Source organism: Pongo abelii, chromosome 12, assembly GCF_028885655.2.
Source record: "Pongo abelii isolate AG06213 chromosome 12, NHGRI_mPonAbe1-v2.0_pri, whole genome shotgun sequence".
NCBI classification, from domain to species: Eukaryota; Metazoa; Chordata; class Mammalia; order Primates; family Hominidae; genus Pongo; species Pongo abelii.
In genome coordinates, this window is record NC_071997.2 from 94,543,717 (window position 1) to 94,821,347 (window position 277,631).

At 40.7% G+C, this 277,631-nt stretch overlaps 2 protein-coding genes and 2 long non-coding RNA genes across 29 annotated transcripts; 3 read left to right on the forward strand and 1 right to left on the reverse strand.

Annotated features, from left to right (window-relative positions):
* Positions 1–4,344: 4,344 nt before the first annotated feature.
* CYP1B1 (cytochrome P450, family 1, subfamily B, polypeptide 1) lies at positions 4,345–46,124 on the forward strand. 2 transcript variants are annotated; one of them, NM_001131822.1, is given in 2 exon segments: positions 4,345–4,578; positions 42,425–43,669. In NM_001131822.1, a coding segment is annotated over 1 exon segment (519 nt). In that variant the 5' UTR covers positions 4,345–4,578; positions 42,425–42,494; the 3' UTR covers positions 43,014–43,669.
* On the reverse strand, positions 45,021–187,307 carry RMDN2 (regulator of microtubule dynamics 2). Of its 25 annotated transcripts, none has more exons than XR_008522172.2 (14): positions 158,163–158,345; positions 156,565–157,530; positions 135,505–135,679; positions 134,411–134,513; positions 129,894–129,954; positions 121,606–121,681; positions 119,545–119,622; positions 113,356–113,454; positions 106,753–106,806; positions 106,581–106,661; positions 95,329–95,378; positions 94,699–94,810; positions 93,309–93,390; positions 57,775–57,884 (listed from the first exon to the last, which is right to left on the reverse strand). XR_008522172.2 is itself a non-coding variant. In XM_054547662.2 (13 exons), the coding sequence occupies exons 1-12, from the start codon at positions 158,177–158,179 to the stop codon at positions 94,726–94,728; spliced, it is 1,845 nt and encodes a 614-aa protein (XP_054403637.1). In that variant the 5' UTR covers positions 158,180–158,345; the 3' UTR covers positions 57,761–57,884; positions 94,699–94,725. The 25 variants fall into 25 exon arrangements, 21 of the variants coding, with proteins under 21 accessions (XP_063569531.1, XP_063569526.1, XP_063569527.1 ...); XR_008522171.2 differs by lacking the exon at positions 57,775–57,884 and adding an exon at positions 89,967–90,337; XM_054547662.2 differs by lacking the exon at positions 93,309–93,390 and having other exon boundaries at positions 57,761–57,884.
* Positions 187,308–217,472: 30,165 nt separating this feature from the next.
* On the forward strand, positions 217,473–224,171 carry LOC129057556 (uncharacterized). The gene is made up of 3 exons (XR_010136198.1): positions 217,473–217,517; positions 222,511–222,593; positions 224,101–224,171. It is a non-coding gene; the product is annotated as an uncharacterized LOC129057556 (long non-coding RNA).
* Positions 224,172–231,798: 7,627 nt separating this feature from the next.
* On the forward strand, positions 231,799–240,780 carry LOC129057557 (uncharacterized). The gene is made up of 3 exons (XR_008522177.1): positions 231,799–231,940; positions 232,168–232,308; positions 239,691–240,780. It is a non-coding gene; the product is annotated as an uncharacterized LOC129057557 (long non-coding RNA).
* The last annotated feature ends 36,851 nt before the right edge of the window (positions 240,781–277,631 follow it).

The window sequence follows — 277,631 nt, forward strand, 5'->3', positions numbered from 1 at the left end:
CCTTTATCAGGTTGCCATGGGAACAGAGCTAGGAAGTTAGCCAAAAATCAAATGCTCATGCAAAACTGGAAAGGGTTTTCTTAATCCTTTATACACTGCCCTTCACATGGTTAGATTACAAAGTCTGACAAAGCATCTAGTTAAATAGAAAGGAGTCAGAATGACAAACTGATATGAAGAACTAAATTACACAATGGCATTTGTCATCTCTTATTTGTTACAGCTGCTTTGGTATTCAAAATGGATGCGACTTTGCACAATGCCTGGCTACTTCTGGGGAAAAGTTTCCATTTCAAAGCTTCATAAGAGAATAAATTATATTTGGGGGGTGGGTTTAAATACAATTGGAAGAGGGTTTCTCTCTAAAGTAATTTCTATAGAAAATAGTAAACAGAGATTAAGAGAGCAAGGAAAAACAAATCTGGGCTCCAGAAGGAAGCCAGTTAAGAAAGTTGACTACCAGAGGGCTGGTAATTCAAGAACAAGATGAGAGATATGGTTTGGGGGGGCCCCTTTCTTTATCCCTCACCTCTTTGTTTCTCCCTACACCTTCTGCTGAAGTTTGGGATTCTGTAACTAGAGATAAATCTAGAGATAAATCTGTTCATTCCACAATGACATGTAAAACTTAATATACAAATACCTTAAGAGAGAATTATTACAAAGTCTAAGAACGCAGAATCACAAAATGTTTAAGTAGAAAGAAGTCACAGAGCTCACCTAGCAAGCTCTTTATCTTGTAATGAAGAAAATGAGTCTCAAAGAAGGTAAGCAGCATTCCCCAAGTCACACAGACTGGTAGTAATGGAGCTATGGTTAGAACCTCAGATGCCTGACACACAGCTGATCCAATATTATATTTTTTTCCTAAGAGGGGGAAGAGGAAGCATGTGGAAAGGGAAGAGAGGAGTGCTGACTTAGGAAGAAGGCAGCAGGGCAAGAAGGGGGAAGGCACAAAGGCATTTCTTCCTGGCAGTGGCTGCTCCCTTGTTGCAGGTTAGCTGCCCTTTCTGATGCAAGGCGAGGACTCCACATGGGTAGAAAAGGGCATGGGGCCAGTAATTTGTTAACTCTGATCTTGCTAAAAAGGAGTCTCTTTTTAATCTTCAAAAGAGAAAGTAATTTGCTCTTTAATCATTCTTCAGGGGCTTTGGAACTGCACATAGAAAAACTATGACTTCCTCAGGATACAAAATCAATGTGCAAAAATCCCAAGCATTCCTATACACCAACAATAGACAAGCAGAGAGCCAAATCATGAGTGAGTCTCATTCACAATTGCTACAAAGATAATAAAATACCTAGGAATACAACTTACAAGGGATGTGAAGGACCTCTTCAAGGAGAACTACAAACCACTGCTCAAGGGAATGAGAGAGGACACAAACAAATGGAAAAACATTCCATGCTCACGGATAGGAAGAATCAATATCGTGAAAATGGTCAAAGTAATTTATAGATTCAATGCTATTCTCATCAAGCTACCAGTGACTTTCTTCACAGAATTAGAAAAAACTACTTTAAATTTCATATGGAACCAAAAAGGAGCCTGTATAGCCAAGACAATTCTAAGCAAAAAGATTAAAGACGGAGGCATCATGCTACCTGACTTCAAACTATACTACAAGTCTACAGTAACCAAAACAGCATGGTACTGACACCAAAACAGATATATAGACCAATGGAACAGAACAGAGACCTCAGGAATAACACCACACATCTACAGCCATCTGCTATTCAACAAACCTGACAAAAACAAGCAATGGGGAAAGGACTCCCTATTTAATAAATGGTGCTGGGAAAACTGGCTAGCCATATGCAGAAAACAGAAACTGGACCCCCTCCTTATACCTTATACAAAAATTAACTCAAGATGGATTAAAGTCTTAAATGTAAAACCCAAAACCATAAAAGCCCTAGAGGAAAACCAAGGCAATACCACTCAGGACATAGGCATGGGCAAAAACTTCATGACTAAAACACCAAAAGCAATTGCAACAACAGCCAAAATTGACAAATGGGATCTAATCAAACTAAAGAGCTTCTGCACAGCAAAAGAAACTATCATCAGAATGAACAGGCAACCTACAGAATGGGGGAAAATGTTTGCAATCTATCCATCTGACAAAGAACTAATATCCAGAATCTACAAGGAACTTAAACAAATTTACAAGAAAAAAACAACCCCATCAAAAAGTGGGCAAAGGATATGAACAGACACTTCTCAAAAGAAGACATTTATGCAGCCAACAAACATATGAAAAAAGCTCATCATCACTGTTCATTAGAGAAATGCAAATCAAAACCACAATGAGATACCATCTCATGTCAGTTAGAATGGCGATTATTAAAAAGTCAGGAAACAACAGATGCTGGCGAGGCTATGGAGAATAGGAATGCTTTTACACTGTTGGTGGGAGTGTAAATTAGTTCAACCATTGTGGAAGACAGTGTGGCAATTCCTCAAGGATCTAGAACCAGAAATACCATTTGACCCAGCAATCCCATTAATGGGTATATACCCAAAGGATTATAAATCATTCTACTATAATGACACATGGACATGTATGTTTGTTGCAGCACTATTTACAATAGCAAAGACTTGGAACCAACCCAAATGCCCATCAATGATAGACTGCATAAAGAAAATGTGCCACATATACATCATGGAATACTATGCAGCCATAAAAAAGAATGAATTCATATTCTTTGCAGGGACATGGATGAAACTGGAAGCCATCATTCTCAGCAAACTAACACAGGAACAGAAAACCAAACACTTCATGTTCTCACTCATAAGTTGGAGTTGAACAATGAGAACACATGGACACAGGGAGGGGAACATCACACACTGGGGCCAGTCGGGAACTGGGGGCCAAGGGAAGGCAGAGCATTAGGAAAAATACCTAATGCATGCGAGGCTTAAAACCTAGATGACGGGTAGATAGGTGCAGCAAACCACCATGGCACATGTTTACCTATGTGAAAAACCTGCACTTTCTGCACATGTATCCCAGAACTTAAAGAAAAGACAGAAAACAAAAGAAAAACTGTGACTTCCCAGCACAGAGAAGCCCTGGGTTAGGACCTTCACCCACCTGTCCCCACCTACTGGTCTTTTGTAAGGTCAGCATTTGTAGGTGAAATGGCCTGGCTGTATTGTCCTTATACCTCTTTCTCTTTGATTGAAGACAGGAATCACCCTCTACATTATCCATTAAAGATAAATGAAGACATTTCTGGATCTTCATTTAGGATACAGAGACCATGGTGAGGAGAAATGTGAAAGATGTTTGCAAAGCCACTGTAAGACCGGGAGTAATGAAGAGATGAAGAAGAGGGCCGTGAGAAGTAGCCAGTCCTTGAGAGAGGGAACGGCCAATTTGAGAGATGGAAGAGGAAAGTTTGGCCTGGCCCAAAGAAGATCCTATGTGAACAGAGAAGCCAGGTGTCCTGTTGGACTGAGCTCAAGAACAGGATCTGAAGAGGGTCAGTGAAAGGATCTCCATTCTCTAGCTGAAGGAACTGAGAGCAAGAACTGCAATCCCTACTTGAGGAAAGGCTCTGGGAACGAGAAATCAGAGGAGACACACTGTGCCAGGAAGGGCTCAAATAGGGGAAACCATCAGCCCAGCTGAGCACGGCCGACCCTCCACTTGCAACCTACACAAGTCAGAATGGAGTTCCTGCCCAGAAGAGCCTCGCACACCAGTGAAGACCCACTAGACAGGGGGTATTCTTCTTTGTAACCCCACTCTCTGGAGGTACTAAGCATAGAGTAAGTTATTCAATGTGGCTGAACAAATATAGCCTATGCAGAATGCCGCTAATGCCTCAATATTTTCTCCAATTTTTCCAGGGCATTCTTAATTTGGGACTCATGGCCAATCAATGAACCCTGATTTTTGGTTCAGAAAATGTGCTTTCTCTAGACACTTGAAGAGTTGGGGAAAAGTTATAACCATGAGGAGGAAGCATGGGGTCTCTGGAGGTGACAGTCCTCCAGAAAAGGAGTCCTTGAAAAGAACAGGGATCTCTTGCTCTTGTGTGCACACTTGCATCCCCCAGGTCCTCTCTGAGGACCCAGTTAGGTTTTTTTTTTTTTTTTTGGTTGGTGACATCTGGCAGCATTGAGCCTCTCCTCTGAGCTAATGCTCAAAAAAAGCTAATGCTCAAAAAAAGCTGACCCGGTGTCACTAAATTGTCACCAGCTGTGTCTAACTTTAAAAATCTGTGATTAATATGAGAGCTGAATGTTGCTTATTAACCAAACACAGCTTATTAATCATTCACAGGTATGTGGTAATGCTTCCAAAGACATGCCCTGGCAGCTAAGAATGTACGGGCTTTTACAAAGCGATCAACAATAGAACAGGAGAAATTCTACCGGACGGAAAAAGAAAAGGGCAAGGGAGAATATAAACGTTTGCCTAAGTCACTGTTCTGTTTAAACTGCCTTTTAATGCTTAGAAAATAGAAAGGATGGCACGATCCTTTGATGAAAGGAGGCTGTTTATGTCAGAAGAAGTCCAGACCTCTCACAGTGACGAAGGGAGAATAAAAAAGCTGCAACATCAGGTGGGTAGTCCCAGTTTCCTCCCTCAGTTCGGTGCCAACAGCCTAAGGGTGCTCGTCTGGCAGGGTCTGTCTTTTTTCACGTCTTTGGAGCACATCAGTTTTTGGGTTCAGCTCTTTGGAGGTGGTGTCCTCTCTAAAATCTAGAATGTAGGCACCACCTGGGACCCCTTCTGCCAAAGGAGATACAAGCAGAGCTGGAGGTCAACAAACCGTGGTGCTCCCACCCTCTTCAGTCTTACCTCAGGAAGTCACTGTGGAGACCAAAGGCAGGCTCCTTGGTGGCCCTATCCAAGCTGAGCTGGGAGTAAACATCTGCTGGAATCCCTTGGTAGAAGGCTGGGGGTGCTGTACCAAGAGATTGTCTTTCCAGAAATGTGGTGTGCAATTACACAAGATTTGAGAGCTCAGCAGAGGAAAAGAGGCTCCTAGCTGGGAAGGAAGAAATACCCGAGAGCTTTGAAACACACATTTACATGCATAGACACACACACACCCCCATGTATTCATACCGTGTATGAATGTACAGATGATCCCTCACTCACGATTTGACTTAACAATTTCTTGACTTTATGATGGCACAAAGGCAGTATGTATTGTAGAAACCATACTTTAAGGAACAACACAACCATTCGATTTTCACTTTCGGTATGGTAGTCAATAAATTACATGAGATGATTTTGCTCAACTGTAGGCTAATGTAAGTGTTCCGAGCATGTTTAAGGTAGGTGAGGCTAAGCTATGATGTTCAGTAGGTCAGGTGTATGAAGTGCATTTTTGACATACGATATTTTCAACTTATGATGGGCTTATAGGAACAAAATCCCATTATCAGTTGAGGAGCATCTGTTTGTGGAGAAATAATCACAATCCTGGAACAACTCATCTGACCAAATTTTCTCATGTTTTATTTCTCAGATTATAGTAGAAACATGATTATTGTAGAAAAAAAAATCAGGAAATACAGAAAAATATAAAGAAAAAATAATCCCATCACAGAAAGAAACATTTAACATTTTGCATCTGGCACTCTGGTCTTTGAACTTGGCAGATTTAGTGCTCTTTATTTTGTTTTTCAATATTGGAATCACACTCAATATATTGTTTTATTTATGTTGGCAATGCACTGCTAACCTATTTTAAGTTATGAAGATATCGACATTTCCCCACGTTTCCACGATTTTTATTGTTGGTATAATATTCCATGTTAGGATGTTCCCAACCAGACACTTTAACTACAATCAAGATAAACCCATTTACTCAGAATCTTGGCTCACAGCATAAGTAAAAATGACTGGATCTCCAGTTGGGCCCTATAATGCGAAAAGTCTCACCACACCAGGACGGTATTTTACTAAAGAATGGGGCAGGCGCAGAACAGGGCAGCCTGCATCCTGTCTCTCCTGTGTTTCTGGGAAGAGAGGCCATTTTCTCCTCTCCTCCTCTGCTGTGGTTAGATTTGTTTTCTAATCTCTCTCTGTTCATTTGTGGTTTATTGTTTGCCAGAAATCCCCATGTCTGTTGTTTTGTCATTCTGAAGTGGCTTCGTTGTCTGGGGTAAATACCCAGGGTTCATTACCTGGCGCCAAGAAAATTTAGGACAGGGACACAAAGGAGGCGTTTAGGAGCACAGGTTTAATAGGCAGAAGAAAGAGAAAGGAGAACAGCTCTCTCCCTAGCGAGAGAGCGGGGCTTCTGAAAGGGAAAGACTTGCTGGGGCAGAGTTCTCCAAACTTTTACGCAGGTTTGAGGAGGCAGTATCTGATTTACATAGGGCCCACAGATTGGTTCGATCAGGTGTGATGTTTACATAGCAGTAGGAAGGCTGGCTACCTCACCCTCATCTTATTAAGCAAAAGAGCTTTCCACTTGACCAGCGCCATGTTGTCTGTTCCTTGCTGTACACGTGGCTGGCACAGAGAAAGGGAAGATGGGCTGGGCGCGGTGGCTCACGCCTGTAATCTCAGCACTTTGGGAGGCCGAGGCGGGCGGATCACGAGGTCAGGAGTTCGAGACCAGCCTGACCATCATGGTGAAGCCCCGTCTCTACTAAAAATGCAAAATTAACTGGGCATGGTGGTGCATTCCTATAATCCCAGCTACTTAGGAGGCTGAGGCAGGAGAATCACTTGAACCCGGGAGGTGGAGGTTGCAATGAACCTAGATTGCGTCATTGCACTCCAGCCTGGGCAACAGAGCGAGACTCTGTCTCAAACAACAGCTACAACAACAAAAACAAACAAACTAACCAAAAAAAAAAAAAAAAAAAAAGGAAGAGAAGATTGAACCGCCATTTTGAACATGCCTAGTCCCAGGTAGTATTCCTCTGCTGGCATCTATGTCTGTAGCTTGATTTCACAGGCTGCTCTTTGTTAGAAAGGGAAAGTATTGGGGCTGCTTTTCATTAAAAGGAAAACCTTACCAAGGACTTCTGTACCCTCACTATCTGCCTAAGTAATTTATTTTTAACTTATGTATCAATTCCTGAGTGGTTCAGAGAATCTTAATAAAGAGGAGGAGGTAGGGTGACCCTCAGCACTTAGGAAAATACAGACACCTCATTCTGGAGTGCCTGAAGTCAGCCTGCAGGAACTCCCTGTGTCCGAGAGGCAGCCCTCGCTCTTCCTGAGCTAGTGGCAGAGGAAAGCGGCTGGAACAGCAGGGTCCTGTGGTATGGGTGGGAGCTTTAACTCACCCTCCTTCCTATCTGTTCCCACTTAAAACCATCTGGGCTGTGAGGAGGTAATTTTCTAGCCCTTCAACTTGTGTGACCACACACATTCTTTAAAGAGATGTTTACTAGCTTCACAGGATTAAAAACAAATTCTCCTTTAAAAAGTTCAAAAAAAAAAAAAAAAAAACCTCTCAGTTTTCTCTGTGTTCTCTCTTCTGACTCTCCATAAGAAAGGTATTTGGGGCCTCTCCGAACCATGACTCAGATATTCACTTGAGTTTTGACTTTTCTCTTTTCCCTACAATTTCCTGTTGCTGCTGTGAAATGCTGTTGCCTGAGAGGGCTTTTCTTTTTCCCCTGATTTAACTCCAAGGTGATTTATGGGTCCCTGTCTCGATCTATGTCTCAGTAGAGATGGGGGGAAAAAGAGACGGCCAAGACCTTCACGGCCTCCTCATTCTCCTGACCTTAGAGTCCAGCTCACACAGAGGCTGGCTAGGAGTGGAAGTGCCACTTCTCCATGAGGGCGGTCCCCATTCCTGACAGTGCCAACTGAGGATTGTACATATTTTGGGCAGAAAAGCACAGGACCTTTGTTTTTTAGAATTCCACTCTGATTTTTCCTCTTATTTTTTCCCTGTGCTAGTGACCCAGAAATAAAGCTAGGGAAAGAGAAAATGTGATAATTGCGGCCTGGGGAAGGTGAAAGGACAGGATAGCAACAAATAACAGATAATGATGAATAACAACATATTGATAGTCTTTACAGTTTGCAGAACATTTTCATATCCATTATCTCATTAGCTCCTCACAGCCGCCTGCGGGGAAATGCACCACAGGCATTATGCTTATCCTGGTCTGCACACTAGGAGCTGCAGGTCTGCGATGGATGCTGTGAGGTGTCACCCAGACCCCTCGTCAGGGCAGAGAAACTCATTTCCCAGCTGTCCAGTGCCCACTGCAAACAGCCACAATTGAGTCCCTCACTGGGAATTCCCCCCGCTGAAGGAAGCTGCCTTAGCCAAGGTTATCTCCCTCCCTGGGCCCTGCCTTGATTCCAGGCAACTCTGCGGGGCCATCCCAGCTCCAGAACACCCTGTAGGATCAGCTGAGAACCTTGTAGCAGCTGAATCAGAGGTCAGCTTCTCTCTCTGCCCAGTTCTTCTTTCCTCCCTGGCTCCCTCCGGAGGTTGCTCTTGAGAGCTCTCCCTGTTAAACTTTTTGCGTGCAAGTCCCCATGTGAAAGTCTTCCAGGGAACCTCACTGTATTGGCCCGTTCAGGCTGCCATAACAAAGTACAACAGACTGGTGGCTTAAACGATATAAATTCATTTTCTCACAATCCTGGAGGCCAGAAGTCAGAGATCACAATGTCCTTTGGGACTCTCTTCTTGGGTTGCAGATGGCTGTTTTCTTTGTGTGTTCATGTGGTCTTTGCTCTGTGCACATCTGTGTTCTTCAATCTTCTTATAAGGATACCAGTCATATTAGATTAGAGCCCTCTCTAACAACCTCATTTTAACTTAATTACCTCTTTAAAGACTCCATATCCAAATACGATTATGTTCTGAGGTACCCGGGGTTCGATGTATGAGTTTTGGGTGGCCACAATTTAGTCCATAATACCTACCTAACACGATGTTGAAGAGATGAGTGACATGCCCCAAATAAAGCAGTGTCCCCTTATTTAACAACTTATAAAATATCTTACAGCCCTATGGTTCTCCCTGATCTTCTGCCACTTATACTTTATGTAATGGAATGGGCAGGTATCACTGCCGGGAAATCAAGAATTAGGATCCAGAGTTTCTGTGCTCTGTTTGCTACTCCACGTGATCTACCACAATTGGGAACCTAACTCATTCTGTTCTGCTAAATTGTTGCCAGTGCTCACAAACGCACACTGTAGTGGACAGTTTAATAATATTATTGTGAACTGATGTTATTAATGACCACAAAATGATAAAATTAAGGACACACAAAAAAATCACCTGGAGTATACTCTTGGTGAAGCAATAACACAGGGTACAAAAGAATACAGAATACACAGATCTGGGTCTCTGGGATAAAGACTAGATCCTAAAAATTGTAACTGATCAGAAAAATACAGAGCTGTATGGTCCCAAGTAGGAAATATTTCATACAATGGTGATCTGACAAACTTCAAAATTTTTTCATGTGTAATGATGTGATTGTTAAACACTAGATACGCATTGCTGGAAATTTGATTTTCCTTGTCTCCTGACAAATCCACATGGATGAAGAGCTAGCTGGAGGAGAATGGGGAGAGAAAAGAATCTGATTTTAAATCGAAAGTAGTTTTGCCTGGAAAACAGCATGCTGTAAACTTGACTTTAGATTCTCACTCCACTCCTTCCTATATTGTGTGCTATGCAAGTGGCTTTGTTTCATTGTGCCTCATTATTTTCTCAGCTATAAAATGGAGATAACAATTTTTTCGTTGTAGAATTATTGTGAAGATTAAACAGATTTATTTTTTAAATGTAAAGCACCCTGCACAGTGCTGGTGTATAGCAGGAACTCCACAAGTGTTAGTTTCTGGCTAGAGAAAAAACCTCTCCTGCTAACCAATGCATTGCTACCGCTGCCAGCAAAATGGGAGAAAGACCTTCAATGCCACCCCTAAATCTATCCCTTATGCATAAGGGAGGTGGATATTCTCTTTCAACTTCAGGATTGCTGGAGGAGGCCTCTGCATCACTGCACTGAGCCCTGCAATAGTCCTGCTAGCTGATCTTTCAGGGTCCCCAGAACACCGGAAGTTCTAAAGGGTTAATGCATGCAATGGATAAGGAAGAGAATAAACCAAATAAGAGAAAAAGAGAGAGAGCACTACACAGATGGGTCTTTCTTCTTTTTTTTAACTTTTATTTTCAGTTCAGGAGTATATGTGTAAGTTTGTTACATAGGTAAACTTGTGTCATGGGGGTTTGCTGTACAGATTATTTCATCACCCAAGTACTAAGCCTAGTACCCAAAAGTTATTTCTTCTGATCCTCGCCTTCCTGCCACTGTCCACCCTCAAATAGGCCCCAATGTCTGTTGCTCCCCTTTTGTGTCCGTGTGTTCTCATCATTTAGCTCCCACTTACAAGTGACAACATGAGGTATTTGGTTTTCTGTTCCTGCGTGAATTTACTAAGGATAGTGGCCTCCAGCTCCATTCATATTTCTGCAAAGCACATGATCTGTTTTTTTTTTTAAGGCAGCATAGTATTCCATGGTATGTATGTATCACGTTTTCTTTATCTGATCTGCCACTGATGGGCATTTAGGTTGATTCCATGTCTTTGCTATTACGAATAGTGCTGCAATAAACATATGTGTGCATGTGTCTTTATAGTAGAAGAATTTATATTCCTTTGGGTATATACCCAGTAATGAGATTGCTGGGTCGAATGGTAGTTTTGTTTTTAGCTTTTTAAGGAATTGCCATACTGCTTTCCACAATGGTTGAACTAATTTACACTCCCACTAATAGTGTGTAAGTGTTCCCTTTTCGCCACAACCACACCAGCATCTGTTATTTTTTGACTTTTTAATAGTAGCTATTTTGACTGGTGTGAGATAGTATCTCATTGTGGTTTTGATTTTCATTTCTCTAATGATCAGTGATATTGAGCTTTTTTATACACTTGTTGGCCACATGTATGTCTTCTTTTGAGAAGTGTCTGTTCATGTCCTTTGCCCACTTTTTAATGGGGTTGCTTTTTTCTTGTAAATTTAAGTTCCTTATAGATGCTGGATATTAGACCTTTGTCAGATGTATAGTTTGCAAATATTTTCTCCCATTCTGTAGATCATTGTTGTTTACTCTGTTGATAGTTTCTTTTGCTGTGCAGAAGCTCTTAAGTTTCATTAGATCCTGGCTGATAAACAACTTCAGCAAAGTTTCATGATACAAAATCAAGGTATAAAAATCACTGGCATTTCTATACATCAATGACAGCCAAGCTGAGAGCCAAATCAGGAATGCAATTTCATTCACAATTGCCACAAAAGAATAAAACACCTAGGAATACAGCTAAACAGGGAGGTGAAAGATCTCTACAATGAGAATTACAAAACACTGCTCAAAGGAATCAGAGATGACACAAACAAATGGAAAAACATTCCATGCTCATGGATAGGAAGAATCAATATCATTAAAATGGCCATACTGTCCAAAGCAATTTACAGAGTCAGTGCTATTCCTATCAAACTATCAATGATATTCTTCACAGAACTAGAAATAAAGACTATTTAAAAATGTATATGGAATCAAAAAAGAGCCTACATAGCCAAGGCAATTGTATGCAAAAAGAACAAAGCTGGAGGCATCACATCAAACTATACTACAGGGCTACAGTAACCACAACCGCATGGTACTGGTACAAAAAGAGACACATAGAACAATGAAACAGAATAGAGAGTCCAGAAATAAGCCTGCACACCTATAACCATCTGATCTTCGACAAAACTGACAAAAACAAGCAATGGGGAAAGGACTCCTTATTCAATAAATGGTGCTGGGATAACTCGCTAGCCATATGTAGAAGATTGTATATACACCATATACAAAAATCAACTCAAGATGAATTAAAGACTTAAATGTAAAACCCAAAATTATAAAAACCCTGGAAGACAACCTAGGCAATACCATTCTGTACATACGAACTGGCAAAGATTTCATGACAAAGACACCAAAAACAACAATAACAAAAGCAAAAACTGACAAATGGGATCTAATTAAATCTTTTTTTTTCTGTTTATTCTGTTTTCAAATACTCATTATAGAACATTTCACCCAATTCAAAAAGATACATAGAAGAGGGTGAGAAGATTTGACATTTTGGTGAACATCCTTCCATGTCTTTCTTTATGCTAAAATACATGAGTGTAAATGATTTTTAAAAAAGGGTTTTACACTATGTGCTGGTTTAAAAACTGCATTTTTTTTCACTCAATAACTCATCATGCCTATTCATCATATCAATGAATATAGACAGTCTTTAATAGCTGCAAAATATCCCATTGTATGTTTCAGAATTTATCCAATCCCATATTGTTGAATATTTAGGTACTTTCCATTTATTTGTTGTCAATTATAATAAAATATTTTGTTAAATGACTTTGTATATACATTTTCTCAAACTTGTCCAATTGTCTTTAGGATAAATTCCTAGACTAGGATTGCTTGGTCAAAGGACACTGGCTCCATAAAAGTGATTAACAATTTACCTTCCCACCTCAAGTGTTAGGGCAATCCCAAATTCCAGCTGTCTAATTTCAAATTCATGATGAAAAAATGAAACTCAACACTGGAATCCTATTATACATCTCTACATGGTTTGCTTTCCTACTCTTTTAAGATAATTCTAAATCTTTTCATTATGCCTTAACCCTACTGCACCACTTTCCCCTCTTATATGCTCAGTTGATGTCCTGGTTTCATTCTTAAAAAAAAAAAAAAAGGCATGAAGCACACCACCATTTTCTGTACATCCCTAAATCAACACACCCCTCCCACTCCCACCCCCACCTACACACACACTGGAACCCATTTTCTCTACCTTCCTCCTTCACTGTGGCAGAGTCCACATGGCTGGCACTGTTCAGCATCTCACTTGAGCCACATTTACACAACAACTCAAGGACTTCTCTCCTTCTCAGGTACTGACACATAAAATCAATACCAAAATTCAACAAAGATAGACTAAAAAGAAAAAATAGGTACAGATCAATATCATATCACTCATTCATTCTTTCAGTACATATTTATTGAACACCTACTACATACCAGGCACTAAGGGAAGAGAATGGTGAATGAGATAAACTAGATCTCTATCCTGGAAGAATTTATAATCTAGTGGTAGAAACAGATATAAACTCACCAAAAACAAGATAAGCAGATTGCTTGTGATGGATGCCAGCTAGAAAAGAGAGAGTGACTGGATAGACAGCAATGGGATGGATTCAGAGCCCTAGAAAGGAAGGTCAGGGAATGACGCTCCGAGAGGAGATACATGAAGAAGGTAGCCATTTGAAAGTTCTTCAGCGAAGAACTTTCCAGAACTTTCCAGGCCAAAAAAAAAAAAAAAAAAAAAAAAAAGCAAGCCCAGAAATCACTCTGACATTGGAGGCAAAGCCGGGAAGCCAGGGTGGGTGGAGAGCAGTGCATGAAAAAGGCAGGAAGGGTACAACAGTGTGCAATAGGAAGGGGGCTGGACTTTATTGCAAATTAATTGAGAACATGTTAAAGAATATCAAGCAACAGGCTTGAAATTTCATTTTTAAAAGACCTCTTGAGGTAACCTGTGGAAATTGAACTTTATGGAAACCCAAACAACTAGTTGGAGAATAGACTCACTTTTTATACATTAAATCACATAAAACTCCAATAATGCAACGATGGATTAAAAAAAATCCACTTTGTCTCAAAAATAAAAACAAAGAAAACAAAACCACTCCAAAGGTATATGTCATAGAGTGTAAAAATCCCACATTCAAAGCAGAGGTGAATTACTTGTCAGGATCCCTTAGTGCTGAAACTGCATGTGGAGCCTTCTTTCTTTCTTTCTTTCTATTTGGCTTTATTAAAGTTTTTTTTAAGGAAAAGAAAAAACACCAGATTTATGCTTCTGAAAAAAATTTTGGCATAGATTCTAAACAAACACACAAAAGCCATATTCTTTAATCTTCTTAGATTCGTAAATGAGCTATTTCCTTACTTAAGTACAATTAGGAATGGCTTATTTTCTCAATTTTAAGTGAGTTTCTGAAACATATCACATGACACAGAGGATGGGTGGAAATTAGAAACTGTTGCTGCTGTGATAGTTCATGAATCATACCATCTTGCTTTTCCTCCATAATTTGCTAATAGTGTCTGAAATTTAAGACCACCACAAGGAATTAACATATAATTCAATCAGAGTTAGAAGGATATTACCCAAGTTAGCACTGTCCGTTTCCAGCATGCAAATGGTGATAAATTAGGAAATCTTTTGTATATTTAAGATTGTCCTCTCAGAACATTTGGATATCCATGTAACACTGCCTTTAGGATAAAAATAAGATGGGGAGGGGGTCTGGAATTGTTTGCAGATAGTTTAACACACACTTGAAGTAAATATGTGGAAAAATAAATGTTTTTACACATGTATAAATTATTCCACCCCCAGAGAGTCATTGCTCTTAGGTAGCCACAGGAGATGGATCTTTTGCATGTAAACGCAGTTAGTTCCCGTCTATGAAAGGCTCTCTGGCTTTCTCTGTTTCCCCTTCAGACTTTGTGGGGGCCACTGTGTGGACATCTTAAGTCATGCATTTCCTAGGCTAATTATTCCAGCGAACTAAGCCTGCTGGGCATTAAGGCTGTGGTTTGTGCTATTACTACTCTGAGATCAACGTTCTCTCCTATTTCATTATGTTCAAGGTCACTAAGGAAAGATTTTAAACCCAAAGTGGTGCCTCCAGAGCCCTGGGAATTCAGATACGGCATTGCTTCTCCTAGTATCACCTACATCCTAGCAGCCTCTCATTACTGCAAGTTGTTTTGTGGAATTCTGTAAATGAGGCTAATTTCTCACAATGTTAATAAAACAGATATTTACCTAATGACATTTTTAGAGCAGAGGTGAAGGGACACAATCGGTGTAGAAAATGTTGCAGGAGATCATAAGGTCAGACATCATATACCTTCCAGGCATTCCTGGCGCCTTTCCTTCCTCCCCCCGCATAACTCTTCCCAGTACAAAATTTCCCTTTCTTAGATCAGAAAGGAAAAGTACACACCCTCTTCGCTTCCTACCTCCCTTCTGCCTTTTCCCCACAGCTGTTTTTGTTGCATTTTCATTTCTCTGTTCTGGTCCATCGATCCTAAAGGCTTTGGAGTCCTGCCCACCCAAACCGGGTATACTCTCTTCATGGGTTCAGAAGTTCTCTTGCTTCCTCAACTACCAGCTTCAAGCTGTCACTACTTTTCTCACTTTCCTTTTTTGAAAACCAGCTTTACCGTGTTCATGATCATTTCTGAGATGTCTTATTAAAAAAAAAATAGCCCTCCCCAAGCTTCCTTTTTTTTTTAAAGCTTGCATTCCAGCTGGCTAGGAGAAGAAAGGTCCCTGTTGAGCTAGGAGTTGAGGTTTTATTCATTTCCCCTCCATTACAGGAACGCTGCTCCCTCAATCCTCACTGGTAGTAGAAATTCTGCTTAGTTTCTCAATCAAGCCTGTATTTCACTCATCCCAGTCTTCTCTAGCTTCTCTCCCCATTCCCCGAGAATGCTGTGTAAAGTTGTATGTGTCATACTTATCCCAATTATTAAAGAAAAAGGACACGTAACTACCATCAATTGAATTCCCAGTGTAAATGTCCTTTCCCCCCTAAAAGTAACCTCGAATTCTTCTCTTAGGCTGAGTGATCCTGGGAGAAATGAAATATGTAACATTCTTAACTATAGGCAGCTACATGCAAACAACCACACACATTCTTCTTCAAATACTTTGGTGAGACGATTCATATTCTTAAAGGCACTTCCAAGGATACAGTTATTAACATTTTGTCTTTTATGTCTTTCCATAGTTACAACATTTTCACTAAGATAAGCAGTTTTTCAATGAATTTGATCCTTTCCTGAAGTAATTGTTCAAAATGTCTCTAATCACCACCCTAACTAGGTTTCCTTTGGGGACTGGGGCTAGCGCTGCTCATCTCAGATTGTGAACGTCTATCCTAAACCCATGCAGCATTCTTATCCTATTGTTATGAACGCCACAGGGTTCAAAAGTTAATTCTTCCATGAATGTGTCCCAGGTGCTGGGGAAGGCTGGGAAGGAGAGGCTGGGTGGTACAGATGACAGAGTTCCTGAGGGTCTAGTTGAGCAAAGATATATTGAATACAAAACCAAAAATAACAGCATGAAGTCAATGGAATAATAGTGTGAAGTGCTCAAGGGAGCCCAGAAGAGAAAACAGTCCCATAATGGAAAGAGGAGGGTAAAAGGAAGGGAGTTTCACAGCAGACAAGGAGAGAAGGGGCATTTTTGGCTGAAGAAACAGCCTTGAAATGTAGGCTGTACTTAGAGACCATTTAGCAGTCTGGCGTGGCTGGGGGGGGAAATTTGATAATTCCATGGGGAATGAGACAGACACAGAATCTCTACCCCAAATCCTACCATCTGGGGGCCTAGAATCCTTCTTTGTTTCATGTCAGTAAGGCCAAGAAAAGTACTTTTAAAGAAGAATTTTAAAAGATTTGTATGGCTAGTGAAATCTTTGGGATTGTAGGAAGAAATCACAATAATAATTATTATAACTATTATTTTGTCAAACTCCAAGTGATTTAAGACATACATAGTATTTTATAGCTGAAGGAACTTTAAAGACCATTTCATCCAGCCCACTTATTTTACAGATGAAGAAATTGAGGCCCAGAGAAAAGTTCCTTGCTGCAAATCCACTGCTAGTTAGGAACAAAGCTGGGCTGGAGCACAGATCTCTTGCTTCCTAAGCCAGATCACTTGCCACGGAAATATGTCAATCTGTGCACCCCCACCACCGACTTGTCCTGTTTCTCAGAGAAGAAAAAACAATGGTTAGAGTTTAAGAGGTTTCCCTGAAGTCACCCAACTCCTGGTGGCTCAGATGGGACTCAAACCCGGGACGTTGGGGACATGTAGCCAACACTCTCCTGTAAACATTCTTACTAAAACTAAACCCATTCACGAGGGATGAAGCGTGAGACAGAAGAGTGAGTGTGGTGATTAGAGCCCCCCAACCCACGTATCTCCAGTCATGACCTGAGTAAGAAATACAGGGGCTGAAAGGGGTCTGCTTTGCTTCAGCTGCCACCAGCCTAACCACGCACGGCTAAGCCTCAAGGAGTTCTCTTTCTTCACTAAGGGCTTAGCTGCAATGTGGTTTAAATTAGACATTTCTTGCCTGAGTAGAACAAATCACTTAGGTTATATGCTGACAAAAAAGGAACAGTCTGCATGCTTGGAAAGCTTAGGGGGAATTAAATTATGTGCTGTCACTTCAGAGTTGTTCCTCTGTCCTGTACACCACCACTTCTCAATTGCCTGCAGGAGCTGCAGAGCCTTGCGTGCAAGCTGTGCCATAACCCAAGGCTTAACATAAACTTCGGGCTCTCAGGTCATTGGGAAATAACAGGTATATCCGGTTGTACCTTTTGTGCTTGTCTGCACGCAAATTAAAAGCTCGTGCTACGCTGAACTCCTTGGAGCCTCTGGTTACAGAGAAGGGAGGATGCCTTAGAATGGAATTTTCACACAATTGTCCTGTTTGTTTTTCCAGGGAATTGGGTGATAGTGGGTGTTTGTAAGAAGTTCACACCTCTGGGAGGCTGAGCTCAGAAGGGGCGGGATGTGGAGGTGGCCATGTGCCAGGCGATCCTCTAGGGAGCAGGGCTCCAAAGGACCCCACGTCTGAACTTTGAAGGGATGGTAGTGCTTCGGGGGGGGGGGGGGGGCGGCGGGGAGGGGCAGGGTTTGCGCAGATCTCAAACTTCCTGGCTAGTAGCAACAATGCCAAGTGCAGAGCTAGGTGGGGAGGGGTGCAGGAAGGGATCTGAAAGCTTGGGGGCCATGTACTGAGGCTGTCACCTCCCTAAGGGAGGCTCTTCACCTCCCTAAGTTTTGTGATGCCCCCATTACAATTCAGCCCTGAACCCTCCAAATGGCTGATTGGAGTAGGAATGAAGTGTCCACTCCGTCTTCACGTTTCTTCCCATGGGACACAACAGTATTCCCTTCTCTGTGACTACAGCCTCCCCCCAGTTAAGTAGGAGAAATCTATGCCTACTGCACTCCAACTGTGAGATTTCCTCTGGCAGGAGTTTGCCTAGCTGGTGCAGCTGGGAAGCAGCAGAGAGTTTTTGCAGCCCGGCGGAACTGAATTCAAATTTCAGCTCAACCAACATAGTGTGTGTGACCTTGATTGGTAACTCCAACTCTTCCTGCCTTGCTTTATTTGTCTGTAAAAAAGGGATGAGGGTAATGGTTATCTCAAAGGGTTGGCTGTGTGGGATTAATGAAATGATTTCTGTCAAGTGCTTGGCACATTGCCTGGCTCAAAATGCTCCATATATGGCAGCTCTTACAAATATGACAGTACATTATTATTGTTACCATTGGTTTAATTGGCAGAGCTGCCATCCAAAAATTTCAGACTGTGGCTCGATCCTGGGCTTCGATTTCAGGCTGTGGCTCAGAAGCCCTCCTGGCTTCACACCTAAGCAGGATCCACATGCTTCTTCCACTGAGCTGGGCTCTCCCAGCTTCCTGACTCAGGCACCACCTCGTCTCCGGGCCGCAGGGGTTTGGGCATCATTCTGTCTGCCTCTTCTTCCTCCTCCTTCCTGGGGCTAAGGTACATCATCTGGGCAGGTGGCTGTCTTGGGAAGATGACATCTTTCTAGCCAGACACCTGGTGGTGTCAACTCTGCAATAGTTTAGAGGGTTGCAGTGGTGTTTCAATGTGCCCACACTTGTCTCAGGGCTGTTCTCTTAAAATCGGTAACCGGGACATTATCTTTTCTGAAATCCACCGCACCCTCACCTACTTCCTATACCAAGACAAGAGCCCATTTAGATTTTTCTTGGATGAAGAGACATTCACACACACACACACAAAACAAAACACACACTCTTTTTTTTTGTTGTTGTTGTTGAGACGGAGTCTCCCTCTTTTGCCCAGGCCGGACTGCAGTGGCGCTCTCTCGGCTCCCTGCAAGCTCCGCCTCCCGGGTTCACGCCATTCTCCTGCCTCAGCCTCCTGAGTAGCTGGGATTACAGGCGCCCGCCACAACGCCTGGCTAATTTTTTTGTATTTTTTAGTAGAGACGGGGTTTCACAGTGTTAGCCAAGATGGTCTCGATCTCCTGACCTCGTCATCTGCCCGCCTCGGCCTCCCAAAGTGCTGGGATTACAGGCGTGAGCCACCGCGCCCGGCCCAAAAAACACACTCAGGTTTAGACAATGGTTCTCAAAGTGTGGTCCAGGCACCCCGTCGGGATGGCCCCTGAGACCCTTTTCAGGAAACCCACAAGGTTACAGCTGTGGGAATAAAACACTATTTGCATTTCTAACTCTCATTCTCTTACAAATTTACTGGGGGGTCTTTCTGCAGAAACAGATGTGAGTCACCTGCTATCTTCTGTTAAGTCATAAATTAAAGAGATTTGTAACAATATTTTTGAAAATTGCCCACTCTGACTAAATATTTGTGACTTTGGAAACTAGTTATTTTCCATAAAATGTTATTTATGTTAACATGTATTAGGTTTATTATTTTTAATGAACTAACAAATATAAGTTTTTCAGCTTTAATTTCTAGAATTACAAATATTGATAGATACTTAGCTAAACTCTACAATATCTAAGAGTTTGAAGAGGTTCTGAAAACAAAACATGTGAGAAACATTGAGCTAAGATTTTGGCACTGGGGCCTATGAAATCATTGCTTTTGCTCACTTCTAAATAAAACCATCATTTCTGAGGATTGGAATAGTGTGAATTTTATGGTAATTTCAATATAATGGGTTTGAGTGTAGCAGATCTAGTCATGAAGCCCCTGTGGAGGCTGCATGCCAACTGTCTGCATGTTCCAGCCACTGTGTTAAAGGAAGATTTTCTAAGCCATCCCAAGATTTGATTACAAATTGTGGAGATTAAATTGCTGGGCAGATACCAAGGATATTCTGCAGGGGGAGGGGAGGAAGAGGGTGTGAGTTGCATCAGGCTCTGGCAACAAGATGGCTTTGCTTGTTGTGGTCTTGGGATCCTGAAGGGAGTCAGCTCACAGGGCAGGAGAAGGCACTGGGGTGGCCCAGGTCCCTAATAGGCATAACAGTACTAGAGACCTCTACAGTTAGTGTAGTTAGAGGGGCGGGGCTTCTGTAAGACTTAGGATGATACGCAGTAAGTCAACAAATGCATACTGGTGTGGTATAGATGAGCTTTGGTGCCTGCAGACCTGAATTCAAATCCTGACCCCTCTCACTTGCAACCTCTGTGACATTTGGCAAATAGTTTACTGTCTCTGAGCCTTAATCCCTTTATATATAAAGCAGGCTAAATATACCAATATTTTTAGGATGACTGGGAGAAGTAAATGAAACTGTTAATGTAAAGAATAAAAAACAGTGCCTGGCACTTAGGGGGAAATATTAGCTACTTTCTCTGTCTCCAAACTTCTTGTGTGGTTTGGGAGACTCTAAGGGAATGGAGGAGCTTAAGCCATAGGCCCTGGCCTTATGATGATAACATCAGAGAGGAGAATGCTCCTCACATTTAGCAGGGCACAGTGCTCCGACTGTGGTACTCAAAATTGTTGTGGTGTTTATTCCTTGTTGAGTGATATGTGTTACTCAGGAGGCTGAGGCAGGAGGATCCCTTGAACCCAGGAGTTAAAGACCAGTCTGGGCAACATACAGAGACCCTGTCTCAAAAAAAAAAAAAAAAAAAAAAAAGATACCTGTAAGTTGCTCTTCACCTCTCTGATTTGCTGCAGGAAGCCTCAGGTATTACATTCAGAGTCCAGAGTAAATGAGGGCAGAAATGGAGGTTCCCACCAGCCCTGAGTCCCTTCTGTGCCCTTGCTGTGGAAGAGGATTCTATTTTACCCCATAGCTCCAGGGATTCCACTGGGGTGTGGCTGGTAACCTCGGGGCTCAGGGCTCAGTCACATCCTTATTGCACCAGGAAGTCCCTGAAATAGTGTAGGAGAATGAGGTGCCTGGGGGCATGGCTGCTGGTTGGAGACCACAGTGCCACCTTCTCAAGGCTCAGAAACTGGGAAGCTTTCCTTCCTTCTGCATGCAAACCCTTAAAATGCACAACCCACCCGTGGCTGACTCAGCACAATGGGAAAAGGAAAAACAGAGGTTAGTCAGCCCAAGAGTACAGACCATTGAATCTAACTTTCCATTTTGGACTGGAGAGCATTCGAGACAATTTCCTCCCTGGCCTTTAATAAGGGAGAGCTGGGAGTCTCCCGTTCTGCCTTCTGGTACAGGCTCTAGAAGTAGGCTCAGCTTCCCTCAGTGTGGCTGTCAAATGGGCTGTATGCCCCAGGTCTGAGGCCACAGTACACTTTGACTCAGAGCTGTAATGTAAGAAAAAAAGGCGGTGTTTTCTGGGAAGCTGGATAGCATTGCTTCATTTGCACAAATCACCACCGGGAGGTCCCACGACATCACTCCCTTGAGTTTCCTCCCAATTGCACTGCACAGCGTGCAGTTTTCTGAACTCTCCTTGGCAGGGAATTGCATGAGTGTTGTCCTGGAGCCTCATTGCCGCAGGGCTACAAAGCATCCATAAAAGTCACAGAGGGACTGGCTGAAAGCCTGGCTTGGCGGAAGAGGCCTAGCATGGCCTCATCAGGCTCTTTTGGGAACATGGCAACCCCCTGCCTAAAGAACTGTCTCTGCACTACCTAAGGGTCCTGATGTGAAGCGCGTCTGGGTGAGGAGAAATTAGATGAGGAGAAAGTGCTGCAGAGCTGCCATCTGGGAGTTGGAGGGAAACACAAATTGGCTATTGGTGCTGAGCTCTTCTGCCAACAGCAGATGTTTCTGTGAGATCAGCCTGCTTAAGGCAGCAGCAAATGGCCTCCCACAGAATAATGATAACAGCTAATGATGCCTGAGCACCCACCACATGCCAGGCACCCTTCTAAAAGCTTTACATGTATTAGTTCATTCAGTCCTCACCACAACTCTGCATAATCGGTACTGGTATCATCTCCATTTTACATCTCCATTCACTTAAGTGTAAGCTGGACCCAGAGAAGCGATTTCTAGAATGGAAGTCACTCCGGTGTAAGTAGGAGAGCCAGATTCAGATTCAGTCTGGCTCTGGAGTGATGCTAGCAGCCACTCAATGTGCTGCCTGAGAGAGGCAAGGAGGAAGTGACTGGTGCCACCTTGGGCTGTTAGGAATTTGCAGGTGGGTAACGGCATGCCACCCTGGAAGCTGTCACGCTGAACCAAGTGGGCCATGTTTTTATTCCTGCGAGGTTCAAGTCCTTGCCATGTCTTGGATTTTACTGGACAGAAATAAGGACTTAGTAAGTAGTAGTAATGATGATAATGGCTAACTGTTATTGGGCGCTCACTCTGCCATCAACTGCGCTATTTGTTTCCTTACAATCAATATCTCATTTAATCCTCAAAACCACCCTCTGTGGTTGGTATATTACCTGTCTTGTACAAGTGAGGAAAGTCAGGCTCAGAAGGGTTAAATAACATGGCCAAGGTTACAGCTTATAAATAAGAGAGCTGGTGCTCACACCCAAGAGTGCCTGGCCCCAGAAGCCAAACTCCTAATGATTGGGTATGCTGGCCATATTGCCTTTGATCTCCTCTGGAGGATTAGACAAGCCGGGAAAGCATTTGGGCCTGTGCCCAGGGCCTGTAAAGAATTGCCATTCATCTAAGAGGGGATATGGAGGTGTGTGGAGTTGGCTCTCCAATCCTGGCTTCTGTGATGTGTTCCATAGGGATATAGAGATCTGGAATTTCCCCCTTCTAACATTTTACCAGCTTTCATCTGAGGATTTCCCTCATCTGTCAGGAAGAGGAGATAATCTGAACACAGGCATATGTATTCTTTAAGAGAAAAAATAGGTCTGAAAGACAAGTAAAATTTTTGTTTTGTTTGTTATGTTCCATGTTGGCAAAGCTAAGTCAAAGTAACCATCCTTTATAGAAGGAAAAGTATTTAGGTACATTCTACTTGGTACAAAGCCAAGGTTCATAGAGATGGGAATTGGCAAACCTTTTCAGAAGACAGTGAGGATATAGCATATATGCATATATCCCTACGGCTCAAGCATTTCTATTAAGAATCAATACTTGGGGAACATTTGCAAATGGATTCAGAATTGCACAGAAAAGTGAAATCACTGCAGTGGAATCTCTAATAATAGAGTTGAGAACAACACAAATGACCATCTAAGTCGCTGTTGTTGGTTGAATAAATAATGTTGGCCAGGCGCAGTGGCTCACACCTATAATCCCAGCACTTTGGAGGCTGAGGTGGGAAGATGGCTTAAGTCCAGGAGTTCGAGACAAGCCTGGACAACATAGCAAAACCCCATCTCTAAAAAATACTCAAAAATTAGCCAGGCATGCTGCCATGAGCCTGTGGTCCCAGCTACTTGGAAGGCTGAGGCAGGAGGATTGCTTGAGCCTGGGAGGTGGAGGTTGCAGTGAGCCAAGATCACACCATTGCATTCCAGCCTGGGTGACAGAGCAAGACCCTGTCTCAATAATAATAGTAATGATAATAATAATGTCATGGTCATACTATGCAGTAGTTTAAAATCATGAAGTGGATCTATCTATCTCTATGTACAACCGTATGCATGTACATAAAGAGAAGGCACATGGTACCCATGGTTACTCTGGGAAGGGGTGGGAGTGTGAGTTTTCCCATTTTTTTCTCATTTTTCTGCATATTTTTATATACTGATTGACTCTCTTGCAACAAAAATTTATTTATGTTACTATGTGTGTGTGTTTTAAGAATAAATATCTGGCCAAAATAGAAAAATAATTTAATATGCATAATATTCTGGATGTATAATGATGCGACTATATAACATAAACCACAGTCCAAAGATTTTTGCCTAGAAGTAGTCCAGACTGGGCCATGCTTTCCCTGGACAGTCTTCCTGTCCTGTCCTAGTCTGTGCTCCTGGGAGTATCAGCATGGCCTCTGTAGGCCAGAACACCATCCTAAAGCCACAAGATGCATTTAATACAAATAAATGTAAAATCTCACATGTAGTATTTTTTTGAAAAATCAGTAATACAAGTGCAAGTAAAGACTCAGCCAGCTACCAAGTTCTATATTAAAGGATGAAGATTTTTGTTTATCACAATCTTAGTAGAATATAGATGTTTTAACAGTGGGATGCAGATATATTAAAACAGGGCAAAAACTTTGTTTGCATTGAAAGTAACACTATGTCTAATGGGAAGTAACCACACCCCTCTGGGCTAGACAGAATGTCATATTTGGGATACTACGTTCAGTTTCAGGCCCATACTCAGATGGACATACTGAAAAAGTACATTGTCCAGAAGGCAGAGATAAGGAACTGGGGCATTTTTACTTGGTGGAAGGATGGCTCAGAAGCAGCACAATTCCATCTTCAAACATGTGACAGGAAAGGAGAATGAGTCTTGCTTTATGTCACTCCAAAGAATAGCTCTAGATTTACCAGAAGGCAAGAAAGTTCACTCCAGAATTTTTCTTAATATTGGGAAGAACCTCCTAGCATCTAGAGCTTTCTAAACAAAGTAGTCCAACAATAGAACAGACAACAGTTGAGAAATGATCACTTCAATAGAAGGGAAAAATCCTGTTGGGAGTCAATGGTCAAAAAAGCTGACGTATGATTATCCAGCCTTTGTGTTCTCCTTTGGGATCACGCAGGGTAGGACTAACCACTTAAGTTATTTAACTATCAATTATTTTCTCAAACCCTGGATACACCCAGAGTTTTCAACTGGAATTTTGGTCCATTTGTGGAAAGAGAAAAAAACCTGTGAGGGAATGCAGATCTAATGCTAAAAACTAAGAGGTAAATGGAGAGGGAGAGAGAGATAGAGAGAGAGAAAGACTAGAATCTGGATGCTAACCATTCAAAAACCTGGAGGCTGTACCAGTCAACATGTCCATGGCTAGATGTTGTGATCTTAGCTGAGCCCAAATGTACATTCTTTTGGTGGTGGGGTGTTTTACTTGTTGCTTTATGTATTTTCTTGGTAACCTGGTAAATATTTATTTTTAGAAAATGAAAATAAAAAGGAAAACTAGTATCCTTCGTCTGCCTAAAGGTTTTCTATGGTTGGTCAAAGAATTAGGGAAATAAAGTGTTTCCCTATTGACCAAAGTTGTGGACAGTAGGCTCCCTGTTTCACTGTTAGAAAAGCTGATTTCAGGCTGGGCGCGGTGGCTCACGGCTGTAATCCCAGCACTTTGGGAGGCCCGAGGCAGGTGGATCACCTGATGTCAGGAGTTTGAGACCAGCCTGGCCAACATGGTGAAACCCTGTCTTTACTAAAAATACAAAAATTAGCCAGGCATGGTGGTGCACCCCCACAGTCCCAGCTACTCGGGAGGCTGAGGCAGGAGAATCGCTTGAACATGGGAGGTGGAGGCTACAGTGAGTCGAGATGGTGCCACTGCACTCCAGCCTGGGCAACAGAGCAAGACTCTGAAAAAAAAAAAAAAAAAGGAAGAAGCAGGAGGAGAAGGAAAAGGAGGAGAGAAAAGTCTATTTCAGGAACTAGAGTAGGTGGTAGTAGAAGCTCAGAGAACAAATGTGCAAAAGCAACCACAGACCCTGGCATCCCTTCCCTTCGTATGGAATCATCACTGTGCCAAGTTGGTGGGAGCTTCACCCCACAAATATTAAGCAGCAGAGGCACAGGCTCAAACATTGAGCAGGAGAGGTAAGTACACCAGCTGAGAGCCCAGACAAAGCGACTGACCACCCTGACTATCTTTTAGCCCCAGGGCTGTGTATTTTGTTCCTTTTTCTTTTTCTTAGTTGCTGTAGCTCTCTGCTCCCTCTTATTTCCCTCACTCTTTTCCCCTCTGCCATGACTCTTTACTCTTCTGTGTCAGAGAGAATGAAGAGAGGAAGAGAGACAGCAGAACAGAAAAGGGGGCACCTGAGACGAGAGTGGAGGTCTTGCGGGAATGAGGGTGAGGAAGATAGGAGTGGACCCAGAGAAAGGGAAAATGAGAGACAGAATGAGAGAGAAGAAAGAAGGATGAAGCAAGGGGAAGGAAAAGGGCAGAAGGAAGCAAACCAAAGGAAAGAAAGAACTGGGAATGATGCTGGGAAAAACCATTAAAGCACAGCACCATTTGCTGCATTTATGAAGCACATAAAACCCTGAGTAGATTATGCCCCTTAACACAGGGGCACAGTAGAACTAAGGGCATGACACTACCTTATATTTCTTCTGCTTTCAAAAGGAATTGAAGAAAGCCTAAGATAAAAGAGACAAGATACACTCAAATCATTCAAAGAACAAGGACAGCACAGAAAGTACAGGTTATAATCCATAGTGCTGAGGAGAATGACTGCAATTGAGCACAAACTTTTTATTAGTCCTAAACTCCAGGAGTGACTTATCAGATGCAGGACCGTGAACTGCAGACTAATCTCACTTTCTTTCCACTGTCCTTGCTTACAAGAAACCCTCAAGAGAAGCTAAGAAGGCAATGTAAGATCAAAATGTTGGGAAGATCTTTTTTTATGTTCTTATATTTAACTTTTAATTTTGATATAATTACAGAAGAGTATCAAGGAATCACAAAGAACTCCCATTTACCCAGATTCGCCAATTAACATTGACCACATTTACTTTCTCATTCTCCTCTCTGTCCCTCTCCTTCTCCCCCAACCCCTCTATTTTTTCCTTGAGCCATTTGAGGTTAAGTGGCAGACATTACACCCCTTTACCTCTAAATATGCATTTTGGTGAGGAACTAGAATACATGTAGCTTTCGCTACATGTATTTCTGTGGCTTTCACTAATACCAGACAGAGCTCATGGGCAACGAGGTTGGAAGGGGAGCAGGAGTAGGAAACTTGTTTTAAGTTGCATCTACTTAGCAAGTGACTATCTTTTGTTAGATTAATTTACGTCAATAAAAATAGCAGAATCTTCTAAATCACCTTCTCACCAACTTTACATAGGATTGAGAAAACATCAATTGTCTACATTTGTCTACATGAAATAATAGAAATTAGGATTGGTAGCCAATACCCTTGGTGCTAACCACTCCATCCAAGAAACCTAAAAACTGCTTAATACAAAGAAAGAATCCTTGTCAGCCTGTATTGTCAGGCCTCTGAGCCCAAGCTAAGCTATCATATCCCCTGTGACCTGCACGTACACATCCAGATCGCCGGTTCCTGCCTTAACTGATGACATTCCACCACAAAAGAAGTGAAAATGGCCTGTTCCTGCCTTAACTGATGACATTGTCTTGTGAAATTCCTTCTCCTGGCTCATCCTGGCTCAAGAGCTCCCCCACTGAGTATCTTGTGACCCCCCCCACTCCTGCCCACCAGAGAACAATCCCCCTTTTTCCTTTACCTACCCAAATCCTATAAAACAGCCCCACCCCATCTCCCTTGGCTGACTCTTTTAGGACTCAGCTTGCCTGCACCCAGGTGATTAAAAGCTTTATTGCTCACACAAAGCCTATTTGGTGGTCTCTTCACACGGACATGCATGAAATTTGGTGCCGTGACTCGGATCTGGGGACCTCCCTTGGGAGATTAATCCCCTATCCTCCTGTTCTTTGCTCCGTGAGAAAGATCCACCTACGACCTCAGGTCCTCAGACTGACCAGCCCAAGGAACATCTCACCAATTTTAAATCAGTTAAGTGGCCTCTTTTTACTCTCTTCTCCAACCTCTCTCACTGTCCCTCAACCACTTTCTCCTTTCCACTCTTCAATCTCTCCTTTCTCTTAATTTCAATTCCTTTCATTTTCTGGTAGAGACAAAGGAGACATGTTTTATCCGTGGACCCAAAACTCCGGCGCCGGTCACGGACTAGGGAAGGCAGCCTTCCCTTGGTGTTTAATAGTTGCAGGGACACCTCTCTGATTATTCACCCAGGTTTCAGAGGTGTCAGACCACGCAGGGATGCCTGCCTTGGTCCTTCACCCTTAGCGGCAACTCCCGCTTTTCTGGGGAAGGGGCAAGTACCCCAACCCCTTCTCTCCGTGTCTCTACCCCTTCTTTGCCTTTCTGGGGGGCAAGAAATCCCCAACCCCTTCTCCTTCACCCTAAGCGGCAAGTCCCGCTTTTCTAGAGGAGGAGCAAGTACCCCAACCTCTTATCTCTGCGCCCCAATCCCTTATTTCCGTGCCCCGACCTCTTATCTCTGTGCCCAATCCCTTATTTCCGTGCCCCAACCTCTTATATGTCTGTGCCCCAATCCCTTATTTCCGTGCCCCAACCTCTTATCTCTGTACCCCAATCCCTTATTTCCACACCCCGACCTCTTATCTCTGTGCTCCATCCCTTATTTCCACGCCCTGACCTCTCATCTCTGTGCCCCAACCCCTTATTTCCATGCCCCAACCCCTTTCCCGCTTTTCTGGAAGGTAAGAACCCCCGAACCCCTTCCCTCCGTGTCTCTACTCTCTTTTCTCTAGGCTTGCTTCCTTCACTATGGACAACCTTCCATCCTCCATTCCTCCTTCTTCTCCCTTAGCCTATGTCAAGAACTTAAAACCTCTTCAACTCTCACCTGACCTAAAATCTAAGCATCTTATTTTCTTCTGCAATGCCGCTTGACCCCAATACAAACTCGACAGTAGTTCCAAATAGCCAGAAAACGGCACTTTCAATTTTTCCATCCTACAAGATCTAAATAATTCTTGCTGTAAAATGGGCAAATGGTCTGAGGTGCCTGACATCCAGGCATTCTTTTACACATTGGTCCCTCTCTAGTCTCTGTTCCCAATGCAACTCATCCCAAATCTTCCTTCTTTCCCTCCCACCTGTCCCCTCAGTCCCAACCCCAAGCATCACTGAGTCTAATCTTCCTTTTCTACAGACCCATCTGACCTCTCCCCTCCTCCCCAGGCTGCTCCTCGCCAGGCCGAGCTAGGTCCCAATTCTTCCTCAGCCTCCGCTCCTCCATCCTATAATCCTTTTATCACCTCCCCTCCTCACACCTGGTCTGCCTTACAGTTTCGTTCTGTGACTAGCCCTCCCCCACCTGCCCAGCAATTTACTCTTAAAAAGGTGGCTGGAGCTAAAGGCATAGTCAAGGTTAATGCTCTTTTTTCTTTATCACAAATCAGATAGCGTTTAGGCTCTTTCCTATGAAATATAAAAATCCAGCCCAGTTCATGACTCCTTTGACAGCAACCCTGAGACACTTTATAGCCCTAGACCCTAAAAGGTCAAAAGGCCGTCTTATTCTCAAAATACATTTTATTACCCAATCTGCTCCCGACATTAAATAAAACTCCAAAAATTAAATTCCGGCCCTCAAACCCCACAACAGGATTTAATTAACCTCGCCTTCAAGGTGTACAATAATAGAAAAAAGTTGCAATTCCTTGCCTCCACTGTGAGACAAACCCCAGCCACATCTCCAGCACACAAGAACTTCCAAATGCCTGAACCGCAGCGGCCAAGCATTCCTCCAGAACCTCCTTCCCCAGGAGCTTGCTACAAGTGCCAGAAATCTGGCCACCAGGCCAAGGAATGCCCACAGCCTGGGATTCCTCCTAAGCCGCATCCCATCTGTACAGGACCCCACTGGAAATCGGACTGTCCAACTCACCTGGCAGCCACTCCCAGAGCCCCTGGAACTCTGGCCCAAGGCTCTCTGACTGCTTCCCAGATCTTCTTGGCTTAGTGGCTGAAGACTGACGCTGCCCGATCACCTCGGAAGCCCCCTAGACCATCACGGATGCCGAGCTTCACGTAACTCTCACAGTGGAAAGTAATTCCGTCCCCTTCTTAATCAATACGGAGGCTACCCACTCCACATTACCTTATTTTCAAGGGCCTGTTTCCCTTGCCTCCATAACTGTTGTGGGTATTGACAGCTAGGCTTCTGAACCTCTTAAAACTCCCCAACTCTGGTGGCAACTTGGACAATACTCTTTTAAGCACTCCTTTTAGTTATCCCCACCTGCCCAGTTCCCTTATCAGGCCGAGACACTTTAACTTAATTATCTGCTTCCCTGACTATTCCTGGATTACAGCTATATCTCATTGCTGCCCTTCTTCCCAATCCAAAGCCTCCTTTGCGTCCTCCTCTTGTATTCCCCCACCTTAACCCACAAATATAAGATACCTCTATTTCCTCCTTGGTGACCGATCATGCATCCCTTACCATCTCATTAAAACCTAATCACCCTTACCCCGATCAATGCCAATATTGCATCCCACAGCATGCTTTGAAAGGGTTAAAGCCTGTTATCACTCGCCTGCTACAGCATGGCCTCTTAAAGCCTATAAACTCTCCTTACAATTCCCCCATTTCACCTGCCCTAAAACCAGACAAGGCTTACAGGTTAGTTCAGAATCTGCGCCTTATCAACCAAATTGTGTTGCCTATCCACCCCATGGTGCCAAACCCATATACTCTCCTATCCTCAATACCTCCCTCCACAATCCATTATTCTGTTCTAGATCTCAAACATGCTTTCTTTATTATTCCTTTGCACCCGTCATCCCAGCCTCTCTTTGCTTTCACTTGGACTGACCCTGACACCCATCAGGCTCAGCAAATTACCTGGGCTGTACTGCCGCAAGGCTTCACAGACAGCCCCCATTACTTCAGTCAAGCCCAAATTTCATCCTCATCTGTTACCTATCTCAGCATAATTCTCATAAAAACACACGTGCTTTCCCTGCTGATCGTGTCCGATTAATCTCCCAAACCTCAATCCCTTACTAAAGAACAACTCCTTTCCTTCCTAGGCATGGTTAATGCAGTCAGAATTCTTACACAAGAGTCAGGACCACACCCTGTAGCCTTTCTGTGCAAACAACTTGACCTTTCTGTTTTAGCCTAGCCATCATGTCTCCGTGCAGTGGCTGCTGCCGCCCTAATACTTTTAGAGGCCCTCAAAATCACAAACTATGCTCAACTTACTCTCTACATTTCTCATAACTTCCAAAATCTATTTTCTTCCTCATACCTGACGCATATACTTTCTGCTCCCCAGCTCCTTCAGCTGTACTCACTCTTTGAAAAGTCCCACAATTACCATTGTTCCTGGCCCAGACTTCAATCTGGCCTCCCACATTATTCCTGATATCACACCTGACCCCCATGACTGTATCTCTCTGATCCACCTGACATTCACCCCATTTCCCCATATTTCCTTCTTTCCTGTTCCTCACCCTGATCACGCTTGATTTATTGATGGCAGTTCCACCAGGCCTCATCGCCACACACCAGCAAAGGCAGGCTATGCTATAGTACAAGCCACTAGCCGGCCTCTTAGAACCTCTCATTTCCTTTCCATCGTGGAAATCTATCCTCAAGGAAATAACTTCTCAGTGTTCCATCTGCTATTCTACTACTCCTCAAGGATTATTCAGGCCCCCTCCCTTCCCTACACATCAAGCTCGAGGATTTGCCCCCACCCAGGACTGGCAAATTAGCTTTACTCAACGTGCCCCGAGTCAGAAAACTAAAATACCTCTTAGTCTAGGGAGACACTTTCACTGGATAGGTAGAGTCCTTTCCTGCAGGGTCTGAGAAGGCCACCACAGTCATTTCTTCCCTTCTGTCAGACATAATTCCTCAGTTTAGCCTTCCCACCTCTATACAGTCTGATAACAGACCAGCCTTTATTAGTCAAAGCAGCCAAGCAGTTTTTCAGGCTCTTAGTATTCAGTGACACCTTTATATCCCTTACAGTCCTCCGTCTTCAGGAAAAGTAGAACGGACTAAAGGTCTTTTAAAAACACACCTCACCAAGCTCAGCCACCAACTTAAAAAGGACTGGACAATACTTTTACCACCTTCCTTTCTCAGAATTCAGGCCTGTCCTCAGAATGCTAAAAGGTACAGCCGTTTTGATCTCCTGTATAGACGCTCCTTTTTATTAGGCCCCAGTCTTATTCCAGACCCCAGACCAACTTGGACTGTGCCCCAAAAAAACTTGTCATCCCTACTATCTTCTGTCTAGTCATACTATTTACCGTTCTCAACTACTCATACATGCCCTGCTCTTGTTTACACTGCCGGTTTACACTGTTTCTCCAAGCCATCACAGCTGATATCTCCTGGTGCTATCCCCAAACTGCCACTCTTAACTCTTGAAGTAAATAAATAATCTTTGCTGGCAGGACTATGCTGAATCTCCTTAGGCACTCTCTAATCAGATGTCCTGAGTCGTCCCAATTCTTAGACCTTTTATACCTGTTTTTCTCCTCTTATTCCATTTAGTTTTTCAATTCATACAAAACTATACCCAGGCCATCACCAATAATTCTAAATGAAAAATGTTCCTTCTAACAACCCCACAATATCACCCCTTACCACAAAATCTTCCTTCAGCTTAATCTCTCCCACTCTAGGTTCCCACACCGCCCCTAATCCCGCTCGAAGCAGCCCTGAGAAACATCGCCCATTATCTCTCCATACCATCCCCCAAAATTTTTGCTGTCCCAACACTTTACCACTATTTCATTTTATTTTTCTTATTAATATAAGAAGACAGGAATGTCAGGCCTCTGAGCTCAAGCTAAGCTATCACATCCCCTGTGACCTGCACGTACACATCCAGATCACCGGTTCCTGCCTTAACTGATGACATTCCACCACAAAAGAAGTGAAAATGGACTGTTCCTGCCTTAACTGATGACATTGTCTTGTGAAATTCCTTCTCCTGGCTCATCCTGGCTCAAAAGCTCCCCCACTGAGCACCTTGTGACCCCCCACTCCTGCCCACCAGAGAACAACCCCCCTTTTTCCTTTACCTACCCAAATCCTATAAAACAGCCCCACCCCTATCTCCCTTGGCTGACTCTCTTTTCGGACTCAGCCCACCTGCACCCAGGTGATTAAAAACCTTATTGCTCACACAAAGCCTGTTTGGTGGTCTCTTCACACGGACGCGCATGAAATGTGTAATGCTTTGTCAGCTCCAAATCATACCTTCAACTTTCCATTTTACGTCTCCGAAATCTGGATGTATCTTAGAGTCGATGATGCAATTATAATTGGTAGCTTCCTTTATGTTAGTACATAAAAATAAGGGTGCATCCTACAAATGATGGCTTCTGAGATTAGATAAAATACCTTTCTATTAGCTCTGTGGTTCTCTGCCTGTGTATTGCCAGGAGGAAGGAAGTGGAGCGTTTCAGGTGAGGCACAGGGTTTTGGTATCAATTCCTAAGATTCCTTTCATGGTCCAGCACATGATGTGCATTATCCTACAGTTCCTCTATCACACCCTCAGCCACTTGGTGTGTCTCCTTATTTCTGCTCCTCTTGCCTACCAGCATGTGCCTGATTACTGAATCCTGCCCACCCAAATGTCAAGAGCCTACCAGAGATGGCTGTTTCTCCTCCACTCTCCTCAGTGCATGTGAGTATGTGTGTTTGGAGATGACTGGAAAAGCACAGTGGCTACCCATTAAATTGACTCAGGGGTCACACTAGAGAGGAAGACCACGAAGAAAACTGACTTCCAGCCTGACAGCAGAAGGGCAGAGCTTTCTGGGCTACTGGCTCTAAGGACAATGCTTGTATCTGCTGATTTAAAATAATAATAACAATAATGGCTTTGGGTTTCCTTGGGTTATCCTCCAACCCAAAGAAACCAATGGGCAGACATGTATACATGGAGTGGACTGGGTCAGCTCTTTGGCTTCCTAGCATGTTCTGCCATCTCTTTTTTTCTGATGACAGAACAAGCCCTTGGCCACAGGGTAAAACCCTGATGCCAGCCTGGCCCCCTGGAGTCCTTCTAGGACCCTGGAAGAGAGCTGTTCTCTTTCTCTTTGGTTTGTTAATTTTAGGCTGCTTCCTCGCCAAGCAAAGAGAGAAAGCCCAAGTAAAGACCAGCATAGGCAGAGAGCCGGTAGAGCGGCCTGGGCCCTTGCATCCTGTGAAGCATCACAGTTATCCTTCTCTGCACATGGGCCAGTGCATTCCTGTTCTGCTTAAACAAGCTTAAGTTGTTCCTTCAAATCAGTACAATATAAGGTATTTTAAACCTCTCTCTACTTTAAACTATCCCTCTAGCTTAGCTGTTCTTTTTGAAAGTTATTTGCAACAAACAATTCAAGTTTGAGATTTGGGAGGGCAAAATGCCCATATTCTGTGTTGATTGAAAGGAGATTCCTGGGCCTTAGGTCCCTGCTTTGGTTGAGAAGTTGTGATGATAATTAAAGAGCCTGCATAGATTCTCATTAGAGGCAGGGCTCTGCCTTGAGTTGGGTCGGGGTGCCCACAGGCTGCTTTGGATTTATCCAAAGTCCTTATCAGGGTACCGGATGGGCCATTCAATAAAGTTTGCACCATAAAGCCCTAAGAACTCCAGGCTTGAAGATTCTCTGCAGGAAGTGTTACCCTAGCCAGTCATTTTGGTTAGCCATAACTGATAAGGGCTTATCTTTCTGACAGCACTTACCAACCTGGTTCCTCTGATTTTTGAGTCATGTCCTAGAAAAAGAGCTGAGCCCAAGGAACTACAGCTTGGAGGATATATCTGATCTATCTGCGATGGCAGGAAAGCATGCATCTAGTTGATCTAAAAACTAGATGGCATTATTGAGGAGTTGGACAGGAGGTCTTAGGAACAACCTCGTTTTATACTTTTTAACAATAGGAATTTACTTAAAGGCAACTTCCATCTGCTCTCATTCTGGCAGAGGTATTGTGATAAAGGCTTTCAGGACTGTCAACAGCTCAGGATTGGCATTAGCTCATAGATAATTCCCGTCTACTAAATGAAAGTCTATGAGAGATTGATGCAGGCACCAGAGTCTTGAATTATTAGGCAAGGATCTTGCTAAAGCTGGACATGGGAAGGTTGCTATGAAACTCATTTCAAAGGCTATGTAGGCCAACTCACCTCTGGGAAACCAATGCTTATTATTAAACCAGTGCAACTGCTCAAAAACTAAAACTCCATCACTAAGTTCTCCATCATGGTGTGTGAAATCATTTCCAGAAAACTTTTCAAAAGATACCGAATAAAAGGCATCGCAGGCCGGGCACGGTGGCTCATGCCTGTAACCCCAGCACTTTGCGACGCCCAGGCTGGTGGATCACCCGAGGTCAGGAGTTTGAGACCAGCCTGGCCAGCATGGTGAAACCCCGTCTCTACTAGAAAAATACAAAAATTAGCCAGGCGTGGTGGCGCGTGCCTGTAATCCCAGCTACTTGGGAGGCTGAGGCAGGAGAACCTGGCAGAAGGAGGTTGCAGTGAGCCGAGATCACGCCACTGCACTGCAGCCCATGTGACAGAGTGAGACTCCATCTCAAATAAATAAATAAATAAATAAATAAAAATTAAAAAAGCCATCACGAAAAGACATTTCTTTATCAGGTCAGCAAATTGATTGCTGGTTTCAATCTCTCAAGAAGTCAGATTCTCTTCAGACACTCCTTTGTGTTTCTTTACAATGTAATCAGTCATTCCAAGATCAGCTATGAGGCACACTCCCGTGGCCTCCCTCATAAACAATTTAATTGCAAAAGGTTAGCATACTATTTCTTCTCTGCTATTCTCAGAATTCTCAATTATGAAAACAAAAACAATAATTAAAAAGTTCTTCCAGCTGCTTTTTTTTTTTTTTTGAGACAGAGTCTCAAACTCTGCTGCCCAGGCTGTAGTGCAGTGGTGCAATCTCTGCTCACTGCAACCTCTGCCTCCCACGTTCAACCAATTCTGCTGCCTTCCCCCCGATCCCCGAGTAGCTGGGATTACAGGTGTGCACTACCACGTCCGGCTAACTTTTATATTTTTAGTAGAGACGGGGTTTCACCATGTTAGTCAGGCTGGTCTCGAACTCCTGACCTCAAGTGATCCGCCCGCTTGGGCCTCTCAAAGTGCTGGGATTACGGGCGTGAGCCACTGCGCCCAGCCCTACGTGCTTTTTTTTTTTTTTTTTTTTTTTTAAGGGAGGCAGGAAAGAAGGCATTTGGGCCTCTTATCTGCAATTTTCTTCCATGTAAACTTATGTGAAGGATCTGGAGTGGGACTTCGTGGCTTCAAGCCCTGGCTCCACTTCTTGATGGCTGAGCGACCTGGGTTAAGTCACGCAACCTCTCTGAACCCCAGTTTATTCATCTGTAAACAGGTCAATAATAGCACGAGATTCGCAGCGCGGGTGGAGCTCAAAGTGCAGGGTTGTCCCTGGTGAACCCATCACTTTTATATTTATCCTTTGATGAAGCCAGTACAATTCCTACCTGGTTAACTAGATACATCCCACCTCTTCCCTCGAGTTCGCCCTTCCCCCCGCCTCGTGAAGTCCTTGTTCTCTTAGCTGTCTTGAAAATCCTATGCATCAGCAGGTAGGAAAGGGCGCGCCAGCGGGGGGAAGCCACTCCCGCCCGAGCGCCTCCGGGTTCCCTTATAAAGGGAGCACCCCCTTCGCGACCGCAAACGAGCCCAGGAAGATCACAGAGCCGCGGGTGCGCGGCGAGGTGGCGATACGCGCCCGGGCTCGGCCTGCGGGTGGTGGCCCAAGCGTACGCCTCGCTGGCCTGGCAGGCGCGACCGTGCGTGCGCAGCCGAGGGTGGTGGCGGCCGGCACCCCACGCCAAGGGTGGTGGCGGCCGGCACCCCACCCTCGGCCGCCGCCTCCGCGTGTCAGGTGCCGTGAGAAGCGCGGGAGGGGCGGCCGCAGGCAGCGCCCAGGGATATGACTGGAGCCGACTTTCCAGAAGCGGCGCACGCAAAGCCCAGCTCCGCACGCAAGGGGGAGGCGACAGCAGAAACTTTTCAACCCGATAAAGTTCGCCGGAGCGTGGAGATTCGCCTCCTCCCGCCACTCTCCGCCCCGCTCGGGTCCCGCCCCGCTAGCTCCCCCAGGCCCCCCCAGTCGCCCCAGCTTGGCTCCCCGCCCTGCGCCAACGGCTTCCGTCGCAGCCTGGGCGGCCCCGCGCCCTCCAGCGGGCGGCGCCACCTGGAGTGGCCTCTACGCGGGAAATCGCAGGGCCAGCTGCGCCCCAGGAGCCTTTGTGTGCCCAAGCACTGTCGGGGCCCCGGGGCGGGGGGGAGCGGCTACTTTTAGGGATACTTGATCTCGCCGCAAGAACTGGAAAAAATTTAGCACGCCAAAGCGCCTCCACTGAGGTGGCAATTTGTTTGCGAGAACCTAAGGTAAAATTTAAACAACAAACCAGGGGCGCTGTGAGGCAAACCGCTGCCACTACACTGGTTTTCCGGGAAGCAAGCTCAAGTCGCGGAGAGGGAAGGGAGGTCGTGCGCTCGGGGCGGGGCGCGCTCCCAAGTCAAGCGCAGCGGTCGGGGCACGTTGTACCAAGCGCGGTTCTGGGGACACCGTGCGGCCTCGATTGGAGGTGGCTGTGATGAAGAGCGGTTACCGCACAATGGAAACATTGGCACCTCCGCTCCCATGAAAGCCTGCTGGTAGAGCTCCGAGGACAGCCGGTGCGCCCGGACGGGAGTCCGGGTCAAAGCGGCTTGGTGTGCGGCGCGCCCCGCCCTCCGCAGGCCCCGCCCCGCCCCGCCAGGTCGCGCTGCCCTCCTTCTACCCAGTCCTTAAAACCCGGAGGAGCGGGATGGCGCGCTTTGACTCTGGAGTGGGAGTGGGAGCGAGCGCTTCTGCGACGCCTGTTGTGAGAGCCGCAAGGGCATGGGAATTGACGCCACTCACCGATCCCCAGTCTCAATCTCAACGCTGTGAGGAAACCTCGACTTTGCCAGGTCCCCAAGTGCAGCGGGGCTCGGCGAGCGAGGCACCTTTCTCCGTCCCCATCCCAATCCAAGCGCTCCTGGCACTGACGACGCCAAGAGACTCGAGTGGGAGTTAAAGCCTCCAGTGCGGGCAGCAGGTGTCCAGGGCGGGCCTGCGGGTTCCTGTTGACGTCTTGCCCTAGGCAAAGGTCCCAGTTCCCTCTCGGAGCCGGCTTGTCCCGCGCCACTGGAAACCGCACCTCCCCGCAGGTCAGTCTGTCTGCGGAGCCGCTGCCCCGCGACCTCTTCAGATGGATTCTTGCAGATAGGGGGTGGCGTGGTAGGCACTTTAAAGGAAATCAAGCGCCACAGCCTCGATGCCCGCAGCGTTGTCCCCAAATTGCAGGAACCGTTACGCGCCTTGCGGGGAGGGGAAGGGTTTGGCGCTGGGTTACAGCGAGGTGGAAACACGCCCCTTCTCTTCTCCAAGGGAGAGTGGGTTGGGGATGGGAAGGGGCGTCTTCGGCCATTTCTCCAGAGAGTCAGCTCCGACCTCTCCACCCAACGGCACTCAGTCCCCCGAGGCTGGAGTAGGGGCGTGGGGCGCCCGCTTCTGTCTCTGCACCCCTGAGTGTCACGCCTTCTCCTTTCTGTCCCCAGCATGGGCACCAACCTCAGCCCGAACGACCCTTGGCAGCTAAACCCGCTGTCCATCCAGCAGACCACGCTCCTGCTATTCCTGTCGGTGCTGGCCACTGTGCATGTGGGCCAGCGGCTGCTGAGGCAACGGAGGCGGCAGCTCGGGTCCGCGCCCCCGGGCCCGTTTGCGTGGCCACTGATCGGAAACGCGGCGGCGGTGGGCCAGGCAGCTCACCTGTCGTTCGCGCGCCTGGCGCGGCGCTACGGCGACGTCTTCCAGATCCGCCTGGGCAGCTGCCCCATAGTGGTGCTGAATGGCGAGCGCGCCATCCACCAGGCCCTGGTGCAGCAGGGCTCGGCCTTCGCCGACCGGCCGTCCTTCGCCTCCTTCCGTGTGGTGTCCGGCGGCCGCAGCATGGCTTTCGGCCACTACTCGGAGCACTGGAAGGTGCAGCGGCGCGCAGCCCACAGCATGATGCGCAACTTCTCCACGCGCCAGCCGCGCAGCCGCCAAGTCCTCGAGGGCCACGTGCTGAGCGAGGCGCGCGAGCTGGTGGCGCTGCTGGTGCGCGGCAGCGCGGACGGCGCCTTCCTCGACCCGAGGCCGCTGACCGTCGTGGCCGTGGCCAACGTCATGAGTGCCGTGTGTTTCGGCTGCCGCTACAGCCACGACGACCCCGAGTTCCGTGAGCTGCTCAGCCACAACGAGGAGTTCGGGCGCACGGTGGGCGCGGGCAGCCTGGTGGACGTGATGCCCTGGCTGCAGTACTTCCCCAACCCGGTGCGCACCGTTTTCCGCGAATTCGAGCAGCTCAACCGCAACTTCAGCAACTTCGTCCTGGACAAGTTCTTGAGGCACTGCGAAAGCCTTCGGCCCGGGGCCGCCCCCCGCGACATGATGGACGCCTTTATCCTCTCTGCGGAAAAGAAGGCGGCCGGGGACTCGGACGATGGTGGCGCGCGGCTGGATTTGGAGAACGTACCGGCCACTATCACTGACATCTTCGGCGCCAGCCAGGACACCCTGTCCACAGCGCTGCAGTGGCTGCTCCTCCTCTTCACCAGGTAAAGCCTCTGGGAGGCTTGGGCCAGGTCTTTTCTCCTCTGAAAAAGGCGGAGACAGAATATGCTGAGTTTGCAAGCAGCGCCCCGGGTTTGGGGTTTCGCTCCAGGTCCCCACCCCTCAAAACCAAGATCGCGTCGGTAAAGGGACTCACAGTGAGGGCTGAGACACGTGCACGCGCCCCACCCAGCGGTGCCCCGACCCCTCCGCATCTCCTATCCTGTCTCTTTCCTCCCCTCCCCTGCTTGCGAGTGAGAACACATTTGCAAGACCCCTCCACTCCCCGGAAAAACAAGAGTTTTTAAGTGCTTGGAGATGAGCCCTGATCTCTCTCTCCCTGGCGCAGTACAAGCAGAACTGGAATAGTTCCGAAAGAAAAGGTAATGCCATAAATATGTTAAACACAGCAGCCTCTCCTAGGCTAGTCCTCGGCGTGGATCCGAGGCCGCCCAGCCCGGGCGCTAAAAGCGGGCCGCCCGTCAGGGCTTTGTTCCAGGCCAAGGAAGCCCATGGAGGCCGGGCCAGCCGACAGGTAACCCGCACAGAAGCTTTCAGAAGGCGGCCACAACTAGCGGGCAGTGCTAGGTTTATAAAACCTCCGCGCTAGGAGTTTGAGAAATGCCGGGGTAGAAGACAAGAAGCAGCCACTTTTACGAGTGCAGAGTAGCATTCAGAAGGGCAGATGGGATATCCAGGAGGCGCCTGCAGACGTTTCTGGCTCCTGCGCTTGGCTCAGTTAGCGGACCCCCTGATGCCCACGTTGGTCTCTACTAAGCTCCGACACGCACGGATTCAACAGGTCCCTGGTGTCGGGTTGCCAGATTTGGCAAAAGAAAAGTAAGTTTTACACGGGAATACTTAACACTAAAAGATTAGCCCTTGTTGATCTGAAATCCATATTTAACTGGGCGGCCTGTAGTATTTACTCTGGAAACACTACCCCTAGGGGCAAATGTTTCGCAAGGCAAATCTTGATTGCCGAAGAGACCACAAATCCTGGTTGTGTCATTTCTTGGAGCACAAGTGAGCAGTTGGAGATGCTGAATCTGCAGGCGCCACAGTAAGGTGTTTGGAAGGCAGAGAATGACTCTTCTTATTAAAATCCACTGCAATCTATATTTCCTTAGATACTGTACAGCTACCTTCACAAATTAAAAGTTTCTGTATACTTAAAATGGCTTTTTAGTATTAAAATCATAGAAACACCCATGGTGGGTGAGGGAGAGGCAGAAATTGAATAAAGAAAAGTCAACCAGAGATCAGGGAAAAGGAAATCCCGGAATAGGATCCATAGGTTTTTGTGCATCCCCAGATAGGCATTTTAACTTTTGAAACGGCCTTTGTTTTTCATTAGAACCACAATAGTTCTCCGAGTACTCCAATTAGGCGGCAAAAAGAAATAAAACAATTTGGGGGTCACTTTCAATTCAATATGCTGATACTTTTTTTTTTCCTTTTTAGTGAAAAGACAGTATGACAGGGCTTGGCAAATGACACGATCTGTTTTTGTATATACGTTTTATTGACGCAGTCATGCCCATTCATTTATACATTGCCTATGGCTGCGTTCAGTCTACAACACAGGGCAGAGAGGAGTAGTGCAACAAAGAGGGTTTGGTCCACAAAGTCTAAAATAGGTACTATTTGGCTCTCCCCACCATACATGTTTCTATTAAAAAAAGTTGGCAGACTTCTGCAATATAATGTTGAAGAAGCGATTTTAAAAATAACTCATTTCATCACATATGTGTATACATTTTTTTTTCAGAGTTGCAAACAATCAGTTACATGTTTTTTGACTTCTAACAATTTGACTTAAGGTAGTGGACGTTTCTAATCTTTTAATATTTATTTTGGTAATTTTTGATGGCTACATAGTATTTTGCCATGATAATAATGTATAGTTATATATAATCATTTATTGAACTTTAATGTTGGTCATTGGCCTTGATTGCATTTTTAAAATTTTTATTTTAATTTTATGTATTTACTTACCTTAGAGACAGGGTCTCACTACCTTGCCCACGCTGGTCCCAAACTCCTGGGCTCAAGCAGTTCTCCCGCCCCTGTCTGGCAGGTAGCTGGGGCTACAGGCGTGTACCACCATGCCTGGCTAATTTTTAGAATTTTCGGTCCTGTTGTGGTTACATATTTTTGTACCTCTTAAATTATTTTCTGAAAATACATTTCTGGGCATGGATTACTGGGTTTAAAATGAGGCGGGAAGAGGTTACCTTCATGTCTCTTGCCTTGTACTAAGATTTTGTTTTTAAAAAGATTGTATCAGTTTGTATCATCAACAGTGAATAAGTATTACAGTTTGTACCATAATTTTATGAACATTGGGTATTTGCTTTTAAATTTAAAAAATACAGTATGTAGCTAGCTTTATCCATCAGGACACCAATTATCTTTGTATAAAATGAGAACAGCATGTCTGTTGGAATTGTCCAGGGAAATGAGGGAGAAAAAAAATTTGCTTTCACATTGTAACTTTTGTGGGCCCTGGGTGCTTTTGCCTTTGTAGATTCCTTATACTATAAACAAATTAAAAATTAAATTTTATGACTACCCTGATATAAAGATGAACACATTCAAATGATGTATGAAAATATTTTCTTCTACCTAAAAGTGAGTTTTTTTAGGTCTGAAGATTGTAAAAGACATAAAAATGTTTTCATGGGCCCCTAAAAAGTGTTGTGAGCCCTAGGCACTGTCCCTGCAGTACCCAATGGAAAAGTCGGCCTTATCTACTATTGTGCTTTCTGAGCCTGGGAAAACTTAGAGTTTTTTGACTTATAATGGGAAAGAGAGCATTAGTCATGCAAGGCCTATTACAGGAAATATAATTCCTAAAGTCCATCTTGTAATTTAGTGAGACATTAGGAAGCTGTTTTAGATTTTTTTTTCCCAGAAATATTAATTTAGTCACTGAGCTAGATAGCCTATTTAAGGAAAAGTAGAATTAAAATAAATTATAATGTGCTTTCTAGATGAAATAAGAATTTTGTTCACTTGCTTTTCTCTCTCCACATTAAACACCAAACAGGTATCCTGATGTGCAGGCTCGAGTGCAGGCAGAATTGGATCAGGTCGTGGGGAGGGACCGTCTGCCTTGTATGGGTGACCAGCCCAACCTGCCCTATGTCCTGGCCTTCCTTTATGAAGCCATGCGCTTCTCCAGCTTTGTGCCTGTCACTATTCCTCATGCCACCACTGCCAACACCTCTGTCTTGGGCTACCACATTCCCAAGGACACTGTGGTTTTTGTCAACCAGTGGTCTGTGAATCATGACCCAGCGAAGTGGCCTAATCCGGAGAACTTTGATCCAGCTCGATTCTTGGACAAGGACGGCCTCATCAACAAGGACCTGACCAGCAGAGTGATGATTTTTTCAGTGGGCAAAAGGCGGTGCATTGGCGAAGAACTTTCTAAGATGCAGCTTTTTCTCTTCATCTCCATCCTGGCTCACCAGTGCAATTTCAGGGCCAACCCAAATGAGCCTGCGAAAATGAATTTCAGTTATGGTCTGACCATTAAACCCAAGTCATTTAAAGTCAACGTCACTCTCAGAGAGTCCATGGAGCTCCTTGATAGTGCTGTCCAAAAGTTACAAGCCGAGGAAACTTGCCAATAAGAAGCAAGAGGCAAGCTGAAATTTTAGAAATATTCACATCTTCGGAGATGAGGAGTAAAATTCAGTTTTTTTCTAGTTCCTCTTTTGTGCTGCTTCTCAATTAGCCTTTAAGGTGAGCATAAATCAGATGTCCATCAGGTGAGGTGTGCTCCATACCCAGTGGTTCTTCATGAGTAGTGGGCTATGCAGGAGCTTCTGGGAGATTTTTTTGAGTCAAAGACTTAAAGGGCCCAATGAATTATTATATACATACTGCATCTTGGTTATTTCTGAAGGTAGCATTCTTTGGAGTTAAAATGCACATATAGACACATACACACGAACACTTACACAAAACTATTGAATGAAGAAGTATTTTGGTAGCCAGGCCGTTTTTGGTGGGAATCCAAGATTGATCTCTCATATGCAGAAATAGACAAAAAGTATATTAAACAAAGTTTCAGAGTATATTGTTGAAGAGACAGAGACAAGTAATTTCAGTGTAAAGTGTGTGATTGAAGGTGATAAGGGAAAAGATAAAGACCAGAAATTCCCTTGTCACCTTTTCAGGAAAATAACTTAGACTCTAGTATTTATGGGTGGATTTATCCTTTTGCCTCCTGGTATACTTCCTTACTTTTAAGGGTAAATCATAAAGTCAGTTGCTCAAAAAAAAATCAATAGTTGAATTAGTGAGTATACTGGGGTTCCATGATTTATCATGAATTTTAAAGTATGCATTATTAAATTGTAAAACTCCAAGGTGACGTTGTACCTCTTTTGCTTGCCAAAGTACAGAATTTCAATTATCAGCAAAGAAAAAAAAAAGCCAGCCAAGCTTTAAATTATGTGACTGTAATGTACTGATTTCAGTTAAGTCTCATAGGTTAAAAAAAAAAAGTCACCAAATAGTATGCAATATATTACTTAATTGTCCATAAGCAGTATATTAGTATTATCTTGTTCAGGAAGAGGTTGAATAATATATGCCTTGTATAATATTGAAAATTGAAAAGTACAACCAACGCAACCAAGTGTGCTAAAAATGAGCTTGATTAAATCAACCACCTATTTTTGACATGGAAATGAAGCAGGGTTTCTTTTCTTCACTCAAATTTTGGCGAATCTCAAAATTAGATCCTAAGATGTGTTCTTATTTTTATAACGTCTTTATTGAAATTCTATTTATAATACAGAATCTTGTTTTGAAAATAACCTAATTAATATATTAAAATTCCAAATTCATGGCATGCTTAAATTTTAACTACATTTTAAAGCCATTCTGATTATTGAGTTCCAGTTGAAGTTAGTGGAAATCTGAACATTCTGCTGTGGAAAGCAGAGAAATCTAAGCTGTGTCTGCCCAATGAATAATGGAAAATGCCATGAATTACCTCGATGTTCTTTTTACGAGGTGACAAGAGTTGGGGACAGAACTCCCATTACAACTGACCAAGTTTCTCTTCTAGATGATTTTTTGAAAGTTAACATTAATGTCTGCTTTTTGGAAAGTCAGAATCAGAAGATAGTCTTGGAAGCTGTTTGGAAAAGACAGTGGAGATGAAGTCAGTTGTGTTTTTTAAGATGGCAATTACTTCGGTAGCTGGGAAAGCATAAAGCTCAAATGAAATGTATGCATTCACATTTAGAAAAGTGAATTGAAATTTCAAGTTTTAAATTTCATTGCAATTAAACTTCCAAAGGAAGTTCTACAGTGTCCTGAGTGCTAAGTGCTTATTACATTTTATTAAGCTTTTTGGAATCTTTGTACCAAAATTTTAAAAAACGGAGTTTATGATAGTTGTGTGTATGTGTGTGGGGGGTGGGGGGATGGTAAGAGAAAAGAGAGAAAGACTGAAAAGAAGGAAAGATGGTTAAACATTTCCCACTCATCCTGAATTAATTAATTTGGAGCACAAAATTCAAAGCATGGACATTTAGAAGAAAGATGTTTGGCGTAGCAGAGTTAAATCTCAAATAGGCTATTAAAAAAGTCTACAACATAGCAGATCTGTTTTGTGTTTTGGAATATTAAAAAACTTCATGTAATTTTATTTTAAAATTTCATAGCTGTACTTCTTGAATATAAAAAATCATGCCAGTATTTTTAAAGGCATTAAAGTCAACTACAGAAAGCAGGCTTGCCCAATACATTTAAATTTTTTGGCACTTGCCATTCCAAAATATTATGCCCCAGCAAGGCTGAGACAGTGAATTTGGGCTGCTGTAGCCCATTTTTTTAGATTGAGAAATGTGTAGCAGCAAAAATAATCATGAACGAATCTGGATGCCTCATTATGTCAACCAGGTCCAGATGTGCTATAATCTGTTTTTATGTATGTAGGCCCAGTCATCATCAGATGCTTGCGGCAAAAGGAAAGCTGTGTTTATGTAGAAGAAAGTAAGGTGCTTGGAGGTTACCTGGCTTATTTAATATGCTTATAACCTAGTTAAAGAAAGGAAAAGAAAACAAAAAGCGAATAAAAATAACTGAATTTGGAGGCTGGAGTAATCAGATTACTGCTTTAATCAGAAAGCCTCATTGTGTTTCTACCGGAGAGAGAATGTATTTGCTGACAACCATTAAAGTCAGAAGTTTTACTCCAGGTTATTGCAATAAAGTATAATGTTTATTAAATGCTTCATTTGTATGTCAAAGCTTTGACTCTGTAAGAAAATTGCTTTTTTCCAAAACAAAAAGATGTCTCAGGTTTGTTTTGTGAATTCTCTAAAAGCTTTCATGTCCCAGAACTTAGCCTTTACCTGTGAAGTGTTACTACAGCCTTAATATTTTCCTAGTAGATCTATAAGATCAAATAGTTGCATAGCAGTATATGTTAATTTGTGTGTTTTTAGCTGTGACACAACTGTGTGATTAAAAGGTATACTTTAGTAGACATTTATAACTCAAGGATACCTTCTTATTTAATCTTTTCTTATTTTTGTACTTTATCATGAATGCTTTTAGTATGTACGTACTAGCTACAGTGCATAGTTGTAGCCAAAATACATTCTGGGGAAACAACATTTATATGTAGCCTTTACTGTTTGATATACCAAATTAAAAAAAAATTGTATCTCATTACTTATACTGGGACAGCATTACCAAAATAATAAAAATCACTTTCATAATCTTGTTATGAAGTTTTATTTTATGTTGTAGCAAATATAGTCTAATGTATCACTTTATTTCAACTATTACTATGGATTATTCAATTAAAACATTGCACTGTAAACATTTTATTTGTCCATTCTACATTTCAGGCCGAGGCCGCATGCTTTTTTTTCCCGTAGGTTTTCATCAACCAAATTTCTAATCTCTATATTTTTGAATTTCTAAGAACCAACACGGAGGTTACATTTCAATGCAAACAATCAAGCCAAATGAGAATTAATTTGCAATGTTGAAAGATTGAATAGATTGCGACTTTAAGTTGCTGATCGATTTCTGCTTCATCTGAAGAATGCAGTACACATTTTTTCTTCCACAGCTGCATACCAGTCCTTTCTCTGAGTATTTTCTTCTTTCATTTTTTTAAAGGTACATGTGCCTTAATAAGTGCAATTAATGTCCAATAAAATAAGATGGGTACAAGTATTCTGTCATGTACTATGTGGAAATATCTTATTGCCAATCTTTTACTTGGTAAAAAGACTTGACTTCACAGGGCCTAGGACATGACTTTCCAGGCCTTCACTGCGCCACACTCACAGATGACAGGGCTTGCGGTACCAAAGCCTCTTTATCTTCCAGACTACAGCTCCTATTACTGTGAAAACAGGAAAAGACGTAAAAATCGCACAAAATGGCATTGACACTTTGGCGCGGGAACCTCACTTTAGCAGCCAGAAGGTATGGCTATGGAGTGGTTTAAGAGAATACTCACTAGTTTGCCAGATGTATGACAGTAGGATCTTGGAAATGTCAGGACAGTTCAGAATAAGTGAAGGAAATATTTTCATGGGAAAAATATTCCTTTAAATAATTATAATTGGGGCCAGTTTTTGCAAAACTGTCTAGCAGAGTTGGATTCTACCCAATCAATCCAATAGAGTATAAGACCGGAGTACAGGGTGGGAAATGAATGCAGCTTTGGACGTAAGTAAGACAGGCGTGTTGTTAGAAACTCACAGAGATTGTTTCTTCAACCTCAAAGCCAGTCTATTTTTCTGCACCAGTGCAACAGAAGTTCACTGGCTGTTAAGTCTCCCTCTTTTGGTTCAGTGACTCTCACATGCTGTCTGCTCTCCAGTTTCAGTCTATTAGTTATAAATTTCAGAAAGGGAAAAGGAAAGAAGAAAATAATTAAATATATTTAAATACATTCAAAAGCAATTTTTTTAAACTTGGAATTATGGAGGAAAATAATCTAGTTTACATAGGTATGGACACGCTATAGGTAACAGCTCATGCTTGTAGCTCCTCTGCTAAGCGACATACAGGCTTTGAGGACAAATACTGTGCTCTTCATGCACACTTTACAACATGTGTCAGGTATGGAGGGAAGAAATGGAACTAAAATATGTTGAGCACTTACAATTTTTGCATCACTGTGCTAAACTCTAATGCATTATTGCCCAACAGTCTTCAGAGGGATGTGATAAAGTAATGGGCCAAAATTATATATTTAGAAGTATTCTTATCCAGATTTTCCCTGGAGATGAACTAATTCAAAGCCCATTATCTTTGTACCCTAGTTTGTCCCTTCCCAGTGTACCTGTGTTTGGATTTATAGGGTAGTCCGTCTATTTTTTTTAGGCCATAAGATCTTGGGAGTTTCGCAAGCAATTTACTTCCTTTGTCTAAGGCACATTCCACACTACAGTCAGGGAGTAACTGACATTGTGCGGGAATCCTCGCCACACTGCTCTCTTCTGAGAAAAGCCCCTTTAAACTGTTGTTTAGGCAAAACCAAAAGCCAAACAAACAAACAGTCATGCTTTGTCTTATAATCCTAAAACTTCTGTCCTAGAACCTGTCTGGACCAAGGATCCTTGTTGGAGCCAGGGCCGTCCTTAGGCTGGTCCAGTTTCCTGGGACATGGCCTGTCCATCTGATAGCCGTGCATCACCTAGGTGTTGGTGTATGTGGCTCATCAGAACCCTTCCGTCTCTCAGAGCCTGTGAGCACTGGCCAGAGGGAGAGAGAAGAACCAAGGCACGAAACAAGCTTTTTGATGGGAAGCTTGCCTTTGCAAACAGAATGACTGGACCTACCAGAACTAGTTTTTGAATCACTTGAGGCCCCTTTAGGTGAGACAATGTTATACAGCAGAAGCCTAACAGCACTGAGATCCCTTTGGGTCAGAGCTAAGAGTCATTGAGCAAGCCTGAAAAATCAGCCAGCCTCCTTTTTTTTTTTTAAATTTATTCCTATTTCCTTACATTTGTTTCTCTCTCCCTCAATGGATAAGTATTACAATATGCTTAATGTGCACTTTTTGTTTGCGTGTTCCAGCAAAATTTGTATTATTGTTTTGAATATATATGTTTTACTTTATGTAAGTGCTGTACATATCTCATCCTGTTGCTTAATCTTTTCTCAGCTCCATCCCTGTGTAATTCCATAGCTTATAGCTGCTGCCTAGTATTCCATGGTACTTATCTACCACATTGTTTCTATCCACTCTCTTGGGAATAGATACCTGGATAACTTCCAACTTTATGAGCCCCTAAGTGATGCAGCAAGGAACAGCTTGGTATGTGTTTACTTGCCCTCCTATGTAGACTTTGTAATGTATGCCATACGCATGATTAGAAGTGTTGGGTCGGCAAGTGAGTGCGTTATGTAATTTAAATATTGCATGTTCTCCAGAATGCCAAATCTGTCCACACTCCCATCAGCTGTGCATGAGGGGAAGCTGTACCCACTTCCCCACCAACACACGGCATGACCTCTTTATTTTTAAATGAAATATATCCTCTTGGGAGAGAGATGCATTACACATATTTTTTTTTAACGAGGAAAAAGACATCTACACTCATTTTTCAATACTTCCCATAGCCATATTTCTGTTTACATCCTATCTCCGCTATTCGATGGTATATTCATTGAAAAGCAGGGACTAAGTCCCAACAATTTTGTTATGGAATCATATTGTATATACAGAAGCACGGGTGAAAAGAGGGGAGTGAGTTTTGTCGCCCCTGCTTCTCAGCACTGATGATCTCTTCTTCACCTTCTCCATAACTCAGTTTTCAGTTGGTACCCTTGAAGTCTAACCTCTTTCTTCACCTTCTCCATGACTCAGTTTTCAGTTGGTACCCTTGAAGTCTAACCTCTTTCTTTCTTTCTTTCTTTTTGAGATGGAGTCTCGCTCTGTCACCCAGGCTGGAGTGCTGTGGTGCAATTTCAGCTCACTGCAACCTCCGCCTCCCGGGTTCAAGTGATTCTCCTGTCCCAGCCCCCCGAGTAGCTGGGACTACAGGCATACGCCAACATGTCCGGCTAATTTTTGTATTTTTAGTAGAGACAGGGTTTCACCATGTTGGTTAGGCTAGTCTCAAACTCCTGATCTACCCGCCTCGGCCTCCCAAAGTACTGGGATTACAGGCGTGAACCACCACACCCGGCCCCTAATCTCAGTTTCTTCTCTTTGCTTGCAAATTGAGCTTATTCAAGGTTTTTAGGTTTCTGCTTAGTCACTATGAAGAAAGCAGAAATGCCAACTCAATGGCTCCCAATTTTTTAAACCATAACCTCACAGTATGCAATATATTTTTCATGATTTAGTACATATCTCTGCATGTGACTGTGTGTACTTCATAGATACATATGTATTTATGTATGTATATATATACACACACACATACACACAAACAGGATTCACTATTGTTTTCTGTGATGGAATATATTTTTAAATTTTTTTCATAAGAAATGCAGCACAGTGAAATAGCACTACTAACCTATCATAGTGGCTAAATTTTTTAAAAAATGACAAAACTGATAATATATACCGAGTACTGGGGAGGATGTGAAACTACTGGAACTTTCATACATTGCTTGGGGGAGTGCAAAATGCTACGGTATGACCCCACTCCTGGGTATTTATCCTAGAGAAATGAAAACACATTCGCACAAAAGCTATACATGAATGTTTACAGCAGCTGCATTCATCATGACCTCAAACTGAAAACAACCTAAATTTCCTTCAAAGGGCAATTAGTTATACAAAATCTGCTACATCCACCCAATGGAATACTACTCGGTAATAAAAAAGAATGAACCATTGATACACACAACAACTTGAATGAATCTCAAGGGAATTATGTTGAGTAAAATAAGTTAGCTTCAAAAGGTTACACACTGTACAATTCCATTGCTACGACAGCCTCTGAGAGACAAAAGTGTCATGATGAAGAGTAGATCAGTGGTTGTTGAGGGTTAAAGGGGAGGGAGGGTACTACAAAAGGATAGCCTGGTGGAGTTTTGGAAGGTTTTCTGATTGTGAGAGTGGTTACATGTATGTATACATGTGTTAAAATTCACACAACTACACGAAAAAGTGATGAAAAGTGATTGGAAAAAAATGTTAAAGGGGAATTGGTGCAAATGAACTTAAATGAAGCTGAAGTGAAGTTGGCAGGTAGCATGGCAGCTGCTGGCAGACAAGGAAATGAGATGGCATCACTGAACAAAGAAGGTCAGGCCTAGAGGTGTGAACAAGGATCATGGCCTGTGCTGAAGTCCTTGCAGGAGAGGTAAAGTGGTGCCAGATTCTCAGAGAAGAACAGGAGGCAGAACACCAGCCTTTGGGATGAGCAACAGCTGGAACCTCCCAGCAGAGGCAATTTTAATTCAATGTCATAAGTGTTAATTGAGCACCCTACAGCAGACACTGTTTGGGGCACTGATGATATAATAATGAACAAGGCACTCAGGCCCTGACCTCATGGAGCTGATATTCTAGTGGGATAGGTGGCAGGAGAGAAAATAAGATTTCAGTTAATTATAAGTGGTGTGTGTGTGTTTGTGTGTGTACTGTGTGTGAGGGGGCACTGTTTAGAATGAGTAGTCAGGGAAGCCTTCCTGAAGGAGGCAACACCAAGGGGTGGGCATTAAGGACAAGCTTCCTCTTCCATCCTCCCCATGTGAAGGAAATACAGGCACTGAGTTACCAGATAATATAATTACCTTCAAAAAAAAGAGGGTTGCAATTCATTAAATTGATTTTTATGGTCACAAAATCAGGGCAGTCTGAGGTAAAATAATCTCAGCGCACTCCACAGCAGATGACTTTGGCCCATAATCAGCACTGGCTTCTGGCTTGGCCGATGGCATTGGTGGGTCCAGACCATTCTCTGCCATTGACTCTTGAGCTCATTCCCAACCATCTTCCCCTTGGAGCACTGAAGCAAATCTGATAACTCAGTGCCTGCATTTCCTTCACATGGAGAGGATGTAAGAGGACACTTGTCCTTAATGCCCACTCCTTGGTGTTGCCTCCTTCAGGAAGCCTTCCCTGACTATGCATTTGCTCCTAAAGAATAACCAGAGAACAGGCTCTTGGAACTAACATACTTTTCAACAATGCCTTTAAATATAATTTAAAATGGCCTGATGATTCTTTAATTTTATGTGCACCAAAGGACTCCACATTGATTCTTTTAAGCACTTAATGGAACTTCTCTTGGAACATTTTCTACACTATGTCTAGCCTTTGAGTCAAAGTTTTATTATATCTGATTGAAAAAGATTTCCACCCTCATCCCAGTGGGGTTGCTAAGAAAAGCAGGCAGCCTCGTGTTCTGTTTGGGGGATCTCCCATCCCCTGGTGTTGTACTGTGTACCCAGCATGCTTTCCTGGCTGTCTCTAACTTTATTGTTTAACCCCACAGCCCGTAGCTATTATCTAGGCCACTGGACCGCACAAGTCAGGTCAAATCAGCTTTGAGAGCACCACTCAGCTCCCAGACCCACCATACTGAAAGCTGCTGGTGTCCACCGGATCTGGTGGATGTTTGTGAATCCCAGGATGCTCTGCGCTTGTCTTTCCTGCACCTCACCTGTCACTCTCCCTGCTCACATTCGGGAAGGCCAAAGGGCCACCTCTGTTCTCTTACTGCACATCCCAGCAATCAGTATTTAAATTTGAGACTCTGCTTCTGCAATTCCCAGAGCCTGCAAGCAAATCCAGTTGGCATTCTAGAGCTTGGCACTGATATCGAGGAAAAAAGTGGGGAAACACAGGCTGGACAAAGCAGTGGAAGAATAAGGTTAACTTTTCACTGTGTGTTTTCCAATGTGGTTTCCAGGAACGATTGCTGTAAAAACAGAGCAAGCCTGCCTGTTCTCTTATTTTGATTTCTAACTTCAAGCGATAGCTCTGGAAACATCTATCAAGGCTTTGTTAATAAAAAACAAAATGGTCGGGCATGCTGGCTCATGCCTGTAATCCCAGCACTTTGGGAGGCCGAGGCTGGCGGATCACGAGTTCAGGAGATCGAGACCATCCTGTGTAACACAGTGAAACTCTGTCTCTACTAAAAAAAAAAAAAAAAAAAAAAAAAAAAAAAATAGCTGGGCATGGTGGCACGCACCTGTAGTCCCAGCTACTCAGGAAGCTGAGGCAGGAAAATCGCTTCAACCTGAGAGGTGGGGCTTGCAGTGAGCCCAGATCGAGTCACTTCACTCCAGCCTGGGTGACAGAGTGAGACTCTGTCTCAAACACAAACAAACAAACAAACAAACAAACAAAAACCAAAAAAAAACCAATGACAACAAAAAACCACACACACACAAAACCCTGTCCTTCTTCAGTGCCCCGCCAGGGCTTATTTTCTTTGCGACAGAGTGTAGGGGAGTTTAGGTCATCTTACAGACCTGCCCTTGGCTCTGCAGAGGTCAGCACCTTTCTCATTTTCTTTGCCCACGTCCCTACACGTCCCTACATCAGTAGCTTGAGTTCATCTCTCATCTCTTTAATGAAGCCTCCTCTGACCACATTGTTTAATACTTAGCCTGCTCCCACAAGCTCCCTCAACATGCTACCTTGCTCTACTTTTTCTGTTCCCTATGCTCCCAACACATAAAACATTTATTCCCTGTTAATACAACATAAAATAACCTTCACATTTTGATGATGATTTACTGTCTGTCTCCGTCCCCACTCCAGTCCCCAGGATATAAACTCTAAAGGGGTGGACATTTTTATGTTCCTTGGAAAGTGGAATATCCAATCATCTTGCTGGATTTTCTACACAATATCCAACCACTGGTTTGCATTATATTTTAAATTCTGATTGTATGATCACTGCCCAAATAATCTACTCACAAAAAGAAATTAGTTAAGCTAGCTATTTATTGTCCTATTGACCTGTGCTGTACAATGTAGTAGCCACTAGTCACATGTGGCTATTTAAATTTAAATTAATTAAAATAAAAAAAATTAAAAAATCAATTCCTCATTCACATCAGCCTTATTTCAGGTGCTTGGAAGCCACATGGGGATAGTGGCTACTGTTGTGAGAGGCACAGATATAAAATGCTTCCATCAGAGTGGAAAGCGTTCTGTTGGACAGTTCTATTGGACAGTGCTGCTATAATTGAATCCATTTCAATTTATTGGACGTTTTACTTTTATTCAATTGGTAACTATTTATTACTACTTTGGGTAAAACACTATGATAAGAATCATGAGAAATACTCAGGGAGGATTCAGGGGCCCCTCCTCTGAGTATGTGAGTGTGAAGATAAATATAATATAAAGATACATACACAAGAGTTTTCAGGTAGTTTCAGATAATGTGCTTCAAGGAAAGGAGAGATTTGCGTTTTCCAATGACCTGGCCTTTTCCCATAGGCAGAGGAGCCAACATCTCCAGTGGAAAATCAATTCAGGTCACAATAGGAAATAAAAGAAAGCTTCTTAGAGTAGGTAGGTCTGAAACAGAAAACTGCCCATAACCTCAGTTCTGAAGCACAGAAAACTGAACACCTTGATAAAAGTAAGGAAAAGGATCCACATAAGGTTATATTTTGGTGGAAAAGTTAACTCCAAACAAGGAAATTCAAAGCTATGGTTCCTTATGTTCTATGGGTTCTGCTCTTGCTTCTCCTTTACCTTTGCCTTGGGACAAGCAGCCCCCACACCTGTAGACACAAACATTTCTGGTCCTGAAGTCCCCTGGCTGAGGAGAGCTGAGAAAAGCTATTGAGGGCTAACAGAATCTGGAGGGTTGCTTCTCCAAGCCTTCCCTTCCAAGGCTGGGAATTAAAGTTCAAAGAGGGTCTTCCCCTCATGCTGCTTCTTCCTGCAGGGCAAAGCTTGAAGGCTTGACCTAAAAAGCTATGTCAACGGATGATGAGTGATTGAATGTGATTTTTCAGATACCTGAGATTTTCCACCCTGGGCTCCTTCACCCCTTTCCCTAGCCCACAGGGCTGACTCACACTGACCTGCGTTTTTCCCATAGGCAGAGAAGTCAACATCTCCAGTGGAAAATAAACTCAGGTCAAAAGAACAAGGCATGTGAGGAGCACAATTATTTCCAAAGAAAAAAAGTTAAATTTCCAAGAGTTAAGGTGGCTTTCTGATGCTGCTATTATGAGTCGGACATTTTCCTGGGTAGTTACTCTGCTACTGTTCAGATAGCCTCATTGGGCTCTGTATTAGTCCGTTCTCACAGTCCTATGAAGAAATACCTGAGACTGGGTAATTTATAAAGCAAAGAGGTTTAATTGGTTCACGGTTCTGCAGGCTGTACACAAAGTATAGCAGCAGCTTCTGCTTCTGGGGAGGCCTCAGGAAACTGACAATCACGGCAGAAGGCAAAGGGGAAACAGGCACTTCTTACATGGCTGGAGCAGAAGGAAGAGGGAGGGGGAAGGTGCTACCTACTTTTAAACAACCAGATCTCATGAGAACCCACTCACTATACAGTACCAAGGGGGATGGTACTGAACCATTCATGAGAACTCTGCCCATTGATCCAATCATCTCCCACCATGCCCCACCACCAACACTGGGGATTACTATTGAACATGAGATTTGAGTGGGGACATAGATCTAAACCATATCAGATAAAGTGGTTTCTATATCAGGCTCCATTGGCTACCAGCATCTTGGTAAGATGAATCTCCTGTGGTTTACAGCAGAGGTCGGCAAACTATGGCCCATGGTCCAAATCTGGTCCACCACCCATTTTCCATAGTTTGTGAGCTATGCATTATTTTTACACTTTTAAATAGTAGAAAGAAATCGAAAGAGGAAAAGCATTTTATGACACATGAACATTTTATGAAATTCAAATTTCAGTATCCATAAATAAAGTTATTTTGGAGCACAGCCATACTCATTTGACTACTGTAATGCCTATGGCAGCTTTTGTACTACAGCAGCAGAGTTGGGTAGTTGTAACAAAGACCACATGGCACCTGCAAAGCCTGAAATATTTACTACCTGGCTCTTACAGGAAAAGTTTGCCAATCCTGGTCTGCACCATCTATTTCTCACAGCACCAACTAGTAATAGTAACAACCTCTTCATGTTTCTAAAGCACTTTACAGTTGACAAACCACTTCTATGTGCATCATTTCCACCTCTGTTTTGAATGGCCCTGGACTGTGCTAGAGCCCTGGACAGCTGATGCCGCTTCACAGAGAGTCATGAACCCACAAAGCTAAGACCCCAAATAAGGCACTAGGAAGCAGAAACAGGTCAAAGGCATTTTTCACAAAGGCAATATTCCATATTGCAAGTGGAGGCATTTTAGCATAGACTAGAGAACGCAGCAGTTAAATGGAAGGAAAAAATCAGACCCATGCAGTGTAATAACATAACTAAAACAAAATTGAAAAAAGCTTGTAATTTCAGGACTTAAAATCCTTGCTTAATTAAGTTCTTCTTCCTAATTGGGTCTCCATCATTTTATATCATTTAGGGGTATGTCATAATGTCACAATTCTTACACGTAGCCTAAGAATGCAACTAATCAAACAAAATTCATTCTCTTATCTAGTCACATGGGACACCCTGAAATAAGTTTGGGAGAATTATCATATGTTCTTACATACCGAGCACAGTAAATCAAGTATAATATAGTTTTATATACATTCAGATCATCCAGGCCATCTTTTATTCAGCATCCATTATGTCTCTAAGCATTGTTAAGCACTACTAGATACTATTCTAAGATAAAACTGTTATAAAAATAAACACATGCCCTGATTCAGAGGTGTTCATTTCCTGTTTGAGGAGACACACTGGCATGCCCCTAACACGGTGTGATTGATGTTGTAGCAAGTGGTGTATGAAGTGCTTTGGGAACAACGATTAAGAACTACGTAATTCTCCTAGAGATTGTGTGGACATGAGGGTTAGGAAAGGCTCCATAGAGGAGATGCCCTATGAGCTGGGCCTAGATGCTTAGGGGTTGACTAGAGAGACACAACATCGGGAGGGAGGATGAGAGGATCCTGGACAATGCCCTCCGTGATGAAAGGACCTGCTCTCCACTGGATCCCGGGTGCCTGGCACAGTGCTGCCCCATCCTATGTGCTCAGTAATAAAATATCTGTTGAATGAATGAATGTGATGTGCTTGGAGGTGGCAATGAGCCAGGTGAGGTGGGGAGCACACGTATGTGTTTGCATGCAATGTGGGTGTGTACTTGTGTGTGTGTCAGGGTGAGGGAGTGTGGCAGGTACTGTTAGTGTCTACCCAATATCCATCACCCTACTGGTTAACAGAACCTTGATTTTTTTTCCAGTTACCCAGTCTTCAGGGAAGATGACTCTGTCTCAACTCAGAGTAAATCCTGACTAGCCTAAATCAATCATAAAATTCCTATTCCCCTTGCCGTAATTGGCATAGACAGGCGCATGCAATCTATTCCAGCTGATGAGTTGCAAGGGGAAGGTCTATTGAAGGGCTGCTTGAAGGGTTTCTTTGTTCTTTAAAAGACACACACACAAGTAAGAGACAGTGCATCCTCCTCTGTCGAATGCTATTGTGTCTGGATGTGACTCCTGCAGTGATCTTGTAGTCATGAACGGAGCTAACCTGAGGACCAAGCTGATACTTCAAAAATGACTGTATGAAAAGATGCAAAGATCTTGTCCTTGATGGGGTCATCAAGCCATTAAGTTAACCAACTTAGAGCTTCCTACACTTCTGATTTTCCTCCAAAGTGAGACAACTAATTTCCTCCTTTATAGGACACAGTTGAGTAAGGATTTTCTATTTCTGGTTCTAAGAGCCAAAGACATTTTAACAGATGGGTCAGCTGTGTATATAGGGTGAGGGTGAGGTTGGGGAGGTAGGTTGAGGCAGGCTGCAAAGGCTACATGCTGGGTTGAGGAATCTGTTTCTTTTTTTTCCCATAGGATCCTGGGGTGGGTTGCACAGGAGGAATTAAAACAGGCAAGTGCTTTAGAACGGCAACTTTGACTGCAAGATGTGACAATGGCTTAGTGGGAAGAAGGAGTGAAACTAGGCGGATCATCAAGGGGGGATGGCTATGAAATCATCTAGACAAGAGGGAAAGTAGACCTGGTCCTGGCCTCACTGAGGAAATAGAGAAGAAGGAGTGGGATTTGAAAGACATTTCAGAGATATAATAAGCAATGCTTACAATACAAAACTGATAATATACTGTTCTAAAAATATGGTTTATGGTACATAAGACATTTCTGGTAACTTTCTGAACGTGTTTTATTAGTTTTACAAATATAACATGATATCCAAATAATTTCCTGGTTGGACACTTGGAGCCCTTTGTCCCCCCGTCCTTTTGAGAGGAGCAGAGCCCTTACTATGGAGCATGTCCTGTGCTGTATTCCATATTAAGTGTGGGCTTGAAGAGGGATGGTCCAGTAGTGAGGTGTCCAGAGTCGTGCACTGGGTAGTTTGACTGCATGGAGCTGGCTGGCAAATCATGGCAGAAATATTCCTTAAGAAAGATGGTAGAGAAGAGAGAAGATAGTTCATAAGTGGGTAGGTGGCCATGCTGCAAGCCACAGAATGACCCAAAAGAAACAGAGAACTGAACCCTGGAGCAACAAAGCACATGGGAGGGGACAATGAACATGGAAGAAAATGCATTCATTTATTAATCTTGTGATGTAAGACTCTAGTCTTTTCTTTAACCATGCATCTCCATTTTGGAATTTGGGGTATATTTTTTTAAGTGAACTATATCCATAATGCATCACCTATGATGTGTAATTTCTGTGTATTTAAAGTGGAGCAAAAATTTAAAAAATACTTGCAGATCAGTTTGAATCTAGAATTTTTAAGATTGTTGTAATATTTTCTCCAATGTTTTATAGTTGCCTAATCTAACAGTAAAATACTTTTAGCATGTTAACTTTACTGAGTCTTTCCAAAGCATTCATCTTTTTTGTGTTCATCAACACAGCAGCTCTTTATTTTCACAGTATTATTTGACGAGTTTAATAATATTTAATAAATTAAATTATGTAATTTTGGGAATAATACTCATAAAACAAACCCAAATGATTCTAGATAAACAGAATTCAACTTGAGGAAGCAGAAGTGCGCAGGCAAAGTCAAGATTAGCCCACTGGCCATTAGTGTTCAGAGTGCGGGGCATCTACTAGTATAGTTCATAGGAATGAGATGAGTACAGTAATCTGATAAGTGGTCAACTGGAAATTAATCAATAAAACTCCTAGAATATCTGAATAACAAATTCAACCAATGAGTCGTTCTTGGTAGGTTTACTGCCTCTAACTCTCTGTCTATCAAAATAACTATTTAAATGAGAGGTTTTCAGTGCTGGCTGCACATTAGAGTCACCTGGAACTTTGAAAAAAATAACGCTTGTGAGTTTTCTCCCCAGGCAAATTAAATCAGAATCTCTAGGATAGGATCCTGGCATTGGTATTTTTTTTGGAGTGCCCCAGTAAATGCTAATATGCAGCCAGATTTGAGAACCACTGAATAAGATCAAACAGCTCACATAGTGAAAATTAATTCAACTTAGCATAGAAACGTTTATATGAACCATTTGGGATCTACATTTTAAAATGCATTTTATTACAGTTAAATTGAGTTACTATTGGAATTAATAAAATTCATTCAGGTAAAATTTTCCTTAGTAACATGCTCTTTGCAAACCATTTTGTGGACTAGATGAGACTTTTAATTTAATATTTTAAGTGTCTGTGGATAAATAACTGGAATTTCTTGGAGCCCTTGAAAATAGCTTATACACTTTCTTCAGCAGCATTTCTAAAGCTCTCTCCTGCTGTGGCACATATGGTAGATAATGTGTGCGTGTTTGACATTCCCATGAAACCTCAAAAGCTTCTCAGGAAGTTTTAACCAATAATACTGAAAATACCCAACTGCTAATGATACGTCATAATGGTCACTTGTTGAATATTTGGGCTTAGGTAAGCGAGGTTGTGGGTCTTTGGCAATTATATTTAGACAGCACTATGTTTTCCTTCCAAAAAAAAAATCATAATTTGAGTAAGAAAATTATGTTATTTTAGGGATAATCTTTAGTCAACCACCCTCACTCTTACTTATTTTTAATGGGAATTATTTGCACTTGTGGGTACATTTTAAAAAATATTACTTTTAATCTCACAATGAATTAAGATGCAACTGGGATTAAAACCTGCTACCTTGAACTATAACAGAGCCTTGACATTTGGCAGCCTTGACATCTGTAAACTTGGCAGTCACGGAATGAGTGACTGAGGATCCATTCCACACAGTGATTTTTGCTGAGGCATAAATTTGAATCCTATGGACAGCAAGGTTAGTGTATGGGAGTGAATCCATTAGGTAGTGAGTGCAACATTGCCCACCCCATCATGTCAAAGTAGCATTAACATTTTCTACTTGACTTCAGAGTTCCTGTAATCCTTGGGAACAGAGAAAAGTAAGTTTGAGGATAATGGTCCCAGAAAAAAAACACCAATTGCTGGTGATGGCAGTAAAAAGACAAGTTGTCTGAGGATAAGCATCCTTAGCCAGGTTCATACACGACTATACAGAATCATTAAGAATATGAAGGTCCTGGGACTATAAAACTACTTGCTCCAGGACATTGGTGTAGGCAAAGATTTTATGGCTAAGACTCCAAAAGCACCAGCAACACAGCAAAAATGGACAAATGGGACTATATTAAACTAAAAAAGCTTCTGTACAGCAAAGGAAACAATCAACAGAATGAAGAGACAACCTGTGGAATGAGGGAAAAGATATGCAAACTATTCATTCAGCAAGGGACTAATTTCTAGAATATACAAGGAACTCAACAAAACACCAAATAATCCCACTAAAAAGTGGGCAAAGGATCTGAATAGACATTTCTCAAAAGAAGACACACATATGGCCAACAGGTATATGAAAACTTTCTCAACATCACTAATCGTCAGGGAAATGCAAATTATTATGACCACAATGAGATATCATCTTACCACAGTTAGAATGTCTATTATCAAAAAGACCAAAAGTAACAGATGCTGGTGAGGATGTAGAGAGAAAGGAATTCTTATACACTGTTGGTTGGAAGGTAAATTTGTACAGCCATTATGGAAAACAGTATAGAGGTTTCTCAAAAAACTAAAAATGGAACTAGCATACAATCCAGCAATCCCACCACTGGGTATTTATCCAAATGATAGGAACTCAGCATATCAAAGGGATACCTGCACCATGTTTATTGCAGCACTATTCACAATAGCCAAGAGATGAAATCAACCTGCATGTCCATCAACAGATGAATGGATTAAAAAAGTGTGGTATATACCCAGTGGAATGCTTTTCAACTATAAAAAAAATAAAATCGTGTCATTTGCAGTAACATGGATGGAACTGGAGGTCATTATGTTGACTGAAATCAGTCAGGCACAGAAAGACAAATATCTCATGTCTTCATTCATATGTGGGAACTAAAAACTTTAATCTCACAGAGGTAGAGAGAGAGAGTAGAATGAAATTGGGAAAGGTATGTGTAGGGGGAGAGGATGAAGAGAGGTTGGTTAATGGGTACAAACATACAGCTAGATAGAAGAAATAAGTTCTAGTATTTGATAACAGAAGGGTGAGTATAGTTAATAACATATTGTATATTTCGAAATAGCTAGAAGATTTGAAATGTTCCCAACACAAAGAAATGACAAATGTTCAAGGTGATTGGATATCATAAATACCCCAATTTGATCATTACATATTTTATATGTGTCAGAATATCACATGTACCCCATAAATATGTACAAATACTGCGAATAGATAAAAAACTAAAAAACAAAAAGTCACTCGAAATTTTTCCTTCCACCTGATTGCATTGTACAGAGGGAATTTAAAGTTCTATCACCATTCACCAGTGCCTCCAGACACATTCCAGTTGAATATGAGAGATGTACTATCTCTTAAACACTCCTTTTACAATTTTGTTTTTACGGTGAGTTTGCATGACTCTGAAGAAAGGGTTGGCAGACTCAGTCTAATTGCATGAATTCCAGATTAATGAAGCCTGATTTATTGAGGTTTCATGCCCTCAAGTCTAGCTTAATCCTTGTCACTGGTGTTGGTGATGTCTTTCCTAAAGAGGCTCATTCCTCGGGGCACAGCCAGCCCCACTAGGCCATGTTACAGCTTGCTCTTCCTTCTTCACAACTCTGAGATGGGCGGATCACCTGAGGTTGGGAGTTTGAGACCAGCCTGGCCAATATGGTGAAACCTCGTCTCTACTAAAAACACAAAAAATTAGCCAGGCGTAGTAATGCATGGCTGTAATCCCAGCTACCACGTGGGATGCTGAGGTGGGAGAATTGCTTGAACTCCGGAGGCGGAGGCTGCAGTGAGCTGAGATCGTGCCACCGCACTCCAGCCTGTGCGACAGAGCAAGCCTCTGTCTCAGAAACAACAACAACAACAACAAAAAACTAAAACAAACAAACAAAAAACAACAACCGTGTAATGAGATTGTTCTTTGTTCTTACATTAATGTATGTGGAAGTTCATGCAGAATTGTGTTTTCTCTCAACCAACTTTTATTTGCCCTTCCTCATCCTTTTCTGTCTTAGGAGCTCTATTGGAAACTGAACCATGGTAGGATATCTAGGTCAGCTTTTCTGCCCAACTAAAACTATATTGCATCCCAGTCTGGCAGCAAGCACATAGTCCCTATGGGCTTTTTAAGGCTATGCAAAAATGTCTGGGACTGGAAAAAATATGATGGGCTAGTGACATTGTTTGCTTTTTCAGGAACACAAAAGGAGAATCGGAGACATTGGGGCTGTATGTGGGGATATATGGTCAGGGGAGGTTTTTTTTTTTGTTTCTTGTTTTTTAATAGGGGATACTTAGGCATGTGTGTACACTGGTGAGATTGGTGCAGCAGGGAGACAGAAAAGGATGAGGCAGGGCAAATAAAAGTTGGTTGTAGGAGTAAAGTCCCTGAGGAGGCATGAGAGGAGGGGAGGCACATCATGTGGGGCCATGGTGCAAGGTCTCACAGAGTTCATTTAATGTAGGCTTAAAACTTTTCTTTAAATCTTGGGTTCAAATCCTCTCTGCCAGTTTGTAGAAAGGTGGGAGTTTGTGCAAGTGAACCTCTTCAAGTGGCTGTTTCCTCATGTGTAAAATGGAGATAAATAAGGTCCCAAATTCATTGATTGTTGCAAATATTCAAGTTAATAACACATGCTATTAGCTTAAGCACAGTACTTACAATAAAGTAAGCATGCAGCAATGATTAGCTGTAACAATAATAATTATTGATAGTATTAGGCACAGGGCTGGGGAAGCAAGATGATAAAAAGATGTATAAACCATCAATAATCTTGTAATCACCTGTAATCCTAGCATTTTGGGAGGCTGATGTGGGAGGATCACTTAAGACCAGGAGTTCAAGACCAGTCTGGCAACATAGCAAGACCCCATCTCTACAAAATTAAAAATTAGCTGGGCATGGTGGCATGTGCCTATAGTCCTAGCTACTTGAGAAGCTGAAACAGGAGGATTGCTTGAGTCCATGGGTTTGAGGCTGCAGTAAGCTATGATTATGCCACTGCACTCCAGGCTGGATGACAGAGTGAGACCTTGGCTCTAAAATGAAATAAAAAATTTCAAAATGATGTATAAACCATGGAACCATGATCTGTGACTGAGGATATGAAAATCCAGTGTTTGAGAGAAACGTGTAAAAAATGGTAATAAAACACAGAATTAAATCATCACTTCCACAGCCTTCACATTCCACTCTTAGCAGGGATTTGAAGGTCTGGGAGAAGCCTGGGGTGCCATCTCCGAGGACACAGGACAGGGCCTCTAGATGTCCATTCGACCTGGGATGGTCCAGTCCACTGTGAGAGCTTTGCTGATCATGCTGCTTCTCTGACTGATGGTCCTAACTTTCCCTCCCAACTTCCCTTCCTTCTTTCTACTCCCTTTTCTTTCTCCCCCATGGAGGAGGAAGGCTCCTAATGAGGTAGACTTTCCAGGTCTGACTTGCTCCATCCTAGGCGACCATGTAATAAGAAACAATCCCTCAAACTATGAGGGAGCTAGACTCATTTGATAACCAGCTTCCTGGGAAACAAATGGGATTATATTTTCCATATTCTACAGACTAGAAAATAAACAGAATGATTTAACATGTCAGCAAGCAGGCTCCTAAACAGCACTGGCTAAGTTTAATTTATCTTATATCCCTATCACCAAATACTATGTCTAACAGTAAGCAGGTACTCAATACCTGTTTGTGGAATGATCATAATGAGTTAGTCAATCAATTAAAGCCATATTTAAAATCTTTTGTGCAACTGCACATGGAACTCAGGTTTGCCAACTCATAGATCTGTAGTTCTCCCTGCCTCTAAGTTGCAACAGTGCTAATAATCTCCACCCCTTCTGTATCGTCCATGTGGGATGGTGCAGTCCAGATGTTTCCATGACTTGCTTCTTCTGCAGATCAGTCCCAAATGTAGCAGATTTCACTGGGAAGGACCCCTGACTACCTGGTGGTTCTGTCGTTTGTCGGAGGTCATTTTCCAGATGTGTTGACTCCAACTCTGAGTCTTCAGGTTTCTGTTTACAGAGGTAGTCTAGATCCACAGTTTCACAGATCAGCTCTCGGCCTGCTGTACAGGAGAAGGGCAGGGCCAGCTCACATGCCAGGTAATTTCTAGGACACAATGGCTCTCCTGTGCCCCTCTCTGGAGCATGAAGCCACAGGCAATCCTGAAAGCTTCCTAAAGTCCCTGGAGGCTGTTTTCCTTTCTCCGGAGGAGTCAGGAAATGGGGACAAGGATAAATTTGTAAAGTCCTGCCCAAGAAATAGCCACTTCAGTAAAGGCCGGTGTTCTTATGGGGCCCATATCCCAGGCCTGTTATTGATTTATGTTTTAGCACATGCTGTATACACTCAAATGGAAATGGACCCAATCATTTCACTCTACCTTTAGGAAGAAGGAGTGTAAGAAAATGTAGCACATACAGAAGTCCCAGACAGGGAGGACTGTAGCAAAGCCAATTTTACTGCCTCCTATATATCTCAGCAACTGATTTCACACAAACATACTTGCCAAAGAAGGAGAAATGAAGTTTAGAATGATAGATCTGAAACTTTGATCTCAGCGAAAGGAAGTTGTGTTACATCTCAGGTAATCAGCACATTTGGCTAACCTCAATCCTTCATTTCAGTGAATTTTCTGATTAAAGTGAGAGTGATCAGAGTGTTTTAGGTAAGAAATAGCAGACAAAATTTTTGTCTCCCACAAGTGCAGTGAACAATATAAGGAAGGAGTGGAGTGAAGACATAGAAGGAAATAGAAGAAATGAATGAGATTGGGATGATAAAAGAGAAAGAAGAGCCACACATATCTGCTATAAAGACTTCGCTTCAGGAACTCAAGTATTTGCCATGAGATGCCAACAGTTAACCGTCATGGGAGAGGTTTTTTTAATTTTAAAGTTTAAAATATAGAAAGTCAAACTTTTTTTCCATTTACATAGAAAAGAATGCAATATTTAGGAATACATTTAACAAAATAAGTGCAAACTTATACTCTGGAAACCACAAAAAAAAAATTGTTTAAAGAAATCACAGAAGGCCTAAGTGGTAAGAAAGACATCTCATGTTCATAAATCAAAAAACTCATATAATATGTGTTTTTTTTTTGTTTTGCATCCAGCTTCTTTCACTTAGCATAATGTTAGGAAGAGTCATCTACTTTGTAGCATGTATCAGTAGTACATTTTTTTTGTTGTTGAATGATATTCCATTATATGGATGTACTACATTTTTTAATGTCACTAATTGATAGACATTTGTATTATTTCTACTGTTCGGTCATTATAGATATTGCTGCTTTGAATATTCACATACATATCTTTATGCGAACATATTTATAGAGCATTATTTTTACTTACGTATTTACCTTTTCAAGTATTCTTTATTTCTTCATGTGTATTTAAGGTACCATATGATGTCATTTCCTTTTAGTCTAAAAACATAGGATTTCTTCTGAGGAAACTCAGCTAGCAATTAATTCTCTCTGTCTTTGTTTATCTGAAAATGTCTTTTATTTTGTCTTCATTTTTGAAGGACAGCTTTGTTGGATATAGAATTCTCAAATGACAGTTGTTTCCTTTCATAATATTGAATATTTCTTCCCATTTTCTTCTGGTCTTCTGGGCTCTTTTTTGTTTTTTTCAAGACAGAATCTCACTCTGCCACCCAGGCTGGAGTGCAGTGGCGCAATCTCGGCTCACTGCAACCTCTGCCTCCTGGGTTCAAGCGATTCTTCTGCCTCTGCCTCCCGAGCAGCCGAGACTACAGGCACCCACCACTACGCCTGGCTAATTTTTGTATTTTTAGTAGAGATGGGGTTTCACCATATTGGCCAGGCTGGTCTCTATCTCCTGACCTTGTGATCCACCCAGCTCGGCCTCACAAAGTGTTGGGATTATAGGCGTGAGCCACCTCCCAGGCCTGGACTCTTATTTTTTTAATGAGAAGTTAGCTATTAATTATTGTTCTTCTGAATACAAGAAGTCTTTTTTTCTCTTGTTGCTTTTAAGATTTTTTCCTTTGTTGTCAGTTTTTAATAATTTGGCTATGATGTGCTTAGCATGTGGGTCTCTTAGATGTGGATTTCTTTGTGTTTATCTTTTTTTAAATTCTTTGAGCCTCATAGATATCTAATGTTTTTCATCAAATTTTGGACATTTCTGGTCATTATTTCATCAGATATTTTTCTGCTTTTTTTCTCTGCTGCTGCTATCTCCACTCAGTTTTTAAAAATATTATTATTATTGTTCTTATTTTAAAGCATGGTTTCTTTGGAGTTTCCCTGGAACAGCATAGTTTAGCAGTCAGCTGATGATGGGTTAGAGATTGTGCTCAAATACTTGCAGGCAGTAAGGCTTTTATCCTTTGCTAATGAATCTTTGAGTGGGTTGGGATATGTACTCAAAGGTCAGACAGTTTACAAGTCTGCCCTAGACTTTTACTGTCTTGAAAGTTCTTATGTGTCTTCTCTGTGCATGTGGAAAACTTCATATTCAGTCAGGGATATGTGAATAGCTAGGGCCATCTCTGGTCTCTTCTGAGTGGATGTGTAGCCTTGGGTATATGTGCAGTTTTCTAGAGTACCAGGAATATATGAGAACCTACAATGGCGACCTCATTCCCTGAGTCATCCTGATAAATTTCTGGGTAGTCTGTCTTTCTGTTGCTTGCCTGAACCAGGATCACAACCTCGGGCTAGTTGCAATGTTGGCCTTCATGTTTGTTTTCCACCAAGGTCACAGTTTACGGCAAAACTTGTTTGCCATAAACATGCTTTGCCAAGCTTTGTTCCAAATCAAGTCTGCAGCATCAACTGTGAAGCTACTAGCTTTTATTGCTTGCCCCACCCTGGTAGAACTCTCATACCAACGAAGCTGGGGGAGAAGGCCAGGGAGAGCTGGGAGCAGCTCCAGGCAAAAATGCTTCAGATGCTCATTGTTCTTAGCTAAGCTTTAGTGATTTTACTCTAACTAATGCTTCTTAATTTTTTTCAAATGTATTTGATCAATTTCCTTGATCATTTTATTCTGAAATGGCTTTTTTACAATTTTATCTAGCTTTATCATTATTTTGGTGGAGGGTGGTTGGGAAGAGGATTTCTAAAGCTCCTTGTTCCACCATTCTAAAAGGTGAAGAAGTTGCCTGCTCCTTTTTAAAGATTAGGTGAGATGAGATGCAAACATCAAGATTAAAAACATATGTATAGAATTTGTAAATCTAATATGTGTAACAGGAACCTATATTTATGCAGCACTTTCTTTTGTTAAGCCTGTGCTAAGAGTATAAGAGTGTTACAGACATTGTCTCCTCTAATAGTCATAGAAATGCAAAACTGGTTCGACTGTTGAAAAGCCCTTACTAATTTTCTTCTATAGGGAAATAAACAAAAAGAAAAGCATATACAGAGAAGAAAATCAGAACTTTTCATCAGGAGCCTGCATTCTAAAGCCAAAATACTATTTAAATTATGTATTTTTTATTGCACTTTCAAGTGAAATTTAGATATACATTGGGATATTTCTCTTTTAATAAATTAACATACAGAGTTATATAAGCCTACCCTTGACAAAAAGGACAAAAATAATCATGTTATTACTATTTGATACAATAAAACAGAAAAAAAATATCTAGAATAAGAGCTTGAATGCATGGGGCTATATTACACCACAGCTCTTACTACACAAATTTGGATGTGTCACTTGCCAAATCAAGTAATCAAACCTATTATACTAGGACTACGATTTTACTTGGGCATTACTCCTACGTTATACTAGCATTACCAACGAATTTCATAATATTTATATAAAGCACTTTATACGGAAAAAGTAGACAACATGCAAGAGTAGATGGGTAATATAATCAGAGAGCTGGAAACTCTAAAAAGAATCAAAAGGAAGTGCCAGAAATCAAAAGCGCTGTAACAAAAATATTAGAATTCTTTGATAGTTCATCAGCAGAGTGAACACAACCAAGTAAAGAATCACTGACCTTGAAGACATGTCAATAGAAACTTCACCAAATTGAAATGCAAAGAGAAAAAAGAATGGAAAAAAAAAGAAAACCCAAACAAAACATAAGAACTGTGAGGCAATTATAGAAGGTGTAACATATGTGTAATGGGAAATGGGAATAACAAAAGGAAAAGAAACAAAAGGGCAGAAGATATATTTGAAGTAATAATGACTGAACTGTTTTCAAAATAATGACAGACACTGAATCACAGATCTAGGAAGCCCAGAGAAAACCAGGAGGGATAAATACCAAAAACAAAATCTGCATATCATATTCAAACTGCAGAAAACCAAAGACAAACAGAAAACTTTGAAAGAAGTCAGAGGAACTAAATACTTTACCTGTAGAGAGACAACAATAAGAATTACATCAGATTTCTTATCAAGGAAGAAGAGCATAGAGTAAAATATTTAAAGTGTTGAAAGAAAAAAATAAAACTACCAATTTAGAATTCTGTATCCAGTGAAATTATCCCTCAAAAGGAAGGAAAAAATAAGACTTTCTTAAACAAACAAAAACTGGGATAATTTTCTTGCAAGGCAGGTCAGTAAAATATTTTAACATTTATTGCAAGGTCAGTAGACCTCCTTTGCAAGAAATATTAAAAGAAATTTCTAAAAGAGAAGGAAAACGATATAGATCAGATACTTGAATAAAGAAAGGAGAACATCAGATAAGGAATAAATGAAGGTAAAATAAGGTATTTTATTCTTCTTATTCTTAATTATCTAATAGATAACTATTCAAAGTAATAATAGCATCAATGTATTGGGTGATTATGGCATATGGATAAGGAAAATGAATGACAGCAGTGTTATAAGGGATAAGAAGGAGGAATCTGGAATATATTACTAAAAGATGTCTGTGCTACCCATGAAATGATACAGTGTTACTTGAAAGTTAACTTAGACTACTTGCAAATGTATTTTGCAAACCATAGGACAACCAAAAAAATGTTTCTTAAAAGAATTATAATATAGTAAAGGAGGAGAGAAAATGGAATCTTATAAAATACTCAAAGCCAGAGAAGGCAGAAGAAGAGGGGAAGATGAAAAAAGGAAACAAAGAACAAGTGCAATGAATATATAAGTTACAAACAAGGTGGATATTTATCCAACAATATCAACAATCACTTTAAATGTGAATGACGTAGACACACCAATTAAAAAACAGAGACTGTCAGAGTGGATTGGACCTGACTATATGTGGTCTATAAGAAACCTACACTAAATATAAAGACACAGATTAAAAGTAAAGGGATGGAGAAAGATGTATCATGCTAACACTAATTTAAAAAAAGCTGGAGTAGCTATGTTAATTTCAGACAAAGCAGATTTGAGACTAAGAAAAATTGTCAGAGATACAGAGATGGTCACTACATAATTTTAAAGGGGTCAGTTCTCCAAGAAGACGTAACAATCCTCAATGTGTACACACATAACAACAGACTGTCAAAATATGTGAGGCAAAAACAGTTAAGATTGCAGGGAGAAATAGACATATCCACTCTTATAGTTGGATAGTTCAACATCTTTTCAACAGCAGACAGATAAAACAATCAGAAAATCAGTGAGGATATAGCTGACTTTAAACAGCACTGGCAATCATCTTGATATAAATGATATAGAATTCTCCATCCAATAGAGCAGAATATACATTATTCTCTAGGTCACATGGAACATTCGATGAGAGAGACCACACTCTAGGCCATAAAATATACCTTGACAAATAAAGAAATTATAAATCATACAAACATATTCACAGACCATAATGGAATAAAGCTAAAAATGAATAACAGAAAGATAACTGGAAAATCCCAAATATTTAGGAATAAATTAAAAATGTATAAATAACAAAGTAATTGAAAAAGACATCTCAAGAGAAATTTTAAAATATTTTGGACTAAATGAAAATGAAAAGAAAACTAATCAAAACTTGTGGGATGCAGTGAAAGCTGTGCATAGAGGGAAATTTATAGTACTGAATGCATATATTACAAAAGAATAAAGATCTAAAATCAGCAATCTAAGCTTCCACCTTATGACACTAGAGAAAGAAAAGCAATACAAGCTGGAAGAAAGCAGAAAAAAAAATCAGAGTAGAAACCAAAACTGCTGTTAGAAAAATAGAGAAAATGAATGAAATCAAAATCTGGTGTGTGTGTGTGTGTGTGTGTAGTGTGTGTGGCGGGGGGAGGTGAGGTTTTGGAAAAGATCAGTAAGATTGATAAATCTCTGGCCAGGTTCACCAAGAGAAAAAACAGAGAAGATACAAATGACTAATATCAGAGATTGGGAAGGGTTTATCAGTACTGATCACAAGGCATTTAAAGGACAATAAAGAAAGAGTATAAATAGCTTTCTGCCTACACATTTGATAACTTAGATGAACTGGACTAATTCTTTGAAAAACACAAACTATCAAAACACACACAAAGAGAAATAAAGAATTTAAGTAGGCCTACATTTACTAGAGAAATGCAATAAATAATAAATAACCTTCCAAAGCAGATAGCAGTAGACTCAGACGGTTTCTCTGGTTATTGTACCAAACAGTCAAAGAAAATATTATACCAATTTTCTGCAATCTCTTGTAGAATACAGAAGAAACACTTCCTAACTCATTCTACGAGGCCAGCATTTTCAAGTACCAAAATCAGACAAAGAGAGCACAAGAAAGAAAAACAACAAACCAATATCTTTTATGAAAATGATAAAATAATCTTAAGAAGATATAAGCAAATTGAATCTAACACTGTATAAAAACAACTACAACCATACTCTGTGACCAAGTGGGGTTTATTCAAGGTTTGCGAGGCTTAATCTACATTTGAAAATTAATTAATATGATCTATCACATTAATACACTAAAAAGGAAAATTCATATAATCATATCAATCAATGCAGAAAAACCATCTGACAAAACCCAACATCCATTCACGATAAAAACTCTCAGCAAAAACTCTCAGTAAAAACGAGGAATTTTGTCGTCTTGATAAAGAAGATCTACAAAAGGCCTACAGTTAACATCATAGTTAATGGCAAGAAACTGGGTACTTTCTCCTCAAGATTGGGAACAAAGCATATATGTCTCCTCTCACCAGTCTTATTCAATATCATATTGGAAGTCCTACTTAGTACAATATGTCCAACAAAAAAAACCAATAAAAAAACACAAATGAGGAAAGAAGAAATAAAACTGTCTTTGTAGATGACATGTCTGACTCAAATGCATCATGGATATAAATATAAAATTTGAAACTATAAAGCTTCTAAAAGAAAACAGGAAAAAATCAAGGAGGAACAGATGCTAAGAAGTAGTAGGAGAGGAGGGCAGGTAGTAGATACAGTGTGCATTTGTCAGACACTGTGCTGGGTGCCTTAGTGTTTATTGTCTCATTTAATTCTTATAGCAAGGCCTGATCCTTGACATCCTGGGTCAGATGGTGAAACTGGAGAAGTTAGTCTATGTAGAAAACCCCCCAAAATGAACTCAAACCTCCTTCAACTAATAAACAATTGTAGCAGGATACAAGGTTAATATACAAAAGTCAATTGCTTTCCTATATACTTGTAATAAACAATTGGAATTTGAAATTAAAAACACAATAGCATTTCCAATAGCACAAAAATGAAATACCTAGGTAAAAATCTAACAAAATACGTACACAATCTATATGTGCAAAAGTACAAAACTCTGATGAAAGAAATAAAAAATCTAAATAAATGAAGAGATATCCCATGTTCATGGATTAAAAGACTCAATAGTGTCTAAGATGTTAATTTTTCCTAACTTGATCTGTAGATTTAATAAAATTCCACTCCAAATCTAGGTAAACTATTTTTAGATAATGCCACTCTGATTCTAAAGTTTATATGGAAAGGCAAAATACCCAGAATAGCCAATACAATACTGAAGAATGATGTTAAGAACTAAAATTACCTGACTTCAGGCAGGACTGTCTTAGTATGTTTGGCTATTACAACAAAATACCTTAGACTAGTAATTTATAAACAACATAAACTTATGTTTACAGTTCTGGAGGCTGGGAAGTCCAAGATCAATGTACCAGCAGATTTGGTGTCTGGTGAGGACTTGCTCTGCTTCATAGATGGCACCTTCTTGCTGTGTCCTTACATGATGGAAGGGACAAGGGAGGTTGCTTTTATAAGGGCACTAATCCTATTCATGAGAGTAGAACCCTCATGACTTAATCACTCTCCAAAGGCCCCACTTCTTAATACCATCATATCGGGTATTAAGTTCCAGCATGTGAATTTTAGGTGGATGCCAACATGCAGACCATAGCAAAAACTAACTATACAGCTATAAAGTTATAAAGACAGCATGGTACTGATAAAAGAATAGACACAGAAATCAATGGAAGAGGCAAGAAAGTTTAGAAATAGACACACAAATATAGTCAACTGATCTTTGACAAATAGTAAAAGGCAATTCAATAAAGACTAGTCTTTTAACAAGTAGTACTGGAAAAATTGGATGTCCATATGCAAAATAGTAATAATAATAATAATAATAATAATGAATCTAGACACAGGCCTTATACCATTGAAAAACATTGACTCAAAATGCATCATGGACATAAATGTAAAATTCAAAACTATACAACTTCTGGAAGAAAACAGGAGAAAACCAAAGAGGAGGAGATGCTAAAAAGTAGTAGGAAGGGGCAGGTAGGGAACACAGTGTGCATTTGTCAGACACAGTCCTGGGTACCTTTGTGCTTATTGTTTTATTTAATCCTTATGGCATGATCCGATTCTTGACATCCTGGGTCAGATGGCAACACTGGAAAAGTTAGGTTCATGGGAGGGCAGGGCCAGCCTGGCACCCTTCCCAGCTGTCCCTTCTGATCCCATGTGCACCTTCACTCCCTTCAGGGAACCCATTCTGCAGCCTCAGACACTGGGTGATTTTCTGGCGAGGGAGTGAGAGAGATCTTCCTTCTTCTGTTCTCAAACCTAATTTATCTCCAGGTGGAGTTAGGGCTTTCTACTTTATGATAGGAGTGAAAAGGCAGAAAAATAACAAAATCAGGGCGAGGGTGCATGTTCCCATCAAAGCAGAAATGATATATCAGAACCTTTTGTATTTTCCCAGAGAAGTGGGGGCTGTAGATAGGAGCGACTGTGCTCCTTAGATAAAAGAAGGGTCAGCGACTTCCGAGAAATGGGAAAATGGAGTGCCTGGGGGTGTCCAGGAAAAACTGAAAAGACTGTATGTTGGCTTCCATCCGAGGCTGATCTATGGGCTTTGGGACCAGCCAAGTGTGAGTTAGAACCCCATTTCTGTGACTCACCGGTTGAGTGAAATTAGGCAAGTTCCTTATCCTCTCTGAGCCATAGTTTTCTCATTTGTAAAATAAGGACAATCCCAAGTGACTAAATTATTTTACCATAATCATATGGATTAAAACTAATCCATATGAATATAGTTAAAATTATATGAATATATAATCTTAATCCATGAACATTTTATCTCTCTCTCTCTCTCTCTCTCTCTCTCTGTGTGTGTGTGTGTGTGTGTGTGTATAGCATCTGGCTTTTAAACTGTTGCTCAAAAATATTATTTTCATTGTCACTTGCAAAGCTCAAATCAAAACTGAGCAGAAGGGAACTCCCTTCCCTGTTTGGCTGCCAGGCGGTACACCTCTATGGGAACCACCAGCCTGGCCCTCCGAGTGCTGAAAGGGGCGAAACCTATCAGGGCAGGGATGGGATGGGAGATGCTAAGAAATGACCCGGTGATCCTCCCCAGGATCAGGTCTGGCCAGCCCAAAGTGTCTCTGCCCTTACTAATGCCGGAATACTTGTCAGTCCCAACCCTGTGGGCTGTGAGAAGCACCCAGTGTAATCAACCCACCTTCCATTCCGATTCCAGAAGGCTTTTACTGGGTGCCTGCCATGTGGCAGGTTTTATTCTAGATGCTGTGAATAGAGGTTGATGATGAGTGGTTGGTTTGGCGCTAGCGTAGCTCAGCAACTATAAAAGAGCGCAAACCATGCCTTCAAAAGCTGAGGCTTTAGCTCCAGGCGCAGCTGGCTCCGCGGCGGGGGTTGCAGGCAGCGGTAACCGGGCCTGAACCGTGCAGGAGACAGTTGGAGTTTCCCAGAAAACAGCTTGCTCAATACGGGGTATCAGTTTTCCTCCTAGCACTTTCCGCCTTGTACTGAGATAACTGAATCAGTAACGCAGAACTCAGCTCATTCTATTGTTGGGGAATCCCAAAAACACCCCAAGGGAGAGAAAGACAAAGTGCTGCACAAAGAGACTCGCAGTCGGCGTCCGCCCTCGCTTGACCGCGTCCCCCTTGAGCCCGGGGGACGCTGCGCTCCCTCCAGGAGAGGACGCTGCGTCTAAGTCTAAGAGCCTCCAGTGGAAAGTCCCGGAAGCCCTCCCCTGGGCTCGAGACTTTTGCTGGCTGAAATGGAGCCTGGAAGTGCTTTTCTGTGGTTTAGATGGGGAAGGAATGGGCGAAAGAAACGGTTCGGAAAAGAGGAGAATGGAGGTGAGAAGAGGGAAGGAAGGTGGCAGGAGCCCCGGAGGTCGGGCTTGCAAGCAAAGTAAGCAAATACCAGGCTCCAGAGGCTTTTGCAGGCTACAGAACACCGAGTTTCGAGGGAATCACATGTTTATCTTCTCTTAAAATTCTCATACTGAACGATCTGGATGTGACTCAGCTCACGCAGTCGCTAGCTGTGGCACCGTGTGAGCTACTTAACCTCAGGAAGCGTTTCATCATCTGTAAAATGGGCATCATGGCCTTGTGGAGTGGATTAAAAGAGCCAAAGTGCATAAAGCTCACGCGGTATCTTTTATAAGCAGTTTGTGGGTTTCCTTCCTTGAATTTCTTTCAAGCTCCCAATAGCCAACCGGAAGCTGAACACACTTTCACACTAAAAATGGGAATTCAGGGAAGTAACATCAGGTTCTGAACTATGTTTTAAGACTCAAGTCTAAAACCAAAACTGAGTCACCACCTAATGTGTGTGCAGCACGTGTTAGGGACAGTTTACTATGGGATGACTTGAATGACAGCTTCTCTCTCCTGGGACTTTCATAAAATTCCTTTGGTGTTGCCACACACTTCTGGGATTCTCCGCAATGAGCCCATTGCTGAGCCTGTTTCTGCAGATGTTTATCAAACAAGCAGAATCTAGGGGAATAGTCAGCAAGTCTTCACCAAGTTCTTTTATGTGGGCAGCTTTTGTGGTGTGGCCAGGGTATGAGGATAAAGAGCAACTTGGAAAAGTCTGGGGATAATTTAAGTAGCCAGAAGAGTCTCTGTCCCTCAGGGAGGAAAACTGAGAAATCGTTTCCATATTTATGTGTCAATTGCTTTATGTCCATTTATTTGATCTTCCTTACAAAATCTTGCATAGAAAATTTTATCCTCATTTTACAGACGAGGAAACTGAAGCTTAGAGAGCTTAGGTCACTTACCCAAGTTCATCCAGGTAGCAAAGTGTCAGGTCTGGATTTAAATCAGGTTAAGAGTCCAGTACCTTTTTTTTTTTAATATCATGCTGCCTTTCCCTAGAAGCCAAAATTTGTAGGAAATAAATGAACTGTGGTGACAAAGCAGCACATTTTCCCATGTTCTTTGCTCTTGATCCCTACTTACTCTTTTCCCGGAAATAGACAATAAAGCCACCAGGATACCTGAGACAGCCTTGGTCATCTTTGTACCGTAGCTAGCACAGTGCGTTTTTGCCTAGTTACTTTCCCATCAGATTTTAACAGAAAGAACACTGTATTTGCCAGCTCAGTACAGCATATTTCTGGCTCTGTTTTCTCCCCAGCAGGAACCCGAGGGACTGTCTCTGTCTCTTTATGTGTTATCATCAGACTGGTAAAGAGTTACATGTGTCAGCACAGAAGAAAAGCGCTTTGATGTGAGTTCAGCATGTAAGAAAGTCTTCACTGCTGTCATACTCTGGCTTGAGCTCTGTCTCTCATCAGCTTCCCCACGACCCACCACTGCCTGCCAAGATGAATGTAAATGAAGCAGAAGTCTCACAGGGTAAATTCAGCTTCCCACGACCTGCAGTTGGACAGGGTGGCAAGGAGATGATGATAATCCCATGGCTCCCAGCTTAATTTCTCTTGGGGAGGGGTATGTGGACTCTTGCCAGATCTACATAGTCCATATCATGCAGGACTCCTGAACATAAAAGGCAACAACAGTGAAGTGAGTGCATGTTCCAAACAAGGCTCAACTCAAAGCTAACAATTCTTCTTTATTAGGATACCACTGATCAGAGCTGCAAAGTGTACTCACATCTGTCATTTCATGTCATTCTTATGTAAATCCTGTAGCTGGGCACAGCAGGAAGAAGCATTCTCATCATGGGCACTTAGCTTGCTTGAGATTACACAGAACCATGCCTCTGGTTTCCTGGTACAGTGCTCCTGTAGGTGACGGATGCTCCCGGGTGACATATCATGAATCTCTCTGAGATGAGATCTTCATGATTCTATATCATAGGCATCTCTTTATCTTCAAGTTGGGCAACATCAGCAAGGTTCCCATGAGTATGTGCCCAGCGAGGCTATTCTGTTCCTCTCATCTTTTTTTTTCTACTTGTCCTCGTTTTTCCTGAGATTTTATTTCCTTCCTAGCTGGCATACATTTCCCTGCTGTGGTATTCAGACCTAAATAGTGTGTGCACCTATTACCTCTGCAGAGTAATTACTATTTGGTACCATGGTAGAGTTTCTGTGTCCAGATACAGTTGTGAATGCCTGGAATATAACATTGGGAAAGACAGAATTATTGCTTCTAAGTGGATCTGTGGACAACATGGTGCTATGAGAAAACTGAGTTGAAGGTGCTCCTGCATCTTGCTGGTTAAAGTAGATATAAACCAGTTGCTTAATAATTCATAGCCTAGTCCATCTGTTTCCCACCCTCCTTATCTTCCGGGGACTCATTTATTGAATAACTCATTTTACATGCCCCTTTTATCATACACATTTTTATGTGTATTAGGATGTATTTATGGACTTTATATTCTATTTCACCGATTTGTCTATTCATTCATGATATTTCTTTGAGTATGATAGCTTTATGTATTTTTTCTTATCTGGTAGGTATTGTTGCCCCTCATTGCTTGACTTTTTCAGTATTTTCACAACTACTCTTACTTCTTTGATTTTCCATTTGAACCTTAGAACATAAAAAGAATCTTGTTGGTATTTGTATTGGAATTATATCAAATTTGTAGATTAATTGAAGGATATTGGATAATTTTAGGATGCTGTCTTCCTAATCAAAATATAGTGTGTCTTTTTATTTGTTCAAACCTTTGGGGTTCCTTCAATTTCTGCTTGCCTATCAGACATGATTCTTATATTTATTCCTAGATATTTGATCTTGTTTTACTGTTAGGGTAAATGAGGCATTACCTTCCAGTACACCTTCTAACTGGCTGTCATCTGTATTTGTCATGGCTATTGATTTCTATATATTTATTCTTTTATTGTTGAAGAATGTTTTGTAGTTAGTTCTTTCAGGTTTTTCACACATGTGAGTTTATTTGCCAACATAAATGATACTTACCATACTCTGTTAATGTATTACTTTCAAATATTCTAATTTGTCTTTTCTAATTAGAGGTAGTATCTCTAGAACAATATTCAATAATAGTAGTGACAGTGTCATTTTTCCCGTCCTTACTTCAGCATAAATGCTTCTAAATACTTTGTTAATAGGCATGATGAGCTCAGATAAAAAGCTTTTTTTAAAATAATGACACAGTATTCCTTTATTTCTACTTTAGGAAATTTTAAAATCAAGAAAACATCCTTGCTCTTTAAAATATTTTATATTTGTATATGTTTTATCATGAACATTTTAGTAGGGTATTAATATGTATAACTTATAAATACATAAATACAAATATATTAGGGGATGCCAATTTTTAAAACTGATTCAAGCATAAAATAAGAAAGTTTGGAGAGCATGGGTTTAGAGGATTATAATAAATTTTTTAAAATTAAAATATCATTGTTTACCACATATGATTTAATCCTTTTTGATAATGCTGAAGATACTTCAGGATCTCGAATGCTTTAGGATCAGCATTAGGGATACTGTTTATCTTATCAGTTGGTTGAAGGTTGGTTAACTAAGAATAAGTCACTGGAAGTTCACCTGTTTGCCTCTGAAAAAGTCTGATCTTTATAGCCCTCTGAATGTCTTCCTCTATGCCAGACAGTTCCAATAAAGCAACTATAACTAGGCTGCCCTAGCCCTCCTGATCTCCCCATCATGGAGGAACCTAATATGTCCAAGATAGTGGTAGAGGGTGAGCCTATGTGGCCTGGGCCCAGCCTCTCTGGATCACCCTCACACAAGTTTAGTGTCATGGCTGAAGGATGCTCCTCTCAGCAGAAGTGGGGTAAGAGCTGACACATCTACAGGCAGAGCAGTCACAGGGTGGGAAGAAACCTGACCTCCTAAAGACCCACTGCCTTGCCTCAGCACAGTGGTGACTTCCTGTCGAGGACACTGCTAGAAGTCTTTCTGAGTAGATGATTCTGAAAAGTAAAGAAACACTAATATTCTTTGTAGTTACAAAATAGGAAAAGCTAGCTGGGGGGATAAACATCAACAGATTCTTTTGATGGGATGTCTGGCTTTCTGCAAATTTTTAGTGAACCAAGACGTGTTCTTGGTTGATTAATACATGCAGTGCAAAAACTCAAAACAATATGCTGATATATTCCGTAAAGATAATTCCCAGGCTAACTGTGGTTTGTTTTACATTGTCAACAAGAGCAGGAGGTTGGGGGAGGAATCTCATGAATTCCTGGACAGGGAAAGTTTGGATTCCCATGAAATGACTGATCTGAAATCTAGAGTAAATTTGATCTCAAATTTTCTCTCTCTTAATTATATAGTGAATATTGCAAATTCAATTCAACATTAAAAGATTTATTGAGCCCTATGAAAACACAGAAGCAAGATCAGATGTAGTCTTTTAATCTATGCAGAGAATGAATATGTGCCCATATGGAGTAGATAACAATTCAAAAAATATAGAATTGGATAACAATGTAAGAAACATAGATGGTGTTGTGAAAGGTCAGAGAACTCATGACTGATTGCTAGGATTGTATCACTAGGAGTTTCTTTAAGTATAGCAGAGCAAGAGAGGAAGAAGGACACATGACTTTCATCCCCCTTCCACCAACAATGTTCTGAGACCACATGCTCAATCTAGTCAAGTCTGCTTGACTTTCTATAGAGGGGGTTTCTGAAGGTCTGTTTTGATGATCTCACCGTGGGATGGGAAGGAAAGGAGAGCTACTTTTCACTAGTTTATGTACTGCCAGTGTTAAGGCAAGAAAGAGAAAGTAAAAATCTACTAGTAACTAACAAGGGTGCTTTTGGCTGTAGAATTATCAAATTTGGTGTCACTGAAGCCAAATGAGCACATGAAAGGATGCTTGACATCACTGGTCAGGGAAGTATGAATAAACCACAGTGAGATACTACTGCATGTCTGTTAGAATGGCTAAAATTAAAGACTAAGACTGACCATAGCAAGTGTTGACGAGAACATGGAGCAACTGAAACTCTCATATATTTTCAATGGGAATGTAAAATGGTACAGCAGTTTGGCAGTTTATTATAAAGCTAATGTATACTTACCGTGTGACACAACAATGCCACTTTGGGGTTTTTATGTCTCCCCTCCCCCGCCCCCGACCCAAAATAAAAACATGTCTGCTGAAAGAATTATATGTGATTTTTAAAAAAAAATTTTTTGAGATGGAGTCTCGCTCTTTTGCACAGGCTGGAATGCAGTGGTGCGATCTTGGCTCACTGCAACCTCCACCTCCTGGGTTCAAGCAATTCTCCCGCCTCAGCCTCCTGAGTAGCTGGGATTACAGGAACCCACCATCATGCCCAGCTAATTTTTATATTTTTGTAGAAACGGGGTTTCACCATGTTGGCCAGGCTGGTCTTGAACTCCTGATGTCAGGTGATCTGCCTGCCTCGGCCTCCCAAAGTGCTGGGATTACAGGCACGAGCCACTGTGCCCAGCCTGTATGTGAATGTTTATTTCAGCTTTATTCATAATAATGTCAAACTGTAAACAACCCCAAACAGGTGAATTTATAATCAAATTATGGCATATTCAAGCTATGCAATTCTACCGAGCAACAAAATGGAATGAACTATTGATATATACAATATCATAGATGAATCTCAAAAATGTTCAGCAAATGAAGACGGACTTAAAACAGTGCACATTCTATGATTCCATTAATATGGTATTGTAAAAAAATTAATCTATAGTGACAGAAAGCAGATGTGTGGTTGCCTGAGGCTGGGGTGCAGGTAGGTGGGGGAGTGAGGGGAAGGAAGCCAAGGGAAGTTTTTGGAGTGATGTTCATGCTCTATATGTTGGTTGTGGTAGAGGTTACACTGGTGTGAAAATTTGTCAAAACCCATCAAACTGTACAATTAAAATTTGTGCATTTTACTGTATGTAATTTATACCTCAAAAAAATTAATGTAAAAAGAAAATGAGGCACTCTTTCTATGAATGGGTTTTAGGGACAGGTAAACCAGTGAGAGAGAGAGAGAGCACTCACTTTTTTTTCTTTTTTAGAAGACTGAGGCTGAGTCATAGGCAGGGGTATTGTTGTGCACAATCTGCTTTGTTGTATGATTCTCTTGAGACCTGACTCAATTTATGGGCTCCTTCCTTGGGCAAGAAACTTAAGTTGGGGTCTCATTATTGTGTTCTGGGAGCGTTAGGTCACTGCATTCCTCATGGGCTCCGGGCATCCCGAGGAAGGCGTCTGCTCAGGAAGCATGCTCAGCCTTGAAACTGAGAAGGGAGGTCAAATGAGGATGTGCAGCTATTGCTTCTGCACCTCCAGTAATTTCTTCTCTTTGTAAAGAAGCCAGGTGTTAATAATAGTCACTAATACTTAGTTGAGTGAATGTAGGAAAACCCAGATAAACTTGCCTCTCACCCACAGATTTCTCTGGCCAGTTCAGGGAGACAAATGGAAGAGTTCGTTTGCAGGAGGGGATTTGTGACAGTTAGGTAGATCATAATTGCAACTACTTTATGAAATGTAAATTACAGTTCTGTAGAAGTGAAAATTCACATCATTACATCAAAATAAAAAAGGAGACAAAGCACTGGTGGGGGAGGCTGGGAGGTGGGAAAGGGACCTGTAGTTTCAGCTACTTGGGAGGCTGAGGTGGGAGGATCACCTGAGCCCAGGAGTTCAAGGCTGCAGTGAGCTATGACTGCATCTGTGAATGGCCACTGCACTCTAGCCTAGGCAACATGGCAAGAGCCCATCTCAAAAAAAAAAAAAAAAAAAAAAAGAAACAAAGTATGACTATGAGCAACTCTCTTGTGGAGAAATGGCCAGCATCATGTGCAAATAAGGGTTCCTTAAGTAGTACAGGGCACCTTACTAGGCCATTCCCATGAATTATCTCATTTAGAAACCAAACTTCCTATCCAAGGCCCATCTTAAATTACTGTTTTCCTTTCCAATGAACCATTTTCCCTTCCTATGGGAGACACTTAAATGTTCTTGGCCAATTAAACAAATATTCTTGGCCAATTAAACAAATTTCAAGAAGTCTTTTTTTTTTTTTAGAAGTCTATCTTTTTTAGCTGCCTTAAGCACTTTTTAGAAAAATGACAACAAAGGAAAAGGAAACAATCAAGAAGTCCCTAAGGACATTACATTTTAAATAATTTAAGACATTGTATGGCTCTGAATGTGGTTATTTCCTTGCTGTGCAGGCCAGAGCTGGAAGTCAGTCACCTGGGCTTAGTCTTCACTGTCTTAGGAACAAAGTGTGTGACCTTCAGCAAATCTAACCTTTGTACCACTTTTGTCCATGGTCAAATAAATGATGGTGATATCATTTTCTTAAACTATCTTAGTGAGTAAAAAGGTTTCACTGAAATACTGGATGTGGTAACAGTTTGAAAAATTAAATGTTTAATAAAAATTCATGTAAAGCCAGTTTTTTACAATTAAAAGAAAACTTTTAACATGTTATAAACATAATATATGTGCTTTCACTATATGGACTGGATCTCTAAAGCAATAAACATCATCAGTCATCTTTTACTTTTCCAATACTCTTAACAGGTTGTTAAGAATGATCCTCTGTGACTGTACTAAATAATTTTTAAGTTTCATACTGAGGTGTTGCAGAAGTTACTTTATTATTAAAACAACAGCCTGGGAACTGAAGCCTAGAAATGGGATAAGAATTATAATTTCAAGACAAAAGCAAGCAACTGGGTCATAGAAACGATACAATGATTAACCTTCATATGTGGTCTGTACTCCATCGAATGAAGGGTGTAACAGTAAAAAATAAAGTAGAATGTACACAGATCTGTAATGTTTTTGTGGGGAGTAAAAGAGTGTCATGAATTTGGTCTAAGGCTGGCGCTGGCATTGTCATAGACCCATTGTCTGATATGGCTTGGCTGTGTCCCCACCCAAATCTCATCTGGAATTATAGCTCCCATAATTCCCACATGTTGTGGGCGGGACCTAGTGGGAGGTAATTGAATCATGGGGGAGGTTTCCCCCTTACTGTTCTCATGGTAGTGAGTAAGTCTCACGAGATCTCATGGTTTTATAAGGCAAAACCCCTTTCGCTTGGCTCTCATTCTCTCTTGCCTGCCACCAGGTAAGACGTGCCTTTTGCCTTCCACCTTCTGCCATGACTGTGAGGCCCTGCCAGCCACATGGAACTGTGAGTCCATTAAACTTCTTTTTCTTTATAAATTATCTAGCGTCGGGTATGTCTTTATCAGCAGCATGTAAACGGACTAATACACTGTCTCTTGTGCCTGATCTGCTAGGCTTCCCCACTTCCTGCCCCCACCCTCCCCTCCACTCTCCCTGCTCCCTAATCCTCCTCTCCCTATTTCTCCACTCTCTCCTTGTCACATCATATCTGAGGGTAGAAATTACTTTTAGTTTTTTTTTTAAAGGAAACTTAAGAACACGTGAAATGTTTTTCTTCTTCTTGAGTTGTTTAATTTGGTTAAACAAATGTTAATTGAGCACAGGCTGCCAGGCAGGAGATACAAAGATAAATAATACGAGGTCCTTGTCCTCACCTTATTGAAGACCTTAGGGTAGGTCAAACTAAACGAAGACGCAAAAAAGTGCTCCAGGGCTTTGAGGTGGGTGAGAGCACAACTGGCTATGTGGATCAGAAGGTTTTGTGGCAAAACTTCCATCCCTTGGGCCAGGCCTTGAGTGGGAAGGGAGATTTCCATGAGTGGGCATGGGGGAAGGTGGCCCCAAAGGCAGAATAAAAACCAAGCAAAGGGCAGAAGAGTGCCAGGTGGGTTTTAAGCAGCACTCAATCCCATGTGCCTGGAATGTAGACAGTGTGTGTGTGTGCAGTCGGGGATGATGGAGATCTGCTGGAAAGGCAGGGTGGGTGGGAGCATGGGATACACAAAAGGCCTGCTGAGAACGTCAGCCTTTATACTGTAGGCATTGTGGAAGAAGATGGGAAAATATTGCTGTTAGTCTGCTTTTACTCACAGGACTTTATTTGCATGGATATGTGCCCACCCAGTCTCCTGTTCTTTGCCTCCCTGCCCCACATAAAAACAGCTGCAGCCTCAGGAAAGTGGTTTGAGAGAGCCATGGCAGATATGGCTCTGGGGATGGTCAGAATGCAATTTCCAACCTCCACATCAGCTGGCTCCAGTTACAGCTTGTTTCTGGGGGCCTGCATTGAGCTTCAGACCCTGACTTTGACCCCCAAGGAGAAGGATATAAAAAGGGGCTTGTTTGGTTCCCTGCTCAGAGCCCACAATGACTAAAGCTCTTACTGGGACCCACCCACAACTGGAGGTGAGATGGGGATAGGAATGGGAGGTGCAGAGGCTGGGCAGAGCTGGCTCAGGGGCTGCAGCACAGCCATCTGCACCCAGCTTAATGGGCTCGAAGGGCTGGAGTTCTTGGAGGGCTCACCCTGGGAAGAAGGGCTGCTGAGGCAGTTGCTACATGCCATTACTAGCAAGAAGTGAAGCTGAGAGGAGCTTTTCTAAATGACCCATAATAAGAAAGAAAAATGTCAATTAATTTTGTTAGTGGAAAAAACAATATTTCATCCTCTATCCTTTCAATAGAAAATGACATTAAAAATTAATGCCATATGATGAAGCGAACAAAGAGTATGTAAAAGAAAGTATTCTAGATGTACTATGCAGTTAATAAATAATAATAAAATGTTATTTTTCTGGATGTGATAATTGTAATATTTGTCAGCTTTTAAAATTTTATAATTTGTCATGCTGTCTTTTGCATCCTAAATAAACAGTCACTTTCATACTTAATTTTGTGTTTGTAATTTTGTATTCTTTTTCTTAAAGATTCTCCAAACTGTGTAAGCTTCAGGGTCCCTGAAATTTGGATCAGCCTCTGGATAGTCCCCATAATTTTAGCTCAATAAATGTTTGATTAATTACAATTGCAAAGTACATTGAGCTCTGAGGACTGAAGAACACAAGGGAAATAAAATGCATTTCAAACAAAGAGACAAAATACATAAATGAATTAGTGGCTTGGCTGGGAAGTCACTATCGTTATATCTGGGATGTTTTAAAGATCAGGACAGTCAATGTTGGGCTCCAGATGAATTCCACACTCTATATGGTGGGGCCAGTCTGTCTGAGAGTGGCAGTCCAATTAGGGCTTAGCTATTAATGCCACAGTTATGTGGTATTAATAATTTCCAATGGCATTTCCACATGCGATTTTCAGCAGATTATTTTCCCAATTAGGTTTCCCAATTTTAAATTAGGTGGGTTGTATAAATATAAAGTATTCAAGAAGGAGGAAAAGTATAATTTAACTCTCAACATGCAATTTTATTTGTCAAAGCACAAGTTTACTATTGAAAAATGGACAAATAAAAAATCGTCTCAGAGCTCTAATCAAAGTCCAATTTAATAAGTAATCCCATAGTACAAGTATGTCAATTTGCTTTATTTTATCGAGTGGAAGCATTTGAAACATTATAAAAACTTGTTTTAAAAAGAAATGTAATACTTTTGAGTTTTTTTTAATATATAAAATAATGATTTATAGGACTAGAAAGTGTGGTGAGGAGCAGATTTTTAAAATATTACAAGGCTACAAAGTTACAACTTTCAAAAGTTACAACTTCTGGCTTTCAAAATCTAAAACAGGGACACAATATAAAAAGAATGGTTTTCAAGACATTGGACAGCAAGAAAGTACAGCGACCCCTGAGAGATGGGTAACAAACAAGATGAACCTTCTTATTGCCCCAGCTTATTGCTTTGAGAGAGCATCCAGGTCTGTGTACGGAGCAGGAACACAAAAGGAGTCCAGAAATCTCCTCGTGCTGAGGAGAGACAGAGCTGAGGCTATGAGGAGACCAAAGCAGATAGAGGGCTTGAAAGACACTTGATGTAATTCACCTTTAAAGGATATGCATGCTGTTTCAGTGTACATGGAATGTTTATCAAAATAGAACATATTCTGGGCCACAGAACAAGTCTCAACAAGTTTGAACAGATTCAGGTCATACAAACTGCTGACCGTGATGGCATTAAATTAGAAATCAATTACAGAAAGATACCTGAAAAAAAAAAAAAAACCTGAAACTAAAGACTTTTAAATAACCCATGAATGAAAAAAAAGCAAAATGGAAATTAGAAATTATTTTTCATTGAATGAACATGAAAATATAACATATTAAAATTTGTAGGATACTGCTAAAGTGGTACTTAGAAATTTATAGCACTAAATGCTTATAGTAGAAAGGAAGTGGACTAGAGGAGGGATAGCATTAGGAGAAATACCTAATGTAGATGATGGGTTGATGGGTGTAGCAAACCACCATGGCATGTGTATACCTATGTAACAAACCTGCATGTTCTGCACATGTATCCCAGAACTTAAAGTATAATTTTAAAAAAAAGAGAAAAGAAGTAAAGTCTTATATCAATGACTTCAGCTCCCACCTTAAGAAATTAGAAGCGTAAATAAAACCCAAAGTAAAGAGAAGGAAGAAAATGATAAAGTTGAGAGTGGAAATCAATGAAATAGAAAATAGAAAAAGAGAAAAATCAATGAAACCAAAAGCTGTTAATTTGAGAAGCTCAACAACATTGATAAACTTCCAGCCATTGGTTATAATGTTACCTGTAGGGTTTTTGTAGGAAGAAACATATACAAAACAGGAAATAGGGAAACATAAATTACGAATATCAAGAATGAGAGAGGTGGCATCACTACAGATTTTATAGATAATAAAAGAATAAGGGAATATTATTAAATTTGTGCCAATAAATTTGATAACTTAAATGAAATAGAAAAATAGATAAATTCTTTGAAAGATACAAACTACTAAAGATCACTCCAGAAGAAAGATAATCTAAATAGCCCTGTATCTCTTAAAAGAACTGAAGTTGAAATTGTACTTGAAAACTTCCCCCAACAAAGAAAACTCCAGGTTCAGATGGGTTCACAAGTGAATTCCACTAAATATTTAAGGGAGAAACGATATCAATTCTACATAAAGTTTTCAAGGAAAATGAAGAAGCGGGGGTACTTTTCAACTCATTCTCTGAAGCCAGGATTACTCTGATACCAAAACCAGAAAAAGACTTTACAAGAAAACTACAAACCAATATCCATTGTAAATATTCATGCAAAAATTTAAAATAAAATTTTAGCAAATCCACTGATACAATAAAAAGAATAATACATTAGGACTAAGTTAATTTTATCCCAGGAATGCAAGGCTGTCTTAATATTTTAAAATTCAATCAAATATAATTCATCATATAAACTAAAACAGTAAAACCATATGATCATCTCAATGAACACAAGTTTGACAAAATTCAGTATTAATTCCATAAAAAAAACTCAGCAAAATAAGAACAAAAGAGAGCTTCTCAACCAGAAAAAGGGTATCTCCAAAAAAACCTACAGGTAACATTGTGATCAATGGTAAAAAATGGCATGCTTTCCCCTCAGATCAGAAATAAAATAAGAACGTTTGCCCTCTTCTATTCAATGGTGTATTGAAAATTCTAGCCTGTACAACAAGGCAAAAACAAAACAAAACCTTCAGATTAGAAAGAAAGAAATAAAACTGTCTTTATTCACAACTGATACAATCACAGTAGTAGAAAATCTAATGGAATCTATAAAAACGCTACCAGAAATAATAAGTGAGTTTAAAGAGGCCGCAGGATGCAAGATCAGTGTACACAATTGCATTTCTATATACAATAAAAAATCAGAAATTGAAAATATAATATATAATATCACCAAAATATGAAATACTTAGGAATAAGTTTGACAAAAATGTGAAAGACCTGTATATTGAAAACTGCAAAATATTGCTGAAAGGAACTAAAGACCTAAATAAATTAAGAGGTATACTATATTCATGGGTTGAAAGACTTAAAAGTGACGTCAATTGAAATTGATCAATGTAATCGCAATCAAAAATCACAGCCACTTTTTTCTTGATGGAAATTTAAAAAACTAATTCTAAAATTCATATGGAAATGCAAATAACCTAGAGCAGTCAAAACAAAACAAAAACAAAGTTGGAGGAGTAACACTACTTGGTTTCAAATCTATAAAACTACATTAATCAACATGGTGTGGTATTGGTGTTGAGATCAATAAAGAGATCAGTGGAACAAAATAGTCCAGAAACAGACCCATGCATATATGGAAAGCTGATTTTGAGAAAGGTACAAAGGCAAGTCTATGGAGAAACAATAGTCTTTTCAACAGATTTGGAGGCAAAACTTCATTAGATATGTTATAGAGTATTAGATAGATTGCAAGTTTGTAAACGTAAATGCTGAAATAATTAGATATCCAAATAACATAACAAATGAAGTTCAAGCCATACTTCAAACTATATACAAAACCCAAAATGTCTCAACTTAAATAATGGGCAAAATATGTGAATAGATACTTCACCAAAAAAGATATACAGATGACAAATAAATGCACCAAAAAATGCTCAACATCATTTGTCATTAGAGAAATACAAATTAAACCCCCTGTCAGATATACCACATGCCTAGTGCAGTAGCTAAAATTAAAAAGACTGACCTTACCAAGTGTTGTTAAGAAAGTCAAGCAAGCAGAACTCTCAGACACTGTTGCTGAGAATGTAAAATGGTAAAACCACTTTGGAAAACAGTTTGACCATTTTTTATAATGGTAGATATACATCTACCATACTTCCTACTCCTGGGTATTTATCCAAGGGAAATGAAAGTATATGTACATTCAAAGACATTTATATGAATTTTCACAGATGATTTGTTTGTTATAATCAAATACTGGAAACAGGCCAAATGTCTATCAATAGATGAGTGGAGAAGCAAACTATGGTATATTTCTGTTATAAAATACTACTCAGAAATGAAAAGAAATGAACTATTAGTACATGTTACTACATGGATGAATCCCAAAATAATTATGCTGAGGGAAAGAAGTCAGACAAAAGGGTATATAACACATAATTCTACTTATATAAAATACTAGAAAATGTAATCTATAATGACAGAAAGCAGATCAGTGGTTATTTGGAATGGGGGTGCAGAGAGAGACGCAAGAGGGAGAGATTACCAAGGGGCATGAAGAAACATTTGAAGTGATGAAAATGTTTGTTACCTTAACTGTGGTCATGGTTTCGTGGGTGTACACGTCAAAATTTATTAAATTGTACACTTTAAATACATGCAGTTTTTTTGTATGTCAATTGCATCTCAATATTTTTTAAAACCCAACCTTATGATTTGGCTTCAAGTATCTAAAGCAAAACATAGGTTGAGGGGATTCAAAATCACAGTACTTCAAGTATTAACCTTACCTGGTTCTAAAATGTATCTTGTCTTTGTGAAATCAACTATTCATGTTAATTCCCCAATCAACAGGCCACAAAGTCCATAACCAAACATTTCTTAACACACTCAGTTCAAGTAGATCAAGTCATTAAAAACAGGCTTCACTACCTTACCTTGTGGAGGAGGGGAAGGAAAAGGCAGGTATATGAAAAAAATAAAAGATACAAAATACGTTGTTGGGAATTTATGATGCAAAACTAGAAAATGTCTATCAATATTCAAAATACAAATATAAGATTTTTCTTTACATTTTCTAGCTTTGTTTTCCTTCTTTCTTTACTGCCCTCTACTTTTAAAAATTCTTTTTTCCTTTCCCTTTTTTCCTTTTTTACCTTCCGTCTTTCCCACTTTCTTTCACTTCCCACATCTCAATTCTCCCAGTTGCTGGCAGGATTGTACAGTGGCTGACCACAGCATGGATTCTGGAGCAGTCTGCCCAACTCCAAATCTTTTGCTCATGGTGTTAGGCATGGTAATATCCTGTGCTTTAGCTCCCCTATCTTAAATGGGGTAATATCAAATGTTTCTTCCTCATAGATTGCTGTGAGGTTTAAAATTGTTAATATAGGAAAAACACTTGGAATAGGTAATTATCAGGTAAGTGTTACCATTCTTAGAGCCCCCATTCTACATCAGACACACTGGACTCCAATCAATTAAACATAAACAGCCCCGGGCTCAAAGAAAGCAGAAGTGAGATTCCAAGGGCCGGAACTCAGTCCTGGCTTGGTCACTACAGTTGTCTGACCCCGACCCTGTTACTTACACATCAATGTTTAAACTGTTTATTGGTAAAATGAGAAGTTTAGTATAAAAGCTAACTCCATTCGGCTTGTACCACTGCTTTTTGAAATCCAACAGTATAAAAATATTATCAAATGAAAGCCTTTTGATAACTTTTAGGCACAAATGAGAAGTGGCATGGATTTTCATGTTACAATGAAGGCCATTTGTTATTTAGTAAGATAACATCGCAATTACATGGACATCACTAAAATTTTCGTGGACCACTAAGTTACCCCTTTAATGTTTTATGAGAAATTGCAACATACAGTTTGATTCTTATCTTCTGAAATCAAACATATTCAAAGTTTGGGTCAGAACTCCCCCTTTCCAAAGTTGTAACACGAAGTCTCTTGAGAAATTAGCAGTTCGGGTACTTCACCTGTGAGTGGCAGGTGTACCATCAGCTTGGACTTCGTGATCCAGCAGGAACAATCTTCATTTCAGGAACACTCTGCAGCTATTCTGTCTTCTCTGAGGTCAAGCAGCATAAGTGGTGAGTGAAGTAACCGTAGAAAACCAGTGTCCCCATGGCTCACTTTGCATGAAATTCCCTGGAGTAAGCGTAATGTTCTACACATAATCCTGTCATTCAAGAAGATCACTCAGTTTTTAGAAAGTAGGGGTATTTAATATAGAAACCGTTTTTACTTGGCCTCATTACAGATAACTTCTTTATTTTGGTTTGTTTCCTCATCTTTATCTACACAGTACCTTTTATATATCTGTTGTGAGTAACTAAGACTAGATTAAGGAGTGGAAATAAACCGTGTTTAAGTACCAACTCTTTCCACTTGTTAAGAAAGGTCTGTGGCAAGTTATTTACTCCAAGCCTCAGTTATATCATTACCTATATATGGAAAGAAAAACACCTCCCTCATTGGATTGGATTGAGGATTAAATTGACAAAATATCCTATGTATCCTCTATAGCAGGGGTCCCTAAACCCCGGACCACAGGCTGGTACTAGTACTGGTAACTGGCTTGTGGCCTGTTAAGAACTGGGCCTCACAGCAGGAGATGAGCTGTGGGCAAGTGAGCAAAGCTTCATCTGTATTTACAGCTGCTCCCCACTGCTCATATTACCACCCGAGCGCCTCCTCCTGTCGGATCAGTGGTGGCATTAGTAGGGCAAACCCTACTGTGAACTGTGCATGTGAGGGATGTACATTGCACACTCCTTATGTGTCCGTACTGGTGGGTTCTTGGTCTCACTGACTTCAAGAATGAAGCCACGGACCCTCGCGGTGAGTGTTACAGTTCTCAAAGGTGGCGTGTCTGGAGTTTGTTCCTTCTGATGTTTGGATGTGTTCGGAGTTTCTTCCTTCTGGTGGGTTCGTGGTCTTGCTGGCTCAGGAGTGAAGCTGCAGACCTTCGCGGTGAGTGTTACGGCTCATAAAGGCAGCGTGGACCCAAAAAGTGAGCAGCAGCAAGATTTATTGCAAAGAGCAAAAGAACAAAGCTTCCACAGGGCAGAGGGGGACCCGAGCCAGTTGCCACTGGTCGCTCAGGCAGCCTTTTATTCTCTTCTCTGGCCCCACCCACATCCTGCTGATTGGTTCATTTTACAGAGAGCCGATTGGTCTGTTTTACAGAGAGCTGATTGGTCCGTTTTGACAGGGTGCTGATTGGTGTGTTTACAATCCTGAGCTAGACACAAAAGTTCTCCACCTCCCCACTAGATTAGCTAGATACAGAGTGTGGACACAAAGGTTCTCCAAGTCCCCACCAGAGTAGCTACAAAGTGTCAATTGGTGCATTCACAAACCCTGAGCTAGACACAGGGTGCTGATTGGTGTGTTTACAAACCTTGAGCTAGATACAGAGTGCTGATTGGTGTATTTACAATTCCTTAGCTAGACATAAAGGTTCTCCAAGTCCCCACCAGACTCAGGAGCCCAGCTGGCTTCACCCAGTGGATCCCGCACCGGGCCACAGGTGGAGCTGCCTGCCAGTCCCCCGCCGTGCGCCTGCACTCCTCAGCCCTTGGGTGGTCGATGGGATTGGGCACCTGTGGAGCAGGGGGTGGCGCTCATGGGGGAGGCTCGGGCCACACAGGAGCCCAAGGAGGCGGGGGAGGCTCAGGCATCGGGGGCTGCAGGTCCTAAGCCCTGCCCCGCGGGGAGGCAGCTAAGGCCCGGTGAGAAATCCAGTGCAGCGCCAGTGGGCCAGCACTGCTGGGGGAACCAGCACACCCTCTGCAGCTGCTGGCCTGGGTGCTAAGCCCCTCATTGCCCAGGCCGGCAGGGCTGGCTGGCCGCTCCAAGTGTGGTGCCCGCCAAGCCCACACCCACCCAGAACTCCAGCTGGCCCGCAAGCGCGGCTCGCAGCCCCAGTTCCCGCTCATGCCTCTCCCTCCATACCTAGGCTGAGGGAGCCGGCTCCGGCCTTGGCCAGCCCAGGAAGGGGCTCCCACAGTGCAGCAGTGGGCTGAAGGGCTCCTCAAGTGCCGCCAAAGTGGGAGCCCAGGCAGAGGAGGCACAGAGAGCGAGCGAGGGCTGCCAGCATGCTGTCACCTCTCACTTACGAGAATCAATGCCTGATAGGTCTGTCACTGTCTCCCATCACCCCCAGATGGGACCATCTAGTTGGAGGAAAACAAGTTCAGGGCTCCCACTGGTTCTACATTATGGTGGGTTGTATAATTATTTCATTATATATTACACTGTAATAATAATAGAATAAAGTGCACACTAAATGTAATGCACTTGAATCATCCCGAAACCATCCCCTCACCCCTGGATCCAGGGAAAAACTGTCTTCCAAGAAACTAGACCCTGGTGCCGAAAAGGTTGGGGACCACTGCTGTATAGCACACCCTTCTAGGTTATCAGATTCTAGTCCTGTTCACGGTTTTTGAGCTATTTAGCAATTATTTGCAATTATTTGCAATGTTTTTAATTTAAAAAAATTATTTTTAAATTAAAAAAAATTTTTTTTTGAAACAGTTTCACTCTGTCACCCAGAGTGCAGTGGAGAGTGGAGTATAGTGGCACAATTACAGCTCATCACAGCTTTGACCTCCTGGGTTGAAGTAATCCTCCCACCTCAGCTGTAACTACAGGCATGCACCACCACGCTCAGCTAATTTTTGTAGAGATGGGATTTCACCATGTTGCCCAGGCTTGTCTTGAACTCCTGAGCTCAATCCTCCAGCCTCAGCCTCCCGAACATAATTTCTCTGATTATATGGCTTTATGAGGAATACAGATATGACAGTATGACTCTGGAAGGGGGCATACAGCAGGGAGTTAATGCTGCTTTGAAGGGTTATTACCATGATGAGGAGGGGAATTCCCTCTGTTAATACCCGTTTGGAGAAATGGCCAAATGTGTCAGAAACTCCTAATTCTCTAAAGATTGAATTAGGAGTACTACATTTCTATTGGGTCAAGCCCATATCCAGAAACAACTACACTGATTACCCAGTGAACGGATATCAACTTGTCCATTGAAGACATATTATGAGAAACAAGAATTTTGTTAAAATATATGAACACTGATTAGATCTTATGTCAGGTTCCAATTATGAGTCCCAAATCCCACTGTTACCCACCAGGAGTGTTTCTTGGTAGTCCTCATAATTCGTAAAGGAAGTGTTTGTACCACTCTGCCAGAATGAGTTGCTCCCACAAAACCTACAACATAGTTGATTCTATGTCATTTGCTGCTAGCTGGATTCACCTTTCTATACTTTCATATTCCTTTAGCTGTTTAGACATAGCCAGAGGTATCCATAGCCTCTCAGCATATCCATGAGAGAACCTGCAAGACTCTTGCCCCATCTAGCCAAGAGTTTCAACTTTAGACCAGTTGTCAGAGGAAAGTGAGAACCAGCTGGACTGATTCAGTATCTTGATTGACCATTATAGAAGATGGGGCTAGGGGGTTGCTTAATTTACCTAACCAGAATGTCTATCACAGCTTGAAATTTTAAGTGTATAAATGTGTGTATGCGTGTGTGTGTGCGCACGTGCACGCATGTGCACCCATGTATTTGGGACAGTAAACAGAAAATCCAAATTTTTACTCTGACTTCCAAGATGAGGCTGATTAAGAGGTAGCAGGGAATCTTTATAGCTCACTGCTAAGTTCAACCTAAAAAAATCATTTTATTTATTATTAAAAACTGGGAAATATAGGAAATAAAATACAGCTCCACAGAAATATAAACTACTACTATTTTAGTGTATTCCCTACCAGATGCTCTTCTGTGCTTATTTTTATACTGTTGAGATCCTATGCATGTACTATTTTTGACTTGCACTTAAGATGTTCTGTGCCATTGCCTATATCATTTTTGTAATTGTTTTTAATGTCAAAATGTTATTCGATTATAGTTATATTTCAATGTGGCTAGCTGCTTTCTTACTGTTGGACATAGTGCTACGCTGTTATGAACATCTGTGAATCAGTCACTGCACTTTACTCTTTATGATTATTTCCATGACTAAAGATTTAATACTTTTCAAAGGCTCTCGATAAATTTTACCAAAGGTTTGTGCCAAAATACTTTTTAAATTTTTTCTTTTATATTTTCACATTTAATGTACCCAAGTGACAAAATATTCTCTCACTAACCATGTATGAGAATGCTCCATCTCATGACAATATTGCCAGCATTGAATGCTTTCTGAATGAAGAAAAAAATCTTTGCTAGTGTCAGGCCTCTAAGCCCAAGCTAAGCCATCGTATCCCCTGTGACCTGCATGTATACGTCCAGATGGCCCCAAGCAAGTGAAGAATCACAAAAGAAGTGAAAATGGCCGGTCCCTGCCTTAACTGATGACATTATCGTGGGAAATTCCTTCTCCTGGCTCATCCTGGCTCAAAAGCTCCTGCAATGAGCACCTTGTGACCCCCACCCTTGCCAGGCAGAGAACAACCCCCTTTGACTGTAATCTTCCACTGCCTACCCAAATTTTATAAAATGGCCCCACCCTTACCTTCCTTTGCTGACTCTCTTTTCAGACTCAGTCCGCCTGCACCCAGGTGAAATAGCCTTGTTGCTCACACAAAGCCTGTTTGGTGGTCTCTTCACATGGACGCGAGTGAAAGCTAGTTTGATGGTAAAACAGTATTTTATTGTAATTTTATTCACATCTTTTGATTACCAGTTACAATACTACATTTGTTTGTTTTTTCTCTTCTGCCAACAACTTGTTCATGTCCTTTGCTGAGTTTTCCATTTTTCATCCACATTAATGAAATTATTTTGTTTTATGAAGTCTCCATTGAAACAATAAAATATTCATGAGAATTCATTTTATTGGATTTAAATATTTTATTTAAAGAAATATTCTTAAGGCTGCAGTTTATTGATAAGAAAAATATAAAGCATACATGTTTATAGATTATGTATTGACATTATAGTATATAGATTCTCCAAATAACATAATTAATTTTGTAGTGCTACTAGTGGAATGCATTCTGCAGAAACATGGCTTTACCTTCAAATCTGAGCACAATACCCTTACATTGAAAATGAAGAAAAGGATAATAAAAGCACAACTTTGATTCATTTAAATTTTGGTAGACCACATCTGATTTGTTGAAGAGTAAATTCGTTTATTTACCTCTTCAAGGAAGTCATTATTTTTTGCATCTCTTTCTGTGCCTCTTTATCCTATAAAGAAAATACAAATACATAATGAAATTTCATGTATTCATCTTGATACTCTAGTATGCTGAAACAGACTTACATTGACTTGAGGAGATTCCCCAACATGAGAACTTTAAGGTTCATGAAGGTATGTGCAATCACCAAATACTTTCCCTAATTCAGGACATTGACAGTGTTTTATTATTTTTTTTAATAATTTTCTTTTTTTTTCATTTTAACAAGTTGCTTTTCTCTTAGTGAGTGTTTTATACAGCATTAATCCTCACATGTCCTGGAGTGTCGCTCTTTGAGTAAAGGGTTTATCATGTTTATTTCATTGAATTCCTTCTCCAGCATGAATTATCTAGTATTTTCCCAACAGGTTTCTTCCTCCTGGAAAAAACTCGCCACTTTCTTTCCTGTTTTACTCTAAGTTTTTTCTGCATATCAAGGCTTGAGCTTTGCCTGAAGGGTGTAGGGTTTAGCCCTGTGGGAGCTCTCTGGTATCTAAAAGATGGCATCTTTCAGATAGATGGAAACTTCAGTGAGACCACCTATAAAGGTTAGGGCTGAGGTTGAAGGCTCTTCCAAATGCTGTACATTTATAGAGTTTCTCTGCATGTGCATTGTCTCATTATGACTAAGGTGAGATCATTAAACGAAGGCTTTCCTACATAGATCATATTCATATGGCTTCTCTCCAGTGTTAATTCACGGTGTTGTTTAAAGGATAAATGGTCACTGAAGGCATTTCCACACTGACTACAGACAAAGAGTTCTCTGGTATGAATAAAAGTTAACTCTCTGGATGAAGTGTTTCCTACATTCATTACATTTATGGAGTTTCCCTCCAGGGTGAGCTAACACTTGCTGAGTCAATGTTGAGCTGTGACAACTTCCTCATACTCATTATATTCCAAGGGCTCCTCTCCACTGTGACATCTCTGCTACTGAGGACATAACAGGCTGTTAGAGCCTTGCTCAAATACCTTCATTTATTCATTTATTTTCCCACATATGAATCTGATGCCGAGCATTCAGTATAGTCTCTAGTTAACGTCTTCCACGTTGGTTACATTCATATGGTGTGTTACTCTCCTTTGCGTACAGAAGTTTTCTCCTTTGTAGCAGGTCAGCTGCATAGCTATAGGATTAATTTTAAGGTTTTCATTATGTTTCAAGCACTTAATATATTGGCTATATTTATGCAATGGCCCTCTTATAAGAACTCAGGTTATGGTTTGGAGCTCAGGTTATTCCTTTTCTCCCAAATTTGAACTATCCACACCTTTGAGCTGAGATAGCACACTTTCTCTAGCCTCAAATTAAAGTCAGGTGATTGTGCTGCATTCCTAATTTGGCCCTCTCCGGGCCAATTCTGCTGTGAAGGAACAGAGTTCACCCTTACGAATCTCAGTATTGACATGTTGTTAGATCGCTCCTTCCTGTAGATATTCTACATGGATGTTCTGTCTTTGTTTTTAAGACTTTCTTGCCTGGATGCTGGTTTTGAGGATTTTCTCCAGAATCACATCTCTGTGCCGCTTCCTCTGAGATGGGTCTAGCAGGGCCTACTCTTTCTGAGTAAATTCCAAAGCCATATCCTTAAAGGTCAACATTTCCTTTTTTTTCTTTTTTTTTTTGAGATGGAGTCTTGCTCTGTTGCCAGGCTGGAGTACAGTGGCGCAATCTCGGCCTACTGCAACCTCCGCCTTCCGGGTTCAAGTGATTCCCCTGCCTCAGCCTCCCGAGTAGCTGGGGCTACAGGCGCATGCCACCACACCCAGCTAATTTTTGTATTTTTAGTAGAGACGGGGTTTCACCATGTTGGTCAGGATGGTCTCGATCTCTTGACCTAACGATCTGCCCGCCTCGGCCTCCCAAAGTGCTGGGATTACAGCTGTGAGCCACCGCGCCCAACCAAGGGTCAACAATTCCTATGGTTGTACTGTCAAGAACTCAGTCACCACCTGTCTTTCTCTGTAATCTCATTCAGGGGCCATCTGAGCACTAAGCCAGAAAGGCAGAACCCAGACAGATAGAAACTTGAGTGAGACCACGATGATACTGGGGTTGGGGTCACCACATTCTGGAGCTCAGAGCTTCTTTCTAACTTTCTAGAAAAAGCCAGGAACCTGTATTTTTAATGAGCCCTCTACTGTCCAAGCAAGTCTTAAATATTTAAACAACTGGGTTTAAATTCTAATTTCCTTAGATTATATGGCAAAACCTCAGGATGACCTTTCCTGGCCCATGGCCCAAGTTGCAGGACCAGTTTTATTTTCTCATAAATCTCTGTGCTTTTATTTCTAAACCACTCATCAAATTTTATTGCTATGACTTTTTCAGTGCCTGCCTTTCCCATTAGACCACAGAATTCATGATGGCAGAGGTATGTGTTTTCTTCTCTTTGTATCCCAAGCCTCTAGCAGAGTATACCTCTATAATTGTAAAGTAAGTGAATAAAGATAATCTCTCTCTTTCACCCAAACACACACATTCAAAAATCTAGATTTATTTCATCTGATAGTGTTGGAAAAATATGGTTTAGAAAACTACATCAATGGCTCTCTGCTAAAGACTGGATAAATAAGAGAGAGACTTATTTACATTAAATTGTCATTATTCTCCTAGCATTTGGGTAGTGATTATCACACACCAACTTCATGAGACTGGGTACTGGTTAAGAACAGCTAGTCCCAAACTGATGCTGTATCATCAATTATTTTAAGAAAATAAATAAATAAAAGGGTTCTAAGAAACTTCTTTAGAGTGTTTTTAAGATCAATTTAAATAATACAACCAAGACCATTACATATGTTGCAAAATCTTAAGAAATAATACATTTTAAATGCAAATGACAAGAAGGTAAGAGTCAGAAGAGTAGAAATAGAGGGTTGTAAACAGACTTTCTACAAATCATGAAAATGTCTGTTTAGACACTGGGAAAAGTCTGTCTATACTATCTATACTGCGATAGCCTTACTAATTTTTTTTTTTTTTGAGACGGAGTTTCACTCTTGTTGCCCTGGCTGGAGTGCAATGGCACAATCTCAGCTCACCACAACCTCTGCCTCCCAGGTTCAAGAGATTCTCCTGCCTCAGCCTCCCTAGTAGCTGGGATTATAGGCATGTGCCACCACACCCGGCTAATTTTGTGGTTTTTTTTTTTTTAGTAAAGACAGGGTTTCTCCATGTTGGTCAGGCTGGTCTCAAACTCCCGACCTCAGGTGATCCGCCCATCTTGGCCGCCCAAAGTGCTGGGATTACAGGTGTAAGCCACAATGCCCGGCTGCCTTATTAATTTTTTAAAAAGTACTAGGAATAATTCTCCAGGCACGGATAGCACAGATGAGTTAATTTACAAGAAATAAGTTTTAACCAGAAAGAAATGGGCAAACAAGAATTTCTAGCAAATGAGACAACATCACAGGATTTTGACAAGAGACCCATTTATTACCCTGAGCTGTAGCATTTCTATAACAGGAAGGCAGAGTGAATGGATACAAATTCTGTTTTATAACCTATCCAGAAAACCACTGTTTTCAAGATATCATAATCAAATATGATATCTTAATTAAGAAAAAACATTTAAAGCAGAATTAGGATTTTGTTACTAACAGCAGTTACCAATGAGAGTTATGCTTCTCAACTCATAAAACAGGTTGGAAATACAGCTCAGAACTTTAATCAACAGGCCATTTCAAAGACAACTATACCACTTGCTAAATATAACGTGCTGTTAACTTTTAGCACTCCCAGAGTACACTTCTTTTTGTGGTTTGTTTCTGGTAACATTGGATTTACTAGTCTATGAGTCTGTTTGTCTTAGAAAGGTGATTAATGCTATTTCAAAATGTTTCAGCAATTTTAAAATATGGGTTTTTCTTTACCAGTTTAGCACATCTCTTATCATAAAACATTACATAATGCTTTTTATATTTGAGCTTTCTCAGTAGGCTCCATGTTGATGAACTTTAATACTGCCTCCAGGCAAACAACTTTCAGGTTGCCAGTGAAGTCATTATTTCATTCAGCAATCATTCTCAAACTGTCTTAGACACAGAAATCCCTTTTTTAAAAAAGAAATGTTTCTCAGGATCTGAGATTACTTTCCTAGGGTCAAGAAAAGTCCACATGAATAATAAAAATACCGTAATTTCAAATTCTGGGAATGTAAAGCTACTTACACCTATGAATCTGGGCTCTAGAGACCAAATGACTGACACTCCCAATATCAAGTAGCAGTGTGATGAGCTGAGAGTTCCCTAATAGGGGACAGAAGACATGTCCACAAATGACTATAATGCAAGGAAGAAGCTATAAATGCCACAAGAAAGAAACAAACATCTTATGAAATTTCACATGAGAGAGCAAACTGATGGCTAGGTTGTCTTCCTGTAACTAGTGGCATTGCTAGACATTTTGGAAATGAATAAACTTGGTTGGCAAAATCACTAATGGGGTATATTTCAATCTGACAAAACTTTATAGAGATGGAGGGGTATTACATATAACTCACTTCATCCTATTTTCTCATGGAAAAAGAAATGGAAATATACCTTACATACCTTTACTACTTGGAAAAAAATTGCTAAGAATACAAATGGAGACATCACTGAGGAAAAAAATGCAATGTGAGAAATATTTGCTCATACTATTTTGCTTATTACAGAAATACTTCCAATGTCTAGCCTTCTTACATTCATTACGAGTCCTCTTTATTATTACTATTGACACTATTATTTTTATTTGTATGATATTAATGCCTCGCTCATTGTTAGCACAGCAGTCTGAGATCAAACTGCAAGGTGGCAGCAAGGCTGGGAGAGGGGCGTGAGCCACTGCTGAGGCTTGAGTAGGTAAACGAAGCAGCCAGGAAGCTCAAACTAGGTGGAGCCCACCACAGCTCAAGGAGGCCTGCCTGCCTCTGTAGACTCCACCTCTAAGGGCAGAGCTTAGCCAAACAAAAGGCAGCAGAATCCTCTGCAGACTTAAATGTCCCTGTCTGACAGCATTGAAGAGAGCAGTGGTTCTCCCAGCACGCAGCTAGAGATCTGAGAACGGACAGACTGCCTCCTCAAGTGGGTCCCTGACCCCTGAGTAGCCTAACTGGGAGGCAACCCCAGCAGGGGCAGACAGACACCTCACACAGCCGGGTACTCCTCTGAGACAAAACTTCCAGAGGAACAATCAGGCAGCAACATTTGCTGCTCACCAATATCCGCTGTTCTGCAGCCTCTGTTGCTGATACCCAGGCAAACAGGGTCTGGAGTGGACCTCCAGCAAACTCCAACAGACCTGCAGCTGAGGGTCCTGACTGTTAGAAGGAAAACTAACAAACAGAAAGGATGTCCACACCAAAACCGCATCTGTACATCACCATCATCAAAGACAAAAGGTAGAAAAAACCACAAAGATGGGGAAAAAACAGAGCAGAAAAACTGGAAACTCTAAAAAGCAGAGCGCCTCTCCTCCTCCAAAGGAACGCAGCTCCTCACCAGCAATGGAACAAAGCTGGACGGAGAATGACTCTGACAAGTTGAGAGAAGAAGGCTTCAGACGATCAAACTACTCTGAGCTAAAGGAGGAAGTTCAAACCCATGGCAAAGAGTTAAAAACCTTGAAAAAAAATTAGACGAATGGCTAACTAGAATAACCAATGCAGAGAAGTCCTTAAAAGACCTGATGGAGCTGAAAACCAAGGCACAAGAACTACGTGACGAATGCACAAGCCTCAGTAGCCGATTTGATCAACTGGAAGAAAGGGTATTAGTGATGGAAAGCCAAATGAATGAAATGAAGTGAGAGGAGAAGTTTAGAGAAAAAATAATAAAAAGAAACGAACAAAGCCTCCAAGGAATATGGGACTATGTGAAAAGATCAAATCTACGTCTGATTGGTGTACCTGAAAGTGACAGGGAGAATGGAACCAAGTTGGAAAACATTCTGCAGGATATTATCCAGGACAACTTCCCCAACCTAGCAGGCAGGCCAACATTCAAATTCAGGAAATACAGAGAACGACAAAAAGATACTCCTCAAGAAGACCAACTCCAAGACACGTAATTGTCAGATTCACCAAAGTTGAAATGAAGGAAAAAATGTTAAGGGCAGCCAGAGAGAAAGGTCGGGTTACCCATAAAGGGAAGCCCAACAGACTAACAGCTGATCTCTCAGCAGAAATTCTATAAGCCAGAAGAGAGTGGGGGCCAATATTCGACATTCTTAAAGAAAAGAATGTTCAACCCGGAATTTCATATCCAGCCAAACTAAGCTTCATAAGTGAAGGAGAAATAAAATACTTTACAGACAAGTAAATGCTGAGAGATTTTGTCACCACCAGGTCTGCCCTAAAAGAGCTCCTAAAGGAAGCACTAAACATGGAAAGGAACAACCAGTACCAGACACTGAAAAAACATGCCAAATTGTAAAGACCATCGAGGCTAGGAAGAAACTGCATCAACTAATGAGCAAAATAATCAGCTAACATCATAATGACAGGATCAAATTCACACATAACAATATTAACCTTAAATGTAAATGGGCTAAATGGTCCAATTAAAAGACACAGACTGGCAAATTGGATAAAGAGTCAAGACCCACCAATGTGCTGTATTCAGGAAACCCATCTCACATGCAGAGACACACATAAGCTCAAAATAAAGGGATGGAGGAAGATCTACCAAGCAAATGGAAAACAAAAAAAGGCAGGGGTTGCAATCCTAGTCTCGGATAAAACAGACTTTAAACCAACAAAGATCAAAGGAGACAAAGAAGGCCATTACATAATGGTAAAGGGATCAATTCAACAAGAAGAACTAACTATCCTAAATATATATATACCCAATACAGGAGCACCCAGATTCAGAAAGCAAGTCCTGAGTGACCTACAAAGAGACTTAGACTCCTACACAATAATAATGGGAGACTTTAACACCCCACTGTCAACATTAGACAGATCAATGAGACAGAAAGTTAACAAGGATACCCAGGAATTGAACTCAGCTCTGCACCAAGTGGACCTAACAGACATCTACAGAACTCTCCACCCCAAATCAACAGAATATACATTCTTCTCAGCACCACACCACACTTATTCCAAAATTGACCACACAGTTGGAAGTAAAGCACTCCTCAGCAAATGTAAAAAAACAGAAATTATAACAAACTGTCTCTCAGACCACAGTGCAATCAAACTAGAACTCAGGATTAAGAAACTCACTTAAAACCACTCAATTACATGGAAACTGAACAACCTGCTCCTGAATGACTACTGGGTACATAACGAAATGAAGGCAGAAATAAAGATGTTCTTTGAAACCAATGAGAACAAAGACACAACATACCAGAATCTCTGGGACACATTCGAAGCAGTGTGTAGAGGGAAATTTATAGCACTAAATGCCCACAAGAGAAAGCAGGAAAGATCTAAAATTGACACCCTAACATCACAATTAAAAGAACTAGAGAAGCAAGAGCAAACACATTCAAAAGCTAGCAGAAGGCAAGAAATAACTAAGATTAGAGCAGAACTGAAGGAAATAGAGACATAAAAAACCCTTAAAAAAAATCAATGAATCCAGGAGCTGGTTTTTTGAAAAGATCAACAAAACTGATAGACCGCTAGCAAGACTAATAAAGAAGAAAAGAGAGAAGAATCAAATAGATGTGATAAAAAATGATAAAGGGATATCACCACCGATTCCACAGAAATACAAACTACCATCAGAGAATACTATGAACCTCTCTACGCAAATAAACTAGAAAATCTGGAAGAAATGGATAAATTCCTCAACACATACACCCTCCCAAGACTAAACCAGGAAGAAGTTGAATCTCTGAATAGACCAATAACAGGCTCTGAAATTGAGGCAATAATTAATAGCTTACCAACCAAAAACAGTCCAGGACCAGATGGATTCACAGCCAAATTCCACCAGAGGTTCAAGGAGGAGCTGGCACCATTCCTTCTGAAACTATTTCAATCAATAGAAAAAGAGGGAATCCTCCCTAACTCATTTGATGAGGCCAGCATCATCCTGATACCAAAGCCGAGCAGAGACACAACAAAAAAAGAGAATTTTAGACCAATATCCCTGATGAATATCAATGCAAAAATCCTCAATAAAATACTGGCAAACCGAATCCAGCAGCACATCAAAAAGCTTATCCACCATGATCAAGTGGGCTTCATCCCTGGGATGCAAGGCTGGTTCAACATACACAGATCAATAAACATAATCCAGCATATAAACAGAACCAAAGACAAAAATATGATTAGCTCAATAGATGCAGAAAAGGCCTTTGACAAAATTCAACAACGCTTCATGCTAAAAACTCTCAATAAATCAGGTATTGATGGGACGTATCTCAAAATAATAAGAGCTATCTATGACAAACCCACAGCCAATATTATACTGAATGGGCAAAAACTGGAAGCATTCCCTTTGAAAACTGGCACAAGACAGGGATGCCCTCTCTCACCACTCCTATTCAACATACTGTTGGAAGTTCTGGCCAGGGCCATCAGGCAGGAGAAGGAAATAAAGGGTATTCAATTAGGAAAAGAGGAAGTCAAATTGTCCCTGTTTGCAGATGACATGATTGTATATCTAGAAAATCCCATCATCTCAGCCCAAAATCTCCTTAAGCTGATAAGCAACTTCAGTAAAGTCTCAGGATACAAAATCAATGTGCAAAAATCACAAGCATTCTTATACACCAATAACAGACAAACAGCCAAATCATGAGTGAACCCCCATTCACAATTGCTTCAAAGAGAATAAAACACCTAGGAATCCAACTTACAAGGGACGTGAAGGACCTCTTCAAGGAGAACTACAAACTACTGCTCAATGAAATAAAAGAGGATACAAACAAATGGAAGAACATTCCATGCTCATGGGTAGGAAGAATCAATATCATGAAAATGGCCATACTGCCCAAGGTAATTTATAGATTCAGTGCCAACCCCATCAAGCTACCAATGATTTTCTTCACAGAACTGGAAAAAGCTACTTTAAAGTTCATATGGAACCAACAAAGAGCCCCCATTGCCAAGTCAATCCTAAGCAAAAAGAAGAAAGCTGGAGGCATCACACTACCTGACTTCAAGCTATACTACAAGGCTACAGTAACCAAAACAGCATGGTACTGGTACCAAAACAGAGATATAGACCAATGAAACAGAACAGAGCCCTCAGAAATAATGCTGCATATCTACAACCATCTGATCTTTGACAAACCTGAGAAAAACAAGAAATGGGGAAACGATCCCCTTTTTAATAAATGGTGCTGAGAAAACTGGCTAACCATATGTAGAAAGCTGAAACTGGATCCCTTCCTTACACCTTATACAAAAATTAATTCAAGATGGATTAAAGACTTAAATGTTAGACCTAACCATAAAAACTCTAGAAGAAAACCTAGGCACTACCATTCAGGACATAGGCATGGGCAAGGAATTCATGTCTAAAACACCAAAAACAATGGCAACAAAAGCCAAAATTGACAAATGGGATCTAATTAAACTAAAGAGCTTCTGCACAGCAAAAGAAACTACCATCAGAGTGAACAGGCAACCTACAGAATGAGAGAAAATTTTTGCAATCTACTCATCTGACAAAGGGCTAATATCCAGAATCTACAATGAACTCAAACAAATTTACAAGAAAAAAACAAACAACCCCATCAAAAAGTGGGCAAAGGATATGAACTGACACTTCTCAAAAGAAGACATTTATGCGGCCAAAAGACACATGAAAAAATGCTCATCATCACTGGCCATCAGAGAAATGCAAATCAAAACCACAATGAGACACCATCTCACACCAGTTAGAATGGTGATCATTAAAAAAAGTCAGGAAACAAAAGGTGCTGGAGAGGATGTGGAGAAATAAGAACACTTTTACACTGTTGGTGGGACTGTAAACTAGTTCAACCGTTGTGGAAGTCAGTGTGGCGATTCCTCAGGGATCTAGAATGAGAAATACCATTTGACCCAGCCATCCCATTACTGGGTATATACCCAAAGGATTATAAATCATGCTGCTATAAAGACATATGCACACGTATGTTTATTGCGGCACTATTCACAATAGCAAAGACTTGGAACCAACCCAAATGTCCAACAACGATAGACTGGATTAAGAAAATGTGGCACATATACACCATGGAATACTATGCAGCCATAAAAAATGATGAGTTCACATCCTTTGTAGGAACATGGATGAAATTGGAAATCATCATTCTCAGTAAACTATCGCAAGAACAAAAAACCAAACACCGCATATTCTCACTCATAGGTGGGAAGTGAACAATGAGAACACATGGACACAGGAAGGGGAACATCACACTCTGCGGACTGTTGTGGGGTGGGGGGAGAGGGGAGGGATAGCATTGGGAGATATACCTAAAGTATGGATGAAGCGGGACATGGATGAAGCTGGAAACCATCATTCTCAACAAACTATCGTAAGGACAGAAAAGCAAACACCACATGTTCTCACTCATAGGTGGGAACTGAACAATGAGAACACATGGACGCAGGAATGGGAACATCACACACCAGGACCTGTTGTAGGGTGGGGGGAGTGGGGAGGGATAGCATTAGGAGATATACCTAATGTTAAATGACGAGTTAATGGGTGCAGCACACCAACATGGCACATGTATACATATTTAACAAACCTGCATGTTGTGCATACGTACTCTAAAACTTAAAGTGTAATTAAAAAAAAAGAAAGAAAACTCCATCATAGAAGGAGAGAGTAGAAGGGTGGCTGTCAGGGGCTGGGAAGGTGGGAGAAATGGGGAGATATTGGTCTAGGGTACACAGTTTCAGTTATGCAGGATGAATAGGTTCTGGAGATTTAAAGGACAGCAATGTGACTGTAGTTAATAATACTGTATTGTATATTTGAAATTTGCTAAGAGAGTGGATCTCAAATGTTCTCAACAATAAAAAAAGTAACTATTTGAGGTGATGAATGTATTAATTAGCTTGATTGTGGTAGTCATTTCATAACGTATATGTCTATCAAAACATCATGCTGTATACATATAGGTTTTATTTGTCAATTATACTTCAATAAAGGTAGAATAAAAATAAATACATAAAATTGAATACAGAAAAATACAAATGTATCTAAGCAAGTTATTCATATTTTGAGCTTGAATAGTACTAACAAGACAACAGCACTCACTGTCACTTTCTGGACTTACCTCTTTGGTAACAGTAGGAAGCAATAATGCCAAATTACAGAACTTCAAAGCATTCTGGTTTTCCTCAAGATCAGTATAACACTGGAAATGAGAAATAACCAATATTAAACATAATCCGTTTTTATGTGATAGGTTCAAAGTGATCTTAAAGCAGAACAGTGGTCTTCATTACCTTTGCTAAGTACATGTAATTGGGATTAGAATAACCAGGGCATAGTTCTTCAGCCTGATTTGAGAGAAAAACATGAGAGAATAACAGGGCAATATTAAAATAACAATAAACACAAGTGAAGAGAATATATTTAAATAAATCAAATATTATGAACCAAACTGCCCTAAGAATTTAGGCTGGTTGTTTCACATTTGAATCACTTGATCAGTTTTAAGTATCTTTTGGGTGGAAACATAGCCTTTGCATTTAGCCATTAAAATAAAATTGATTACCATGGTCATAAAGCTTACAAAGCAATGAGATACTTTATGGTTTTCAGATTTCTTTACATAATCATTTTCCTCAGTCTTCTTTCGCTATCCTTTTCCTTTCAAGAACAAAAACAACTGGTGATATTCCTAGGACAAGTCCTATACATTTCCCTATCTATCTATCTATCTATCTATCTATCTATCTATCTATCTATCTATCTATCAGGTCTTGCTCTGTTGCCCAGGCTGGAGTGCAGTGGCGCGATCTTGGCTCACTGCAACCTCCGCCTCCCAGGTTCAGGCGATTCTCCTGCCTCAGCCTCCAGAGTAGCTGGGATTACAGGCACCTGCCACCACGCCTGGCTAATTTTTATATTTTTAATAGAGACGGGGTTTCACCATATTGTCCAGGCTTGTCTCAAACTCCTGACCTCAGGTGATCCACCCCCCTCGACCTCCCAAAGTGCTGGGATTACAGGCGTGAGCCACCACTCCCAGCCTTACTATCTATTTAGAAAATGAGAGTAGAGCATGACTGGTACCCCATGGCAAGCATCTTCCACTAGATTAATATTTGATTTCTTGTGATTTCAACATATTCCACAGGAATTAAATAATATCTGAAGTCCATCAAATCACTGACTTTTAAAGGAAAGACAGATCCTTGAAACAACCAGTCCAGGTAGTAGACATGAGTGGGTATTATAAAGGTACTTTTCTCCTATCTACTAATCTTTTATGTACCAGTTCCTTTATCTCTGGAAATAAGAATTCTTTCAGGTTTGGTATTGTTACTAGACAGCCCTTCTTAGAACCTAAGTCAGTCTTGCTATGTACTAGTTCCTTTACTTTATCTCTGGGAAATAAGAATTCTTTCAGGTATGGTATTGCTACTAGACAGCTCTTCTTAGAACCTAAGTCAGTCTTGCTTCAGAGTCAGCTTTCACTGTTTTGAAGGCCCAGGCAAGCAAGCTTACAACCTGGAGTCTCCACCCTAGAGGGGGGTAGAACACAAGAGAAGAGGATGCTTTTAAAAATTTACAAAAATATCCTTGTTTCACAAGATACGAACAATCCAGACATTTCAAAAATTAAAAAGTGAAAGTTTCTCCTTCCTAGTTTTATTCTCAACTTCAATCTCATGCCCCAGAGGTAACTACTATCAGCCGTTTGACATGTATCCTACCAGACTCTTTGCCAAGTATGGGCAAATAAAGAAACAGATGTTTGGCTTTTGAAAACAAAACAAAATGGAACCATTTTACATATATATAATTTACAGATATATAATTCTTGTCAATTATACCTCAGTAAAGCTAGAAAAATACAAATACATAAAACTGAATAAATGTGCACATTGATAGAAAATCTACATATTGGCGCCAGACTTTTTTTCCCATATTACAAACACATTTTCATGTTAGCATAGATATACTTCATCATTTTTAAGAGCTTGTATTTCATATTCTGCATGAATCATAACGAAAGGAAGCATTCTCCATTGGACATCTTGATTTATTCTCCGTATTCATTATTATTACTAATAACCAATGAACATACTTTTTCCCATATGCTTGTGTACATGTGTGTTTATGCCTATAAGGGAGATTCCCAGAAGTCGAATTGCTGAGTCAAAATAATATATATGTTTTTAAAGATAGATACTAATGAAGATAAATCCAAATCAGGGTGCTGAGGAGTGGTCCAACACCGTATGAGGGCACATGCCTTGTAAAAGACATTTTATTCTGTACAGAATCCAAAAGAGAAGGGTTCTAGCAGAAAGAGGACAAAAATCTCCTAGGGTAGGGAGCCAGACTTTGTATAAATCTTCAAGACCAGGTAGGTTAACAGTGTCTGGGCGTGGAATGAAACCTGCTGGAGAGACAGCAAAGCTACCAACAGATTAAAGGAAGTTGTCAATTTCAATCAAGCCAGAGCCTTGACCATCCTATAGTGGCATCCATGGATTCTGGTTCTCCCGCTTCTTCTCTCTTAATCAATGGATTCTGGTTCTCCTGCTTCTTCTCTCTTAATCCATAGATTCTGGTTCTCCTGCTTCTCTCTTGTCTAATCATTTCCATTTCAAGGCTTCTAGTTTGGTAAGTGCATTTCTTGAGCCATTCTAATAAGAGGGACTTAAGACTGAACTTTATTCAATTATGCCTTCTTCTATGCCTAGTAGTTGCCTCAGCTCTGTCCGAATCCCATATTGGGGATAACTTGCCCCAATGTATGCATGTAAACAGCTTATTTCTTTAATGCTGGCATTCTAATTCTGCATATATACCTTAACACCTATGTTTAGTTAACTAAAGTGATTATAAATCAGAACATCTCTTTTTGTTCTCATGGTTTAAAAATCTGAAGCCCAACAGAACACAGACAGGCAACTAACAACACTGAATTCCTAAGGTAAAACAGATTCTGATCTTTCACAAAAGGCCTTGGATGAATTACAAGGAGGGTATCATTACTCAAATGCTAACGTTTCAATGTAATGTTCCAATGATGAGGCAGTTTCTAGAAAGGCCCTTAGAACACTCTTTATCATAACACCTGGCAAAGAATATTATACATATTTAATTTGTCTTGGCTATCCAAGTTCCTTGAAGGTAGGAACTTTGTTGGTCATTTCTGTGTTCCCAGTATTTGATGCCATGTTTGGCACTAGTTATGTGCTTAATAAACACTGTTGAATAAATTAGCTCTTCTTTGAAACATCTTATAAGCTCAAGCAGCAGCCTTATACCATATCAGGACACAGCCAAGAGTTCTGCAACTGGGGAAGCCGCTAGTATAGACTCAGGGATCATATAATTGCAAACAGTAAGTGCAATCAGGGTAGCCTGTCTCCCAATATTGCCACACCTGTCATTTACTACACACACCCATCCTCTGATCCAGCAGTTTCCAGCCATGCCATCAGCTGCCATTGGAATCAATAGTTTTACGATCTTTAAAAACACTGATCAAGGTTTAAAAGCACATACCATATGACCCAACACTTCCATCCCTAGGTGCTTACCCAAGAGAAATAAAATATGTCCATACCAAACTTGCATTTGAATGTTCGCAGAAGCTTTATTCAAAATAGCACCAAACCAGAAACAACTCAAATGTCTATCAGCAAGTTAACACATAAACAAATTATAGTGTATCCATATAATGGAATATTACTTAGCAATGAAAAGGAGCTGCTGATACACTGAATAAAATGAATGCATCTCAAAACAGTATGCTGAGTAAAAGAAGCCAGATATACACAAAAGTACACGTTGTATGATTCCATTTATATTAAATTTTAGAATGGGCAAAACTAATTTAGAGTGATAGAAAGCAGAGTGGTTACTTGGGGCAGGAGATGAGGGAAATTGACAGCAAAGGGGCAAAGATAACGCTCTAGGATAATGAAAATGCTATCTTGAAATGGTGATGGTTACAGTGGTGGTTACAAAGGTGTATAAGTTTGTCAAACTTCACTGAATTGTACACTTAAAATGGGTACAATTTATTGCTTATAAACTATACTTCAAGATACCCAGAGGTTCTGAAACAATGAGTCTGGGTCATGGCCTGGGCTGCCATTTTGTAAGGTGCCTCAGATGACTGCAATGCACAGCCAAGGTTGAGAACCACTGCCCTAGGGAATCATGCCAGAATTTTGTATGAGGTGGGAAGCATGCTATAGTTTGAAACAATTTCCCCAGGGGATTCACAGATGACTCCTACAGGTGTCTAAACCACCTTCCTAGATGCTTTGAGACTGTGGAGGACCAATTTTCCCCTGCTATAATAGCAAAACAATAGTAGCTAACATTGATTTTTAGTTAGAACATTTAACATGTTAGACCCTGGGCTAAGAATATAAAATATAATATTTTATGTAACCTTCACAAAAACTGTACAAAGTAGGTATTATTATGGCCATTTCATGGATGAAGAATTTGAGAGTGGGAGAACTAAGGAAATGTGTGTCCAGGTCATTCAGACAGGAAAGGCTCAGGTCTCAACTTCACTCGTCAACTCTAAACTCAGTGTTCTCAACCCCTACGGGATCCAGCTGGATGGCTCTAGAGACACATTCCTGGCCCCCGTGAACGCTCTTTGGAGGGGTGGATTCGGGGCAGTCTGGGTCCCAACAACACGGCCTCCTGTGTTGTAGGGACCCAGGGGGTTGCAGACTCTCCTGGGTGTGGGAGCCAGGGTCTGTGCTGTTTCTCTTTCCTCTCCTACACTTCCTAGATTTCTTAGTTCCATGACAGCCTTAGCCTCAGCACTCCAGACCCCTCAGTCCTCTCAGCTGTTCTAGTAAATATGGCGAGAAGCATTCCTGATGCCTCCTCTCTTTTCTTTGACAAACAACATGGAATGCATTTTGAGACTAAAGTCTAAGTAATGACCTAATGCAGGGCTCCCCAAGATGGTTTGCTGAGGTGTTTAAATTTTAATGAAATTAAAATTCTGTGGGTTTTTGCTGAGGACTTACTGGGTGCTAGGCACACTCTAAGCAATTTACTTGTAGGAATGTAGATAATCCTTACAACACCACTATGAGGTAAGTACTATTATCTCCATGTTATTGATTAAATTGAGAGAGAGGTTAAGCAATTTGTCCAATGTTAATCTGCTGGTAAGTGGTAGAGCTGAGATTTTACCAGGTAGTCTGGTTCCGAAATTTGCATTCTTTACCTCAGCATTATTGTGCTACTTACCACTTTTGATTTCATCTGTGTATTATTTCAGGCACATTAGCATCTCAAGAACTTTTCTACAGTGTTCTGAAAACCTGCTCCTCAATTATAACTTTGATATTATGAGGAAATGAGTTTTGAGTACAGATAACATTTTTGCTAGTTAACGTGGCATCTTTTATATAAATATTTTATCTTAAATAGATCATAATCTACATTCTTATAAAATTTAAAATGAGGGAACCAATTTTCAGTGGTAGGAAAAAGGTGAAGAAATGGGAGTGATACAGTCTTAGCCTTCACTCATATTTAAACCAAATCTTTGATTGCCACTGTGTGAAATGGAACAAATTAAGTTCCTGAGATATTGACTCTCTCTTTATTAAAAAAAAGGGATCACATTACATAAAAAATAAGAAATGTACAGCCCTTTTTATTTTTTGAACTCTTTTCTGCTGGGCTTGTGCTTGATTTCAGGACACTTATTTTTTCACTTGAGGCAGCCACTGGCCATTGGGGGTGAGAGATAGAAAGTGACAAGAAACCTAGACTACATGATCTACAAATTCCCTCTCAGTTCTACAAAATTGATCCCTGAAATGCAGCACAAATATTAGCATGTACAAGACATTTATTATTATTATTATTATTTTTGAGATAAGGTCATGCTCTTTTGGTCAGGCTGGAGTGCAGTGGTGTGATCATGGCTCACTGCAGCCTTGAACTACTGGGCTCAAGTGATTCTCCTGCCTCAGTCTCCTGAGTAGCTGGGACTGTAGTTATGCCACCATGCCCAGCAAATTTTTTTATTTTTTTGTAGAGATGGCATGTTGCTATGTTGCCCAGGCTGGTCTCAAACTCCTGGCCTCAAGCAATCCTCCTACCTCGGCCTTCCAAAGTGTTGGGATTACAGAGGTGAGCCACTGCATGCAGCCTTGTCTGTATTTTTATAAACTTGAAGTAGGTAGGTTGGGAAGGAAAACACATTTAGTAACTAAAAAATTTTGAAGTTGGTTCCAGAGAAAGGTAAAGGGATCATCACCCCAACAGGAAGTTGATTATATGGGTGGCTATATTATACATTTACATGTGAGCTCACACACACATATATTACTGCTTAGAGTTGTATAGTACAGCGATTATACATTTTAAGACAGGATTGAGAATACTGATTTGGTCTGATACCCCAAGAATCTTCCAGAGAAACGTCTGCAACTTTAGGAGGTAGCTTTTAAAATAACTCTTCCTTTTGGCACTTTTATTTCTTTAAGATTAAACTGGTTCTATGTTAGGCTAATCAGGAGTACTAGGACTAAGTCTAACCATCAGGGCGTGACTGTTTCTGCACATGACTTGGAGAGCTGTTCTTGGACTTAGTAGTAAGAGCTGTCATACCTAAACCTTCATTAAGGCCGCTGGGTTATTTTAAAAAAGTAGTTTGTAATTCCTAGAACCTAGGGCCTAACTAGCTGTTCTAAGGAGTTTAGACTGAAAACATATTAATAACTTGCATTACGAGGGGCTTAAAACAGAACATGCCAAAACTAGGATTCAAACTGAGGCTCCACATGGAGAAAAAATTTCCTTGACAACGGCAGCAGGGATTCGTGCAAATGGTAATCAGTCTGACACTAAAATAATGGATACACAAAATGTACCTTAAGGAAATTGTGTAAAGCTTCTTGTACAGTTGAAGATGGTATTTTTCCAAACAGAGTAGCAGCCATTTTTTTCTCAATCCAGCTCAGTTTTGAGACCTGCAAATACACAACATCACTCTTAGAAAGTTGTTCACCTTTTGAATGGATTATCTCTCCCCAGTTAGACGTGTGTTATGTGTATATATGTGTGTGTGTGTGTATATAGATATAACATATACAAATGTAAATATATATCCATAAATAATATATATTAGAGATACCACCCTCATGGTATTAATGTTAATATTTTACCTTCCTTTTTCACAATTCTAAGGAACCATGGGGTCCAGACGCACTGGTTTCAAAACCAACTTGAAATACTCTTGATAAGAAGATTTGTGTCAAATCAGAGGAAAAAGGGGTGGGGTGGGAAATAATGCTGATCCCGTTTGTTCATCTGATTCTGGATTCTGAGGTGACTACGATGTATCTCTTCATACAGCACATAGGGGCTACAAGACTCCACCTTTGCTCTCCTCCTGCCTACTCCATGATGCCAACTGGCTTCCTGACCCAGAGGTAGCATCTCAGACATGTAAATAGAATAGGGATCCTCAAGCCAGAAGGAGCGGGGAACGGGGACCCACTATACATATTTACAATCCTGAAGATTTTTTAAAAAATCAATAACAATCAAAACTAAATTTCATATTACCACTGATTTTTTTGCTTTCTTCTAAAAAGTTTTCCTTTTTCCCCAAATATAAACATTAGATGTTCATTCTAAAAGATTAAACTGGCTCAAAAATGAATACTTAAAAGGGTATTGACCCAGCTGATGCTCCGTCCAACCCCATCAATTATCTTCCTTCTCAGTCCCATCACCTAGATTCCTTGGTAGCCAATATCCTTTTTTTTTTTTTTTTTTTTTTTTGGACAATGTCTCACCTTGTTGCTCAGGCTGGATCATACCGTACAGCGGCACGATCATGGCTCACTGCAGCCTCGACCTCCTGGGCTCAAGAATCCTCCCACCTCAGCCTCCTGAGTAGTTGGAACTACAGGTGTGCATCACATGCTCAATTAATTTTTTAAATTTTTTGTAGAGACAGGGTCTTCCTATATTGTCCAGGCTGGTCCTGAACTCCTGGGCTCAAGAGATCCTCCCACCTCAGACTCTCAAAGTGCTAGGATTACAGGCGTAAGCCACCTTGCCCAGTCCATTATCCTCTAATTAAAAAATTATTTCCTAATTTTTTGACATAATTTTTCTTATTGGTATGCTTATTTTTGCTTTGCTTTGAACTTTGTAAAAAATAATATATAGCTTATTTCCTTGTATGACTTGCTTTTTCATTTAATGGTATGGTTCTGAGATTTCATCCAGGATAATGAGTATGACTGAAGTTCAGTCATTTAAATAACTGAAATATTTCATCATTTCAACAGTGGAGCACATTTGTGAGTCTCTGTAGGGTAGGCACGATCATATGGCAGGCAAACAGTCAAATTTAAAAGATACTACTCAATGGTTCCCAAGGTAGTCATGCTGATTTATGTTTCCACAGCAATGTAATAATTCCTGCTGCTCCATACCTATTCTTGAAACACCTCATACTGAGATTTTACAATTTTTATAAAAAGAGTAGGAACAAAATGGCATCTACTTGGGGTTTTCATTATCATTTCTATATATTTTTTTAAAATTTTTAGTTTAATTGCATTATGGTCAGAAAAACTGCATGACATCAATTCTTTGAAACGTATTAAGACTTGTTTCATGGGCTCATGTATGGTCCATTTTAGCACACATTCTGCATATGCTTGAAAAGATGTCTATTCTCCAATGGTTAGCCACATGGCTTCATATTTATTAGATCAAGCTTATTAAATGTGAGGCTCCAATGTTTTACAAACTAATATTTTTTTCTTTTCTTGTTCCATTAATTACTAAAAGGGGTGGGTGAAAATACCAGTATATGGTTGATCTGTACATTTATCTTTATAATTTGGTCAACTTTTATTTTATAGTTCTGAGGCTGTTATTAGAAGCACACTAGTTTATAAACACTTTCCTTGTGAATTAAACTTACTATATAGTTACCCTCTTTATCTCTAGATATACTTTTGCCTTAAAATTTATGTGTGTGTGTGTGTGTGTTGCAGTAGTAGTAGTAGTAGTAGTAGTCATCCCCTCTTCTTCATGGGGTATATTCCAGGACCCCCAACAGATGCCTGAAACCATATATATGTTTTAGTTGGATTATTATTTATTTGGTTACTATTTGATATAACTTTTCTACATGTTTACTTTCTATGTTTCTCAGTCACTATGCATTTTTTAAATTGGCTTTACTGAGGTATAATCTATATAAAATAAAATTTCCTCCATTAGAAGTGTACAGTTCCGTGAGCTTTGATAAATGCATACAATCCTGTAACTGCCACAACCACCAATATATAGTACATTTTCATCATCCTAAAAAGTTCTCTCATACCCCTTTGCTGTCAATCTCCTTAACCTGCCCCTAGCCCTAGACAAATACTGATCTGACTATAATTTGCCTTTTCTAGGGTTTCATATCAATGCAATTAGGTAGTCTTTTGTGAGCTTTCTTGGCATAATGCTTTGAAGAGTCATGCATGTTGTTATGCTGCTAAGGCTGCTATGAAAATTCATATGCTAGTCTTTGTGTGAGCATATATTTTTATTTCTCTTGGTGAATACTTAGGAATTGATAATATATTTATTATTCACATATTCCCATTGAAACTTAAGAGTTTCAATTGCTCCTATCCTCGCTGGTACTTGGTATTGTCATCTTTTAAATTTTAGCCCTTTTAAAAAGTGAATATATAGCGGTCTTTCTCTGTGGTTTTAATTTGCATTTTTCTAATGACTACTGATGATCAATATCTTTTCATACGCTTGCTTACCACTCACAGACTTTCTTTTGTTAAGTAATTTAAATGTGATCTGGAAAACAGTCAAACATATGTGGAAACACTTCTAGTTTTCATCTTTTCAATTTAATTTTATGGCTATAATCGGTGTTGGACAAAATGCTGTAATTAGCATAGGTAATGTTATAAAGACTGCCTGACATTATGGAGGAAGAGAAAAGCTCTGTTAAGTCCTTCTGAAATTTCTAGCTTGTCCTGCTACATGGCCATAACAGTTTATTTTCAGAAAGCAGCACTGAATTTTGCTCATGCTGCTCATTTATCCAATGCCAATTCCTCTTATTTTAAAAAACACATTATATCTACATATTTAATATTCTGTATCCCACATTTCCAAAATCTGAAGTCTTTTTAGGTCCACTGCTGGTTTTTTGTTTTGTTTTCTGCTGACTGTCATTACTGTTGGCTTGTTTCTTTGTATAGTCTATAATTTTTGACTGTGAACTCATCACTGTTGGGACACTTCCTGTGAAAGTTTTACAAAGCCTATCTAAAGGTACCTTCCTCTACAGAGGATTAGCATGTGCTTTTGCCATTTCTCTATGGCATGAAGATCAGAGTCCATTTTGAATTACAATTTCTTTCTTGAGCTTTTAAGTCTAGACAGGTAACGTACATTGAACCTCCATTGTGAGGTTGGGTAAATGGCTTTTAAATCTTAGGAGTGTTTCCTCCTTTCAACTCTATCTTCCCAATTGTTAAGGCTGAAAATGAATTTTCACTGCTATAAGCTTGTGCTGAATAAATTTTATTTAAGATCATCTCCCCCTCTGCCACCAGGCATTGTATTTTTTGAGTCCTAGATATATTGTGGCAGTCTTCAAGCTGCTCTCTGCTCTGCTCAGGTCTGTAGTCCCCCAATCCCAACAAAGGTCTACAGACTAAGCTTTAGGTTACCAGCCTTGGTAAATGCCTCCGACTATCAGGTGGTTTCAAGGCTGGTTTACCAGTCCTTGGAACTGGTATTCTTGCTTTGTTTCTGGCCTTTGGCTGTTCCCCTTATTATTTTTTTTTTCTGTAGATTCTTCCACTGACCTGATTAGAAACAGACATACACACTTCAAACTAACACACACTTTAAGATATTGTGTGGCCAGAAAATTTTGAGTTCTCTAGTCTGCATATGCTGGAAACATTCTTTACACACGTTTGCTCATACTTGCTTTATTACCTTGGCAGAAGCTGATTCCCCCTGGTGGAAAGAGTTCCAACTTCCTCTTCCACAATTCATATTCATTATCTATACTTATAATTTATAGACAGTAGAGCTTACTAGTTAAGAGCAAAGATTTTAGAAGCAAACTGCCTGGGCCAGGTGTGGTGGTTCATGCCTGTAATCCCAGCACTTTGCGAGGCCGAGGCAGGTGGATCATTTGAGGCCAGGAGTGTGAGACCAGCCTGGCCAACATGGCGAAACTCCGTCTCTACTAAAAAAAAAAAAATAAAATAAAATAAAAAAATAGCCGAGCGTGGTGGCACACACGTGTAATCCCAGCTACTCGGGAGGCTGAGTCAAGAGAATCACTTGAATCCAGAAGGTGGAGGCTGCAGTGAGCCGTGATCATGCCACTGCACTCCAGCCTGGGTGACAGAGCAAGACTTGGTCAAAGAAAAGAAAAGAAAAAAAAAAAGAAACAAACTGCTTGTGTTTGAATCCTGTTCTCCTGCTTATTAGCTGAGTAACCCTGGGCAAATTATTAACCTTATTAACCTTATAGGGTTTTTGAAAAAGTGAGTGAGCTACAATATATGTTTACAGTCACATACAATGCTTACAAGAGCCACGTACACGTTAGCCATTATTACTACTGCTTTTTATTCTTTGTTTTTTTGTACTTTTTCTCTAGTTTTAGTGAATCAATCATTTAAGAAACAAATACTTGTAGAAGCAGCTTATTTTAAGTGCCAAAAAACTGAGCTAGAATGCTGAAAAAAAAATACCAAGAAGTGTAAAATGTGCACTCTTTCCTTGAAGAGCTTTCAGATAACTTGGGACCAACAGAAAATAAACAGTAAGTAAAACGTGAGTTGTTGGAAGGTAATACAAACTTAGCAAATTAACAGTGTACTCAACAGTGCAATATTTCAGAGAATGAAGGCATCATTGTGTATTTTACAACATTAAGTAGGTTATAAAAATTTGAGTGTTGTAATCATTCTATTATTTGACTTTGCCATCTTACAACCAGGAAAAAATGAGAAAAACAGATGATATACCTTTACTCCTTTTTCCTTAACAAAATGTAAGTTTTCTTTGTACGTAACACAATATAAACAGCATAAATTTTGGAATTAAATTTGAATTTCAATGCTGCCTCTTTCATTGACTAGTTAAATGGGACTTTGGGAAGGTTCTTAACATCATGAAGACTCAGATTTTTAATCTTTAAAACTGGTATAATAATAACTGCTTCACAGCACTGTTTTAAGGATGAAATGCAGCAAGAAATATAAAGGACAGAATGCATATTTGGCATAGAGCAGGTGTTCAATGAAAGCAAACTTCTTTCTTCATCTCTAATTCTCTTTCAGCTGCAATGAAGAAGTTATCTCTTTGCCTACTGTAATTTTATCATTCAAAAATGGCATTGTCCTTTCACGATAATTTTTTTTCACATATTCTTAAGATACATTTTCACATTCTGTAATTTTCTATAAACTAACAGTGTCATTTAAGACATGGACCAGCTGCTTTTATTTGAGCTATATATGTTGCATATCCCTTCCAAGTTAAGTTCCTTAAAAGCAAGGAGTGTTTTATTCATCCCTGGCCAGTTAGTTAGCACATAATTTGTGCTCAGTATACACTACTGGATGAAAAAAAGTCCTCTCACAGAACCGTGAATAGTGTACCTAGACACAGGGTGTGTGTGTGGATGGTTGATCCCAAACTGAGACAGCCACAAAGGGAGGGAATGTGACTACTGCAAAAAGAAATGAAAAAGCAGGAAAGAAAAAGATCACATATATATAAAATGTGGCATATAACATACAAATATATATAAATTACAAGTTTATAAGTTATAAAATACATAGATTATAGCTTTTAAAAGTATAATGTATAAATTATAAATTCATATACAATTTTAACATATATATTATACATTAAAATAAAATTTTATTCCTATTATAATTCTCCCTAAGGTAGGCACTGCATAAAAATAAAACAATAAGTCATTGAAAATTTATCCTATAATCATAGCATATTCAAATGAAGTTTATAAATAAAGGCATTCAACTTACAGTATAGCAGTATCTCCCTTTGAGGTAATATAAAAAGGGTTCCTCTGGTAAAAGTTTGATTGCTATATCTAGATGTTCCTGAAAGAAGCATCCAAAGGAAAATCATCTCCCAAGTTTCAGATATTGTCAACTGGAACTACACCAAAGCCTAGTAACTCAAAAGTGGTTTTAAAATATTGTCTCAGTCCTCCCCATCCCTATCATTAATACAGTGAAATCTTATCAATAACTAAATTACCAAAAATGATTGCTTACAACCAGAACCAGAACTGTGACTAGGATTTAATAAAGCTATGTGTAATTTAAAGCCAAAATACTGTTATAAAAATAGGGGAACATCATCACACTCTGGGGACTGTTGTGGGGTGGGGGGAGGGGGGAGGGATAGCATTAGGAGATATACCTAATGCTAAATGGCAAGTTAATGGGTGCAGCACACCAGCATGGCACATGTATACATGTGTAACTAACCTGCACATTGTGCACATGTACCCTAAAACTTAAAGTATAATAATAATAATAATAATAATAAAAGAAAACACCAAAGTCATATGTTTGCTTACCCATGACTTGACTAGTGAATAGTTACTGATTCTGAGGTGAGCTTACAAGCTCGACCTCCACCACTTGCTTACAAGCAAGTACCCCCCCATGCCCCCCCACCCAAGCACATACACCAACCAACCCCACATAAACTTCCAGCCCCTCAGCGTATCAACCAACCCAAACAAACCTTTAAGTACATAGCACATAACACCCTACCCGTACATAGCACATTCTATCAAAACCCTGCTCGTCCTATCAAATGACATGGGATAGGGGATAATGGCAGAAAAAATAGCAGAGTTAGATGGGGGAGAAACCTATTCCTTTGGCATTATCAAATGGTTATAGGGAGCTGGAAAATAGGGAAGAACCATTTATTCATCTCTGTAATTATTGATGTTGAGGGGTTATGTATTGAGCTATGGAGGTAAATAATACATTTTGTGTGTGTGTGTATTACTTACTTTATTGTCTATCATGGCAAATTTAAATCCTACATTGGATCCTACTTTTCCTCCACCAAATCAATATGCAGAGATTGTTAACTACTTAGTGCTGGTCACACTTACGATGTTATTGAGCTTATGACCAAAAGGCCTTGTTTTTTTTTTTGAGATGGAGTCTCATTCTATTGCCCAGGCTGGAGTTCAGTGGCATGATCATGGCTCACTGCAACCTCCGCCTCCCTGGTTCAAGCGATTCTCCTGCCTCAGCCTCCCAAGTAACTGGGATTACAGGCGCCCGCCACCATGCCTGGCTAATTTTTGTACTTTTAGTAGAGATGGGGTTTCACCATGTTGGCCGGGCTGGTCTCGAACTCCTGACCTCAAGCAATCTGCTCGCCTCAGCCTCCCAAAGTGCTGCGATTACAGGTGTGAGCCACCACACCCGGCCGGCTAATTCTTAATCTTTGAAAAAGTGGTATTCATCTACTCTGTGACTTCTTTCAGAATCTGGATTAATAATAATCTTTTTTTTCTTTTTTTTTTGAGATGGAGTCTCACTCTGTCACCCAGGCTGGAGTGCAGTGGCGCAACCGCGGCTCACTGCAAGCTCCGCCCCCCAGGTTCATGCCATTCTCCTGCCTCAGCCTCCCGAGTAGCTGGGACTATAGGCGCCCGCCACCACTAATTTTTTTTTTTTCGTATTTTTAGTAGAGATGGGGTTTCACAGTGTTCGCCAGGATGGTCTCAATCTCCTGACCTCATGATCCACCTGCCTTGGCCTCCCAAAGTGCTGGGATTACAGGTGTGAGCCACTGCGCCCGGCCGACTAATAATAATCTTTAATCACCCAAATAATTTAATTATTTTTGTAACAGTACTATTTAAAGAGTATAATTTCATTTTCTAACGTTTAAACAAAAAAGCAAATTCCCAGAGCTTAATCTGTTGAATAATCTGGTTTATACCTGTTGATGGAACATATGGCTACATTAAAACATTTTTATTATTAATAAATACCCTTCCATAAGTCTGGATCTGAAAAGAAATATGAAAAAAAAAAAAGAAATACCTTGAAGAGGTGCCCATAGTTGATTTTGTTTTGTAAACCCTCAAACTCAGATACATAGCCACACAAAACTGCATACCTGAAAAGGATAAAAACAGTGGCCATTGTGTAAATTTTTAACAAAATGCCAACAAAACATAACATTAAAAGAAATTCTAAAGCATTCATTCATATTTAACAAGAGTATTCATATAAATATAAGGGCCCTAACAATAATAAATACTTGACATTAACATGAGGCCAGTTTTCTCATCTATAACTGGGGAGACTAACAATATTTACATGTATATTGTGAGGGTAAAATAAGCCAAAACAGGAAGTGTGATTAGAACAGTGCCCAGGACATAAGGACTTTCAATAAATGTTACCTGCCACTATCATCATCATCAATATTAAAGTCATGAAGAAACTCTCAGAAAAAGTCTAATCACATTAAGTATTAAATTAGAAAAAATATTGTCAACAGATTTATAACATTAAAAATACTGTTAAAGTCAACTTAAAAGACTCATTCCCTCCTTTAAAAAACTTACAATTTCATGAGCTCCTTTAATATCAATAAATATGCAAATAAATATCATGATTAAAACAAAATCAAAGGTAATTTTAGAGTATGCTTTTTCAAAAAATTTCCCCTTCTCTTTCAACCCTTCCTGGAAACACTTCATTACTAGAATAGTGCATCCCATGGGTCATTTATTTGTTTCCACTGAGAATACAAAATTTACACAAATAGTTATTTGACTTTAAGTTGCATGCAATATTTGTTCAGCAATTTGCTTATTTACTGGAAAAATTGAAGATATGCTGCTTTTCACATTCAGAGTGTTTCAATCTGTACAAAAATCTCTGAAGTATTTCAGAGTGTTTTTGTCTAAGGTAAAATATCCATTTACTTAAATATTTCGAGTAGGTGTTAATTTTTACTTGCATTGTCATAGTAACTAAGATGCAAAAAATTACTTTGGATGTTATTTATCTCAGCCATTTCTGTGAATACCCATAACTTCCAAGTACAAAAAAACAGTGAACAATTTTAATTTGGAACAGTAAGACCATTCCTAGACACAAACGATAACTTAATTCATACCACATATGGACAATCAATAAAATGGCCACTTTTCAGTGATGACCTTTTTGATCTCTGTTTTCAGTTTCTATATAATCAACAGAATCTGCTATAGTAGAAGCAAGGAGGAGGACCATATCAACCTATTAAAAACAACCTCAGAACTTAACTAGATTAGGATACACTACTACTCACGAGTTCTAAAATCAGACTGAATTTCATATACCTCTCTAGATCCACAATAAATCTTTCCAGAGATTTCAAATTCAAGAAAAGCAGATTAACAGAAAATGACTCTCAAATTGCTTTATAAAAACTGTTATTGTTGCCTCAGGCCTATGTTCTTTTATTTAAAAAATTAATAAACTATGTTTTGGAGCACTTTTAGGTTCACAGCAAAACTGAGCAGAAAGTACGGAGGATTCCCATATATCTCTTATCCTAGCCCCCACAACTTCCTCCACTATTATTTATTTATTTATTTATTTATTTAGAGATGAAGACATGCTCTATCACCCAGTCTGGAGTGCAGTGGTGCCATCTTGGCTCACTGCAACCTCTGCCTCCCAGGTTCAAGTGATTCTCATGCTTCAGCTTCCTGAGTAGCTGGGACTACAGGCATGTGCCACCATGCCTGGCTAATTTTTGTATTTTTAGTAGAGATAGGATTTCACCATGTTGGCCAGGCTGGTCTCGAACTCCTGATCTCAGGTGATCTGCCCACCTTGACCTTCCAAAGCGCTGGGATTACAGGCATGAGCCACTGCGCCTGGCCAACTTCCCCCACTATTAACATCCCACCTCACAGTGGTAATTTGTTAAAACTGATGAAACTACATTGACACATCAGTATCATCCAAAGTCCATAGTTTACAATATGGTTTGTACTTGGTGTTTAATATTCTATGGGTTTTGACAAATGTATAATGACATATGTATACTGTTGTAATGTGTTACATAAAAGTTTTACTTCCTGTAAAAATCCTCTGTGTTCTGCTTATTCATCCCTCCCTCCCCGCAACCCCTGGCAACCACTGATCCTTTTACTGTCTCCATAGTTTGGTCTTTTCCAGAATGTCATATAGTTGGAACCACATAGTATACTGCCTTTTCAGATTGCCTACTTTTACTTAGTAATATGTATTTAAGGTTCCTCCACGTCTTTTCATGGCCTTGACAGCTCATTTCTGTTTAGCCCTGAGTAATATTTCATTGAATGGATATACCATAGTTTTATTCATTCACCTGTTGAGTATTTGTTAAGCGTTTCTCATAGAGATCTTGTATATACTTTGTTCATTTTCATCTATGTATTTCAATATTTTTGGTGCTAATGTAAATAATATTATGTTTTTAATTTCAAATTCCACTTCTTCATTGCTGGTATAGAGGAAACTGATTGACTTTTGTACATTAACCTTGTATCCAGCAACCTTGTTATAATTGCTTAATCCCAAGAGATTTTTTTTTAACTTTTTACAAAGACAATCATATCATTGTCTTTGCAAACAATTTTATTTCTTCCCTCCCAATCTGCATACCTTTTCTTTTCTTGTTATATGGCATTACCTAGAACTTTCAGTATAATGTTGAAAAGCAGTGTGGTAAGAGGGAACATCCTTGCCTTGCTCCTGATCTTAGTTTCTTAATGGTGGGAAAGCAAGTTTCTCACCATTAAGTGTAATGTTAGCTGTATGTTTCCTGTAAATGTTTTTTATCAAGTTGAGGAAAATTGATAAAATTTTACTCAACTTGATAAAGTTTGCTGAGAGTTTGCTAGTTTGCTGAGAGTTTCTTTCTTTGCATTATCAACGAGTGTTAGATTTTGTCAAATGCTTTTTCTGCATCTGTTAAAATAATCATGTAATTTTTTTCTGCTTTGGTGTGTTAATGTGATGGATTATAGTAATTGATTTTCAAATGTTGAACTGGCCTTGCATACCAGGAATAAATCTCACTTGGTTATATAATTCTTTTTACACATTGTTGGATTCAATCTGCTAATATTTTATTGAAGATTTCTGCTTCTATGTTCATGAGAGATACTGGTCTACTACAGTTTCCTTCCAGTGTCTGATGTTGGTATTAGGGTAATGCTACACTCAAACAATGAGTTAGGAAGTGTACCCTCTACTTCTATCTTATGTAATTGGTATAATTTTCTCCTTAAATATTTGGTAGAATGTACTAATGACCCCGCCTGGTCCTGATGCTTTCTGTTTTGGAAAGTTATTAATTATTTATTCCATTTCTTCAATAGAAGTAGGCCTACTCAAATTATCTACTCACCATGTTATTTTGAAACGGCCTCTGCCATTCTGTTCAATGATTCCTCCCAACGAGTTCCAGTTTGGGGAACAATTCTAATCCTTCCAAATTCAATACAACTACCTCCCCAAACTCTCTATTTTTGTCATGGGCATTATCATTTTCCAAATTATTTGGACTTAAAACTTTAGGCCAGTTTCTATTTAAATATACTTTTAGAACAGCTTTGAATTTACAAAAAAATTCTCACAGTACAGACAATTCCCTTATATGCCACACCTAGTTTTCCCTATTGTTAACATCTTACATTACTACAGTACATTTGTCAAAACTGTACCAATATTGATATACAATACTGATACAAAATTGTCACAATTAACCAATATTAATACACTATTAACTAAAATCTATATTTTATTCAAATTTCTATCATATTTCCCTATTATCCTTAGTCATTTTTGATACCTTTCTCTCCATCCTTCCTATTTATTTATATTAATGCATAACTTGTTAGGTATCTTTTTCAACATGTTAAAATCTTTTGAGTCACTGTTGTCATCCATCATATATCCTGTTACTTCTAATTTTGTGTCCTCTGTAACTTTTACAAGCATACGTTCTGTATCTTCACCCATCAACAAAATTACTGAACACACTGGGGACCAAGATACAGACCTGGCCCTAGAATCACCCCCAGATTGACAGTGATCTGTTGCATAACTGAGCCTCAAACCATTCAGTCAGCATGGGTCAGCTGACTCAAAGCTTGACCACATTCCTACATCTTGTCCAAAAAATGTTATGAGTGAACTTGCCTCAGTGCTTTACTTCAATCCAGGTATACTGGATTGATTTCCCTACTCTACTAGCAAAATAAATAAATAAATAAATAAATAAATAAATAAATAAATAAATAAAAAACAGATCATTTCACCTTTTTAGAAAAATCTATGTTGGTTCTCTTTCAATGTACACACTTATCTAGAGATGCACAAAACAACCCATCTAACTCTTTGTGCTGGAATGAAAGGCATAGATGCTATGCTCACTGGTGTATAGTGGTAGAATCTATCTTCTGCTATTTTCTGCAAATCAGAACTACTTATGCATATCTCTAGGCTTTTATTTTGCTCTCTCAACATATTCTCTCCAAGTTACTCTGAGTCAAGGGAAAAAAACCCCATGATTTATAAATACCATTATATGAAATATGTACATTTTCCCTTTTAAATAATCTGCCCCTAGAGTTACATTTTTCATATTTTTTTGGAATCTGCTTCTTTAAAGTTTAAAATCTTATCTATCATTTTATGTGTCATAAATTCAAAGGTACCTGGTCACTTTCTCCCAAAGGGTCATTACTTCTTTTCTTTCAATCAATTCTACCTATGTTTGTGTGTGTATCTGATTTTTTAATACTGTTCATTTAAAATACATACTTTTATGTTTTATTTCTCAAATACTCAGGCTGATGGAAATTCTGAAAAAAGTTAATTCACAACATGGTATATTACCTCCATCTAGAGGTCATTCTAACTACATACGTTTTGACAAGAACATTGTATTTTTCTTTGCATTGATAGCGAATATATCCTTAATCATTGACTATCATACTGTTTCAACAACTACTAAAACAACTCCATTAATTTCCCTGCAGTATTTCTCATTCAGCACCAATGCTGTTTATACTGTGAAAAAGCAGAGGCAGCATACTGTTAACAGAAAAATGACTAGGCATATAAGAATACAAAACTGGGTTCTAGTTTCTGTTTTTCCACTTGTTGTACTGTTCTGATTACTAATCAACACATTCATGCGTGCACACACACATACACACAGTACCTTGCTTACCCCATCTATAAAGTGAAAACAACCTGTTCTGTGAATCACATGTTCTAAGACATGTGGATATAATTTGCAAACAGTAGGGCACAACCAATATGTAAGACATTACTTATAATTAAGGTCTGGCTTATTTGGCCAACAAACTGCAAATCCATTGGTCACTTTATTCTCATTCTCTTGATTCCAGGAGCATTAAATATTTTTTGTCAGTACAACAAAAACAACTGAATCTTATAGAAAGCATATACAGCCTTAAAGTTACAAAGTCATTTCATTTTAGAAAAGATAGAGATAAAACTAAGTCAATAGAATGATCTGTATTTTTCAATCATTCCCAAATAATATTAACCCTTTATGAAATTTATTCTCAAAGATTACATCTTTTGTTTCAAACTGAAGGTTTATAAACCATCATATAATACTGTAAACGATGGGTCTGCAAACTCTTGCAGTAGGGCCAGACAGTAAACATTTTAGACTTTGGGGCCAGTCTTTTGCAACTACTCTGCTGCTGTGCAAAAATGCCTGTGTGTGGCTGTGATCCAATAAAACTTTATTTACAAAAACAGGCAGTCGAATTCATCTGCAGGCTATAGTTTGTCATTCATGCTGACTGAATGAGAAAATGTCTTATTAACATAGTAATAAATTCAGTCTTAATTCAGTTTTAACATAATTAAAGAGAGTCCAGCAGAATAAGATTTCAACATTTTATTATAATTAATTATAAAATCAGGCCACCTAAATTTCACCCATTGCTTCTCAAGTCAAAGTTTAAATTTCTTTTTTCATCCCCTCAAACATCTACTATTTAATTTAAGGAGGACTTTTGCATTCAGTGGGATATAGTATAAGAATTAAGATTAAATTGACATTTAAATTTCTTAAATCTCAATCAACTGATTAATTTCATTTTTTTAATTCAAAACTGATACTGAATAAGAAATTAGGTGAAACACAATTGGGTCACTACTCTGTGTTTTGATAAGATTTAATATTGGGGTTAAATGCTATGGTTATAAACAAGGCATTTAGTTCTCAACAAAAAGTAAAAGAAGATGAACAAAGGAGATGTAACCAGATTAGTGGAAGAGAGACTGGGAAACCCAGAGTTCAGCATCATCTATGCTCACAAGATACATTTCAAGGTACTTAATGAAGCCCTCAGAGAAAATTCAAATTCAACATTGTTCCTCTATGAAAATTTGGAAACCCACACTGATAAATAACCTCAAATTGACGATTTACACCAAATGCACATTTTTAATGTGATTCTTCATGGGTACAGATGCATGTGGGAGAGAAGGAAGAGGACAGAGGATGGGAAAGGAAGAGCAATAGAGGAGGGAGAGAAAGAAGAGAAGGAAGAGGAGGGGAGGGAACAGAGGAGTGAGAGGTAAGAGACAGGAAGAGTACTGGAGGAGGAGGAGGAGTTGAGAGTTAAAAGTAGGACTTCGGTGTTCTTTCTGCATCCTAATTAGGCTAACCAGTTCCCAAATACCTCCATTATCAAAGGCGATGAAGAGAGAGAGTAGGGCTTGATCACCACAAATTCATTACAGTTACCACTAAATGTAGAAGAACAGAAGTACTTTAACATATGTTAATTTACTAGTGTTATTATGTAAATTAGATTGTAAACCTGGCTAATATAAATAATAGCCAAGACCCTCTGTTCTAGGGAAATGATCTTAAAAGTCTGTACCAAATTGTTACCTGAAAAATTACCTTTTTCCCTAGAATTTTGGAAGAGGCACCAAGAGTACAAAACAATACTTTATGTATTAGGTACTCCAATCCCTAAAGCAAGATTCTCTACTATCCATCCGCGACACACTAAGAAATTATTCACAGGTTCTGCCAGATTTAGCCCTTCACTCTTCTCCAGGCTACGTAAGAGAAGGCAAATAATTCACCAGAGGGAGGAAGAGACTGGGAGTGAGGATTTCTACAGGGTTAGGGTGCTGTGGGTTCCGCCTTCCACCCTCTCACGACAGAGGGCAGGGGCTAGGCTTGCATCTCATCTAAAGCTATGTGAGGGCAGCATCAAAAAGTCTATTCATATTTTGGCATGTGTCCCTTTGAGTTTGGACAAATAAAATGTTACCGTATTCCTCCCCAAGGAATTTTAAGTGAGAGTTTGTGAGTGGAGCTCCCCCTGCTGGTGGCAGAGTGAAAAAACAGGTCTACTTTGAGGAAATGGTTTGTACTTCAGATTTTGGTGGGGCAAAAATGAGTCTTCTGTGGGACAAATGTGGACCTGTGGAAAGGGAGTCATTTTAAGAGAGATTTTGCCTAAGAGTGCCCCTACATCATAGGGATGGGAAATAAAGTAACCGCAAAGAAGGGTGGATTTCTGGAAGCTTAGGGCTGAAGAAAGGGTCACACATTTATTATTGTATCTTCCCACTATCTGGGGCACCTGCATCGTTGGAGAGAAAAAGAAACCAAGAGAAAAAGAAAACAGATGTAAAAATGCAACTACAAGAAAAAGGAAGAATAATAATTAGAAACAATACATTCCTTATTGTGTTTTATAATTTATAATTTATATTTATAAAATAATGTTTACATAAACATACAAAGGATCCAAACACAACACCATTAAGGATGATTTTTTTTTGCTCTAAGGATATTTACCTATACCAATCTAACTGATTAAATTCTCTTTGTTTGAACTTTTAATATCATAAATGGCTTTTCCTTGATCTGTGGAATTTGTATATTACAATGCATCAATGCATAAGAAATGGTTGATGTGCTTTTCTACATTTCATTTAGAAACATGCTATCATTTTAGTATTTGTGTTCAAACAAAATGTTATACTGAACTAGATTTAATTAGAACATATCATCTTCAAAGCCAGTAGACTTGGTAGATTCATTCAAGAATTTTTCAATAAAAGTTTCCCTTAAATATATTTCAAAGATGCATAATAAAAATATGTGAATAAACAGAATAAGAACAGTTACTGTGCTATTATATATATTTTTCAGTGAATGTGACTGACAGATTAAATGTATGGGTTAACAGTATTTTGAAAAATCCATTTAATTTATAAAGAGGCAGGTTAGAATTTAAAAGACTGCATAAATCCTATATACTTACCACAGATGACAATATCCATTCATGGGTGCTCTATTAATAGCTCTTTCACTTAAAGTTTTTCCTGAAAGATAAGAGTACTTACACTTAGTACCTTCATGTGAGTTGGTAGGAGGTGGATTATTGAATCAACTCATGACTCACAAAGTATGGTCCCAAGACCAGAAGCATCAGCATCACATGGCAACTTTGTTTAAGAACTTTTCAGCCACATTGGAGATCTACTCCATCACATACTGTGGGATTGGGGCCCAATAATCTGTGGTTTAATGAGCCTCCAATGATTCTGATGTATGCTAAGGTATGACACCCACTAGACTAAGCAACTTAACCAAGTGCAAGAAACGTCATTTAATTACTGCTTACAAAGCGTAATAGAAATTTTTTGTATTCCATTCAAACAACATTTACTGAGTACCTACTACATGCCATACTGTGAGAGTGTCTGGGAATAAAATGTAAAATAAGACAGAGTCCTTGACCTCCAAGGGCTCACCGTTCAGTATGCTGCAGGCATATAAACAAGTAAGTTACACGCAAGAAAAAAAAAGTAAGAGCAAGGTGAAAAAGAGGGCACAGCAGAGTGGGTAACTCTAACTCTGCCTGAAGGAGTAAGGGAAGGCTTCCCTGAGAAGTTCTTGCCTAATCATTCACAATAATGAACAGGTTCAGTGACATAAATAATTCCCCCAAATTATTTTACTTAGTTTTAGAGTAATTTTTAACCATGTAATAATTAATTTGGGGCTGGGTCTGGTGGCTCACACCTGTAATCCTAGCACTTTGGGAGGCCGATGCAGGTGGATCACCTGAGGTCAGGAATTCGAGACCAGTCTGGCCAACATGGCGAAACGCTGCCTCTACTAAAAACACAAAAATTAGCTGGGCGTGGTGGTGCATGCCTGTAATCCCAGCTACTCAGGAGGCTGAGGCAGGAGAATCACTTGATCCCAGGAGGCGGAGGTTGCAATGTGCTGAGATTGCGCCATTGCACTCCAGCCTGGGGGACAGAGCGAGACTATGTCTCAAATAAAAATAATAATAATAATAATAATAATAATAATTTGGATAGAGGTTTGTTTATGGCTTGGAAAATCTAAATACCTGCAAATAAAACAGAACTATGTTCTGAGAATCTTTCTCAAAAGGGGCCATTTTGTTTTATAACTTCTCCCTGATCCATTATTATTATCTTGAAGAGACTATCCAAGGATATGCAAAATGCCTTTCTAAATAAGTGGTTGAGATAATCTTTATAAATACAAATATTTTATTCTAAAACCACGGTTCTATTTGTTAATTTTTTAAGGTGACATTCTACATTCTACAGTTCTATCCATTAAAATAAATATTCTGTGTAGAAATCTACATAAATTGGAAACAATTAAAAAGCATTTTAATAATAATTAACTGCAGTGTGAACAAATATTAAAGAAATTAGCAATTTAAATGATTAAAAACACGCTTTTTCATTTAAAAACTAAATCAATTTTTTAGCTACATTACCAAATGAATAAAACTTTCAGCGCACTACCAGAAGCCTGAAATAGAGGTGATTCCATCACTCCGAGAATATGAAAAGAAGCTGGGTAGTATACAAACCAGATTCATAGCCTCACTTATGCAGTCAGGACAAAAGTAAAGCTATTTCCTTTAGAGAACTGTATTTTGTGATCTTTATGATGCATTCATATCGATTACTTAATTAGGAAAATTATAATAATGTTTCTTTAAATATAAGATTCATATCATAATACTTCAGAAACATACTGCATAATGATATACTCACTTTGAGTTTTATCAAAGAATTTTGTACTCTCCAGTGACCAAATCTTTCCTAAGCATAAAAACCTTAAACATACTATTATGAGAAGAAATCTTCTGCACTTCTTCCTCCCTCATGCTGAATCTCAATGTTCTTCCATGGCTGGTCTGAGCCCCTGCCTTGCTATCAGCTCCAGTGTACTTGGTCATTACCATTACTAAGCACTTACTCCTTATAAACTGAATATAATTGGCTGTCCCTTTATTATCTTTTCCATAGAGTAGGTTCCTTAGTGTTGCGCAGCCTTCATCGTATTTATGCCTCTCCTTCTCTCCCTCCTCCACTTCTCTCCACCCTTCATTTTCACACTGTTCCTTGACAAAATAATCTTGAATAAATATTTCTTGAATGGATAAATTAAAGGAATTCTTTTACTTCTATTTCAATATCTGAATGAACACATCTGAGGCTTTTTCTACTCCTTTTTCTTTGGCACTATAAACTCTTCTCTTGTTTTGGGATATATCCTATTTCAATCCTATGCTTCATTTTTGCCCCTAACTTCCCTTCAACCTATTTCTTTACGAATTTCACCATCTAAGACATTAACTCAATTAAACTCTCATTCCATTTAAGAATAGGGATCCAGAGCGATTTTACCTATAGGAAATTGTAACTTCCATAAGAAAGACTTCCCTGCATCAACCTCCATCCTCTGCCATCATATCCTCCTTTCTGCTACATGTGCTCGCAAATAGCCTGTTCTCTATCTATCTATCTACCTATCTACCTATCTATCTATCTATCTATCTACCTATCTACCTACCTACCTACCTACCAATCTATCTATCTATCTATCTGAGGCAGGGTCTTGCTCTGTTACCCATGCTGGAGTGCAGTGGTGAGATCACGGCTCACTGTGGCCTTGATCTCTTGGACTCAAACGATCCTCCCACCTCAATCATGTGTTTTTTTTTTAGTAGAGACAAGGTCTCCCTATGTTGCCCAGGCTGGTCTCAGACTCCTGAGCTCAAGCCATCTGCCCGCCTTGGCCTCCCAAAGTGAGCCACTACATCCAGCCTCTGTACTCTTCTTTAATAAGAGCTTATTTCCATTTGTTTTTGATATGTATGATTATTTGACTAGTGCTGCCTCCCCTACAAAGCCATAAGTTCCCCTGTAGTCTGAAAACATGTCTATTTTGCTATCTTATTCCTACCTTAGCACATAATACCCAGGGTAGGGCAGGTACTTATGAAAAAAATGTATTTAATATTGATGAATGTTGGAACAGTTTACATAGATATACTTTGATTTTCTCAGTAGATATGAAAATAAATCCCCTTGTTCTCCTTGGTTTTTATTTACATTGAAATTAATACATATCTTCTCTAGAATTCTGTTTTGTATATGGTCTGCAAACTGGATTGCTACAGAAAAACTCCGCAAAGCTGATGATGAATATGCAAACAAGAGGGGGAAGCCCTCTCACTCTTCCCCCACTGGGGGAAACTAAAGCACAGGGGTCATTCAGCAAATGAATCTCCAGGTGGAAAAATATAATTACAAGGAGTTTGGTAAAACTTTCTACTTGGAAATAAAAATTACAGAGAACTAGACTGGGAAGATCTTCCTATCTTTTCTAGAAGAAAAGCCTGGAAAAGAGAAGCCTTCGGAATAAATGAAGAATTCAAAGGATTTTGATGTCAAAGTACTATACTGACATTCAGAGAGATGGCAGGTAGGGGCTTTTGCAAGAACACATTTTGACATCCAGTAAGAGTCAAGGTGAGGTATAAAAATAACAGTTTGATATTCTATCTATTTAGTTGTTCTTGTTGTGATGAAAAATTTCAAAAACTTATAAAAAAAAGTATAGATGTCAGAATAATGAACCACCATGTAATAATCATTCAGCTTAGACAATTATCAAACAGTTTTTAACAAGGTTAATCTTGTTTCATCAAGATACATTTGGAAAAAACATTAAAGTCTGCGAGTTTATTCTTTGTAGTCCCTGGAGTTTTACATTACAGGAAGTAAGATGTGTTACTTTAACTGTGGTTGACAACTGCTGAAGACACTTGTCTTCTGCCTGTTATTGTTTCTCAAACACTGCCACTACATTTCTTGTCTAAGTTTTATAAAGTTAAAAGAAGAAATTTAAGTTTTTTTAGTTACCTATTCTAATATATTCAAATATTTCTGAAGAATATATACTTTAATCCTAAAATGCCTTTCTGTTCTGAGACTGTACATTTTTTTGTACCATAATGTATTTAAATAGATTAAACATACTGATTTTAGCTAAGATAATTTAGCTTTAGTTAACATTCACTAGTAATTTACTACAGATCTTTTTTTTTTTTATTACACTTTAAGTTCTGGCATACATGTGCAGAACATGCAGGTCATAGGTATACACGTGCCATGGTGGTTTTCTGCACCCATCAACCCGACATCTACATTAGGTATTTCTCCTAATGCTATCCCTCCCCTAGCCTCCCACCCCCAGACAGGCCCTGGTGTGTGATGTTCCCCTCCCTGTGTCCATGTATTCTCATTGTTCAACTCCCACTTATGAGTGAGAACATGCAGTGTTTGGTTTTATGTTCTTGTGTTAGTTTGCTGAGAATGATGGTTTCCAGCTTCATCCATGTCCCTGCAAAGAACATGAACTCATCCTTTTTTACGGCTGCATGATTTACTATAGATCTTAATTGCTACTTGAGAATAATCTTTACAAAATGCTTACCAATATTAGCATAATGTTTCTTTTCTTGTGTGTTTGTAGATAGTTCATACATGTCTCCATAAGCACGGGCAAATCGCCACATAAACTCTATTTCATCTCTAAACTGAAAAGAAAAGATGGAGTTGCCTGTTAAATTAACTTGGTAACTTGTCTATTCTATTCTTGTTTTCTACTGCAACTTTTTAAAAACTTAGGCAGGTAAACTGGTATTTATAGATTATTGAATCTATGTATATGCATATTTCGTGTGAAACATTTTTAATCCAAATACTCATGGCTAAGAAATGTGACCTAATGTAGTGTTACATTTGGATCTTAAAACCAATTAATATTATCCAGACACTAGCTCCATCTATGCAGAGGAGAGATTTGATAGGCACCAAAATCTAGAAATTCTTTCTGAGCTGTGGCATCCTTTTCTTCTTTTCCTTTCCAAGTTATCTATTATCAATATAATGAGCATCTCAGTTAATATCTGTAAATTGAAAATGCATATACTCAAAAGAGCAGTTACTTTTTTTACTTAAATTACCTAAATATGATCCTGGAGAGCTATCAAGTTTTAGACAATGTGTTTAGAGTTGCTAAATCCTCAGACAAATAGAGATTTATTTCTCCATGGGACACTGCAAACTCTTTTAATTTTTAATTTTTTTTTTTTTTAGTGGTGGTGGTAAGAGCTCTGGATAGGCTTTTCTTATTCAGACCCAACATTAAACACTGCAAAATTAACAAATGACCATTGGTAGAAATAGCTTTAAATACCTATATCTGTCTCAAAATATTTGTTAAATATATAAATTAGTAAAAAAAAAAAATCAAATAAAAGTAAATCTGCATAATTATAGCTCTGGTTCTCATTTTTATGAACTTAGAGTCTAATAAACTTTTACATTTACTTTTTTAAAATTTTATGCATCTTAAATAAAAAATAAAATAAAATTTAAAAAATTTTAGTCATTTTATAGAGAAATTTTACGTCAATCATTTAACTTGTGGGAACCATGACACAATTATTATAATTATAACTGAATGAGATGGCAGATTAAATTAAAAAATGAAACTATATGAAGTGCTATTGTTATGTCTCTTACCTTTTCTTTGTGGTCACAAAGTAGTTCAAAACTCTCCGACTTGCCAGACTCACTCATACGTAAATGATCTACCTTCTGAAGAAGAACATCTAAATTTAACTCCTCTACATGTGTGTTAAATGCCTTAGGGACTGGAAAACTCTGTTCTTCTGTGTCAGTATTAGCTGTAATATACCTAAAATCGCAGAAATAATCATCAACTCCTTTGAAAGTTATGTATAATAGCCAGAGCAATCCTTTTAAAATGCAAGTCGAATCATGCCCCTCCTATGCTTGAAACTCTGCAGTGGCACCCGCTTTCACTCAGAAAAAGCTCCAGTCCTAACAGAAATCTACAAGTCCCTGCGCAATTTGCCCCCGATCTCATTACCTCTTTGATCTCATTTCCTACCACTCTTCTTATTCAAATACACACAGGTCACCTAGCTGCTCCTTCAATATTCTAATCACATGCCTACCTTGGAACCTCCACTTGCTGTTCCCTTTAATGAAATGTGGCTTAGATAGCCACATAACTCACGCCCTCACCTTCTTCAAGTCTCTACTCCAATTTCATTTTCTCAATGTGGCCCATCCAGACCACTCTAATACCGCAATCCCCACATTCCCTTCATCTCTAACCTCCCTCATAATGCTTTTTTCTTTTCCCATAGCCTGTATTACCTTCTAACATACTGTATAATTTACTAATCTACTACATGTGCTGTTTGTCAGTATCCTCCCCAGTAGAAAGCAAGCTCCCTGATGGTAGGTTTATTAACTGATGTATCAAGTGCCTAGAACAGCACTATTCACTGAATGTTGCTAAATGGATGATACAGAGTTGTAGGAACTCAGCAGGCACTCAAAATTGTGTGTGTAAATTCACATAAACACATATTTATAGTTCAAGATGATCTAAGTTTAAACTTTAACTTGGTTTTTAAAAGTTAATACTATCGCCCACATTTCATTTTTGCCAGCAAACAATACAAACAACTTATTTTTATTAATTCAGACTCTGCCTGTTTTAAAAAGGTTTTAAGGAGGTATACAAGGATATATAACACATAAGAGAATAAATTAGAAATAGTGAAAAAAGACAAAGGCCAAATGTGAATGAAGTCAATATAAAAAACACAAATTTTATATAGCTATACCTTTGCTATAAAGGACACAAATGTTCTTCATTTTCTAGCAGCCAATGCAATCAGCTTCACAACTTGCAGCTCCCATTAGACAGAAACAAACAAAAATACTAACAAAGCAAGTTCTTAAATTTCTTTCATATGTCTTATAAAGAAGACACTGTATGAACTGATCTCCCACTTCTTCAATAACATTCTTTACTAACGGAAACTCTACTCTTCCAATTGCTTAAACCAAAAAACTTGGAATCATCCTTGATGCTTTTTTCTTTCTCTTAAGCAGTACCCTGTCTGTTAGCAAACCCTGTTGGTTCTATCTTCAAAATACATCCAGAATCTAGCCACTTCTCCCCACCTCTCCCCACTACCACCTTGGTCTAAACCTCCATCATCTCATCTGGATTACTGCAATGACCCCTTATCATACCTCTTTGCTTTAGTCCTTGACCCTTATATTCTATTCTCAACACAGTAGCAAGAATAACTCAGATCATGTCACTCCTTTGCTCAAAACCCTCCAACAGATGTCTAAGTCAGAGTGAAAACCTAAGCCCTTTCAGGGGTCTACAAGGCCTAACATAATCCGGCCAATACCTCTGGTCTTATCTTCTATCACTTTCCTGCTTGCTCACAGCATTCCAGAAACTCTAACTTCCTTGATATTCCTTGAACATATCAGTCATGTTCCTGCTTTAAACCCTTTGTATTTTCTCTTTCTTCTGCCTGGTATGTTCTTCTCCAGATATTCATATAGTTTACTTCTTTGCATATTTCATATCTTTATTCAAATGTAATCTTATTATTGCAGATGTTATGACTATTTACATAAAAACAAAAAATCTACAAATTATGATTAATAGGAGAGTTTAGCAAATTGGCTGAATATAATATTAACATATGAAAGTCAGTTTAATATCTACATATCAGCGAAAAACTACAAACATAATTAAATAAAATATTCAATTTGCAGTGACCTCAGAGAATATCAAATGGCTAGGAATAAATCTAACAAAAGATATGTGAAAATTCGATGGAGAAAATTATAAAAGCATATTAAAAGATGTTTATAAAATGACCTAAATTCATGGAGAAATATATCACGTTCATGGTTTAGAAGACCCAATATCATAAATATGTGAATTCTTTCCAGGTTAATCTATAGATTCAATGCAATTCAAACTTTATAAGCCTAATAGGAATTTTCATAGAATTAAATAAGATGATTCTAAAAGTTATATGAAAAAGCAAAGAGCCCAGGACAGCCAAAGCACTCTTAAAGGAGAGAAGACTTACCCCAACAGATATTAGGACCTCCTATGAAGGTATAATAATTAAAGACAGTGTGGTATTGGTACAGCAATAGATGAGTGAATGATGAAACAGAACAGAGCCTAGAAACAGACCCACACACATATGAAAATGTGGTAGATGGGAGAGTTGGCATGTAAGATTAGTAGGAAATTCAGGCATTCAGGTGGGAAAAATTGTTATCTCTATGGAAAAAGATGAAATTGAAACTCTACCTTATATTTTTAAAAAACATACCTGGATAGTTTAAGAAAATGTTATATATTTTAAAAATCTAGTACAAAATACAGACGAATATATTTTAGTCCTTGGGGTAAGACATATGAAATAGACATTATGGATCATCTATTCAGAATTAAGGGTCCAGAAATAAATTCTTAAAATTATGATCAGTTTATTTTGATAAGAGTGCCAAGACAGTTTAGTGGAGGAAACAATACTCTTCAACAAATAGTGCTAGAACAAATGGATAAGCAAATGCAAAAAATGACTCTCACTTCCTATCATATATAAAAATTAACTCAAAATGTATCAAACCTAAGTGTAAGAGCTAGAACTATAAAATGTTTGACAACATTTTATATGTATATGTTTTCTCATAAGAAAACATAGGAGCAAATATTTGTGATCTTGGATTAGGCAATGGTTTCTTAGACATGACATCACAAGCACAAGTGACAAAAGAAAAAAATGAATAAATTAGACTTTATCAAAATGAAAAACTTAGGTGCTTCAAAAGATACCATTAAAAAAGTGAAAAGATAACCCACAGAATAGAAAATACGTTATGAATCATATATCTGATAAGAGACTTGTATACAAAATATATATAAAACTCTAACAATTCGACAATAAAAAGACAAATAATTCAATTTAAAAATGGGCAACTCTGCAAATAAAAACCACCAAATTGTGTAATTTAAAAGATGGAGCTTTATGGTAATAAATAATATATAGCTTTTATAAAGGTATAAAGCTATTATCTTTATGTTATTCTTTATAAGAACAAAAACTCAAATGTTGCTATAGCCATTAAATGAATTACATCAGAATTACGTATCTACTCCAACTTGCTCTCTATCTCTTGCTCTCATTCTGTCTCTCGCATGCACATATAGAATAGTTTTATTGTGAAATCTGCCATATATCCAAATAATTAGGCTTATTCAAATTCTTCTACAGAATTACTAAAGATGGAATGCCCCTCAGGTTTATTTTATAAAACTAATATAACTGACACAAAAACTAAACATGAATATTACAAAAAATAAAAATTATAGGCCAATCTTACACATAAACATAAATGCAAAAATCCTCAATAAAATATCAATCAAGCAATTGCAACAAACATAAAATTATGTATTACAACCAAATTGAGATTATACTAGAAATTACAAGCACAGTTTGACATTAGACAATTTCTCTGGCGCAACAGATGAGACCTATCTGATCATTTCAGTCATTACCAAAAAAATTTTTTTTTCCAATAAATTCCAACACCGCTTCAGGACAAAAGAAATACCAAAGCCTTAGACAAGAAATAGAAGGGAGCCAGGCGCGGTATATTCCCAGCACTTCAGGAGGCAGGAAGATCACTTGAGCCCAGGAGTCCAAAACCAGCCTGCGCAACATGGCAAAACACTGTCTCTACAAAAAATTAAAAAATTAGCTGGGTTTAGTGGCCCACACCTGTAGTCCCAACTACTCAGGAGGGCGAGGTGAGAGGATAGCTTGAGTCTAGAAAGTTGAGGCTGCAATAAGCTATGATTGTGCCACTGCACTCCAGCCTGGGAGACAGAGTAAGAAACTGTTGAAAAGGGAAAGAGAAAGGAAACAGGAAGGGGAAAGGAAGGAAAGAAAGAGAAAGCAAGGAAGCAAGCAGGAGAGAAAAAAAAGAAAAAATAGGAAGGAAGGAAGGGAGGGAGGGAGGAGCCTTTCAAACCTGAAAAAGGCTATATACTAAATACAATAATACATTTCACACTTAATTATGAAACATTAGAAGCAGTCTCTTCAAAATCAAGAATAGAAAAATATGTCCAATATTGCTCTTCTATTCAACATTGTACTGGAGGTCTTTCTGGCACAATATTAAAAGAAAAATAAAAATCATAATAATTGGAAAAAAGAAACAATCTTATTTTTTGAAGATTATTCAATAGAGGACCTAACAAAATTTACATCTAAGTAATTAGAACTAACTAGGATTTATAATCAATCTTCCAAAATCTATTGTGTTCTTATACTCTATAAAACAAGAAAATATAATTTTATAAAAATATAACATTTATAATAGTAGGAAAAATATAAGATACCTATGAAAAAATTTCACAAAAGTTTTAAAATGAGTTTTCTGGAGAAAATTACAAAATAATATCTGAGAACATTAAAGAATACCTAAGTAAATGGAAAACAATATATTCATGAATAGGAAAATTTAATTAAAACAATTTCATAAGGCTCCACATTAATTTATACTTTTAATACAATTCTAAGAAAAATTCCAATGGAATTTTCAATGGAACAGACCTGACCCTAAAATTAATATGGAAAGGCAAGTGCAAAAAGAGCCAAGACAATTTTGAAGAACCAATATCAGAAATGCAGTATAAAGGATAAAGCTAAAGAAACTGGGTCAATGTGGTATTGCTATAGCAACAGGTAAACTGGGCAACAAAAGAGAACGTGTATGCTAGTCTATTTCCCACATTGAAAAGAAAAAAAAAAACCAGCTGTGGGAAAATTGGTTTCCTACTTTGAACAGGGATCTTCTATTTAAAACTGGGTATTTCTCAGAAACTTATGAGAAAGTTCTGAAAGACAATTTTAAAAATAGGGCATATCCATGCATTATTGGGAAAATTTAACTGTATTTATTAACTTTGTGTTAGAAATTAGATTTGTACTACCCAGCCCTCCTCCCAAAGCCATTTCATAGATTATCTGATGTCAAACATAGAATTTTCTAATAGCCTTTCAGCAGGTCTAGAGAAGTTCATCTTAAGATGTCAAATTTGTTTACAAACATTTGTTCTACATGTACTTTTCTGGTCCTTTCTTCTGCTCTAAATTTTCACAAAAACTATGCCATTGTTCCTGTCCCTTCAACTCTGCATGATCAACTGTTTATTTCAATAGCAACAACAGCATCTCTGAAAGCACAGTTGCATTATTTAGGGAGAAAAAAACATTATTTACTGTGAAAATAAAAGAGTGTATTTACAGAAGTACATCAGGAGTGAGTTACATTGAAATAGGTCCTCATTTCCCCATGAAAACACCAAGTAAACAACAACAGACTTTCTTTTTTTTTTTTTGACACAGAGTCTCGCTCTGTCACCCAGGCGGGAGTGCAGTGGCGTGATCACGGCTCACTGCTGCCTATGCCTCCGGGTTCAAGTGATTCTCCTGTCTCAGCCTCCTGAGCAGCTGGGATTACAGGTGCCTGCCACTGTGCCCAGCTAATTTTTTTGTATTTTTAGTAGAGACCAAGTTTCACCATGTTGGCCAGGCTGGTCTCGAACTCCTGACCTCAAGTGATCTGCCCACCTTGCCCTCCCAAAGTGCTGGGATTACAGGCATGAGCCACCATGCTTGGCCTTGAACCACTGCACCTAGCCTAACAACAGACTTTCTGAAATATCTTTGTGGGAGACCTAGAAACTACCACATACAACATGTCCTGAAATTTTATGTCATCTAGAGCTTTGGTAAGTATGAGGGGACTTCAAAAAGTTCATGGAAAAAAGGAATTAAAAGATAAAAATACAAAACATAAACTTTATTTCTCAGCGTATAATTCATCAAGGTCAAGACAATTTTGTAAGTGAAGATACCAGCCATTTAGTCCATCTCTAAAGAACTGAGGGTCCTGGGAATTGAACCATATCAATGTCGTCTTTTGTACATTATTAACTGAAGAAAAATTGGTGCTTTAAAAAAATTTTTTTAAGATCAGGAAACAAAAGTTGAAAAGAGTCAAATCAAATGAGGACTCTAAGGTGGAAGCCTAATGATTTCCCACTGAAAGAAACTCTTGCAAAATTGCCCTTGTTCGATGAGAGGAATGAGCAGGAGTATTGTCATGGTGGAGAAGAATACTCTGATGATGCTTTCCCCAGAACTTTCCTACTAAAGGTTTGACTAACTTTCTCAAAACACTTTCATAATAATTAGATGTTATCATTCTTTAGTCTTCTAGAAAGACAACAAGCAAAATACCTTGAGCATCCAAAAGTCTGTTGCCATGACATTTCTCTTGACCAGTCTGCTTTTGCTTTGATTGGACCACTTTCACCTCTTGGTAGTCATTGCTTTGATTGTACTCTGTCTTCAGGATTGAACGGGTAAGGCCATATTTCATCTCCTGTTATGATTCCTTAAAGAAATGCTTCAAGATCTTCATCCCACTTGTTAATAATTTCTCTTTATAGCTCTGTTCTTCTCTGCAGCTGATCTTGGTGCAACAGTTTTAGCACTCATTCAATGGAAAGTTTGTTTAACTTTAATTTTTTAGTCAGAATAGTATAAACAGAACTAATAGAGATGTCTATGGTACTAGCTATTATTTCTGCTATTAATCATTGGTTTTCTTCAATTACAGGACACAAACAAAATTCATTTTTTTCTTGCAAACTGATGTGGATGTGTCTCTGTGGGCTTCATCTTTAACATCACCTCATCCCTTCTTAAAATGAGTTCTCCATTTGGCTTATTTCTTTCAGGCACTGTCCCCATAAACCTTTTGTAAAGCATCAATGATTTCACCATTCTTCCACCCAAGCTTCACCATAAATTTGATGTTTGTTCTTGCTTCAATTTTAGTAAAATGCCTGTTGCTCTGATAGGGGCTCTTTTCAAACTAATGTCTTATCCTTCTTAGTGTCTCCAACTAGATCCTTTTCAGATATATTATGGTGAATTAGCATAAGCTTATTTTGGTGCAAAAAACAGTGAAACCAGTGCATAGTTTTTTCATAATATTCGTTTCCCATGAACTCTTTGAAGACCCCGTCATATGATAACTGAACTAAAAATTTACTGGAAGGGACCAACAGAAGACTTGAACAGGCAAAAAACAAACAAACAACCAGACAAACTTTAAGACAGAGCATTTGAAAATATTGGTTCTGAGGAACAAAAAGAATAAAAAAAAGAAAAAATGTAAATAGAGCCTAAAGGACCTATGGGGCCTCATGAAGCAGACATATACACATATTGTAGGGGTTCCAGAAGGAGAAGAGAGAGAAAGTGGCAGTAAGCTAATTTGAAGAAACAATGGCGAAAGCCCAAATCTAGGAAACACAATGAAATACAAATGTAAGAACTTTTTTTTTTTTTTTTTTTTTTTTTGAGACAGAGTCTCACTCTGTTGCCCAGGCTGGAGTGCAGTGGCATGATCTGGGCTCACTGCAAGCTCTGCCTCCTGGGTTCATGCCATTCTCCTGCCTCAGCCTCCCAAGTAGCTGGGACTACAGGCACCTGCCACCACACCCAGCTAATTTTTGTATTTTTAGTAGAGACAGGGTTTCACCGTGTTAGCCAGGATGGTCTCAATCTGACCTCGTGATCCACCTGCCTCGGCCTCCCAAAGTGCTGGGATTACAGGCGTGAGCCACCACGCCCAGCCACAAATGCAAGAACTTAACAAACTCCAAGTGGGATAAACCCAAAGAGATCCACACCAAGAACATCATACTTAAAGTACTGAATGCTAAAGACAAAAAGAATCTCAAAACCAGCAAAAGAAAAGCAACTCATTACATTTAAGGATTCCTCAATAAAATTATCAGCAGATTTCTCAGCAGAAACCTTGCAAATCAGAAGGCAGTGGGATGATATATTTAAAGTGCTGAAAGAAAAGAGAAACCTGCTACCTGAGATTTCTATAAACAGCAAAATTGTCCTTCAAAAATGAGGGAGAAATTAAAATATTTCTAAATAAAAGCTGAAGAAGTTCATTATCACTAGAATTTCCCTACAATAAATGCTAAAAGGAGTCCCTCAAGTTGAAACAAAAAGGACCTTAGACAGTAACTTGAACCATACAAAAGTATAATATTCTCTAGTAAAGGTAAAGACATGGGCAAATATAACAGAATTATTGTAAGTTTGGTTCATAACTCCACCTTTTATTCTTTTACATCATCTAAAAAGAAAAGCAAAAAGTAATTATGAATCTATATTAATGACTCTAGATTAATGATAATACAACATAAAGACATAATTTGTAATAACAACAAAATACATGGGTGGTAGAGCTGGAAAGGAGTAGAATTTTTGTATGCAATTAAAATTAAGTTGGTATGAATTTAAAATATGTTGTTGTAACTTTAGGATGCTATGAATAATCCCCATGGCAACCACAAAAAATATGTATAGAATATATGTAAAAGGAAATCAAAATAGATCACTAAAAAGAAAAAACTAAACACAAAGAGAGGTAGCAATGGAGAAAATGAGGGACAAAAAAATCTACGGCATATACAAAACCAATAACAAAATGAAATAATAAGTCCTTTCCTATCTGTAATGACTTCAAATATAAATGGGATTAAATTCCTCAATCAAAAGATATATTGGCAGAATGGATTTTAAAAATTGGGATTTAACTATATGCTGTCCAAAAGAGACTAATTTTTTGATCTAAAAACACACATATGTTGAATGTGAAAGGACAGAAAAACATATTTCATGAAAACAGTAAACAAAAGAGAATGGGAGTGGCAATACTATTAGATAAAATAGACTTTAAAAGTCAAAAATTGTACAAGACACAAAGAAAGGCATGACATAATAAAAGAGCCAATTACCAAGAAGATATAACAATAACACTAAATGCACTCAACATCATCCTTCCTAAATATATGAAGCAAACACTGACAGAATTGAAGAAAGAAATAGATAGCAACACAATAATAGTAAAAGTAAAATAATAATAGCATAGTAATACCATTATTTTAATAATAAAGTAATAGTAAATGAATTCAATGACCCAATTTTAATAATGGATAAAACAACCAGGCAGATGATTAGTAAGGAAATAGAGGACTTAAACATCACTATAGACCTATAAACCTGTAGGACCTAACAACATTTATAGACCATGCCACCCAATAATAACAGAATACACATTCGTCTCAAATGCATGTGGAATATTCTCCAACTAGATAATATATCAGGCCACAAAATAAGTCTTAATTTACAAATATAGAAATTATACAAAGCATATTTTCTGGATCACAATAAAAATGAAACTAGAAATCAGCAGAAGAAAAACTGGAAAATCCATAAATATGTGAGAATTAAAAAACATACTTTTAAACAACCAATAGGCCAAAGATGCAATCACAAGGCAAATAAGAAAACATCTTGGGTCAAATGAAAATGAAAACATAACATACCAAAAACGTATGGGATGTAGCAAAAGAGGTGATAGGAGGAAAATTTATACTTGGAAATGCTTACATTAAAAGAAGGTAGATTTTTGTACAACGGACTCAACCAAAGAAACTCACGTGTATGAAGCCAAATTAATAAACTCAAGGGTATAGTAACAGAAGCACCTGGAGAAGCTCAGGCTTAACTGCCAACTATTAACCACAGATCGACTGTTTTCAAAATGTTTCACGGAGCCCTAGATTTGAAAAAAGATGCTTCTGTGGTTCCAGGCAAGATGGCTGACTAGGAACAGCTCCAGTCGGCAGCTCCCAGCGAGACCAACACAGAAGGCGGCTAATTTCTGCATTTCCATTTGAGGTACCCAGTTCATCTCATTGTGACTGGTTAGACAGTGGATGCAGCCCACAGAGGGCGAGCCGAAGAGGGTGGGGTGTTGCCTCACCCAGGAAGTGCAAGGGGTTGGGGAACTCCCTCCTCTAGCCAAGGGAAGCCATGAGGGACTGTGCCATGAGGGACCGTGCTATCCAGCCCAGATGCTACGCTTTTCCTATGTTTTTTGCAACCCACATACCAGGAGATTCCCTCGGGTGCCTACACCAAAAGGGCCCTGGGTTTCAAGCACAAAATTGGGCAGCCGTTTGAGCAGACACTGAGGTAGCTGCAGAAGTGTTTTTTTTTTTTGTACCCCAGTCACACCTGGGGTGTGAACCCCAGAAACACAGAACTGTTCACTCCCTGGGAAAGGAGGCAAAAGCCAGGGAGTCAGGTGTTCTTGCTCAGGGGATCCCACCCCCATGGAGCCCAGCAAGCTAAGATCCACTGGCTGGAAATTCTTGCTGCCAGCACAGCAGTCTGAAGTCTACCTGGGACATTTGAGCTTGGTGGGGGAGGGGCGTCCACCATTACTGAGGCTTGAGCAGGCGGTTTTCCCCACACAGTGTAAACATAGCCACCAGAAGTTCGGACTGGGTGGAGCCCACTGCAGTGCAGCAAAGCCACTGTAGCCAGACTGCCTCTCTAGATTCCTCCTCTCTGGGCAGGAAATCTCTGAAAGAAAGGCAGCAGCCCCAGTCAGGGGCTTATAGATAAAACTCCCATCACCCTGGGACAGAGCACCTGGGGGAAGGGGTGGCTGTGGGCACAGCTTCAGCAGACTTAAACGTTCCTGCCTGCTGGCTCTGAAGAGAGCAGCAGATCTCCCACCACAGCACTCGAGCTCTGCTAAGGGACAGATTGCCTCCTCAAGTGGGTCCCTGACCCTTGTGCCTCCTGACGAGGAGACATCTCCCAGCAGAGGTTGACAGACACCTCATACAGGAGAGCTCCAGTCAGCATCTGGTGGGTGGCCCTCTGGGACAAAGCTTCCAGAGGAAGGAGGAGGCAGCAATCTTTGCTGTTCTGCAGCCTCTGCTGGTGATACCCAGGCAAACAGTGTCTGGAGTGGACTCCCAGCAAACTGCAGCAGACCTACAAAAGACGGAGCTGACTGTTAGAAGGAAAACTAACAAACAGAAAGCAAAAACATCAAAATCAACAAAAAGGACACCCACACAAAACCCATCCTAAGGTCTTCACCATCAAAGATCAAAGGTAGATAAATCTACGAAGATGAGGAAAAACCAGTGCAAAAATGCTGAAAATTCCAAAATCCAGAATGCCTCTTCTCCTCCAAAGGATCACAACTCCTTGCCAGCAAGGAAACAAAGCTGGATGGAGAATGACTTTGACGAATTGACAGAAGTAGGCTTCAGAAGGTGGGTAATAACAAACTTCTCTGAGCTAAAGGAGCATGTCCTAACCCAATGCAAGGAAGCTAAGAACCTTGATAAAAGATTAGAGGAATTACTAGAATAACCAGTTTAGGGAAGAACATAAATGACCTGATGGAGTTGAAAAACACAGCACAAGAACTTCATGAAGCATACACAAGTATCAATAACCATATCAATCAAGCAAAAGAAAGGATATCAGATATTACAGATTAACTTAATGAAATAAATCGTAAAGACAAGATTAGAGAAAAAAGAATGCAAAGGAACAAACAAAGCTTCCAAGAAATATGGGACTATGTGAAAAGAGCAAACCTACATTTGATTGGTGTACGTGAAAGTGATGGGGAGAATGGAACCAAGTTGGAAAACACTCTTCAGGATATTATCCAGGAGAACTTCCCCAACATAGCAAGACAGGCCAACACTCAAATTCAGAAAATACAGAGAACACCACAAAGATACTCCTCGAGAAGAGCAACCCCAAGACACATAATCATCACATTCACCAAGCTTGAAACAAACAAAAAATGTTAAGGGCAGCCAGAGAGAAAGGTCAGGTTACCAACAAAGGGAAGCCCATCAGACTAACCGGAGATCTCTCTGCAGAAACCCTACAAGCCAGAAAAGAGTGGGGGCCAATATTCAATATTCATAAAAAAGAATTTTCAACCTGGAATTTCATATTGAGCCAAACTAAGCTTCATAAGTGAAGGAGAAATAAAATCCTTTACAGACAAGCAAGTGCTGAGTGATTTGGTAACCACCAGGCCTGCCTTACAAGAGTTCCTGAAGGAAGCATTAAATATGGAAAGGAAAAACCAGTACCAGCCACTGCAAAAACATACCAAAATACACAGACCAATGTCACTATGAAAAAACTGCATCAACTAATGTGCAAAATAACCAGCTGGAATCATGATGACAGGATCAAATTCACATATAACAATATTAACCTTAAATGTAAGTGGGCTGAGTGCCCCAATTAAAAGACACATATTAACCTCAAATGTAAATCAACTGAATTACCCAATTAAAAGACATAGACTGGCAAATTGGATAAAGAGTCAAGACCCATTGGTGTGCTGTATTCAGGAGACCCATATCACGTGCAAAGACACATAGGCTCAAAATAATGGGATGGAGGAATATTTATCAAGCAAATGGAAAGCAAAAAAAAGCAGGGGTTGCAATCCTAGTCTCTGATAAAACAGACTTTAAACCAACAAAATAAAAAAATCAAGGTCATTACAAATGGTAAGGGGATTAGTGCAACAAGAAGAGCTAACTATTCTAAATATATATGCACCCAATACAGAAGCACCCAGATTCATAAAGCAAGGTCTTAGAGACCTACAAAGAGACTTACACTCCCACACATTAATAGTGGGAGACTTTAAAACCCCATTGTCAATATTAGACAGATGAACGAGACAGAAAATTAACAAGGATATTCAGGACTTGAATTCAGCTCTGGATCAAGAGGACCTAATAGACATCTACAGAACTCTCCACCCCAAATCAACAGAATATACATTCTTCTCAGCACCACATAGCACATATTCAAAAACTGACCACATAATTGGAAGTAATATACTCCTCAGCAAATGTAAAAGAACAGAAATCATAAGTCTCTCAGACCACAGTGCAATCAAATTAGAACTCAAGATTAAGAAACTCACTCAAAACTGCACAACTACATGGAAATGGAAAAACGTGCTCCTGAATGACTACTGGGTAAATAACAAAATTAAGGCATAAATAAGTTCTTTGAAACCAATGAGAACAAAGATACAACATAACAGAATCTCTGGGACACAGCTAAAGCAGTGATTAGAGGGAAAAATTTATAGCACTAAATGCCCACAGGAGAAAGCAGAAAAGATCTAAAATTGACACCCTAACATCACAATTAAAAGAACTAGAGCAGCAAGAGCAAACAAATTCAAAACCTAGCAGAAGATGAGAAATAACTAAGATCTGAGCAGAACTGAAGGGGATAGAGACACGAAAAACCCTTCAAAAAATCAATGAATCCAGGAGCTGGTTTTTTGAAAAGATCAACAAAATAGATTGCTAGCCAGATTAATAAAGAAGAAAAGAGAGAAGAATCAAATAGACACAATGAAAAATGATAAAAGGGATATTACCACTGATCCCACAGAAATACAAACTACCATCAGAGAGTACTATAAACACCTCTATGCAAACAAACTAGAAAATCTACAAGAAATGGATAAATTCCTGGACACATACACCCTCCCAAGACTAAACCAGGAAGAAGTCAAATCCCTGAATAGACCAATAACAAGTTCTGAAATTGAGGCAGTAATTAATAGCCTACCAACCATAAAAAGCCCAGGTCCAGACAGATTCACAGCCGAATTCTACCAGAGGTACAAAGTGGAGCTGGTACCATTCCTTCTGAAACTATTCCAAACAACAGAAAAAGAGGGACTTCTCCCTAACTCATTTTGAGGCCAGCATCATCCTGATACCAAAACCTGGCAGAGACACAACAAAAAAAGAAAATTTCAGGCCAATATCCCCGATAAAGATTGATGCAAAAATCCTCAATAAAATACTGGCAAACCAAATCCAGCAGCACATCAAATAGCTATCCACCACAATCAAGTCAGCTTCATCCCAAGGATGTGAGGCTGGTTCAACACATGCAAATCAATAAACGTAATCCATCACATAAACAGAATCAATGACAAATGAGACCAATGAGATAATCTATTGATTATCTCAATAGATGCAGAAAAGGCCTTCGATAAAATTCAACACAGCTTCATGCTAAAAACACTCAATAAACTAGGTATTGAGGGAACATATCTGAAAATAATAAGAGCTATTTATGACAAACCCACAGCCAATATCATACTGAATGGGCAAAAGCTGGAAGCATTCCCTTTGAAACCCAGCACAAGACAAGGATGTCCTCTCTCACCACTCCCATTCAACACAGTATTGGAAGTTCTGGCCAGGAAAATCAGGCAAGATAAATAAATAAAGCGTACTCAAATACAAAGAGAGGAAGTCAAATTGTCTCTGTTTGCAGATATCATAATTGTATATTTAGAAAACCCTATCATCTCAGCCCAAAAACTCCTTAAGCTGATAAGCAACTTCAGCAAAATCTCAGGATAAAAAATAAATGTGCAAAAATCACAAGCATTCCTATAAACCAATAATAGAGAGCTAAATCATGAGTGAACTCCCATTCACAATTGCTACAAATAGAATAAAATACCTAGGAATACAACTTAGAGGGAATGTGAAGGACTTCTTCAAGAAGAACTACAAACCACTTCTCAAGGAAGTAAGAGAGTATACCAACAAATGGAAAAACATTCCATACTCATGGATACAAAGAATCAGTATTGTGAAAATGGCCATACTGCCCCAAATAATTTATAGATTCAATGCTATTCCCATCAAGCTACCATTGACTTTCTTCACAGAATTAGAAAAAAACTACTTTAAATTTCATATGAAACCAAAAAAGAGCCCATATAGTCAAGACAATCCTAAACAAAAAGAACAAAGCTGGAGGCATCACACTACCTGACTTCAAAGTATACTACAAGGCTACAGTAACCAAAACAGCATAGTACTGGTACCAAAACAGATATATAGACCAATGGAATAGAACAGAGGCCTCAAAAATAACACCATACATCTACAACCATCTGATCTTTGACAAACCTGACAAAAACAAACAAGGGGAAAGGATTCCCTATTTAATAAATGGTATTGGGAAAACTGGCTAGCCATATGCAGATAACTGAAACTGGACCCCTTCCTTACACTTTATACAAAAATCAACTCAAGAAGGATCAAAGACTTAAATGTTTAAACCTAAAGCCATAAAAACCCTAGAAGAAAACCTAGGCAATACCATTCAGGACATAGGCATGGGCAAAGACTTCATGACTAAAACACCAAAAGCAATTGCAACAAAAGTAAAAATAGACAAATTGGATCTAATTAAACTACAGAGCTTCTGCACAGCAAAAGAAACTATCATCAGAGTGAACAGGCAACCTACAGAATGGCAGAAAATGTCTGCAATCTATCCATCTGACAAAGGGCTAATATCAAGAATCTACAAGGAACTTAAATAAATTTACAAGAAAAAACCAAACAACCCTATCAAAAAGTGGGTGAAGGATATGAACAGACACTTCTTAAAAGCAGCCAACAAACATATGAAAAAAAGCTCGTCATCACTGGTCATTAGAGAAATGCAAATCAAAACCACAATGAGATACCATCTCATGCCAGTTAGAATGGCAATAATTAAAAAGTCAGAAACAACAGATGCTGGAGAGGATGTGGAGAAATAGGAAAGCTTTTACACTGTTGGTGGGAGTGTAAATTAGTTCAACCATTGTGGAAGACAGTGTGGTAATTCCTCAAGGATCTGGAACTAGAAATACCATTTGACCCAGCAATCCCATTAATGGGATATATACCCAAAGGATTATAAATCATCCTACTATAAAAATACATGCACCTGTATGTTTATTACAGCACTATTCACAACAGCAAAGACTTGGAACCAACTCAAATGCCCATGAGTGATAGACTGGATAAAGAAAATGTGGCACATAGACACCATGGAATACTATGCAACCATAAAAAAGAATGAGTTCATGTCCTTTGCAGGGACATGGATGAAGCTGGAAACCACCATTCTCAGCAAACTAGCACAGGAACAGAAAACCAAACACTGCATGTTCTCACTCATAAGTGGGAGTTGAACAATGAGAACACATGGACATAGGGAGGGGAACATCACACACTGGGGGCTGTCAGGGGTGGGGAGCAAGGGGAGGGGTAGCATTAGGACAAATACCTAACGTAGATAATGGGTTGATGGGTGCAGCAAACCACCATGGCACATGTCTACCTATGTAACAAATCTGCACTTCTGCACATGTATCCCAGAACTTAAAGTATGATAAAAAATAAAAAACAAGAAAAAAAAGAAGGAAATGTCCCAAATCAACAACCTAAATCGAAATATTAAGAAACTAAGCAAAGAACAAACTAACCCCAAAGCTAGCAGAAGAGAGGAATAAGAGAGATTAAATCAGAAATAAACATATTAGAGAACAGAAAAACAATAGAGGAAATCAATGAAACCAAGTTTGTCCTTCAGAATGATCAACAAAATTGATAAACCTTTAGCTGGACCACAAAAAAAGGAGACTAAATAAATACAATCAGAAATGAAAGAGGGGACATTACTGATTTTATAGAAATAAAAAGGATTATAAGAGTAATATGAAGAATTGTATGCCAGCGAATTGATTAACCTAGATGAAATGAAAAAATTCCTGGAAACACACAAACTACTAAGTCTGAATCAGGAATAAATAGAAAATCTGAATAGATCTATAACTAGTAAAAAGTAATTAAAAACCTCCCCAAAAGTGAAAGCCCAAATATTTGGTGGCATTTGACAGTGATGTCATATAACTTGAAGAACATCTGAAGAACAATTAACAATAGTCTTCCTCAAACTCTTCCAAAACACTGAAGAGGAAGAAACACTCCCAAGCTCATTCTGTGAGGTCAGCATTACCCTGATATCAAAGCTAAACAAAGACACTACCAGTAAAGAAAACTAAAGACCTGATCCCTGATGAATACTGACAAAAAAGTTCTCAATGAAATACCAGCAAACAGAATTCGACAACCCATTAGAAGGATTATACATCACAACCAGATGGAATTTATTCCAGGAATGCAAGGAAGTTCAATGTAAAAATCAGCCAATGTAATATACCTGTATTAGTTTGTTTTTATGCTGCTGACAAAGACATACCCGAGACTGGGAAGAAAAAAGAGGTTTAATTGGACTTACAGGTCTGCGTAGCTGGGGAGGCCTCAGAATCATGGCAGGAGGTGAAAGACACTTCTTATATGGTGGCATCAAGAGAAAATGAGGAAGAAGCATAAGTGGAAAACTCCTGATAACTCCATCAGATCTCTTGAGACTTATTCATTATCACAAGAATTGCACAGGAAAGATCGGCCCCCATGATTCAATTACCTCCCCCTGGGTCCCTCCCACAACATGTGGGAATTCTGGGAGATACAATTCAAGTTGAGATTTGGGTGGGGACACAGCCAAACCATATCAATACCACATAAACAAAATGAAGGGAAAAACAACCCATGATCATCTCCATTGATGCAGAAAAAGCATTTGACAAAATTTATCACCTTTTTATGATAAAAACACTCAACAAACTAGGAATAAAAATTAACTGCTTTGACATATTAAAGGCCATATATGAAAAGTCCACAGCTAACATCATATTCAATGGTGAAAGGCTGAAAGCTTTCTTATTAAGATTAGGAACAAGACAAGGGTGCTCTTTATCACTTCTATTCAACATAGTACTAAAAGTCCTAGCCAGTGCAACTAGGCAAGATGACGAAATAAAGGCATCCAAATTAGAAAGGAAGAAGCAAAATTATCCTCTGATCACAGACAACACAATCTTTAGGTAGGAAAAAAACCCTAAATATTTCACACACATACACAAAATAAGAATTAATAAAATTCAGCAAAGTTGCAGGATATAAAATCAACATACAAAAATCAGGTGTATTTCTATGCATTAACAGTGAGCTATCTGGAAAGAATTATAAAAATAATTTCACTTATAATTGCATCAAAAATGTAAAATACTTAGAAATAAACTTAACTAAGGAGATGAAAAACCTACACTGAAAACTACAAAACATTGTTGAAAGAATTTAAATAAGATACAAATAGAAAGACATCCCATGTTTGTGGATTTGAAAGTTTATTATGTTAAGATGTCAATCCTACCCAAAATAATCTACAGATGCAATGCAATCCCTCTGAAAATTCCAATGATATTTTTTGTAGAAATAGAAAAATCTATCCTGAAATTCATTTGGAATTCCAAGACACCCCAAATGGCCAAAATAATCTTGAAAAATAAAAACAAAGTTGGAGGTCTCACACCTCCTGATTTTCAAACTTACTACAAAGCTATAGTAACCAAAACAGTATGGTACAGTGTGGTGTAAAGACAGATGTATAGGCTGGTGAAGGAAAATGGAAAGCCCAGAAGTCAACCACACATATATGATCACATGACTTTTGACAAAGGTTCCAAGACCATTCAATGGAGAAAGGGTAATCTCTTCAACAAATGGTGTTGAGAAAACCGGATATCCACATATAAAAGAATGAAGTAAGACCATTACTTAATATCACACACAAAAATTAACTCAAAATGCATCAAAGACCTAAATATAAAACCTAAAGCTATAAAACTCTTAAAAGAAAACATAATGCAAAAGCTTCACAACAGTGGATTTGGCAATGATTTATTGGATATGACACTAAAAGGATAGGCAATAAAAGAAAAAATTGATAAACTAGACTATCTCAAAACCTAAAACTTCTATGGATCAAAGGACATAATCAACAGAGTAAAAAGGCAACCCACACATTGGGAGAAAATATTTGCAAATTATATCTTTTTTAAAGGGTTAATATCCAAAATATATAAAGAACTCCTACAAATCAACAAAAAAACAAACAACCTGATTTAAAAAAAAGGGTCAAGGGACTTGAATTGGCATTTCTCCAAAGAAGATATACAAATGGGCAGCAGTCACATGAAAAGATGTTCAATGCCACTAATCATTAGGGATATTCAAATAAAAACCACAATGAGATACCACCTCATACCCATTAGGATGGCTACTATAACAAAAAACAAAACAAAATAATAAGTGTTGGCAAGGTAGTGGAGAAACTGGAATCTTTCTACACTCCTGGTGCAAATGTAAAATGGTGCAGCCACTATGGAAAACAATATGGTAGTTCCTCAAAAAATTAAAATATAATTACCATAGGATCCAGTAATTCCACTTCTGGATATATACTCAAAAGAATTGAAAGCAAGGTTTCGAACAGACAGTTGCATGCATGTGTTCATAGATAGTGCATTATTCACAATAGTTAAACATGGAAGTGACCCAAATTGTCCACTGATGGATAAAGGATATGCAAAATGTGATATATACATAGAGTGGAATATTATTCAGCCTTAAAAAGGAAGGACATTCTGACATATGCTGTAACATGGATGAACCTTGAGGACATTATATACTATGCTAAGTGAAATAAGCTGGTCACAAAATACCATACGATTCCACTTATATGAGGTACTTGGAGTAGCCAAAATCATAGACATGAAGTAGAGTGATGGTTGACAAGGGCTAGGAGGGAGAGAGAGGAGTAGAGAGTTCTTATTTAATGGGTGGAGAGTTTCAGTTTTGCAAGATGAAAAGAGTTGTGGAAACGGATGGTGGTGATGGCTGTAAATCAATGTGAATGTACTTAATGTCGCTGAAACACACATTTTAAAATGGTTAAGATGGTAAATTTTATGTTATATTTATCACAATTTTAAAAAATTAAAATCAAAAGACCTTTTTTTTTTTTAAGACACATGCTAAGAAGAAGAGAAAACCACAAAAGTAAAAATAACATCTTAGCCCCATGATATAAATTTGGGGGACATTAGGATAATTAGAAATAATGCAAATTCCTTTCCTCTACAAAATCTAATTGTATTCTAACTTAAATGTTTTCAATTGCTTACATGCATTTTTATTCATTAGCTACTTTGATAAATACTTTATAATAGTCTTTGTTAATACAATGGGAAAAAAATGAAAAATATTCATTTTTAAAAATAAAATTTTGGGAGACTAATATACATACTTTTTCCTAATTTTAGAATTCCTTGAATGCCCAGATTTGCACATACATGAATGTGTATTAAAATTACTTAGTTAAAATATCTGGTTTCTAAATATTCTACATATTCCGCTATAATATTTTTAACTTCTAATTTGATTCTTGTGTTAATAAAAACATTATCTGTCAGTGGAACATCAGGCATGAGAAATATAGCTAGCAAGGCTGATATATATGAAAATGTGTGAATTGATAAATATAGCTCTAGAGATTATGTAAGAATACTATTTCTAATGATTAGCGTATGATAAAAGGGGATACTAAACTCTCAAAGAACGTATTACTTTTAGAAAGTCCATACATCAAGGCTTGACGTTATTTTCAGACCACAAAAGTATTATAATAGTCACTCAGAAATCTGAGATTAGCCTATCTTTAAGCAGTAAATCTGAAAAAAGCTTGAAACAAAATCGTCTTTGACTTCCATACTCCAATAACATCAGTAAACTAACTTTCAAAACTACAGCAATTAAATTTATACTGCAATGTAGGAATCTTTTTCAGAAAATGCAGTGAAGCTTGGTGAGGAAAGGGGAGTTATGAGAAATGAATTCTACAGACTATGAAAGTGACTGGTGGGAAAACTATTTGAGGTGCCCTTCTAAGAGAGGGTAAAGTCTGAGGTGACCTTATTTTAGGAATTTCAATAGGTGAAGATCTGTCTTCATCTTGAAACAAGACAGCAAAGTCTTCATCTTCAAACGGGCCTGAAGTTAATTCGCTTTGAGGTGGGATAAAGCAACCAGAATTTTTATAAGATGAAGAAAATCCAGCTTTATGGAGGAATGGGAAAGTTCCACTTTGAGAGGGATGCTGTGGAATCATGATTGGAGAATGATCTGTGCTGTAACTTTCAGGACCAGGATGAAGGAAATCTTTTAAATCTTTACGTAATTGGCCCCTTTGTTGAATATCAGTGGCAATTCCATTTTGTTGATTGGGAGAGGAAATATCACTTGCAAGAGAAAAGAAGGATGATGTGCTTTGTTGATAGGAGGCTGTATCAATAATGTTCCCAAAGGCTGGAGAAGTGTTTGTTTCAAAATTCTTAAAATTTTGAGTGTTATATTCAGGAGCAGAGATAGTTATATGTTTTTTAGCATCAGTATTACTTGAAGTTTTAGAAAAGATTTTGATTTCACTTAGATTAAACACATTCTGGCCACTTGCTTGAGGATCAAAAAAAATGGCACTCTTGTAATAGGAAACTATACTTAGTTTACGGGATGAGAAACGTCTTCTGCGGGACATAAAGCTACCAAAATGGTCTGAGGAAGATTTTAAATCAGTGAAGCTTGTGTCTTCTTCAGAATCAAAGTTAGCTCTACTTTGTTGCCAGTAAGGGAAAGCATTTCTTTTTTGAAATCCAACAAATAAAGAACATCTTCTTTCAGAGAAAGATGGACTTGATACAGATAATAACCTTCTACTTTCTTTGGCTGAACTGACTTTACGTGTTACAGGGGAATAAGATGTTTTATGACCAAGATATATACTTGGTTGTGAAATAGAAGAGGCTCCACGATGCTGGGCATCTGTACTAACTTGATCTTCCGGAGAACATCGTTGGAAGCTCTGGTCCTCTTTGCAGCAGCTAAGAGTGAGAAAAGGGTCAAATGAAAAAAAATAGGGAGCAGAGTGGAGACCTGCCAAGCCTCCTGAAGAATAATATCCACCTTTTGGTGTCCACCAATTGGTATTGTTTCCATACTAATATGGAAACAGCAGGGAATAAGAATAGGGGAGCTTAAGTTAATGGTCACATAGATGTACCCAAAAGAATGCAGGAGTCTAAGAGGTTATCTCTAACTACACAATACCTACCCACTCTATTAAACCTTGAGAAGAGAAGTTGAAAAAATCAGGGAAGCAGGTAGAAAGATAGATCAGGGGAAACATATGCAAGGATACCAGAACAAAAAGATTCCCAAAGGAAAAGATAGAACTGGTTTTAAAGGTAATAAACCACAATATCTGTTGGAGACTACTAACTACTGTATTTAAAGGAGTTAAGGAGAATAAACTTATATTCTGTTGACTAATTGCATTTTAAAATATTAACCATGGATGAAGAACAATCTCTCTGGGGAGAATGTTTCAAGTGAATATCCGGACAGTCCAGGATATCCAGTTATTATGGGAAACAAAGGAGAGCACTAAAGCTTGGTTTATGAATATTTTCAATGTTCTTTTAGCACATGTTGAAGTTTTTTTTCTAAGGCTTACCTTAAGCACTTTCCCATTGTAAATTTAATCCAAAGTAAGTCTCTCCCTTCCCTTCTAGGCCATCATCCTTAAGCCATAAAATGCCCTGTATAGGTGGAACAGGTCAGAAGACTGAATGCTCAAGCTGCATGTGGAGTTAACATGGCAATAACACAGAATGTGATGACAGCAGACTCTAGAATCTCATGACATCAGTTTATATTAGAACTGTTCTGTAGCTCACCTTTCTCCGAAGTTGGAATTCACATGGTTGTGGAATGTGTTTCTACCTTCACTGTTCGAGGAGTCATCCAACAAATCCAGGGGTGGGAAAACAGCTGGATGAGGACAATAACATATATGACACCTGTATAATCCTCTACCTTGGACCATCTCTCTCACCAGCTGCCTTCCACACCCCTGTCCTACTAACTCCTTCTTTCACTTGAACATTCTTTACCCCAGATTTTTGCATCCTTCAGTGACATGGAAAAGCAACTGTTAGAGACTTTGGCCTAAAGATACATTGAGAAGGGAAAAAAAGTTTAATAAGTGGCAAATGTCATTGCCACCACAAAGGAAACAAGCCTCGTCCACCTAGGCAGTAAAGTATGTCATCTGACTGCTTGGGCCATTTGCACAGATTACGGGGATATACTGTGGCACTATTTATTACTCCTCAGAACAACTGATACTCACCTAAACGCAAGGTTAATAGAGTTATTAGAAAAGAAACACTGTCCTTTCTTATTTAAACCAATTTGGGCTACTGTCCCCATAACAGGTATATGTGTATGTGTATACTTACCTATGACATGAAACATCCCCTCAAATACTTTTATTTACTCTGCAATTTCCTGATCCTAAATACTACTACCGCCTCTAGCCTTTGCTCTCTTCCTAACATCCTACTGCAGGAAACTCTTGAACAAATTCCTTTTAAGAGACCCAAAGCTCTCTAATGTTCACCATACAATGGTCGGATTTGTAATTTGATTTTAGTTTACATACAAACTAATAAAGTAATCTCTTACTGTATCATGGATGCTGGCAGAAGACATGAGATTCCTGGGTTAGAGACAGAAGACTTATGTTACTTACAGCATAGCAAAGCAGCATAATCACCAGGACATTTACACTGGTTCTCCTTTGTCCCACATTGCCACAGGGGCAATGCAGAGGGCCCAAGGACACTTGCATTCACAGTGGATTGTGTTACAGGAAAGAACGCTGAGCTTAGATGATCTACCACTTCTACAGCAAGTAGTAAGCAAATCTGCTAAACCTGCTCTTGGTCCTGAAGGGAAACAGTAACTCATTCTTCAAGGTTGCTCACCAGAACCCTGAAAAATGGCCCACATAAAGAATGATCAGGGCCTTACACGTGTGGCTCATGTAGCAAGATGTCTGGGAGCACAAGAAGCCCAAGGAGGACTGTCTGTCTCTGTAGCAATCTATTACATTTTCCCTCTCTTGTGAGATTACTGTCTTTTGTTCCTAAGCCACACTAAGGTCTGACTGTCATTTTCCAAAAGGAACTCTTCTGCACATTGCAAGAACAGATTATGTAATGCTTATAAAGTTTCTATAAGAAATCTTTCTTTGAAAAATTGGGCCAGCTTGTTGTTTAACACTCCCACCAATGGCCTCTAAAAGAAGCATCTGCTCACTGAGCTACCCCAAAGGAAATAATTATTTGTAACTAAATCAACACTGTCGATCATTGCTGCTCAGTCGAGGTAATAAAGAGGTCAGATCACTCCCCCGACCCTATTCAAGCAAATCTATGCAGACACAAAAAACGGTGTTTGGGTGTGTGTGCATTTGGGGGATGAGGAAGAAGATCCAGATCTGCTCAGACATCAGAAAAGAAATCTCATACCAGTACAGGTAATATCTAGAAGCTGTTTAATATTGTTCTAGGTGAAGAACTTACCTAACCCTCTAAATGTCCGTAAATTTCCTCCTTTTGGCTTTTTAAGAGAACCAAAATTAGACTTAGCCCAAAAGCAAATAGTAACCCCTTATAATGACAAGCTTCTAAAACATGTTCGTCCTTCAGTTCATTCCCAATTCTCTTTATTATCAATTCCATGACCCCAGGTACCTTCTGCTTTTATCATGCCCTATGGCCACCCAACCCTCCTCCTTTTCTACAACAGCCACTCTATTCTCACAAGGTCAACATTCCATCATTATACTCACTGTGCCCAATGAACCTTTTGTTTATCTGTAACCATAATTACCACTCATTAAAACAAAAATTTCATCATGATTGCTCAGGTGGATGTTAGAAAATCTTCTAGAACAAAGCTTCTCAAATGTTAGGGTGTATAAGAGTCATCCACAGAGCTTGTTAAAATGCAGATTCCTGAGCACTGCTCCCAGACATTCTGATTCGCTAGGTCCAGGGTATGTCCTGAGAACATGCATTTCCCACACTCTCACAGGCAAGATGGGATGCTGATGTTGCTGGTCCACAGACCACAGTTTGAGTAGCTCTGTTCCAGAACATACGGGTCATGACGACCCCCAGAGTCAAGGCAGAAGCGTCTTCTGAGGTACCTCACAGCAGCTGCCTATCTAAGCTGGAGTCTAGAAAAGACAGTGAACAATACCAGGACTGAATGTCCCCCTCCTGGTACCTAGATGACAAGTCTCTTCAGATAATCTATATTACACATGGGGAGAAGTAGGAGGCACAAGGGGAGAACCCTGACTGGGACTGAATCCTTAACACAAAGAACATGCCCCAAACTAAAAACTGACTGAGTTAACTTGAATTGACAAATTTAAGTTTTTCCACATTATTCAAAACAAATATTGTGAAGTACTCTGAATTCAGCTATTGAAAAATGTACATCTTTAGCTGATCTGAGTGTAGTATTTTTCCTCAATAATAATACAAACTATTCAATTCATTACATTAATTTAGTTGTTTTTATAGTTTATCAAATGTGCCTGATTGTGGACAGTAACAGCAATATTCATTTTTAAATTAGCACCAGGTTAACTGTTGTATTTCCTTTCATCACAACATTAAACTCTCCACATAAGTTCCCTGTTTGTAGTTTGTTACTGAGATGACACGGCTGTCTGTATCTGACTTGCGAGGCAGAAAAAGTATGGCTTTTATTATGAATTTAACACAAATATTGGTTATTTTATACATATTAAATTTCTATTTTATAGAAATTCTACTTTCAGAATTTTCTCATCCATATATTATTTTGAGAGAAAGAAGGTTATTAAAATTAATTCACTGAATAACTCAGAAACAGAAATCAAACACTATATATTCTCATTCGTAAGTGGGAACTAAATAATGTGTACACATGGACATTGAGCATGGAATAATAGACAGTGGAGACTTCTCAGGAGGGTGGGAGGAGGTGAGGGATGAGAAACTACCTAACAGGTACAATGTACACTATTTGGGTGATAGTTACACTAAAAGCTCATACTTTGCAAAATAGCCATGTAACAAAATTGCATTTTTACCCTCTAAATCTACAAAAACCAAATTAAAAAAATAATTTCAAAAAATAAAATAAATTCACTAGACAGCAGTTACTAAAGGCATTCTAGTCAAGAATATAAAACAGGACACAGTCAAGCGTTTGAAATGATGCAAAAACAAGCTGGATGTAGTTTTGAAACAATGAAAACTATAAGTATATATTCTAGGTCAACAAGTACATATGCATTCTAGCAACATTAGATAATTTGTTTTCTTCTCTATACTCTCCACATCCTCAGCCTTTTGCCACTCTATCAAGCTCACCCTAAAAATCCCCAAATCTGGATCAATTCAATCACTAGGGTTCTTACTCTCATATATGAAATGGCAATAACTATTGAAAGAAAGAATCATCCAACGGTGAAGACTTGAATCTCAAATGGGGCAACCACCTCCTGGGTAATCCTTATTAATGTTTCTAGTTAATTCCGTCTTCTACTCTCCACACCTGCTCTTCCAAACTTTCTTCCTTCACATGTTCATTCATCATTAATGCAAATACTTCATGATAATGTATCATGTGCTAAATGATAAAGTGTGCAAAGCACTGGGAACACCACAGTAAACACATTAGTGCAGATTCTTAAGGAGGTCAAAGTCCTAAGACACGTAAATTGATAGAGGACAGGAGAGGGGTAGTATAGGGAAGACAAAAATAAAGCATCTTACCCTTCTTCCTCAAATGTGTCAGTGTCCATTCACCTCCACCCTAACAGATGGCCTACAGTCCACCCTCCCTGAAAAAAACTAAAGTTATAAGGCAGGAACTCTTTCAACTTCCAACTCCTACACCCCCAACCCCTACACCCACAAAGGTATCTACTTTCTATTTCATAGAGTCAGAAACACCATCAATTGTAAGAAAGAAAAAATTGTTGCCAATAAAATTATGATTCAGTTCTATAACACTATTAATTGATGGTAAGATACGTCTTGATTTTTGAGGCTTAAAATGTTAAAAATGTTCATCTTAGAATTAATGAAATATAGTATGTTGAACCCACCTGTGCCTTCTTAGTTAGGTTAGGCTTAAAAAGGTATTCAAATGGAATTGAGGTGAGTTTTATACATGGGTATTCACCTTGAGAGGTCAAGTCTGAATTCAGCAGGTATTTCATATACACCTTCACCTTATTCCCCTTCCCTTTATCCCCTAGGATACTGTTTTAGAGAATTCTGACACCGTGTACTTTCTTAAGTGGGGCTGAGTAAGGCGAGAGGCAGTGCAGCAGAGTGGTAAAGTGTACAGAATCTATCCCTTACCAGTAAGTTGCCTAATCTTTCCCAGACTCCACTGCCTTGTGTCTAAAACCTCAGAGTTAATGTGTATATTAAATGAGATAATAAATATAAAACATTTAGGACAGAATCTGGAAAAAATTATTGATGGAGTTGACTTCCATTTTCTTCTGTAATACCTGTGTAGTCACAGAACTGGGGTCTTTTTCTTTCCCTTATCTGTAATTTTGATTTTGTATATATTGTATCTATTTGTACTAGGCATTAGAGACTTGTAGAAATCTAAGTATTACTCTTGGTGCCAAGGTATTGGGGTACCCAGATTCATTTGTAGATGTGCTGGTAGAGTGAATGAATGTCGGACACTTCAAGTTTTGAAGAAGGCACAGGAAGATCACTAGATGAGACTTCTGAACACAAATGTGTCCAAATTGGAATTCATGACCAATAGCATGTAAGCTCTAAGAGTGCAAGGGCTTTGTTACCACTGTACTCATCTACAAGAGTATAGTTCATGGTGGCTGCTCAGAAAACATTTGTTTTAGAAATGAATGAATCTGCAAATGTGTTCTTTCTGTCTTTCTTAAGAATCTATTGGTTATTATATTTACAGATTTAATGGTAACAGGGACACTGATTAGGAAAATAACAAAATGTAGAGAAGAGCTTAACCTTTTCAAGCTAGTACTACTCCTTTACTAGGGGCAGCAATGCTACTTTATATTGTCAGTTTCCATGTTACCAGATACTACCTTGAGCTTAATAAAGTTTCCCAAGAGTCTGCAAGTGATACTATTCCTTCTTCAACATGTTATCCCAATACCTAAGGTGTACTGCTGCTAAAAAGGTCAGGTGACACCTTGTTTCATAGGTTATTTCCTTTGTTTTGTTTTTGATATTTTTTTAAAAGGCCCTTTTCCTGCATCTTTACTCTTGCCCTCCATATTGGCTTCTTCCTGGTGGCCCATAAATACGCTCAAGTATCTCTCAGGTGAAAACAAAAACAAAAAGTGAAGCATAAAATATATGTTCTCTGAACCTGATACCCCTTCTTAATTACACATTCTCCTTCCATCTAAAGTCAAGTTCCTTGAAATAAGCATCTACCCTTCTGGTGTCCACATCTTTACCTCTCTTTCATTTGTCCAGGCCTAGATCAGGTTTCTGTACTTATCACTACCTAGCAACTTCTCCTGCAAAGCTTTTCAATAAGTGACCTCCTAAGTCTCAAATCCAGTAAACACAGTTCAGTCCCTATTTTACTTGACCAAACACATTAGAAGTGAAAGGCTACTGTTAAATGTATTTTTCTAGTTCAGAGGTTGGCAAACTACACCCTGTGGGCCTAATCTACCAGCCACCTGTTTTTGTAAATAAAGTTTTATTGGAATGCAGCCATACTCATATTGCCTATGGCTGCTTTCACACTTCAATGGCAGAGTTTTGAGATGGAGACTGTATGGTCCTCAGAGCCTAAAATTCTTTTTTTTTTTTTTTTTTTGAGATTGGTTGTTTTTTTAAATTGTGTTTTCAATGAGAAATACATCACCTGTTTATAAAATAACTCTTGAAAAATCCAAGGAGTACAGATACTATAAAACTAAAGCAAACTCCAGTTATGAGACACTACATACATCATGCAGAAACAACAGCCTAATCTCCAGGTTATGAAAACTATAACTAAAAAGTCACTACATAGAAAAGGTCCAAGTTTTCAGCTTGGCAAAACTTGGGTGGTGCAGTTACATAAAACGTTTAATAAATGGAATTGTTTTCCCCTATGTGTAAACAAAATGACAAGACTACACCTGTGCCTGGTAATTTCAATCTAACTCTGAAGTTACACAAAATACGCAGACACCTTATACACTTCACCTGTTGGCATGACCATATGACCATCTTTTTTTCTTAGGTGGTGGGGGAGGGGCAAGGTGACTGTGCAGAGCAAAGATACGGGGAGTAGAAATATTGTATACTAGAAATTATAAAGTCACGGTGAAAAAAAAAAGCCTCAATTAACGCATAGCCGAAGGGGGAAAAGACTACATTCCAACTTCGCAAAGTTAATTTAGGGGATAGGGGAAGGATAGGGGAAGAGTTTAACTGCAGTTTAACATGAAAAATGCATATATAATAGAATGGAGCGCAATGAAGGATTCATGAAATATACAGCCTAAAACTCTTATAGAAAAAGTTTGCCAATTCCTGTTCTAGTACATTTAATACATCTGATCATTTCCTTCTAATTTATAAAACAATTCATTTTTTAAAAGTATTTTAGACATAATGCAAAGCAACTTTATTATCTCAACTTTCATTAGCATCTAAAACAACATGAGACATGCATTATTAACCACATTTTAAGACAAACAAATTGAGGTTTGGAGAAGTGAAGTTACATGGTTAGTTAAAGGCTGAACCAGGATTCCTGCTTGGGTCAGAATGATTCTAAAACCTGTGGCTTTTTACCACTATTCTGGAAATCTTGTCCTCTCTTGGTTTCTGTGACACCTTTGTCCTCTGGTTCCCTGCTCACTGCTTTGACCAGTCGTCTGTCTTCTTTTTCAGGCTTATCCACCTCTGTCTACTCCTTCAGTGCTGGTTCCAGAAAGCTCTGTACTCCACTCTCTTCTCTCTTCCCATGCTACACACTGTGTTGAGCAATGGCATCCGTTCCCACAGCATCCAGCTTCATAAACATACTAGTGGGATGCCCAGAACCTGAACAACTTTCCAGGGAGAAATGCTTCTCTCAGCCTTTAGCAGTTCCTTTCATGGGTGGCACGTGGATGGCTGCTCATGCTGGCAGTGGCCTCAATCTCTTAGCAAGTCCTTCCCAGGAAGGTCTAGCATCTGGCTGTAGGATGGAAAGGTCCTTGGCACTTATTGCTTTTTTCTTGGCCTTTAGGGTTCTAGTTAATAGAACCCTAAAAGATCAAAAGCATCACTCTTTACCATCTTGCTAGATTTTCTTTTAAAAAAACCTGTTTTACTTGTGAGACTTTGCTTTGTTCCCTGCTAGATCTCCAGAGTCCAGACAGTGCCTGCCACAGAGTAGAGACTCACACTGAATGAATAAGGGGACTTCAATCGTTAATGTCAAGTCTTCCTTTTTTAAAAGAAATTCATAGAAGAGGGCTAAATGGCAAATGAACGATGAAAAGTTCGATCTTACTGGTGTTCACGGAAATACAAATTGAAAAATAATTAGTTACGATTTCATCTTCATCAGGTTGGCTAAAATTAAAAAGTCTGACAATATAAAAATTTGTATGGGAAGATAAGAATTCTCATATACTGCTCATAGTGAGAGGTGACACCGTGCTGGCAGTCCTCACAGCCTTCGCTCGCTCTCGGTGCCTCCTCTGCCTGGGCTCCCACTTTGGTAGCACTTGAGGAGCCCTTCAGCCCACCGCTGCACTGTGGGAGCCCCTTTCTGGGCTGGCCAAGGCCGGAGCCCACTGCCTCAGCTTGCAGGGAGGTGTGGAGGGAGAGATGCGAGCAGGAACCGGGGTTGTGTGCGGCGAGTGCGGGCCAGCTGGAGTTCCGGGTGGGCGTGAGCTTGGTGGGCCCTACACTTGGAGCAGCCAGCCGGCCCTGCTGGCCCAGGGCAATGAAAGACTTAGCACCCGGGCCAGCGGCTGTGGAGGGTATACTGGGTCCCCCAGCAGTGCCAGCCCACTGGCGCTGCACTCTATTTCTCGCCGGGCCTTAGCTGCCTTCCCGCGGGGCAGGCCTCGGGACTGCAGCCTGCCATGCCTGAGCCTTCTCCCGCCTCAGTGGGCTCCTGTGCAGTCCTAGCCTCCCCGACGAGCGCTGCCCCCTGCTCCACAGCGCCCAGTCCCATCGACCACCCAAGGGCTGAGGAGTGCGAGCGCATGGCACGGGACTGGCAGGCAGCTCCACCTGCAGCCCCGGTGCGGGATCCACTAGGTGAAGCCAGCTGGGCTCCTGAGGCTGGTGAGGATGTGGAGAGTCTTTATATCTAGCTCAGGGATTGTAAACACACCAATCAGCACTCTGTATTTAGCTCAAGGTCTGTGAGTGCACCAATCGACACTCTGTATCTACCTGCTCTGGTGGGGCCTTGGAGAACTTTATGTCTAGTTCAGGGAGTGTAAACGCACCAATCAGCGCCGTGTCAAAACAGGCCACTTGGCTCTACCAATAAGCAGGATGTGGGTGGGGCCAGATAAGAGAATAAAAGCAGGCTGCCCGAGCCAGCATTGGCAACCTGCTCGGGTCCCCTTCCACACTGTGGAAGCTTTGTTCTTTCGCTCTTTGCAATAAATCTTGCTACTGCTCACTCTTTGGGTCCGCGCTTTTATGAGCTGTAACACTCACCGCGAAGATCTGTAGCTTCACTCCTGAACCCAGCGAGCCCACGAGCCCACCAAGAGGAACGAACAACTCCAGACACGCTGCCTTAAGAGCTGTAACACTCACCGCAAAGGTCTGCAGCTTCACTCCTGAGCCAGCAATACTACGAACCCACCAGAAGGAAGAAACTCCGAACACATCCGAACATCAGAAGGAACAAACTGCAGACGCGCCACCTTAAGAGCTGTAACACTCACCGCGAGGGTCCGCGGCTTCATTCTTGAAGTCAGTGAGACCAAGAACCCACCAATTCCGGACACAATAGGATGGTAACTTGGTACACTTTAAGGAATAATTTAGTAATATATAATAATAATATAGTTAGTCTATAACTCAGGACTTCAAATGTATACTTTCAAGAAATTCTTCCACATATGCCTAAGGAATTATGAAGGAAAGTGTTCAATAAAGCATTGTTTATAAGAACAAAAACATGAGGATTCCCAGGCAAGATGGTTGAATAGAAACAGCTCTGGTCTGCAGCATCTAGCAAGACCAACGCAGAAGGGTGATTTCTGCATTTCCAACTGAGGTACCTGGTGCATCTCACTGGGACAGGTTAGACAGTGGGTGCAGCCTATGGAGGGTGAGGTGAAGCCAGGTGGGGTTTCGCCTCACCCAGAAGTGCAAGGGGTCAGAGAACTCCCTCCCCTAGCCAAGAGGAGCTGTGAGGGACTTGCCATGAGGGACAGAGATATCTGGCCCAGATACTACACTTTTCCCAAGGTCTTCACAACCCACAGACCAGGAGATTCCCTCGGGTACCTACACCACAAGGGCCCAGGGTTTCAAGCACAAAACTGGGTGGCTGTTTGGGCAGATACCGAGCTAGCTGCAGGAATTTTTTTTTTTTTTTGGTACCTCAGTGGTACCTGGAACACCAGCAAGACAGAACCATTCACTCCCCCGGAAAGGGGGCTGAAGCCAGGGAGCCAAAGTGGCCTAGCTCAGTGGATCCTACCCCCACAGAGCCCATGAAACTAAGATCCACCGGCTGGAAATTCTCGCTGACAGCACAGCAGTCTGAAGTCAACCTGGGATGCTCCAGCATGGTGGGGGAAGGGGCGTCCACCATTACTGAGGCGTGAGTAGGCAGTTTTCCCCACACGGTGTAAACAAAGCCACCAGGAAGTTCAGACTGAGTGGAGCCCACCGCAGCACTACAAAGCAGCTATAGCCAGACTGCCTCTCTAGATTCTTCCTCTCTGGGCAGGGCATCTCTGAAAGACAGGCAGTAGCCTCAGTCTGGGGCTTACACATAAAACTCTAATTTCCCTGGGACAGAGCACCTGGGGGAAGGTGTGGCTGTGGGCACAGCTTCAGCAGACTTAAATATTCCTGCTTGCCAGCTCTGAAGAGAGCAGTGGATCTCCCAGCACAGTGCTCAAACTCTGCTAGGGGACAGACTGCCTCCTCAAGTGGGTCCCTGATCCCTGTGCCTCCTGACAGGGAGACACCTCCCAGCAGGGGTCAACAGACATCTCACACAGGAGAGCTCCAGTCGACATCTGGCAGGTGCCCCTCTGGGATGAAGCTTCCAGAGGAAGGAGCAGGCAGCAGTCTTTGCTGTTCTGCAGCCTTCACTGGTGATACCCAGGCAAACAGGGTCTAGAGTGGACTCCCAGCAAACTCCAGCAGACCTGCAGAAGAGGAGCCTGACTGTTAGAAGGAAAACTAACAAACAGAAAGCAATAGCATCAACATCAACAAAAAGGAAGACCACGCAAAAACTCCATCAGAAGGTCACCAACAACAAAGATCAAAGGTAAATAAATACACGAAGATGAGGAAAAACCAGTGCCAAAAGGCTGAAAATTCCAAAAACCAGAATGCCTCTTCTCCTCCAAAGGATTGCAACTCCTCACCAGCAAGGGAACAAAACTGGACAGAGAATGAGTTTGATGAATTGACAGAAGTAGGCTTCAGAAGGTGGGTAATAACAAACTCCTCCGAGCTAAAGGAGCAAGCTTTAACCCAATGCAAGGAAACTAAGAACCTTGATAAAAGGTTAGAGAAATTGCTAATGAGAATAACAAGTTTAGAGAAGAACATAAATGACCATGACCTGATGGAGCTGAAAAACACAGCACAAGAACTTCGTGAAGCATACACAAGTATCAATAGCCAAATTGATCAAGTGGAAGAAAGGATATGAGAGATTGAAGATCAACTTAACGAAATAAAGCATGAAGACAAGATTAGAGGAAAAAAGAAGGAAAAGGAACGAACAAAGCCTCCAAGAAACATGGGACTATCTGAAAAGACCAAACCTATGTTTGTTTGGTGTACCTGAAAGTGACAGGGAGAATGGAACCAAGTTGGAAAACACACTTCAGGATACTATCCAGGAGAACTTCCCCAACATAGCAAGACAGGCCAACATTCAAATTCAGGAAATACGGAGAACACCACAAAGCTACTCCTCGAGAAGAGAAACCCCAAAACACATAATTGTCAGATTCACCATGGTTGAAATGAAGGAAAAAATATTAAGGACAGCCAGAGAGAAAGGTCGAGTTACCCACAAAGGGAAGCCCACCAGACTAATAGGAGATCTCTCTGCACAAACTCTACAAGCCAGAAGAGAGTGGGGGTAAATATTTAACATTCTTAAAGAAAAGAATTTTCAACCCAGAACTTCGTATTGAGCCAAACTAAGCTTCATAAGTGAAGGAGAAATAAAATCCTTTACAGACAAGCAAATGCTGAGGGATTTTGTCACCACCAGGCCTGCCTTACAAGAGCTCCTGAAGGAAGCACTAAATATGGAAAGGAAAAACTGGTACCAGACACGGCAAAAACACACTAAAATGTAAAGACCATCCACACTATGAAGAAACTGCATCAACTAATGTGCAAAATAACCAGCTAGCATCATAACGACAGGATCAAATTCACACATAACAATATTAACCTTAAATGTAAATGGGCTAAATGCCCCAATCAAAAGACACAGACTGGAAATTGGATAAAGAGTCAAGACCCATTGGTGTGCTGTATTTAGGAGACCCATCTCACATGCAAAGACACCCATATGCTCAAAATAAAGGGATGGAAGAAGATTTACAAAGCAAATGGAAAGCTAAAAAAAGCAGGGTTTGCAATACCAGCCTCTGATAAAACAGACTTTAAACCAACAAAATAAAAAAATCAAGGTCATTACAAATGGTAAGGGGATTAGTGCAACAAGAAGAGCTAACTATTCTAAATATATATGCACCCAATACAGGAGCACCCAGATTCATAAAGCAAGGTCTTAGAGACCTACAAAGAGACTTACACTCCCACATATTAATAGTGGGAGACTTTAAAACCCCATTGTCAATATTAGACAGATGAACGAGACAGAAAATTAACAAGGATATTCAGGACTTGAATTCAGCTCTGGATCAAGAGGACCTAATAGACATCTACAGAACTCTCCACCCCAAATCAACAGAATATACATTCTTCTCAGCACCACATAGCACATATTCAAAAACTGACCACATAATTGGAAGTAATATACTCCTCAGCAAATGTAAAAGAACAGAAATCATAAGTCTCTCAGACCACAGTGCAATCAAATTAGAACTCAAGATTAAGAAACTCACTCAAAACTGCACAACTACATGGAAATGGAAAAACGTGCTCCTGAATGACTACTGGGTAAATAACAAAATTAAGGCATAAATAAGTTCTTTGAAACCAATGAGAACAAAGATACAACATAACAGAATCTCTGGGACACAGCTAAAGCAGTGATTAGAGGGAAAAATTTATAGCACTAAATGCCCACAGGAGAAAGCAGAAAAGATCTAAAATTGACACCCTAACATCACAATTAAAAGAACTAGAGCAGCAAGAGCAAACAAATTCAAAACCTAGCAGAAGATGAGAAATAACTAAGATCTGAGCAGAACTGAAGGGGATAGAGACACGAAAAACCCTTCAAAAAATCAATGAATCCAGGAGCTGGTTTTTTGAAAAGATCAACAAAATAGATTGCTAGCCAGATTAATAAAGAAGAAAAGAGAGAAGAATCAAATAGACACAATGAAAAATGATAAAAGGGATATTACCACTGATCCCACAGAAATACAAACTACCATCAGAGAGTACTATAAACACCTCTATGCAAATAAACTAGAAAATCTATAAGAAATGGATAAATTCCTGGACACATTACACCCTCCCAAGACTAAACCAGGAAGAAGTCAAATCCCTGAATAGACCAATAACAAGTTCTGAAATTGAGGCAGTAATTAATAGCCTACCAACCATAAAAAGCCCAGGTCCAGACAGATTCACAGCCGAATTCTACCAGAGGTACAAAGTGGAGCTGGTACCATTCCTTCTGAAACTATTCCAAACAACAGAAAAAGAGGGATTCCTCCCTAACTCATTTTATGAGGCCAGCATTATCCTGATACCAAAGCCTGGCAGAGACACAACAAAAAAAGAAAATTTCAGGCCAATATCCCTGATGAAGATTGATGCAAAAATCCTCAATAAAATACTGGCAAACCAAATCCAGCAGCACATCAAAAAGCTTATCCACCACGATCAAGTTGCCTTCATCCCTGGGATGCAAGTCTGGTTCAACATACACAAATCAGTAAAGGTAATCCATCACATAAACAGAACCAACAACAAAAAACACACGATTATCTCAATAGATGCAGAAAAGGCCTTCAATAAAGGCCTTCAAAACACCCCTTCATGCTAAAAACACTCAATAAACTAGGTATTGATGGAACATATCTGAAAATAATAAAAGCTGTTTATGACAAAACCACAGCCAATATCATATTGAATGGGCAAAAGCTGTAAGCATTTCCTTTGAAAACCAACATAAGACAAGGATGCCCTCTCTCACCACTCCTATTCAACATAGCACTGGAAGTTCTGGCCAGAGCAATCAGGAAAGAGAAAGAAATAAAGGGTATTCAAATATGAAGAGAGGAAGTCAAATTATCTCTGTTTGCAGATGACATGATTGTATATTTAGAAAACCTCATCGTCTCAGCCCCAAATCTCCTTAAGCTGATAAGCAACTTCAGCAAAGTCTCAGGATACAAAGTCATTGTGCAAAAATTCCAAGCATTCCTACAAACCAATAATAGAGAGTCAAATCACGAGCAAACTCCCATTCATAATTGCTACAGATAGAATAAAATACCTAGGAATACAACTTACAAGGGATGTGAAGGACCTCTTCAAGGAGAATTACAAACCACTGCTCAAAGAAACAAGAGAGGACACAAACAAATGGAAAAACATTCCATGCTCATGGATAGGAAGAATCAATGTTGTGAAAATGGCCATACTCCTCAAAGTAATTTACAGATTCAATGCTATTCCCATGAAGCTACCATTGACTTTCTTCACAGAATTAGAAAAAAACTACTTTAAATTTCATATGGAACCAAAAAGGAACCTGTATAGCCAAGACAATCCTAAGCAAAAAGAACCAAGCTGAAGGCATCATGCTACCTGACTTCAAACTATACTACAGTAACGAAAACAGCATGGTACTGGTACCAAAACAGATATATAGACCAATGGAACAGAACAGAGGCTTCAGAAATAACACCACACATCTACTACCATCTGATCTTTGACAAACCTGACAAAAACAGCAATAGGGAAAAGATTCCCTATTTAATAAATGGTGTTGGGAAAACTGGCTAGCCATACGCAAAAAAAAAACTGAAACTGGACCCCTTCCTTATACCTGATACAAAAAATTAACTCAAGATGGATTGGATTAAGGACTTAAGCGTAAGACCTAAAAACCATAAAAACCCTAGAAGAAAACCTAGGCAATATCATTCAGGACACAGGCATGGGCAAAGACTTCATGACTAAAACACCAAAAGCAATTGCAACAAAAGCCAAAATTGACAAATGGGATCTAATTAAACTAAAGAGCTCCTGCACAGCAAAAGAAAGTATCATCAGAGTGAACAGGCACCCTACAGAATGGGAGAAAATTTTTGCAATCTATCTGTCTGACAAAGGGCTAATATTAAGTATCTACAAGGAACTTACACAAATGTACAAGAAAAAAGCAAACAACCCCATCAGAAAGTGGGCAAAGGATATAAACAGACACTTTTCAAAAGAAGACATTTATGTGGCCAACAAATATATGAAAAAAAGCTCATCATCACTGTTCATTAGAGAAGTGCAAATCAAAACCACAATGAGATATCATCTTACACCAGTTAGAATGGTGATCATTAAAATGTCAGGAAACAACAGATGTTGGAGAGGATGTGGAGAAACAGGAACGCTTTTACACTGTTGGTGGGAGTGTAAATTAGTTTAACCATTTTGGAAGACAGTGTGGCAAGTCCTCAAGGATCTAGAACTAGAAATACCATTTGACCCAGCAATCCCATTACTGGGTATATACCCAAAGGATTATAAAGCATTCTACTATAAAGACACATGCACACGTATGTTTATTGCAGCACTATTCACAATAGCAAAGACTTGGAACCAACTGAAATGCCCATCAATTATAGACTGGATAAAGAAAATGTGGCACATACACACTATGGAATACTATGCAGCCATAAAAAAGAATGAATTCATGTCCTTTGCAGGGACACGGATGAAGCTGGAAACCATCATTCTCAGCAAACTAACACAGGAACAGAAAACCAAACACTGCATGTTCTCACTCAGAAGTGGGAGTTGAACAATGAGAACACATGGACACAGGGAGGGGATCATCACACACCGGGGCCTGTCAGCAGGTGGAGAGCATGGGGAGGGGTAGCATTAGGACAAACACCTAACATAGATGACGGGTTGATAGGTGTAGCAAACAACCATGGCACATGTCTACCTATGTAACAAACCTGCACGTTCTGCACATGTATTCCAGAACTTAAAATTAATAAAAGAAAAAAGGAGCAAAAACATGATAACCTAAACATCCATCAATAGGGAAATAAATTAAGGTATATTCATTCAAAGGAATGCAGCACAGCACTTAAAAAGAATGAAATAATTTTATACATATACATATCAATATGGAAAAAAACTCAAAAAAATTTATTGCAAAGCATGTTACAAAATGTGTGTGCCATATAATGACATGTATGTAAATTTTAAGAACAAAAGACCATTTATGTCTTGTTTATATAAAAGTGCACATGCAGGAGAAACATTAACACTTTCAAAGGAAGAATGCACACCAACTTCAAGATAATAGTTTCCCTGACAGAAAGGAGTAGAGAGGGTACTTCAATTATATATGTGATGTTTCATTTTTCAAAAGATCAGAAGTAGAAAACAACTTTGTTTTGCAAATTTAGACAACTATAACAGCAAGGCATATAAATCAGCACACAATGAGCTTCGGAATCTCTGTTTATCTCCATGCTTTGAACAACTGAAGTTCCACATTAAAACTGACTTGACAGGAACAAATAATGGTAAGAGTAAAAACACAAATGAACAAAAACCACTGTCTATATTTTTGGCTTATGAAAGTGAAAGTTAAGAATTTCAAATAAAACCTCACAAATCTGTATCTGTCTGTGGTCTTACTTTCATCATCATTCTCTATTATTTACGAAGTAATATTATCTAAGGCAATATATACTATGCCTGATATTATGCTGGTATTCTGGGAGTGGATTCATGGGGTTTTGTGTTGTTTTCGAATAATCAGTACTGTTTCTGTTGATACTATATGAGGGTATCATATGAACCTAACAGTAAATGAAAATATCTAGGGCAAGAAAAAAAGAAAAAAGACCCATATGGTCACTATACAAAACCCTGAGTCTAATTTTGAAACTCATCTATTCTTTCTAAAGCCCACAGTGAACTGAAAGAATAATGAATTTGTTACTTTCAAGTGGAATAAAAGTTAACTTTTTAAAAAGATGTTTCTAAAGCTTCATATAATATTGTAATTCAAATAATAGTTTTAGACCCATAGAGTGATAGAGCAACATAAGTCAAATATGACAAAGAGAAGTAGGAAGCTTAAAAAATAAAAGGAACTGAAAAGTTTTCAGAAATAACTTAAAATTGAAACTGAAAACATCAATGTGAACTAGTGACCTTAAGAGTATATTTTTTTACCGTGTCCTGAAAGGGACCCAACCAGCCTCTGATATCATCCTCCCTAAAAAGAGTACTCCCCCATATACCCAGCTTTTGGGGTCGAATACTATTCTTACTGAAAGAAACTGATGCTGCCACAGCATAGCTGATTCTGCCTTGGAGTGACAAAAAAATAAAAAATAAAAAATAAATAACAGTAAAAACATGTGATTACCAAAAAGCAAAGATGCTTTCCAAAATGTTAACACTAGTGCTAAAAAGGACACAGACACAAACTTAACAGACCCCTCTGAGGGCCACCTTATGAGAATTTGAGCATTGTTCATCACCACCATACCCAGCAGAAAATCAGCTGAGCCCCAGAAAAGGCGTAAGTGCATAGGTCCATAATACTTGTGTACTAAGAGACAGAATACAAGAGATTCTAATAACCGTTACAGAAAACATGTTCCACTGATCTACCCAAATTCCATGAGTCCTCCACTCAAGTTTTTGTCAACAACTAAGGATATAATTAGATATTTTTCCTTTCTTGTGTGAAACAAGTAGTATTAGAAAATTGTGGCTGATATCCATTTTTTGAAAAGAAGTAAAAATCTTCAGGTACCTATTGCAAAAGAGAAATGTTACATATGGAACATGTAACTGTCACTTAATATTTTAATTTTTGCTATCAAGGACACTTGTGTATGAAGAGCACATCCCACCTTAAAAATGGGAAAGAGGGGATGACTCTTCCTCCCCATGGCCAGTCTTCAGTCCCACAGGAGATTATAAAAGGACAGGCAGTCTAAAATTTACACAAATATACTTTACAAAAACCTTGTTTTTGAAAAATATTTTATTTAAAAAGTTAGTTTCTACATACTTATTTAGAAATATTTCACATCTAAATTTTTTTGTATCTTATTCCTTTCTCAAAAAAATCCAAATTGTTTGCTTTTGTTTATTTTTCTAAAGGAGAGCTAAACAGGAAAAAGCTTCTCCCCTTTTTACTGAGTGCCATTTGCTGTAGTCCAAGGCACTGGGGATGTATTGCATCTACTCTAGTATTTTATTGCTAACAAAGGCACCCAGGATCAAGCAAGAGGAGGGAATGTCTCTCCTGACATCAATCTTAAAGTTTTGACATGTCTAGTTTTTCCAACTAGCTGTACGTTACTGTCATTCATAAATTTCACAAATCCTTCTTGAACCCACATAAAAAATCTGTGCCTACACCATTACTTGAAATTCATTAAGTCCCATAATTATCTTTTTACTTGTCCTAAATGAATCCTAAACTTATCAAAGTTTGCCTCTTTTTCCAGAATTTTAGAACATCTTGAATAAGCCTATGCTCAACTTAACCAGTGTCCTTTTAGATTGAAGGCCATTCACCCTTTTGGTCTACACTCCTTTAGCAGAACTGCCATTTTTCCTCTCAGTCTAGCAGACCTTCTCTGGTTAGTCCCTAGTTCCATTAGGTCTCTTCTAAGATGCAACTGCCAAAACTGCACACAGGACACATGATGAGGAAATACCACAGATTTACATACAGGTAGGATAACGACCTGGTTTGTCTTCGATAACTCTCAATGATGCTCAATGCTATGTTGGGATTTTTGTCATTATTAGAGTACTAAGCTGCTGTTTTCTACATCCATAATAAATAACTACTAGGTGTCTTTTCTGAGTCACAGAAATTTTTTAGATCTTCCTACATTTGTAAATGAACTAGAACAATGACTCTCAATAATTTTCAAACAGGGCAGAGCCACAAATCATAGCTCTAGGAAGATCTAAAAAATTTGTGTTCTTGAACAACAAAAAGTTGTTGACTGGTTTTAAAACAGGGAAGGGAAATATTCAGAAGGAACCTAAAATAATCTTAAATCATTTGAAACTGTGACTCAGAAAAGAGACCTAGACGGCGGGTGGGTGGGTAGCAGCGCTGGGCCTGTGTCTTGACCCTGGAGGGAGTCTGCTCCTGCCGCCCTCTGCCCTGCCAGAGACAGACCCATGCACTGCCTGCCCACCATGCCCCTTTGTCCCCATGTCAGGCGGAGGCGGAAGGCCCACCGTGCCACAGGCTGGGCACCAGCCTTAACCTTCAATCTGCTAGCACCTCTCCCTTTCCCCGAGGCAGCACATCTGGCTCACTCTCCCCTCCGTCTCTAGAGTCCACCAGGGAAGGCCCTCATCCCCTGCCGCTACTTCTCTGGGGAATGTGGGTTCCATCCAGGGTTGGGGGCCTCTCTGCTCACCCACTCTGCACCCAGGATCCTAGTCCCCTGCCCTCTGGCACAGCTGCTTCCTGCAAGAAAGTAAGTCTTTGGTCTCCCTGGGAAGCCATGTCCCTCGTGCTGTCTCTTGCCTGTCCCACCTGTGCCCTGCCCTCCAGCTTGTATTTAAGTCCCTGGGCTGCCCCTTGGGGTGCCCCCTGCTGCCAGGTTCCCCTCTGGTGTCATGTCAGGCATTTTGCAAGGAAAAGCCACTTGGGGAAGGATGGAAAAGGACAAAAAAAATTAATAAATTTCCATTGGCCCTCGGGTGAGCTGAGGGTTTTTGCAAGGAAAAAAAAAAAAAAAGAAGAGAGACCTAGTCACTGGATTAACCCATGCAAAGATGAGACAGAGTCACCTATATACTCTCAAGTCTTTTTTGACCTGCACTAAAATTCAGTAGCCAGTAGCCCAAGTGGCTATTTAAATTTAATTACAATTACATAAAATTACAACTTCAATGACATAAAAGAAAAATTCAGTTCCTCAGTTGCATTAGCCACATTTCATGTGCTTTGTGGCCAGAGGGGGCTAGTGGCTACCACATTGGGCAGCACAGACTTGGACCATTTCCATCACTGCAGAAAGTTCTTCTGAACAAGAGTAGTCTAGAGAATTCTCATAGAAGGAGTCACAGAGTGGCTACATTAAAACAGTAGGTTATACACTTTGGCAAGTAATTACTGCCTTCCTCAATATTCACATAATACCACCTGAATCTAAGTCAAAATATCACTCCTTTTCATTTTATGTGAGCAGCAGAATATATGACTGGAACCCATAATGAAAATACCTAAATAATAGTAATAATGATAATAATTCAACATGGGAAATATCTTAAAGAAACTTACCCTCCTTCACTTTCTGCTTCCTCTGAACTATTACTTGTTGCTGAACTTTGAATTGTGGGGAGTCTTCTTTTTCTCGCTCTGTGCTGAGGGCTTATCTTATGAACAGTTATTTTCACTCCAAGTTCATCTTGTATATATTCCTCCAGCTTTGGAATAGCTTCTTTAAGAAATCTGATTTCCTCTTTGAGTTCTTCCATGTTTGTCAGTAATTCATTTAACTTCTCCAGTATCTGAAGTTGCCTTTCTTGAAAGATTACTGTTGTTCCTTGGTCATCATGTATTTCATCTTGCAAAGTTATTGAATTAAATGTATTACCCAGAGAAAGAAATTCAGGTAACTTCATTGCTATCCCTGGTTTACGGACCTTGTGGTACCACAAGAGCAGCAAGCTGATTCCAGCAGTGCCCACCATGATGCCAAGTATCAGCTCTTTGTTTGTGGAATAAGGCATTTCTTGGTTTTTGTTTCTAAAATTAAAAACATAAATGTAAATGAATGTTGTTTATGTCTTTGTCCAAGACAAAAATATAGGTGCTTTTTCAATCAACAAAAGCCAAGTTTACATCACAGGATTTATAAAAAGTAGGACAATAGCCCAAAGGATGGGGAAAGGACAAATGGAAGTATACTGTTGTAAGAATCTTAGATTACAATGAAGAATTATCATATTAAGTTAAAGATGCATAGCTGTAAACCCTAGAATAACCACTAACAAACAAACAAACAAGAAAACCCCAGGTAATACATAACAAGACAATAATAGAGATAAAAATGGAACACTAAAGATACTCACTTGGTCCAAAAGAAGGCAGGAAAAGGAGACAAAAGAACAGATGGGCAAATAGAAAACAAATAGAAGAGAAACTACGCCATTATTAAGTGGGAAAATGGTGCCAAAAGATCAAGAAATAATAGTTTTTGTTTGCCAACAGAAAAGACCCCATAAAAAGAAAAGAAAAATTGATGAAGTAGACATATAGAAAACTGCATAGCAATAAACTTGAGAAGGCAAAGGAGGTGGGCTCTATCGCACAAGTACAAGAATTGACCTTTGATGGGAACATAAACCATTCATTCATAGTCATAAAAGGCAGATTATGTGAGCAGAGATTTAGGTAGGTGGGTAGATGCAGTGGTGGGAGGTTATGCAAGCTCTCTTTGATTGCTTCACTGTTCTAAGTGAGATAGGAAGCAAAGTAAATAGCTGGGAGTGTGAATTGGGGAAAAAATATCAGTAAGATGAAAATTCTGAATTAGGTTGTATACCCGAAATTCACCATCCTCTGCTTTATATCCTGTGATTCCACATATTCTACCAAGCATTGTTTCTTACACTTTAAATGGCCAACGAAATGTAATGTTTCAAATGCTTCCTTGGTGGTCTACTGGTTAGGATTTCTGGACTCACAAATGCCCTATGGAAGAGGGTCTGAGAGAACAAGCAGCCATAATCTATTTCTGAAAAGCCTGCTTAAAATAAGAATGTCTTTGGATTCCTATTTCATTAGAGTATATGCCTGGAACACAGAAAGTATCCTGTTTGGATGTTCTACACTTCATTACAGGCCTAAGTGTCAATGAGAAGGACTGATTTTAAAATAATCTTCCAGAAATTACCTCAGGTGTTAGTGAATATTATATCCAACAGATTTAAGAATCCCTTCTTTTAAACCAAAGATTCCAGAGAAAGCCTTGGTACTTAATCTGGCCTGCTTTACCTCACAGAAATTTGCCTGGAATTAACTTAAAAAAAATTTTTTTTCACCTAGTTGGTATAACTGGGAACTATAAGTCTAAACATCTGCCCACTCCCAGCTCATCCAGAAGACATGCCAGCAACAGATTCCGATCAGTTTGTAACTTCAGCTGAAATTGTAGCTAATTATTGCTAGATGTGTAAATGCATTTCTACAAAAAATTGTATCACAAAACTAAATTATCTTGAAAGCTTATTGCAAAAAGATAACTCACTCTATGCCCATTAATTACAACTGCATTCCAGCTAATATTCACACATCAAGTTTAATCGTCTTTATTTTTGTCAATAAAATTATTAAGGCAGGATGTCCATTCGCTGATATAGAGGCCTATTAAAGGGAATCTTCCTATTCTGATTGCTTTCTTTTGCCCATACCTTGGAATTTTACATTAAGAAATATAGCCTAGTTTGAAAATATTTTCATTTAATAAGCAAATAAATAGAAGTAAAAATCTACCTAGGAAGGAGAACTTATTCTTGAGACAGGACCAGGTTTCAGCAGGTGGGAAAGTCTTATTTTGCTTGGCCCTTTCTTTAGGAACTGCACCAATTCCAAATCATCTCTTCCATGCAGGTCCTATTATTATTTTGCAGATAACTGAACTGAGGCACACAGGTGTCAAGTCACTTACCCAGTGATCACCCAACTAGGAAGTGAAAACTGTCACCTTTGACACCCTGTTCATAACTCTTGGATGCACCCACAACATGTGGGAGATTTGGAAAGCATCAACAAGGAGGTGAAGGAGAGTACTGACTGAACAGAGATGCTCAGAGCTGAAATATTATTTCAGAACCACAAAAATTAACTCGAAAAAAATAGAATCAATGGAGCTGATATGTTTTAAACAAACACAATTAAAGACTAATAGTTCAAGCTATGTTTGAATTTTATAACAGCATAAAACAAATGTGCTTCAACGGATAATTTGAAAAATGACACATTAAAAATAATGTACAAAATACATCAGAATACTTGCTTGCCTTCAGAATAATTTCAAAGGTTGTATGAAGTCATTTACACAGCTTTTTTTTTGAGAGTCTAGCTCTGTCACCTAGGCTGGAGTGCAGTGGTACAATCACTGCTCACTGTAGCCTCGACCACTTGGGCTCAAGTCATCCTCCTGCCTCAGCCTCCCTAGTAGCTAGGACCACAAGCGTGGGCAACCACGTCCGGCTAATTTTTACATTACTTGTAGAGAGTGAGTCTCCCTATGTTGCTAGGCTGGTCCCGAACTCCTGGGCCCAAGCAATCCTGCCTCCACCTCTCAAAGTGCTGGGATAAGCAGCATGGGCCACCGCCTCCAGCCTTGTTAGCTTTCATCCTTCTAATTATGTTAATAGTATACACTTGTAGTATAAAAAATAGTAATTAAAAACTTTACCAGATTTTAGAACTCTAATATTTTAATAATCAGATAAGTATTACGTTACGTTTCAATTTGTAAGGTGCTAGTAAATAACAATGGAAAATGACATTTTAATATAGATTATGGCACTTAATGTGTATTATTGTGTAATATTAAAGGTTGAGATGAGAATCAAGTATTCTAAAATGACATCAAAATGTTGACTCTAAAGAAAATAGAATATGAAATGTTTTCTGAAGAAATGTCTGAAGAAACATTTCATTTCCATGTTCTAGTTTTATTTAAAATTAATTTTTTGATGTAGAAATTATGCTTTACTAAATTACAATGCTTTCACCATAAATCTAGCATATATATTCATTTACTTCATCAGCAGACTCTTAGAGAAGAAAAATATAAAATGCTTAACTCTAATAAACTCGGGGAAGGTATGAAAAATTTTGCAAGGATAAAGAGACATTACAAAAAAGCTCGAGGTTTAAGTTTCCTAAGAGAATTGCACTGAGACCTTGAACTAGTGATCAGATTTCCTACAGCGTCCTGGAAAACCTGGTACTTTCGAAGTGAATTCTATTGTTCATTTCATCAGGTTTTCATGGTTTTTTTGTATTTTATAATTTATTTTAAATTTAGGGCTCCCAGGTGTTTGCCTTATTCCCCTATGTTGGCAGCACTGATAATCTGGCCTTCGTTTTTGTGTGAAATAGGCACAGACGGAGTCTGAAAGCAAAAAAACCCCCACACAAACAAAAACAAAATGTTTGCGCAAGGCTGAAAGGTTAAGATACCATGAGCCCAGGCGAGAGCCCAGCAAGTGTCTCTGTTGAAATTCTTTGGGGTTTGCAGGGACCAGCCGGGCCGAGACAGCAAACTGCCTGCTCCCCACGCACCCCAGAAGGGGCAGCGTGCGAGGAAACACCGGCGACCTCCGGGTCTAGGGCTTCCGTGGCGCAGGGTCAGCGAGGGATGAACCCGGGAAGCCATTACGTGCCGCTGCTCCAGCCCCGGGAACGCAGAGCAGCGCTGACTGGCGGGCTCAAGCTTCGGCGGGGACACACCGACCCGGAAGTGCAGTCATCCCCACGGCAAGTATTTCCGCTTCCCTCCGCAAGTCCCCGGCCCGGTCCGGCCCCCAGCGGCTGAGCTGCCCCCTCCCAGACTGCGCACGCACCTGTGTTCACTGCGCCGGCCTTTCAGCGGTCGAAGAGCGGAGACCAGGACTTGCTGGCGGGCAGCGGCGGGCGGACAGTAGCCCCGGAGCCCGCGGGTCCTAAGGTCCCGCGCTGCGGCCGTCGCGTCCTGACCCAGATAGCGGAGGCGCCGGGGGAGGAGCCCGCGGCCGCTCGGCCCCCCGCTCCCGCCCCCTCTCGTGGTGGGTTCAACTCTACCGGGACTGGCGCTGGGTGCACCTTTTGCAAAATAAAATTGCACGCCGCGGGTCGCCTGGCTCGCGCCGGACCGTGTGTCTCGGCCGTCGCCTCCCTTCGAAGCCGGTCGGCCCCTTTTACCCTGCCTGGGCTCTGGGCCTCCGTGCTAGCGCCAGTGCGTTCCCTCTCGCGTTGCTGCCACTCCGCACGCCCACCCCCAGCTCGCTTCGTTCCGGCTCTCAAACCCACTCCCTCTCCCCTAGATAACCCTTTTTCTGTGCCCTTTCTAGGCACAACCTTGCACTTTACTCCTCAAGACTGAGTTAAAGGCAGACGCCTTGCAGTAATTACTGATATCCGCAGCCCCGTGTTCATAGCTTTAACTCACGTTTTCTTTTAATGAGCAATTTTGACAGCCTCTTCCTTCTCCCCGCCATTCCGAGTTGCCTTTAGATGAAAGCCGCTGTTTTTTCAGATGCCTGACATTTCAGGTTTTACCCAGCTTTCTGTGGTTTGTATAATGAAACTAATTCTGCTAAATACGTTCTTAAAAACTGGGCCGGGCGCGGTGGGTCACGCCTGTAATCCCAGCACTTTGGGAGGCTGAGGCAGGCGGATCACCTGAGGTCAGGAGTTCGAGACCAGCATGGCCAACATGGCGAAACCCCTGTCTCTACTAAAAGTACAAAAAATTAGCCGGGCGTGGTGGTGGATGCCTGTAATCCCAGCTACTCGGGAGGATGAGGCAGGAGAATCGTTTGAACCCGGAGGCAGAGGTTGCAGTGAGGCGAGATCGCGCCACCGCACTCCAGCCTGGGTGATAGAGTGTCTCAAAAACAAAAACAAAACAGTACATACACCGCTTCTGTATTGTCCTCACCTTGAGTATTACTGCCTTAAGCTTAGGTTTGCATAACATTAATCTCTAAACTTCCCACCAATGTATTGAGCAGAATTAAAAATGGGTACACTCTTTCTTAAAACAGCAACAGCAGACGACATCCATAAAGCCATGAAGAATCCAGAAAGCTTGTTTTGCAATCCATATACTACTGTTTACAGATAGGGATTCAGGAATTCTATAGGCTCCTTAAGATGATTTTTTGAGCTTCACGCAAGCCGCATTGAAGAATAAGTAAGCCTGGCTATGGTCATTTTATTAAAAGTAATTTGTAGCCGGGCGCAGTGGCTCACGACTGTAAGCCCAGCACTTTGAGAGGCTGAGGCGGACGGATCATTTGAGGCCAGGAGTTCGTGACCAGCCTGGCCAATATGATGAAACACCATCTCTACTAAAGATACAAAAATTAGCCGAGTGTGGTGGCGCACTTCTGTAGTCCCAGCTGCTCGGGAGGTTAAGGCATGAGAATTGCTTAAACCTCAGAGGCAGAAGTTGCAGTGAGCCGAGATCGGGCCACTGCTCACCAGTCTGGGACAGAATGAGACTCTGTCTCAAAAAACAACAACAACAAAAACCTAAGTTGTATTTGGAAAAAGCAGACTAATCTTTAACCTCTCAGATTTGGAACTAGTAAAATATTACCTTCTACAAACCCACTTTCACTCCTATTTATTATGGTTTGCAGCCATCTTGCAATATAATACTAGCTTTCTTTAACTAGAATACAATATGATATACACCGATCATGCAAAACAATTTTCTCTTTTAACAAGATTTAGATACCAAAGAAACATGACTGTCTCTTCACTAATACTTAAAAGGAGGTTTTTAGTATTTAAAACAAAATTTAAGCTTTTCCAGGAGCCCACTGAGTTGTTCACTGCTGCATCCCCAGCACATAGCACAGAAGAGGCTTTCAATAAAAATGTGACGTACGGGCTGTGAACAAGGCCTTACCAGTCTATTCCAAGAGGAAGATGGCAGCTGATACTGACTCGATCTTCAGGTTCAGGACATAGACTATGTCACACTTCCTCCTTTCCAGTACCTTTGTTTCTATTCCTTGATCAGTAAAAATTATCTGAAAGGTAGAAACTCAGGGACAGTGACAACCATTGACCTTGGCAAAACTATAACTAAATAGCAAAGACAGGCACTATCTTTGCCAGGTACTGTTGCAGGGGTGACATAAAAAAGAAGAAATGGTTCCCTTCACCACTACTAGGAATGTCAGTCTAAAAGGAATATCTGAAGGAAAAACCAGAGCATACTAAGAATCTCAGAGTTGCTGTTATTCATCACAACCAGTACAGCGTGACAATCATTTGGGAGGAGTGGGTACAGACCCTTCACGATTTGCCCCAACCTACTTTTTCAGCTTTTCTCCACTACTTCCACCAGACATCATTCTACACTTCGGCACTAGCTAAGCTACTGATCGTCTCTCCACAAGCTATATCCTTTTTATCCTGTTCCTTGTGCCTGGAATATCCTGCTGCTTGCCACCCGTCCAAAACCAATTCAACCACTTCAACCTCTTTCCCTTGAGAAGCTACACACTCTCTCCTTCCCCATAAGAAGTATTCATCCATGCCCCATCAAAACTTATGGAAGGACCAGGAGTTTCAATGAATACAAAATGCCTCCCTGCTAGCTTACAGCAAACCTCTCTGATGTACACTATATAATTACTACTTGCCAGTGACTGTGTGTTTGTGAGGCTGTGAACATCTTCAAGGGTGGTAGCATTTATCTTTGTATCTTGGGAACCTGGCATGGTGCACACCCTCTATGTTAGATAACTATTTGAAAAAAAAATTATTTGAAAGTAGTATGTGCATTTGAGGGAAAAACATGAGGAAATGTATAGTCCTTCATTATAGTAATATGAGATGGGTGTGTCAATTTTTTTTTTTTTTTTTAGGTTTTATTTGAGTGGTTTTATTTCCAGGAAGCAATTGAATGACAAAGTTAGTTTTAACCCTGTAACAGTTACCAATATGCTATATAATTAACTATTCAGTTTTCTAGTTCCTTGTTGTTAAGTATTTCCAAATCTTATCAAACTTACAAGCTGAATTTCTTAATTTGTAAACTGAAGGCTGAGCTGCAGATATAATTAGTACCACTATGCAATCCCCAACCCCCGCTTCAAAGAGCAGAATCAACCTTCATTTCCAGGCTGGTTTTAAGGGAGCATTTTAAGGAAGGGGTTAAGGAAATATTTTACTGCAAATAGCTGGGAAAAAACTTTTAAATTAAGAACACCCTAACCATTGAGAAAGAGGGATTGAGAGAGGGAGAAGTGCACAGGCAAAGAGCAGGGGCAGAGGAAGAAGTCCACCAGGTGTAACTGAAGCTCTAAGTTCCCCGAATCATTTGTAAACGAGGTGGAGCAAAGGGCAGCAGCAACAGCTACAGCAAGACCGTTTATTGAGTCTTCTACACAGTTTTCAAGCTTCGTTCTTTATATGAATTATCTTATTCTATTTTCCCAACAATCTAATGAAGTAAATAACATACAGGTGAGGAAACCAAGGCTTCAAGAGGTGAAGAAACTTGTCCCAGGCCACATAGTCAGTTTTAGAGACAATAATCAAACTTAGCTTTGTCTGAGAGCCTTTTCTCTTAACCCAGCCCAGCTTGGACCCGCAGACCCTGCCTTTGATAGAACACTTGAAGGGACTCTTCATAGCACCATTTACAAGAACATCATAGCCCTTCTAATGTGATATTACATCGTTTGTATCCCCCACTTCAGTTATTTAGGGTTCAGCTTTCACTGCTTCTGTTAGAGGAGAAACTGAATTCTCAAATCTGATCATTTGCCCCATGGGGGGTTTTCTGCAGTTTACCACAACCTCTAATCCACAGAGTATAAAATTACTTTGTGTTTATGATATTCAGGTTAGGCTAGGAATAGAATTTGGGGAAAAGAGGAATATAATACTATGTCTGATGTAGTTTTAAAAAAATTAGGCAGTCTCTAGAACACAGGAAAATTACGAAAAAAATTTCTGAAAATAAACTAACTTGGACTTTCTAAGGGAAAAATGTTTTCTCTGAAAAAAGCATTAGGATAAGCTTATTAAATATTTCCATAGACTAAGTGATTAGTGAAACAAATTATTAATCACTTAAATCCAATAAAATGGTTGGCTTAATATTCCTATACTGAGCAAATTAAAAATGGTATTTTAGGAAGATATGTATGAAAGAAAAATTAACAACGATATTTATGTTATACTACTTAGCAGTTCAATGTTGAATCAATTTATTAAAAATATACATACCTTATTAAGGTATAGAATTCTTATTAGAAAGTTCCTATTTCATTAGAAACATTAAGTTTTTGTTCCATGAAAAAAGTCATTTTCAAAAAGGCATGTAACTAACCTTGCTCAGTGGTTTTCAGCAGTATTTCGGTGATGATTCAAGAAAAGAATGATGTTTCTTTAAAAATTGTGGAAGATTTTTTAAGTCACATTCCTCCACTGATTTTCCATGGCCTTTGTAAATAAAGCACAGCCTTGGATACAATCTAAAGTGGAACTTGACAGATTCAGAGGAAAGAGTGGTTTTGCCCCTCCCTCTGCATTCTTTCTTCATCCTGGGAGATGATGTTCAGGGACACTCTTGACAGTATATACATCAACTTCACAAGCTAAGGTCAGTTTCATTGGGGCTAATTAAAAACAAAGGTGAATGTTCATCATCATCAGACAAAATGTTGTTAACATGTGTACAAAAAGTTAAAATAACTGGATATGCTTAATTACATATAATAATTGGAAAAAAATTTCATTTTGGACTTGGGTGGTAAGTCAATTTTATACAATATTCTGCTGGGAAAAATTGGGGTTAGCAGTTTTCCAAGACTTACCGTCTTCAGACTATACAAAGAAAAGTGATTTTCCCTTTAGGAGCAGATCCTTTTCTAGAAATTGTTCAGTAGACAGAGCCCCTGGGCATACAAATAAATAAATAGAGAGAATCTACTCTCATATATTGCAATAGACACACATTAATTAACCAACCATTGTTAGAACTTTTTGCATTTTATAAAAGTTATACTCCTATCATTATTAAGACACATATTTGGACTCTCAGAGAAGACAGTCTAGAAAAAGATGAAAACTGAAACACTACTGTAATGATTTTAGAAGAAAGCCTGACTAAAGAGAGTAACAAACCCCTATGGATTGTGATCCAAAATAATTTTAATTTGATTGTTTGGGACATGGGACATATCATGAAAATTATGCTATAAATGGTGGTTAATTTCTGTGAGAAACCCCTAAAACCCTTTATACCCTATGTGATAACATACAGTATGGTTTGGCATTGACTTCTAACTCAGACCTGCTGATGTCAGGAAATCAGTTATCTGTTGCTATGGCCTTGGCTGCTTCCACTTACAAAACAAAAAACTGAACTTGTCCCTGCCAACTGCTGCAGCTGATAACTGTCCAATGTCAAATGATCAGAAAATCCCCACCCTCCAGCTATGACATCCACTTACCAGCTAGAGCAAAAAGAATCCTTCCTACCACCAGCCACAGGCTCTGCCAGGCTTCCAACAAGAAGAGGATGACCCATTATGCCACAGCACTTTCTGACTTTCTCACATGAGAAACATGTGAGAAACCCTTAAGAAACAACTTCTTTAAGGAAACGACAACAAAAAAGACAATTCTGACATTAATGACTTTACATTTACTTCTTCTAGTATCATAAACCCCCCCTTTCTCAAACAAAAGGGTGCTGAGAGGAACCTTTCTTTGAGACATAATGAGCAGCCAGTCACTCATTGTACAAGAAGCATAACTCAAGGAGTATCTGTATTTAACAAATGAAAGACTGTTAATAAACTAATTTGAATAATTCAGATATTTACCTACAGAAATGCAGTAAGATTACAGAGTGACATTACAAAACCTCAAAAGATTTTCATAAAATATTTAACGGTGAGAATCCAACATTAGACATCAAGGCGCTTTGGGTATTTTCCTTTGCTAAATCTGTGCGATCATGAGATGTGGCCATAAATAGGCAGCATTATTTTCTCCCCTTTTAAAGAAGTAGAAACTGTAAAGATCTTTCATCAAGATAAAACATTGTTAACATGGCTTAGATGAAAGCTTCAAAGGCATCTAACATCCAAATGAAAAATAAAAACTTCAGTTGATTCAAACATTTTAAAATACTTTGGTACCACCAATTATCATTCCTAAAAGAAACTTCCACTAGCCCTGGCTCCCCTCTCATGTTAGCACTTCCTATTTAACAACCTCCACTAGGAAAAACCTGCGGTGTCCTCTCACAGGCTTCACTTCCTTACTTCTATCCCATGTACCAGCCTACTGCAGAAACCACTAAAACTTCTCTTTCCAAGGAGGGCAAAGGTCTCCTGGTTTCCCTTTTGATCTCTTTGGAACAGGGTTTCTCAACTTCAGTACTATTGATTTTTTGGACAGAGAATTCTTTGTAGGATGTTTAGCAACATCTCTGGCCTCTGCCAACTAACATATGTTAACATGTAATTTCACAGCATCTAAGCCCTTAATTAACACTAAACAGCACAAACACAGGTACATTCTTCTAGAGATTTAAAAAATGCTTCTATAGGCTTGTTAGACAATGCCCCAGCTTTGAAAGAATATCCTATGAGATCTTAATTTTTAAAATTTGAATAATTTTTCTTAAAAGCATGGGCCATGTCTTACTGATTTTTCTACCGTCAGTACATATTATTCAGTAATGCATATCTTGAATGAATGGATTTATGGATAAATAAAAATATCTAGATATCTGAATTCTTCACCTTCAACCAGAGTTTTGGCAGGTTTTCTGTATGTGATCAGCCTATGTGATTGCTAGTTCTTTTTTTAAAATTGGCTAATGCCAAGTAAGATAGCTTACAGAGGAGAAAGACCTCTGTGAAGTTTGGTTGGGAGCATGGAATCGTAGAGAAACTGAGAAAGGAGAAATGAAGTTTCCAAAAATACTTGGAAACTTTTTACTTTACCTTGGAGACCTAAATTTTGTCTAAAGCTATTTCTGTTTTTCAAATTAGCTCTTCTTGTCAGAATTTACTATCTAATGTTTTGCATTATTTCTAAGTATACATATGCTTTAAAATGTTTGTATCACTGGTTTTGCTTTGCAAGGCCTATTAAATCTCTTATGCAGTATTCGTAATTAAGATTGCAGAATGAAAGATGGAGGGGTTATGTGCATATAAACTGACAATTATTGTCTATCAATCTGTCAGAGATGTTTGAACCAGAGAGACTCCATCTTGAATAAGGGCTGGGTAAAATAAGGCTGAGACCTGCTTGGCTGGATTCCCAGTAGTTCAGGCATTCTTACTCACAGGATAAGAGATAGGAGGTCGCCACAAGATACAGGTCACAAAGACCTTGCTGGTAAAACAAGTTGTGGTAAAGAAGCCAACTAAAACCCACCAAAACCAAGATGGTGACAAGATTGACCTCTGGTATTCCTCCCTGCTCATTATATGCTAATTATAATGCAATAGCATGTTAAAAGACACTCCCACCAGTGCCATGACAGTTTACAAATGCCATGATAATGTCAGGAAGTTACCCTATATGGTCTAAAAAGGGGAGGAACCCTCAGTTCTGAGAATTGCCCACCTCTTTCCCAGAAAACTCATGAATAATCCACCCCTTGTTTAGCATATCATCAAGAAGTAACTATAAGTATTTTTGGTGGAGCAACCCCGTTGCTCTGCCTATGGAGTAGCCATTCTTTATTCCTTTACTTTCCTAATAAACTTGCTTTCACTTTATGGAGTCATCTGGAATTCTTTCTTGTGCAAGATCCAAGAACCTCTCTTGAGGTCTGGATCCAGACCCCTTTCTAGTAACAAATCCGTTCATTCAAGATACATAGATTGTCTGACCACCAAACCTTCGGATTCTTAGTTCTGAGATGGGGCCCAGTAAATTGCAGTTTAAAAGAGTATTTTGAGTTGATGTTGCAAGGACCATCCTTTGGAAAGCGTTGCATGTAGTGGTATAGGTGATCTTCTGATGAATTTCTAAAGAGCAAATGAGATGAGGCAGCATCATTCTTGAGGAACCACTGTTGAAATCTGTTCTTCATTTATTCATTCATTCATTTTCGGAGTTTTATGCAAAACAAAGTTCAAAGACCATGTTGAAAGGAACCAAATGAAATTGTAGTTTTGGAACTTTACTAGCCATTCTTGCAACTTTTCCTGCCAAAGAGAGGGAGAGCAGTAAGAAAAGAGATTCATTTTAGCATGATAGGAAACTGTCCCTGCTTTTCTCAGACCTCTTTGAGTAAGAGCATTCTTGGCTCTGGGTCCTGTTTGGCGTCTCTAAGAGCCCACATGTTCTAGCAAGACTTGGCAGCCTGCATCAGGCCATCATTATGAGCAACTCATACTCTCAAGAATTTGGCCAACAGGTTTATTGTTATAATCCAGATTAATCATTTGTGTCACAATTGTTCTGTGCTTGCCAAATTCCTTTTCCCCCAGGAGTTAATTCTCAGGGTGTGTATGTCCACTGGACATAATCAAAGGTTTGATACATGAGGTATGAGGATGCTTTCTGTCTCCTCTATCAGACATAACAATTGCATTCATGGGCAGTTGGAGTTCTCACAGTGCTTTCATGTGCTTGTGCTTGTCACCTCAACCTCTGAGGTAGGCAGAGCACATATTTTCATTCCCATTTTGCAGAGGAGGAAAGAGAATCTCAGTGGCAATGTAATGAGTGACTTGTCCAGGTCGCACACTGCATAGAAGCTCAGAGCTCTTCGCTTACGATTTTCTCATCTCCCCTGCGCAAGCCTAGTTGCTAGTGTGCATTTCTGGTGCTCAAGATGGCAAAATTAGGCTTACACCATGAGTGCACAGGAAGGTAAGAAAGTGCTAGTGCTAATTAATTTTTGATGTGCAAAAAAAAGAAGTTTTAAGTTTTTCCATGTGCATTATTTACTTTATTAGTAGGAGAAGAAAATAAAAATATTAATGAATAAAAATGCTACCCTTTATTAATAAATGACTAACAAAACACTAATTGCTTGTAGAGATGCTGAGTTCTTTATGAAATATATTCCAAGTTTTGACCTTAAACAAACACTGATAAAGCACTTTCATTATCTTCATTTGGCATTGATTTCAAGTTTCAGATTATTTCCACTGGTTTTCTGGAAAACGCAGCGTGTTCACCTCTTTGCTGTCGTGTGCTGTAGTGTGTTTGCAAATTCACAGACTTGGAATTAGAACCTAAGGAGGTCACTTAGATTTTCAAAGACCTTCGTATGACATTTGAAGTATTCCTAGTGTTCTGCAAATAAAGTGAGAGGCCTTGTGGGGTTTGGCTATGCTTGTGACCTTTGTTAGTACAACTTGGAAGAAAACCCACCACACTTGTACCCAGGTAGAATAAGCATTTACACTTTCAAATGACAGCTTAAAATAACTGACAAGGAAAATTTAAGTTTGCAAGTTCAAAGCCCTTGAGCAATTGGAAATTTACTTTTCAAAATATAGTGTCGATTTCAAATAATTATCGTCACAAAAAGTCAGAGCCTCTTGAAGCATATCTCAGACATAACAGAATAATAAAATTTGGCAGCTTTTGAACTTACACCATAACCAGTTAAGATAGGTCCACATTAGTTCTAGGAATCACTGAGAAACCATACTGAAGATTTCAACTCAAAGAGAACAGGCTCTTTGTACTTGCTGTTTATCCAGAACACTAGGACATGGTTTTAGGCACTTATTAGACTGACCTTCTGAGATCATCTAGTAGTAGATCATTGAAGTAAATCACATGGGGAATGATTATTAAGAATTGTGGTAGAAAAAAAGAAAACCATGGAGATTGAAAATCTAGTTGGAGATGGGAGTCACAAAAAATAGTACAGAAGCTGCCCATCCTTGTTTATATGTATGTTTACAGTATCTAAATAACTGTGATAAGTGAGTCATTTATTTGATCTGCCATCATACTATGCAAAAGCCATCTAAGCTGGGCGCGGTGGCTCACGCCTGTAATCCCAGCACTTTGGGAGGACAAGGCAGGTGGATCACGAGGTCAGGAGTTCAAGACCAGCCTGGCCAAGATGGTGAAACCCCATCTCTAGTAAAAATACAAAAATTAGCTGGGTATGGTGGTGGGCACCTGTAATCCTAGCTACTCGGGGGGCTGAGGCAGAGAATTCCTTGAACCTAGGAGGCAGAAGTTGCAGTGAGCCAAGATCACGCCACAGGCAGAGACTCCAGCTCAAAAATAAAAATAAAAAACCATCCAAAAACACTGCAAACAGGGTGTCAGAGAATCGTGTATCAGAAGCAGAACTAGAATTGGAGACAAGTCACTGAGGGGATCTTACCAAAAGGATGGTACTGAGCAGATAGAGAAAAAGAGAGTAGGGATCCTGAACCCCCAGAAAGAGCAAAGATGCTAAAGGAGTTCATTCTTGTTTTTCCTGGGATTGATTATGCCACCCTTAGCTGAAAATAAGAACTGCTAAATAACCAGCCCGTAAGTTGAAAGAACACCTACTTCCCTATGGGCTTGTGGAGACGGGTCATCTCAGCAACTGCCAGCAGACCCCTTCCCTGATAACACACACTCCGACTTGGTTCTCAGGTCTGTGCAAGAAGAAATAACCCCCTAGGAGAGGGCAGTGCTTGTAAAAAAGAAGTTAGGTGCCCCCTTCTACCTGTGGGGCTTGTGAAGAGTTGGCTGTTTGCCCAGGGAATTGCTGATAGTGCAAGAAAGAAGGGGATCTGTCCTCTACATCTCCTGTCGGAGGCCTGCGGAGTCAGGGCTCGCTCTCCTGCACCTAGGCCTTGTAGTCTAGGAAGTGCCCTGGGAAGAATGGCAAGTAGTGTGACCAGGTGGAGAGAGTAATGTTCCCAAGAAATACTGAAGATAGATCTTATCAGTACCCACACTCACTAGGGTGGTAGATGTGACTGAGGGCTGCAGAAATGCTGGGGGGCCATTATAGGGAGAGGGGGAAGGGCATGTACAGTCACAAAAGTGTGGCTTTTTGCCTTCCCCTGGGTGGTGATTGAGAAGGTTTGAAAGAGATTGCCATTGCTTAGGAGTGCTATTTTGGATGTGCCCACACTATCAGGGCCACTTGTACCCTCTACCTGTCCACACCCAGGGTACAAGGATTCCATGAATTAGATCAGCTGTGCTGACTAAGAGAAAGGATACAGGACCTGAATGCCCCCACTGACCACCTCCATCCCCAACTCTTCATGTTGAGGGGAGCATCGCAACCAACCAGAAACAGGGCACCCAGCATGCCCTGGGCAGCCACCTGAGGAACCGTCTCTTCTTCTCCTCCTACCTGCACTGATAGCAGAGGAGCAGGAAAGGGAGAAGGTGAAGACAGTGAAGATGGAGAGGAGTGATGGAGAATATGGCTAACCTGATCTAGAGTGAGGGGAGAGAGCTGCTGAACTGGAGATTGAGATGATTGAGATGCTGACTGGGCTACATTTCCATACATTTCCTGACTGGAGTTAGGCTGACACATGGTCAAGGCAACCCACCATGCAGTAGGAAAAGGGAATTTGATAGAGCATAATTGACAGCAGTTTGGAGAAATAAATTCATTCCATGTGCTTATTAGGGTTCTCTAAAGGGACAGAACTAATAGGATATATGTGTACATGAAGGGGAGTTTATTAGGAGTATTGACTCACATGATCACAAGGTAAAGTCCCACGATAGGCCATTTGCAAGCTGAAGAGCAAAGAAGCCAGCCTAAGTCCCAAAACCTAAAAAGCAGGGAGGGTGACAGTGCAGCCTTCAGTCTGTGGCCAAAGGCCTGAGAGCCCCTGGCAAATCACTGGTGTTAAGTCCAAGAGTTCAAAAGCTGAAGAACTTGGAGTCTGATATTCGAGGGCAGAAAGCATCCAGCATGGGAGAAAGATGAAGGCCAGAAGTCTCAGCAAGTCAAGTCTTTCCACCTTCTTCTGCCAGCTTTATTCTAGCCGTGCTGGTAGCTGATTAGATGGTGCCCACTCAGATTGAGGGTGGGTCTGCCTTTCCCAGTCCACTGACTCAAATGTTAATTTCCTTTGGCAACACCCTTAGAGACACATCCCAGAACAATACTTTGCATCCTTCAATCCAATCAAGTTGATACTCAATATTAACCATCACAGTGTTACATATGTACAAATGAACTGACATTAGAGGACTCTATTTCTGAAATATTTGGAATTCAGCATAAGAACTTATATAAGTTCACCGTAAGAACTTGACTCACCTCCCTGTTAAAATCCAGTTGTCTTGGTTTTCATTGCATAGAACTATTGATATTCTTCTGTATAGGAAGAAGGAATGGATTCACTCTCTTCCAAGCTTAATATATAATTCAGTAGCAATTAGTTACCTTAATGACTTTCAGAAACCCCAATGCTAATATTACACCCAAAGGAAAGATGGAAAAAATTATCTCCTTGTCAGCATTCTCTGGGAACTGTAACCTGAATCAAATAGGTCCCTGGAGGAATGGCCAAATTAAATTAATTTATTTTTACAACATAATAGCATTCATGAACAAGCTCTGGGATTGCTTGCACTTCTAATCAAGAAGAATTCTGTTACCGAAAATTTAAAACCAGCCATATTTGCTTATCATAATTTAAAGACATTTTTATCAATAAAAGAATTCAACATTTAGATTTTAAAAGAAATAGAAGTACATTAATTAAAGAGATAAAGCGCCCTGTCCTTTTCACTCGATCCTGCTTTCCAGAGGTAAACATTGTTAAGATTTTGAGTATACAATATTTTTGCATATGAATGCAAATTTCTATGATGTATAAACATGTGTGTATGTTATATATACTGTTTAAACCATATAATGTTCTGCAATTTTTTTCACTTGACTAGTTCATTTTGATAACTATTTCATTGTGAGAATATACCATAATTTTTAACTAGCCTCTGAATTAGTAGACCTCTAAGTTATTTCCATCACTGGCTATTAAAAACAATGACTCATTGCAAGTACATTATAAGAAAGAAAAAATAAAATCAGTCCCTGTCATCCAGGAACAGATCTGACATAGTAGGCCTCAATATTATTATAAACTAATGTGATGCTCATAGCTAACCCATACTGTTTTCATAGAACACCCAGTTCTGACAAGGATGCTGTGCAATACAAAATGCCAAACACCTGTCTCTCTTGATAAATGAGTGACTGCTAATTCTTTACTAGTTACAGCTTTATCCTAGCTCTTGCCTGCCTTCCCTGTAGATAAGATTTACTGAGATACCCAATTACTGAATTGCTTCCTTTCTGACGGGATCATGAGTGTTCAGTGGAACCTCTCTAAAACTATCCAACTAAAACCCAAATTCTATACTCTGTTCATTCTAATATCATCTTACTGAGACAACCCACAATCAGCTACAGGTGTGTCCCTGGTGGTCTTTATTGGAGGGTATTAACAATTTAGTTCTTTAAATATGTAGGTAACATTTTTAGAACTGGAGTTCTAACACTGAGTCAAAGAGATCAGTGTTTAAAATTGTGGTAGATATTGCCTAATTGCCCTCCACATATTGCACAATTTTTAAATGCTCACCAACAATTTTTCTATTGGTTGCTAGCCTTTTCATACAGTTATGTAAGGTTTTCTTTATGAGGATGATAATGATTGCAATGAACTAGACACTTTGCTAAGTGATTTCCATGTAACAGACAACCTATTATTAATGCTCATAACAAACCTATGATATAAGTACTATTGTTCCCGTTTTAGAGATGAGAAAACTGAGGTGGTTAGAGGCTATGCAGTTGCCCAAGGTCACTTGGCCAGGAAGTGCTAGAGCTGGAATTTGCCCTGTCTAGCCCTAGAGTCCCTGCTTGTATCCATTGTACCATGGAGCCTCATTACAGTAATAGAAAATGTGCTGGGTCTACATGAAAAAAAGTTAAAGCCGTATTGAGAAACATAAAGGAAGGCCGAAATGAATGAAAAGCCATACTATATTCTTGGACACAAAGATTCACTGTTTTAAAGATGCTATGTTTCCTTATATAAATCCCCACATTTTCAACCAAAAACATTTCATTTTGGTGCACTTGACAAAATAATTTTAATGTTTAACTGGAAGAAGAAAATATAACAGTAACCAGGAAAAGTCTGAAAATTAATAATGAAATTGGACTAGCTCTCCCAAGTACTAAAATTTACTGGAACCAGCAGTGCAAGTATTAAAATTTACTAGAACCAGTGCAAGGATAGTGTAATTAATGGAAGAGACTAGAGCCCAATAATAGACCCAGATGTAGATGTAGACATTAGAAACCGATTGAAAATGAGGAACTACTTAGGAAATAGCAAAATTATAACTGACTAGCCTCATACAAAAAATTTTAGATGGATGCCTACTCTGCTACACCAAAAGATTTTGCCATAAAATATTAAGCCATACAATTAGAAAAAAATTTTTTAAAGCTTTAGTCAAAGAGCAGGAAGATTTTTCTAATAATGGCATGAAACACATTCGCTATGAAGAAAAATGTGATGGCCGGGTGCGGTGGCTCACGTCTGTAATCCCAGCACTTCGGGAGGCCCAGGCGGGTGGATCACCTGAGATTGGGAGTTCAAGACCAGCCTGACCAACATGGAGAAACCCTTTCTCCACTAAAAATACAAAATTAGCCAGGCATGATGGTGCATGCCTGTAATCCCAGCTACTCGGGAGGCTAAAGCAGGAGAATCGCTCGAACCCAGGAGGCAGAGGTTGCGGTGAGCCAAGATTGCACCATTACACCCCAGCCTGGGCGACAGAGCGTGACTCCATCTCAAAAAAAAAAGAAAAATGTGACACATTTGACTAAAAAAATATAAAAGCAGAAAATAACAGGAACAAAGTGAAAAATGTTTCTAAAACATACTAGAGGAAGTATTTCTCACATTTTCACACTTTGCGATATTTATTATAATTTGTGTGATTGATAAAGGACATGTGGCTCATTGTAAAAATAAACACAATTATTACGAAGATAAAAATTGCTACCAAAAAGTAAAAATAATTAATATTTGGGTACCCAGCCTTCCAGACATTTCTTTCTGTGCTCACATATGTCATATGAATAAAATGTATAATGTCTACGGGGATAATATTTATAATGTAAATGTCTATATTTTTAATAGCCTCATACAATGTAATCAACCACTTTTTGATTCTTCAACAATATATTGTGACCATTTGTTCTTTTCTTACATATACAAAGATATGGTTCTCAGAGAGCAGTCTCCAGGCCAGCAGCATGAGAAAGTGTGGGTAGCCTGGGCAACATGACAAAACGCCATCTCTACAAAAAATACAAAAATTAGCCAACTGTAATGGCAAGTGCTTGTGGTCTCAGCTACTGAGGAGGCTGAGGTGGGCAGATGGATTAAGCCCTGGAGGTTGAGGCTGCAGTGAACTAGGACCACACCACTGCACTTGTGCCACTGCACTCCAGCCTGAGTGACAGAATAGGAGTCTAAAAAAAAAAAAAAAAAAAGGAATAAAAGAAGTTGTGAGAAATGCACCTCCTTAAGGCCCATGGCAGATCTATTGAGTCAAAAAATTTCTGAGTTTTCACAAGCACTCCCTGTGATTTTGGTGATGCTCACTTATGGCATCTCTTTTCACCACGTAGTATTTATTTAGTTGTATCGCTTTACCATAATTTATGTAACCAACTCCCATTGTTGATTTTTTTTTTTTTTGCTGTTATAAACAATGCTGCAACAAACATTGTTTTTTTGTAAAGTCTTCTTCAGATGTAGTTTATATGCCATATAATTCACCCATTTAAAGTATACAATCCAATGGTTTTTAGTATATTCAAAGAATTAGGCAGCTATCACTACAATCTAATTTTACAGCATTTTTTAATCACCCCATAAAGAAACCCTATACTCATTAGCAGTCCCTCCCCATTCCTCTCATTCCCAGCACCTAGTAACCACTAAACTATTTTCTGACTCTCATGGATTTGCCTGTTCTGGACATAACATATAAATGGAATCATACAATACATGGTCTTTTGTGTCTGGCTTCTTTCACTTAGTGTAGTATTTCAAGATTCACCCATGTTGTGGTATGTATCAGTACTTTAATTTTAAAAATAATTTTTAGGCTGGGCATGGTGGCTCACACCAGTAATGCCAGCACTTTGGGAGGCAGGCGGATCACTTGAGATTGGGAATTCAAGACCAGCCTGGCCAACATGGTGAAACCCACCCTGTCTCTACTCAAAATACAAAAATTAACTGGTCATGGTGGCTCATGCCTGTAGTCCCAGCTACTTGGGAGGATGAGAGCCTGGGAGGTGGAGGTTGCAGTGAGCTGAGATTGAGCCACTGCACTCCAGCCTGGGGGATGGGGCGAGACTCAGTCTGAAAATAATAATAATAATAATAATAATAATAATTTTTTATTTTGTAAGTACATAGTAGGTGTATGTATTTATGGGGAACATGAGATCTTTTGATCCAGGCATGCAATGCATAATAATCACATCATGGAAAATGGGCTATCCATCCCCTCAATCTTTTATGTTACAATAATCCAATTATATTCTTTTAGTTTTTTTAAAATGTACAATTAAATTATTATTGACTATAGACACCCTGTTTTGCTATCAAATAATAGGCTTTATTCATTCATTGTAACTAGTCTTTGGACCCATTAACCATCTCCACCTCCTCCCCACCCCCAACAACCCTTCCCAGCCTTTGGTTACGACCTTTCTGTTCTTGATCTCCATTAGATCAATTTAAAAATTTTTAGATCCCACAAATAAGAATATGCGATGTTTGTCTTTCTGTGCCGGCCTGGATTATTTCACTTAACATAATGTTGGTATTTCATTTTTTAAATTACCAAATAATATTCCATTGTATGAATATACTACATTTTATTTAGCCATTCAGCAGTTCATGAATATTTGGATTGTTTCCACTTTTTGGTTCTTATGAATAATGTCTCTATGAATATTCATTTTTGTGTTGATGAACAAGTTTTTCTGTGCATCTATGTTTTCCTTTCCAAGCACTTTTTAAAATTATACTTTAAGTTCTAGGGTACATGTGCACAACGTGCAGGTTTGTTACATATGTATACATGTGCCATGTTGGTGTGTTGCACCCATTAACTCGTCACCAAGCACTCTTTAAAAAAAAACAGATTTGAGCTATAAATGACATGCCATAAAATTCAGTCACTTTAACTGTATGTATTCAATAATTTTTGCTAAATTTACTGAGTTGTGTAACCATCAAGACAATTCTCAACAAGCATTCTTGTCCATGCATTTTTTTCATTTTTGAGAAGATATTTTAAATTAAGTTCCACATTATCACTTTCCCCATGAGAACAATCTAAGCCTCAATATTTGCCCTCCCTGAGACTGGAGGTGGTTGAGACAGGAAAACAGAGATTTTGGAAAGGCCATAAAGTAAAGCAAGGATCTAGCTAATTAATTGGGTAATTTTCTGGATTCCAAAACGTAAAACACATCACTCCTGTCTTCTGGGACATTCTCCTTTAATTACTTAACACATTGTCATTTGAAATTCGGCTTTGCTTGTCTGGTCTCAGCTGCTCAGCTGTCAGAGGATTAATTATGTTTTTTGTTGTTGTTCAGTGAACTGTAGAGGGAAAAAGAAAGTATGGCAACTTTAGTGAGAAAAAAACCTAACATGGAGCTGAAATTAGTCATTATCAATGTATTATAGTCCAAACCTTTTTTTTTTTTTTTTTTGAGACTGTCGCCCAAGCTGGGGTGCAGTGGCGTGATCTCGGCTTGCTGCAACCTCCACCTCCCGAGTTCAAATGATTCTCCTGCCTCAGCCTCCTGAGTAGCTGGGACTACCGGCGTGTGCCACCATGCCTGGCTAATTTTCTGTATTTCTAGTAGAGACGGGGTTTCGCTGTATTGGCCAGGATGGTCTTGATCTCCTGACTTTGTGATCCACCCGCCTTGGTCTCCCAAAGTGCTCAGATTACAGGCATGAGCCACCGTGCCCAGCCATCCAAACCTTTTTTAACTGTTAGTGTCACAATGTAGTCAGTATTGCCATCTCGAAATTGTCAACCCCACTTCCTGCTACCTCCAGAGATGACCAAGGAAATCCTGCCTCCAGGACATTCCAGGCAAATCACACCTGGAATGCTATAAACCCTGGCCCCCAATATCTGTGTGTTTCTGTTTGAGGGCTGGAACAGACTACATGTAAGCTGCATGGACTCCTTTTGCCCTGAGAAGTACACTGAAAAACTCTCTGACTTTGGTTTTTCTCCTGGTCTTCTAAGGATGGTTACATTTATTTATTTATTTATTGAGACAGAGCTTTGCTCTTCTTGCTCAGGCTGGAGTGCAATGGCGTGATGTCAGCTCACTGCAACTTCCGCCTCCTGGGTACCAGTGATTCTCCTGCCTCAGCTTCCTGAGTGTCTAGGATTACAGGCATGTGCCACCATGCCCGGCTATTTTTTTTGGATTTTTAGTGGAGATGGGGTTTCACCATGTTGGCCAGGCTGGTCTTGAACTCCTGACCTCAGGTGATCTGCCCGCCTCAGCCTCCCAAAGTGCTGGGATTACAGGCGTGATGAGCCACCGCACCTGGCTGGTTGCTTTTATTTATTATTGTCTTTTACGACATTTAATTTTGAATTGTTAAATAAATACAAAGATTGTATACCAAAGAAAGACATCACACATTTGATATTTTGGGACTATTAAAGATCCACCTTATAAAAACACCACCAAATTGTTCCCAGCTTGCCAAGTAAGCTAGGTTTGTTTTTAGTTTACTAGTTTCCATTTCCGCATCCTTCTCCCTACTCCAGTACTCCCAACCCATCGAAACCCCTCCAGAAAAGATATGACAGATCCTCTCTAGCCATCCTCTATGGCTGTCCTTTTACCTTAATCCGCCCCTTGCACTTCCTCCATCACTGCCCTGGCCTTCCATTTGGCACTTGTCTACTTCTCCATTTGCCTCCCCACAATGAGAGAAGCTCTCAAGAATATGCACTATGTCTGTTTTATTCTTAGCTCTTATTTCTGAGTCTGGTGCATGGTATCTACTGAATAATTCACTGTTAAAAAATGAATGAATGATGAAGTAAGAGTAAAATTAGACCATTTCTAGAGGAATTTGCATTTTAATATCTCTGACTATGGGTTTTTAACTTTAATAAGCCCTAAGCTGTTGTTCTTAACCCGGTGTCTATTTTTCCCTCCATGGGACATTGGCAATTTCTGGAGACGTTTTTGGTTGTCATGACAGGGGAGGAGGTACTAACACCTAGTAGGTAGAGGTCAGGGATGCTGCTAAACATCTTTCAATGCCCAGGACAGCTCCCCACAGCAAAGAATTATCCAGCCCAAAATGTATATATTGCCAAGTTTGAGAAACTATGTCCTAGAAAAATTTTAGGGACAGGAGGGGTATCATAACTCCTGAAATCATATCATTAAGGGATTTATTTTTAAGTAGTCCTTACGTCTGCAGACAGATATTACTGAACGCTGTTCATGGAAATGCCTCCCTGATTTCTTTGTGAAGATTTTATATAAATGTATTCCATAGGTGTGTCTTTTTGGATCTTGGATGAGTAAAAGAAGAAAGTGTATGGCTGTGTCCCTTAAAAGATTTTGTGGCAAGTCTGAACTGGGACTATTTTTAACCTAGGCTGTGTCCAAGTATCCACTGAGCACCTACTATGTGCCTGGCATTATTCTGGGGTCTGGAATTACAGCACTGAACAAGACACATGAGGTCTCTGCTTTCAGGGCAATGACACTCTCATGGGGGCAGATGCAATAAACAAACCGGTGACTCTAAAACATGTTGGCAAAGCTAAGGGCTATGGTAACATAAAATGGGAGATGGTAAAGGGGCAAGTTTAGATTGGATCAGAGAAAACCTCATGCAAAGGAGATCTCTAAGCTGAGATCTGCATGCCATGGGAAGATCTAAGTGAAGAACAATAGCAAAGGGAACAGCCAGGGCAAAGGTGCTGTGGTGGGAGGAGCTTGATGTGCTAGAAGAATGAGAAGGCCTGACCGTGTAGCTTCACTATTATGGTGGAGGGCCAGTGGTGCAGGATGGGGCTGGAGGTGTAGTCAGGGGCCACATGACAGAGACCAGATAAGCAGTATGGATCTCATTCCAAGTATAATAGGGATCTGGGGAATGCAAGGACCTGATTTTCACTGGTGAAGGATCATCTGGGATGTTCTGTGAGAATGGAGTAGAAGAAAAAAGTAGGGCAGAGTCCTGGGGGAGCCCATGGTATCCACTGGGAGATGTTGTTTGTTGGATATGGTCATATTCCATGCTGATGAGGCCCAGCAGGAGAGGGTTTTCTAACAGCAGAAGTGGTATATTTGTAAAATCACATAAGACACTTTCCAGTGTTGGGGCACAGAAAATGATACCCCCAAACACAGCACTTTGGCACGTTGAGTACTTTGAATTATACAAGAAAATAGAATTTCTGGACCCTCTAAATGTATTATGCCAAGGGGGAAGTTTAGTCCTGGAAACTCAGTTACCATAGCGTGTTTGCTTCTTTCACTTCTTGAGTATAGATTAACTCTCTTCCTTATTGCTCTTGTTCTGTAATTGACTAGGAGAGACCAGAGATCAGACCTCTTCTTACAGTCACTGGTCTTTGTTACAGATTAATTGCCTCCTTTATTGTCCTGTATCTAACTCAGACCAGATGGCGCAAAAGACCCTATGACTGTTATATCTTCAGTGTGGAATGTTAAATACCCCTTTTTCAAAAGGAAAAGACCACCTCAACTAATCGAATCATTGTAACTAACCATTAACCCTTATATAGAAAGATGTTGAAATTCTGTTATGCTCCTCTAGACTTTGTATAAATGATCCTAAACTTCTTCACTTCTGAACACTGACTTCCATTGGTGGCCATTTTCAAACTTTTACACTTGAATAAACCCTGTTTAAACTAGATTCTGAACTTTATGATTACTTTAGATTGACAGAATTAAAGAAAATTGTAAGGCCTCAGAACCACAGTCTTTCTCTGACCTTTCCCTACCACCCTTTCTCTCTGATCCTTCTTTATTTTTATTTATTTATTTATTTATTTATTTTGCAACCTCTGCCTCCAGGGTTTAAACAATTCTGCTGCCTCAGCCTCCTGAATAGCTGAAACTACAGGTGCCCACCATCATGGCCAGCTAATTTTTGTATTTTTAGTAGAGACGGGGTTTTACCATGTTGGCCAGGCTGGTCTTGAACTCCTGACCTCAGGTGATCTGCCCACCTCAGCCTCCCAAAGTGCTGGGATTATAGGCGTGGGCCATCGCCTCTCTGATCCTCTTTCTTTCCCAAAACACTAGGAGGGACTCTCTCTGGAATTTCCTTATCTGAATATGAAAGCTTCTTTCCAAAAGAAATGCAGTTGTCTTAAGACCCCCTCCCTAGGGATCTCATCAAATAACCAGGAAAGATCAATCAGTGGAGGCCCAGCACAGTGGCTCATGCCTGTAATCCCAGCACTTTGGGAGGCCGAGGCAGGCAGATCACTTGAAGTCAGGAGTTTGAGACCAGCCTGGCCAACATGACAAAACCCTGTCTCTACTAAAAATACAAAAATTAGCTTGGTGTGGTGGCGGGCACCTGTAGTCCCAGCTACTTGGGAGGCTGAGGCACGAGAATCACTTGAACCTGGAAGGCAGATGTTGCAGTGAACTGAGATCACACCAGTGTACGCCAGCCTGGGTGACAGAGTGAGACTCTCTATCAGGAAAAAACAAACAAACAAAACAAAACAAAAAAACCCATATGTATATATGGATTTTTTTAAAATATATATATATGGTTTTATGTATATATATATATATATAACTGGAGAAGTGAAGGGGCTGGGGGTCTTCACCACACCCAGACTTCTCATCTATTCTTCTGAGGGCAATTCTGAGAGATTACCTGGAGGACTTTATCTGCATAATAAGACAACCTTTGTTCATCGTAAAGTTCTACCCCTCACCTGCCTGTCTCCTCCCCCAGAGCTCAGGGGAACTTTGTCCCAGGCTATTGTTCTTTGGGATCATTTATTTTCCCTGAAAATAACTTACTCCTGCATTCCCTATCTCCCCATCTCCTATGAAGAAGGGTATATAAGTATCTGGACCTCACTGGGTTATTGGGTAGTCACACTCCTGTGATTTTCCCTCATGCACATTAAATATATTTGTATCCCTTTTTATCTTGTTAATCTGCCTTTTGTCAGTTCATTTTCAACAAAACTGCAGTGAGCAGACGGGAAGCTTTCTTTCTGCTCCTACAGTGGGGACTTACAGAAATGCTTGGGGTATCCTAATTTTGGGGGGATTGAGATCCTGTATTAGCAACTGAAGATAAGAAACCATCAAATGAGTATATTAACGCAATGTTATTGCTACCCACAATTTAGGGAGTCTTGGTAAAATGTGGATTATATATAAGCTAATATTTTGAGGCAACAGACCTTCTCCATTGCCCATATGGACTTTCTAGTTCTGCCAGAGTCTTAAAATTCAGATAATAATATGATGTGTTTTCCCTAGCCTATGGAACTTGCTGCTTTCTAAGTTCAATAGTTAGAATACTTCTTATTCCACCTCTGAATTTTATACATGCAGACCATTTCATTGGTAAAAGTTACATGCTCACCATTAGCAGTTGTAAATCTCTAGGAAAAGGATGATGATATTAGGATGAAGCATTTATCTAAGAGGAATTATATATCTAATGTTGATGGTAGAGAATGTATTTGATAATTTTGAGGGTTTGTCTGGCCATGTGCTCTAAATGTAACGAGACTGACAATTTTTGCCTGAAGGAGAAGGTACAAAAATATTGATGGATCAGTTAAGAACTCTTCCAACTACAAGTAACAACAGCAAGATAGTCTAACAGTAGTTTTTAAAAAGAGGCAAGTGGTTGCTGGCATTGATTCATCAATCAATGATGCCATCAAAAGCCAGACTCTGTCTTTCAGTTGTGTTAGTCTCAGCTTTGGCTTTTTGTCCTAGTGCTTTTCTTGCTTAAGGCAGAAAGAAGGGAGAGAAAGACATGGTGCCAATTGTCAGGAAAGAAAAGCTATCTCAGAAACCCCCCATGAAACTTATCCTTTCAACTCATTTGCCAGAAATAGAACACATGGCCTTTCCCTGCTGCAAGAGAAGCTGGAAACCAGGTACCTGGCTTTCTGACCTCAAGAGTAGGAGAATGAAAGAGAGAAGGAGGTTTGGAATGGTTTTGGGTTAATTTGCTAACACAGTCTGCCACACCAACCAAGGGAGAGTTGGAGGGAATGTGTAGCCAAGACAAGATGTCGAACTCTGAAATACACAACAGTGGATGTAAAGCACATGGGGTATATATATATGGGACAATATCTTCTTCAATCTGTCTGTAATCTTTCTACATACTGTCTTTAGTGCTTCATGCTATATATACTATAACACATTAACATAATTATATTAAGAGATACCTTGCACTGAAGAATTTTAAAGCAATATTATTGTCTATTCAATCACGGTATCCTAATTTTTAGGTTCAAGTTAATACTCAATGTTCATATATTATGGAGTCTAAGAATATCTTAACAGTAACTGCCCATTGCTGGCATATTCGGGCAAGATTTTTAAAAAAATATAAATTCTCATGTATTCTGTGGTTTGTATAGAAGCCTGTGGTTTGAGGTGCCTTCAGCAGGGTTGGAGGAGTGGAAAGAGAAAGAGAACAGGAGAAAATAGCAACCAGGTGGGGAAGCTCTTTTGAAAGAAGAGAGCTCTCTGGAATATTGTCTTGAGGGTGTTACAGAAGGTAGACACAATAAAACTGTAAGGAAAGAAAGTGGGCCTGGGAGAGTATGATTTAAAAAAAAAGGGAGGAAAAAGTTTTAAATCTAGAGAGTCAAAGCGTTGAGAGTGTGGTGCTTGTATATCCCCTACCTAACTTCATTTGTTGAAATCCTAACTCCCAATGTGATGGGGTTAGGAGGTGAGGCCTTTGGTAATTGATTAGATCATGAGGGTGGAGCCCTCATGAATGGTATTAGTGCCCTCATAAAAGAGACCTGGAGAGCTCACCTCCCCTTCTGCCATATAAGGTTACAGTAAAAAGACAGCAGTCTGTGAACCAGGAAGTGGGCCCTTACCAGACATCAAATCTGCTGGTGATACAGAATGGCTGGGCTCCCAGCTAAACCCCACCCTCAAGCCTGGAACCTCAGCACTAACTGAAAACAGCTGACCCCATTTTTCCGCCCAAATGTTGTTGTTTTGGCCTGCCATGACACTAACCTCTGCCCATAAAAAGACTTCAGCTGGCAGAGGAACACAAGCGGCTGATGCAAACGGTTGGGGATGCAAGCAGCTGAGCGCTGGGGATACCAGCTGCTGAATGTCAGGGATACAAGTGGCTGAGTGTTGGAGACTGTGTATAGATGCAGCTAGTTTCAGATGGTGTGGATTCAGGGAAAGATCACCTTCTTCCTGCACCATCCCCTTTCTAACTCCCATCCCACTGAGAGCCATCACCCAATAAAATTATCTGCATACACTACCCTTCAATCTGCTCATGTGACCTGATACTTCCTGGATGCCGGACAAGAACCCAGGTGCCCAGAGGGCAGGGGCTTGGATGCTGTTATGGGGCCCACACAGAGCCTGCTCCCGCCAGAGGAGTGACCGGCCAGTTCTAGCCTTCATTCCCTCCTGTTCTTGCACTCGCTTGCTCGCACGCTCCCACGCTCCCTCTTGCGTGAGGGGCAGCCAGTGATGGGCTGAGTGAAATAAGCCACTCCAGTTCCCGCCCACAAAGGGGGTCAAGGAAACTATCCCATCTCACTGGCACCTTGATTTTGGACTTCCCAGCCTTCAGAACTGTGAGAGATAACTGTTTGTTGTTTAAGGCACCCAGCTATGATATTTTTGTTATAGCAACCTGTATTAGTCTATTTTTCACACTGCCAGTAAAGACATACCCAAGACTGAGCAATTTACAAAAGAAAGAAATTTAACGGACTTACAGTTTCACATGGCAGGGGAGGCCTCACAATCATGGCAGAAGGCAAGGAGGAACAAGTCACATCTTACTTGGATGGCAGCAGGCAAAGAGAGAGCTTGTGCACGGACACTCTGCCTTGTAAAGCCATGAGATCTCATGAGGCGTATTCACTATCACGAGAACAGCACAGGAAAGACCTGACCCCATGATTCAATTACCTCCCACCAGGCCCCTCTCACAACATGTGGGAATTCAAGATGAGATTTGGGTGAGGACACAGCCAAACCATATCACAGCCTCAACAGACTAAGGCAGAGATTATTACAAGTAAACTAAAATTTGTTGAATAGTTGTGATGAATGCCTACTCATACTATCTGAATTCTCATTTGCCAGATTCTTCCTGTCCAATATTTCTAAATCCAGTGGAAACACAGAAGGAAGATAAGAACCCAAATTAAAACATTTTTCTTTCAGCTGGGCGTAGGAGCTAGCGTCCGTAATCCCAGCTCTTTGGGAGGCTGAGGCAGGTGGATCACTTGAGGTCAGGCATTTGAGACCAGCTTAGCCAACATGGTGAAACCCTATCTGTACTAAAAATGCATAAATTATCCAGGCATAGCTACTTAGGAGGCTGAGGCAGGGGAATTGCTTGAACCCAGGAGGCAGAGGCTTCAGTAAGCCAAGACCATGCCACTGTACCGCAGCCTGGGCGATAGAGCGAGACTGTCTCAAAAAAAACAAATAACAAAAAAACAATTTTCTTCCATTTTAACAAGTTTGGGGAATTAGTGATCCTTTACTGTGAGTTGTTAATGTATTGGTTGGATGCTTCTGTCTCCAAGTAACAGAAAATCAATTGGAAATGGCTTAAACACTTTATAGTGTTTATTATCTCAAATCACAAAAAGTCTAAAGGCTGGATTAATCCAGCATCACAACATTGTCATTAGGAACTCAGACTCTTTCTATATTCCATGTTCCTACCCACAGCTGGTTGGCTTTCATCCTAGGCCTGTATCCTCATGTTTGCAAAGTGGCAACCAAAGCTTCAGAAATCATGCCCTCACACTCTCTTCTAAAGGCAGAAGGGAAGAAGGAAACTCTCCTCATACATCTCTTTCTTTTTATTAACGAGGAAAGTTTTCTCCACACTTTCCTTATGTCTTGGTGGCTGTAACTGGTCATACCTGTGCTGTAGCTGAAGGGGAACTGTTTCAGGAAAGAAATAACTGTCATTTCCAATTCTGTTGTGGGACACAACTTTTGTCAAACAGCCATAAAGGGAGAGAAATGACTATTGTGCAGGGAAACTTGTGGACGAGAAAACAAAATTTCTTCATTAAGATTTGGTAGCTTCCCTTAGATATTTCCATAGAAGTGAGTCAGATTTCTAAACCCAATTTCATATCAGAATGGTTTAGGCCCAGATATTTCCTGTCTATCTCCTGAGAGTAATTCTAGCCTCATAACGGATTCCAGAGCATAGGATACTGATCATGAGCCTGAGCTAGCTCTCCTGCTAGCATGCTTTTCCACTTTAAGGAGGAATGTCTGTATTAAAAAGAAGAATGTGTTTCAGTAACATATTATATCACCAGAAACTTCATTAACAGGGGCTTAAGTAATATAGGAGGTTAAGAAAGGCAGTTGATGTATGCTGGCTCCAAGAATTTGTTGAATTAGCCAAAAAACACTCCTGAGATTCTTGTGATAGAGGAGAGGGTTTATGTGGTACATTGAGGAGGTGACTCCATCAGTACTTTGGCAGGAAAGAAATCAGTGGGTAGAAAGTTGGGATGGACAGATTGTATAGACTCACTGAATTGCCCTCTGCCTGGAGGACATGGCTGACTCCAGGTGTCAGGTGTCACTGGTGGGTTCCTCTCAGTCTCTAAATACTTCTGGGAATAAACCTCCAATACCCAACTAGACCAGCTCCATCTCTCATGAGATAGATTTGAAATGAACGCTTCTGGATTTAAACATGCCATAAGGACTATGTCTGATCTACTTTTAGGGCTATTTTGGGTTATAGTTTAAGTTTTCTCCTTTTCAATACACCCTTTCCCCCCCAACCATCAGGAAATATTATGGGTACTTAAAATATCTTGACACAAGACTTTTCAATCCGTACCTATAAATAAATGGGTTAAACTGAATTTCCAAGAGAAATGATAGGTTAACATATTTATTCACACTAGATTGCAAGCACTCAAGTAATAAGTATACACTAACAGATGAATGCAACAGCTCTTTTCTTTTACTAAATTATATAAACATAGCTCCAAATCTGAGTTGCACCAAGCACACATTTTTATTCACTTTCCATTGAAAGGTCTGTGGCTGACCTCAGCAAGGATGGGGTAGGTCTAATGATGGGATGAGACACAGCTCAAATTTCCTTATATGGCAAAAGGGTAGAACCTTGAATGGTGATGGGGCCCTCCTCCAGTTTAATGATAAAAAGCTAGTAACTCTGAACTTCTAACTCCTTGAACCTAGAGGGAAGCGTCCCTTAATTCATGCAGATTAAGCTACAGTGACCCTTGGACTTTGTATTTACTTTTTGTGCCTTAGGAAAATAAAGAAACAGAGCAGAAGCGTTGGGTGTTCCCAGGGCATGTAGTAGGATAAACATACTGAACAGACAAGAAACTGCACTGAAGTGTCAGTCATCCTTGGAATTGCAACTTACCTTCAGCAAAACAGCATCAAGTATCATTCAATTAAAGCTGTTAACTTGAATTGTATTGGCAGTGTTTATATTTAATTTATATTTTTTCATGTATAATTATAAAGGGACATTAAACATAAGAATTTTGTGCCAAGTTTATGTTTAAGAAACGTAATAGAAATAAGTCAACATAAGGATTCTGTTTATTTTTCTTTAAAACATGTCCATGTTTGAGTTAAATGTAAGAATGTCTGACCTCTGACTAGAGCATTACATATTGGGAATATTGGTCCATTCTACTATATGCTCTATTGTAGAGCAGGGCTCCCCAACCCTCGGGCCACGGACCCAGTAGTGGTCCATGACCTATTAGGAATGGGGCCACAGCTAGTGATCTATTACCATGTAAGCTCTGTCTCCTTTCAGATCAGCAGTGGCATTCAATTCTCTTGGAAGCACGAACCCTGTGAACTGTGCATTGTGAACTGTGCATTTGAGGGATCTAGGTTGCGTGCTCCTTACCACAATCTAATCCTTGATGATCTGAGGTGGAACAATTTCATCCTGAAACCATTCCCCCATCCCTGGTAGTAGAAAAATTGCCTTCCATGAAACTGATCCCTGGTGCCAAAAAGGTTGGGGACTGCTGCTGTAGAGGAGGAAAAATAATTTTTTCCTCAATTTTTGTAAGTTCTTAGTTAGAACAAACTCCTATAACAAAAGACAGATAAATAAGAGAAAAACAGAAGTTTATTAACATGTATGTTTCATATATATATGGGAGATGCCCAGGGAATGAGTAATTCTCAAAGAGGCGGCTCTGAATTTCAGCTTACATGGCACCTTCCACAAACAAAAATAAAATTTTAAAGAAGTAACAAGAAAAAAAAAGGACTGTGAATCTCTAGAGGCAGCAAATTGGGAGAGAGAATAAATGGCAGAGAAAGGCGACTTAGTAAGGCTTGTTAATGCAGCTTCCTCTGGTGCCATCTCCAGGCCGGTAAGCCTCCAAAGTTGTCTTCAGTGGTTAACTCTTGTCCTCCCTGGTAGACAGGGTGGGGCAGGCTACATCTATCTTTGTAAATCTATGTCCTGCTTTTAGGCAAATAGATGGAGGGCAGAGAGCTTTCTTGCATCTGCTTCTTTGTAATTGCCTTCAGCTCAAAACAATCTAGAGGCCAAAGAGGCATGTTTCTGGGTGGCGATTTCTGGTCTCTTGCAATACTAAGAAAAAAAATCCCTTGTTTTGTCAAAGCTAAATTATTCTAGTATGCTTCTGGATTAGATTTGCTGTAAGAGATGCTGACAACTGCCTTAGCTTTGTTGGTGGGGGGCAATGAATATTTTATAGACATTTACTAACATCCCTCAATAAAACAAAACATGGCTAGTATAGCAGGTAAGCCTTTCACAGTCACAAAATTAAAATATGCAGAAATGTCACTTTTTCTTTATTCGTCCATAACTGTATTTAGTGGTAGAACCCTTAATTCTGGCCGGCAATCCAGAGGAGGAAGTTAAAATGGCCAATTCAAAGTAACTCAGTTACTTGCAGATTTTTTTTTTTTGAGACAGAGTCTTGCTCTGTCACCCAGGCTGGAGTGCAGTGGCGCCATTTTGGCTCACTGCAGCCTCTGCCTCGTAGGTTCCAGGGATTCTTGTGCCTTAGCCTCCCTAGTAGCTGGGACTACAGGCACGCACTACCGCGCCCAGCTAATTTTTTGTAATTTTAGTAGAGATGGGGTTTCATGATGTTGGCCAGGCTGGTCTTGAACTCTTGGCCTCAAATGATCCACCTGCCTCTGCCTCCCAAAGTGCTGGGATTACAGGCATGAGCCACCACACCCGGCCTACTTGCAGATTTTAAAATCTCTGTTGGGTAAGGGCTCAGTCAAATCTGGGACTCTTTCCCTGCCTGCTCACTTTCTCTGCTGTTCCTGGGGGCGTGCTAAGCTCTTAAGCTCTTGGGGAGGCTCATCCACCATGTGGCCATGCTCTGTTCCCATTTACTTCCCATGATAGGAGTTTGTTTCTGCTTCCAGCCCTCACCTTCGCCTCTGTCTTTGGGTTCATGCTCTGGCTTTTGCTACAGATGTCTGTGGTCATTTCCATGGCCTTTAGTTTCAAGGTCTAGCATTTTGTTCCTTTTTTGGCCCAACCACAAGCTTTCTCTGGTCTCTGGCCCTCTTAGCACTTCTGCTTCCCTAGCTCCCAACTCCATCCTGGAGGGTTTCAGGAGCTCTTGCTTGCTTTTCTACCTGGTTGAGTACTGAGAACCATCTGAGACGAACAAGCCTATTTGTAAAAATAATGGTGACACAGTTAAGCATAAATATCTAACAAGAAACTACCTGCCCACAGGCTCTTGCGAAATCCCTAATTTACTTTGACAAAGTTGCGTGAAAGTTGTGATCTTGATAGAAGAAAATAAGAAACAAGTATTGCTTCTAACATTTCAAATACTGCTCTGGGAAAGCAGGAAGAATTGGATGCTCTTTTCTTAGATAAGGGAACAGAATGTCAAAGATAAGATAGTGTTGCCTTGGGAAAAAGTGTTGGCTTTCGGGGTTTTTCCCTTCTGGGAGTCTGAGTGGCCTTTGAGGATTTGATACTAGGGGCTGAGCCAGTGTTGATTCCTGTACCAGCGAGCTTTGTGTATAACGCGTGCAGCTTCTCAAATGAAGAGCTGCCAATTACTAACCACCCCACACTGAATCAGTGCCATCAGGGCCTGCTCGGTGTGTGGGCTGTGTATCTAAACTGCAGTTTCTAGTTTTTTTTTTTTTTGTCTTGTTTTTCATTTTTTAAATGGAAATAAAAAGCTGACAGATACAGTTTCATTACAATTTTCAAATGCTCTTTCGTACCAGTTAAAAGAGAGTTTTGAATGGTGATGGGCTACGTGTTTACATACACACAATTTTGAAAGTTAAAATGTCAGTTAAAAGGAGTTTTGCATGGATACAAACTTATCCAGTATGGGGGTGGCATTGAGGGTTGTTTTCTCCTTGGGCTGTCTTGATGGAAGAAAGCTGGTTGGAAAAGCTGAGTTGCTGTTTTGGCCTCCAACATTGATTTACTTTGTGACCTCAAGTAAGTCATCCTCTGGTATCTGAGTTTTAGATAAGTCAAGAACCTACACTTGAAGTGGTACTGAGGGATAAATCAGACTGTCTGAATGACTGGACTGGAGCTTCTCAGAAGGGCAGTGCAAATCTGAGTTTCTAGTGTGCGGGCGAACCTGATGTTGAAACATCGGAGCTGGAAGGGGCTCTTACCCCATCCAGCCCAGCTTCGCATTTGGCAGATGAGGAACCCAGGGAGGGGAAAATGACTTACAAAGATCACGTAGCCAATGAGTGTGGAGCTGGGGCCATAATCTAGGCCTTATGTGTTACTGTGAAGTTGTTCTTTTCCCCCAACATCTACTTATGAATAAAGAGTTTACTAAGTGGTTACTGCTCACAGTACTCTCAATGACAGTCCAGGCTCTATGGCCTAGAGGACATAGAACAGAAGGAGGATTTAAGGAAACTTCTCCAATCAATCAGGCAAAATTTGCTTTGAGTGTGAATTCTAATCAATGCTGTCACCTGTAGGAATGGGCCATGTCAGCAGCCCAGGGGTTGCTACCTTCAAGTAGGAGGTAGCCTTACACAGATACTTGACTTGGGAGGACAGGAGGAAGAAAGCATTTAATAAACAAAGCAGGATTGAGGTTAGGAGTAGAGGCCTTCTAGGGCTGCTGAACTTGTGCATAGAGAACTTCCTAACAGAGCACTACCTGCCTCTTCCTCCTACCCACCCCTGGGTTGCTTTTATAAGGGGAGGAAAGCAAATCTTGTCCCTCTAGCCATCTTAGGTTCTCCCACTGAGGCCCTGTATATTAGACTAACAAAAGTACCTTCACCAGAGAAACACAAACAGATGTTTATTAGCATGTGTCACACATACACATGGAGGTACCTAGAGATGAGTAACTCAAAGGGATGGTTAGAACTTAGGCTTATATAACATCTTAACAAAAAACCCAATACTTTTGTAGAGAAGTGAAAGGAAAAGCACTCTGGAGTTCATGGGGTAGCAAGTTGTGGGAAGATAAATGGGAAACTCATGGACGATAAGAGCTGGTTGGTCAAGGTTGTTCCTCTGGTCTAGTGTGTGGGATCTAGGATCTACGGTTGTCTCAGGTGACTAAGAACTGTCCTGCCCTTCCTGGTAGAAAAAAGGAGAGCAGAGTTTTTCTTCTGTCCACTTCTTAATTATCATCAGCTCAGAATAATCCTTATATCTGTTAAAGCAAACTAAATATGGCCTGAGAAGGACTCTGTACTCCTATATCTGAGTCCTTGTGGATGAACTGCAACCTAGCTTAATTAGTAGATGAGACTGAAAACCTAACTAGGAGTATGCACCTGTAACAGTCACTGAGTCTTGGCCAATCCCAGCAGCCATACTTCAACCACTCATACACTGCTGAGTGTTTTAATTGTGTTTAAATGAGGCAAACGCCAAGCTGTAACTAGTCAGGCTGTTTCTCGCTTCCTATTTCTATATGTCACTTTACTTTTTTTGTCTATACATTTGTTCTGACCACGAGGCACTCCTGGAGTCTCTCTGAATTGGCTGCTCAATTTGCGAATTGTTCATTGCTCAATTAAACTCCCTTAAATTTAATTCTGCTGAAGTTTTTTTTTTTTTTAAACACGTCAAAATGGCATATTTTGGGGTGGCATAATCTGCCACACCCTTCCTTCCTCCTGAAGAGTTTATTTGAGGAATTCAACCACTACATTTGAAGCATGCAACTATGGGAAACCTAATTAGAAAAAGTGGTGCTGATTCAGGAAGCCCCAGTCCCCGACTGAGTGACAGTAGATAGATGTGGGTAAAACAGTATCTTATTCTTGGCAGCTGAAAGTAAGTGAGAGGAAAGGGGTGGTGGAGGAGAGGAAGCCAGCCGGAGAAGAGAAGAGGAAGTGGGGTGCACACTCCTGACTGAGCAGGTCCTGTAGCCGACTTGATCGACAGGGTGAGACTGAGGAGAGGCAGTGTGATCTCTGGGCGGGAGGTCGGAGCCTCTAGGCCAGAATCGTGGTGGAGTTCGAAGAAGAATGAAGTTCGAATGAAGTCCAACTTCATTCCCTAGAGAATTCCCAGGAACCTGGCTGTTCCAAAAGGAGCCCTGGGCAACTGATGCTGCCAGAGCTCCAGATGATTCCACCCCTGAGATAGAGTCCTTTGAGTCCTACAAAGTCTGGACTTCATAACGAATAATGACAGTGTCTGTTAAGTGCTCCTAGTTATGAAATGTGATAAGCATTTTAAAAATGCAATGTCTCATTTGATAATCGCAACAATCTGTGAGTTAAATTTTATTAGCCCATTTTACAGATGAGGGAGTTGAGGTTTAGAGATGTAAAAATAAGTGGCCCAACCCCACCCAACATATAAGCAAACAGAGATTCCAATGAAATTATCATTCCAAATTTATATTTTTAATCATTATACTGCACTGCCTTCCCTTGGGTGGGTTATGACTTTCTGGGGAGGAGACTTTCTGGAGGTCAGTAGCCACATGTTATAGCAGGGTCTAAATTTAGGATTCACACAGCGTCTGAGCTGGGGACAGAGGTAAGGCCAGTGAGTGGGGACTCTACATACTTGGAATCTGCCCCTGAGACCTGGTCTAGGCTCTTCTTTGAGTGATATCAATTTCCTGGGTTTTTGGTTTTTGGTTTTTGTTTTTCTGAGTAAACCTGACCATTTCAAGCTCATTGTCAGGATTAGAAACCCTGACAGATCGAGGAAGAGAAAGCGAAATGGAATAGAAAGGAGAATGGGGGTGAGAAAGCAGTAGGTACTGAGTGTGTCCAACTGGGTCCTGGTCTCAAGCGTTCATCTGTCTCACAACAGCCCTGGTCTTGTGGAATCGAAGGACAGAATAAGATCGTCCAGCAGAGACCAGGACCAGAGGTCTGGTTAGACCATAGATATTTGTTCAGGCAGAAATGAAGACCAGATAATGTAGGGAAGGTGTGTGTGCATGACAGGTGTGTGTGGGGAGGTGAACCCAGAGAAAGGGGATCCCTGTGGGTGGGGGGGACCAAGCACCATGAGGGTTTGGAGCAACCAGGAGGGGTCTATGGATCCATAGGACTTCAACAAAAATAACAGACAAGCTAGTGGGTTCTAGGTGTCATGTTTTGGCATCTAGCTCAACCATGCGAGTCCTCGGAGACACCACAAAATCCAGACAGACCCCTGATCCCAGAACACATTCTGTCTACTCTGTCTACTCCCCGGCGCTTGGCTGTCAGACTCTGCCCAGTTTGGGTAGGAAAACCGGCCACAAGAGGGCAGTAGGAAGCCACTGACGCTGGCGGAAGTGCAGAGGGCTGGGTGCCCCGGGATTGGACCAATAGGTTTAGATAGAAAATGACCTGGGAAAAAAAATGACCACAGCACCCCTGAGTGCCCCTGGACACTGCTGCCTCAGCTCCACCCTGGACGTTCTGATTCTGTAGCCTGGGTAGGGGCTGGCAGTCTGAATTTTTAACACACAGCCCATGTGATATGGGAACTGCCCCCCCAAAGTATGCAGAATCTTCCATTCCACTTCCTTAAACCAAGATGACAAATAGGATTGTTAGGAGAATAATATCTGTTAAAATGTTTTATTGGGAACATAGATAATATGACAATGCATATATAAAATATATACACATTTCAAAGAAGAATAAACACAGTGAATAGCTGTGCAAACACCTCTTAGGTTAAAAAAATAGAATGTCTCCAGCATCCCTGTGCGCCCCTCCCATCTCATATCCCTTCCTCTCCCCGTAGGTAAACTTGAGACTCTCCCGTGTGGATTCACGTGTGTGAAGGTAAGTTCCTTGTATGAACAACTTACATACTCTTATCTCTTATGTTGATGTACATTTAGGTTTTTGGGTTTTTTGTTTGTTTGTTTTTTCCTGTCAGGGACAATGGTGCTACGGACAGTCTTGCACCTGGAGAATTTTTCAAGAGATTTTCTAGGTTATATACCTAGGAGTAGAATTGCTGGGGTTTTGTGTATGCATGGTAAGCATTTGATCACATCAATATTAGGGAGATTTTGTTTATTTGTTTGTCTGTTTGTTTTTGAGACAAGGTCTCACTTTGTTGCCCAGGCTGGAGTGCAGTGACATGATCATGGCTCACTGCAGCCTCCACTTCCCAGGCTCAATCAATCCTGTCACCTCAGCTTGCCGAATAGCTGGGACTACAGACATTGCCACCACACCCGGCTAATTTTTGCATTTTTTTTTTTTTTTTTTTTGGTAGAGATGGAGTTTCCCTATGTTGCCTAGGCTGGTCTTGAACTCCTGGACTCAAGTGATCCTCCAGTCTCGGCCTCCCAAAATGCTGGAATTATAGGCAGGAGCCACTGCACCTGGCTGGGACTTTTTAAAGAGAGTGAAAAAGCAAGCCACACAGTGGGATAAGGTCTTTGCAATATGTATAACTGATAAAGGACTAATATCCAGAGTATATAAAGAACTATAAACCAATTTTTTAAAAGACAGATAGCCCAGAAGGAAAATGGGGCAAAGTTGCAAGCACTTCACAAACAAGAAAATCCAGAAGGTCACTAAAAGTATTAAAAGATGCCCAACTTCACTGATTATCAGGGAAATGCAAATTAAAGCCACAAGGAGATATCAACTCATAACTTACAGATTGGCCAAAATTAAGAATTAGTCAATATCAAGTATTGTTGAGGCTATGGAATAATAGAAACTCTCAGTCATTGCAAAATAAATTGATATAATCACTTTGAGAAACACTGATATCATCTAGCTAACCTGTGGGAGCACAGGTTGGAGAATGCAGTCAAATTTGGGAAGCCAAATGTTCAGTGCTGAAGTGGCACTGCGAAGGGAGCTTGCCCAGAGGTCTAAGGAAAGCTGTTGCCTTGGTGCGGCCATGGCCTCTGTGGGTTCACAGCCAAGCACCTGCAGGGAAGCCTGGGGTGCTGTGGCTCAGCAGGACCAGCAGTCTGGAAGCAGAGCTAGGCACAGAGGCGGACAGTGAAGTCGGTCTGGACCCTGTGGGGCATCTTATCTCGTCACAAAGCGCTCCAGAGAGGAATGGCTCCTGCTTCACTCTCACTTCCCCAATCTCATCTAAATTCTTCTTCTGGCCAACTCTAACAGAACATACAGGAAAGAGGGTTCAGGGGATATAGTTTCCATCTGTATAAGTTTTCTATTACTGCTGTAACAAAATACAGACTTAGTGGCTTAAAAATGCAAATGTATCACTTTGGTAGGCTGAGGTGGGCGGATCACGAGGTCAGAAGTTCGAGACCAGTCTGGCCAACATAGTGAAACCCTGTCTGTACTAAAAATACAAAAAAAAAAAAAAAAAAAAATTAGCCAGGTGTGGTGGTGTGCGCCTGTAATCCCAGCTACTTAGGAGGCTGAGGCAGGAGACTCGTGTGAACCCGGGAGGCGGAGGGTGCAGTGAGCTGAGATCACGCTATGGCACTCCAGCCCAGGAGACAGTGCGAGACTCCGTTTCAAAAAAAAAAAAAAAAGCAAATGTATTAGCTTTTACAGTTCTGGAAATCAGAAGTCCAAAATGGTCTTCATTGGGCCAAAATCAAGGTATTGGCAGGGTTGGCCTCCATCTAGAGACTCTAGGGGAGAATCTATTTCCTTGCTTTTTCCATCTTCTAGAGACTGACTACATTCTTGGTTCAAGCCCCCTTCCTCCACCTGCAAAGTGCATCGGCTTCTGTTTCTGTGGTCACATCCAATTTCTGATTCTGATCCTCCTGGTTCTCTACTACAAGGACCCTTGTGATGATATCAAGCCCATCTGGATAATCCAGGATATCTCATCATCTCAAAATCCTTAACTTAATCACATCTGCTAAATCCAGGTTGCCATTGGAAGGTAACATAGTTCCAGGTTCCAGGGATTTGGATGTGGGTGTGTTTGGGGCTTTTCTACAGCCTAGCACATTATCAGACCAAGTTGACAACAGCATAGTCCTACCATCTTCCCCATCACATGGGAGCCTTTCTCCCGGAATGTTTTTCAGTTTGCTCACATAGATTCTCACACAATGTATAGTCTCCTCTTTTGAGGGGCAGGTTTTGTTGTCAATTTATAGATTCTGTGGTTCATACAATATTTCTGGACTTTCTTTGCTCTCTCAGCTCCTGCTGCTGTCTCATGTTTTGGTTCACCCACCCATATTCTGGAGTTGTGAGAATTCCTTTTCACCCAGTTTTGTTGAAAGTGACCTCAATGTTCTTTCATCATTCTAGTTTCTATGTCTGTTTTATTATAATTTGGGGGGATTACATGCAATTATACCACTTCCAAATTATTGACATCTGAATGATCTCTATTCTTGCCATAGTTTTGAACCAATGGATGGAGCAGCATTGTTTACATTAAAATTGGAAAATAGGTGCTACAGTAAAGATTAATGAAGGTTTTCAAAAGACCATTTCTGGCTGGGCACAGTGGCTCATAACCTGCAATCTCAGTATTTTGGGAGGCCGAGGTGGGTGGTTCACTTGAGTCCAGGAATTCAAGACGAGCCTGGCAACATGGCAAAACCCCATCTCTTTAAAAAATACAAAAATTAGCTGGACATCGTGGCACACATCTGTAGTCTCAGCTACTCGGGAGGCTGAGGTAGGAGGATTGCTTCAGCCTGGGAGGTTGAGGCTGCAATGAACCAATATCATGCCACTTCACTCCAGCTTGGGTGACAGAGCAAGATCCTGTCTAAAAAAGAAAAAAAAAAAAGAAAGAAAAACCAAAACAAAAACAACAACAACAAAATGAACAAACAAACAAACAAAAACCCTTTCTAAGGAAGGATTTCCTAGCCAGTCTCTTTCCAAACCATCCCCTAAAATATGACTCAGCATTAAACTTCAAAGCTGAGTAGTTGTTTATATTACTAGAAATAAAATTGGATATGAGGGTGATGTGACCAAGACATCCCTCCATTATGGTCAGAAATGAAATTGCAAAGGTTTAGGGTCAAGATGTTTTCCCAGTTGAAGTATCAGTTATAAATACCTGTTTTAAAGACTCTCAAACAAAGTGGTTTGATTTCTTTTTGTTGTTGTTGTTTGTTTTTGAGATGGAGAGTCTCGTTCTGTCACCCAGGCTGGTGTGCAGTGGTACAATCTTGGCTCACTGCATCCTGTGCCTCCTGGGTTCCAGCGATTCTCCTGCCTCAGCCTCCCGAGCAGCTGGGATTACAGGCAAATGCCACCACACCCTGCTAATTTTTGTATTTTTAGTAGAGACGGGGTTTCACCATGTTGGCCAGGCTGATCTTGAACTCCCGACCGCAAGTGATCTACCTGCCTCGGCCTCCCACAGTGCTGGGATTACAGGTGTGAGCCACCGGGCCTGGCCTGCTTTAATTTCTTAATGGCCCTATGAGTTTGGCTTAACTTCATGCTAAATGAGACTTCAGACTGTGAACCACGCTGAAGGAATCTCTTGGACCACCTACCTCAAAGCTTCTGCTTGCAACCACAGAACACACACACCCCACACCATTTGAAGTGTTTGCCTAGCATGTGACCATCTTTGTGGTTATAATTTTCAAATATCTATTTCTGTACCCTTTTATGGAGAATTCAAATCTCTAGTAGAAAATCCTCTTCTAACAAAACCTTCCCATTGCATTTGAGCAACCCACAGACCACTTGGAGAGCTTTCAAAGACCAGACTTTGAGAACCTGTAATTTAGAGCATCAAAGGAATTATGTCTTGAGTTGAGGAGGACCAAAAAGTACTTGGTACAATCTCCTCCCAAAATTTAAAAATGAGTAAAGCAAGCAAGTTATATTTATTTAGATATGAAAACTGACTTAAAGTGATTAACTGTGGAACCTAGATGCCAGCTGAGACCTCCCCTGCCATTTGGGGATTTGGAAAACTTTCTATTGGGACTCTACTGGACTCCTGCATTCATGAATATTGTTTCATCTCCCTTCAATCTGGAAACTTGGACTCCTCGGAAATTTCTATAACTAGTCTTTCTCTTAATCATCTCACAAAGCTAACAATGTCACAGAGAAGTCCCAGGGAGTTATATGACATCACATTCCACATTCTGCCACCTCCTGTGCTCTCCTTTCTCCTCTCTTCCCTCCCCCACTTCCTAACCTCACCTCCACTCCTTCACAAAGGAGCAAATGATCCTGTCTCTTTGCACTATGTGCCCTTTCCAGACGGTCTTAGCACTAGCTAAGATCCACCACCACCCTCCCCGCCCCGTCAGAGACTCACCTGCTCTAGTGGCCCTATTGAGAATTTTTCCAACAAGTATGAGACTCCTGTGAAGAGGGCATTATCTACCAGCCACTGAAATAATAAAAATATCTTCATCTCTTTATGTATATGGCAGACAAAAAGATCATAAAATCATGAAACTACATGAAAAGCTATTTAGTTTCTTCCTCCACAGAGGAAGATCCATGTAGAAAAGCCCAGAGCATGCCTAGGTGATGTCAAAAGCTTCCCCTCCATAATTCCTTCCCTTAGAGGGTTCAGCAAATGTTAATTACCTTAATCTTATGCCTCTCTCAATGCTATTTAAGCAGCGGGAGTGATTTGTAAGGCAGTAGGGCTAGGAAGGGTCTGAAGTCCCCTGCCAGGGCAGGCATTAACCCTTCAGTTGTTGTATCATGGGATGATCCAGGGAGAAGGGAGAGGGACAGAGAGAGTCTGAGCAGTGAGGGTAGGGAGGAGGAGGTTGGAGGGAGCCTTGAGGGGAGTTGGAAGCTATTCAGTTGGTGCAAAAGTAATTGTGGTGTTTTCCACTGAAAGTAACTATGTATTTCTATGTAGAAAGAGCTGTGCTGGAGTCTACAGAAGGCACACACAATGGAGAGCTCTGGCTTTAAGGATGCCACAGGCGGAAACTGACAAAGGTATTGCCAGAGGGATTCCAGGAATTCTGAGATGCTGAGGGGAGGTTTCGGGGCAGGGAGCACCTCAGGCTGATGTGGAGGTAGACAAATAAAGGCTAGCAAAGACAAACGCCCATCTGAGAAAAGACGTGTCTTTGTAGGTTTGCAGGTAATATTAGATGAAACCAGAGAGCTCAGCATTGAGAGCAGATGCAAATGGTGGCAGCAAAGCAAGGCACTAGCTTCCAACTGTTCTTAGAAGGAAATCTTATGCCAAAGCCGAAAATGTAAAATGGACTAAAGCAGAACTATGCAGTGGGGATGGGGTGGGATAAAAATACAGTCTGAGAACTGCTGGCTCAAAAGAAGACCCTCAGTGGCAGGTGCTTTGCTGAGGGGTTCCTGACCAAGATCCCCACAGGTAAGGCTTCAGACTCATCAGAGTCTGAGAGACCAACTCAGGCTAGAGACCAAGTGCAGGAGACGGAGGTCAACACCAAATGTCAACTACTCTTCTTAGTGACAAAAAATTGACTGGACTCTTTACAATTTTCTGTACTTTTAACTATATGGCAAAGTAAGTCGTAATCAGAAACCTCTTTATTAATTTATCATGAGGAAGCATGATCATCAGTCTGGAACTGTGATTCAAAGTCTGTATCTTTAACATTCTCTTTTCATATAGACATATGGAACAACACAATCAGAAGGACTCAACTCAGGGGAAATTAAAGAATGAAATCAAATTTTTAATCACATCAGCTAAAATATTCTGATATTTCTATCTTCTAAATCAACAGACTCCAAATTTTGATGATAGCACACCCCAATCAGCAAAAACTACCGGGGCCCATATTGCCAGTATATGCATATTTATTTATGAATTGTGTGTACCTTCTACTGACATTTTGAATATTAAACATTAATCAAAATTAATTTAAAAATGGGCCAGGTGTGGTGGCTCACGCCTGTGTCCCAGCAATTAGGGAGGCCAAGGCGGGCGGATCACCTGAGGTCAGGAGTTTGAGACCAGCCTGACCAACATAGTGAAACCCCGTCTCTACTAAAAAAACAAAAAAATTAGTTGGGCGTGGTGGTGGGTGCCTGTAATCCCAGCTACTCGGGAGCCTGAGGCAGGAGAATCGCTTGACTGGGAGGCAGAGGTTGCAGTGAGCCGAGATCATGCCATTGCACTCCAGCCTGGGTGACAGAGAGACCCCATCTCAAAAAAGAAAAAAAAATAGTTTTAGTATTTTCTTTACTTGTTACAGTGGAATATTTCAACTATCATTTAATAAAAGAAATAGATTTTACATACATGAATTTCCTGTGTATGACTCTTTTGGATGGATATATTGAAAACATTCTATAAAATGCATAAGATGTGTGACAACTACTCTCCTCGGGTGTGCTATAATGAGATTATTATAGTAACAGTATGGTAACTATTGTCATCCCAATATGTAGAAACTCTGATTCCAAGCTCCTAACTTTTGTGTTTGCCCTTTGATCTTGTCTACCTTTGAAGAGCATGCTGCTTCCCTTCCTTGCATGGAAATACCATGATCATTAAAAATATTGAAGACATCAAACAAGTAAGCGAGTCTGACTGTCTGTTTCATATCTGCAAAAGTTAGGACTAAACTGGTTTCTTATCTTGCAGAAACAAAACTATGACTTCATTTCATAGTTCAAAAGTCCTTGACTTGATAGAACGTTTCCCTTCAATGACCATCCCACCTCATCAAGAAACGATTGTTATTGTTTGGATCAGTATCCATATTAACACATAATAAAGAAAATGATTTGAATTGAACATATTGGCTGTGAGGTCATTCAGTTTTTACTGTATCACTAAGCACACTGTGTAGTTCAGCTGACTTGTAAAAAGTTTTTAACAGGATATTCTCAATGAAGAAAACTAGAAATTAATTAACAGTCATTGGCGCAAGCTCCTTAAGCTGGGTAACCATTCCATAGTGTTTTCCTGTCATTGGAATTACACCACCAGACCATATTCATACATGAAATTTAAACTCTTCATCATAGTTATTTATAATATAGTCCTTCCCAGTTGTATATGGTTCAGAGCTAGTTGTGTTTCATAGTGATTAAGTTGCTAAACACAATTTTTCCTTTACACCAAGTCAGCAATATGTGTGTATTCATCAAGTTGAAACAGACAGCACTTTGTTAGCATTATAGACCAGCTAGAAAGGTGGGAGCCTGTACCAGAGCAGTGAGACTAGGATATAGAGAAATAAATACATCCGAGAAATATTCATGAGGCCAAATTGAAGGAGTAGGATGAGGATATGGGGATGAAGGGGTAGAAAGAACATGTTAGAGACTACTTTCAGGTTTCTGGCTTGGATACCTAGATGGATGGTGATATTAGTAAATACTATAGAGAATATGGGAGAAAGATGAGGTTTGAAATGAAGTTGATGAGTTTTCTTCTGTGCCACATACTGAGATTGACGTTCTTGAACAGATTGATCATTCATCATGGTTTGCCTGAACTGTGCGGATTTATGCCTGTTGTCCTAGTTTAATTAGTAATTGCACCCTCTTTCCTCTCAAAAAGAAAACTACTTGACTGCTTCATTTGTTCTTGAGTTGGTCTCCTAGATCATTAGCCATTTCCTGAACATGTCAGGTTATGGAGTCATTAGAAAGTGGTACTAGAGGCTAGGTGCGGTGGCTCACACCTGTAATCCCAGCACTTTGGGAGGCCGAGGTGGGCAGATCACGAGGTCAGAAGTTTGAGACCAGCTTGACTCAAATGGTGAAACCCCGTCTCTACTAAAAATACAAAAATTAGCTGGGCATGGGGTGTGTACCTGTAATCCCAGCCACTCAGGAGGCTGAGACAGGAGAATCGCTTGAACCCAGGAGACAGAGGTTGCAGTGAGCTGAGATCGTGCCACTGCACTCCAGCCTGGGTAACAGAGCAAGACTCTGTCTTAAAAAAAAGAAAAAAAAAAAGAAAAGAAAGTGGTACTAGAGTTACCTTCTTGGCTACAGATTCATCTGAAATTTCCAAGCAAACATTTTTGATGCAAGTTTTCACTGCCTTCTTAGCAATTACATATAGAGTTGTAGTGTGACTAACCTGATGTATTCGTTTATATGTAGCAGCAAAGCATTGATGTTTAAATGAGAAATTCTGAGCATTTGCTTCTGTTAGCTCGCTGACTCAATATTCTTTTTTCAAATAATTGCTTTGACTTTAAACTTCTAAAAAATTTCTCACCTGTAAATGCCACTTAAGTTCAGATGGTTTTATTGCATTATCAGCCAGTACTTCTCTGCAACTAACACTATAGTTTTAGTACTTCATCTTCAATATGGTTACAAAATCTATAGAGATTATACTTCAGACTAAAACTATATGAGGACCTTTGATTTTTGTTTCTTTGGAATCACTTCCATTGTCATCATCTGGTTTATCACTACTGCCACATTCAGTAAAGTGTGCCTTTACAGGACATATATATCTATGTATAGAAAATAGCATTTGGCAAGTATATTGTTAGATTCTAGGAAATTGGCATTTTTTATATTTTCCAAATTTTCTACAATAATCATGTATTTCTTGAATCAGAAATTATGATTGATTTCTTAAAAAAATAAAGCCCAGAAAAGCTTATTTCACTGCTTATCAATTAGGGTCAAAAATAGTACAAATTTGACTTCTTTAATTTAGTTAACAACATTAGCTATAAATTAAATAATAGGCTTGATTAAAAAATAAAACGATCATGAAAGTAGCAAGTTAAAATACCCAAATGCTGATTTTCTGAAAACTTTATGCATTGTTGGCTTCTTGTCGGCCGCTCATTCTCCCTCCCACATGTAGCACACAGCTTGCACCTGCTGTGACTCAGCGTGCGAGTGTGACAGCAGGTGAACAGGCCTCCTCCCTGTTTCACGGGATGGCTTCATAGACCACATGCTTGGATGTTGCAACAATGTCAGATTGCCATAAAAGTGTCTAATAGTTACTGTCAATTTCCAACTTATCAGACAGTGCAGGGGAAAAGGGTTCTGCAGGACATCCGTTGACAGCGCTGACCTGTATGGATTTATGCTCCCTCATCCTGGGACAAGCACACCATTACTAAATGTTCTTTTACCTGGCTGAATGTTTCTGAAACACCCAACCTCCTCCTGCTCCCATCATGCCCCAAGGTTGCAGGAGTAGGGGGTATGAAAAAGCTTGTGGTCTCACCTGCTCCATCGGCTTCTTTCTCTTTCCTACACCTTCCTGGGACTAAATAGACTTTCCTCTCACCTCTTTTTATTTCCTATATAGACTTTTATGGTCCTGTCTGGATTTTCATATGTTAAAGCAGGAGATCAAAGCATTTGGAAGAACTTTTTCTCTCTGAATAATGCCTAGTTTCCAAGTTTAGTGTTTTGCGGCAACATCCTATCCTGAATAACTAAAGCTGTTATCCAAAATACAATTTTTTCCACTTTGCATTCTACTGTAACAACACAAGAGACAGGTGATGAGGGGGAAGGACATGTACCCCCAAGAATGTGAAAAGAAAAATACATTGGCATTTTTTTGGGTCCCTTCTTTAGCGGGCTCTATCAGTTGACTTCTACAGAAGGCTGTGCAGGGCACTCCATGACTCGCAGTGTGCCTGCATGCTGTACTGGCACTAGCCGTGCAATGTGGTGGCTGGCGGCTCTCTGAGGACTCTGTCTGGGTTGTCCATCATGATCAGTGTTTCCCTCATTAAGGCTCCAGCTACAGTAGTTCTGGGCTTTGCTCTTTAATCTCTTCCTGCCCGTTGCCACCAGGGACACTCTCACCTACCACAGGAAGTCTCCAATTCATAAATAGTCTATGTTCTGAACGTCTGTAAGTGTAGCACTTGAAACCCAGAACTCATTTTTCTGCAAAGAGAATGTTAGAAGTGTGTGTTGGGTCTCCAGGTCAACCCACAAAGGCCCATGCAACTTCTACTGCAGGTAATGAATTTTCCCTTTGCTCCTTTTATATATCATAGAATTATGGAATGTCAGAGCTGGAATAGAATTTAGAACATCATGCTACACAGTGATAACAGGGTTGTCTTCCACTGTATTCTATTACAAGTGCCCTACGTTCCATCTATGTGAGACATTAGGTAGGGTCTTGTGGTCTAGCCTGGAAACCCAGTCACCCTTTACAACATTGTAAATCAAATAGTCACGAACAGAAGTAGTCTTCCACAGAGAACTTCATCTTAGCTACTTTTCTTTATGCCTTTGAGGCACACTGCAAGGAGCAGGTTTTTGTCAGTGAGGTCTCTCCATCTATGTGCAGGCATGGCCAATACTTAACGCACCTAAAATCAATATCATCACGGGAGCCATCATTAAGAAAACCAAAGGGCTCAGGTGTGGGAGTAGAGGTGAGAAGGGACCCCTCTTGGCTTATATTGAGTCAAGCATACTTCCATCCCAGGGGATCTGTTTCCTGTCCTTTCTGTCTGAGATGCTTTTGTCCGGGCATCCCCACAGTACACTCTCAGTTCATCTGCTCTGTGCTCAAGAACCACTGCTCAGTGAGGCCTTTAATGACTGCTCTATCTAAACCAGCACCTCTTGGCACTCCTGCTCTCCTGCCCTTCCTTAACTTCTCCCTGTAGCACTGTTCATTTGCTTATTTGTTGGATTTCCTGCCTGCCATTTGGTGCCTCCTGCAACCCCCATGTAAGTTTCATGAGGGTAGGATTTTGTCTCGTTTGCTGTCACACCATTAGTGCCTAGAACATTGTCTATGTGGCACATGGCAGGAGCTCTGGAAATATATTTTTGAGTGAAAGAATGAGGTGAGTCAGCACTATGCTAGGTGTTCTATATATGTTATTTAACACTCAAAACACTTCTATGAGGTTGCCTTTTTTTTTTAATAGATGAGTGACAAAGCATTCTTAGGTTTTTTTTGTTTTGTTGTGTTTTTAGAGACGGGGGTCTCACTCTGTCACTCAGGCTGGAGTGCAGTGGCTTGATCATAGCTCAAGCTCATAGCTCATCATTGTGGCCTCAGACTCTTGAGCTCAAGTGGTCCTCCTGCTCAACCTCTGGCCTCCCAAAGAGGTGGGATTACATGTGTGAGCCACCATACGCAGCTAGCACCCTTGATTTAAAAAGCAACTTTGGGCCAGGCAAAGTGGCTTATACTTGTATTCCAGCACTTTGGGAAACTGAGGTGGGTGGATCTCTTGAAGTTCGAGACCAGCCTGGCCAACATGGCAAAACCCCATCTCTACTAAAAATAACAAAAATTTGCTGGGTGTGGTCATGCAAGCCTGTAATCTCAGCTACTCAGGAGGCTGAGGCAGGAGAATTGCTTGAACCCAGGAGATGGAAGTTGCAGTGAGCTGAGATTGTGCCACTGCACACCAGCCTTGGAGAAACAGCGAGACTCCATCTCAAATAAAAATAAAAGCCACTTTAGCAATACAATTTTGTGACTTATATATGCATTTTATCTGTTTATAATTGTTACTATTGTTGAATCTCAAGAAAATCTTAAATTCTCTAGAGAATAAATTTGAATTTTAAAAATTCTCTTTGGATTTAGTTTAGGAGGAAAGACTGGCACTCTAAAGTGGGTTGTCTTTAAAGAAGTATCTTGAGGGTAACTTTTAGCCAACTTGATTCAACTGAAGTCAGTAAATCTCAGATGGATAATCACCACGTGCTGGTGTAGGGAGAATTTACAGTCCTTATCTTCAAAGGCCTTGTGAAGGCCTCATCACTTCATTCTGGGAAAATAATACGTAATCACTTTTCATTCATCCATTCATTGATTTATCAAGCATGACTTGTGCCCTTGAGGAATTCTATTCCAGAAAGACAGCTTTGTTAAAAAAAAAAAAAAAAAAGAAAAAAGAAAAAAGAAAGAAAGAAAAGAAAAGAAAAAACAAAACTATGGATGACATGGTAGGTAACAGTAACAGAGAATTCTGTATAAAATGCTGTGAGGGTTGTAGATCATAACCCAAGATGAAAAGGTTTATCATCCTTTTCATCTTGGGTTATGATCAGGGTTGCGTATAAAATCCTTTGAGTCTTCCTGAAGTTACTTTCTTAACTATAGCGTGGTTAGGCAAACTTGGCACTTCCCTACAATGAGCTACACACATCAGGCAACAAAGGATGGAGCCCATATAAATATATGAAAAGCAGATCTTCCCTAGTGGGCCTAAAATGAACCTTCACAGATATGTATCAGAAGGGGATTCATAGCCATGCTCTGTGAGATAGCAGAAATGATAACAACTTTGAAATCAGATGGAAAATTGGACTTAAAAATGCTTCTCATTTAGTTGCGTAATCTTGGACACAGTACTTGCTAGCTCAGAGCTTCTCCAGCTCACAGGATTGCTGTGAAGCAAGCCCCCAGCAGAGGCTGATATCCAGCATGTGCTCCATAAATGTCATATAACAATAGCTGCCTTGATCTGCTAGCTTTGGGGTAAATTTTACATATGTCATTTAATCAACAAAACAACCTTCTAAGTATAATTGTTCATATTTTGCAGATGAAAAGACTGAGGGTAAGAGAAATCACGTAGCTATTAAGTGGTTTAGCTGAAATTCACCCCATTTTTATCCTCTTAAGAATTACATAAATGATTATATATTAAGTTCATTGTATTCTCCCTATAGGCTGCTTAAGAATACAATAATATAAGATAAAAATATATGTACATGAACTTATGCTCATCAGTAAGTACTGGGGTATAAAATTGTCTTTCCCTCTTTAAGCCCTAATGTTCATTGACGTGTTAACAATGCGTCATGATTTTATTTCTTGACAGTAGATGGCGCTGGTGATTGTCAAAAGAGACAGATTCTCCCACACCCCTCTCTTTCCCTTAGCCATTGAAAAACAAAACAAAGAGCTGGTGGAAAAAAAAGCAAAAATTTTCATGGAACTGTCATGTGATTAAGCAGAACGTGTATATGATCCTCACACATTTTATTTGGAACTCTAGGGAAAATCTCCTGAGCTATTTGTAAAATTTCATTCTCAGGATTAAAACAAAATATAGTAAAATTTGGTTATCCAGACAAAAGATGGATTTATATTTCTCTATTAGACAGATTTTATTTATGCATCTTAATTTTAGCAAGAGATGAATATTAAGACAACTATGAATTTAGTTGACAAAAAACTTACATATATCTGACTTCCAGAGTCCTGAAGGTGGTATAGAAGAGTATAGTAGTCAAGATAAAAACAAAACAATTATATGACCTTTGAGTACATCACTTAACGTCTCAGGACAGAAGTTTTCTCATTTGTAAAACTGAAATATTTCTTGCCTAATTCACATGACAGTTGCAAGGATCAAATACAGTAAAGTAGTATAAACACCTTGAGAATTGTCAGGTTCTTTTGAAATATGCTTTTTTTCATCTTTACCATACAATCAACCCAACCACCTATAGGTAAAATCATAACACAAGGAAAATTGGAATTCAGAATAAAATACTTGAGCATTAAATTTCCTTATTGGTCCAAAAGCACTTTAATAGGCTTTGGTGAATTAGACACGTGCAAGAAAAGGGACTAATGTATTTTCAACCGTAAAAGGAGTGTTTAGCTTAATAATCAGCTACCCATAAAATGAAACAGAAAAACACTGGAATCCAAAGCACCAAAGTGAACTGAAGCGGCCTCCACTGTTCTCTCCTAACTGTCCACACGGCCTGTCCTCTGTAGGAGTGTCCTTGTGTAGGTGTGGAGGTTGTGGACACACATGCCTGGGGTTACAGATGCTCTACAGACTTAACTCAGTATAGTGAAGCTGCAGAGATGGTCATAGCCCTAAAGAAGCCTATCTGAGAGCTTTCCTTTGGGTTTTACAAGAGGCATAGATATGTATTCTGCTCTTCTTTTAACAAAAGACTCCCAAATATTTGCTGAAGATGTAGAGTATTGCCATTTCTGCTTCAAAAGCTCCGAGCCTCTCACGGCACCTGTTGCTGCTGCCCCAAGGGCGGAACACACCCTCCACGCCAGCACCCCTAGGACTAGATTCAGCTTCTCAGTGACCCACTTCCATGCTCCACGATGTGCTCTGGGCTTTGGGGACCTAAAACATGGCAGCCACGGCATAACAGAGATGGATCAGCTTCTAAAGTCATAGTGGGCAGTTCTAGAACCCTGACCCTTTCTCCTGCTGTTACAGATTCTATTGGCCTCTGGAGATTCAGAGAAGTCCTTCCTCAGGAAGGAACCTCTGCCTGGCCTTCAGCAGGGCCACTGTCATGTGCGATATTCACTTAGAGCCTTATCACATTTGTGGCTATAGAGGTGTTTGCGTGACTTGTTTAATTTATCCCACTAGACTGTAAGTTCAGGGCGGATGGGGGATAAGTCTGTTGTTGTTGTTTTTTTTTCTCCTAATACTGTGTCCCCATGCTGGGCACAGACCTAGCACAGAGTAGGTGCTCGGCAAAGAGCTTTTGAATGAATGAATGATTGGCTGTAGTCTTCCTGGGAAAGGGCTGGCAGGCATGAAAGTGTTAAACCCGCCACTAAGCGCCCAGGCTGACCAGCCTTCTCCCTACCTCCCAGGCCTTTCGAACGGAGCCCGGGGAGGACAGGCTGGAAGAGGAGGGAGGAGGGTTTCTAGCTGAGAGAGACTGTGGCTGTGGGCCTGCAGCCTACCCCTCTTCAAGCTCTCCAGAGCCGTTCCTGCGAAACCAGCCCCCACAAGTGAGTGTCTGCGGCCCCCTCCCTCCTCTTTCCCTTATTGCTCCCTGTGGGGATGGGGCTGGCACGGAGCTTGATCCTAAGTAAAAGTCTGTTCTAACAGGAAGCAAATAATGTTCCTCCCCTGACGGAGGTGTTTCCTTCTCAAAGAAGTTACAAAGGGCTCTTTTCAGAGAGAAAGGGGCCGGGAATAGTGTGTGGCCTCGCTGCTGTCTGCCTTGGGTGGAGCCAGCACCTTCTGGAATCCAGGGGCTTCCTCTTCTAAAGAGGCACCGGGCCATGCACTGAAACGGGGTGGCCCAGGCTCTGGGAGCCCCAGTCCCCTTACCTGCTTGATACAAGCATCCTCTGGAAGTCCTTAGGGTCATTGCCAAGGCCTCTGTTTTCTTTTCTTGGCTTCCAGCACGCTGCAGTCTGTGTTCTTCCTCCCGCCCTGCAGTTCCCTAGCTGGATTCTCTTCCTCACTGTGATCTCTTCATCCCTGGTTCCCCAGCGCTCTGTCCTAAGCCCCCTTCTCGAACCACACTCTCGTCTGAGTGAGCATATTGAGTTTCATGGCTGTACATTTCCTCCCCATGCTGAGGAATCCCACACACTTAGTTCCAGCGCCCAGCTCGCCCCCACCTCATCCAGGTCCTTACATCCCCCTGCAGACTCTGTCTCCACTCCACCTCATTGATGTTTCCCACTCACTAGATCTAAAGCCAAACTCTTCATCCTGACTTCTCCACCCGCCAGCTTGCCTTTCTCTTCATCCTCCCCATCTCAGAGAGCGGCTCAGTCCCAAACCGTCTCTTTCCTTCACACCCTACATCTAACACACAGCAAGGCTTCTCAGCTCTACCTTCAAAATCTACTCCTCATCTTTCTTCTTCCCACCACCGCCACTCAAACGCCCTCGGCCTAGAGGGATCAGACCCATACTACCTGGCTGCTGAACCTCTGCAAGAGTCTCTGATCTTTCTGCTTCCACTCCTGTCCTGCTACAGACGATTCTCCTGACAGCAGCCGGGATGATCTTTTCAACTACCAGACCATGTCACCTTGCTTAAAACCAGCTTGGGCTTCCCTCACACGCAGCATGACACTCAAACTCCACACGACGATCTAACCAGCCTCACCAGCTGTGGCTCCGGCTTGTCCTTCTGACTTAGCTTCTGCCTCAGCTCAGGCCACACTGGCCTTCTTGGTATTCCTCAGCCCCTCAGCTTGTCACTGCCCGGCCTTTGCACTGTGTCCTCTCTCTGGAGTTCTTTCCCTCAGGTCTTCAGGTGGCCTTGCTCTCGGGCTTTCTGGAGAGACTTAAAAGCCATATCCACGGAGAGGCTGAGTTTGGCCACCTACCTAAGGTAGCCTCTCATCACTCTCCATGCCTTCGTCTGGCTTTGCTTTTGATTGAGCACTTGTTACTACTTGTGTTCAGTTCTTAGATGAGAGCACAAGGAAGTCTGGTGGGTTTAAGTAGAAGAAGGATTTATTTGTAGACTTTGACAGCTCCAGGAATGTTTGGGAAGGCTTAGTGGTTTATAGGCAAGAAGAGTGCACGCAGTGCACCAGTTGGTGGGATCTCTGCTGCCCCAGCTGCCACTGGTTGTGTCACCAATGTTACTGTCCCAGATACTAACACTGCTGCAACCCGCTGTCACCAGCACTCTTGGAATCCCCATCTTTCTGCAGCTGCTGCCATCACCTATGAGGGCTTTCTCAGTCTCTTTGTCCTTGAGTCATTGGTTCCCAACTCAAATTGTGGGCCAGTGTGTCTGGCTGGTGGAGCCTTGGCCATAGGCCTTGGCTCCTTCTACAAGGGAGGCTGATAAAACCACTATCAGGCATTTTCGAATTCTATGTAATGGACCATGGGCTCTGCTTATCCACCAGATTCCATGAGGTAGGGAATCTCAGACATAGGATGGAGGTTCAGATTCTGGGCAACCAAAAAACAACGATAAGCATGCCCTTGACTAGCTGGCTTTCTAGTATACATTTACGTGTTTATGTGTCTATTGCCTAGCTACTCCATTAGAATGAAAGCTAGATGAGGTTAGGCACTTTGTCTTTTTCCCTCTGTATTCCCAGAGTCCAGAACAGTGGCTGCACAGAAGTGACCCTTGATAACTACTGAATGAATATCAGATACTCTATTGAAGGTGTCGGCAATTAGAAAGATTAAACAGTCCCATTGTTGCTACCATTTCTTCTTTAGGTGGCTGATGCTCCTGTCCCTCTTCTGGTCTGATTGCTCCCTCTCCTGACCCCTAAGGCAAAAGCCAGCCAACTTGGCAGATATAGTTTGCCAGTAAAAGAGACAAGTAGACAAGGTCAGGTGCTCCATGCCAGGAAAGGAAGCCGGTTAGTGACAAAGGAGAATCCCAGGGGACTTCAGGGAGGGAAGACATGGCTACCGAAGGGCACAGGGCCAGGGCATGTGCAAATTATATTGTTGAGACAGTGAGAATGCCCTACCTTGCCTGCCACTTCTTTGAGGAGAAGAGAGTAGAGTCGCAGGAATAAAGGCTCCTTTTAACCATCCTGTGCCTTCAGACTCAGGGAGTCTGATGGAGGAGGTGGGGTTGGGGAAGGGAAATGGGGGAGGGAGTATAGTGGCTGGAGAGCTGGGGTCAGTAAACAGAGGGCATGGTGGAAAAAGTTCCCATTCTACCTCCTTAAGTTTCAGAAACCTGTTGTTTTCTAAGCCCAGTGACTCCCTCTGACATGTAGCCTGCAGGGGTGGAAGGTGTCTGAAGTATCTCAATGTGTGTGTGTGTGTGTGTGTGTGTGTGTGTGTGTGTATGTAGGGTTGGGAGGAGAGCAAGTGAAAAGAATGAAAGCATGCCAGGCTAGGTAGGGAGGAGGAGACGACACTCTTGCACTCCCAGGGGGTCACAGTGCTGTCCCGTTACTGCTGCAGGCTCTACTTCAAATGCTCAGTACTCTTTTAATATTCAGCCTTTAAGTACTTTGAACATGCATGTAATTGGGGATGGGAATGGCTGTCATGACTGTCTTGCTGCAGGTCTAGAAGCATTATATGTAGCAGGTGCCTTATAAGAGCTCAGGCCACTTGCCCAGCCATCTTTACTGTCCTGGATGAGGGATCAGGGCCATGGGGTTAATGCTCTGATGGGATCTAGGCCTCCTGACCAGCTGGTCCCTCCATCCCTTCTCCACCCCTTGCCCAGCCTCACCCTTCCCCCACTAGAGTATAGGAATCATAGGAAAGGAACATCTGGTGTAGTTCCCAGCACCTTTCTCCCACCCCAGCTAGCCCTTGGCCACCTGGACTCCTGAGCCCAGTGGATCCCGGCAGGACTGGGGAGCAGGGACAGCTGGGATGTCTGTCCTATATGGAGTCTTCAAGAAAAAGGATATGGGCATGTGGAACTCTAGCCATGGGGCTCGGGGAGAATCAGATGCAAACTTGTTGTCTTTTAATGGGAAAGAGAGAAAAATTGAGAGTGAAAAGCACTGTCTGGGCAGGACAGTCTGCAGGGGAGGGATGAGTGGAGGAAGGATAAAAGGAATGGGGAGTGAGGAAAGAAAAGCAAAGAAGAGGACACATTGAGGGGAGACTCAGACTGAACATGATGTTGGGGAAATGCTGAACATTCTATTTATAGATTCTAGAGAACTTCTAAGAAGAGGCACTGTGAGTTGGCTTAGCTGTGTTAAAAGATGACTAATTATAGTCATTTATGGAAACTGCTGCTTAGCATTTCTAGCTAATCATCACGCAGGCTGGATGACTCATGTCGTGAATATCTGTCAGAGCATTTTTTGTTGAGAATTGTATTTGATTGCAACACCTGCTCATGAAGATCCACTTTATTCTCAGGCAGCGTAGTTACCTACTCAGGACTAAAACAAAACAATCCAGAAAGAATGCTTTCTAAGAACAAAGAAAAACAAAACAAACGCCTATAAGTATACCACGATTTTCAAAAATTTGGTGTGAAGGTTGGTAAAAGGTTAACAAAACACTAAGAATATTTTAAAAATTGTTGAAGCTTCCCATACCCCTACTCCCTATCCTCACCACCATCCCACACATGCACACACACACGTGTGCACACACCCACCCACACACTGTCCTTTGAACATGAGATCCATGGCACTTACAGAAATTGTATCATCTAATCTGCAAATCTGTTCATTATGGTGCTTCGCAGATGAACAGAAATTGCTTTTCCCTTTTTACAAAAAAAAAAAAAAAAAGGATAAAAAGGCCAAAGTGTCTGTTAGTAATGATGCCTGGGTCACTCAGGAAGTCTGTATCATATCAAGCAATATGGAGTTTGGATTAAAACAAAAGAAGGTTAGGTTAAATCCAAGCAAAAACTTCTTGACTTTTAACTTAAAAACGTGTGTCATTCTGTGCATTAGATTCACGGTGTTGAAAAGTAACCATCCCAAATGCATTCTGTGGGTGTATGTAAATGCATAACCCTTAGAGCAGTTTGGAAAGAAGCAGGTCAACATGGCCCTGATGTGCGGCCCCGATGCGCAGCCCCTACGTCTGCCACCCCCAACTCTGTGTGAAGGTGATAAACCGGGGCAGTGGACCAGGGCTTCTGTGCCAACAGTTGGAATGCAGACAGAGAATTGCATACATAGAAAAGGAAAGCAGATTTGAATCACTTAGTTCCTGTATAAATTCATCCACTTCTCTCCAGTAACATTTGGCGTAATCACTGGGGATCAGTCTTTACAGGCCTGTTGTTCAGATGAAGACATTACAGAACACAAAAGGCATGTCAAGTCCTCCAACACAGCAGCAGGCCTGAGAGAAAAACCAGACTCCGGAGTCAGAGTGGGAACAAACTACACTGTTTAAAAATGTTACTTACTGTTTAAAAAAAGAGGAAAGAATCAGGAATCAGAAAATAAAAGGCAAGATTTAAAAAAATGCATCAAGCATTTTCTCCTTAAAAATGTTACTTTTGGGTCGGGCGCGGTGGCTCACGCCTGTAATCCCAGCACTTTGGGAGGCCAAAGTGGGTGCATCACCTGAGGTCAGGAGTTTGAGACCAGACTGGCCAACATAGTGAAACTCCGTCTCTACTAAAAATACAAAAAATTAGCTGGGTGTGGTGGCAGATGCCTGCAATTCCAGCTACTCGGGAGCCTGAGGCAGCAGAATCTCTTGAACCCGGAAGCTGGAGGTTGCAGTGAGCCAAGATTGCACCACTGCACTCCAGCCTGGGTGACAGAGTGAGACTCCATCTCAAAAAAAAAAAAAAAGAAAGAAAAAAAAGTTACTTTCATGTGAAGTTGTGATTTGCCCCTTAGTACCTTCCCCACCAATAATCTGGTTACTGGATAAGAACAGAATAATAAACTTAGAAGCCATCTATTGCAATCTCCTCTGCTATTTGCCTCCCCTCTTTGTGCCCCAACATGTTGTCATCCTGCTTCTGCCTCAATACTTTAAATGGCAGCGAGCTTCTTGCCTGTTGGAGCAACCCATTGGTCTTTAGATCATGCAATTGAGAAATGAAACACCCTGTTACCATGTCACCCTCTACAGAGTCCTAGTGTTGAACACCAGAGACACACAAGACAGGTCCAACTTCTCTTCCATGTGCAAGTTCTTGCTGATTAGGAAACCTCAATCATGTGTCTTTTAAAGCTGCCCTTATGTCCTCCAGTCTATGAACACCCTGGACTCACAATGTTAGGCTCCCGCATCATCCCTGCTGCCATCTCTGTGCTGGCTTACATTCCTCTTAAGTGTGGAACTGGCAACAGAACTCATGGAATGACCTGAGGTTTGGCTAGGTTTTGCAGCTATTCGTCATGCTTTTGGCCACCTATTAACTTTTGTTTTTTGTTTGTTTGTTGAGATGGAATCTCACTCTTTCACCCAGGCTGGAGTGCAGTATTGAGATCATAGGTTACTGGAGTCTCAACCTCCCAGACTCAAGTGATCCTCCTGCCTCAGCCTCAGGAGTAAGCTGGGACTACAGGTGAACCACCATGCTTGGCTAATTTTTTTTAAATTTTTTGTAGAGATGTGGTCTCAATCTGTTGCCCAGGCTAGTCTTGAACTCCTGGGCTCAAGTAACCCTCCTGCTTCATCCTCCTAAAGTGTTGGGGTTACAGGCATGAGCCACTGTGCCTGGCCCCTATCAACTTATGAACTCCCCCACCCCTCCCCCGGCATCATGAGCCTGCTTGCTCCTAAGGAAGAAGTCAAAACTTGTTCTCTGGGCCATTCTTGCAGCTGAGGTTTGGGCATAAGATCCAGACACCCTGATCACATACAACTATGTAAGACTCTGATTTGGAATCTATGGACATGAAGCAGCAGGCCTGGGCTGCAGACATTCTGGTGAGGGTAGGTGCAGCAGTGACAGCCAGCATTTCAGAGACAAAGAGGGGTTATGTCCTTCAAGGAGGTCCCTAAGACCAGAGTTTGAGAGATAAGCTGCAGTACTGTGTGGAAGAATAATGAACTCCCAAAGATGTCCACGTCCCAATCATTGGAACCTGAATATGAATACATTAACTCACATGGCAGAGGGGATTTTGCAGATGGGATCAAGTTAAGGATCTTGAGATGGAGAGATGGTCTTGGATGATCTGGGTGAGCTCAATGTAATCACAAGGTTCCGTATAAAGGAAGAGGTGGGAGGTTCAGAATCAGAGAAGGTGATGTGATGATGGAAGCAGAGGGAGAGGAAGAGGAAGAGACATGGCAATGAAAGCAGAAGTAAGAGAGAAAGATTTGAAGCCACACTGCTGGCTGTGAAGATGGCGGAGGGGGCTGTGAGCCAAGGATGCAGGTGGCCTCTAGAAGCTGGGAAAGGCAAGGAAAATCACACTCCCCTAGAACCTCTAGAAAGGAAAGCAACCTTGCCACACCTTGATTTTAGCCCAGCAAGGCCCGTTTTGAACTTCTGACCTCCAGAACTGTAAGAGAATATAGGGTATTGTTTTAATCTCCTAAGTGTGTGTTAATTTGTTATAACTGCAGCAGGAAATGCATACCTGGGCACGAGGTGTTCCAAAGCCCAGTGAAGGCAGCAGCAGGGTCTCCACTAAGAACAGTTCCATGTAATTCCAGCCCTTCTTTTAACCCTGACACTTCCAAAACTGATTCTCTCGTTCTCCCAAAGACTCTATAAATTCCCTCAGATCACTTAGCAAGTTCATTTTCTTCTAAAACTGACTTGAATACATAGGTTCCGTGACTTGTAACAGAGAGCTCGGGTAATTCCTGCCCCAGGGCTCCTCTATCCTTTCCATTTTATTTCTGAATTATCTCTCAGATCCATCTTTACTGCTCTATAACCCCTTCCTTGTTTCAGGTCCTTGCTATTTCTTGCCTAGACTATTTTCATGCCCTTTTAATTATCTTTCCTGTCTCTTATGTCTTCTTGTTCTAGCCCTTCGTTCACATTCCTGCCATACCATTATATTTCAAAACTTAGCCAGAGTGCTTCATTGCCTTATTGGAAACATGTTGATGGTGTCCCATTGCCAGCAGGATGAAGATCAAAGTCTCTACATGGCATGGAAGGACCTTAACCACCTTGCATGAACCTGCAAAGGATTTGATGCTAGTGACATCTGATGAGCTCTAGGGCCATGGGTAAATCCCTGAATCACAGGGAGCATCTTCTGTAAAGCAGTGATAATGACACTTTTTTTCATTTGTCAAGTGATGATTTAAAAAAAAATCCTACCTCATGGTATCTTCATGAAAATGAAACAAGATAATGAATGAAAAACACACTTGTCTGTCCAGTACTTGGTATATAATAGGCATTTAATTATATGTGCGTGAGTGTGCATGTGTGTGTTTCATGAATTACCACTCCCCATCTTGCATCACCAAATATGTCTCATATCATCCCTGCATTTTTATGCCAATATTTCTTTAACCTCAAAGTCCTTTCCTCCTTCTCTTTGGCTTGGCAAACTCTTACAAGTTTGAGCTCAAATACCATCTTTTCATGGAGACTTTTCTGACTCCCTCAATCAAGGGGGTCAGTGCTTCCTCTGGGTGCCTCTCTGGTGGCAATTATCTGCCTCTATTGCAACGACTTACTTACAAAGTCACCCCCTTCATTGAGGTTCTTTTTCATTTTGAAATCTGCAAGGTCTGGCATGGTGTTTACAAGCCAGGAGAACTTAAATAAATGTCAGACGAACAAATGAATGAAGTAATGGGGAAAAGGGAAGGGTGGAACTTCCACCTACTCCTTCTGGCAAGTGAGGCTTGGTTGAAAGTACCAAAGTTCAAACCTGAAGCTTCACATGATTGGAGAGCCAATCTATGTAAGTGTTCTAAGTAGGCTTTAAATAAAATTACTTTAAGAAAGTTGAAGATTACGTGGTGGGTGAATAAGAGTAATTGTTTTACAAAAGATTTCTAGACACAAAAAGATCATTTCCCAAGAATATTTTCTTTAAAGAGGAAGTTGACCAGTTGCTATAAGCAATTAGTTATTTAATAAAGAGCAGTTCTATCTAAAATTAAGACAAAGCACCTCATTCAGAGTGGGTGTCACCGGGGAAAAATCATTGAAACTGCACACAGCTGTTTACCTTGTAGTACATAGTGAAGCACACCTGAGTGATATTTGTTTTTCTTTTCACAAAGGTCAACAAAAAAGTTTCAAATCATCTAATGTATCTAAATTTTTAATATCAAATCACAACTTTGTAACTAAGATTTCCAAAAAAGGGTTATTCTGTGAGTTACCTTGACTTTCAAAGCAAATACACAAAAGTGAAGAGAGCCTTCCTATTGCTCCTTCAGGATCTTATTAACTTGGCTATACAAATGTCATTCACAATCCATTTGACCTCTCATGTCTACCTCCCTAGAAACATTTTTCACAGTGGAAATTGCAGCTAGAGCTAGTGGTCAGCTCTTCCACTCACCCCGCCAACATTAGCAGCAGAGCCACATCCAGAAGTCCAGAGGCAATGTGAAATTTGGCTGGGGTCACTACGGCCACGGAACCTTGTTAAGAACAAAAAACAAAAGGTTGTGACCTCAGTTGCATCTAAAGTAAAGACATTCCTGCTTTAGATTATAAACTGGTTTGGATGGAAACCAGCTGATGTGTGGACACTCTGATGGTTTCAATAGGCTTTTCAGCCCTTGTAATTATCTCTCTGCTAAAGTAAATGTTAGTGTAACCATTGACATTTGATAAGTCACTCTGTGCTACCCAAGGCAGAAGATAGATAAACTTTAATCATTGTTTGGGTAGTCAATATGCATTTCTTATCATAGAACACTATCCAATTTTTTTGACCTTACGTATAGAATATATTCACATAAATGCATGCTTAAGTTGACATAATTGCACATGTATGCAATTTCTGCTTTTTAGTATGTGCATAGTTTTAAAACATGACACTCCTAGAGAACAAATGGTGACTTTCCTTTGCAAGTTTGAAGATCAGGCAGTGGTAATGGAGAGGCAGGAATGAGAACCTACTGAGAAAACACAGCAAATTAAAGACGAAGTGGTTCTGCAGGGACCACAGGCCTCTGGGGATGTGTTTTCACTAAGACTGATTACATGTTGTCCTTTTCCAGCATCGTGCATGGCACCCCTTCTCAGATTAGCGAGCATAATCTTTCTCAAAAGATAAGAAACATGCCGTTTCTCAATAAGGAGACAACCTGTCAAAATTATGCATAAATAAAACCATAACTCAAGGGCCTTAGTCATTTATAGCCATTAATTTCTTCCATCTTCTTTGAAATAGCCCCAAGGGAAGAAGCAAGTGACGAGCAGTTCACACGCAGAGACATGGCATACTAGGGACTCCTGCCAGCTCTACAGGATCCAAAATAGTTTTTTGGCATCTGAGCAAGGAATGGGTTCCAGGCTTGAGACAACTGTGCACATCAGAGGAATGGGTTCCCTCCCTCCAGCTGGGGCCCCAGCGAATCCTGCGGTCCTCCTGAGCAGGCTGCTCCGCTTTGAGGCAGCCAACGCTTGACAAAAGCCAGCTGGGAGCAGCTCAGACCAAGCCCATACCCACACACTGCTATAAAAATGTTTTAAAGACCCCATTACATCTTATTTACTCTCCTTAGCAAAAGAAAGTATCAATGTCCTCCCCTCTCCTTCCAAAATCGGCAATATTGACCTCCCTTTGGGGGTTCTTCAAAGACCCATTAATAAGAGCTCCTTCCCTGGGCATTACCAATTTGCACGTGAGTTGATGGAGATCAGTTTATTTCACATTTAACAAATGTTTCCTGAACATTCACTGTGTTCAGGGCACTGTGCTATGTCTAAGGGAAAAGTTCATGGAAGAGTAATAATCATCATGAAAAAAATAACAGCTCAGGGAGGAGTAATAAAAATAATAAGAATAATAAGAGCTCCAACATACTGTGCTTCCTACTATGTGTCAGGCCCCATGGTATGCACTTTACAGGATTGTCTCGCTTGATCCTTAAAAACAATACTCTAAGATGGGTATTGTCACTCCTATTTTACAGATAAGGAAGCTGGGATTCAGAGAAATTAAGGGACTTGGTGAAGCAGAGAATGCCAAGGGAATTGACTCAGTAGTGGACAGGGAGTCTCTGAAGATTGTTGAGCAGTGAAGAGACCTGATAAAATACTAAAAAAGTACATGCAATGGCAAGTTCATCAACTAAGAGGTAGGAAAATTAGCCAGGAGATCAGGTAACATTCAATGAAAAATGTGATGAAGGTTGACATGCAAATCTAAACAATACACGTATCTGCATATATGTTTTAAGAACACAGACAACTGCAATAAAAACTATAAAGAAAAGCAAGGGAATCGTAAATGCAAAAATTCAGACCAGTAATCAGTTCTGGAAGGGTGGGCAGGTGCAGATGGCGTAATTAGGGATGGAATATCGGAGGGCTTCCACAGTATTTAAGTGCTCTATTCCTGAGCTGCATTGTAGGAACACGGGTGGCCGTTGTATAATTAGAAACCTAGATACCTGAGTTTCACAAACTCTCTCAGATCATAAAGCCCTTAGTGTCTCAACAAATTTTTCAGTGTCTCGAGACAAAACTAAATACCTGTGTAGGTTGTTAGGTCCCCAAATCTTAAAAGTCATAGATTGTGTATTGTCCCTTGAAAATTAATATATGCTGTGAAGCCTCTGTGATTTCACTGTGGTGTCCTGGGTGCCTCAGCACAGAGACTGGGAACCAAGACAGTGTAACATCATTTATGTTCATATATGAAATGTTTCATGATATATTTATGTGTGTTAAATATATAATTTATATATTAAATATGTTATATGACACAGTTATATATAAATGTGTAACAAATTAATATTTAAATATAGAAATATGTCATATAATATTTATAAATAAAAGATAGAAAATATATGAATATATAAAATTTAATAAATTATACATTATATAAAATATGTTATATTTAAATATAATAAATGTATTATACATTATATAGAAAATATATTATATTTGAACATAATAAGGGCTTGTTCAATGGTGAGGCCAGTGGAAACAGGAGGGGGTCTGTCTTCTTGGATTTTCTTGGCTCAGTGACTGACTGGAGGTGGGCACGGAAGAGTCAAAGGCCACATAAAATGTTGAGGCAGAACACGAGGAAAAGTGTGAAGTCAGTGGTAGGATCTGGTTGAGGGATTATGGGAAGGAATAAGTGTCGTCTGGGGTACAGAGGTTTGTGGCAGCAAAAGGCATCGGATTTCCAGCTGGTTGAATATTTGGGACCAGCTTGTTGTCCCCAAGGCTTGGAGCAGGGGACGGATCCAGAGAATGCTACGCAGAGATGGGGCAGGAGAGGAGACACGACAGAAAAGCCAAGTGCAGGGATTACGTGGTGGGGGCTGAGGGCAGAGAGTAGGGAGACCCCTATGTGTTTGCACAGGAGGAGAGAGAGGAGCTAGGGAGAAGCCATGCAGGAGCTTTTGGAGAGAATGCGGGGCAGAGAGCAACGGAGCACAACCTCACAGAAATCGAGGGAGACATTTCCAGAAAGAGGGTGGGGTGGGGGAGGTTGTTAATGGAGTCCAATGCTGGGACAGTCACAGATAAGAAAGGTGGATCAAAGCCACTGGAATGGACAATTATGAAGCCATGAAAAGCAGATGGTGGGTTACTCTTGCTCTTTGAATACATTTGAAGGTAAAGAGAGGAGGTCAAAGAGGTCAAAGGACTTTTTCTTGTCGCCTTGTGAGCAATGGAGCACCTGTGCTCACTTCTAGGTAGAGAGAACAAAGCCAAGGGAGAGGGAAGCTTTGAAACAAAAAAGCAGAAGGGATGATGATTGGAGCAAAGTTACAGAGGGGGCCCAGGACAAGAAAGATGAGTGTGTCGTCCTCAGAGACAGGAGGGAAAAATGAATGACTGAAGCTTCAAAAGGAGAGATATGGAGAAAGGCCATGTCTATGGCTCGGTGTCTCAGGAGAGTGAGAGGACAACCTGAGGGAATGAGGCTTGGGTGGGGACTTGAGGAGAATGGGAAAGACTTGGGGAGCCAATGTGAGAGATGCTTGAAAATTCGTGAATCTTGTGCAAAGGATTGTCCAGCAGCCGTGAGGGTCATTTGCAGGCTCGATAGCCCGTGTCGGTGGCTTCAGTCAGCACAGCCCTACAACTGTTCTCCTCAGTGTTTGGCAGCTCAAGAGAGAGGCCAGAGAGGGTTAGGGTGGCAAGGACAGTGCTGATGCAGTAGAGGTCAAGGACAGGAGGGAATGGTAGAGATGTCTGACGGTCATCTGGGAGGGCCAGGGGACTGCCAGGGTGACGAAGAGGGAGGTGTGGGCATGGAGGCAGCTGTGTAGGAGGAGGATGTGCTGCCTGCCTGCCTGCCAGTGCCCCCAGATTCATTCCTGTTCTTTCCAGGGCCCCTCTCCTTCCAGCCTTCAGGCAGTGTACACAAACAGGGGGCCCTGAGGGAGCACTGGGGGTGCAGAGGGGGAGAATCGTGGTCATTTTTCACCTTCTTCCCCCTTCCTGTGGCATCATTGGCAGTAGCTGTGTTTCCTCCTTGGCTGTGGATCCTGCAGGGAAACCCTTTCCTCCATGAGCCCAGTTCCCACTAAGCAGCCACTGCCCCATTGCCCTGACGACCAGACTCTGGTCACACTACTTCCTCCCCATGTTCCTCCAGTCTCAGTGGTAGTCCTGGGTTACTAAAGATGCTAATCTCTCTATAATCTGTGAAGTGATTCCCTGGTTGAAATATCTAGAGTGGTTTCTGTCTTCCTCAGAGGACTTTAACTGATATACTGGAATAGAATTAAAAACAAATATATCTCTCTTGATCTGCTCCCATCTCCTTTTTATACCTTTGCCTCCAAACAAGTGGGGAACAATATATAGTTTAAAAGTTATCCAAGGCAGCAAAATAAAGGAACGTGCAAGTGTGGATACAAATGTCTTCCGATTGGAGAAAAGATGGGGCATGATGGCCTTGGGTTAATTGGAAGAGCCAGCACAAGCTTCTTTGCCACTTTCCAGAGATGAAAGCGGTGTGAACACAGAGCCAGGTTTGAGTATGCCATCATCTACATGGCTCTCTGGCTTCTAAGTAGCTCCTCTACCACAGGTTTGGTACCTGAAATTCCTCTATTCCTGATATGTATATATTTTCTATTTGAGTCCAGTTACTTTTCAGCTCCAGGAAGTTTCTTTTGAAATAGAATAAGCAATATAAGAAAGCCACTCTATTAGACCAGGGTGGGCTGGCTCTCCAGATGGAGAGGCTTTAGGGGATAGAACCATCATAGAGCTTGGGTTTGAATAGACAGAAACAGGGGGAAGATTTGTAGGGACAAGCCAGCTGGAGGGTGGCCATGAGGACCAATGGACAGAGAGGGCAGGTTTGCTGGGAATAGACAGTGAGCACCTCCACCTGGCTGGCACTTTAAGCAATGGAGGGAGACGAGGTTGGGCAGATGAGCTGGAACCTGAGGACCTAGACTGCCAGACTGAGGATCTGCACTTGTCCCAGAAGGCAGTGGGAAGCAGAGCTCTGCACAGAGCTAGAGCATGTCAGAAGTGGCATGTTAGGACAAAGACAAAGCCCTGAGTCCAGTGGCATTTTGGAGAACGGATCAAAGGCAAAGGGAAACTAGAGACAGGAAGACTGACAAGGAGGTCGTTGCAATAATCCAGGCACAATGTGATGAGGACCTGGACTAGAATAGTGGCAGGAGACCAGGGAAATAAAGGATGTGAGAGATATTAGGGAGGGACTATGCCACAGGATTAGGCTGGTTGGATAGGAGAGTTCTAGCAGATGGATGAGATTCAAGCAAGGTTGATTTGTTGGAAGTACTTCCAAAATATGCACTTTATTACTTATTCTCAAATACTTATGACTTCTCCAATGTCATTACCTAACTCACTTACAATCTGGCAACTCATATCCATTTTATTCATCACATGGGAGTCACTCTTATTCTGTGTTTTCACAAATAGATTAGCTTGACCCTTTAAAAAGTCTTTTATAACATAACATGTAATTAATTTTTTTAAACCAAGGCTTACAGAATCCCAGAACCCCCAAATCCAGGCTTGATCAAGAATGATTAGAAAAAGCTTGGAAGTGGTAATTAAGCATTATCTTAGTTTGCCCGAATGGGGGAAAGACTGTACCTCTCCTATGGCCAACTCAGGTCATGTGACAGCACAAAGCCCATCTGCCTCATCCAGGAATCACTCCAGTGCAGTCCAGGTTGCCCCCGTTATGGAGGAGGGTCATGTCCACCAGAAAATAAGACATCCTGTCACTAGAGAAATGGTTTATTTTGAGTTTAATTTGGCAGTAAATAGAGTCCTTTCTAGAATTTTCCTTTGAGGTTCAATAGATAATTCAAGGCATTTAGATTCTAAGTTTGAGTTAAATAGATCATACTGGGTATATAAATGTAAGGATATATTGGGAAATAGACAATATAAATGATAATGGAAGAGAACCTTAGTTTGATCCAATCCACGCAAGAAATGGAAATTCTATTGCCTTTGATAAAAGGTTTTCTTCTATGAGCTATATAAGATAAAGATGCTATGGTCACATGGTCGCTGCTACTTTTGCCCGGAGAATAATTTCCCCACTAGTAACTATGTCTGTCCTCAAAAGCAAAATTTCTTTTTTGCTGTTTCAAGGAAACAGCAAGTTTCCTTGAAGCCACCACACTTATTCCCCACAGTAGATGCTGGCCCCACTTCTGTGAAACCCCCTGGAAGACCCTCTTAATTCACTGACCTAGTTCTCAATAGCCTGCCTCAACCCACGATTTTCCCCTCTCCCTGTACTGCTTCTGAGTGTTCAGGTCATCAACTTCATTCTCTCATTTCTGTCCTTCCTCCTACAGGACTCAATGTACAATGTTCCATTCCAGCTTTGAATTTGGGGTCAGTGGATGACATTCAGATGCTCTACTCTTGCAATGCTTTCTAGTTTCATGAGAATTTTGATTTATTCTATGTTAAAATTAACTAAGTTAATTTTAATCAATCCCTACCCTTGATTTAAATGTACACTTCTGGCAAGGTCCTGGTTTGGGGAGTTTGTTCATTTAACAAATGTTTATCGAGCACCTGCTAGTTTCAAGCACAGTGCTAAATGCTGAGATACCAAAGTAAAAATTGTGTTCCCTCCGGGAGCTCTTAGGCTGGAGGGGGCAGAAAATTATTACATACAAGCACAGATGACTCATAAGAATCTTTGCTGATTTGGATAGAAATTTTCTGCCCTTGGAATTTGGTATCTAATCCCCAAATAAAACACTTTAAAGAATGCAAATCAGAAGGAACAGGCAAGACTAAAATCAGTTGTTGTGTTTGTGGATTAGGGATGATTTATATTCTAATTTAAAATTTCCTTTAATGATAATATAATATTTAGGCAATCAATTCAAATGTAAATTTTGGATAATGTCACTGTGACTCATAAACTCACTATCCACCTGCCACATCTGGTGGAGACATCTGACCAATGAGATTAGAACAGGGGGCTGCCTCAGAATCCCACACGGGAGCTGTGGACAATGTCTGCCGCCCCTCTGTGGACACTGAACTGCATGGTTTTGGGTGTTTCCGCATCCAAAAGTTGCCTTTTGGCCCACTGCACCTCCCTATCCTGTACCCATATAAATCCCAAACCCCTGGCTCCACAAGGGGATGAACAGAACAGAAGAGCAGCAGAATGGCACAGCAGAGAGAAGTGAAGGAGTGTCTAAACACCAAGAGTAGTTCTGCTGGAAGTGGTCAGAGAGGAGATCAGTTGCTGGGTGGGCAAACCCCACGGGAAGATCATCTTCCCACTCCATCCCCTTTCTAGCTCCCCAGCCATCGTGCTGAGAGCCACCTCCACCACTCAAGTCCCACATTCACCTTCCTCAGGTCCATGTGCAACCTCATTCTTCCTGGATGCTGGACAAGGACTTGGGTATCAAGAGGGCACCGAGCTGTTTAACACTTAAGTCGTCTGTGGACAGCAAGGCTAAAAGAGTGCACTGTAACACATGCCCATTTGGGCTTTGGGAGTCACAAGCTCTCACCCCTGAACACTGCCATGGGGCTGGAGCCCACGGGCACTCGCCCTGGCTCCTGCACATGCCTGTCTGCATGCTCCCCCTCCCATAAGAGGTTTGAGCATGGACAGTGGCCAAACATATGAGCCACACCCTTGTCACAGGTCCTTTGGGGTGTAGGGGGGGCGGTGGTCAGGGAACTCTCCTGTTTCACTTGTCTATCTTGAGCCCAGCAGTGTATTGGTATCACGACAGTTGCAAAGAAAATGAAGTCCCCACCTTCCTGGACTGCCCCAATGTGAGATTTCAGGCACCTGCCACTGCTGTGAGAGTGTGGGGGAAGTTAGAAAAAACTGGCAGAGGATAGGACTAACGGAGGATGTCTATGTGGTATAAAGCCTGTCAGTGTCACCAAGAGGCTCAGGAGATGGATGATCAAGAAGCTTCATCGTTTTCTAGAACAGTGCCAGTCAGAGGAGGAGTCACAATCTGCATGTTTCCCAGACCAGAGCAGTTATCAAATCCCAGGTCTGCTGGTTGCCAGCACCTCCCCGAGGACCCCCCGTCCAGGGAGGCTGTTGAAAACATTAGCACCAGGCTAGATCCCTGAATAGGCACAGCTTCAGTGAGCAGGGAGTAGGCTGGGCCCAGAGCCTCATTCTTTGCTCAATTCAGGAGCCTTGGGAGGCTGGTGGAGGGGTGAACTGAGGTGCCTGCTGTGTAACCAGGGCTAGGGCTGTCTCTCAGGGAGTTCACAGCAGGACACTCCTTTGCTTACTGGTTTGCTCTCTGGTGACTTCCAAATTAGGAATCCAAGCTAGCCTGGAAACCCAGGAATGCAGGAGGAGAAAAAGGCATGTCCCAAAGAGGGGACTGAGCTGATCTTGGCCCACCGCCTGAAAGGAAAGGCCACAAGTTCCCTATCCACCCGGCACTCTGATCACCCCCTCCTCAATGGCACTTTTATTCCCTGAAACTCATTTGGTTGAACTTCTGACAATAGGTATATTTATTTTTATTAAAAGCATCAGGAAAGAACATTTGTAGCTTTATGATTTCTACTTCCATCCATAGTCTGGATAGAAGATGATGCTCTTTGGCTTGTTACCAATGCCAACAAACAAATAATGTGTTTGACTTTCATTTGGTGCCGGGGATCCAGGCTCGGGCAATACTGGCCAATGATGATTATTTATGGTAGAATATAAAATGGAACTTTGATTTATGAATCAATTGTTTGCTATGTGGTCTTAAAATGTGCACCTATGTATTTTTACATGGAGGCTCAAAGACAAACAGGTGCTGGTCTCTTGGTTTACGCTTTATGGTGATTAGCAGGTCAGGAGGGGTGAGGAGCAGGCAGGTAGGCCAGCACCCAGTGCATCCTGAGGCCAGGTGGGAAAAGAGGCAGCTTTGTGGATCACCGGCCCTGGGGGGAAATATTTCAGCATTCTCAGCTCATCCCTCCTGCCATCCCCCTGTTTCCCTTTGTGTGCTGGGTAAGTGTCTCAGGCCCCAAGCACTGTGGGGGCCGAGTTACTGTTCTCTATACTGGTGGGTCCCTGAGAAATGAATAATTGCACCCCAGAGGTAAGAAGAAGTACAACACTTCCAGGAATCCTCCTTTGTTCCCTGGCCCTACCCCTGGGGGTGACCGCCGCCAGGCTGTTTTCTAGACCATATTTTCTTCCTTGACTGACCTGCTGCACTCCCACCAGACTCAGACCTCCACCCCATGTAACAGCTGCTCGGACCAGGATGCAAGACCACAGGCAGAGGCGAGGGGAAGAGCCCCAGAGCATCACCCCCACTACCCACTAATGGTTGGAGGAAACCTTCGAGGTCGGCCTGGGGCAATTGTCCAAATTGCCTTTTGGGGCCTTTTGTTAATTATTATTATTATTTATTTATTTATTTATTTATTTTGAGGCAGAGTCTCACTCTGTTGGCCAGGCTGGAATGCAACCTCCACCTTCGGGGTTCAGGGTTCAAACAATTCTCCTGCCTCAGCCTCTTGAGTAGCTGGGATTACAGGTGTGCCCCACCACACCCAGCTAATTTTTGTATTTTTAGTAGAGATGGGGTTTCGTCACGTTGGTCAGACTGGTCTTGAACTCCCGACCTCAGGTGATCTGCCCGCTTCCGCCTCCCAAAGTGCTGGGATTACGAGCATGAGCCACCGTGCTCAGCCTGTTAGTTAATTAATTTTTAATTTATTTTGTCTAACACGTATTTGTTGAGCATTTGTTCAGTGCCAGCCCAATGGTGAAATAACTGACATTGTGCCTTGTGGTTCTTACTGTCTAGCTGGGAACAGAGCTGAGCACCAGGCGATTGCTCTGCACTGTGGCGAGGGTCCTGATTAGGGGAGCTCTGGGCATTGTCAGAGGGGCGCCTTGCCTTTGCTTGGCTTGGGGGCTGGGGTGGAGGAGGACAGAGAGGGAAGAATGAGTGAAAGTCGGGCAGGCAGTCTGAGTTTGGGAGTGGGGGTGAGGAAAAGATGCTGGTGAGGGTGCTCCCAGCAGAGGGGACAAAGCTCAAAGCAGTTGCATGCAGACAGGAGGAAGCATGGTGGATTCTGAGAGATGGCAGAGGCTGGATAAGCCTGGAGCCTTGGGCGCCAGGTGGCAGGCATGGGGAGGTGCCCGAGAGAGAACCAGGGGACTGATCGTGGGGACTTCAAAGCCATGTTGGAGGTTCAGGCTGTGAGTCTCATGGCCAGGCCATCACTCTCACTGCCAGGATCGTGGTCAAATGTTCTCTGACCCCCTCCAAGCCTGGCCAGTGCTGTGGGCTAGGACCAGAGAAAGGGAAGAGAGAGAACAGGACATCGTGATGGAGGGAAGCAGAGCAGCTTCCCCAAGGGCTCTGTTCTTGTCCTCCTCCCTTGGGTCACCCAGCTTTGGCAGACAGCCCTGTGGGCCAGGGTGGGGAGGCTCTTGCCGCTTATTTTTATTTCCAGGATGCCTTAATAAATGTCATTCTTATCTCAGGAAATGAGTTTGAAATTTTGCAGACACACCATGCCCAGGATGGCAGAAAAGCTCTCGCTGCCTCTGCAAGGGCTGCTGTAAAATCCTGATGACCAAGGTTGCTGCCGGGGTCTCTTGGTAGACTCAAGCTCTCCCTGGCCATGGCACCTTAGCCAAGTCATTGAACCTGGACATTTTTTGTCCAACAGATTTGTTTTCCTGTTTCAGACTCTGAAGGCGGAATTGCTTTTGCTCCTCCTGGCTCTGTCATGGGCCCTCCCTGGACCTAAGCCCACTCTTTTCTCTCCTGTGGCTCCTGGCCTCAGACAGGCTGCCCGCCATCCCACCCTGACTTCTGGCTGTGTAGCAGGAATGGTGTGCACTGGACATGGCAGGTCACAGCGGAAATGCCTTGGCAGAAAGGCGGGAGGCAGCTTTCCTGGCCCTCAGTTCTGTTGCCCTGGCTTCGGGCCAACATTTCTTTTCCTTCCTTTTACAAATAGTCTTTTCACCCACAAGACTGGACTAGAAGATAACCCATTTACACAGTCAAGATTCGGGTGACAGAGGTGAGAAGCCAGTCTTGGGAGCTCCTGCTACCGTGTGTGGCTTCTGACATGAACCTTGGGAACGCCTTCACTGGTCCGGCCCATGAGCAGCCAACCTAGCAGCTCCAACAATAGGCTTCACTCCTGCCAAGGGAAGCTGGCTGAGCCCCTGGAGGGCAACACCCAGCTGCTTTCACTTCCCTGGCAGGAGCTACAGGAAAGACGAGAGCCCTGGAACCCACAACAGGCCCACTGAGCGTTCATTGACTTCCTAGGGGTTTGCCCTACCCTGGACTCACGTCTCACATGCTGGCTTAACCACGATAAGACACTCTGCAATCCACTTCTGAACTGTGTATACAAGCTGCAGTGCTCAGAAGAACGCTGAGAAAGGGAAGGTGACATGGGCTGGAAGGTGGTGGGTCATGTAGGAGTGCTGAGCCTCTTGGCGACTGTGTGGAGAGTTTTAGGTCTGTACCAAAATGCAATTCTTTTGCCTCTTTCGCACCACTAGTTAGTGGGCTCTAAGGCAGGTGGTATTCATGGCATGTTCACTGCCTATCCACCCGGTCACTGAACAGACACTTATAGGACATTAACTTTATTCCCTTCCCTGGTCAGATGGTGAGGAAGTACAAGGGTGAAGGGTAGAGTGCTGTCCCCAAGGAGCTCACAGTGGGGCTCAAGGCTTTGAGGCTTAGGGTCATGGGTGCTTGTTGAGCTGTACCCCAATACAAAGCTCACAGGTAACCAATCTGATGACCAAGGTTAAGCCTACTAAAATGTTCTAATGATCCCTTGCATAGAGAACAAGGACTTACAATAGAACAGGATGACACCAGGTGCATTTTTTTTCATAATCTGTTGACAGCAAGCTTTATCTGAAATCTTTTCCATTATGAGAGGCTAAGGAAGCCCCATTCATCCCAGTTACCACTGCTAGGAACCATATCATGTGACACAGGCTAATTAGAGGGCCCGGGTTTGAGTTCTGACTCTTACCTCCTCCTATCCTGGGCAGGTCACCACTGCTCTGTGCCTCAGTTCCACCAAGTAGAAATAAAATATAACAACAAAAAACACCAAACTAGTAAAAACAAAATTATCTACCATAATAGTAAGGTATTAAGTTCTAGTAGTATCATCATATGGGAGAATCTGGTATAAACTTAATAAAGCTACAGGATAATTCAATTGTAGTATTCAGTTTCCAGCCATATGATAAATACCTGAAGAATATTCATTTCTGATTTTCCTCAACCCAGAAGCTGCTCAGTAAATTCCCACAAAACCACCTTAGATCTTAGGTGAGGACCAGCTTAATATTCATTTCTGATTTCCCTCAACCCAGAAGCTGCTCAGTAAATTCCCACAAAACAACCTTAGATCTTAGGTGAGGACCAGCTTTCCTTTCACAAGTGCTATAGGCAGTGCTCCCAGTGAAGCAGCCTCTGAGACGAAGTTTAGCATCCAGAATGTTTTGGAGGGAGGTTTTATTTTATTTTATGTTTTGATCAACACCTGTTGAAGGGAGGGAAAGCAAGCGGGAGTGGCCAGAGGAGGAAGTTGAGCTGCATGCAAACCCACGATGGCCTCAACAGACCACCCAGGCTCAGCCCTGGAGCTCTTCACAATGATCCCACCCTGGGCCAGGATGGCTAGCCCATCATAGCCCTGCACCAATCTAGTGTTTGGTTTTGCTTTTGTTATACTTTACCTCCACCTAGGGAAACTGAGGTGTAGAGCAAGGGTGGCCTGCCCAATATTGGAAGAAGTAGAACCAGGACTCAAAACCCAGGCCTTGGATATCCTGTGTCACAGGACATGGGGAATCGGAGATGGTAGATGAGATGAATGGCTAAAAGGGGCTCTGTGTGGCCCAGGACAGTGTCCACCACACAGTGCAGTAATCCCTCACTTTATCCACTCATTTGTTCAACTCATATTTCATATGCTTAGTTTTCTACAGGCACTGGTAGTTAAAAAACGAGTAAAGTGGCCGGGCGCGGTGGATCATGCCTGTAGTCCCACCATTTCGGGAGGCCGAGGCGGGCTGATCATATCAGGAGACCGAGATCATCCTGGTTAACATGGTGAAACCCCGTCTCTACTAAAAATAGAAAAAATTAGCCAGGCGTGGTGGCAGGCACCTGTAGTCCCAGCTACTCAGGAGGCTGAGGCAGGAGAATTGCATGAACCCGGGAGGCAGAGCTTGCAGTGAGTCAAGATTGCGCCACTGCACTACAGCCTGGGCAACAGAGGGAGACTCCATCTCAAAAAAAAAAAAAAAAAAAATGAGTAAAGCACCATTCCTCTCCTCCATGAGCTCATATTTGCCAGGCCTATTTTTCTACAAAGTTTATTTTGAGCATCTACAAAATCAGCAAGTGCGCCTCATCTTTCACTAGGCTCATGACTCTTGTGGGTTTTTGTGAACATGTAGTTTCTGAGTCGGCAGGTCTGGCGTGGGCCTGCGGCTTTGCATCAGAAATGTAATGCTGTGGGTCCTGGCTCACTTTGAGGAGCAAAGGTCTGCTCTTCAGAGGCAGGTTTGGGTTTTTGTTTGTCTGTTTGTTTTTTAGAGATGGAGATCTCACTCTGTCACCCAGGCTGGAGGGCAGTGGCATGATTTCAGATCACTGTAGCCTCGACTTCCTGGGCTCAAGCAATCCTCCTGCCTCAGCCTCCTGAGTAGCTAGCTGGGGTCACAGACATGTGCCACCACATCTGGCTAACTTTTCAAAAAAATTTTTATACAGACAAGTTCTCACTATGTTGGCCAGGCTGGTCTTGAACTCTTGGGCCTAAGCGATCCTCCCACCTTGGCCTCCCAAAGTGTTGGGATTACAGGCTGGAGCCACTGGACCCTGCCCAGAGGCAGTATCTACTTGGGTCTCTCTAAGTCAGTTCCACCATGTCCTCTCCCCTTGGACATACCTGGAGGATGCTTCTAAAGGGACCAATGCCATGAGAAATGGCTTTGTTTACTAATGGCCTTCTGGATTCAGTGCTTCTGAGAAACCATCTTGGACTAGATGGGGCCTCTTGGGAGCCCAGCCACGGGTGCGTAGGGGGCTTTCTGAGCCCTTTCTCTAGATTCCACGAGGGTTCCACATGTCACTGCCTTCACTTCACTGTCAGAGAAGTGGCTTTATGGTGCTTTGTCTGTGGAAAGTACTTAGCTCTGGAAAACCACACTTGTTCATGTGAAACATGACTAATGACAGGAACTGGACATGAGCTGGCCATTGAATTTGCTCAGGATGGTAGGATTTTCACCAGGGAGCATCCAATGGAATCCATTCATTTTGCTGGGCCAAAGTCAACAGGAAAATGAGAAAATTTTCCCAAATTAGGGCACAGCTCTTTCCCAATGCTGTTGAGGTGACTGCCCACCACTACGTTTAAATGCAACTTCTTTTTTGTTTTTTCAGTTTGCAGTTACTACTGATACTGCTAAATTATAGTTTGTGTACACGCACGTTTCATTCCACATGTGTAGGTGTCAAACATTTCACTAACCCAACATTTGGAGTATCTCCTGGCACATTGAGACTAAGAACTGGGAGGATACACAGTACAGGGGAATGGTTGACGTTAATTCATAGGTTGCTTTGTTTTTGTCTCAGTAAGGAAACAGGCTGCTATAGTAACACATTTTTGGGGTTTTATCTCATGGGGAAAGCAGAAAATTGCCTGTGTGAATAGCTCCACCCAGTAATTATTCATAGAACTTCAGGTATTGAAACTCACCATTTCTGTAGTTTCTATTAATGGCTTCTGTAAAGTTAAAAAACATTAAAATACATTTCACTTTCACTCTGCCAAAGCAAGCAAACAGCCACAGGAAGGACCAAACTAAGTAGATAATTTATTTCAGATTCTTTAAATAAGGGAAAAGAAGATGCATATTCAAGGCCCTGGAACCTTCAGGAACAAGATTTAACACAATTAAGTGGTACAAATTTAAAGGCATTGGAAATACAAGAGGGAGAAAACAGAGAGGGGCCTGACCTCGGGTAATGTAACAGGGGCGGCACAGAGATAAGAAACAACTTGACAAGTAAGTTAATTACTAAGCTCACATCCTGATTAGGACTGCGGAGGAAATAACAGGAAATGTGCTAAAGAATACAACAGGACACCACCTTCTTTGGGTAGGGTGGCCAAGACGACCTCCCTGAGAAAGTGACATTTAAGCTGCGACCGGTAGGAGAAAAAAGAACAAGAGGGCATGTTCTCTTTCTCTAGCAATGTAGTTAATGTCTACAAAAGGGTAGAACAGATAATTTACTACTTCTCTGGCTAAGCCAACTTCCCACCTGCTTCTCGGTGCCAGGGAACTAACATTTAAGGGTTTTGTGCAGGAGCTTTCTTAACCTGCAGTGCTGTGAGATGAGTTGATCTTCAGAATAGGAAGGCAATCAGGAGGTTAAAGAATTTGGCCAGGGTTGTACAGAAAGTATAACAGGCTTGGTTGAGAAATGCGCCACATCAGGAAAAGACAAGCACTGGCTGCTTTTATATTTCCAAATAATGAATATCAACATTTTTGACCAGTGTCTACCTTAGACACACTAGCTGGGGGGGAAAATGTAAAACTGAGTTTTAATGGTATCTCAGGCGCGGTGGCTCATGCCTGTAATCCCAGCACTTTGGGAGGCCGAGGGGGGTGGATCACCTTAGGTCAGGAGTTGAAGACAAGCCTCGCCAACATGGTGGAACTCATCTCTACTAAAAATACAAAAATTAGCCGGATGTGGTGGCAGTTGCCTGTAATCCCAGCTACTTGGGATGCTGAGGCAGGAGAATCGCTTGAACCCAGGAGGCGGCGGTTGCAGTGAGCTGAGATTGCGCCACTGCACTCCAGCCTGGGCGACAGAGCAAGACTCTGCCTCAAAAAAAAAGAATAAATAAATAAATAATAACATAAAAAAATAAAGGTATATCAGTGCATCAAATACATTTAGCGTGACTCAGTGATTTGTAGTCTTCTCTGATTGTTACAGTTTTGGTCTCATCTCTCCCCATCCTATCTATGTCTTAGGCCTAGCAGCACTGATGTTGGTGCCTGGGGTGGGTGATAGAGGAAGGAGTTACCTGTGTGTTTGCCCGTTTGTCCGTGGTGGGCAGATTGTCTTGGCTCAGTCTCCTCTTCTGTTGTTTGACCCACAGAAAATGTGCTACCTCTTGGTTGCATAGGTGGGCTTTCCTCTGGGTTCGTGGATTGGTTCTTTGGCTGGTAGTGGTGAAGGAGGGAACTCAGTGAAGCACCTCTCCACCCTCACTGCACATGTGAAGTCCACCCGTCAGTCCATACCACCACCGTCTCTTTTCACCATCCTTGATGGATGGGTTTTGGAGTGACCATATCATGATGGCCTAGGTCTCAGCTACTTTCTACACTATCTCCTTGATTGACCTACATGGAGAAAGTTTCTATCTTTGTTCCTCCATTGAGTGGTAAGAAGCCAGGCTTGTCTTCCCTGACCCCTCAACCTCCCATTCACCCTTTCTGCTCCACTTTCTCCCATAACTTTGCATCATCAGGCTGTCAGTTCAGTGGTTTAGTGCTAAGCTGAGCCAGTTCCTGACTAAGATGGGAGGGTGAGGGAAGTGGTGGTGGTGGTGGTGGTGGGGTGGGGTGGGGTGGGGCAAGTCAGGAGTCACTGATTGCACAGAAAGGGAACTTTCTATTCTTTTCTCTCATCTCCTTAATAAAGATGAGAGAGAAGTCATCATAAAGTGTTGTTGGTTCACTCCCTCTTAGCAACTCTGTGGCAGGGTGTGGCACCTTCTGTTCTTAGCCATGAGCAATCTTTCCAGCCTTGTATTGGGCTGGATTGGTGAGGGGAAGGGGGCTCCCCAATCTGTACCTCACATTCTTATGTTCTAGAAAGTAGGTGGCAAAGCCAGGATTTAAATACAGGCTATGTGGCCCCAAAGCCCATGTCCTTTTCTCTACGTAGTGCCACCTCCACTGTGTACCATATTTTAGAGTGGAGCATGCTTTGAAAAAAAATTAAATTCCCAAGCCAAGAAAAAGAGTACAAGGGAGTGTGGGGATGGGGGTAACGTGGGCAGATATTTTTTAAGTCTTTGCACAAAATTTAGGTAGAAGAAACCAAAAGGGGTGGGTATGAAGGATCTGAAGTTAAAATATCTAAATTTCTGAAACAAATACTATGAGTTTTGCCCGGGAAACATGTACTAATCACTTCCTCAAGTGAATGAAAGCTTGGCCACATCCTACTTCTACTCATGGTAGATGGCTCCAGTGGGTGTATTATTTTCGTATGCCTATAAAGTGTGGGCTTGCAGTAAGAGCAGAGATCTGTACAAGACTGCAGAAGGAGTGAAGCTGCCAGGACTTGAAGCTATGTTGACCTGACTGTATCCAACACACAGAACTCAAACACCACACTTTTCATAAAGCAGAGCCAAGGATAAGGTTTGGATTCTGAGAGCAGACATGGGGAGGAGCCATGTTAGAAGTCGGGGAAGAAGGAGAAGGGGCTGCCACCAACAAATTGAGTGTCCTGGACTCTTTCCACTCAGAAGATTATCCTTCTCACCCTTGTCATTCAATATCTCCCCATCCAGAACACCCTCTTCCCTATTAACCACATCCAATTGACATACTCAGATTCCTTACAACTTCTTTTTACAGCCTGTTTAAGCTCTGGGTGACTGCCTCTGACTAAACCAGTCAACTGTTGGGCTGTTGGGCGTTAAGTTGTGTTATCGGAGTAAGGGTATCTTGAATCAGCTGTGATTTGAGGTTGGACTCACTCAATCATTTTGTATTTTAAGGCATTCTTTGAGGAAGTTCAGAGGCTCACTCCATCCTATTTGAATTAGATTGGGTCTTTAATTTATGGCCATTTAACTCAACAAGTGAAAAGAGTCATTTCTAAGTATTTCATTTTATAATAAGTGGGAAATGAATTGAAATAAAACAGATAAAATAAATAGCATTTTCCACACTATTCACCATTATCTTTCCCTCTGGCAATCAAAAAGTACCTGGCTAATGGTAGTGTGTAGTCAGGTACTTTTCTTTTGCCAAAGGGGAAGATAATCTTATGTGACTCACTCCCTGCCCTCAAAGGCAAGGAAATAAGGTTGTATGTCTGCAACATAAGCAAGACCGTAAGTGACTTTAAAAATTAAGAGATGTGAGAATTGAACTAATCTTTCCAGAATAATGATGATGATAATGATGAAGATGACTGACACTATTTAGTGTTTGTTATGTGCAGGGCACTATGCTGTTTTACGTACTGAGTAGCATTTACACGCGCAAGGTAGGGCACTTGTATTGCAAGCAGATGGAGCAGCAAGAGCACAAGCATGGAGAGGGAAGGCTCAGGGCCCATGTGCAAACAGAGCAATTTGGTTAGAAGGTGGGGTACATGAAGGGCACTGGGGGGTAATAAAGCAGAATGGGTAGCTAGGGGCATGTTATGAAAGATCTTATTTCTGTAGATGATGAGGAGCCACATATAAATTTTGAGCGATTTCTATAATTGCTCCCACCCTCCCTGGTAGAATTTATCATTTTTTCTCCTGTGCCCGTTGTATTCTGTTAAGTTTTATAGAAACATCTGTATCCTGTAGATATTTCCAAGTGTTTTTTTTTTTCTTGATTACAAGCCTCCTTGAGAGCAAGGCGTGGTGCAGAATAGGCTCTTATATGTTGTTCAAAGGAGTCATCATCGCTGTTACCGTCAATCTGGCTGCAGTGAGCAGAATGGACAGAGGGGGAGGCAGCCCAAAGGCCAAGAGATAGGCAATGAGACACAACATAGGAGAGGAAGTGTGGACTGGGATGGGGGTAACATGAATTGAGAGCAGGAAGCCTGTGAGAGACAATTTGGAAGTTAATGTGGGTGAAACAGAGCAACTGCGATTTGATCTGTGTTGGCAGGTAAGATGCGGTGGAATTGGGGTCCAGGCATTACGAAAGGCTCCCAGGAGACATATTGCCAGGGTAGGCAGAAAGAGTCCTACTCCAGGGGAAGGCAGAGCTAACTGTGAAGATGTGGGTCTTGCTCAGTTGCTCCTTCTGCCTGGATTCCCACTCACCCCCACCTTAAGTAATCCAATCATACACAACCTTCAGGAACATCTCAGAAGCCTGTGCCTTCTAGACTCCCATCAGAATCTCTATTTCTAGGCATTAGCTCTCCCGCCTTCCAACCCATATAGCATTTTAAGCTTCCCATGTGGCATGTTCAGTTTCATGTCACACTTATTTATTCTCTTACCCCTTTCTAACAGAACATAGGCTCCCTTTGTTCTATGTCCATACCATTTTATTCATTTGAGTGGAACAACTGCCCTGATTCCAGAGCTTTATTTTCAGATCCAATGGGAGGGGAAGAAGTCAACAGTGACTCCAAGGTTTTTGCCTGAACTATCAGAAGGATGGAGCTGCCATTAAATAAGATGGGGAAGAGCATGATTGATAAGAAATAGTAGGAGGTCATTTTTGGATAAGATATATTTGAAAAGTCTACTACACAGCCCACTGGAGATGTTGAGTGGACCTCATATATATATATATACCTTATATACCTTATATATATACCTTATATACCTTATATATACCATATATACCATATATACCTTATAAGGTGTGTATATATATATATATACACACACACACACAAGGTATATATAAGGTGTGTGTATGTGTGTGTGTATATATATATATATATACACACACACACACAAGGTATATATACCTTATATACCTTATAAGGTATACATTTGGGAGTTGTTAACCTACAAAGGGCATTTAAATGCTTCAGACTGGATGGGATCATCAGTAAACTGAATAGGGCTAGAAAAGAGAAGACATCCAAGGACTGAACTCTGAGGTACTCCAGAGTTTGGGGAGAAAAGGAATAAATAGCAAATGAGACTAAGAAGTGACTGATGTGAAAGAAGGAAAACAAACAAAATGTAGAGTCCTAAACATAGCAAGATGAAAGGATTTCCAGGGGAAGGGAATCATCTGTTATTTCACATTATGCTACTAGGTCAAGTAAGATAATGACCGAGAATTGAATTAGCAATGTGGAGGTCATCAGTGACCTTTAAAGAGTACTTTTGGTGGAATGGTGAGGACAAAGGTTTGATTGGAATGGGTGTAAAAGAGGAATGAAGGAGAGGAATTAGAGGCAAAAACTTTGAGAAATTTTCTGTAACAAGAGAAGTGGGGCAGTAGATAGTTGGAAAGATAAATTGAGGTTTCTTTTTTTTTTTTTTTTTTTTTTTCAGAAAAAAAAAAAAAAAAGATAATAGAAATACCAGCATGCTGATAGGAGTAATCCAAGAAGAAGAGGAAAATTAGTGCAGGAGAGAGAGAGAGAGAGAGAGAGAGACAGGGAGAGGAGAAAGAGAGAGAGAGACAGAGAGGAGAAAGAGAGAGAGAGAGAGAGGGAGAGAGAGGAGAATTACAAGAGTGGTGTCCTTGAACAGGTGAGAGGGAATGGGAGCTGGTGTACAAGTGGAGGGAATGGCCCTACAGGCACAGATGGTTCATCCATAGTAATGAGAGGAAAGGTAGAGCACAGTTGTGGCAGGTAAGTAGATATGAAATGGAACATTGTGGAAGTTCTTTTATTTCTGCTTCAATTTTCAGGAAAGAATGGGAAATACCTGGGTGCCAAAGGAAAAAAGAAAATTCAAACTAGGAAAGCAAGCTTCTGTGTGGGGAAGCGTCAGGAGTTGGTCAGATACTTTCCTGGCTTGGATTTTAATGGCTATGGAGGGACAGAGACAAGATTGCGGGTCTACAAAAGGTGCCGAGATGGCTACGTAAAGCCTGGACTCTCAAAGGACACCACTGAAAGGTTAGACTAGAAAACATTGTACCTGCTGGGCGTGGTGGCTCATGCCTGTAATCCCAGCACTTTGGGAGGCCGAGGCGGGCGGATTGCCTGAGGTCAGGAGTTCGAGACCAGTCTGGCCAACATGGTGAAGCACCGTCTCTACTGAAAATACAAAAAAATTATCTGGGCATGGTGGCATGTGCCTGTAATCCCAGCTACTCGGAAGGCTGAGGCAGGGGAATTATTTGAACCAGGGAGGTGGAAGTTGCAGTGAGCCAAAATCACGCCACTGCACTCCAGCCTGGGTGACAGAGTGAGACTCCATCTCAAAACAAAACAAAACAAAAAAACAGAAAACATTTTGCCAGTGGCCCAGATGTTCATAGGGAAACTCATCTAGCTATGAGTGAATAAAAGCATCCTGCAAAATGCAAATCCCAGGCCTAACCTTCTCTTAAATTAGTGGTTCAAATATATGTTACCCCAGGAACCTCAAAACCAGAGCCAGTGATGCCCGTGGGACACCTGTAAAACACATGAAAAATCCGTGGTTGGACGCTCCCATAGCTGCAGGGGATTCTTGCATGAAAACAAGCCCCACTAAGGATGAACTGATGGTCAAAAATTATAAAACAGAGGAAGTTTAAAAAAATCCAACGTGAGTGAAGATAAACAGACCCAGCTAATGGGAGGATTGGAGGGCGAATACTTGAGATAATAGAACAATTGACTAGAGACTTTAAAATATGTGTATGTAAATAATTAGGGGTATAATCAGAAGCATAAGAAAGTAACAACAAAATGAAAACAGAATTTCCAGAAGTACAATAAAAAATCTATTAGTATTAAGAACTCAATGACTCAATAAAATGGTAGAGAGGATAAAGATGAAGAATCAGGAAATCAGAAGATCTATCTAAAGAGTTGTCCAGAATTATCATAGAGATAGAGACTAAAACTAATAAATAGACATTAAAAGCATGGTGGAAAAAATAAGATGGCTAACATATGCCTAATAAGAGTTTCAGAATACGAAAAGGAAAGGGAATAGGGGAAAGTTAAGATTTAAAAGACTAATGAGGCTAGGCGTGGTGGGTCATGCCTGTAATCCCAGCACTTTGGGAGACCAAGGCAGAAGGATTGCTTGAGGCCAGGAGTTTGAGACAAGCCTGGGCAACATAGTGAGAGGAGTTGGAGGCTGCAGGAACTATGATGGCACCACTTCATTCCAGCCTGGGCAATAGAGTGAGATCCTGTCTCTAAAAAACAAATGAACCCTAATGACTGGGAATTTCCATAATTGATGACATAAGCCCTCAGACAAGAAGCACAAGTCCCAAAGAGGAAAAATGAAGTTAAATTCACACCTAGATGCTTTAGAGTGGAAATGCAGACCACTAATAAGAAGAGAATAACTTAAAAGCCATCTAAGATAAGAGACAATTTATCTAAAAAAGGAATATTTAGACTTATCATAGACTTCTTAACAACCACCATACAGACCAGATGACAATGGACTAATATATCAATGTGCTGAGCAAAAAATAAAAATCGTATTAGAAATACTAGAAAAAATCATACTAGAAATATACAGCCAATTAAATTATTCAAGAGTGAGGGTAAACTATAGACATTTCAGGGAAAAACTGAGAGACATTAAATAGAGTATTGTTGAAAGACCTACTAAAGGATATACTCCAGAAAAAAAGGTGCGGAGTAAAAGAAGCAATGGTGTCTGTTTTATTGTTTTCTGTATATTTCTGTTTTTCTGGTATGTTTCAAAAGTAAAATAAAAAATTAAAATCCCCTACTCACATATTTCTATCTAAAGAAGCATAGCTTCCAAATGTTGTCTATATCATAGATCTTTTCCAAAAAATTAAGTCGTAGACTTGAGTAAATTCTAAAGATAGTTTTCCTGCTTCACAGAAGGATTGGTTTCAATCAAAAGGGCCTAAGATACGTTCTTAAAAAGAAAAAAAAAAATGAAATAAGGAGAAGCAGAACCTGGCATTAGCTCCCTAGAGAATTATTCTCTGGTCAAAGTTTGTGAGTCTCAAAAATTTGAAAGATATCCTTCCATAGGAAGGTTTTCTGGCTGAAAACCAAGGACTGTTACCAAAAAATTATTGAAATTCTCCACAAGCAAGTGGATCACCTATTTAAAAAGCAGCTAAAGGCTCAGGAGACCTTGCAAATGTAAATGAGTGAGCAGAAAAGAATGCTGAGCCTTTAGTTCACATATTTTATTTCCCTGACTAGATACTTCTCTGGGGGTAGAGGGAAGGACCTTTGTAGGATAGTAAAAAGTTTGTAAACACATGAAGTTAATGAGATACTCCTAGGGGACATGTAAGGAAGAATTTTTGTGTGGAAAAAGGGAAGAGGGGCTGTTAAAATGACGGATGCTGGGAAACATGTTTAAAAACCTATAAGGAATCAAAAAGGTACAAATAAAGAGAACAGTACTATACTGGGAGATTAAACACAGCAACAAAAAAACCTCTATTTAGAAAGGGAGCTTTCCAAGGAGAAAGTCTGTAATTCTATCATTTGGCAAAGGTTGGAGCCCCTCTTTGGGGTTGCCAGGAAAGATGCTTAAATTACAATTTTTATAGTTTCCTTCAATGGAACTTCAGGAAATTGGCCAAATATGTATGACTGAATATGGATCCAAATCTGACAGGCTGAGTTGTGCACTATATTAAGGTTTGAATCCTCAATTTGGCTCCTTCCTTAGGCTCCTGGGCCATTGTTCATCCAGGGAAGATTTATTGAGCCTGACTCTGAGCCAGGCAGTGTGCAAGGTGTCCAGAGGTCCTAATTCATTTCTCTAGGCCATCATTCTCCTTGGCAATTAGTTCACAACTCTTTTCTGTCCTCAACCTCCCAATCTTTCATTCATCCTCCTCTCTCTCAGCTGATGACCTTTCTCTTCAATTCACTGAGAAATAGAAGTTAACAGAAGAACACTTTCACAGGTTCTACCAACTATATCTACACTTCCCTAATTGGCCTGCCCCCTAGTTAAAATGAATTGACTGGGCTCTTGCCTGGGGCCAACATCTCCATAGGGTCACTGGATCCCTTCTCTCATCAACTCAGATATGTCTCCAGCCAGTTCTCTCTCTCTCTTTAAACACCATCTCTCCACTAAGAATTTTCCAATTCATGAATCCAAACTGATCTTTCTCTTGAACTCCAGACTTCATTCAGTGGCCCACTTCACTTCTCCACTTGAATGTCTGATATAAATGTCAAACCTTACATTTCCAACCCGGTGTGGTGGCTTACACCTGTAATCCCAGCACTTTGGGAAGCTGAGGCAGGAGAATTGCTTGAGCCCTGGTGTTTGAGACCAGCCTGGGTAACATGGCAAAACCATATCTCTACAAAAAAAAAAAAAATTATTCAGGTGTGGTGGCGCACACCTGTAGTCCCAGGTATTTGGGAGGCTGAGGTGAAAGGAATTACCTGAGCCTGGGAGTCAGAGGTTGCAGTGAGCGGTGTTCACACCACTACACTCCAGCCTGGGCAACAGAGTGAAACCCTGTCTCAAGCAAACAAAGAAACAACCCAATAAAACAAAAACAAAACTTACATTTCCGAATACCAACTCTCGTCTCATTCCCACCCCCACACTCAGTCTGCCTCTCCTTCTGCCCTCCCCACATCATTTAGCAGAGGCTCCTTCCTACTCATTGCTTAGGTCAAAAATCTTGGAGTCATCTTGGATTTCCTCCCACCTTTCAATCCACTTCGAGTTTGTTGGCAAATTCTATTGGTTTTACCTTCTAAATATATCCTAAATATGATCGCTTCTTACCACTTCTGGTATATTCACCCAGTCAAAATTGCCATTATCCTTTGCCTGAATTTCTAACTGGTCCATCCTGCACACTCACTCCCCTACCACTTATTCTCCATAGAAGCCATCCTTTTAAAATGTAAATCACATCACTTGCCTCTTTTGCTCTTACCTGCCATGACTTGCATCTCATTTATGTAAAATATTAAGTCTTTACCAAGGTTCTGCATTTCCCGGCATATAATGGGGATGTTGAGTCTCTGACCTCCTCGCCTCCCACTCCTCCCTCACTCCAGCCCAGCCATGATGGCCTGAATACACTGTGCCTTTGCCTTTGCCTACTATGTTCTCACTGCCTGAATGTTCTTTCCAAGATACCTGCATTGCTGACTCTCCTCCTTCTTTAAGTCTTTACTTGAATGTCACTCCCTCCAAGACACCATCACAGACCACCCCATATAAGATGCACCCACTCCCTATGACCATCACTCACCTTCCTGTATTCTCATACCCTGAGGACACAAAGGTTTCTATGAAATTTCAAGATAGTGTTTATGCTCAATTATTTGAAAATGTAAAAACAACTCAAGAGTCATTGATTTGGGACTCTGATAATTCCAGGTGTGGTTAAAATGATGTACATTTTCCACATCATTTACTTTTCTGCCCCCTAAGTAAGCGCAAACAAGATGCAAGGGGCTATTGTATGTGGTGAAAAAAAAAAAAAAAAACTGGACTGAGATGTAAATGAGCTGGATTCTAGTCTAGGTCCACCGCCCAAGACTGTGCCCACGGGCCTGTGGGCTCACTTCCCTGGTGTGAGCTCACCCTCCTTCCCAGTTTCTACCTCGTAAAATGGGAATGTTCAATGGGTCTGCCAATGGGAAATCAACCTAATGAGGAATTGTAAGTGGTTACAATTAACTCTGTTCCATTCCATCCAATAAATATACGTCAAACGTTTACCATGTCCAAGGCAGTATGTTAATGGTAATATGAAATAAAAGGTACTTCTTGCCCGTAGTTCAAAGATAGTAGAGGAGAAAAGACCTTACATCATAGAATTAAAATAACTACATTTTAAAAAATGATGTAATATAGTTTTACACCCTACCCTCATCTTTAGATGAAGAAGCTGAGCTGAGATTCAGAGAAGTGAAGTGACTGATTAAAGAATAAACAATTAATAATAGCAGTGGAGTCAGGGCTCTCCAAAGAGGCTAACGAGTTTGATTACTCTAAAGATAGAATTCAATTCATTCCCTAACATTTGCAACTTAAAAAAAAATCAGAGTATAGATTCTAATCAGTATAGAAACTGGATTCTTTTTTATTTTGTTAACCTTTTAGAAGCTATATGAGAGGGCTCATTGGGAGATGATCCTCATATTTTTGCAGCTTGATCATCTGTCTATACCAATATGCAAAAGGAGTCAGGATTTAAACGCCTAAAGATGAATAGCCTGTTCACCTGTGTACACAATCCAGTGTTTGGACAGGATGATCTGTTATTAATTTAAATCAATAACTGAAAAACAATGCCCATCACTACTCCACCCATCCCATAAGAAAGAAAGAGAGCTGGGATCATAAAACTCGCAAAGCATACCTGAAACACTCCATAGAAAACAGTCATAGTTAATGCCTGGGTCAACACAATCCACCTTTGGTTTAATTTACTAAAACACTGTGAGAGAGAAGGCCACGGGGGCCTTGACACACCCATCATAACTATGAACTAATGTCTCCCAGATGATCAGGGAATCCTTTCCTGAGGAATTCAGTTCCCTGAACTTGACCTTGTTCAGTGACTTTAGAGTGAAGAAAATGACTGCCAGATTAAAAGAGAAATATTTTATTCTTTGGCCAGATTCTGATCAGCTGAGAAATAAGATAATGATGTCTGTTAAATGAGCAACCCTCAGCCTTCCCTCCATCTACAGCTACAGGGAATGGGAAGTAGCCATAAGAAGCCCTGGGGCTGCTGGATACTCTGCAAGGCCATCCTCCTGTAACTAAGGTCACTGTATTGCACTGTCAAATCCAAATATATCTTAGCTGGAAAGACCTGCCCATCACCTATCAACCCCTTCACTTTATAAACGTGTCATCACGGTTCACAAAGACTGGCCCCAGCATCATCGCACGGACACTTGTGACGCTCTGGAAGGTAGGGCAGGCGTCAGTATTTCCATTTCAGGTGAGACGGTGAACTCAGACCCTATTCAGTGATTCACCCAAGGTCACAGACAGCTTGTCTGTCAGGGAGAAGGAGCCTGAACCCTGGTTATATCCTCTGAGTTTGGCAACTGACCATTGCCAATCTTACAAAGCAGGACATGAAACTCATCAAGGCGAGGTAGCTTCTCGTGGTTACCTAGGGGATGAGTACCAGGGTTGAGACTTGAGAGTGCAGAACACTGATTATTTAGCAGTGCCAAGGTAAGCAGCCTTTGCTCAAGGCACGGACGGACAAATGTTGCCCAGGACAGCATCCTGCTTTCTTCCTTCCTGTCCCTGAACGTCCCAGGGATTCAACCATCTCCCTTTTCCCATTGCTCTCACCTATTTTCCAACTTGGATTCCACTGAAGGAGATGCCACAAAACCTTCTTTCTCCTCCCTTTCATCCTGGGAATCAGGATCAGCCTTTCAGTTTGTTTTTTTTGTTTGTTTGTTTGCTTTTTTTTTTTTTTTTGAGGCGGAGTCTCGCTCCTTCCCCCAGGCTGGAGTGCAGTGGCGCAATCTCAGCTCACTGCAAGCTCCGCCTCCCGGGTTCACGCCATTCTCCTGCTTCAGCCTCCGGAGTAGCTGGGTCTACAGGCGCCCGCCACCACGCCCGGCTAATTTTTTTTGTATTTTTAGTAGAGATGGGGTTTCACCATGTTAGCCAGGATGTTCTCGATCTCCTGACGTTGTGATCCGCCCGTCTCGGCCTCCCAAAGTGCTGGGATTACAGGCGTGAGCCACTGTGCGCAGCCAGCCTTTCAGTTTTATGGGTTTATTACTGTTGTTTTGTTTTCAAATTTAATAACCGTGGGGAAAAAAAGTTAATGAGGTACCAATGCTTCCAGTTACTAGATAATTTAGAAATTATGATAATCATTTTCTAATATGGTAACTCTTAATTGCTTAGCAGAGGACCTTATCTACTAATTGCTGATTTGGTGGTAGATATCTTCATCATTATTAGAAATACTCTTGGCCACCCAGCTAATTAGAAGCAGAACCAATACTTGAACCTAGGCCTTCAGATTCCTTGCCCAGTGCTGTAGTAGGGCTGCCTCACAGGGTTGGGATGCTTGAATTAAGCAGCATAGATAAGAGAGGCTATGAACTTAGGGAAGGGGGCTGTGGGGCTAACGAAAGTGAGGCCAATTACAGTTTATCAGTTATTCAGGCAGGGTCATCTAGGGCCAGTTCCTGCAAGGGTGCTGGGAAACGCAGGTCTAAGAGTCAATGTATAGATTGCTTGGCTCGTTGACAGGACTAAGAAAGCTAAAGGATTTATCAGCTGGAGAAGAAGATTGATGAGAGATGGGGACAGAAACCAGTTGTGCTGCCTGCTTTGCCAGTAGGGTAAAAACTTTATTCCTTTGGGTGCAGAGCAATATAAGGAGATGATGAGAGAGGAAGATTTTGGGAACCCAGAAAGAATTGGAGGCCTTAGCTTTGGACTGCTTCTAGACTAACTGTATCCATCTTCTAGACTGGCCAAAAAGCGCTTGACTCCTCCTCCTCCCCCAGCTATCCTCTCCTCCCTGGTGCCCAAGCACTACCTCACGCCCATGTGTTTATTCCCATCTCTGTCCTAGACCACTGCAAAGCCTAGTGAATCTGTGTCTCCTCAGCTCCTCCCCAACAAGCCTTTTCCAAGACTCCCCTCTCCAGGGGAACACCCTCCCTCCCCCAGGCTGGCCATGTGGAGTCTGTCTTGTTCCCCCCATCTTGTTACACTTGTGTATTTGGTTGTTGACGCAGGGGCTGACCCTACATGTTACATCACCCTGTGCAGAGCACATTCAGCAGGCGAATGACTTACAGCACATGCTCTGTCTTCTGTTCTTTCTATTAGGGGCGTGATTTAGAAGATGAATGTTTATAACATGACCTAAGGAATTTCATCCTTCTCTGGAAAACTGTGTAGGAGAGAATCCTGATGGACAAAGAATAATGTGTTCTGGGCTCCAGCCAAATATTTGGACTTGTTTGAAAAAGCCTTGGTGCTCACCTTCTGCTGTTTATTGCAAACTCATCACCTCGTGATCGTGATTGTCCCTAGCTGGCTCAGAAGGGAGTGGTGACAAATGAGCATCTCCTTTGTTTTCATGCAGAAACCACTTTGCAGTGATGATGTGTTAATTCTTTATTCAGTGACTTCCTGACCAAACACCTTAAAAGGCCATGTAACTCTCCTCTCCTGCATTGCATTTGTGGGGGAAAGGAGAAGATATGGAGCATGAAAGGCAAATCAGATCTATGTACTGGGGTTACCCAGGCAGAAAAGCAGTTCCTTGTGAATGGAAAACAGCTCAGCAGTGTCTGTCCCCTGCCAAGTCCTTGGGAGGTGGTTTGCCTTAGTGGAACACCAGATTTGTTGTTGATCTTGGTTAAATCACATAGGGAAGTGATATAACCTCTTTGAACCTCAGTGTCTTCTGCAAAAAGAACCCTGCAAAGCTATCACAGAGATTAAATTAGTTAAATTATGTATAAAAAGGATAATTTTAAAATACTTCCTGCTGTGTTTTTCTTTGATGATTTCTTGCTACCATTATGACCTTAGAGCAGGAAAAAAGTAAATGCTGCCTCAGGAAGGAAAAGGGAGTTATGTAGACAGGAAGAAGAATTGAAACTCCAGAAAGGATTCTAAGAAGTAAATACCATTAAAGGAATCTAAAGCAGAGAGGTTTCCCTGAGAGGAGACAGTAAAAATGTTAAGTCTCTTTGAAGAATTCCTGCATTGACATCTCTTAGGTAGCAACTGGCAAAGGCAAGGTAGTAGCGTAGTGATCTGGGATAGGGCATAGATTTTCTTCAAAAATGAGGTTAATGTGGCAATTCCTAGGTTTCCTGGGGCCTAGACAAGATTCTACCAGCCCCAGGGACAGTTGCTCCATGGAGATAAAGAGCCCCCGACAATGGCTATGAAGTAGACCCTATCTAGGTATTGGGGATGGAGAAGGTCATGCCTCTGTAGTACCAGGAAGCTCTGCGGTGGCTGTCTAGCTAGTTATCCAAAGACCAGTGAACATTCTGCATGATAGAGCCAGCAATTAGATGCCACCAACACCCAGACCAGACCATTTGAAGTGACCGGCAGCTGGAGCCAGCAAAGAACAGACCATGAGTTTTATTGGCCATGAACTTTGGCCACGTATTTCAGACAGGTGCCCAGGGTACAGACCTTGCTGACCATATTGGGTCAGAAACCCAGCTGGTAAACTCTGTTCCCTGTCACTGTGAGGATACCAGAGTTTCTCTCTTCAGCCAGATGCCATCTTGGTTGGGAGGAGAGTCTAAATGATTAAACATTTTCCCAAAGATACTTAGGTTAACCTAAAGAATCAGTTGAAACTTCAAGACACTGTTTTGAATCCAAAGACCTTTGTAAATGAAAGATTTCCCTTCCCTAATCCTCCCACAATCCTCTGGCCCAGCAGGATGGTTACTTATGAGAATTAAGTTGCAGGGATCAGTTGCAGAGAAATAAAAAGGCCCAACTAACTTGTAGGTCACTGTATTTTAACTCAACTCTGTATTTAGTAGCACCACAGGCCAGGCACGGTGGCTCATGCCTGTAATCCCAGCACTTTGGGAGGCCGAGATGGGCAGATCATGAGGTCAGGAGATCGAGACCATCCTGGCTAACATGGTGAAACCCTGTCTGTACTAAAAATACAAAAAATTAGCTGGGCGTGTGGCGGGTGCCTGTAGTCCTAGCTACAGGGGAGGTTGAGGCGGGAGAATGGCATGAACCCGGGAGGCGGAGCTTGCAGTGAGCTGAGATAGCGCCACTGCACTCCAGCCGGGATGACAGAGCGAGACTCCGTCTCAAAAAAAAAAAAAAAAAAAAAAAAAAAAAAAATTGCACCACAGATAGGAGACAATGCATGTGAGTTCTCTTAAATGTAATTGAAAATATCAAATTGGATAGAATCCTCCAATATGAAAAGCTTCTCACCTTTGGTATACTAAATACTGCTAACACAGAGTAGAAAGAAAGTTTGTACATACTTACTGGCCACAAGTTGATTTTATTTACAGCACTGAAAGTAAAGAAAAACGGAAATAGTCCATTATGTTTTAGTTAATTTCTTATGTTGAACATAGTTAAGTTTTTTTTCTGGGACTCCACAGTGTGAGGGGAGTGATAACATCCTAAGAGTATTCCTTTTTCTAGATCAGTGACATTTGCATCACTTGTGGTGGCCTCCATCCTTCTCCTTCCTAGTGCTCTAGGGTTTGGGTCATCATCTTAGCCGACTGCCAATAGATTTTCACTACTATCTCTTTCCCACTTTATTCCAGGTTTCTCCGAATAATTTTGTCATTCTTCTTCATTTAATTACCACAAATGCCCACTATAAAAGATATTACTAACTTCATTTTGCAGATAAAGAAACAATGGATCCACAGAGTTAAGAGAAGATATTTCTAAATATTTATTGTACATAAAAATGAAGAGAAGCGGCCGGGTGTGGTGGCTCATACCTGTAATCCTAACACTTTGGGAGGCCGAGGTGGGCGGATTGCCTGAGCTCAGGAGTTTGAGACCAGCCTGGGCAACACAGTGAAACCCCCATCTCTACTAAAAATACAAAAATTAGCCAGGCGTGGTGGTGCATGCCTATGATCCCAGCTACTCAGGAGGCTGAGTCAGGAGAATCCCTTGAACCTGGGAGGCGGAGGTTGCAGTGAGCCAAAATTGCGCTACTGCACTCCAGTCTGGGTGACAGACCCCATCTCAAAAAAAGGGCATGGCGGTGTGCACCTGTAGTCCTGGTTACTAGGGAGGCTGAGTCAGGAGAATTGGTTGAACCTGGGAAGCGGAGGTTGCAGTGAGCTGAGATCGTGGTGACAGAGTGAGACTCTCTCTGTTAAAAAAAAAAAAAAAAGATGAGAAGTTTGGTTTTAGCCACAATCCTTATGAAAAGTGTTATTCTTAAAGGAGGTCTGTCCAGCACAACTACAATGTACTGGTCAAGGTGGATGCCAGAGTGCCCCGTCCTGGCCTATTCAATCACATGGAACTCTGAGAATCAAGCTGAGAGGTAGAGAAAGGAAACAGTTAACATAATCTCCAAATTATGTTGCTGGTACTTGGTGGCGGGGCCTTTAGGGGAGGTGATTAGGGTTAGATAAGGTCAGTGAGTGGGGGCCCATGATGGGATTAGTGGCTTTATAAGAAGAGGAAGAGAGACTTGGGCTGGCACGCTCCCTCTCTCTCACCATATGATGCCCTCTGTCAGATTATGACACCACAAGAAGGCCTTTGCCAGGTGCTGGCACCTTGATATTGGACTTCCCAGCCTCTGAAACTGTGAGAAATAAATTTTCTTTATAAATTACCCAGACTGTGGTACTCTGTTATAGCAACACAAAACAAAGACAGACAGTGCCCTTTTTTCTGCCATCAAAACAGAAGATGAGTGTAGGAGTTCTCAAGGGACTCTCCCCAAATCTGAAGGAAATCACAAACCTGCATTGCTGTTTCGAAGGTGTCCGTCAAGACCCTGGGTTTACTCTAGCTCTGAATTCCATTTCCACTGTGTGTCTTTGGGGCTTGACAGGGATAGAGAGGGTGATGTTGATGATGGTGTGGTCGCTTTCTCTTTAATCCATGGCTGTTGAAGTTTTGACCACATTTGGGCCAAATGTGGAAATTAACCTAATTTTTTTTTTTTTTTTTTTTTTGAGACAGTCTTGCTTTGTCACCCAGGCTGGAGTGCAATGGCACGATCTCGGCTCACTGCAACCTCCGCCTCCCGGGTTCAAGCAATTCTGGTGCCTCAGCCTCCCGAGTAGCTGGGATTACAGGCACGCACCACCATGCCCAGCTAATTTTTGTATTTTTAGTAGAGATGGGGTTTCGCCATGTTGACCAGGCTGGTCTCAAACTCCTGACCTCAGATGATACTCCTGCCTCGGCCTCCCAAAGTGCTGGGATTACAGGCGTGAGCCACTGTGCCTGGTGACCTTCTTTTTAAATATACTTCACCTAGAAATCCATTTTGTGAGACGAAACATGAAAGTGATCATACTCCCTGCCAGTCTGAGGTGACCAGGGTGTGGCTTAACTTATGGTTTCTAAACTTTTTATTCCCAAAGGAAATATTACAGGGAGGGCCAACACATACAACAGGGAAAGGCTGACAGCTCTAGGGGAAACTGAGGGCTGACAGGATCCCCGCCCTCCACTCTTGCTCTTCCTGCTCCTCCCACACATCCTAGGAGCATCCCTTCAGAACCCCACGGGCTCCACAGAGTGTAGTTGGAAATCATTGCATACATAGAAAATATGAGCAAGAAAACCACACGTGAAGAATTATTACTAAGGGCTGCCATAAGCATCATGCTTGTCTTTTGGGGAATTATGATTCATTAACCAAATAAGAACCTACCGCCATTTCTTCTAGCGTGCTTTATCCCAGGAACACTGTGTACACAGAATAGCTTGACTCCATCGCCACAGTGGCCATTTTAAATTTTAATAAATGCTGTCCCTTTGCTTTGGTTCTCCCTAAATATTCAAATTAGATTAATTTTTATGGTCCCAGAAACGTGCTAGATTTAACAGGAGTCATTAAAATGTCTAAAAACATATATTTCAGGGAACTCCCAACATAGACAGTATGAAGAAACACACACACACACACACACACACACACACACACACACACACACACACACACACACATAGTTCATTTATATAAAGTGAAATGGGTAACAATTCGTGACAAGCGAAGTGATATTATAGGACAATGTATGATTAAAAACCAAGCCTGTTGCTCAGAAAATAATTGCTCTAGGAATTCAGTACTAAGATTACCTTGTATCACAGTGGCATCCTAATTATGCTATACAGAAAAATGAAGGAGGTTGAATTCTGCTCTCCTGGGCCCTGGTCATGTCTCACCTGGAATGTTGACTTAGCTCTGAGCACCTCACTTTGAGAAAAACGTGGTCAAAGCACAATGGGCTCTGATGTGAGATCATGTCCTATGAAGAAGTGTTGGTAGAGTTGTAGCTGCTTTGTTTGGGGAAGGTAGCACACTGGTGTGATCCTTACTTCACCAGGGATTTTCATGGAAAAGAGTTATGTCCAGCCTCTCTACAACCCTTCTTCCCCTCTATCCTCCCTATTTACCTCTCCAGTGGGGTGGACACCAGGGGGTGCCATTGACGCAGATTACAGTGTGAACTGTGTCCCTTTGAGCTGTGCAAAACAGTAGCCCAGTCACTGCTTTTACAAAAAGGGGTTTGAGTTTTTCCATGTGGTTTCAAAAAGTAGGTCCAAATTAAAAGGACAGAAAACAAGGGTAGTGAGATTTTGGCTTAAGATAAGGACATTCTAACAGTGGGAGAAGATAGAATGAGTGGCTCTAGATGTACGTGTTTGGAAAGGAGTCTTATTTAGAAGGAAATCTGTGCCTCTAAAATTGATAATAATGATAGTAACCAGTGAATTGGAGTTTTGTGACGTGAGTGGCCTTGTAGTATTTTATGTTTTTCACAAGTGGTCTCCTTCTTCATAACTACACCAATACTTCTAGGTAGGAATTATAGTTATCTTTATTTTATAGATGAAGAAACTGAAGTTTGGACAAATTGCATTACTTTCCTAAGGTCACAAAGAGAACAAATTTGTAATTTCAGAATTAGTCTCTCTAATTTCAGAATGCAAACTCTTAACCATTATGCCACATTGCCTTTCAACAATGAGTTACAAAATCCCATCTTTCTTAGCATGTTCAAATGCTCAATTATTGTGAAACTTGATCTACAAATAAAATTAGATCTTGACCTTGTACCTCAAGGGGTAAAATCATTTCTATGGAACAAGGGTAGGTGAGATGGATTTGTCTTGCTCTCACTACTCACTGATACCTATGTCTGGGACTCAGGGGTGAATCTGCACACCTGGGCTCCAGATGGGGAAAGCTGTTCTATACATAGCGTATGCCTCTAGATCCAATTCTATCATCTCATGCACTCGATGCATGAAAGATGTGGAAAGGCTCATGCTGGATATTTTGATTTTGTCATTTCCCAAATGCTCTCTCCAAAAATCACCTTACGGAGGCAACATGTGGTCTTACATGATACTTCAGAGCTGCTGGTGGGAGCAGAACGGAGCAGAGCCCATTGGAGAACACTCGGTGCTCACCGTCATGTTGGAAACACCGAGATAAAAAGGAGAGGCAAAGCCTTTAACTATGTGTGCATCCGACAGCTGCAGCTCTCTTATTGCTTGTGCTATGTCTGTGAAGTGAAGACCATGGTGAGACCCTCACTGAGGCTCTGTTAGTGTTAAAACAGATGTTCCTTCAACACTCACATCTTAGGTGGCCACTTTCACGGGGTAGAAAAGGATAATCTAAACCTTCCTGTTCTTGCCAAAATAACCATGTGTAGGTTTTTGTTCTGCACGTCTCTGAAACACACAAATAGATTTCCAAGCAGTGGGAACCTCCTGTCCTGTTCATTTGTTGGACAAACTCTTGTTCTGCCCATTTCACCCTAGTTTCCTGAAATCCTGGCAGTAGGGCTCCCATGACTGGAGCCTGTGAGAGCCTCCTTTGTCAGGAGAGTTTTCACAGCTAAAGCCATCAAGGCTGGCAGTGAAGGACACTGGGCTTCAAGCCCATTACAGCGATGACAGGTATTGCCTTGGCTGCCCGAGCTGAGTGGTCGCCCCTCTGCAGGTCTGTCTGGCTCCATCCCAGGGAAGAAGGCGGTGGAAGGTACCCATGGGCTGCAGTTGGCTCTGCCTGGCCGTCGGGGAGGATGGCAGAGCACTGACCTCTTGCTGCTTCAAAAGGATGGAAGTTGTTTTGCCCTTTAAACTGATAGAGAAACAAGCTGGAACAATAAAACTAATCCTCCGAAGCAATCCAAGCATGGAAACCAGAAATGTATACTCAAATCTTTTCTCCATTTTCTTTCTTCATAAATTTGGAACATTTGTGGCAGAAAGAGAAATCAGAAAAAAATGGATTTAGAAAAGAGAGAGAAGTAGTTTAGAGGGTTGTATAGGGAGGCAACATGATAAAGTTGGAAGAAAAATGGACTTGGAGAGAGAACAGTCAAATCTGGGCCTGCCTCTGAGTGCCTGTGTGGCCCTCGGCAAGTTTCCCTTCAACTTGAAGACCTGGGTCTCTATGATCCCTTTCAGTTGCAAGATTAAGACCTAAGAGTTCTTGCTTATATAAACAGAATTCTTCCAAGGCCATAATTATTCCCATAATCAAGAACTATTTATTAACTAAGCACCAGTATGTGATTTTCTCAAGATAAGAGCAAGAAGAAATGGTCCTTACAGGCTAGATAGCTGTGACATGGACCAACAACTAAGCATATCTAAAAATTTAACTAATTCATAATATGAATTCAAAATATGAATTGAGTAAGCAAAAGAAAAATATTATACCATGGGAACTGA

Excerpts from the sequence above, each read along its gene's own strand:
- CYP1B1 (XM_009237379.4), top strand. The coding sequence starts at position 38,335 with ATGGGCACCAACCTCAGCCCGAACGACCCTTGGCAGCTAAACCCGCTG. Across the intron at positions 39,378-42,424 it reads CTGCTCCTCCTCTTCACCAG|GTATCCTGATGTGCAGGCTC; the intron begins GTAAAGCCTCTG and ends AACACCAAACAG.
- RMDN2 (XM_054547656.2), bottom strand. Across the intron at positions 135,680-156,564 it reads ATTGAAATTCCTAAAATAAG|GTATATTACAGCTAATACTG; the intron begins GTCACCTCAGAC and ends CTGCGATTTTAG. Across the intron at positions 119,623-121,605 it reads ACTATGGGCACCTCTTCAAG|GAACATCTAGATATAGCAAT; the intron begins GTATTTCTTTTT and ends TGCTTCTTTCAG.